The sequence below is a fragment of the Salvelinus alpinus genome, chromosome 25 (assembly GCF_045679555.1).
Source record: "Salvelinus alpinus chromosome 25, SLU_Salpinus.1, whole genome shotgun sequence".
Classification (NCBI taxonomy): domain Eukaryota; kingdom Metazoa; phylum Chordata; class Actinopteri; order Salmoniformes; family Salmonidae; genus Salvelinus; species Salvelinus alpinus.
The window spans coordinates 31,212,040-31,435,814 of record NC_092110.1 but is presented as its reverse complement, the minus strand read 5'-3'; the positions used below and the strand labels follow the sequence as shown (position 1 = coordinate 31,435,814).

The following is a 223,775-nucleotide window of genomic DNA, read 5'->3' as shown; positions in this document are numbered from 1 at the left end:
AGGCAATGAGGCAGTGATTGCTGAGATCCTGGTTGAAGACAGCAGAGGTGTATTTGGAGGTCAAGTTGGTCAGGATGATATCTAAGAGGGTGACCGTGGTTATGGATTTAGGGTTGTACCTGGTAGGTTCCTTGATAATTTGTGTGAGATTGAGGGCATCTAGTTTAGATTGTAGGTTGGCCGGGGTGTTAAAGCATGTCCCAGTTTAGGTCACCTAACAGTATGAACTCTGAAGATAGATGGGGGGCGATCAATTCACATATGGTGCCCAGGGCACAGCTGGGGGCTGAAGGAGGTCTATAACAAGCGGCAAAGGTGAGAGATTTGTTTCTGGAAAGATTATATCAGCCTCACACTGGCCCAGGCTACAGACAGACCTGAAATACACCCCCATCGATTTCCCACACGGACACCATATTTGAAGAAAATGGTTAAGTGCATGCATACACCTCCTATTTTTGTGAAGGAAAACAAAACCCTTTTAGCTCTTTGCTTCTTAGGCAGAAGGAAGGGACCGTCAGTATTCACTTTCCTTGAGCCTGACCTCATGTCCCCTCTCTCTCTCTCTCTCTATTTCTCTATCTCTCTGTCTTTCCCTCTCTCACCCCTTTCTCTCTCCCTTCCCTCTCTCTCCCTTCCCCTTCTCCCTCCTTCTCTTCATCTCCCTCTCTCTCTCTCTCCCTCCTTCCCTCTTGCACCTTAGAAATAGCCTTGTTAATTCAATAACAAAACAAATGCCTGTACTCTAGCTCTTCCTGGAAGCCCGTTGCTCTCCCTGCCACAGCAGAGAAGCAGCATAATTTCAGATTCATTGCATTGTGGGTGCTGTTGCTGCCATGTGTGAATGTGAATTCATGCCCTGGAGGAATGGGAAGAAGATAATGTGACTGCTGCTGAGGGGAAAACAGCTCATAATAATGGCCGGAACGGAGCACATGGAATGGCATCAAACACCTGGAAACCATTTGTTTGATGTATTTGAAACAATTCCACTGATTCCTCTCCAGTCATTACCACAAGCCCGTTCTACCCAATTAAGGTACCGCCAACCTCCTGTGATGCCAACCACCCCAGAAAACACGTTCCCTTATTATCCTGATACCCCAGAGTGGAGATAATGATCACCCCAGCAACTACTTAACCACTAGCAAGCACTGCAGTGGCAACACTATAGATGCAGGCTGGGTGGGAGGGGAGTGAATGTGAGTGAGCAGACCCAAATTTAAGGAGGCACCTTTACCTTCCCTAAAATCCCCAGTGATTGTCCTTAATTACTCAAAGTAGCATCTCCTGCTGACTCTCATGGACTGTTTTTCTGAGTTTTCTGACTATTTACTACAACATAACAAATGATGTGTATAGCTGGGTGGCCTGGGACTGTAAATACCAGTCTGCAGTTACGTGAACAGATTAGGATAAAACAACAAAGCAATACATTTTTTATTCAAGGTGACTTACAGAGCTTGGCTGGTGGCGAAGAGGTGGTTCGGGTCCCTGATTTGACTTGGTGGGAGATCTGTCGATGTGCCTTGGGCGGGGATCTTGACCCATGGTTCCTCCTGTGGTTCTCTTTGGATGGGAGTGTCTGCTAGATGACTGAATGTAATGTAAATGTTGAGCGGCTTCAATGCAGGTAGACTGTTTGAATTAAAATTCAATAAAACAATAATAAAAAGTGACTTACAATAGGATCAATATTACAATACTCCTGTGGCTTATTATACTGGATCTCTATCTTATCATACTGGATCTTTATCTTATCATCCTGGATCTTTATCTTATCATCCTGGATCTTTATCTTATCATCCTGGATCTTTATCTTATCATACTGGATATTTATCTTATCATCCTGGATCTTTATCTTATCATACTGGATATTTATCTTATCATCCTGGATCTTTATCTTATCATACTGGATATTTATCTTGCCTCTTGTGTGTTAATCCTTTCATTATAGCTTTAGCCTGATAAAGAATAGGTCTGGTAATGCAGGCCGTTGTGTTTTGTTGCTATAATAGATTATATTGGACGCTACAATACTACTCTTTTTACCTTTTTTCTTTAATACATTGGCCTAATATTTGAGCTAATACAGTATCTATGGTATTCTGCAAAACACTGACATTTTGTCCAATGTTAAAAGAGCTACTATATCTAATCTTCTCCCTCTCCAAGAGGGATCGAGGTTTCAGCGCTGTCACACAATATCAATCATTGAAGACTTGCTTTTATGTGATTGACACAGCCATGAAGGCAATCATATTTTTTCATAAACATTACTGAGCATGAGGGCTTTCTTTTACCAACACTGAACCGCTCAGTCTGATTGAACTCACCCTTCTACATCTATGAAATCTCCACTGAGGATAGACTTTGAGTTCATATGCTGGGTTAGCATCCTCAGGCAATGCTAGTGATGGGAGGATTGTGGCTAACGGTTAATTGAAGCAATACCCAGCAGCAGGACCACCACTGTCCTCCCGATTCAAATGAATGAAAAACATGCCCCAGAGATACACTTTTATCTTCCACATCCATCCATCTCAGCAGATCTCTCTCTTTTGTACACCAGTTCAAATGCATCTCAGTCTTCTTCTACTTTTGTAGTGGCAGTAGTGAGGCTTTCTGGGAAGTTCACTATGACAGGTTGTCACTTAGGGGGGGTTTACAGAACTGTCAGTGTTCTGACATGGGTTTATAGTTCTTGAGAGACACTGATTCAGTCCAGGCTTAAAATGCAATTCGCTCACAAACGGTTACCCAGGGTTATATTCAATTAAGGTGATAGGAGTCGGCAGCCGTGGTTGTAGCCGGCTAGCCCTCTCCAAAGTCTTATCCATTTCAGCCAGCTAAGAGCATATGAAAAGGTCTGCCCTCTGGGACCCATGTACTTCTACTGAAATACAGCATATGCTCTAAATGGTTTTGATATTGAAAGTGGGACAGAGGAATGTGCTATATTGCATCCTCTGCTACATGAGCAGACTAGAGTGCTCTGGCACAACGTGCCTGTCACCACTGCCTGTCATCTCTGATATATTACTCAGTGAGTAAAAGTGCCCCCATCCAAATGACAACAAAGGGACTAATACGAGAGAGAACGGAGGTACCTTCCACCTCCCTCCGCCTCCATTTATTAATCTCATAAAGAGACGGGTCTCGTCTGTCAAGAATGTTGAGTTGCAGCTTATAAAATGCAACCTCAGAATGAAAAATGTGTTCCCAAGCTGTTCCCATGCGAGACAGGAAGGTGTCAATCATCAAATAACTCTATATGAGATTTCCATAAATGACAAATAAAATTACTCTTTGTTTGTGTTTTACAACCATAAAGCAACAGCAAATAATGGTTCAGAGACATACGCAAGGTTATATGAATCCTTTTCAGCTTCATAATTCTGTGTATTATTGATAATACTCTCAGCATTTCAGATGCGTTACAATTACCAAATCTATTGCCGAAACACTACCAGTATACCAAATATATATCACTGTTCCAAATGTGTTTCTATATTATTTAGTGTATTGTAGCTAAGGAACAGGTGCTACTTAGTTGATTGCATTCCAGGGTTTGCGATTGAGTGAGAGGATTCCCTGGGTGGGGGTTTGGACTTGATGAGGTGTGGGGGTGGGGTGTGGAGACCAGGAGATGATGAGAAGGGTTGACATGTTCCCTGTAAGAGAAAATGAAAGGACTGAGACACCCTATATGTCTGGGCAGGGTTGGGGAGTATCTGATTACATGTAATAGCTTAAATGTAATCATATTACCAAAAAAGTGTGCCCATGAGCAGTTACATTTCCAGCAAAAATAATATAATCAGATTACAGATACTTTAGAAAAACTTGATGATTACTTTTAAATTCAGAAAGGATGTTTGCGAAAAAATAAATAACTTTATTTTTCTTAATGACATTCAGTTCAGCATTGAAAAAAGCCTAAAGTTTAAGATTGTTCCACCTGAAAGTGTGACCACAAGTCTGACCACAAGTCAGAGACCACTATGATGACACACCAAATGCCGCTTAAGGGGAAAGTAATTCAAAAGTAACTGAAAGTCATCAGATTACATTATTAAGTTTAGGTAATCCAAAAGTTGCATTACTGATTACAATTTTGGACGGGTAACTAGTAACTGTAACGGATGACATTTAGAAAGTAGCTTACCCAAGTCTGTGTCTGTGCTTGTGGGAACTAATCCTTCAGGAAATCATAATGACTATACCATTTAGACATTACTCCAGGAAGATGTCATTGGTAGTCTATTGCACACTTCCTGATGTTCAGGTCTTTAGAGATGCCTTTAATTAGGTGGTTTTAAGCGGTAAATCAATAGCTTGATGTCCTTGATCTTTTCAAGGTTGGGGGACACTGAGAGTCATCAGTCAGAAGCTTTCATTTTTACACACAGGAGTGCACGGGATTAGGCTTAGAGGTTAAACGGACAAAAGCTATCATATAAAAGATGAATCAAGTCGATTCACTCTTTAGAAGTGGTACAAATGTGAGAGAATGTATGGCACATTTGCATATCCCTCTGAACTGCTGTATAAAACCTCTCAAAAACAGCAAAACCAACTGACATCATAGATCATCGTATGCAACAGACTGAGACTTTATGAATTGCAGTTAGCTTCGGAGAGTGCGAGAAACAATCTATCTTTACCCGCAAATTGAATTCCCATTGATTTGGTAAGCTGTAATCGAAACTGACTTACTATGCCCTAATTGACATTTTCACCTTGCCAAAAAATAGAATCCCTTAATCGTACATTGAGTTGAGGAAAGCAAAGCAGTCAGTGTCGGATCAATGTGACGGACAGGGACAGACAATATTAGATCAGAGATGTTGTAACCTTTTTACAAACCACAAAGTTGACTCATTCAACTTCAGCCTGAGGATTGTGGAGCTTTGTTTTTAACAACAAAAGAGTCCTACTGCACCTCACTTTTCAAAATATCAATCTCTGTTTATTTACTTATCGTCACAGTTAGTGTAATGACAATATTGACAATGATAAGAAGAGGTATTGGGGATGAATAATTATGTTATAAGTATGAGTAAGAAGATGCAAGCTGGTCTGTTGATGAAACTAGCAGGCAAGAGTGAAAGGTGCAAAGTATTTGACAGTGATGAGCTGATGAGCCGATGACATCACATTTCATGCACCACCATCTGTGAGTTATAAAAAGCTCATAGTCAAACTAGCCCGCTGTTCCTTCAGTCTTTTCTCTGCAAGGCATCTGAAACCATAGAGAGAGAGAGACTTATGTGCAGTGCACAGGTGGGGGGAAAGTATGAGAAAGTAGCTTTGGGTTAAAAATAGGTTTCCTCTCAGATTACAGTGGTTTTCAGAAGAGGATTTGTTACTATTGTGAGAGAGGAATTGGCTTGTTACAGAGAACCACTCCCGTCCGCCATCTTCCATTTCCCTCAGTATAGTTCCATTGTCCTACTGTAGACCAAAAAGAGCCTGAGAGACCATTCAATTCATGCCTGCATTCAGTTCATTTGTCTAACAAGCATTGGTTTAGCGTGCACACAAAACAACATCTTTCGGAAAGGCCAACACAATTGACTGTGCCAGACCCTTTTAGAGTAGCTAGGCATTCTTATTTATGGCAATTGCGCCCTCTTCATGTTAATCCACAAGAGACAATACCAAATCAGAGCACGTACTGGAATGTTATATTCTTCAGATCGAACATCAACTTGTTCAAATCCTGTTTGAAAGTGGATAAATGATTTGCGTGGTTCTTTCACCTGTTACTTACACAACCCTGCGAAGGAATAAAGCCCCGGCAGTGGAATTAGGAAAAAGTGCCATTACAACCATCTAGATCATTGCTTTGGCATGATGTTAGTTTCCCATAACAAGGAAGTGCCAAGTCAATGAAAATTCATTGGATGTGTGGTGTTTCTCTGACCAGAATCAGAAGACGGAATGTACCAGAACCCCACCCCATGGGTCGGCCTTTTCAATGTAGGACATAATGGTAATCATGAACATCCAAGAGACCTTTAATACAGAATTATGTCTGCTTTGGGCTACTGTCCTCTGTGTCTGCAACTGTCTTTGGATCCTGGCTCCTGTGTAAGTAATACTCCATATTGTATGAACGTGAATTATGTATCTCTACACTGTAGTATGATTATTCTGAAAGAAGAGAGCCGCTTGGCATACACTACATCAAATGAAATGCAGAATCAAGGGATTGTTGGACTTGTGTTAGGTGCATTTGAAATTCTAATTTCAAAGAAGTTCTCCAGCAGTGCCAATACCGTTATGTCATGCATTGATATCTGCAGTAATAAACACAGTTGGCTTTCCGAGTTGATATTCACTGCGTCTGATATTTTGATTATTCTCTGTCCGGCAGAGGATGTCCCCTGACTAATAAACAAGCTTGTTTTCAGTTTATTAGGCAGACTGACAGTTTCTGATTTCGAAGCACTTCATTTTTAAAGTTTTTTAAATTTAACTTTTATTTATACAGTGTTTTCTCATTGAGATAAAATGTGTTTTTCAAGGGAGACCTGGTCCAACAGCAGCAGGGGGAACAAAGTTTCAGACAAAACAACTTACATACACTAACACAACATTGAACAAAACTAGACACACATACAGTACAACAATTCCATATAACGTAAAGAAACACAAACTAAAAAACAGCTGTCCTAAAGACAATTACACTCTTCTATGATATTTACACCAACTGTTTAATTAAACTCCACCAACGTGACTAGATCATCAAATTGGCAACAACTCGGCTGTAAAAACCAACAACAAAACATTGAGGCATCACAATATGGATACTGGTTTTAATCCAAGACTATATGTACATCCCACTGGGCACACACTGGTCGAATCAACGTTGTTTCTATGTCATTTCAATGAAATTACATTGAACCAACTTGGAATAGACGTTGAATTGACGTCTGTGCCTAGTGGAATGTTATGTTGGCTAAAAGAAAAGTTTTATTTTCAAACTTTCGATGGGCACAGGGATGGATAATCATCCAGGGCCCAGAGTTTTCCAGTCAGGTCATGTGGTCAGGAGAACCCCGAGCCCATACAGAGAGGAGTGAATGATGATCCTTTCAACCACATCCCAGTGTGCAACAATGTGAAAACATGTTAATAATCAAGGTGGGATGTGGCTTCCTTTGGCCTCAGTGCTGTAACTCTGGCTGGCAGATGTTCATTGGGAGTGAGGGTCAGCCCGAGCCTCCACACTATCAACTAGTTCATTTAGCAGCATGTTGAGAGGCGTTGCCCAGCTAAAATAATGTGTTGGGGGTACTGAACACAGCCCAGTGTTGTGATTTAAAAGCTGCCCAGGGTTCCAGCCTGCCACTGGGTCTCTATTTATAAATGGTGGCGGCCCCGCCGAGGTTGAATGAACCAGGGAACGTCAGCAGATTCTTCATCACAAAGCCCAGGAAAAACACAAGCCTACTGGGAGCTGAGTGAATCGCTCCTTCAAGCTCCCTCTGAAATCTACAGCGTGGGAGAGACTTTTTAAAATTATTTTGTTTACTTCTCAACAATGTTTTGGAAGCAATATGAAAGTTTAATATCTTTTTCTGGCTGTACTTTCTAAAAAACAAGTGAGTGTTTCCTCCCATGAGGATACTCTGCTCACTGTATCATGGCAGTACTAATATGACTAGATATAATTGGTGCATGCTTTTCTAGTAGAGTGCACAGAGATAGAGATAGTAATCCTCCACTAAATTATCATTTTAATTAGTCTTTTGTTCCGACGCAGGAGGGTGCAACGCTACCATCGCCATAGTAGAAACTTCTTGTCAGTGTTAACATTAGTTGTATGAATGCTTCTTAAAATGGGAGCCTGCCTTCCCTCCATGACCAAAGGTGGACAGAGAGAGGAGGCAGTAAACTGGAAGTGATCATCGTGTCATAAGAACCAAGTGTTCAGGTCTCTGTCTCGGTCTGCCTGCCTGCCTGCCTATCTGTCTGTCTCTCTATTGGTCTTTCCATCTCTCTACATCTCTCTCAATCCGTCTCCTTCTCCTCTTGGTGAATTAGGCCTACTGAAATGACAGAAGGAGTCAATCAGGATTAAGGCTTTTACATTACAAAGTCTACCTGCTCTCTGGAGCCCTACAGGAAGAAAGCAAGTGCTACAGGAAGTTAGTGTTATCATACATTCTACAATAAAATAATAATGAAACGAGAGAGAAATAGACATATTTTTAAACTACTATTTTCTCATATGACAGGCAGGATTGTTTGATATAGCAACGTCAAAAGAAGGCTCTTCTGATAAAGACTTAAATATGCATGTTCTGTATTTAACACTGTATTCAAAGAGATCATGTTTTCCCCAAACATAAAAAGTATCTACATTTTTAACCATCAAACAGCATGGAAAATATGGTGATATAGCCTAACCCTTTTGCAAATGCACCATAAAATAATTAATAATGCACTCTCTAGTGACTTTCCAAGACTTTGAATGTTAAGCTGTTGCTAATAATAATTTTATTTCCCCAAGCTTTCATTGTATAGTCCATTTAGGTGGCAGCTAGCCTAGTGCAGTGGTTCCCAACCTTTTTTGGTTACTTTACCACCAACTGAATTTTGCCCTGCCTGGAGTACTTATGTAGTATCCCCTCACATGCATTTTACCAGTAGGTCTATGGTGTCATGAGTCTTCTCAAGTACTCCCTGTTTATAGGCCAAGTACCCCCATGGGACCGAGTACCCCTGGTTGGGAACCACTGGCCTAGTGGTTAAGTGTTGGGCCAGTCACCAAAAGGTCACTGGTTTGAATCTCTGAGCCCACTAGGTGAAAAACCTGTCAATAGGTACTTAATTTCTCCTGTAAATTGCTCTGGATAAGAGCATCTGATAAATGACAAAAATGGAATTGACTGAAGTAGGTCAAAACAATAAATTAACTGTAATTTAATGTGCGTAGGAATTAAGAAAATAGATCTTAGTCTGACACAGTTTAATCTTAAAATTGATGGAAACATAAAAATAAACAAATTCAATATTATTTATATAGGCTATTTCAGGAGTTTTGATCTACCTTAAAAAACCTCTGGATGCCGCTGTAATGATGACAGAGACCACGCCTTCCATCGCCTCTGATTGGGTCAAATTGACCAGCTGGTGATCTCCATTGGATAGTGCACATCCATTGAATCCCTCCTTCACCTTTGTCAATTTCTGAGCTTGCATTAGAACGCCTCGTTGTTTCCCATGCGTGGAAAGAAGTTCACAGGCTTTATCTGAGGTTCGGAAGAGAGAGGGCACCTACAGAAGAGAAAATCATAGAAGCTTAATCTTTTTGGATTTCCCTGCAAATCGAGTGGGACCCGCCAAATTGACGGGGAAGAGCAGTGACCGCGAGCCATCTGGAATCGGAAAGGCTACCGCAGCGACTGTTACAATCAGGCGCGCAACATTGTTGCAGTGTGACTGCTCGAGCGCGAACAAGGGAACAACACACATCCAGCAATGCTTTACATGAGAGCATTTTATCAGACTTTTATATTATTGTAAACGTAAGCTTTTCTCAAATTCTAATTAAATCCCGGGTGTTTAACAGGAAGGAATACAATATATTTTCTTAAAGGATAAAGTATGCCGGACCAAATTACAGTGTCCGAGTTCATGGCGGAGACAAATGAAGATTATAAAGCGCCAACTGCATCAAACTTCACCACTAGAATGTCCCACTGTAGGAGTACCGTGACTGCTTTGGAGGAGGTGAGTGGTGTGGTGAATTCCAAAGCCTATAGGCTACTTTAAGGTCCACATTCGGTAGCATCACCGGACACGTCGAAGGTTATAATGCATTACTTAGACCTAGTTGTAGTACCTATGTCGGTTATAAAGGTACCCTAAACTAACTGGCAAAATTCTATATCATCACAGTAGGCTTTTTTTCCTGAATTGTTGGGCGTTTTCATCAATCACTAGAGCCATTTGTTCTGGCATTGCTCTCACACACAGAGGAAAGTGGAAACTTGTTTTCTCCAATTCGGCTACTAATCGTCATTTATTTTACACCGTTTTGATGTTGCTGTTATGTACAGAATATAATAATAGCCACATAGTTTTTATTGGATAATTGAACCGCATAATCGGTATTAGCCGCTTTGTTTACTTGGGACATCCCCTTTGACCATTAGTTTACAATCAACGATTTCAAAAACGAATATCTTGGCCCAGATGACAATATCGAGAGTTTCCCACGAAAACATGGACAGTTCAATGGAAACAGTTATCATGCAAACAATTGCTCTACATTTTCTTTATTTTTAATGTCTATTGAGGAATAGAAGAGCTTTGCAATTGTGGCACCTGTTCAATAAATTAGGTATTTATTTTGCATCAATAGGCCACGCCCGAGAATAGGACTTTTCCTGTGGTTTATAGATGGGTAAGCTTTGCCCCAGTATCTGTGCGTTTGAGAGGTCTCTAACGGCACAGATACCGGGGCAGGTAAGCTTCATCAAACTTGCAGGTCGTTAACAGAAAGACCACTTCCGCTTTGTTCTATGAAAACCCACCCCCACCCCCTAACCCTATACAGCCTAATGAGAGCACTGACTGAGCATTTCCCACATGGGTATCTTTTTTTAATTGTGCCTGCCCTGGATCCATTATATGTTGTGTATGAAATGCCCAGTCATGACCAGATAAAGATGTCATCCATAAATGCAACATTTCATAGCAGTCATGTGTTGGGATAATACTGACTGGCAGTCAAAGGAGACCCATCTAAGCCCTTGTTCATGTCTCCAAATATGGCTTTATTGCCATTGTTTGCATGCAAGGTGTGCTGCTTATCTTCATCCATGTTCATGAAATGCTGCAGGAGGGACAGTAGGTTCATGCTAAACAAAGGTAGTCAGTTTGTCCTCATGCATACATACAGACAGTATCTCCTTATGATAGTACGTTTTCCCTCTCTTAGATGTTCTTTGACTTGAGAGAATATTACTCAATATTACACGCCTCAAACCTTGAGTGCATGTTGTCAGAATGACATCCTGGCACCGGATTGAGGCTTTGATTCCAGGGAAGCTCAGACTGATTTATCTACACACCCGAATTAGAGAGAAGGGTTGTGTTTCTGGAGGTCTGATGGGGCAGGCACCTGTTGGTGCTTAATCTTTCTACAGACACCTAAAGGTGGAACGCAGCTCCCTGGTGTCAGTTTCGATAAATAAATACAAATCTGGATCAAAATGGTTGGATTGATTTTTGGTGGCCTAGTGGGGCCAGGAGTTTTTTAAATTCTTGATGACCTGACCAGGAAAAGCTGGTCATCACTTGTTACCACAGCGACAAAGTCATAATTATGGCTAAGCCCTGCCTATGTCTACAACTTTTTTTTATTTTTTATTAATCTGATTTTAAACCACACTGGTAACCTTATGCCTAACCTTAAATTAAGACCAAAAAGCACAATTTTGTTTTCATGGCTGTGGTAACTAGTGACAACTGGAAATGCACTGGGTTATAGGTCGTTATCAATAAAACATCTCAAAAGACCCCCAGCTCCGCTAAAACCATTGACAACTACGTGCCATTTCCAAGGGATTGTTAAATACATTTGATAAACTATTTGGTTTTAATATCATCACCTCTTGAAAAGCATAGTCAGAGCTACACATTTCAGATTATTCCACATTTAGCTCTATTACCAGAGTTATACAGCAAGTAACTGTATGCTTTCATGACCAGTAAACATCAACTGATCTTTTAATTTCAGAGCCTATCCATTTGGCTTGACGCTAGCTAATCAAACAATGTGTCATTGGCTTTTGGAAAGAGCTTGACATCGGCATGTCTTTGTCCTGGTAAAGATGTCAGTCGGAACGTCCTATTAAAATGTAATGAGGCAAACAGACAATTCCTATTCCTCCCTCCATGTTAATGGCTTAACAATAAAGATTTGCTTTATTTTCTGTATACACTAAAGGCTTTCTTTCACATGGGCATTAGGTGACATCACAGTCTAGAGTGCACGAAGGAGATCTGACAGGGCTGTTTTGGATTCCCAGCATTGTACTGATTCTGTGACTAGAGAATTGTCTTGCTATAAAATTGCTAGCGTCTCCATTTTGCCCTTGAAGTGACAGTTGAGGACGGTCTGAATGTAGCCTACTCAAGTCTGTATTTCAGGACTGAAAAATCTCGACAGTGCAGCAATGTTTCGCAATATATAGAAAAACCATTGCCATTTCAGTTTTGATCATTGCCTTTGATAATTGTCAGCTTGGTGTTTTAGGCCTACACATTTTGGCATCCAAGTTTTGGTTTCACATTAAACTAGGCACTTTCGTGCTAAGGCTGTACTTATTGGAGTGCGAGATTAATTGTGGGAGGGGTGCGATTAGGGTGAATATCTGTGGACCAGATGGCATGACGTCTGCTTCACGTGGGCCGATTCCAGTCCTATGTGATGATAGCTTGTCTCTTATGAGTGCTCTGGAATGAGTGATATGCTCACCCTTCATCCTCAGACTGGACTGATGGCATTGACCAGGTCTGTTCAGATGAGCCTGCTATCCCCACAGTGTAGCACAGGGAGACACACTATCTAGGAGACACTGACACTTACAGGGCTTAATGGGACCTAGTCTGTTGTGTGATTTATTTCTACATAAACCAATTACAATGGACAGAACTTTAATTAAGCTTGTGGATTGTAAAAGCTTTGTCTCTCATCTCCAAATAAATGGGCTTAATGTGTCCAGCAGAGGTGGAGCTACTAAAATAGTTACTCGGATTACCGTGGCCTAAAAACCACAACTATAAAAACAGTTGGTCCACTAAGAGGATGTTTGTCCCTTGTCATTAACGCCCCTCTGGGTTGCTGTAAAATGAGGCAACTTCTCCATGCCTTTGTTCTACCTGCCTTAGTTGTAATTTTACAAGAGACTTGCTTTATATATTTGTCTGATCACATACATTCTCATTTTGAGCAAGGAAGTCTCTTTGACTGTGCAGAAGTTACTTTGCTTTGGCCACAGTCACAATGGGAACGAAGCCTCAAGTACTAAATTGCTGGTCTGACTGACTATCAGCGTTGAACAACGGTTGAATAATCCATAGTGCTTTGATATGATTGTTCTTGTTCTTTTGGTTTTATGGAACTTCAGCTGTCAGTCGTTTCTGATTTATGGGTTGCAAACAAACTGTGCAGTTTCCTACTCAAAGGTAAATGTGTGTTACAGGATAGCACATCAGTGTGAAACCCACACGTGTTGCATAAATTGGGCCTATCCTTTGTGTTGGCCTGTAAATTGGATGATGTTTCATGTTCCCCGACTGCACCCATTGTGCAAACATGGGCCTTCCTTTCACAGAGAAACATTCCTGGAATCTGAGCATGGCAGTGGCCCACACACGATCACAATAGGGGGTCCAATGTTGGACCAGCCAGGCTCATTGACTCTGTCTCTCTCCTCCATACATACTGCTCATTTTTCTCAGTTGAATCATGGACATTTACAGCCAGCATTTTGCATGGATTTGTTGTTGTCGTTCTGTACATACATTCCTGCACCCTCTGGATATTTTATCCCGGCATGTTGTCTTAACTGCATCGTTCTGGTTAGGAATGTGTTCCAACTACATGGTTCTGGTGAGGAATGTTGTCCAACTACATGGTTCTGGTGGGGAATGTGGTCTCAACTGCATGCTTCTGGTGGGGAATGTGGTCTCAACTGCATGCTTCTGGTGGGGCATGTGGTCTCAACTGCATGCTTCTGGTGGGGCATGTGGTCTCAACTGCATGGTTCTGTATGGAGATTATTGGGAAGTATCAGGCGAATGACCCTGGCATTCGGGGCAACTGTTTGCACCAGCTCTAATCTCATGTGCTGAGTCTGTTCTATGTATCTGGTTAACAATGAGGAAGTGGTCTCCACTTCATACTTGGTGGTTTCTAATTGAATTCCCCAAGATTGTGAAAAGCAGTGGATAGCGGATGGGATGAAGGTTACAAAGAAGCGAGGGAAAAAACCACAAAGCGCATTAATTTCTTTAGGAAAACAGCCCTAATGTTAGAAACAAACATCATTGTTGTCATTCAGAGAGACATTTATTTATTTGCCAAGCTACACAGAATATTTATCAATCAACAGGTTCCTCTTTGCATACTGAGAAATGGATGCAATTTATATCCTTTATAAAAAAGATTGTTGATATAATCTATCTTCCAGCCACCCCAGGCTGCTTCACTCTGCGGTGTGTAATCTGAAGGTTTAACAGTAATATACCCCTGACTGTATCTACAGACAAATAGTAATAGGTTTTCTCATGACGCCTGCAACCCTGTTCCCTCTAGATGAGCAGCCTGATGGTGTGTCCGACAACCCTTCATTATTTGTTGTGATTTGGTATTTTATTATGATCCCCATTAGCAGTTGCAAAAGCAGCAGCTACTCTTCCTGGGGTCCACACAAAACATGTGTCAGACCTGTGTGTAAATTGACTATATGCAAACAATTTGGGATTTTCTTCCCGGGCCAGTGGAAGGCATCGCCTCATCTATTCAGAGATTCCTAGGCATAGTCCGTGGGAACCACCAGGCTGGGCTGGAGTGAGCACCTGTAGCGCAGAACAGGTGGCATGGAGGAAAGTTTTAACAAGGTCTCAGACACCAAGGATAAAGTGTGCAGAGACAATCAATGAATGAGCTGCCCAGACTGCCAGCCACCTTGGCCTGCATCCTCTTAAGGAGCTTATTAATACTTAGTGTAATTGAAATGATTTCGTTGGAAGGATCACCACATTCAGACCATTTCTCCTCAGAGCTTTGGACCAAACCTGATCCATAGTAAATATGATCCCCTGCCAGATTCTGTTGGAACTGGTTAATGACCTACGGTTGTTCCTTCTGGACATCGGAAGCTGGTTAAGTGTTTTTTGTTGTTGTTTTTTGTATCTTTTCATTCTTCATCTTGGTCTTTTTTATTTTTTTAGACAATGTATTTTGTCTACATCCTCACTTCTGACAGTCTAGTGAGCAAACAAGCAGAAATACCATGTGGTAAACGTGTATGTGACCAATAAAATTGTATTTTATTTGGTATCACACAACCTTTCTATCGGAAACTATGGAAAGTCCTCTTTTTTGTCACCCTAAGAGTACCCAGCATGTTTCCTCCAATGTGTGTGTTTGAAGTGTAAGGTATCTTGCATAACTGGAGCCAGGGACAGCAGGCTCCCTGTTATCTCCCAGTCTCAGGCTCTCTCTCTCACTCTTTGGGGCCTTCCTACAGATGAGAAGTCCCTCCCCCCATGTGGCTAAACAGTGGAAAGGTGGGATGGGTCACGGTACTTTCCCAATCGATTTGGGGCCTGGGCTCCCCTTGGTGACCCTGGGCTGTTGGGATACAATATCCCCCCCACCACTGCCACAACACAGGATCATTCATCGGAATAAGGGGGTGCGAGGAAATCTGGGAAAATAGGACGGTGTGTGATCGGAGAGAGGGGTCAGGAGTGCACCGGCCTTTGTTGTGCATGGGAGTGTGGAGGCCCACCGTCAGGGGGCCTGTCACAGATTGCCATGAACAGCTCCTTTTTAAGTGTTCCCTGACATGCCGTGCCTCTTCATTAATGAACTACTTCATTGATTTGTTCCATGGCCTCTGCACAGGGGCAGTTTCCTCGTGTTCACTTAACTGCAGTGGGAGGGCCTCCCGAGTGGCGCAGCGGTCTAAGCCACTGCATTGCATTGCTTGATGTATCACTACAGCCCCGGGTTCAATCCCAGGCAGTGTCACAGCCGGCCGTGACTGGGAGACCCATGAGGCGGCGCACAATTGGCCCAGTGTCATCCGGGTTATTGGAGAGTGGCCGGCCGGCATGTTCTTGTCCCATCGCGCTCTAGCGGCGACTCCTCTAGCGACTCCAGGCCGGGCGCCTGCAAGCTGACTTCGGTTGCCAGTTGTACGGTGTTTCCTACGACACATTGGTGCGGCTGGCTTCCGAGTTAAGCGAGCAGTGTGTCAAGAAGCAGTTCGGCTTGGCAGGGTGGTGTTTCTGAGGACTCATGGCTCTCGAACTTCGCCTCCCGAGTCCGTACGGGAGTTGCAGCCATGGGACAAGACTGGATATCATGAAATTGGGAAGAATAAAGGGTAAAAGTAGCAACAACAAAAAACCCAAAAAGAAACAATTTGAAAACTGCAGTGGGTTCATGGAGGAAGGGCTTTCAGATGTGTTCTCTCTTTGAGAAGCTTGCTATGAGTAAGCCATCAACAAGGTCTTATGATGTCATTAATGGCTAGATTTAGGTTGTTCTTTACATGACTGGATATGCTGTTTGCAATTATGCCTCTTTCAACAGATTTTCTACATTAATCAACAAAAGACAGGTTAAAAGACTCAGGAACTCAGGAACTTTGTTTTAGATATCCTTAATGTCCTTCCTCATACTATATCCACTTGTCAAGCAGGTCTGCCTCCCTGGAGAGTTGGGACATGCACAATGTACCCATTCTTTCCACATATTGTAAAGCTGAAAAAAAACACAAATGTGCTGAGAGATTTAAGCTGTTCCCAGATGGGTACAAACTTTAATACAGCTGAATGTATTATGTCTCTGCCTAACGTGGTTCTGTCAAAGTAGTGCCTCTGCCTACTTTGGAGCAACGTTGTCTTAGTACTCCAGGAGACAGGAATTAAGTTGAATCCTTAAAAGTAATAAAGTCCTCAGACTTCAAAGGAACTTTCATTCTTTTTCACAGCAGATACACTCATGCACTTATATTCCTTCCGCAGCACACTGGACCATATGTTTTCCAAAGTCACCAGTTGATCTTTTCCAGGTGAACGCAGAGTCTCACTCCAAGTCCCTCAAGCATCCTCAATGCTCCTTGTATGCAACTATGGCACTTTGCTTTTGGCATTGCTAAGTTTCCGCCATGAGGCCTACACATTGGTAAATACGAGCAGACCAGAAACGGTGCTTACGCTGACTGGATTTTATGGGGAGCTAGACACATTTGGTCTTAATTTACCCACCCCTCCCTCACGCTGAGCTTTCATCAGTCCCCTGCTAATTTATAAACTTTGTTAAATACTTCCTTATTAAGTCAAACAGACTCCTTTAAAATGGTGTTGTCGGGTCTCTTTCCTGATTTTCCACCCTAGGTAGTTCAAAAGCTCTTTTTTTTTTCCATTCAAAGCTTGACATTTGTATTCTCAGTTGGTATACTCTGGGCATAATCAGGTCCTGAATTTCCATTTCAACAGTTGTTCATCGTACAGCCTACCAGAACATTCTCACTGAGAGTGAATGCGGGTCACTGTGTCACACCTACAACCAACAGTCTTGAGTGTGAGTCAAAGTGTACTGCACCCATGGGGATTGGCCAAGCTCCCCGTTTGTCTTTATCTGACCTTTTCACCTCTTAATCACTCTATTAATGACCAATCATTGAAGTTGCACTTGTCCTCACTGCTCAGTCACCTCAATCTTCAAGCACATCACATCAGTAGTATACAGCATCTTCAGAAAGTATTCACACCCCTTGACTTTTCCCACATTTTGTTGTAACAGCCTGACTTTAAAATTGATTAAATTGAGATGTTTGGTCACTGGCCTACACACAATACCTCATCATGTCAAAGTTTAATTACGTTTTTTGAAAATGAAAAGCTGAAATGTCTTGAGTCAATATTTATTCAACCCCTTTGTTATGGTAAGCCTAAATAAGTTCAGGAGTAAAATGTGCTTAAGTCACATAAGTTGCATGGACTCACTCTGTGTGCAATAATAGTGTTTAACATGATTTTTGAATGACTACCTCACACATACAATTATCTGTAAGGTCCCTCAGTCGAGCAGTGAATTTCAAACACAGATTCAACAACAAAGCCCAGGGAGGTTTTCCAATGCCTCGCAAAGAAGGGCACCTATTGGTAGGTGGGTAAAAAAAAAAAAAGCAGACATTGAATTTCCCTTTGAGCATGGTGAAGTTATTAATTACACTTTGGATAGTGTATCAATACACCCAGTCACTACAAAGATAGAGGTGGCCTTTCTCACTCAGCATTTTTTTTTTTGTTGCAACAAGGCACTAAAGTAATACTGCAGAAAATGTAGCAAAGTAATTCACTTTTTGTTCTTATTACAAAGTGTTATGTTTAATACAAGTCCAATACAATACTTTAGTGAGTACCACTCTCCATATTTTAAAGCATAGTGGTGGTTGCTTCATGTTATGAGTATGAGTTTTTCTGGATAAAAAAACAGAATGGAGCTAAGCACAGGCAAAATCCTAGATGAAAACCTGGTTCAGTCTGCTTTCCATCAGACACTGGGAGACATTAACCTTTTAGCAGGACAATAACCTAAAACACAACGCCAACTACGCTGGAGTTGCCGGGTTAAAGTTTTGACTTAAACCTACTTGAAAATCTATGGCAAGACCTGAAAATGGTTGTCTAGCAATGATCAACAACCAATTTGACAGAGCTTGAAGAATTTTCAAAAGAATAATGGGAAAATGTTACACAATCCAGGTGTGTCAAGCTCTTAGAGACTTACCCAGAAAGACTCACAGCTGTAATCGCTGCCAAAGATGATTCTAACATGTATTGACTCAGGGGTGTGAATACTTATGTAAATTAGATTTCTGTATTCCATTTATAATACATTTGCAAACATTTCTAAAAACATGTTTTCACTTTGTGTTTAGTTGGGTGAGAAAAAAACAACAACATTTTAATCCATTTTGAATTCAGGCTGTAACATAACTAAATGTGGAATAAGTCAAGGGGTATGAATACTTTCTGAAGGCATGCTCTTCAAGAGGTGATGATATTACAACCAAATAGTTAACATTTATTTAACAATCCTTTGAACGGTATGTAGTTTTCAATGATTTTAGCGGAGCTGGGGGCAAGGAGCAGCCAAATCGAACACTTTGCACCGTATTGTCATGTTTTATTGATGACTACCTATAGCCTTTAGCCTGTAGGTGTTCAGATCTGGCTGTGGTTGTTTTGTAGCTGTTCCTCCTTGTGGTCAGCTCTGCACTAAACCTTCACACGGTCTCTCAACAGTATCTTGGAGAGAGTGGGTCTGTGTGGAAACTATGCTGTTTTTTTAACTTTCTGAAGGCACTTTATCTTTTCAATTGTTCCCTGTAAATCGGTAATGTTGAGATGAACAGCTCTTCTCACACTGTCTCAAATAGCCACTAAATGTTGAAAAGCCCAAATCCCTCTGCTTTCCAGGCATGCCACATCTTGTCCAGTGTTCACAGGTAGTGGTTGCTGAAATGAATTCTGAGAATCATCTTGCACCCAAACCCGAAGTGCATTATAACCTGTGAGAATCTGTTCAGACTAGACGAACTTGAAAGTTTGTCAACGATGGTTGAATAAACCAATCTGCGGTGTGGAATGTTGGTTCTCATGTGACAGTGTCCATATGACACCCCATTGACAACAAAGGAAGGGGAAATGTCTTTGAAGTGGTCAATTGCAGGGCAGAGGGTCATTCTATTGGCAAGTGGTTTCTCCAGACACAAATGGAGCCATCTATTGATGTAGCCTATAGCTACACCAGGGAAGGGCTGGGCAATATGGACTAAAAATCATATCTCTGTATGCCTATGTAGATATTCCATTAAAAAATCTGCCGTTTCCAGCTACAATTAGTAATTTACGACGTTAACAATGCCTGCACTGTATTTCTGATCAATTTTATGTTATTTTAAGGGACAAAAAATGTGCTTTTCTTTCAAAAACAAGGACAGTTCTAAGTGACGTTAGTGTATATCTTGATTTTAAAACTAAAAACAACCGTTTTTATTTGACAATTTAAAGGTCAAATACACTGCATTTCAAACAGTCAACAATAATCTAATGAATTCAAGGCTCGTGAAATTATATCTAGGCTAAATATAGGTTTATTGCACATTTATAAAACACACACTAGACAGCTAAAATGCTGCCACCGGTATTTGGTAGTGCAATGCCGCGCGCGACAAACTGAGCATTTATTTTCCAGAATCAATGTTTATTGATACTCCCGTGTTGGTAGTGTCTGCTCTGCTCTCAATGTGAGCAGTTGAGCCATAAAAAGGGTATTGTTAGAAAAGGTAACTTCTCTATTAGAGATAATAAAAGATAGTAAAATAATGTCTCTGATTCTGTTGGACCAAACCTCAAATGCAAATAGCGAGTTTGAAACTGCTTGTCAGAGAGGAAGAAGTGATCTCTCATCTTTGTTGTGTGAGTGACAGGGGCTTGGTGGTGTGTGTTTGTAAACCATAGAAGAATGGACACCAAAATCTGTCCAAAATAAGCCCAATGCGTTTCTGTGGGCTTTCTGTGGTCTTTTGGGTAGACTCGTGTTGTTATGGCGGAGACATGTGCATCTCGTCAGATCTCTGGTGTAAATGGGAAGGTGAGCACAGAAGGAGACGAGACCAAAATGACAACATGAGAACAAGCAGACATAAACACTCATAAAAACGTCATTATTGCGATACAGGCATTTGGAATATCGGCACAAACATAAATTCTAATTAATCAAATTCAATTGATATATTGCCTAGCCCTACACCAGGGATTCGGCACTGCCTGGCTTTCTATTTCGAACGTGTGTTTTTCTTTTCAGGTTTTAGTAACTTCGTTTTATGTCCTCACCAAAGTGTGAGGATTATTGCTGGCAGGTGGTGACTGTCCAGGTCTAAGGGTTTCCCTTTTGTAGTTCTCACCAGTGAGTAGTAAAGCACCAAACGCCTATGAGTTGTGTTTGGACAGTTTTATTTTTTTAATAAGTGGAAGTCTTTATGTCTTTAGTTTTTCCTAGCCACCGTGCTTCTACACCTGCATTGCTTGCTGTTTGGGGTTTTAGGCTGGGTGTCTGTACAGCACTTCGAGATATTAGCTGATGTACGAAGGGCTATATAAAATAAACTTGATTTGATTTACCATATCAAATTTTATTGGTCACATACACATGGTTAGCAGATGTTAATGCGAGTATAGCGAAATGCTTGTGCTTCTAGTTCCAACAGTGCAGTAATATCTAACATTAATCTAACATTTCCACAACTACCTAATACACACACATCTAAAGGGATGGAATAAGAATATGTATATAAACTCAGCCCTTTTTCAGGACCCTGTCAAAGATATAATTTGTAAAAATCAAAATAACTTCATAGATCTTCATTGTAAAGGGTTAAAACACTGTTTCCCATGCTTGTTCAATGAACCATAAACAATTAATGAACATGCACTTGTGGAACGGTCGTTAAGACACTAACAGCTTACAGACGGTAGGCAATTAAGGTCACAGTTGTGGAAAGTTAGTAGAAAGGCCTCTTTAGTGTCCTGACTGAAAAACACCAAAAGAAAGATGCCCAGGGTCCCTGCTCATCTGCGTGAACACGCCTTAGGCATGCTGCAAGGAGGCATGAGGACTGCAGATGTGGCCAGGGCAATAAATTGTAAAGTGGCTGTTCCACTGGATGTCATTAGGTGAATGCACCAATTTGTAAGTCGCTCTGGATAAGAGCGTCTGCTAAATGACTTAAATGTAAATGTAAATGTAAATTGCAATGTGAGACCCCTAAGACAGCGCTACAGGGAGACAGGATGGACAGCTGATTGTCTTCGCAGTGGCAGACCACGTGTAACAACATCTGCACAGGATCGGTACATCTGAACATCACACCTGCTGGACAAGTACAGGATGGCAACAACAACTACCCGAGTTACACCAGGAATGCACAATCCCTCCATCAGTGCTCAGACTGTCCACAATAGGCTGAGAGAGGCTGGACTGAGGGTTTGTCGGCCTGTTGTAAGGCAGGTCCTTACCAGACATCACCTATGGGCACAAACCCACCGTCGCTGGACCAGACAAAAAGTGCTCTTCAAAAAGTGCTCTTCACTGACGAATCACGGTTTTGTTTCACCAGGGGTGATGGTCGGATTCACGTTTATCGTCGAAGGAATGAGTGTTACACTGAGGCCTGTACTCTGGAGCGGGATCGATTTGGAGGTGGAGGGTCCGTCATGGTCTGGGGCGGTGTTGTCATTGCAGGCAGTCTCAATGCTGTGCGTTACATAGAAGACATCCTCCTCCCTCATGTGGTACCCTTCCTGCAGGCTCATCCTGACATGACCCTCCAGCATGACATGCCACCAGCCATACTGCTCGTTCTGTGCGTAATTTTCTGCAAAACAGGAATGTCAGTGTTCTGCCATGGCCAGCGAAGAGTCCGAATCTCAATCCCATTGAGCACTTCTGGGACCTGTTGGATCGAAGGGTGAGGGCTAGGGCCATTCCTCACAGAAATGTCTGGGAACTTGCAGGTGCCTTGGTGGAAGAGTGGGGTAACATCTCACAGCAAGAACTGGCAAATCTGGTGCAGTCCATGAGGAGGAGATGCACTGCAGTACTTAATGCAGCTGGTGGCCACACCAGATACATTTTACATTTTAGTCATTTAGCAGACGCTCTTATCCAGAGCGACTTACAGTAGAGTGCATACATTTTATTACATTTTATTTTTTTTATATATTTTTTTACATACTGAGACAAGGATATCCCTACCGGCCAAACCCTCCCTAACCCGGACGACGCTATGCCAATTGTGCGTCGCCCCACGGATCTCCCGGTTGCGGCCGGCTGCGACAGAGCCTGGGCGCGAACCCAGCCCAGCCTGGGCGCGAACCCAGAGACTCTGGTGATGCAGCGATGCAGTGCCCTAGACCACTGCGCCACCCGGGAGTTGACTGTTACTTTTGATTTTGACCCCCTTTTGTTCAGGGACACATTATTCCATTTCTGTTAGTCACATGTCTGTGGAACTTGTTCAGTTTATGTCTCAGTTGTTGAGTCTTATGTTCATACAAATATTTACACATGTTAAGTTTGCTGAAAATACACGCAGTTGACAGTGAGAGGACGTTTATTTTTTTGCTGAGTTTATAAATATATGGTTGAGTGATGACCGAGCGGCATACGCAAGGTACAATAGATGGTATAAAATGCAGTATATACATTTGAGATGTGTAAGATATGTAAACATTGTTAAAGTGGCATTATTTAACGTGTCTAGTGATCCATTAATTAAAGTGGCCAATGATTTGAGTCTGTAGGCAAATCAAATCAAATTTATTTATATAGCCCTAATTACATCAGCTGATATCTCAAAGTGCTGTACAGAAACCCAACCTCAAACCCCAAACAGCAAGCAATGCAGGTGTTGAAGCACGGTGGCTAGGAAAAACTAGACCAAAACCTAGGAAGAAACCTAGAGAGGAACCAGGCTATGAGGGGTGACCAGTCCTCTTCTGGCTGTGCCGGGTGGAGATTATAACAGAACATGGCCAAGATGTTCAAATGTTCATAAATGACCAGCATGGTCAAATAATAATAATCACAGTAGTTGTCGAGGGTGCAGCAAGTCAGTACCTCAGGAGTAAATGTCAGTTGGCTTCATAGCCGATCATTAAGAGTATCTCTACCGCTCCTGCGGTCTCTAGAGAGTTGAAAACAGCAGGTCTGGGACAGGTAGCACATCCGGTGAACAGGTCAGGGTTCCATAGCCGCAGGCAGAACAGTTGAAGCTGGAGCAGCAGCATGGCCAGGTGGACTGGGGACAGCAAGGAGTCATCATGTCAGGTAGTCCTGAGGCATGGTCCTAGGGCTCACGTCCGAGAGAGAGAAAGAAAGAGAATTAGAGAGAGCATACTTAAATTCACACAGGACACCGGATAAGACAGGAGAAGTACTCCAGATATAACAAACTGACCCTAGCCCCCCAACACAAACTACTGCAGCATAAATACTGGAGGCTGAGACAGGAGGGGTCAGGAGACAGTGTGGCCCCATCCGATGATACCCCCGGACAGGGCCAAACAGGAAGGATATAACCCACCCACTTTGCCAAAGCACAGCCCCCACACCACTAGAGGGATACCTTCAACCACCAACTTACCATCCTGAGACAAGGCCGAGTATAGCCCACAAAGATCTCCGCCACGGCACAACCCAAGGCAGCAGCCTTTCTGTTAGTGATGGCTGTTTAACAGTCTGATGGCCTTGAGAAAGAAGCTGGTTGTCAATGTAAGCTGGTACACTGATTCTCAGTTTACCATTTTGTCTACCTTGTCGGGTGTTTTTTAATGGACATGTGTTTATTGTTGTAGGTATCAAATCAAATTGTATTTGTGACTTGCGCCTAATACAACAGGTACCTGCAACCTTACCGTGAATTGCTTAATTACAAGCCCTTAACCAACAATGCAGAATTTTTTTAAGTACGAAAATATTTGCTAAAATGATACATACATTTTAATAAACTAAAGTAAGGAGAAAAAAAGTACTTTACATTAGTCCTGCTTACTGCAATTGAGAGCGGACTTCAGCGAGTGTTTATTGTGTGTGTGTTCACTTGACTCACTCATTGGTCAGAAGCTGCGGGGTCTTGATGACATCGGTAGAGAGAGCTGTGTGTTCTCCTCACTCTGCTAACCTTCATCTGCATGGCTCTCAGGACACTCCCACTGACCATAATATGCCCAGTGAAGACGCTGACTATTTGAGCCGGCTGACTTTCCCACTCCCTCAGGCTAACTGCATACATTACTGTTCTGTGTCAAACACTGGAACTACAGCTTGTTAATGGTCCCCTTAATGGCGCAATGGACCTGTTCAGATATTTACTCAGTTGCTCCAAATTGCTTAAAGTTGTGCTTGAAAGGGTTTTTTCCTTTTTATTTCTCATCCAAATCGTGAGTGCATAGGCCTGAGGCAGAAAAGCACACAGAAATGGACATTGAAGCAGGCTGTGCTGTTTTTTAAATTCTCTGTGCTCTTCTTTTCAGGCACGTTTTCTGCTCTGAGTCGTCGGATGTTTATTTATTATTTCAGTTCAGTTAAATGACATCAGTCTTGTTCTTTTAGAGCTCTGAATAGCTTTACCACAAGGCAGTTCCTCTCGTCTCCTACCTGCTGTCAGGATGCACTCGCAACTGCGCACTTCAGCCATGAAGCTATAGAAGGGGGTTGTGTGTGCGGTCATATGTTTTTAAATGAGTTGCCGCTTTCCCACTTCTGTTTGTCCTCCTCTCGACGGAGAGGCCGAAGGCCGAGCGCTCACCCTGTGCCGCGCATCTACAGCTATATCACATGCTCTGTGTCGGGAGGGCCTCTGCCACGGCAGCCTGCTCCCCACAGCCGTAGCTGCACATATAGACTTCATTACCCAGACTCCCCTCTGCCTTGTTTAATCCCCCACCCCCAATCTTAGTGAATGAAGCCCACAATCCAGTAATAACTGTACGCCATTTACAAACCAGGGTGGTGTAGAATAAACCCTAAGGCAGAAACACTGATGCCACAGCAGTCCTTCCTTTCTTTTCAAGGTGTTAGTTTGCTCTAACTATAACATCTATAAAAATTGGATTAGAATCAAAGTCCCCCTCCCAGTACCCCCAATGAATTAGATCATTACCCCAGACTACCCCCTTTCTTGGCGAAGTTTCAACTCGCGTCACCAACTGTTTCCTTGTATGACTCCAGCATTAGGGGATTTTTTTGTGTGATACCAGACGGGAACCAGGCGTGTTTTGTGGGTGTCCCTCCCTGCTCCCTCCCATGCTCCTCAGCAGTTCAAAGGTGTGATGGCGACGTGACCGGCTACTTTGTGCCGATACTAGGAGAGCAGGCTATGTGGATTAAAAAGTGCAGACCCCACACGACTGCTTTGTTTTCTCTGAGTGGGAGTCTGTGGTAGTGGGGGTCGGGTTGAAGTGTGCTGGGGTCCAAGCCACTAGACGTGCCGTCATCAAATAGTACCGTGACAAGAACAATGAGGTAGGTTCGCCCCTGTCACTATACAATATGCAATCATCAAGGAATGCCTTTTATGCCAAGGAACTAATCTAATCCTGGCATTATGATTGCCCAGTCGTCTCAGGGAAGGAAAGCACAAGTTCCCAGATTGTCAACATATCTTTTTCTCATGTCCCGTATTCACCGAAACATCTGCTCTTTTTACTCATCTTGCCCAAGTCTTACTCCCCTGGCCTTTTGATGGCCTTGGAAACAGTGGACATAAAATACGTCTCTGTGTGTTTTGACAGAGAGGCTATTTTTTTGTTACAAAACAAAACTAGTCTCTAGTCAATGTGATAGATTTGTATTTTTAGGCTATTTTAGGAAAACGACTTAAAACATTACACTGTTGTTATTCCAAGACTTCCACCCTCATTCGTTTCACACACAGTAGAAGGAGAAAGGGAGGTTGAAATCTACTCCAAACCCACAAAGAGAGTGTAAAATGGCCGCTCTATGAAAAGCTCATGAAATAGGAATGACCCTCCCCAGCTAGTCTCTCTCCATGTTTTTGTTTGGGAGACCGTGGATAATGTAGACGGTTTTGGAAGACCGTGGATAATGTAGACGGTTTTGGAAGACCGTGGATAATGTAGACGGTTTTGGAAGACCGTGGATAATGCAGACTGTTTTGGAAGACCGTGGATAATGTAGACTGTTTTGGGAGACTGTGGATAATGTAGACTGTTTTGGGAGACTGTGGATAATGTAGACTGTTTTGGGAGACCGTGGATAATGTAGACGGTTTTGGGAGACTGTGGATAATGTAGATTGTTTTGGGAGACCGTGGATAATGTAGACGGTTTTGGGAGACCGTGGGTAATGTAGACGGTTTTGGGAGACCGTGGGTAATGTAGACGGTTTTGGGAGACTGTGGATAATGTAGACGGTTTTGGGAGACTGTGGATAATGTAGACGGTTTTGGGAGACCGTGTGTAATATATTGCAAGTGCTTTAGGTATTAGGCCACGCCTTCTCAGCTCATATCTAAGCCAAGCCCAGACAGCAGATGTGGGGGTCTGTGTTGGTCAGCCATTCTGGGGTTAATGGCTGTCTGGCAGGAATTGGCGTTTTTCTCCAGTCATGGCTGTGACACTGACAGCCAGGGGAAGTGAGATGGTAGCGGAGCCAGAGAGGTTGTTAGTGTAGTTTGGAGGAAATGGGATTCCAATATGGTCATGGATTTAATTGTAAAGCCTTAAAATAAGATCTTTGCTCGTCGTTTTCGTATTATTTTATAGCCAATTAGATAGTTCAAGGATTTTATAGGTGTTCAAGAAGTGTTAGTGTAATTGCAAGGTAATAAATCCACTAGTAAGAACCCAATTTTGTCCATTGGCAAAACATTTTTACGATAGCTCATACTGCTGGTTATGCTAATAACTGGAGAATTAATTCAGAAATCTGTTACTGCCATCTTTTTTATAAAAATAGATATATTTCTGCGCAACTCAAAATACTTCTCTCTGTGAAGTTACATGGCAACATCTAGATGCTGTAGCCCGCCCTATTTGTCATCTGACTCCGGGCCGGCTGTTTCCTGATGATAATGCATTTTAAATTTAGAGGGAATCTATCTAAATTGACAAGGAGCTTTGAAACCTTAGCCCTCTGTGTCCTGGGAAGTATAATGTGACTCAATCGTTCGGTCACGACCCTGCGTGCTCAGATTGGAGAGAGCCAGATGGAGCCTGATGTCATGCATTAAGACTCATTATTTCATTCAGTCTTCTCAACTGAAGCAAGGGCATCGTCAGAACCAGCAAGGGAATTCATTATCCCCAAGAAATACTTTGTTTATCCTCTGTGAAACATTCTGAGTTTGCATGAATGTGTTATCTTGGAACAGATTCGAAGGCCCAGCAGTGTCCTATCATGCTACAGTACAGTAGCCAATGGTGGAAATCCCTTCTTGTTCTCTGCTCATTGGGTTAAAAGCCTCTAATTTTAGAAACTGCTGCTTCAAACAGCAGAACATACAAAAGAGTGGACTCTTTCTTGGTGAACTCTGATTCGTCATTGGTTGGAATGATGAATGCCTCAGTGAGGAAAGACGGCCTCAGTGAGGAGGAAAGACGGCCTCAGTGAGGAGGAAAGACGGCCTCAGTGAGGAGGAAAGACGGCCTCAGTGAGGAGGAAAGACGGCCTCAGTGAGGAGGAAAGACGGCCTCAGTGAGGAGGAAAGACGGCCTCAGTGAGGAGGAAAGACGGCCTCAGTGAGGAGGAAAGACGGCCTCAGTGAGGAAAGAGTGAATGTGTGAGAGTGATTGAGGGCTGTGTTGTGTTCAGCTGCACTTGGATTATGTCTCCGTCTGTCCCTGTGCACACGCCCAATTTCCTGACAGAGCACTCTCTCCAGATTGAAAGTGTCTGCTGAGGTGTGATGCTGCTTGATGGGCTATGTGTGTTTTGTGAATGTGAAGGCATTTTCAATGGACCTCGGATTGATCAAAGCATTGTTGACGATATAAATGCTCATACTGGAGCTTTGGCCGGGGTAGGCCGTCATTGTAAATAAGAATTTGTTCTTAACTGACTTGCCTAGTTAAATAAATAAAATAAATAAATTTTAGCATTTTAGCATTGATTTTATGTGGTTGTCAACCGACCATCCTTGACGCTCCAGCTTCAAACGATTCTACAAACTTGATGTGTTACAAAATGTGTCAGATGTGTTGTGAGCAATTATCAAGATCCTAGCAAACTGGCTAATCCTCCAGCACCTGCTAGGCTAAGTAAACGGACAGATTTTCTTTGTTTCTTTAAAGATGTCTTGATCATGCTTTTCGTAAAAGCGTTCGGTGAGCTTCAAACAGTGTTCTGATTAGAGGTCGACCGATTATGATTTTTCAACACCGATACCGGTTATTGGAGGATCAAAAAAAGCCGATACCGATTAATCGGCCGATTTTAAAAATAAAAATAAAATAATAATAATAATAATAATAATAAAAAAATTATATATATATATATATATTTTTTCATTTATTTGTAATAATGACAATTACAACAATACTGAATGAACACTTTTCTTTTACCGTAATATAATACATCAATAAAATCAATTTAGCCTCAAATAAATAATGAAACAATTTGGTTTAATTTGGTTTAAATAATGCAAAAACAAAGTGTTGGAGAAGAAAGTAAAAGTGCAATATGTGCCATGTAAAAAAGCTAACGTTTAAGTTCCTTGCTCAGAACATGAGAACATATGAAAGCTGGTGGTTCCTTTTAACATGAGTCTTCAATATTCCCAGGTTACAAGTTTTAGGTTGTAGTTATTATAGGATTTATAGGACTATTTCTTTCTATACCATTTGTATTTCATATACCTTTGACTATTGGATGTTCTTATAGGCACTTTAGTATTGCCAGTGGAACAGTATAGCTTCCGTCCCTCTCCTCGCCCCTATCTAGACTCGAACCAGGAACACATCGACAACAGCCACCCTCGAAGCATCGTTACCAAGGGGAACAACTACTCCAAGTATCAGAGCGAGTGACGTCACCGATTTGAAACGCTATTAGCGCGCACCCCGCTAACTAGCTAGCCATTTCATTTCACATCAGTTACACCAGCCTAATCTCAGGAGTTGATAGGCTTGAAGTCATAAACAGCTCAATGCTTGAAGCATTGCGAAGAGCTGCTGGCAAACGCACGAAAGGGCTGTTTGAATGAATGCTTACGAGCATGCTGCTGCCTACCATCGCTCAGTCAGATTGCTCTATCAAATATCAAATCATAGACTTAATTATAACATAATAACACATAGAAATACGTGCCTTTGGTCATTGATATGGTCGAATCCGGAAAAGATCATTTCGAAAACAAAACGTTTATTCTTTCAGTGAAATACGGAACCGTTCCGTATTTTATCTAACGGGTGACATCCCTAAGTCTAAATATTGCTGTTACATTGTACAACCTTCAATGTTATGTCATAATTATGTACAATTCTGGCAAATTAATTAGTCTTTGTTAGGAATAAATGGACTTCACACAGTTCGCAACGAGCCAGGCGGCCCAAACTGCTGCATATACCCTGACTACTTGTACGGAACGCAAGAGAAGTGACACAATTTCCCCAATTATAAGAAATTCATGTTAGCAGGCAATATTAACAAAATATGCAGGTTTAAAAATATATACTTGTGTATTGATTTTAAAGAAAGGCATTGATGTTTATGGTTATGTTTGGTGAAACGACAGTGCTAAATCATCACCCGTTTGGCGAAGTAGGCTGTGATTCGATGAGAGATTAACAGGCACCGCATCGATTATATGCAACGCAGGACACGCTAGATAACTACACATGGTTGATATTACTAGTTTAACTAGTGATTATGTTTGATTGTTTTTTTATAAGATAAGTTTAATGCTAGCTATCAACTTACCTTGGCTTCTTGCTGCCCTCGTGTAACAGGTAGTCAGCCTTCCATGCAGGCTCCTCGTGGAGTGCAATGTAAGGCAGGTGGTTAGAGCGTTGGACTAGTAACCGGAAGGTTCAAAAACGAATCCCCAAGCTGACAAGGTAAAAATCTGTCGTTCTGCCCCTGAACAAGGCAGTTAACCCACCGTTCCTAGGCCTTCATTGAAAATAGGAATGAGTTCTTAACTGACTTGCCTAGTTAAATAAAGAACGGTGTCCAAAAATACAGATTTCTGATTGTTATGAAAACTTGAAATCGGCCCTAATTAATCGGCCATTCCGATTAATCGGTCGACCTCTAGTTCTGATGTGCAGTTTAAAACACAAACGGTGTATCAATATCACACTTGCCTCCTAGCTTTGTGGATGAACTAGGTAGGTATGATCTTCTTAGTGTTTTACAGTACATCCCTGTAGGTGTGAGAGCCTTTATCTCAAACATATTGTTGACTTGGCTGCCTTCAGTGAAAAGACGTGGCGAAAGCCAGAAGCGGTATGCTCTCCAACGTTATAAATCATCCGTCCATTTGGTTTGTGCCTATCCAGAAAGCCGGCAACCATCTTGCCAGAGAGGACAGCTACTTTTAGTAGTCTGCTGAATCTGAACCCATCACACCACAGTGACTTAGTCGGCACATTTCTACCTCGGCTGCCAGACCTCCCAAGTTGTTGTAGGGGCTTGTATAATTTCTTTCTCCTATGGGGCCTCCCTTGCTGTGTTGATTGCCTACCTCTGCCAGCCATGTCTATGGCTTCAATCAAATATCACTTTGATATTGCAGCTATAGGGCAAAGCTAAGACTCCACTGACTGCTGCGGAAGCTCTGTGTGTTCAGACTGCCTAATTGACATAGGTAATAAAACCCTGGATCTAGGTAACATAGAGCTACAGATTGATTTATATCTCTGGGTTAAATAACTCTGTCACTGCTTGGTGGTATCATCCTCAAGGAGAGAGGAAACTAGAAATCAATGGAGATCCATTCTGAATATAACAAGTCCCACAGTTGCTGCATACTTAGGGAGGGATGATGTCAGCAGAAATACGTTTAGGACAGGGCTCTTCAACCCTGGTCTTGGAGAGCAACCGTCCTGTAGGTTTTCGCTCCAACCCTAATCTAGAACACCTAGACTGGAGTTGGACTGAACCTGCAGGACGTTAGCTGTCCAGGAACAGGTTTGGAGAGCCCTTGTTTAGGGCATTATCACTATACCAACGTTTCCCAAACTCGGTCCTCTGGACCCCAAGGTTTTTTTTGCCCTAACACTACAAAGCTGATTCAAATTATGAAAGCTTGATGATTAGTTGATTATTTGAATCAGCTGTGTAGTGCTAGGTCAAAAAACAAAACGGGCACCACTTGGGGTCCCGAGGACCGAGTCTGGGAAACCCTGCACCCTCACAAGACGAATTGAAATATCTACTTATATAAGCAGATATCCAGACCAGGGCTAGAAAGAGAGTGTTTGAGCTTAAGGTGATATTGGATGGAGAAAAACATTTCACAACTCTGCATCTCAGGTTCCACTTTTTTTATACACACATACTGTGTATACAGTGGGGAGAAGAAGTATTTGATACACTGCCGATTTTGCAGGTTTTCCTACTTACAAAGCATGTAGAGGTCTGTAATTTTTATCATAGGTACACTTCAACTGTGAGAGGCGGAATCTTAAACAAAAATCCAGAAAATCACATTGTATGATTTTTAAGTAATTAATTTGCATTTTATTGCATGACATAAGTATTTGATACATCCGAAAAGCAGAACTTAATATTTGGTACAGAAGCCTTTGTTTGCAATTACAGAGATCATACGTTTCCTGTAGTTCTTGACCAGGTTTGCACACACTGCAGCAGGGATTTTGGCCCACTCCTCCATACAGATCTTCTCCAGATCCTTCAGGTTTCGGGGCTGTCGCTGGGCATTACGGACTTTCAGCTCCCTCCAAAGATTTTCTATTGGGTTCAGGTCTGGAGACTGGCTAGGCCACTCCAGGACCTTGAGATGCTTCTTACGGAGCCACTCCTTAGTTGCCCTGGCTGTGTGTTTCAGGTTGTTGTCATGCTGGAAGACCCAGCCACGACCCATCTTCAATGCTTTTACTGAGGGAAGGAGGTTGTTGGCCAAGATCTCGCGATACATGGCCCCATCCATCCTCCCCTCAATACGGTGCAGTCGTCCTGTCCCCTTTGCAGAAAAGCATCCCCAAAGAATGATGTTTCCACGTCCAGGCTTCACGGTTGGGATGGTGTTCTTGGGGTTGTACTCATCCTTCTTCTTCCTCCAAACACGGCGAGTGGAGTTTAGACCAAAAAGCTCTATTTTTGTCTCATCAGACCACATGACCTTCTCCCATTCCTCCTCTGGATCATCCAGATGGTCATTGGCAATTTTCAGACGGGCCTGGACATGCGCTGGCTTGAGCAGGGGGACCTTGCGTGCACTGCAGGATTTTAATCTATGACGACGTAGTGTGTTACTAATGATTTACTTTGAGACTGTGGTCCCAGCTCTCTTCAGGTCATTGACCAGGTCCTGCCGTGTAGTTCTGGGCTAATCCCTCACCTTCCTCATGATCATTGATGCCCCACGAGGTGAGATCTTGCATGGAGCCCCAGACTGAGGGTGATTGACCGTCATCTTGAACTTCTTCCATTTTCTAATAATTGCGCCAACAGTTGTTGCCTTCTCACCAAGCTGCTTGCCTATTGTCCTGTAGCCCATCCCAGCCTTGTGCAGGTCTACAATTTTATCCCTGATGTCCTTACACAGCTCTCTGGTCTTGGCCATTGTGGAGAGGTTGGAGTCTGTTTGATTGAGTGTGTGGACAGGTGTCTTTTATACAGGTAACGAGTTCAAACAGGTGCAGTTAATACAGGTAATGAGTGGAGAACAGGAGGGCTTCTTAAATAAAAACTAACAGGTCTGTGAGAGCCGGAATTCTTACTGGTTGGTAGGTGATCAAATACTTATGTCATGCAATAAAATGCAAATTAATTACTTAAAAATCATACAATGTGATTTTCTGGATTTTTGTTTTAGATTCTGTCTCTCACAGTTGAAGTGTACCTATGATAAAAATTACAGACCTCTACATGTTTTGTAAGTAGGAAAACCTGCAAAATTGGCAGTGTATCAAATACTTGTTCTCCCCACTGTATATATATATATATATATATATATATATTTTTTTTTTTTCTCCCCTATTTTGTGGTATCCAATTGTTAGTAGTTACTGTCTTGTCTCTTCGCTACAACTCCCGTACGGGTTTGGGAGAGACGAAGGTCGAGAGCCATGCGTCCTCCGAAACACAACCCAACCAAGCCGCACTGCTTCTTAACACAGTGCGCATCCAACCCGGAAGCCAGCCGCACCAATGTGTCGGAGGAAACACCGTACCCCTAGCGACCTGGTCAGCGCGCACTGCGCCCGGCACGCCACAGGAGTTGCTAGTGCGCGATGAGACAAGGATACCGATCAAACCCTCCCTAACCCGGACGACACTAGGCCAATTGTGCATCGCCCCATGGACCTCCCGGTCGCAGCCGGCTGCGACAGAGCCCAGGCTCGAACCCAGAGTCTCTGGTGGCACAGCTAGTACTGCGATGCAGTGCCTTAGACCACTGCGCCACTCGGGAGGCCAGGTTCCACTTTTAAAGGGGATTCACCTATATTGTGACCTGTATTTTGTTTCATAGCTTGCTTTGAACAATACCTCCAGTGTGGTTGAAAACCAGAGTTTCATTATGTGTGGGTTCTGGACTTTGTTTTGGTCTATGAATCCAGATGGTCTCTGTGGAGCTAATAATATTGTGTTTTATGCAAGTCATATTTTACACTAGACTGGCTAATGACTCATTTTTTACAGTAGAATGGTCAATGGGAAACTCTTGGGACCAAATTGTTCAAACAAAGCTGCATCTTAAGAAGGGTGGTTAGGATAACTCCATCTATATCGATGGTCTTTTGTTTGACAACTGCAATTGCTGCAAAGGATTGCTAGCTCCTGACTGACACAGTCAGCAGGCGGCAGCACTTGCAGTGAATGTTGTGTGGTAAATGATTGTAGGCTGTCTTGGGAGAATCTTAGGAGGCCTGTGTTGTGTGACTCAGCTAGTGGTGGACAGGGAGCTAGGATTAAATGGGAATACTCAGGTGGAGATCTTGTTAGCGTCTCATGATGAGTAATTGTGTTCAGCTAATATGATGAAGTTTTTAGAATTTGTGTTAATTGTTTTTCTCTCTTCTGGATAAAACAGGACTTAAAAGCCACGATCAAAATGACTGTTTGATGAGCACTTATGGGAGTTTTTTTCTCTCTTTTTTTTTTCTCTCCTGACTGAGATGGTTATTGTAGGGAAACGTCCAGAAGTGGGATGTGGATTGTCTCCTGACCGAGAGGGTTATTGTAGGGAAACGTCCAGAAGTGGGATGTGGATTGAAAGTCAGTAAGGTCTCACACAGTAGGCCCAGTGATGTCGTAACTCGGGGCAATGCCGCTGCACTGCCTCCCATTGGCCAGATCTCAGAGGTCAAGTTTAGGTAAGACGCAGCTCTCTTGCTTGGGCCAAGAAACACGAGCAATGGACATTAGACCGGTGGAAATCTGTCCTTTTGGTCTGATGAGTCCAAATGTGCGATTTTTGGTTCCAACCGCAGTGTCTTTGTGAGACACAGAGTAGGTAAACGGATGATCTCTGCAAATGTGGTTCCCACCGTGAAGCGTGATGGTGTGGGGTGCTTTGCTGGTGACACTGTCAGTGATTTTTTTAGAATTCAAGGCACACTTAACCAGCATGGCTACCACAGCATTCTGCAGCGATACGCCATCCCATCTGGTTTGCGCTTAGTGGGACTATCATTTGTTTTTCAACAGGACAATGACCCAAAACACACCTCCAGCCTGTGTAAGGGCTATTTGACCAAGAAGGAGAGTGATTGAGTGCTCTATCAGATGTCCTGGCCTCCACAATCACCCAACCTCAACCCAATTGAGATGGTTTGGGATGAGTTGGACCGCGGAATGAAGGAAAAGCAGCCAACAAGTGCTCACCATATGTGGGAACTCCTTCAAGACTGTTGGAAAAGCATTCCAGGTGAATCTGGTTGAGAGAATGCCAAGAGTGTGCAAAGCTGTCATCAAGGCTAAGGGTGGCTACTTTGAAGAATCTCAAATATAAAATGATGATTGATTTGTTTTAACACTTTTTTGGCTATTACATGATTCAATATGTGTTATTACGTAGTTTTGATGTCTTCACTATTATTCTACAATGTAGAAAATCGTAAAAATAACAAAATAAACTTGAATGAGTAGGTGTGTCCAAACTTTTGACTGGTACTGTAGGTGGCCTTCCTTGTGTCAGTAAGAGGCCACCGCTGATAAATGTGAATAAACACATCGTCAGCTTTTGCCCACTCCATGAAATACAAAACCAGCAAAACGGAGCACAGAGCACTTCTCAGGCCTGAGTACTGGGAGATACTGAGACATTCTGGATATAAAACATCACAGAGCCTTTCCTAACATAACACTGATTCAGGCCTAGTTATTCTCTCTCATGGCTAGCAGTGTAGCGCGGGGAATACTGTTTCTGTTTATCTGTGGAAACTGAACGTAGCTTCTTTGCTTGGGTTATTTTGCAGTTTTAGTAGATTCAGACTGAGGCAAAGATGATGATATGTTGAATGCCGTGAGATTGGGAACAAGGTCAGAGTGGCGCCGGGTGGACCTACTTAGTGAAGCACAAAACCAATCCCCCGGTGACCCTCTAATCATCGGTCGGTTTCTTAGTACAGTGGTGCATTGTCTCAGCTGGAGTCAGACAGCGTGTATGTGTAATGTAAGTGCATTAGTGTCTGTGAGACAATTAGCTTGTGTGTTAGCTTTGTGAGTTGATTTCTGTGCATGCTTTGTAGTGCTGAGCGATTAGTGCTTTTTGAGGTCTGTTAGGTTTCAGTTCGATTTATATTTAAAAAAAAGATTTCGGTTTCGATCGATTTTCTTTTAACATGAAATGCACTATGCATTATGTGGGTTGAATGCTGTAACAACACAGAATAAAACAATTAATAAAAGTCCCATGATGGAAGTGACTGTCCATGACTGCTTGTCACTTATCTACCATCACTTATTCACAGTATTTTTTTATATTTTTTTTATATTTTTTTTATTTCACCTTTATTTAACCAGGTAGGCTAGTTGAGAACAAGTTCTCATTTGCAACTGCGACCTGGCCAAGATAAAGCATAGCAGTGTGAACAGACAACACAGAGTTACACATGGAGTAAACAATAAACAAGTCAATAACATGGTAGAAAAAAAAGAGAATCTATATACAATGTGTGCAAAAGGCATGAGGTAGGCAATAAATCGAATAATTACAATTTAGCAGATTAACACTGGAGTGATAAATCATCAGATGATCATGTGCAAGAAGAGATACTGGTGTGCAAAAGAGCAGAAAAGTAAATAAATAAAAGCAGTATGGGGGTGAGGTAGGTAAATTGGGTGGGTAGTTTACAGATGGACTATGTACAGCTGCAGCGATCGGTTAGCTGCTCAGATAGCAGATTTTTAAAGTTGTTGAGGGAGATAAAAGTCTCCAACTTCAGAGATTTTTGCAATTCGTTCCAGTCGCAGGCAGCAGAGAACTGGAAGGAAAGGCGTCCAAATGAGGTTTTGGCTTTAGGGATGATCAGTGAGATACACCTGCTGGAGCGCGTGTTGCAGGTGGGTGTAGCCATCGTGACCAGTGAACTGAGATAAGGCGGCACTTTACCTAGCATAGCCTTGTAGATGACCTGGAGCCAGTGGGTCTGACGACGAACATGTAGCGAGGGCCAGCCGACTAGGGCATACAGGTCGCAGTGGTGGGTCGTATAAGGTGCTTTAGTAACAAAACGAATGGCACTGTGATAAACTGCATCCAGTTTGCTGAGTAGAGTATTGGAAGCTATTTTGTAGATGACATCGCCGAAGTCGAGGATCGGTAGGATAGTCAGTTTTACTAGGGTAAGTTTGGCGGCGTGAGTGAAGGAGGCTTTGTTGCGGAATAGAAAGCCGATTCTTGCTTTGATTTTGGATTGGAGATGTTTGATATGAGTCTGGAAGGAGAGTTTGCAGTCTAGCCAGACACCTAGGTACTTATAGATGTCCACATATTCTAGGTCGGAACCGTCCAGGGTGGTGATGCTAGTCGGGCGTGCGGGTGCAGGCAGCGAACGGTTGAAAAGCATGCATTTGGTTTTACTAGCGTTTAAGAGCAGTTGGAGGCCACGGAAGGAGTGTTGTATGGCATTGAAGCTCGTTTGGAGGTTAGATAGTACAGTGTCCAAGGAAGGGCCGGAAGTATATAGAATGGTGTCGTCTGCGTAGAGGTGGATCAGGGAATCGCCCGCAGCAAGAGCAACATCATTGATGTATACAGAGAAAAGAGTCGGCCCGAGAATTGAACCCTGTGGTACCCCCATAGACTGCCAGAGGACCGGACAACATGCCCTCCGATTTGACACACTGAACTCTGTCTGCAAAGTAGTTGGTGAACCAGGCAAGGCAGTCATTAGAAAAACCGAGGCTACTGAGTCTGCCGATAAGAATATGGTGATTGACAGAGTCGAAAGCCTTGGCCAGGTCGATGAAGACGGCTGCACAGTAATGTCTTTTATCGATGGCGGTTATGATATCGTTTAGTACCTTGAGCGTGGCTGAGGTGCACCCATGACCGGCTCGGAAACCGGATTGCACAGCGGAGAAGGTACGGTGGGATTCGAGATGGTCAGTGATCTGTTTGTTGACTTGGCTTTCGAAGACCTTAGATAGGCAGGGCAGGATGGATATAGGTCTGTAACAGTTTGGGTCCAGGGTGTCTCCCCCTTTGAAGAGGGGGATGACCGCGGCAGCTTTCCAATCCTTGGGGATCTCAGATGATACGAAGGAGAGGTTGAACAGGCTGGTGATAGGGGGTGCGACAATGGCGGCGGACAGTTTCAGAAATAGGGGGTCCAGATTGTCAAGCCCAGCTGATTTGTATGGGTCCAGGTTTTCCAGCTCTTTCAGAACATCTGCTATCTGGATTTGGGTAAAGGAGAAGCTGGGGAGGCTTGGGCGAGTAGCAGCGGAGGGGGCGGGGCTGTTGGCCAAGGTTGGAGTCGCCAGGAGGAAGGCATGGCCAGCCATTGAGAAATGCTTGTTGAAGTCTTCGATTATCACGGATTTATCGGTGGTGACCGTGTTACCTAGCCTCAGTGCAGTGGGCAGCTGGGAGGAGGTGCTCTTGTTCTCCATGGACTTTACAGTATCCCAGAACTTTTTGGAGTTAGAGCTACAGGATGCAAATTTCTGCTTGAAAAGGCTGGCCTTTGCTTTCCTGACTGACTGCGTGTATTGGTTCCTGACTTCCCTGAACAGTTGCATATCGCGGGGGCTCTTCGATGCTATTGCAGTTCGCCACAGGATGTTTTTGTGCTGGTCGAGGGCAGTCAGGTCTGGAGTGAACCAAGGGCTATATCTGTTCTTGGTTCTGCATTTTTTGAACGGAGCATGCTTGTCTAATATGGTGAGGAAGTAACATTTAAAGAATGACCAGGCATCCTCAACTGACGGGATGAGGTCAATATCCTTCCAGGGAACCCGGGCCAGGTCGATTAGAAAGGCCTGCTCGCAGAAGTGTTTTAGGGAGCGTTTGACAGTGATGAGGGGTGGTCGTTTGACCGCGGACCCGTGGCGGATACAGGCAATGAGGCAGTGATCACTGAGATCTTGATTGAAGACAGCAGAGGTGTATTTGGAGGGCAGGTTGGTCAGGATAATGTCTATTAGGGTGCCCATGTTTACCGATTTAGGGTTGTACCTGGTGGGTTCCTTGATGATTTGTGTGAGATTGAGGGCATCAAGCTTGGATTGTAGGACTGCCGGGGTGTTAAGCATATCCCAGTTTAGGTCACCTAACAGAACAAACTCTGAAGCTAGATGGGGAGCGATCAATTCACAGATGGTGTCCAGGGCACAGCTGGGAGCTGAGGGGGGTCGGTAGCAGGCGGCAACAGTGAGAGACTTATTTCTGGAGAGATTAATTTTTAAAATTAGAAGTTCGAACTGTTTGGGCATAGACCTGGAAAGTATGACAGAACTTTGCAGGCTATCTCTGCAGTAGATTGCAACTCCTCCCCCTTTGGCAGTTCTATCTTGACGGAAAGTGTTATAGTTGGGTATGGAAATCTCAGAATTTTTGGTGGCCTTCCTAAGCCAGGATTCGGACACGGCAAGGACATCAGGGTTGGCAGAGTGTGCTAAAGCGGTGAGTAAGGCAAACTTAGGGAGGAGGCTTCTGATGTTGACATGCATGAGGCCAAGGCTTTTTCGATCACAGAAGTCAACAAATGAGGGTGACTGGGGACATGCAGGGCCTGGGTTTACCTCCACATCACCCGAGGAACAGAGGAGTAGTAGGATGAGGGTGCGGCTAAAGGCTATCAAAACTGGTCGCCTAGAGCGTTGGGGACAAAGAATAAAAGGAGCAGATTTATGGGCGTGGTAGAATAGATTCTGGGCATAATGTGCAGACAGGGGTATGGTGGGGCGTGGGTACAGCGGAGGCAAGCCCAGGCACTGGGTGATGATAAGAGAGGTTGTATCTCTGGACATGCTGGTCTCAATGGGTGAGGTCACCGCATGTGTGGGGGGTGGGACGAAGGGGGTATCAGCGGTACGGAGAGTGGAACTACGGGGTCCATTGCAAACCAAAACAAAGATAACTAGCCTGAACAACAGTATGCAAGGCATATTGATATTTGATTGGGAGAGCTAGCTAAAACAACAGGTGAGATAACAGCAGCTAGTCAGTTAACACAGCAGCAGCAGGTAAAAATGGCGACGGCTAGGCAGAGAGGGTCGGATTAACTACACACAGATCCTGAGTTAAAGCACAGAGCCGACAGATAAAACACAAATAAACGGAATGGAGTACCGTGAATTAATGGACAGTCAAGCAAGCATCAGCTATGTAGCCAAGTGATCATAGTGTCCAGGGGGCAGCCGTAGATGGAGCAGTGAGGCCTCCACTAAGCTAGCCCGCGGCGTAAGATTGTTCGATAGACCTGTTCAGATAGCAGCCGATATGCTCAAGACAGCTAACGATTAGCGGGCCGCAGTTAGCATATGGGCGTTCAGGTTACGTCGCGATGGAGGGGCCAGTTGAATAACTCCCTCGGGCAGATAACGTCGGTATCCCAGTCGTGAAGGCCCGGTGGGGCTCCGCATCGGCAGTAAAACGGGTCCGGACAGGTGATTGTAGCCCAGGAGTGGCTGATGGAACTCTTCAGCTGGCTAGCTCCGGGATAATTGGTGTTTGCTCCGGAATTGATGTTAGCCAATCGTCACTCGGATAGCAGCTAGTTAGCTGCAAGATCCAGGTGTAAATGTCCAGAGCTTGCGGTAAAAATCCGGGGATATGGAGAGAAAATAGGTCTGGTATGCTCTGGTCTGAGTCGCGTTGTACAAAACTGGCAATAGTTTTCCGAGCTAAAGGATAGCTGATAAGCGCTAGCTGTGGTTAGCTGAACTACTCACGTTAGCTTGTGAGCTGGCTAACTACTGGCTAGCTTCTGTTGTAGATTTCGGATACGAGGTGAATAATACCTTTGAGGAGAAAAAAAACAGATCCGCACCACATTTGGTGAGGTAGGTTGCAGGAGAGTGTTTTGAAGTTGAGTTTTTAAGAAGAAAAAATATATATATAAAAAGAAATGCGAAGAAAAATATATAAAAAATATATACACGGGACAGGACGAAGACAAAGGACATCTGACTGCTACGCCATCTTGGATTCATTAGTACTTTACTATAATAAAATATTGCAGATGTTATGTATATTAAATTTGATTTATTTGATTACTTTATTATTTCATTAATGAAATAATAGCAGGCGTGAAAGAAACAGACTGGGCAAGTACAGGAGCCGCACAATGGATTATGGTCATTGTAGTTAATTATCCTGTTTTCTGCAGTAAACTGTGTAGAACATTGGCCTGTTGGAAACTACAACTCCCTGCTACAAATCAAATCATGCCTGAATTGTTTGATCTCTAGAGACTGTGCATTGAGCTCACAGAATAATAAAAAAATTAAAATGGAATTCAAGTAGTTGAACCTTCGTCGATCAATTAGTAGTTTAAAAAAAGCACTAATGTGTGTGTGTGTAATAAATATGATAGAATAGTCTTCTCATTGGTGTGAGACAGCATCAGCCTGACCTACCTCCATATCTGAACCCGATCTGAACAGGCCTCCTGTGGTCTCTGGATTCCTCCTGCACTCCTCTCTCTCCTTCCTTCCCTCTCCCCTCTTCCACCAGACTGGAGATCAGTTGGATCTATTTATAGTATCGTCTTGAATAATGAATCACCTGCAGACAGACAGGAGGCTGTGCCTTGCCTCGTCTCACACACACAGATGCACTCACACACACACACACACACACACACACACACACACACACACACACACCTGTGGGGCGGCAGGTAGCATAGCAGTTAAGAGCGTTGGGCCAGTAACCGAAAGGTTGCTGGTTCGGATCCCTGTGCCGGCAAGGTGTAAAAATCTGCCCTTGAGCAAGGCAGTTAACCTCCAACAACATCTGCTCCCCGGGCGCTCAGATTCAGAGGGGTTCGGTTAAATGGGGAAGAAACATTTCGGTTGAATCCATTCAGTTGTGCAACTGAGTAGGTATCCCCTTTCCCTGTGTCCACATTGGCCTGTGGCAAGAGGACCGCTATCAATGCCAGAGATAAGAGAAACCCTCCATCCTTTAATCACTAAATCAGGAAACAAAAGTACCTCAGAGCTCACAACATTACTGCCATCCAATATTACCCTTGGAAGTAATTCAAGCACGGCAAAATCAATGCGGCAGTTTGTGTGCCATATGGATTCAATTGTGATTTTGAACTGACAAGAACTGGACTTCCTTCCTCCCCCTTTCTCTCTTCCCTCTTTCTCTCTCTCTCCTTTCCTCCCTCCAGGCGCTGGATGTGGACCGCAGTGTGCTGTACAAGATGAAGAAGTCAGTCAAGGCCATCTACACCTCAGGTCTGGGTGAGTGAGAGAGGTTTATGCTCATTTACAGTTAAAACACCATACCTCTCTCTATGGGCTGGAGGTTGACAAGCGGTTAGCGGTTAATGCTACCTTTGGTTAAAGCTGTCAGGGTCTGGGTGACCGAAAGGTCCATTTAATGAAAGGTCAGGGTTCAGAGCCACCTGTGACGATCATTTTAGAAAGTCAAAAAGCTAGTGCATTCGGAAAGTATTCAGACTCCTTGACTTTTTACACATTTTGTTACATTACAGCCTTATTCTAAAATGTATTCAATAGTTTTTTCCCCTAATCAATCTACACACTACCCCATAATGACAAAGCAAAAATAGTTTTTTAGAAATGTTTGCAAATGTATCGTCATCAAAAAAACTAGCACATTTACATAAGTATTCAGACCCTTTACTCAGTACTTTGTTGAAGCACCTTTGGCAGAGATTACAGCCTCAAGTCTTCTTGGGTATGACATTACAAGCTTGGCACACCTGTATTTGGGGAGTTTCTCCCATTCTTCTCTGCAGGTCGTCTCAAGCTGTCAGGTTGGATGGGGAGCGTCACTGCACTGCTATTTCCAGGTCTCTCCAGAGATGTTCGTTCAGGTTCAAGTCCGGGCTCTGGCTGGGCCACTCAAGGACATTCAGAGACTTGTCCCGAAGCCACTCCTATGTTGTCTTGGCTGTGTACTTAGGGTCGTTGTCATGTTGGAAGGCGAACCTTCGCCTCAGTCTTTCATCAAGGCTCTCTATACTTTGCTCCGTTCATCTTTGCCTCGATCCTGACTAGTCTCCCTGTCCCTGCCGCTGAAAAACATCCCCACAGCATGATGCTGCCACCACCATGCTTCACCGTAGGGATGGTGCCAGGTTTCTTCCAGACATGACACTTGGCATTCAGGCCAAAGAGTTCAATCTTGGTTTCATCAGACCAGAGAATCTTGTTTCTTGTGGTCTGAGAGACTTTAGGTGCCTTTTGGCAAACTCCAAGCTGGCTGTCATGTGGCTTTTACTGAGGAGTGGCTTCCATCTAGCCACTCTACCATAAAGGCCCGATTGATGGAGTGTTGCAGAGATGGGAGAACCTTCCAAAAGGACAACCATCTCCACAGAGGAACTCTGGAGCTTTGTCAGTGACCATCGGGTTCTTGGTCACCTCCCTGACCAAGGCCCTTCTACCCCGATTGCTCAGTTTGGCCGGGTGGCCAACTCTAGGAAGAGTCTTGGTGGTTCCAAACTTTTTCCATTTAAGAATGATGGAGGCAACTGTGTTCTTTGGGTCCTTTAATGCTGCAGACATTTTTTTGGTACCCTTCCCCAGATCTGTGCCTCAACACAATCCTGTCTCGGAGCTCTTTGGACAATTCCTTTGAACTCATGGCTTGATTTTTGCTCTGACATGCACTGTCAACTGTGGGACCTTATATAGACAGGTGTGTGCCTTTCCAAATCCTGTCCAATCAATTGAATTTAGCACAGGTGGACTGCAATCAAGTTGTAGAAACATCTCAAGGATGATCAATAGTCTCGTAGGAAAGGGTCTGAATATTTATGTAAATATGGCATTTCTGTTTTTTTATTTAGAATACATTTGCAAAAATGTCAACCTGTTTTTTTTGCTTCGTCATTATGGGCTATTGTGTGTCCATTGATGAGGGGGAAAAAATATTTACTAAATTTTCGAGTAAGGCTGTAACCTAACAAAATGTGGAAAAGGTCAAAGTTCAACGGGTCTGAATACTTTCCGAATGTAGCTATATCTAGGAAAACCTAAGTTCCAAAGGCTAGGCCTAAGATATTGTATATGAGGTCATAAAATAAGTTTTGTAGTGATGCCTATGTTGATGATGAAAATAATATTTCCTGGTGTGTAACGAGGAGCACTTGACACATTTTTGAAATTGCTTATTCCAGTTACTAATAAGCATGCACCCATTTAAGAACATGACTGTAATAACTGTTAAATCCCCATGGATTGATGACGAATTGAAAAATTGTATGGTTGAGAGGGATGAGACAAAAGGAATGGCCAATAAGTCTGGCTGCACAACCGATTGGCAAACGTACTGTATTTGGGACAAATCATTCACTTAACCTTAAACCTCAACTAAATCTTGTAGTGAATACTGTGGAAATTGAGAAAGTTGAAGTGACCAAACTGCTTGGAGTAACCCTGGGTTGTGAACTGTCGTGGTCAAACATGTTGATACAACAGTAGCTAAGATGGGGAGAAGTCTGTCCATAATAAAGCACAGCTCTGCATTCTTAACAACACTATCAACAAGGCAGGTCCTACAGGCCCCGGTTTTGTCGCACCTGGACTACTGTCCAGTCGTGTGGTCAGGTGCCACAAAGAGGGACTTAGGAAAACTACAACTGGCTCAGAACAGGGCAGCACAGAGCGAGAGAGAGACAGAGAGCTAACATTAATACTATGCATGTAAATCTCTTATGGCTTAAAGTGGTGGAGAGATTGTGTTCATCACTACTTGTTTTTGTAATGCACACGGACACCCATGGATACCCCACAAGACATGCCACCAGAGGTCCTTTCACAGTCCCCAAATCCAGAACAGACTATGAGAGGCGCACAGTACTACATAGAGCCATGACTACATGGAAGTCTATTCCACATCAGGTAATTGATGCAAGCAGTAGAATCAGATTTAGAAAATAGATAGAAATAAACCTTATGGAACAGCGGGGACTGTGAAGCAACACAAACATAGACACATGCTTGTTACTTTTATTTCTTATTTATATATTTTTTAACTGCGTTGTTGGTTAGGGGCTTGTAAGTAAGCATTTCACTAAGGTGTGTGTGTGTGTGTGTGGCAAGAATATTTTTGTGTGTAATAAACATACATTAATATATTATTATTATATGAAATGAAAAATGTATGTGTCACTTGGCAGATTTCATTGTTATTTTGTAATTTAACCACATTTTTATGTGAAGAACCTACAAGTTCTTTACAGCTTATACAGCTTATAGAACAGCGGGGACTGGTAAGACACACACACACAGGTACAGACACACGCACACACGCTAGCACACACACTCTACATACGATCATTGTAATATTGTTATATGGTGGCATTATGCATTTTGTATTGTAGATATGTAGTGGTGTAATAATGTTGTACTGTTTTATCCACAAGTTTCCTGGGGAGGTTACTGGGGAAATTATTATGAGTGTCACTTCCGGCGGGAAGTAGCGAAGTACTGAGTTTGGCCCGGCGGTGTTTTTCCTAGCCAACTGGGATAAGCAATAATCAGATATTCACTTGCTAGATGTTGAAATGTTACGGAGCCGGGGACAACATGCGCTGTTCGTGGTTGTACATACAACCAGACAAACTTAATGATTGTCTTAAATTGGAGGGCTTCGACCATAAATATAAAACTACATCAGAATGTTCCTGTCAGAGATGGTACAGTTTCCATCGCCTCCCAAATGACGACGAAGCGTAAAGAAATTGGCTCAAAAACGTAAACTTAAAAAAGCTCCCAAAAGTTGTATGTTTGCTCGTTTCACTTTGTTGATAAGACACCAACGCAGGATAACCCACACCCAACACTCTTTCTGGGTTATGAGAGGCCACCAGAGAAGAGACGCAGCCTTAGCAGGAGGGTTGACAGACTTGTCACAAGAACAGGAATGTCGACTAGTTTTGATATTGCGTGTGTGTCTTCAGTTTTTGTTACTAGAATCTGACTACGATAGCTTCTAGTCAGGGTCTGAAATTAATCTCTTTAATTTCTGCCAGCCACTTTTTTTTCTTTAAAAAAAAAAATCCGGCACATATGTTAAACGCTTTATAATTGTAAACACTGAGTCAGTGGGAAGCTACCTCACATTAGAAATATGGTACATATTGTGGAACCTTAATCCATGATTATTCTTAGGTTATTCTTTTATTTATATTATTATAAATTATCTGCCATGGTGGCACGTGACCTGAAATGTTTACCTGCCACAGCCAACATTTACCCTGTATTTGGCAGGTGTTAATTTCATTCCCTGTTCTAGCTAATAGATACAGAATATTTATTTTTAAAATATTAAACCTAAACCTTGCAGTAGAGAATTATCTGATAAATGCTATAAGGCACAGGGAGTTTAAAATGTTTTTAAAAGTGTCCCTAATTAGTGTATTTGCTTTTCCAGATCCTTATCAAATAATCTCATGAACTAATCATCAGCCAACCGAGGTAGCTTGTGTAAAAAGTAGAACTTCTGCAGCTGTTGCATCTGTGTAGTCTTTATCAAATGGAATGTCCACTTCTATGTGCTCACTTGGTGTCCAGACAACCAGCTTGCGGCTCTGTAGGCCCAGGCACATCATAGTCACTTGTGTCTGAAAGAAGGAATAAGAAAGCACATTGCCACAAAATTCTGAATACAATGTTCAATACTTGTAATAATAATCTATTTTCTTGAATACATCTTTACCCATCTGAAGGTAGTATCCATCTTTTTCATTGGGGTGAATTAGGTACTGTCCATCATCCAAGCTTTTGATGTCACCATTTGGCTGACTCAGAAATTCTGTCAGAGACATGGAACTCTTGAAGGGGCACTTGATCTCAAGGAGCTGTGTTGCATCAAGGATCCCATCTGGGCTGGCTCCCAACCAAGGATGGTCAGGGTGCACCATCAGGCCTCTGTTCTGCACAACATGCCCTCTGCTCTCCAGGAGTGTGATGACATTGACTTCATTTTCTTTGCCATGCTTTGTTGCTGTATTCAAATCAAATTTTATTGGTCACATACACATGGTTAGCAGATGTTAATGCGAGTGTAGCGAAATGCTTGTACTTCTAGTTCTGACCGTGCAGTATTATCTAACAGTAATCTAACAATTTCACAACAACTACCTTATACACACAAGTGTAAAGGAATGATGTGTAAGAATATGTACATAAATATATGGATGAGCGATGGCCGAACGGCATAGGCAAGATGCAGTAGATGGTATAGAGTACAGTATATACATATGAGATGAGTAATGTAGGGTATGTAAACATTATATAAAGTCACATTGTTTAAGTGACTAGTGATACATTTATTACATCCAATTATTAAAGTGGCTAGAGATTGAGTCGGTATGTCGGCAGATGCCACTCAATGTTAGTGATAGCTGTTTAACAGTCTGATGGCCTTGAGATAGAAGCTGTTTTTCAGTCTCTAGGTCCCAGCTTTGATTCACCTGTACTGGCCTCGCCTTCTGGATGATAGCGGGGTGAACAGGCAGTGGCTCTGGTGGTTGTTGTCCTTGATGATCTTTTTGGCCTTGTTGTGACATCGGGTGCTGTAGGTGTCCTGGAGGGCAGGTAGTTTGCCCCCGGTGATGCGTTGTGCAGACCTCACTACCCTCTGGAGAGCCTTACGGTTGTGGGCGGAGCAGTTGCCGTACCAGGCAAAGGTGATACAGCCTGACAGGATGCTCTTGATTGTGCATCTGTAAAAGTTTGTGTGTTTTTGGTGACAAGCCAAATTTCTTTAGCCTCCAGAGGTTGAAGAGGCGCTATTGCGCCTTCTTCACCATGCTGTCTGTGTGGGTGGACCAATTCAGTTTGTCCGTGATGTGTACCCCGAGGAACTTAAAACTTTCCACCTTCTCCACTACTGTCCCATCGATGTGGATGGGGGGTGCTCCCTCTGCTGTTTCCTGAAGTCCACGATCATCTCCTTTGTTTTGTTGACTTTGAGTGTGAGGTAATTTTCCTGACACCACACTCCGAGGGCCCTCACCTCCTCCCTGTAGGCTGTCTCGTCATTGTTGGTAATCAAGCCTACCACTGTAGTGTCGTCTGCAAACTTGATGATTGAGTTGGAAGCGTGCATGGCCACGCAGTCGTGGGTGAACAGGGAGTACAGGAGAGGGCTGAGAACACACCCTTGTGGGGCCCCAGTGTTGATGATCAGCGGGGTGGAGATGTTGTTTCCTACCCTCACCACCTGGGGGCGGCCCGTCAGGAAGTCCAGGACCCAGTTGCACAGGGCGGGGTTGAGACCCAGGGTCTCGCTTAATGACGAGTTTGGAGGGTACTATGGTGTTAAATGCTGAGCCGTAATCGATGAACAGCATTCTTATATAGGTATTCCTCTTGTCCAGATGGGTTAGGGCGGTGTGCAGTGTGGTTGCGATTGCGTCGTCTGTGGACCTATTGGGGTGGTAAGCAAATTGGAGTGGGTCTAGGGTGTCAGGTAGGGTGGAGGTGTTATGATCCTTGACTAGTCTCTCAAAGCACTTCATGATGACGGTTGCCAGTGAAGGTTGGGTACAAATGCTCATTTACACATTTTTGGGATCTGTGGTGTTTCGTTTGTGGACTCATTTCTCTGTGCTGGCTGTTAGACACAGTTTCCTAGCATCATGCCGTAGCTGTGAAGCACTTTGGATCTTGGTTTCTTCCATTAATATAGCTGCTTGTACGGGGGATCATTTGATGTAGGCCTCATAAATCATTGTGCACTTCCTACAGGTTAGTGTTGTGCTGTGTTCTGTGTGTTCGTGTGGGCTGAATCATGTTGGCTTGGGCCTGCCTTGCTGCTGCTGTCTACATCTGCTCTGTAACTTGAGTGGGGCCATTACCAAGGAGTTGATGTGGCTTGTGAACTCTGCATGGTTCCTAAAAAGTCGGGGGAGGTTGTGGAATCGTCCTGTGACAGCGTTGATGGGCCTGGAATATGTGTGGTGGGGTCTGTGGTGTTTAAAAGGAATGTTTTGCCTTCCTCAGCACTACATTCTTCCTCACACCTGAGTTCTACTCTTCCTTTACACATCAGTGCATGCCATTCCTGTTTCGCCTTGCCTGACTGCACTCTGAACCTACATTGAAGAAAATATTTTTAGTTCATATCTAACCCAGTGTTTCCCAAACCTCTCCTGGAGTACCCGTTCTCCTGCACATTCATGTCATTTTTGGTCGTTACTTTACTGACCTTCCACAGAATTGCTGCAGCATGACTACAAGAGCATCCTGGCACTGCAATACATGAGTAACCCACTGTCTGTATGACACCTGTCGTTGATGCTAGTACCCACGCCTTGTGATGAGATGCGTGCAGGCTCTGACTCGGCACTGTCTGCTTTTAGGTAGACAAGGTCGTCTCCAACATGCTTCAATAACACCCGAACGACTTTGTTACTGTGTAGGTATTGGTACGCCTCCAAACTTTTTAAGTTGCTCATCGCCTTACCATCACAAGCTACAGATTCAACAAAGTAAGTAAATATGCTACCGTACGTGATACGAGGCCACTTCTTCACGTCATCTTCCCAACCATAAGTCTGGACTTACTGGCTGTACAGTCTTTCAAGTAGTCTTGTTAATTAATTAGATACAAGTGTCAAGAATGCTGTAGAATCATCTTAAGTATTTGTACTGCTCTGGTCATTGATATGAAGAGGTAAGTAAAATGTTCTGAAGTCGTCACTCACGTTAGATTTCAATCCGTCCTTGACATTCCACTACCACTGTTCTTTCACGTTGTGGTTTGTCACTCAATCTTCTCATCTTGAGTCACCTTTTCTGATCTGTAGACAAAGCCATCTTTACTTGATCTATTTTGAACACAACTCACACTGCCTGATGAGCAGCACCTAATGCTGACATTTACCCCAAATTGACAAAACCATCAGTGGACAAAGCAAATCTAGACACCCAGAACTAAATCTAGGACAAAACGACCATTGACATCTTTGAGTTGTACCTCCCTCTCGTATTCATTAATCTACACAGGCCCTTTCTGAACGTACCCTCAGTCAGAACACAGGATGATTACATAAGAGTAGAACACTTGGTGACCTTCCAGTCTTCCTGAGAATGAATGTTGTGAATTAAGACGCTTTTTCCTTAGTTGAGCTGTGGGATCTTGGATTTTCTGGCCCTTCTTTATAGCAGAGACTTTGTCTGTGCCAATATAAACAGTGAAAGCTTGTTGCCGGATTGTTAGAATTAGTGGTAAAGTTGATTCCAATGCTAGCTAGCAGCATATTTAACACTTGTGTCAGGCTCTGGATAAAACAACAGGTAACCTTAGGTATATATCCTAACCTTGACCTTTTAAGAAAAATTTAAGAAATGTCAACAACTCAACACTGTTGTCAGTGAGATTGTGTGTTAGAATGGTCCAGTCAGGAGGTCTAAGCGACATTGTGTCTGTTCTGCTTGGTATTATAATGTGGGCTGGAGGCACTGAACTGAACAGTGGCATTCCTGCTGCTGCCAGAGCCCAGCCCAGACTTCCCTTGATGTGGTCAAATCGCTGCATTATTCAGCACAACCTACACATCTCTCCCAGGCTCCCTATCCTACCCACGATCTCAATAAGTTGCCTGGACCTCGCTCTCCTGTGGTGAAATCATCCCTGACAGTTTGTCTCTCTCTCTCTTTGCTCTGTATCTTTTTAATCTGTGTTGCTGCTCACCCTCCATAGCTTTGACAGATACTACCTTCACATGGCCAGGATTGTAGTGTTATTCCATACACAAACATCATGTCTCAAAGACTCCTGCTACAAACTCCTGCAGTTTGGACATTGTATTAACCTTCAACCTGACAAGTTCCTTCAGCAACACTGACAAGCTATTTTATCTCTCCCTCCCTCCTTTCTCATATGGAAGTAAAAAGGCAAGCTTTTGAGAAAATGAGAAGCTAGCTATGTTGTCGAATGGACAAGCATTGTTTCTTCAGAAAGAAGCATCCCATATATTCTGACCTGTTACAGTTGATCTTGGCAACCTCTTTTGCATGTCATTAACAGTCAGTCAGTTAGTCAGTCGTAGTGACCATAGAGCAGAGAAGATGATAAAAGCCAAATCAGAACTTACCTCCTTCACCAGGAATGTAGCGCCATCCTCCTGGAGGACAGGGGCCCAGCGGAGAGCCCGGTCTGACTGACAGAACTGGAGCAGAGCTTACCCTCGCTACGCCACAGCGCTCCCTGGTGTCACTTATCAGTCTGCCTATCACTGGGCCTGCAGAGCTGTCACCCTATCAGGGTTGGGCTCAATTCGAATTGAAGACAGTCAATTCAGGAAGTGTTTTTAATTTAAAATTCGGGCATTTTAAAACTTTTGAAATAAATAGCTACTACTTTTCAGTATTGAGAAGTCATGACTTTTTTTTCGATTATTGAATTGTAATTTTACTTCCTGAATTGACTGCCTTTAATTAAAATTGAACCCAACCCTGCACCCAATTACTGGTCTTAATGGCCCACAGGCTGAGATAAGAAATACATGCTTTATTAATCCCCAGTTTGATCTGGATGGTTTATATTCAGACACAGTTGTTGGTCTAGCTGATGGTGTTTGCTGTATGCACCGCTGTGCCTCTGGGTAGATCAGATCAGTTTTTCTGGCTAAACCTTGTCATGATGAGCCCATAGGCAGCCATCATACCCATGATAATGAGTACACAGCTACTGAGTACATGCATGCATGCATGCACATGTTGTAAAGTATTTTTTTTTCTCTCACCTTTATTTAACCAGGTAGGCAAGTTGAGAACAAGTTCTCATTTACAATTGCGACCGTGCCAAGCTAAAGCAAAGCAGTTCGACACATACAACAACACAGAGTTACACATGGAGTAAAGCAAACATACAGTCAATAATACAGTAGAAAAATAAGTCTATATACAATGTGCGCAAATGAGGTGAGATAAGGGAGGTAAAGGCAAAAAAAGGCCATGGTAGCGAAGTAATTACAATATAGCAAGTTAAACACTGGAATGGTAGATTTGCAGTGGAAGAATATGCAAAGTAGAAATAGAAATAATGGGGTGCAAAAGAGCTAAATAAATACAGTAGGGGAAGAGGTAGTTGTTTGGGCTAAATTATAGATGGGCTATGTACAGGTGCAGTAATCTGTGAGCTGCTCTGACAGCTGGTGCTTAAAGCTAGTGAGGGAGATGAGTGTTTCCAGTTTCAGAGATTTTTGTAGTTCGTTCCAGTCATTGGCAGCAGAGAACTGGAAGGAGAGGAATTGGCTTTGAGGGTGACCAGAGATATATACCTGCTGGAGCGCGTGCTACAGGTGGGTCCTGCTATGGTGACCAGCAAGCTGAGATAAGGGGGGACTTTACCTAGCAGGGTCTTGTAGATGACCTGGAGCCAGTGGGTTTGGCAACGTGTATGAAGCGAAGGCCAGCCAACGAGAGCGTACAGGTCGCAGTGGTGGGTAGAATATGGAGCTTTGGTGACAAAACGGATGGCACTGTGATAGACTGCATCCAATTTATTGAGTAGGGTATTGGAGGCTATTTTGTAAATGACATCGTCGAGGATCGGTAGGATGGTCAGTTTTACGAGGGTATGTTTGGCAGCATGAGTGAATGATGCTTTGTTGCGAAATAGGAAGCCAATTCTAGATTTATCTTTGGATTGGAGATGTTTGATGTGAGTCTAGAAGGAGAGTTTACAGTCTAACCAGTCACCTAGGTATTTGTAGTTGTCCACATATTCTAAGTCAGAACCGTCCAGAGTAGTGATGCTGGACGGGCGGGCAGGTGCTGGCAGCGATCGGTTGAAGAGCATGCATTTAGTTTTACTTGTATTTAAGAGCAGTTGGAGGCCACGGAAGGAGAGTTGTATGGCATTGAAGCTCGTCTGGAGGGTTGTTAACACAGTGTCCAAAGAAGGGCCAGAAGTATACAGAATGGTGTCGTCTGCGTAGAGGTGGATCAGAGACTCACCAGCAGCAAGAGCGACATCATTGATGTATACAGAGAAGCGAGTCGGCCCAAGAATTGAACCCTGTGGCACCACCATAGAAACTGCCAGAGGCCCGGACAACAGGGCCTCGGATTTGACACACTGAACTCTATCAGAGAAGTAGTTGGTGAACCAGGCGAGTCAATCATTTGAGAAATCAAGGCTATCGAGTCTGCCGATGAGGATGTGGTGATTGACAGAGTTGAAAGCCTTGGCCAGGTCAATGAATACGGCTGCACAGTATCGTTTCTTATCGATGGCGGTTAAGATATCGTTTAGGACCTTGAGCGTGGCTGAGGTGCACCCATGACCAGCTCTGAAACCAGATTGCATAGCGGAGAAGGTGCGGTGGGATCCGAAATGGTCGGTAATCTGTTTGTTGACTTGGCTTTCGAAGACCTTAGAAAGGCAGGGTAGGATAGATATAGGTCTGTAGCAGTTTGGGACAAGAGTGTCCCCCCCCTTTGAAGAGGGTTTTCGAGTTAAAGGATAGCTGATCACCGCCAACCGTGGTTAGCTGAATACGAACGTTAGCTAACTTCTGGCTAGCTTCTGTTGTGGATGATGAATATACCATACATTGTACATACTGGAAGCACACACTCGCATAGACAGACATGAAGTCATTTGTCATTCCCCTTGCAGTCTCACTTTTTTCCATCTCAATCCACACACACACAGCATGCATTTTACTCCTGTCTCACTGAGGTCTCCCTTAATGACAATCCATCTCTCTCCAATGGTTTGTCCTCTGGGTAAACCTTAACAGCCTTGTCTGCGGCGGCCATATCGTTAAAAGGATGTTAAGTCCAGCAGTATTTATTCAGCCTCCATGGAGAATGGCATGTGAAACCTCCAGCAAAGTAAGCTTGTGATTAACCGTGTGTGTGTGTGCGAGGACAGACACCCCCACCACCCTCTGCTGTTAGATAATCCACAGCAGGTGCCTTGGTGTGTCTGCTGCTGTTGTTGCAGTTACAGTATGTGTGTGTTGATTGTCAAAGAGCTATCTATGGGTGAATGTGTCACTCCACCTCTCCTCCCTCCTTTTCAAGATTCCCGTTAAACACTGGGCCACCATTTCCTGAGGGCCAGCCTCAGACAGGAACCCAAGTCATTCCATCCATCCACAACAACAGAACACAACCCTCCATGTCATGCTATCACTGACTATCCCTGACTGAGACAGAAAGAGACGAGACAGTGTGGGAATGCACTGGAGGGTGGCATGTATTGTTCACAGTAACTCACTCTCACACACAGACACACACTGCGCACAGTATCTCACTCACAGTACACTGTGGTGTCTAACTGCCGGGGTTGCTTTACAGTAAATAGGAGACTAGCCTTGGGGTCTTCACCGGGGCCGTGTGTGTTCTGTGTCAGGGTTGTGGTCTTCACCGGGGCCGTGTGTGTTCTGTGTCAGGGTTGTGGTCTTCACCGGGGCCGTGTGTGTTCTGTGTCAGGGTTGTGGTCTTCAGCGGGGCCGTGTGTGTTCTGTGTCAGGGTTGTGGTCTTCACCGGGGCCGTGTGTGTTCTGTGTTGGGGTCTTCACCGGGGCCGTGTGTGTTCTGTGTTGGGATCTTCACCGGGGCCGTGTGTGTTCTGTGTTGGGATCTTCACCGGGGCCGTGTGTGTTCTGTGTCAGGGTTGTGGTCTTCACCGGGGCCGTGTGTGTTCTGTGTCAGGTTTGGATAGTCAAGGCACAGAGAGATGCCCTGAGCTCATGTGCCACTTCAAAACAAAAGCCCTGCTAGGGCCCGCTGGCGACACACAGGCCAGGGCGACCCACAACAAAGCAGCTGTGTTTGATGTCTTAACGGTGTGCGTGTGTTTGAACATTTGTTTTTGGCAGAGTTGCGCAAGGACAGCCTAAACAGCAACCCAAAAATAATTCAATTGTAGGTTCCCTTCAGGTAACTTGACTAGAGCACTGTGGTTTCGCTAAAAGAAATGTTGTCTTAGGTGGAAAAAGGTTGAGAAAGAAGCCTTAAGAGATAAAGGACTTCCAACTCACCTGTTAAATCCTGCCTGACCTCGGAGGACTCCTGTTACATCTATGCCTGAGCACGGACGACTCTGGTTAAATCCGTGCCTGAGCACGGACGACTCCGGTTAAATCCGTGCCTGAGCTTTGGACTCAAAACTTAGTGTTTGGCGTTCATTTTTAGCAGTAAGGTTTTTATGATCTGCATGATTTCATCCACCTTGATCTTATTGCACCACTATAAGAGTTGCTTGTAGTTCTTCTATTTCAATATCTTCCCCTGTGTACATGTTAAGTTGTGGGTGGGTGGCAGTGTGTCTGGACAGACGCGGTGCAATAATGTGTTCCGCTGAGTCATTCTCCTGAGGTAGAATCCATCCTCACATTCCTCCTCTACTGTCTCTCTCTCTGTGTGTCCATCTATTTGTCACCCTGTATGAGTGGCCTCTGCCACAGGTGGTGATTGGTTGGTGGGCGGAATCTCCCTGATCTAACATGACAAGGTGGTCGGTCCCCTGACCATTGACACAGAGTGGGCTGAGAGATGGAATGGGAATGGTGTGCTAATGGGCCACCAGACTCTGTTCACAGTAAAACACACACACACACACACACACACACACACACACACACACACACACACACACACACACACACACACACACACACACACACACACACACACATACACACTCCCTGTTCTCTAGGGAAAGTCTCCAGGGTTGTCATGGCAATGCTCCCTGCACCCAACCAGTGCCTCAAATCCCTCTTCACCTCAATTAGCAGCTGACATCTGTCAGGCCTGCTTTATGGACTCCCCTTTCGTAGCTTGAAGTGACGGTGTTGCTGCGTTTGATTTAGGTGAATTTCCTGTTCCTATAGGATACACACTCACACACATGGGTGGCCTTTCTCTCTTAGGTTTGACTCTCCTTTATAAAAAGGTTTTATTTCTGGTTAACAATGTACCTTACTGTGATGTTTTCAAATAAAATGGTAAAAAAGAAACCAAAATATCTTCTTAGCAAAGAGAGATTTCTCAAGCAATAATTTTTGCTAGGACTGTCTGAGTGGTCTCCATCCCACCAAACAGCTCTTACACATTATTTTTATGTTTTACCTTTATTTAACTAAGCAAGTCCGTTTAAGAACAAATTCTTATTTACAATGACGACCTACCCCATCCAAACCCTAACACGGACGACGCTGGGCCAATTGTGCGCCGCCCTATGGGACTCCCAATCACGGCCGGTTGTGATACAGCCTGGAATCGAACCAGGGTCTGTTTTAGTGCGCCACACGGGAGCACTAAAAGGGCATTATCATTATTATCACAATTTTCTCAGTATTATTCCAACCTCATCGTGTGGAAATATATATAAAACACAGGAAATCACATTTTTAATCAAATACAACACCTACTATATATGTATTAGCTTTAGCCTTAGTTTTAGAATTAACCTACATTTAACTGCCATTTTTGTCTTTTAGCAGCTCTTAATCATAGCAATCAGGAAATGTAGCCTGTAACACTCCCACAGTCTAATGAATGGTAACGTTCATGAGTAATTCCTCTTTAACCTCTTTGTACGAGAGAGTTTGTGTTACTCTGTCTGCACAGTGTAACCACAGTTCCCTGGTCATCCCCTCCCCCTGCCACATGGCCACAGCTCTGGAGGCATTCCAGTGTGACAACACTACTCTAACTCTCTCTCTTCCTGTCCTATTGTGTTCTTCAATCCCAAAGACAATTTCAGAGAGCAGGGGAAACATTGGAGAGGGGAGATAGGGGGAATCGGAGTGGATGGAATTCCACACACTGCTCTGTGCACTAACCAAGGCCGCTATTTATTATTATAAATAAATGTTATTTGTCACATGCTTCGTAAGCAACAGGTGTAAAGGAAGAGGGAAATTCTTACTGACGGTCACTTCCCAACAAAGCAGAGAGAAAGAAAATGGTGAAATAATAGAAAAGTAATAACACTTATTAATAAATATACAGTGAGTAATGATAACTTGGCTGTATAGACAGGGTACCAGTACTGAGTGCGAGGTAATTGAGGTAGATACACTACATGACCAAATATATGTGGACACCTGCTCATCGAACATCTCATTCCAAAATCATGGGCATTAATTTTGAGTTGGTCCTCCCCCTTTGCTGCTATAACAGCCTCCATTCTTCTGGGAAGGCTTTCCACTACTTGATGGAATATTGCTGTGGGGGCTTGGCTGTGTGCTTGATTTTATATACCTGTTAGCAACGGGTGTGGCTGAAATAGCCAAATCCACTCATTTGAAAGGGTGTCCTCATATTTTTGTGTGGAAAGTGTGTACAAAACATTAGGAACACCTTCCTAATATTGTGTTTCACCCCATTTTGGACTTAGAACAGCCTCAATTCTTCAGGGCATGGACTACAATGTGTCGAAAGCCTTCCACAGGGATGCTGGCCCATGTTGACTCCAATGCTTCCCACAGATGTGTCAAGATGGCTGGATGTCTTTCGGGTGGCGAACCATTCTTGATACACACAGGAAACTGTTGAGCATGAAACCCAGCAGCGTTGCAGTTCTTGACACACTCAAACCAGTGTGCCTGACATCTACTTTCCATACCCCGTTCAAAGGCACTTAAATCTTTTATTTTGCCCATTCACCCTCTTAAAAATCCATCTTTAACCTGTCTCCTCCCCTTCATCTACACTGATTGAAGTAGATTTAACAGGTGACATCAATAAGGGATCAGAGCTTTCACCTGGATTCACCTGGTCAGTCTATGACATGGAAAGAGCATGTGTTCTTAATGTTGTGTAGAGTCAGTGTAGAACTAGGAATAAAGTGACTAGGTAACAGGATAGATAATAACCAGTAGCAGCAGTGTTTGTGATGAGTCAAAAAAGTTAGTAGAAAAGGGTCAGTGCAGATAGTCCAGGTAGCTATGTGGTTGACTTTTTAACAGTATTATGGCTTGGGGGCCTCCCGAGTGGCGCAGTGGTCTAAGACACTGCATCACAGTGCTAGCTGTGCCATTAGAGATCCTGGGTTCGAGTCCAGGATCTGTCACAGCCAGCCGTGTCCGGGAGATTCTTGGGGTGGAGCACAATTGGCCCAGCGTCGTCCGGGTTAGGGGAGGGTTTGACCGGCAGGGATGTCCTTGTCTCATCGTGCACTAGAGACTCCTGTGGCGGACCGGGAGCAGTGCACGCTGATGTGGTCACCAGGTGTACGGTGTTTCCTCCGACACATTGGTGCGGCTGGCTTCCGGGTTAAGTGGGCATTGTGTCAAGAAGCAGTGCGGCTTGGTTGGGTTGTGTTTCGGAGGACCCACGGCTCTCGACCTTCGCCTCTCCCGAGTCCGTACGGGAGTTGCAGCGATGAGACAAGACTGTAAATACCAATTGGATAGCACGAAATTGGGGAGAAAAATTGGTAAAAAAATGCAATAATTTTTGATCGTGTGCGTGTGTCTGTACCTGTGTGTGTCTCTTCCCAGTCCCCGTTGTTCTATAAGCTGTATTTATATCTGTTTTCTGAATCTGATTCTACAGGCCCCTACTCCACTACCACATATCTACAACACAAAATCCATGTGTATGTGTTTGTATAGTGCGTATTTTAGGGCCTTCCTCTAACACTGCCTGGTGTAGAGGTCCTGGATGGCAGCTAGATCAGCCCCAGTGATGTACTGGGCAGTATGCACTACCCTATAATGCCTTGCGGTCGGATGCCAAGCAGTTGCCATACCAAGCAGTGATGCAGCCAGTCAAGATGCTCTCAATAGTGCAGCTGTACAACTTTTGACGATCTGAGGGCCCATGCCAAATATACCATCTCCTGAGGCGGAATCTTTTGACGCTCTCGACCCATTTCACTACAGCCCGTCTATGTAAATGGGGGCGTGCTCGGCTCTCCGTTTCCTGTAGTCCACGACCAGCGCCTTTATCTTGCTGACGTTGAGAGGAGAGGTTGTTGTTGTTCTGGCACCACACTGCCAGGTCTCAACATCGGTGATCAGGCCTACCACAGTCTTGTCGTCAGCAAACTTAATGATGGTGTGGGGGTCGTGCACGGCCATGCAGTTGTGAGTGAAAAGGGAGTACAGGAGGGGACTAAGCACACACCCCTGAGGGACCCCCGTGTTGAGGGTCAGCGTGGCTGATGTGTTGCCTACCCTTCCCACCTCAGAGCGGCCTGTCTGGATGTCCAGGATCCAGTTGCAGAGGGAGGTGTGTAGTCCCAGGGTCCTCAGCTTAGTGATGAACTTTGAGGGCACTATGGTGTTGAACGCTGAGCTGTGGTCAATGAATAGCATTCTCACGTAGGTGTTCCTTTTGTCCATGTGGGAAAGGGCAGTGTGGAGTGCAATAAAGATTGCGTGATCTGTTGGGGCGGTATGCGAATTGGGGTGAGATTTGATTTTTGCCATGTAAAGATCAGAAAGTTAGTGTGTGTGTGTCTTCTTCTGCTGAGAACACTGTGTGTAAGTACATACCTGAATAACATGCTGGCAGAGTGATTTGTTAAATGGCACATTGGAATGGTGCTGCCACTCTGCATAGTGTGCTAGAGAGCGATACACTTGTTTGTTCTACTACTCACACTCACTCTGAGATGTCTCCTCAGTGCCTTGTAAAGTTTATGGCTGAATTAACTACAGGAGAGGGAGAGGGAGAGGGAGTCCTTGTCTGTACATTTTACCTTTCCATTAATTTCTTCTTTCCATTTTCCTTAGTCCCCTCTCACCTTGTCCTCTGTAGTCATCCTTTGTTCTTTTCTCTCCTGTGTGTCAGCCCATGTGGAGAATGAGGAGCAGTACACCCAGGCCCTCGAGAAGTTTGGGGAGAACTGTGTCTACAGGGACGACCCCGACCTGGGCTCTGCCTTCCTGAAGTTCTCTGTCTTCACCAAGGAGCTCACCGCCCTCTTCAAAAACCTGGTGAGAATGAAGACTGAGATTTTGTTCTGTTATGCACCTTAAAATCTAATTTTATTTGTCACATGCACCAAATACAACAGGTGTAGTCGACCTTACAGTGAAATGCTTACCTTCAAACTAAGTATTTGTTCTGACTGATGAAAAGACTACTATCTTGAGGAATTTGGGATTAAATAAGTGTAGGTTTCTTCCTTAGGGAGTTTTTCCTAGCCACCATGCTTCTACACCTGCATTGCATGCTGTTTGGGGTTTTAGGCTGGGTTTCGGGACAGCACTTTGCGACATCAGCTGATGTAAGAAGGGCTTTATAAATACATTTGATTGTGCAGGCAGCCTGGAATCAAAGCCAGGAGATTAGCCATTCCATCCTGACTCAACATGGCAATCTATTTCCTACCTGGCAAGCCATGTGGTCAGTTCTTGAGACAAAACAGATTAAATCAACAGTGAATTAGCTCTGTAATTTGACGTTGTTCCTGTTGTGAGGCAAAATCCTCTAGAATGGCTGTCAGGTGTTTCTAATAAAGCTTTAGGGTTGTTTGAATTTGTATTGGAGTCAAAGCAGGAACTGAGTAAATTGGATACAGCAGATATTTGGTCTCCAAGTAGCACTTTGGAAGCTGTGATGGAAAACTGATCTATCCCATTCCAGATTACATTCTGACCCCAGGGGATAAACAGTTAGAGCAGGATGATTGTCTTTGAGGCCATCATGTAGGAATTCCACAGACACACATACGCAGTGTTTCCCCTATATTAATTTAGTTGCGGTGGCCTGCCGCTGCTAAATTGTTCCCACTGCTGCTAAAAATATGTAATTTGTTTTATATATATATATATATATATATATATATATATATATATATATATATATATATATATATATATATATATATATATATATATATATATATATATATATATATACACTACCGTTCAAAAGTTTGGGGTCACTTAGAAATGTCCTTGTTTTTGAAAGAAAAGCTTCTTTTTTTTGTCCGTTAAAATAACATCAAATTGATCAGAAATACAGTGTAGACATTGTTAATGTTGTAAATGACTATTGTAGCTGGAAATGGCAGATTTTTTATGGAATATCTACATAGGCCTACAGAGGCCCCTTATCAGCAGCCATCATTCCTGTGTTCCAATGGCACGTTGTGTTAGCTAATCCAAGTTTATCATTTTAAAAGGCAAATTAATGAAACATGTTCATTTTGGTTTAAATAATGCAAAAACAAAGTGTTGGAGAAGAAAGTAAAAGTGCAATATGTGCCATGTAAGAAAGCTAACGTTTAAGTTCCTTGCTCAGAACATGAGAATATATGAAAGCTGGTGGTTCCTTTTAACATGAGTCTTCAATATTCCCAGGTTAGAAGTTTTAGGTTGTAGTTATTATAGGATTTATAGGACTATTTCTTTCTATACCATTTGTATTTCATATACCTTTGACTATTGGATGTTCTTATAGGCACTTTAGTATTGCCAGTGTAACAGTATAGCTTTCGTCCCTCTCCTCACCGCTACCTGGGCTCGAACCAGGAACACATCGACAACAGCCACCCTCGAAGCATCGTTACCCATGCAGAGCAAGGGGAACAACTACTCCAAGTATCAGAGCGAGTGACGTTTGAAACGCTATTAGCGTGCGCCCCGCTAACTAGCTAGCCGTTACTAAAAAATACATGTTGTATAGGAAATGATAGATACACTAGTTCTTAATGCAATCGCCGTGTTAGAATTCTAAAAATAACTTCATTACGACATCCAGCTTAGTTATAGCGAGAGAGTGCCCAAAATCTGGGCTCAAACTACTAGTACACATGTTCGACAGATATATGAAATAGCATCATAAAATGGGTCCTACTTTTGATGATCTTCCATCAGAATGTTGTACAAGGGGTCCTTTGTCGGGAACAATCGTTGTTTGGTTTTAGAATGTCCTCTTCTCCAGTCAATTAGCACGGAAAGGTAGCAAAGTGGCGCGAAGTTCTCCTTCGTGAACAAACGCAGACAAAGCAACACGCCTAACGTCCCGAAAAAATTTCAATAATCGAATAAAACTATATTGAAAAAACATACTTTACGATGATATTGTCACATTTATCAAATAAAATCAAAGCCGGAGATATTAGTCGTCTATAACGACAGCTTTACAGAAGGCAATACCAGGTCCCTTCTCGCGCGTTCCAGAAAACAGGAAATTGGGGTCACGTCATGCCAAGAGCTTTTATTCGACCTCAGATCATGTTAATCACTCCATTTCTTCTCTCACTGCCTGTTGACATCTAGTGGAAGGCGTATGAAGTGCATGTATACTAATAAATATCAAGCACAGTTATAGGCAGGCCCTAGAACAGAGCATCGATTTCAGATTTTCCACTTCCTGTCAGGAAGTTTGCTGCAAAATGAGTTCTGTTTTACTCACAGATATAATTCAAACGGTTTTAGAAACTAGAGAGTGTTTTCTATCCAATAGTAATAATAATATGCATATTGTACGAGCAAGAATTGAGTACGAGGCCGTTTGAAATGGGCACCTTTTATCCAGGCTACTCTACTGCCCCTGCAGCCCAAACAGGTTAACCCACCATTCCTAGGCCGTCATTGAAAATAAGAATGTGTTCTTAACTGACTTGCCTAGTTAAATAAAGGTGTAAAAAAAAGTTGCGGTCAAATCGGTGTACAAAAATACCGATTTCGATTGTTATGAAAACTTGAAATCGGCCGATTTAATCGGTCGACCTCTAATTCAAAGTTATTGAAATTTTCCGCATTGACTGACCTTCATGTCTTAAAGTAATGATGGACTGTTTCTCTTTGCTTATTTGCCATAATATGGACTTGGTCTTTTACCAAATAAGGCTATCTTCTGTATACCACCCTTACCTTGTCAGAACCCAACTGATTGGCTGAAACGCATTAAGAAGGAAAGATATTCCACAAATGAACTTTTAACAAATCTGTTTCCTAGCCACCGTGCTTCTACACCTGCATTGCTTGCTATTTGGGGTTTTAGGCTGGGTTTCTGTACAGCACTTTGATATATCAGCTGATGTAAGAAGGGCTATATAAATACATTTGATTTGAATTTGATTTGTTAATTGAAATGCATTCCAGGTGACTACGTCATGAAGCTGGTTGAGAGAATGTTAAGAGTGTGCAAATCTGTCAAGGCAAAGGGTGGCTATTTTGAAGAATCTCAAATATAAAATATATTTTGATTTGTTTAAAACTTTTTGTTTTACTACATGATTCCATATGTGTTATTTCATAGTTTTGATGTCCTCACAATTATTCTACAATGTAGAAAATAGTAAAAATAAAGAAAAACCCTTGAATGAGTAGGTAGGTGTGTCCACACCTTTGACTGATACTCTATGTATGTGTGTGTAAATATATATATCGATAGATAGATATATACACATTTCTGCTGAGATGCGCTTTTAAATGGATAGTTGTTGTCTCAATGACTGGAAGCCTATGGGAACAGCTGGCATGTAATTGAGCTAATGCTAGTAGCAGTGCACCCCCCCCACCACACCCTTGCCAAAACACTGCATATCCCTTTAATTCCACAGTAGATGTCAGCTTTAGAGGAAATTCAACACACCGTTGTACCGTATACAGAGGTAATGTCTTTACAAAAGGACATTGAAAACAGACCGACACACACATACACAAACAGAAAACACACAGAATACACAACCAGCTAAGGTGAGGACATTTAAACAGCACGCAACAGCTCTGGTTATCTCTATTCACCCATGCTTGTGTTAAACCCTCTCTGACCTAAGCTTCTCTCCACTGTGTCCATTCAGTTCCAGAACATGAACAACATCATCACCTTCCCTCTGGACAGCCTGCTGAAAGGAGACCTGAAAGGAGTCAAAGGGGTGAGGAACACTATCCTCCATGTCTTTCTGTTGGACACTCACACTATCCTCCATGTCTTTCTGTTGGACAATCACACTATCCTACATGTCTTTCTGTTGGACACTCACACTATCCTCCGTGTCTTTCTGTTGGACACTCACACTATCCGCCGTGTCTTTCTGTTAGACACTCACACTATCCTCCGTGTCTTTCTGTTGGACACTCACACTATCCTCTGTCTTTCTGTTGGACACTCACACTATCCGCCGTGTCTTTCTGTTGGACACTCACACTATCCGCCGTGTCTTTCTGTTGGACACTCACACTATCCGCCGTGTCTTTCTGTTGGACACTCACACTATCCGCCGTGTCTTTCTGTTGGACACTCACACTATCCGCCGTGTCTTTCTGTTGGACACTCACACTATCCGCCGTGTCTTTCTGTTGGACACTCACACTATCCGCCGTGTCTTTCTGTTGGACACTCACACTATCCGCCGTGTCTTTCTGTTGGACACTCACACTATCCGCCGTGTCTTTCTGTTGGACACTATCCTCCGTGTCTTTCTGTTGGACACTATCCTCCGTGTCTTTCTGTTGGACACGGACACTATCCTCCGTGTCTTTCTGTTGGACACGGACACTATCCGCCGTGTCTTTCTGTTGGACACGGACACTATCCGCCGTGTCTTTCTGTTGGACACGGACACTATCCGCCGTGTCTTTCTGTTGGACACGGACACTATCCGCCGTGTCTTTCTGTTGGACACGGACACTATCCTCCGTGTCTTTCTGTTGGACACGGACACTATCCGCCGTGTCTTTCTGTTGGACACGGACACTATCCGCCGTGTCTTTCTGTTGGACACGGACACTATCCGCCGTGTCTTTCTGTTGGACACGGACACTATCCGCCGTGTCTTTCTGTTGGACACGGACACTATCCGCCGTGTCTTTCTGTTGGACACGGACACTATCCGCCGTGTCTTTCTGTTGGACACGGACACTATCCGCCGTGTCTTTCTGTTGGACACGGACACTATCCGCCGTGTCTTTCTGTTGGACACGGACACTATCCGCCGTGTCTTTCTGTTGGACACGGACACTATCCTCCGTGTCTTTCTGTTGGACACGGACACTATCCTCCGTGTCTTTCTGTTGGACACGGACACTATCCGCCGTGTCTTTCTGTTGGACACGGACACTATCCGCCGTGTCTTTCTGTTGGACACGGACACTATCCGCCGTGTCTTTCTATTGGACACTATCCTCCGTGTCTTTCTGTTGGACACTATCCTCCGTGTTTTTCTGTTGGACTGTGTGGTGTTTGTTATTAGACATCTTTAGGGATTTGTATGAAGGTAAAGGTTCTCCAATTACCCTGCTGGACTGTGGTAACTCACACAACTCTGTGTGTGTGATGGTAATTACTAGGTACTAGCAATGTTTTGTACCTGGTAGAGAACAGAGAAGCTGTATGAGTTGAGTGTTTTCCTGCTGGTACAATGTGACCTCAGACCCCATGATTTCCTGTGTGTGTGTTGGGGGTGGAAACTATAAACAGCGTGCCACTCTTGCACTAGCCAACACATTAACTACACTCCATCACACATGTCAAGTCTGGGACCAGCACACTCATTCTACTAGCTCCAAGACAAACCAGTCAGCCAGCCAGCGTGTGATGGGGCAGACAGCATACTGCAGGAATGCAGTCAGAATCCTGTCTATATCAATGGGAGGCCGGCCCCAGACAGCCCAGCCCAGACACCCCTCCAGTCCTCCAGTCTACCAGGCCCAGCCTAGCCCAGACACCCCTCCAGTCTGCCAGGCCTCTAATCCCATCAGCACTCATTACTTTCTGCTCTGACCTCTGACCTCTGCACCACAACCATGTGGGTCATAAGTGCCACTGTCTGATGTGTACTAGCACTAATGACCCTCTATCTTTCTCTCTTTTTGTCTGTCTCTCTCTGTCTCTCTCTTTCATTCTCTCTCGCTCTCTTTCTCCTAGTCGCTAGCTAGCTACAGTAGTCCCTAGTTACCCCATGGCTTCTCATCACTCATATATTCTCCAAGGACTCTTGCTTTCTTGGAGGACACTCTTGTTTCTGTCCCTTGCCCTCTCCCTCTGTCTTTCTCTCTCTCCGTTGTAACTTTGGCATCGACAGGCTACATCAGACTTGTGTACAGAGCCTCTCTTGACTGCCGAGAGTGAAGCGGTAGGCCTCTGAACTGTGAACACTGACAGAGAGGGAGAATGGTGCAGATCTGCTCACTACCCCACTGGTGACTCTCCTTACACTCTTGACATGGTGACTGGTGACTCTCCTTACACTCTTGACATGGTGACTGGTGACTCTCCTTACATTCTTGACATGGTGACTGGTGACTCTCCTTACACTCTTGACATGGTGACTGGGGACTCTCCTTACACTCTTGACATGGTGACTGGGGACTCTCCTTACACTCTTGACATGGGGCTAATGTGGTGCTAGTCATGGTGCTCTGCTCTGACTCATTTATCCTGTCTATCCATTACCACTGAGGGAGGGGAGAGAGAGAGAAAGTATGTGTGTGTGAGTGAGAGACAGAGAGTGACAATTGAAGACTTTCCATCCCAGCTTGCAATGCGTACCGTTCGCTATCCCCCCTCACTTTTTCATCATTATTCCTCCTTTCCTCTCCCAGGGGAAGTACCTGTGGAGATCAGGAGGAAGGCTTCTAGACCAGCCTGAGTAGTGTTGGGTAGGGAGCGAGAGAGAGAGAGACCCTCCATCCCAGACACACCGCTCTAGCCTATTTGGGGTTTCATCTAGTCTGACTCAAACATAAAACAGACTCTCCTGTCCTTCCTGCTCCCATGATTGTATTGCTATATTTCCCAAATCACCTGGATATCATCAAGAGGAGACCATGTCAGATTCAATAGTCTTATGTTCATTGTGAGTATGTCACAGACATGAATACTGTTCAGTAAATGCATTGTGTAAGTATGGCTGGGGGTTGAGTTAAAGCACTTTGTAGAGACGGTTAATGCACTTTGTAGAGACGGTTAAAGCACTTTGTAGAGTCGACAACATTAGCTTGACATTGGCTCGTATATTTTCAGTGACTGCGGTCTGGGATGGTACTTAGCCGTTCCTATGGGAGACTGACAGTAATTGAGCTGAGATTACAGGGCTTTCGCACCCTAACCATTTAGTTCAAAACTAATTTGAGGCTGTTTTACGCTCCACTCATCTCTTCTTCCTGCTGTTCCCACCTCAACAGGGAAAGGATGTTGAGGATTTGACATGCTGCTCTGTGGGGTTATGAGGTTAGGACCCCTGCGTTTTCGGTTTCCTTTCACTTTGGAATTTTGATGTTACTTCCGTATGGACGGTGAATGACTCATACACTCCTGACCTGCGGCGCTGTGAGCTCAGTGTGTGTGTTTGCGTATATGCATTCATGTGTGTATGCGTGCATGCCTACCTGCCTGCGTGCATGTGTGTGTGTGTAGGCCTATGTGCCTGCATGCATATGTGTGGGTGTGTGTTCAAGGTTACAGTGTTTCTGGCTACACTAGCCTGGGTCCAGTCTGCTTCTACTGAGTCAAAGACAGCCCTAGAAAGCTTAAAGTAAGCCAAGATTCATATTGGTTAGGTACTTCAGTTGGAACGTCATACACTGTATGTGAAGTACTACTGAAATCTCCTTAGTCCAAACTGGAATAGGACACAACTAACGATGACACAGCATACACTCCCTGTCTGTCTGTGGCAAAGTGCTGGCTAATGCCCTCTTACTTGGTGTATAGGTTATTGTTGCTGACTGGGCTCCACCTAACCCACCTTCCAACTCCAAACACTGAACATAAACAGACTGGTGGAAAGTGCTGAGGCCACCAAACACCATGAGGATTTACGGACTGGACTGGACACTGGGATGACGTCATCCCTTCCAATGCTAAACTTTCTGATCCTTTGTATCTATGAACACACACACACACACACACACACACACACACACACACACACACACACACACACACACACACACACACACACACACACACAAGCAGTGGGTAGATCCTGAGTCCCGACTGACGTGACACCAGATGATCCCCCCCATAGTGGGCCAGTGAGTTGTGAAACCCACCCGCCCATACGGAATGATCACTGAGCATTTTAGCTCCTAGCACCTCTGCCGAAGGAATGATCTCACCTTTATTCCTCACCAAGAACAGATTAGGGAGTGGTAGCATCATAAATCATGGGTTTTTAACAGGTGCTCTTGACCACAGCAAGAACAGGTTGAGGTTGAAATCTGTCATTTTTATGTTTAGGTTTGAGGTCTTGAAAATGCCCTTACAGGTCACATTCCAATTCACTGGACAGGCATGTAGGCCTACCAGATACTGCACCTCCTCAACAGTGGAGCCATTCCATTCTGAAGCACTGGAAAGTACACTTCACATTTGAAGCCTTAGAGGCCACTGGTGGCTATTGACCATGTTCACTAAGATAAGGACAGTAGTGAAGAAGTCTAGAATAAATTAAACCAGGGGGTACCATTTGGGATGCATCCTAGAGCTGTAAAAATGAGATTCAGGCAATATGTTTAATACGACGGCAAAATAGCTCCAGATTCATTGTAATAATGCGGTAGTACATTTATTGTAACAAAGCTTTAGAAAGATGCACTTTTGTTCCAGGATGCGTCACATTTTATACCGCCTCCTTTTTTCATTCCAGTTAATGACACTATAAAAATGCCTTTATGGCGGCCACTGAAATAATGATTTGAAAACACTGTTACATTTTAAGGTTTCAGCAGAAAGGAGCAATAACATTTAGAAAATCATCACTGTAGCAACCAGTGCTCTCTGAAGTTAGTGATCAGGATGCAGTCAGAAAATCCACAATAATGAAACAAATTAACAGTACAATCAGTTAATCCATCTCATCATGTTTAACAGTATTTTCATCGGCCTCAGAAGCAGCAATTATGGCCACCGCTGCAGTGTATGGAGAGAAAATTACACAGGCAATTTCACACGTTAATGTCTGTTTTTGTTTGTCCCTAATCACTGTTTATTCATTGGTGCAGGCTGGAAAAGGGTTGCATAATCTAGCGTTTGATCGAACAGCTGTTGAACGCTACCGTATTACGATGGGAAATCTGTTTAGCTGTTCAGTGGTGCAGCCACTGAAACCGTTTTAAGTTTATTGGTCGCGTACACCGTTTTGCAGGTGTTATCGCAGGTGCAGCAAAATGCTTATGTTTCTAGCTCCCACAGTGCAGCAATGTCTGACGATACAATAACAATACACACACAATCCCAAAATTAAAAAAAGAACATGAAATTAAGACATGTCAGTCTGAAATATACTGAACAAAAATATAAACGCAACATGTAAAGTGTTTGTCCCATGTTTCATGAGCTGAAATAAAAGATCCCAGAAATGTTCCATATGCACAAAAAGCTTATTTTTTTCTCAAATGTTGTGCACAAATTTGTTTACATCCATGTTAGTGAGCATTTTACTCTTTGCCAAGATAATCCATCCACCTGACAGGTGTGGCATATCAAGAAGCTGATTAAACAGCATGATCATTACACAGGTGCACCTTGTGCTGGGGACAATAAAAGGCCACTCTAAAAAGTGCAGATTTGTCACACAACACAATGCCACAGATGTCTCAAGTTTTGAGGGAGTGTGCAATTGGCATGCTGACTGCAGGAATGTCCACCACAACTGTTACCAAATAATTTAATGTTAATTTCTCTACCATAAGTTGCCTCCAACGTTGTTTTAGAGAATGTGGCAGTACATCCAACCGGCCTCACAACCGCAGACCACGTGTAACCACGCCAGCCCAGGACCTCCACATCTGGCTTCTTCTGCGGATATGGATGTTGACTTGTTGAAATCATCAATGAAAGGCTTGCCAAACTTTATGTCTTGAATATACTACGAGAGGACAACAATGCATTATGTGCCAGTCTAAAATTCAGCCAATGTCAGATTAATGATCTAAGGAAAGAGAACATAGTGCTGAAAGATACTGTGGACTCTTCATGGCAAGGTGGAGGTAATGCAAAGGGAGAACAAACAACTTAAAGAACCTTGCTTGATGTACAGTGTCGATCAATGCGGGACAATCATCTTTTCAGGGATACCGGAGAATGACAACAGCAGAGACTGTAAGGACACTGTCTGTCTGAGACTTTATGTCGTGCCCACAGATGTCGTGCGTAATGTCCCTTTCTCCAGAGTCCATAGAATGGGTAAGGCCTCTGGAAAAAGGCCACAGGCTATTATTGCATGTTTTGAACATTTTAAGCAAAAGGAAATGGCGAAGAGCAGGGGCAGAGAACTCAGAAACACTGATTTTGGAATGAATGATCACTTCCCCACGGAGATCAATGAAAGGAAAAATAAACAGTATCCCATCATGAAAGAAAAGCGTTGCCTGAACCAACGAGTCTCCTTGGTGATGGATAAACTTTACATGAACAGGCAACTGTATCGGGACTCTTGTAGCAGAGTTTTGTTTGATTAAAAAAAACTTTTTTATATTCAAATGTAGGAACTGGGTTCTACAGCTTGAACCCCTGCTGTCTCCACACCCTCCCCGCCCGGCCATCTAGATGTGTATAAGCTCATGATCCACCATCATGTATGACATTCCTGGGAGTTTGTAAACTTAAATGTTGTATTACCATATCATACCATACCATATTGTATTACCATTCTCTATAGTTATGTACTTGAAAATGTATCAATTGACCAATTCGGCACATTTGGGCAGACTTGATACAAAATACGGTGCAGTATTGCAATGCTTCACTGGATCAATCTGAAACTTTCTCTTGCATTTCAAAGATGATGAAACAAAACAAAAAAACAAAAAAATAATTTACCAGATCCTATGTATTATATTCTCCTACATTAATTTCACATTTCCACAAACTTCAAAGTGTTTCCTTTCAAATGGTATCAAGAGTTATGCATATCCTTGCTTCAGGTCCTGAGTTACAGGCAGTTAGATTTGGGTATGTCATTTTAGGCGAAAACAAAAAAAGGGTCGGGACTCTAGAGTAACTCCCTGGCTATTTTAATCCAATGTTCAAATCTGAGTTTGTGTGTTGTAGTGTGTCATGACAACTTCAACTACAGTATAACAAATACATGCTCTATCGATCTTCACTTGACAAGGAAAGGGCTGCGTATAGCTAAGGTTAGCCTTCCTAACAAAATACTTGAGGTTTTTAACTTGGTCAACATAAACAATATTCATATTTTAGCTTTGACCGAAACTCTTTTGGATGTATCTGTTAATGATGGCCAAATTAACATTCATGGATATAGTCTACTTAGAAGGGACAGGAATAGGAATGGTGGGAGTGTAGCACTGTACATTCAGAATCATATACCCTTTAAGAGGAGGGATGACGATATATGTCAAATAGAGGCACTATGGGCTCAAGTACATCTGCTTCACCAGGCACCCATATTGGTAGGATGTGTGTATAGACCTCCTAGCTCTAAGGTGTCCTATCTGGATTACTTATGCACTCCGTTTGAGCAGGCCACAGATAGTAACAGAGATGTAATTATCTTAGGTGATTTTAATATAAATTGGAAGGATCATAATAGTTCAAATATAACTAAATTAATGACATATGCCGAGAGCTGTGGTTTGAAACAATTGGTTAATGATACTACTAAGTCAGGTCACCATTCAGACGCGTGCATTGATCTGATCTTCTGTAATATACCATTGCAATGCTTAAAAGCCAGATCAATGCCAGTGGGCTGGACAGACCATAATATTGTCACCATAACCATGAACACCAAGGTTCCAAAGAAACATCCAAGGATTGTGGTTAAGAGAAATATTAAAACATTTAATCATGAGTAGGACCGTTGCGGTGACCGTATTACTGGCACACCGGCGGTCACAAGTCATGAAGGCAGTCAAATTCCACATGACTGTTTAGTAACGGTATTTAGGCTTCTCCAAGCTCTGATGCTGCTGATGGTCATTAGTAGGATACCAAACTGCCTGGTACTCAGCACTCTATTGTCCCTCTAATCCCTCTGACATCAAATCGAATCAAACACTTCATGAGAGCCCATGAGCTCATGTTGCGCAACATTTCTATAGGCTATGAAATTGTGTGAGAAAAGAGTGATGGACTCTTTAAAAAATGTAGGGTCCCATCAACTTTCTTTAGGCTAGGCCTACTATATTTATTTCTCAACTTTCCTAATATTAAGCAAATATTTGACACATTACTTGTCTTTACAACAGGAGTATAGCCTGCCAGGCTGGCATGAAAATGAACCACAGGAAAAGCATCCTCCATTCACTATTTAAGTGGAGAGATGACATGTATTTTTCCCCCGCCCCTATTTCGAGACTGGTGCATGATAATGGTCCATTCTAAATCAAAACACATTTCACACACGTTATTTAGTATATGTAACGACAAGATTAAATCGAGAAAAGTCTGATGGGTGACTATTAGCTTATCACTTGTGAATTATATATTGTTTCTTGCCTTAAACTGGGTGTTTTTTTGTATTACTTTTTCGAATCATAGTCGTACACCTCATGTAGCCTAGCCCATAGGCATATATGTTTCTTATAAGGTTTGTATCACAACTAAAGTGGCCAAATAACTTCTTAAAATTAAGCACATTACCCTGCTTTACAAGGGGTGTAGAGCCTAACTGGTATACATAAGCAGCGTGTGAGTTTCAAGCTTGGGGAAGATAATTTTCACCATAAAAAATTCACTTTTATAATAAAAGCATTACATGCATAATCACATTCGTGATCACTTTTGATAATGGTGTTTTCCCCCCATTGCTGTGATTATAATGTGAAGAAAAAGTAAATGTGGAAAGGACTGCCAATAACTTTAATATGGATAACACAGACATCGCAGGAGTGGCTTCGTGACAAGTCTCTGAATGTCCTTGAGTTGCCCAGTCAGAGCCTGGACTTAAACCCGATCGAACATCTCTGGAGAGACCTGGAAATAGCTGTGCAGTGACGCTCCCCATCCAGCCTGACAGAGCTTGAGAGGCTCTGCAGAGAAGAATGGGAGAAACTCCCCAAATACAGGCGTGCCAAGCTTTTATTGTCATACCCAAGAAGACTCGAGGCTGTAATCTCTGCCAAAGGTGCTTCAACAAAGTACTGAATAAAGGGTCTGAATACTATGTAAATATGATATTTCAGATATGTTACAGTTGTGGGTGGAGTTGTGTATACAAATCCTGGTATATAGATCTGCCTCATCGATCAGATCAAATTGTATTTGTCACGTGTGCCGAATACAACAGGTGTAGACCTTACAGTGAAACTCTTACTTCCACCCCTTAACCAACAATGCAGTTAAGAAAAATACAAAAAAAAAGAAATAAAGTAACAAATAATTAAGGAGCAACAGTAAAATAACAATAGCGAGGCTATATACAGGGGGTACCGGTACAGAGTCAATGTGCGGGGGCACCAGTTAGTCGAGGTAATTGAGGTAATATATACATGTGGGTAGAGTTATTAAGGTGACTTATGCATAGATAATAACAGAAAGTAGCAGCAGCGTAAAGGAGGGGGAGGGGGCAATGCAAGTAGCCTGTGTAGCCATTTGATTAGATGTTCAGTAGTCTTATGGCTTGGGGGTAGAATCTGTTTAGAAGCTTCTTGGACCTAGACTTGGAGCTCTGGTACCGCTTGCCATGTGGTAACAGAGAGACCAGTCTATGGACTTGGGTGGCTGGAGTCTTTGACAATTTTTGGGGCCTTCCTCTGACACTGCCTGGTATAGTGGTCCTGGGTGGCAGGAAGCTTGGCCCCAGTGATGTTCTGGGCCATACGCACTACCCTCTGTAGTGCTTGTGGTCAGAGGCCGAGCAGTTGCCATACCAGGCAGTGATGCAACCAGTCAGGATGCTCTCGATGATGCAGCTGTAAAACCTTTTGAGGATCTGAGGACCCATGCCAAATCTTTTCAGTCTCCTGAGGGGGATAGGTTTTGTCGTGCTCTCTTCACGACTGTCTTGGTGAGCTTGGACCATGTTAGTTTGTTGGTGATGTGGACAGCAAGGAACTTGAAGCTCTCAACCTGCTCCACTACAGCCCCGTCGATGAGAATGGGGGCGTGCGCTGTCCTCCTTTTCCTGTATTCCACAATCATCTCCTTTGACTTGATCACGCTGAGGGAGAGGTTCTTGTCCTGGCACCACACGGCCAGGTCTCTGACATTCTCCCTATATGCTGTCTCGTTGTTGTTGGTGATTAGGCCTACCACTGTTTTGTCATCGGCAAACTTAATGATGGTGTTGGAGTTGTGCCTGGCCGTGCAGTCATGAGTGCACATGGAGTACAGGAGGGGACTTAGCACACACCCTTGAGGGGCTCCAGTGTTAAGGATCAGCGTGGCGGATGTGTTGTTACCTATCCTTACCACCTGGGGTTGGCCTGTCAGGAAGTCCAGGATCCAGTTGCAGAGGGAGGTGTTTAGTCCCAGGGTCCTTAGCTTAGTGATGAGCTTTGAGGGCACTATGGTGTTGAACGCTGAGCTGTAGTCAATGAATAGCATTCTCACATAGGTGTTCCTTTTGTCCAGGTGTGTGGATCTGTTGGGGTGGTATGCAAATTAATGTGGGTCTAGGGTTTCTGGGATAATGGTGTTGATGTGAGCCATGGCCAGCCTTTCAAACCATTTCATGGCTACAGACGTGAGTGCTATGGGTCGGTAGTCATTTAGGCAGGTTACCTTAGTGGGCACAGGGACTATGGTGGTCTGCTTAAAACATGTTGGTATTACAGACTCGGACAGGAAGAGGTTGAAAATGTCAGTGAAGGCACTTGCCAGTTTGTCAGCACATGCTCAGAGTACACGTCCTGGTAATCCGTCTGGCCCTGCGGCCTTGTGAATGTTGACCTGTTTAAAGGTCTTACATCGGCTGCAGAGAGCGTGATCACACAGTCTTCCGGTACAGCTCATGCATGTTTCAGTGTTACTTACCTTGACGCAAGCATAGAAGTCATTTAGCTCGTCTGGTAGGCTTGTGTCACTGGGCAGCTCTTGGCTGTGCTTCCCTTTTGTAGTCTGTAATAGTTTGCAAGCCCTGCCACATCCGACGAGCGTTGGAGCCAGTGTAGTATGATTCGATCTTAGTCCTGTATAGGGTTGCACATTTTGGGGAATATTCAGAGGGGGAACTTTCCATGGGAATATATGGGAATTAACGCAAATATTTGCAAGTGAATATTAATACCATTTAAATGTAGATGTTTTTTGATTTGAATATATTTACCATATCATATGGAGACATAAACATTTTACCTTATCATAAGTAGACATAATTGCAAATGATTAAATCCTTCCAATAGAAATAAAAAAAAAACGATTTAGTTACGAATTGAACTTTAATTAAATGAGTTGACTTCACATAGAATGATTTCACTGAACAACAAAAGAAGGGGAATATTGAATGATCCCCAATGATCCATCACATTTCCCAAAAACGTTTTCAACTTACATCTGTAAAATGATGGTCTACAAACTAAAGCTTTGGTTGTCTTCCTCTCAGGCTTCCATGTCTTCTCCCTGGACCTCCTCAATGTCCACCTCTTGAACATCAGACTCTGAGGCCTCATCTTCACTGTCACTTTCCAATCGTTTTGAGGATGGCTCGTTGTCAGGCTCAAAAAGCCTCAATTTGGCCCGGAAGGCCACCAATTTTTCAACCCTTGTATTGGTCAGCCTGTTGTGTGCTTTGGTGTGTGTGTGTTCCCAAACAAGGACCAGTTGCGCTCTGAGGTGGCTGATGTTGGTGAGATTTGGAGGATGATGGAGGCAACAGGGGAAAGAGCCTCAGATCTACAAAGTCCCTTCCACCAGGTGGCTGATGAGATATGTTGGCACGACTGCCATATTGCATCTCCATCCCAAAGCCCTTGCTTGAAAGTGTACTTGGCCAGACTGCCAAGAACCTTGCCCTCATCCAGGCCAAGGTGGCGAGACACGGTAGTGATGACACCATAGGCCTTGTTGATCTCTGCACCAGACAGGATGCTCTTGCCAGGATTCTTGGGGTCCAACATGTGCACTGCGGCGTGTCTTCACGCTTTTTGATGTATTTCAGAACTGCAGTTTCCTCTGCTTGGAGCAACAGTGACGTGGGCAGGGCAGTACGAATTTCTTCTCTTACATCTGCAAGCAGAGTCTAAACATCAGACAGGATGGCATTGTCTCCCTCAATCCGTGCAATGGCTACTGCTGTAGGTTTCAGCAGTTTCAGGCTGCTTACCACTCTCTCTCTCTCAAAATACATCCTCTTGATGAGGCTGTCTATATCGGCAGACTGTGATATGGCCATTTCTTGGAGAGACTTCTTCCCCTCCAGAAGACTGTCAAACATGACAACACCACCCCAACGGGTGATGCTGGGCAGCTTCAATGTGGTGCTCTTATTCTTCTCACTTTACTTGGTGAGGTAGATTGCTGCTATAACTTGATGACCCTTCACATACCTCACAATTTCCTTGGCTCTCTTGTAGAGTGTATCCATTGCTTTCAGTGCCATGATGTCCTTGGAGCAGATTCAATGCATGAGCAGCACAGCCAATGGGTATGATGTGAGGGTAGGACTCCTCCACTTTAGACCAAGCCACCTTCATGTTTGCAGCATTGTCTGTCACCAGTGCAAATACCTTCTGTGGTCCAAGGTCATTGACTGCCTTCAGCTCATCTGTGATGTAGAGACTGGTGTGTCTGTTGTCCCTTGTGTCTGTGCTCTTGTAGAATATTGGTTGAGGGGTGGAAATTATGTAGTACATTTTTCCTTGCCCACGAATATTCGACCACCCATCAGAGATGATTGCAATACAGTCTGTTTTCTCTATGATTTGCTTGACCTTCACTTGAACTCTGTTGAACTCTGCATCCAGCAAATTAGTAGATAAAGCATGTCTGGTTGGAGGGGTGTATGCTGGGCGAAGAACATTCATAAATCTCTTCTAATACACATTGCCTGTGAGCATCAGAGGTGAACCAGTTGCATACACAGCTGGAACAAGACATTCATCAGCATTTCTCTGACTACGTTCCTCCATTGAGTCAAAAACACTTCTGAATCCAGGAGGACCGTGAGCTGTTGCTATCGGTAAGGTATCTGATTCATCATTTTTACCTCGAATAGAAATAAAGGGACTTTTGTCAGAGGTTGCTTGTTGTGAGCGCTGAGGGAACTTTATACACTTGGCCAGATGATTCTGCATCTTTGTTGCATTCTTCACATATGATTTGGCACAGCATTTGCAATTGTACACAGCTTTTCCTTCTACATTAGCTGTAGTGAAATGTCTCCATGCATCAGATAGTGCCCGTGGCATTTTCCTGTAAGGATTAGAAATAAAATGAGTAAAAAAACAACAAATACAATTCCTCCTTTTGTAAGATAAATGTTTTAAAATGAAACATGTATGGAAATGTATGCATTAACACTCCTCAGTTAGCAGGCTCCAGCAAGCTAAAACCCACATGGTAGCAAAAACTAACTAGCAGAAATTGGTAACAAGTTAGAAATGATTTAAACACACTTTGCTGTAGGCTACTACTTACTAGTTAACCAAAAATAATGTATGTCATATAAAATATATTCACCCCACCCAGTATTGTAATCAAAACTTACCAGAAAGCATGTAGTCCTTGGCTCAGACAGTGTAGTAGTGTGGGCTCAAAAGCATCTCATTAGTGTGCAAGATCTTGAGAATCAGCTGCACATGCGATGGAAGAATGCACTGCATGCAGAGGGTTGCAATTCCATTGAATTGTGGATTGTTTAACCAAAATATGCCACAAGACCTAGAATTGCCTTATGTGTATCCCACAAAAAAAGGTTCACTGTTATAAGCTAACTTTATTGATGAATTTAAGCAAAATCCCCCAAATTCCAGGGCTTAACTTCCCAGGTAAACTTTCTGGAAAAATTCTGGAAATTTACCGGAAAGTTTCCGACTCTTTGCAACCCTAGTCCTGTATTGACACTTTGCCTGTTTGATGGTTCGTCGGAGGGCATAGCGGGATTTCTTATAATCTTCCGGGTTAGAGTCCCGCTCCTTGAAAGTGGCAGCTCTACCCTTTAGCTCAGTGCGGATGTTGCCTGTAATCCATGGCTTCTGGTTGAGTATGTACGTACAGTCACTGTGGGGACGACGTCATCGATGCACTTATTGATGCAGCTAGTGACTGATGTGGTGTACTCCTCAATGCCATTGGAATATGTTCCGGGATTCTTCCGGTCTGTGCTAGCATAACAGTCCTGTAGTTTAGCATCTGCTTCATCTGATCATCATTAGTCTACATTCTGTTTCTGAATTTAAGTTCAAATGTTGACACCTGTTTTTTTTTTGCTTTTCTGCTTTTTTCTTCACAGGACCTGAAAAAGCCTTTTGATAAGGCCTGGAAAGACTACGAAACGAAAGTGTAAGGATTTTAATATTTTACTAGCAGCAATATGAAATTAGGTTCTGGCCCATTCACATTATTAGCGTAGAGTAGAAAGACAATCAGATGGTCATTCCATAGTCTTTTGGTCCATTAGTTTATACTATGGTAGCAATCTGTTCAAGCATTTTGATAACCTTTTAGATATTGGTGCTATCATAATAGTATGCATTTGACCGTATACAGTAATTGTCATCGGTGTAGTCCAATTTGATCATCAAATGCATAGGCAATATGTTGAATGAGATGCAATGTGATATTTGTGTTGTTCCTTGTCTGTGCTTGTAATAATCACAATTTCCCAACCAACCTCACCTTGTGGTCATCAATTAATGAATACACCCTCAATAACAAATCATCCCTTCTGTACACCCCTCTATCCACACTGACGTCATTGTGATTTTGCATGCCAGCGGTATATGACATTTTATAGCACTCTGATATATTTTCCAAGCTGCTAAGGACATTCTATACTGAAAGGGTAATACATGTTCTTCTCCAACACCAGTCTGATGACGAGACAGTACTGACTTTGTACCAAGTTCAAAGTTCAACCGGATGCCATGTTGACGTCTTTGACCCCATTTTATATTCCTCCATTGATGCCCCCTCCCCTCTCTGCTAGTCTGCTATCAATGGAGGGCAGTACTATGCTTGATCGAGAACATCGTTGTCCCATCTGCTCTGATGTTCTTTGAGGTTTGCCGATCACAATCCGATCGGTTCTCACATCTCCATAATTTCTCTAATCTCTTCGTCTGGGATTTATAACGCCTTTCATATTTCACAGACACAAGCGATGAGACTCTTTGCCTCAAACTCTACTCTGGCCCCGACTGCCTTAACCCTTTACCCTCATGGGAATTGTCCTATAAGGATGGGGTAAATTTAAATGTCTCTTACAGAAGACAAATAAAAAACATATGCATAACCATGGTAGCAATTGAAAGGGAACAGTTTCCAGATTATGGGAAAATGATTAGACCAAAGGTGAGGACACAACCGCTAATTACGTTGTTGATAACAAAATCAGAAAATACTCTGGATACATTCAGTAACATGATAAGACTACTCCTGGATAATATGGGGTAGGTGCAACATAAGACAAACAATTACAAGAGTTTGTGTGCGAGGGACTACCTGATGTCTCCAAGTTGCCACACAACTCTCCAAAGTGTGCACAGTTCCTAAGTAATTTCAATGCACTTTTATGATTCAAAGAAGAGTCAACTATAAGGTGCTTTTTTTGAGCTCTCCTAGCTGTGCCTTTATATGAATTAGAGAAAGCATCATTTGAAAGCCTGTTCTATTGCCAACATGACTAGCTAAATTATAAAATACGATATTAATGTTAGGCTTTCACAATGCAATTCAGGGAAACTGATAATATTTTTGGTGTGCATAGAAAGGAGTCCTGAGTGCATTCAGGTGTGTTCCGCTGCAAATTTTCTTCCAAATAGACAAACAGACTCATTCTGTAGAACAACCCAGGGTATGATGCCATGTCATCTTGTAACTGTACCTCAAACACAGTGATCATAAACGTTGACATTGTATATGACATGAGTTTTATGATAAGAAAATATGAAGTTCACATTTTGATTCACTGGTGTTTGGCTTGCTTATATGACATCAAAGCTGTATTTATTAGAATCCTTAACATATCATCTTTCAAAATACATAAAGTCCTCTTAATTTACAGCATTTCCCTCACTCAGACAAAACATTTGTCTGAGTGATGGGGGTAACTGCATGAGGGATGGGGGTAACTGCTTGTTGTGCGAGGTGTTCAGAACGTCTGTCAGTCAAAACCCATGCAGCGCTGAGACGTGCAGAGCCAGAGCTGTGACCTCATGTAGAGCATGTTACTGTACAGCCACTGGGTTCCGATTTAGTCGTTTATCAGTGCCCAAATCTATCATTTTCAACCTGTATACGGGTACGAGTGTATATGGTTAAACTGGTTTGCGAGCACCCTGCTGTTGTCCCTACAGTTTGAGTTCCAGTTGATCTGTTATCTCTGTGTCAACCGTCTTTCATGGCTCTTGTGGCGACTGCGCTACATGTGGCTCTATTAATGTGTTAGCTTTGTATAGGTTTTATTAATGAAAGAAGTCTCATCTTGAAGTGTTTCCGTATGACAGTTTCAGACCAAAAAAGGAAGCCACACAAAATGGCTGAATACAACCCAGATGACTTTGCCTGCGGCAGATACATGTTTGTGGAGCAGCAGCAGGAACTGTGACTTCTTTACGTGCCTTTATTAATCAAATTGGTGTGGCATCACGAGTCACAATGCTGAAGGAGTAACTGCATGATTAAGGTATTTTGGAACAGCAGTAGATGTTAGATTAACACTCAAGGTACTAAACGATAACGATAACCGCCATCGATAAAAAACAGTACTGTGCAGCCATCTTCATCGACCTGGCCAAGGCTTTCGGCTCTGTCAATCACCGTATTCTTATCGGCAGACGCAATAGCCTTGGTTTCTCAAATGACTGCCTCGCTTGGTTCACCAACTACTTTGCAGACAGAGTTCAGTGTGTCAAATCGGAGGGCCTGTTGTCCGGACCTCTGGCAGTCTCCATGGGGGTACCACAGGGTTCAATTCTCGGACCGACTCTTTTCTCTGTATATATCAGTGATGTCGCTCTTGCTGCGGGTGATTCCCTGATCCACCTCTACGCAGACGACACCATTCTGTATACATCTGGCCCGCCTTTGGACACTGTGTTAACTAACCTCCAAACGAGCTTCATTGCCATACAACACTCCTTCTGTGGCCTCCAACTGCTATTAAACGCTAGTAAAACCAAATGCATGCTTTTCAACCGTTCGCTGCCCGCACCCGCCCGCCCGACTAGCATCACTACCCTGGACGGTTCTGACCTAGAATGTGTGGACAACTACAAATACCTAGGTGTCTGGCTAGACTGGAACCTCTCCTTCCAGACTCATATTAAACATCTCCAATCCAAAATCAAATCTAGAATTGGCTTTCTATTTCGCAACAAAGCCTCCTTCACTCATGCCGCCAAACTTACCCTAGTAAAACTGACTATCCTACCGATCCTCGACTTTGGCGATGTCATCTACAAAATAGTTTTCAATACTCTACTCAGCAAACTGGATGAAGTCTATCACAGTACCATCCGTTTTGTTACCAAAGCCCCTTATACCACCCACCACTGCGACCTGTATGCTCTAGTCGGCTGGCCCTCACTACATATTCGTCGCCAGACCCTCTGGCTCCAGGTCATCTACAAGTCTATGCTCGGTACAGATCCGCCTTATCTCAGCTCACTGGTCACAATAACAACACCCACCCATAGCACGCGCTCCAGCAGGTATATCTCACTGGTCATCCCCAAAGCCAACACCTCCTTTGGCCGCCTTTCCTTCCAGTTCTCTGCTGCCAGTGACTGGAAGGAATTGCAAAAATCGCTGAAGTTGGAGACTTATATTTCACTCACTAACTTTAAACATCAGCTATCTGAGCAGCTAACCGATCGCTGCAGCTGTACATAGTCCATCTGTAAATAGCCCACCTCATCCCCATATTGTTTTTATTTACTTTTTTGCTCTTTGGCACACCAGTAGCTCTACGTGTACATCATCATCTGCTCATTTATCACTCCAGTGTTAATCTGCTAAATTGTAATTACTTCGCTACTATGGCCTATTTATTGCCTACCTCACGCCATTTGCACACACTGTATATAGACTTTCTTTTTTTCTATTGTGTTATTGACTGTACGCTTGTTTATTCCATGTGTAACTCTGTGTTGTTGTTTGTGTCGCACTGCTTTGCTTTATCTTGGCCAGGTCGCAGTTGTAAATGAGAACTTGTTCTCAACTAGCTTACCTGGTTAAATAAAGGTTAAATAAAAAAATAAAAAAACATTTAGGCACTATACCAATATCGCGATACTCGTTAGTTTCGCGGCAATGAATCAAAGCACGAAGCGGATGTAACTTCTTTAGGAAAACAGCCGTAATGGTGGAAACAAACATAATTATGTTGTCATCCAGAGTCACATTTATTTATTTTTAAAGCTATAGCACACTATTTTACGTACAACATTTAAATCCAGCGAGAACTAGGAATGTGAAAAAACATCTAGCTGGAGCTCTTCTGAGTTGTTGGACGGATATGCCCTCACCCGATATATACCTAATGCTGATTGGTTTGGTTCTTGCCTCTATAGTGCTGTCTGGTTAGAATGTGAATTTTGAGGCCCATTACTGCAACTTGTTCACTACCACACACACACACCGGACACAGCTGCATTCATTTGAAGATGTTTATGTACTTCTGGTTTGTCAATGGACACCAGCACTTCTTCTCCCAATGGCATGTAAGGACACACTACTCGATCTGTAGGAAGCCACCCTATACAGAACCAAGTTGTCGATTATATCGACTGATATCATCAGAAATCAAGCGACATGAATCAGACAATGGGGCGCCACCTGACCCACTAGTTGGTCAGAAGGTTCAAATCAACGTTTCATATCTTTGTGTAGATGTACTGTAGATCGAATTGCACTCAAGACATTTTAGCGGGCTATCCCGGGGTAAAAATACTTTAAAAATCCATTACGTACCTTTGACGAAGGGAAAGGACATCAGAAGATCTTCTTCTAGTTTCAGTTACAGCACAATAAAAATGATCATTACCGCCTACTTGGACATTACGATATGAAACGTTAATTTGAACCTTCTGACCGACTAGTGGGTCAGGCGGCGCCCCACTGTCTGATTCATGTCGTTTGATTTCTGATGATTGTTGTCGATTTATATCGACTGATTGGTTCTGTATAGGGTGAGGAAGCGGGGTCCTGGAGTGCATCCAAGCACCCTGATTGGTTGGCATCAGCGGGTGATTGACGGGCCTGAAGGCCAATCAGATTGAAATAGACAGACTTTTTTACACAGCAGGTTTTTAAAGGACCAAAGAGTTTGATCTGCTTAATATTAGTTTTTTTTTGCCATGGGAAAAATATTGTGATACCTGTATCATCACAGCCCTAATCAAATCAAATTGTATTTGTCACATGCGCCAAATACAACAGGTGTAGACCTTAACGTGAAATGCTTACTTACAAGCCCTTAACCAACACTGCGGTTTTAAGAAAATAGTGTTAAAATATTTACTACATAAACTAAAGTAACACAATAAAATAACAATTATGAGGCTATATACAGGGGGTACCGGTACGAAGTCAATGTGCGGGTACAGGTTAGTCGAGGTAATTTGTACATTACGGCTGTATTAACATTGTGGTTACGCAGCCTTACAGGAGCAGACCACAGCACTGGCTCATGCATTCACACACCACTTTGCCATCAGCTTGATGCCCCCCTCTCTGTCTGTCTGTTTTGATATGATCTGTTTTTCATTTTGTTTCTTGTTTCTGATTCGTTTGGAATGGCCTTGTTGTGTCTGTGTCTTGATGCTTCCAAATGATCCAACCTGTTGACTGACTACAGGCAGAGGTGCCAAAAACGAGTCATTAACGTTGGTTTAGTGATGGACTACGGTGATGAGGGCCTAACACCCATAACAAAACGCATGAGTGAGAGGCCGTATGCTCTCAAACCTGAAGGAAAACCGGCGTCACTTGAGTCTCCCTAAGCTTCTTTATGGGAGGAGCCAAATGCTGCATCTTTTTATTGGGGAATAGGCTAAGCTAGTTAGCAAATGGAAAATAATGCTCTGTTGCATGGAATGGGCCCCCCCAGCTCCCCCTTCCCTCCTCTGTATATTTCCTGTTTGGTGTACTGTCCGTTTGTGTTTGTTTCCGTGGTTGGAAATGCCACACTTTGACCCCCGAATGATGTAACTTCCTGTTTTAGCACTAAGATCGAGAAGGAGAAGAAGGAGCATGCGCGGCAGCACGGCATGATCCGCACTGTGATCAGCGGGTCGGAGATAGCAGAGGAGATGGAGAAGGAGAGGAGGTTCTTCCAGCTGCAGATGTGTGAGGTGGGTAAGGAAAGTGGTGGAGCTCAGGCCTGGCTTGTCAGATTGGTGGAGCTCAGGCCTGGGTTGCCAGATTGAGTCAAGTCCAGAGATGTAGTGGTGGGTTTGCTGACATTGTGAAATTCTGTCTCGCAGTATCTTCTTAAAGTGAATGAGATCAAGATCAAGAAAGGGGTGGATCTACTCCAGAATCTCATCAAATATTTCCATGCACAGTGCAAGTAAGTCCTGAAGTCATTGAAAGTTTGTATTTGACCAAATGCTCACCTCGTGGGGAAAACGGCTGATGTAGATTTGTCTCTCTCTTTAGTTTCTTTCAGGATGGGCTGAAAGCAGTAGACAACCTCAAACCCTCCATAGAGAAGCTAGCCACAGACTTACACACGGTGAGTTCCTCAAGACTACTGTTGACATCTTTATGGGTATGTAAGAACTTGCTTTTCCTGTTGAATTCCTCAAAAGTATTCTGTGTGACTTTGTATGACACCTGTGATCTTTGTATGAGCTGTGTATGACCTTGCTGTGACCTCTCCAGATAAAGCAGGCCCAGGACGAGGAGAGGAAGCAACTCACTCAGCTACGGGACGTTCTCAAGTCAGCGCTGCAGGTGGAGCAGAAGGAGGTAACACCCATAGACTTAGACAGCTCTAGGGCCTATAGCCTGTTTTAGCATGGGCAACGCCACTGAGGACTTTCACCATTTTGAAGTAGTCAACTGTGTGACTTCCTATGGGTTAAGGAAGGATCACATAATTCCATCCAGGTCATCAAAAGAGATCAGCCAATCAATTATACTCCAATTATGTTCCCTCAAAGCTGCGAGCGCACAGTAGCCCCGAGGCTGCCGCGCAGAACAATCAGCCCACAGAGAAATGCACCAGATTATACTCATCTTTCGAGAGCAGTGGTCACCAACCGGTTGATCGCGATCGACTGGTCGATCTCCGAGGCATTCCTAGCGATGATAAAGCCTTGTGTTTCTATTTATTTTTTTATTCGCCCCGGGCTGTTGGCGGTAGGTGCATCCGATTCAGCTGCGCTGCTCGCCGGGTAGGCAAACTGTGGCCATTTTGAGGGAACATTGCTCCTGAGCAAACCTCCATAGCTACAGGTGGCTATAAATACAAACCTTGGCTTTATACCTGTTCAGACGACACACTCCTGGTGGCAGTATGCACCATATCTGTTTGTTTACCGACTCGTAGAAGAAGAATTGGACTACTTCAAAATGGAGAAAGGCGCTGCCCATGCCGCTGTCACAGATGCAAAGGAACCCCCTCTATCAACCTTTAATGGTAACACCCACCAATGACACACATACAGTACACACACACACGCCAACACTCTACTGGCCTAGTCTTTTCACTGGCACAAGCCCAAGCCCTCTACTGGCCTAGTCTTTTCACTGTCACAAGCCCTCTACTGGCCTAGTCTTTTCACTGTCACAAGCCCTCTACTGGCCTAGTCTTTTCACTGTCACAAGCCCTCTACTGGCCTAGTCTTTTCACTGTCACAAGCCCTCTACTGGCCTAGTCTTTTCACTGTCACAAGCCCTCTACTGGCCTAGTCTTTTCACTGTCACAAGCCCTCTACTGGCCTAGTCTTTTCACTGTCACAAGCCCTCTACTGGCCTAGTCTTTTCACTGTCACAAGCCCTCTACTGGCCTAGTCTTTTCACTGTCACAAGCCCTCTACTGGCCTAGTCTTTTCACTGTCACAAGCCCTCTACTGGCCTAGTCTTTTCACTGTCACAAGCCCTCTACTGGCCTAGTCTTTTCACTGTCACAAGCCCTCTACTGGCCTAGTCTTTTCACTGTCACAAGCCCTCTACTGGCCTAGTCTTTTCACTGTCACAAGCCCTCTACTGGCCTAGTCTTTTCACTGTCACAAGCCCAAGCCCTCTACTGGCCTAGTCTTTTCACTGTCACAAGCCCAAGCCCTCTACTGGCCTAGTCTTTTCACTGTCACAAGCCCAAGTCCTCTACTGGCCTAGTCTTTTCACTGTCACAAGCCAAAGTTAGACATCCACTAATGTAGCTGTCTGTATCTCATCTAGGAATGCATTTAGGTGTTCAAAACCCTGATGTACATAACCAAAGCCCCCTTCACTCCCTGTCAACTTTAGCAAGCTCATTGAAAGGAACCCATTAATGGTATATGGTGCACTCTTACGATTTGCTTAATACTGTCTTTTACCGGATGCTTTTTTCCAAAGTGACTTTTAGTTACCACATGTACTTGTATACTTCCTGGCTTTAGCTATTATGTGGAGAACTAGGCTACTGTCTGTTTTATCTGTCTGTTCTGTTCTTTACTTCACTGCTTCCGCCTCTTTGTGAACCAAGTCTAGGAGAGTAAGTTTATCTTCTGCACCTCCTTTCTGTGCTTGTCTATCTGGTTGTGGTGTTTTGTTAAGCATTTCCGATAGAGAGAGTTGGTGGGGCCTGAAAAGCAAAGGTTCTCTCTGTACTTATGAAATTGTTGTTTTCCTTTTAAATTGTTGACAACGGTAACAGTACATTCAGAACCCTGAAGACTTTCTTTTAGAATATCTTCCAAAGGTCTTTGCCTTGGCCCCTCCCCCTCTCGGCTCTGTGACGAGGTGATGTCACTAGTGCATGACCCCAGGGCTCTGCTTGTCTTATGTACATAGTGTAGCAGTATCTCAATAGTCTAAAGATGCTCCCCTTCCTTGTCTCCTCTTTTCACCTGCACTAAAAGCAGTGGATGGGTGAAAGCACATGCCGCAGCCAGCATCCCGAGCCGCCATATTCTCCTATCCTGTAACTTTCAGATTAGAGCTAACAAAGGAAAGGTACAAGGAGAGGAAGCCACTGTAGACAATTGAGATGCACCCCACCCAAACTCACTGGCTGAGGTGTCTTGTGCCTACTGTACATAGATCCTTATGTGTGTGTGTGTGTGTGTGCCGGTATTGTTGAAGGAGTCCCAGGTGAGACAGAGCGCCACCTACAGTTTGCACCAGCCTCAGGGCAACAAGGAGCACGGTACCGAGCGCTGTGGGAACCTCTACAAGAAGAGTGACGGGTCAGTTTCTCGTTTTCTTCTGTTAAACATGTAGCATCTTCAAAAAACATTAAAAGAACCAAATGTAAGGTCAGACCGAACAAACAAACACACAAAGTTCTCTCAGGTAATTAGTGGCGAACGTGCATAAAGATGGCAGAATTCAGATATGACGTCATTGTTTTAATACTATCCACTTTAAACTATGGCTTGCAATATGGTTCAGTGTGCCAATAAATCAGTTTTTCAAATCCCGGCGTCTTGAAGCAAAAATGTTGATCATGTATACTCTGCTCATGACCATACACAAAAAGAGTAACAGAGAGCAATGTACAATACGGCAAACTTAACAAAACAAGGAATTTGTGGTAAGTTTATGGGGGCCGCCATCTTTATGGACCTATCTTATTGCTGATACAGCATGTAAGGAAATCGATATTCCATGTTATTTTTATGGTTGAGCTTCTCCCCGGAGACAGGAATACACTGCCCAGACTGTACTCCATGACTTATGCATGTACATATTAATGAGCACTGGTGTGGTTGACGTTAATAATTCATTAACCATGTCTGTTCAGTTACAATGTGGATTCATGTCGAGTTTAGTGTGTCACACTGGCACTGGGGTGTTATGTCGGTGTGTGTCACAATATGTCGTGTGCCCCTCCCCACCTCCCTAGGTTAAGGAAAGTGTGGCAGAAGAGAAAGTGTTCAGTAAAGAACGGATACCTTACCATATCACATGGGACGGTGAGTAATGTGCCGACACGCACACGGACACGCACACGGACACATACGCACACACAGAGGGCAAGACAACCTAGTCCTAGCCAGTTAGCATTCATTTAAAGTAGGCTAACGGCACTAGCCTGTTCTCTTAATGGAGATGAAGCACTCAATCTCACTCATTCTGTCGAATCAGACTGTGCACTGGTTGTCAAACATCTCCGGCATCAGACATGCCCAAAATGGAGCACATTGTCACATGTCACATTTAGCTAAAATGGTGGTAGCTTTAGTATTAGAATCACTCGAACACCTCAAAGAATGTTATACACTACATGACCAAAAGTATGTGGACACCTGTCGAACATCTCATTCCAAAATCATGGGCATTAATATGGAGTTGGTCCCCCCTTTGCTGCTATAACAGCCTCCACTCCTCACTTTCCACTAGATGTTGGAACATTGCTGCAGGGACTTGCTTCCATTCAGCCACAAGTGCATTAGTCAGGTTAGGCGATAGGGCCTTGCTCGCAGTCAGCGTTCCAATTCATCCCAAAGGTGTCCAATGGGGTTGAGGTCAGGGCTCTGTGCAGGCCAGTCAAGTTCTTCCACACTGATCTCAACAAACCATTTCTGTATGGACCTCGCTTTCTGCACGAGGCATTGTCAAGCTGAAACAGGAAGGGGCTTGTAGAATGATTGTATGCTGTAGTGTTAAGATTTCCCTTCACTGGAACTAAGGGGCCTAGCCCGAACCACAAAAAACAGCCCCAGACCATTAAACCAGACCACCAAACTTTACCCTTGGTACTATGCATTGGGGCAGGTAGCGTTCTGGCATCCGCCAATCCCAGATTCCTCTGTTGGACTGCCAGATGGTGAAGCGTGATTCATCACTCCAGAAAACGTCCAAAGGCGGCAAGCTTTACACCACTCCAGCCAACACATTGCGCATGGTGATCTTAGGCTTGTGTGCGGTTGCTCGGCCATGGAAACCAATTTCATGAAGCTCCCGACTAACAGTTTTTGTGCTGACATTGCTTCCAGAGGCAGTTTAGAACTCGGTAGTGAGTGTTGCATCTGAGGACAGACAATTTTTACGCGCTTCAGCACTCGGCGGTCCTGTTCTGTGAGTTTGTGTGGCCTACCACTTCGCAGCTGAGCCGTTGTTGCTCCTAGATGTTTCCACTTCACAATAACAGCACTTACAGTTGACCGGGGAAGCTCTAGCAGGGCAGAGCTTTGACAAATGAACTTGTTGGAAAGGTGGCATCCTATGACAGTGCCACGTTAAAAGTCACTGAGCTTTTCAGTAAGGCCATTCTACTGCCAATGTTTGTCTATGGAGATTGCATGGTTGTGTGCTCAATTTTACACACCTGTCATCAACGGGTGTGGCTGAAATAGACAAATTCACTAATTTGAAGAGGTGTCCACATACTTTTGTATATTTAGTGTATATATCCCAAATCGCACCCTATTCCCTAGATAGTGCCATACTATTGACCAGGGCTCTGGTGCCGTTTGGGACACAGGCCTTGTGTCAGGCTAGCCCACTGAGTGACTTTACAAGCACCAGGGACTCACCGGTCTATTGATTTCCTCTACTCTGCTTTCGCTAAAGCAGGCTCTACTTCACTCCATTACACTAGATTTACTCTCTCTCTCGCTCTCTCTCACTTCATCGCTGTCTTAAGTCATCTTCCTCTCTCTCTCTCTCGCTCTCCCTCTTTCAAAAGGCATACACATACACAAACACGCCAGGTTGAGGGAGGGGAAGGAATCAGGGTTGGTTTTGAAGCACCCTGAGCACAAACCGTGGCCGGGTTTCATCCACCACTGCAGAGCACCACCGTCAAGGAGGGACTCCTCAACAGACAGGCCCATGCTAACAGACCTTAACACAGGGGGAAATATTCCTTATGAAAACTTCATAAGAGAGCCTCAATGTTATGTTCTAATAACTAAGGGCGCAGAGCAATGTAGTGTTCTGTTGTAATAACTGAGTGGGAGGTAGTGTTATGTTGTAATAACAGAGGGGGAGGTAGTGTTATTTTATGTTGTAATAACTAAAGGGGAAGGGCAATGGGGTGTTATGTTGTAATAACTAAGGGGGAATGGGGATGTCGCAGTGCTGTGCTGAATCACAGGTAGACCTGTATGTGATTGCGATTCATTTTTAGGCGTTATAATATGCTTAGTTTCATAGTATATGATTTATAATGTGAGTTCATGTAGGCTAAATGGATTAATTGGGTAAATTGACACTGGGTGAAGCTTTGTTACATTGCTAGTCCTAACAGGTATTTTTGGTGTGGCAGGGTGTAGTTTCCTTCATGCTTTCTGTTTGCTGATTCTGATGTTCTTCTTTCCTGTCCTCCTCCTCCTCTCTCTCTCCTCCCTCCCCTTCAGACAAACCGACCGCCGGCAAAACTCAACCTCCTCACCTGCCAGGTGAAACACAACCCAGAGGAGAAGAAGAGCTTTGACCTCATCTCACGTAGGTTTACTCTGCCTTTTACCCCCTCTTTTCCCTCTGTGTGTTATAGGAATACCTCTACAAATGGACCCTGCTGGGTTCTCACAGGGCCTGCCCTGCACACTGTGGTACCGAACCTTGTGTTCTCACAGGGCCTGCCCTGCACACTGTGGTACCTAACCTTGTGTTCTCACAGGGCCTGGCCTGCACACTGTGGTACCGAACCTTGTGTTCTCACAGGGCCTGCCCTGCACACTGTGGTACCTAACCTTGTGTTCTCACAGGGCCTGGCCTGCACACTGTGGTACCGAACCTTGTGTTCTCACAGGGCCTGCCCTGCACACTGTGGTACCTAACCTTGTGTTCTCACAGGGCCTGGCCTGCACACTGTGGTACCGAACCTTGTGTTCTCAGAGGGCCTGCTCTGCACACTGTGGTACCGAACCTTGTGTTCTCAGAGGGCCTGGCCTTCACACTGTGGTACCGAACCTTGTGTTCTCAGAGGGCCTGGCCTGCACACTGTGGTACCGAACCTTGTGTTCTCAGAGGGCCTGGCCTGCACACTGTGGTACCGAACCTTGTGTTCTCAGAGGGCCTGGCCTGCACACTGTGGTACCGAACCTTGTGTTCTCACAGGGCCTGCCCTGCGCACTGCGGTGCCTCATAGGCCGTGATTTGGAGTCCCATAGGGCGGAGCACAATTGGCCCAGCGTCGTCCGGGTTTGGCCAGTGTAGGCCGTCATTGTAAATAAGAATTTGTTCTTAACGGACTTGCCTAGTTAAATAAAGGTTAAATTAAAAAATATATATATATAATTTGTAAATCTGATAAAGGAAATGCAGGCTTATAGACATTGCAGAACAAGACGGGATGCTGTGTTGGAAAGAATGACAGTGCTCGTTATTGAGTAGAGAGAAATCTACTGCAGAAAAACAAGTGCAGGGAGGAAACTTCCAGAAAAAGGCAAAGTGGTCGTCAATAGGGCTCTATATGAAAGGAAATCGCAGCTATTCCGTGGAATGAGGGCAGGAAGGAGAATCAATACTTTGTGCCTCAACACGACCCTCTCCGAATCTGCAGCCTTTTAAGAGTTTCATCCACGTTCCTTTGTTCCCTGTATTCTCACGTAATCTCATGTAACCAAGGGAGATGGAGCTAAAATTAGTATATATTCTTCCCCCATTCACCCTCTTCTTCCTCCATTCACCCTCTTCTTTCTTCAGTCAGGTTTTGGGGATATGCGTTGAGTTTAGCTGAGTGGTGACTTCATCCTTTCGTAAACACTGGGCCAAGATGAGTGCTGTTGTCAGGCTGTCACCCTGCTGTCAATGGGAAGCAGCGCAACACAACACTATGACTATGAAAGGGCTTACTCTGGTGTGGTGGAAACAGAGAGATGCTGCTTCTGTTGGCCTTCTGTAGGGGGGGGAGTCAGGAGAGATCAGTCAGGTTGGAGAATAATTGAAGAGTACACAATATGACTTTCACTAGTTTCATACTTTCTGTGTGCAGTGCAGTACGATGGGACGTTTGGTAAACAAACCTCTGTCTTGAGTAGATTCCACATGACTTCAAATCCCAACCTCTGTGTCCTCCTATATTGTCCTATTGGTTGCTGTGTTAGCTCTAGGTATTTTACTGTACTGTATGTAGTTGACAGCTGTGAAAGAGTTTCCTGTTTCTTATTAAGGCCTGGTACACACAGGCTTGTCAGCCGGGTGCTGGGATGGGCTCTTAAGGGAATTGCTCTCCGTTCTTACATTTTCTTATCTTTGATTATTTTCTTATTCTGCTATGTCTCTGACCCAGCCACTGCTCTCTCTCTCGCTCTCTCTCTCGCTCTCTCTCGTTCTCTCTCTCTCGTTCTCTCTCTCTCTCTCTCTCTCTCTCTCTCTCGCTCTCGCTCTCGCTCTCAGATGACAGAACGTATCACTTTCAGACCGAGGATGACCCAGAATGTCAGATGTAAGTCTGTGTTCCTTCCTTTTTGTGAAGTGTGTGTGTGTGTCCTGTTATCCCTGATGCATCTTTCCACACACAGGTTTCTTTGTCCTCACCCCATCTTTACACACACACACTCTATCACACCCACATACTCACACACTCCCCCTCCACCTGTGTGCTGTGTGTTTTCAGATGGATCTCTGTGCTGCAGAACAGTAAGGAGGAAGCGTTGAATAATGCTTTTAAGGGAGACCAGCACGTTGGGGAGAACAACATCGTCCAGGAGCTGACCAAGGCCATCCTGGGAGAGGTCAAGAGGATGACTGGCAACGATGTCTGCTGTGACTGCAAAGCGCCCAGTGAGTGACCGGGAGAAACACACGTTAATACATGCACACACATTGGATATACACACACCACTCAAATCATTTTAGTGCACAAAACCACCTGTGTTTAATTCATTATAACTGTTGTACATTTATAAAGGCTGTAATAAGGAGCCATGAGCTATTATAAATAGTTATAGCAAGTGTTATTTAATGTGCTAGAGGTCACTTTAATTAAATCATTAATTATACAGGTTATTCACAGACACTCTTACCAAAGTATTCAGGTCAAGTTTATTGAACAACTCTATGCAGTCACTTTACACTGACATTGTAGGGAACGAGGAATGCCCATGAGCCAGTTATTTAGGTTCGACTGGCAGTCGTTAACCTGTATCAGAAATAGCTCTCCCCTCAAAGCACATGCAGGTAGTCCCTACCAAGGACACTGTGACCTACTTACATGTTCTCTATCTTCTTGTCTCTCTCTCTCCTTGTCTCTCTCTCTCCTTGTCTCTCTCTCTCTCCTTGTCTCTCTGTCTCTCTCTCTCTCATTGTCTCTCTGTCTCTCTCTCTCTCCTTGTCTCTCTGTCTCTCTCTCTCTCTCCTTGTCTCTGTCTCTGTCTCTCCTTGTCTCTCTCTCTCTCTCTCTCTCTCCTTGTCTCGCTCTCTCTCTCTCTCTCCTTGTCTCTCGCTCTCTCTCTCTCTCTCCTTCTCTCTCTCTCTCTCTCTCTCTCTCCTTGTCTCTCTCGCTCTCTCTCTCTCTCTCCTTGTCTCTCTCGCTCTCTCTCTCTCTCTCCTTGTCTCTCTCGCTCTCTCTCTCTCTCCTTGTCTCTCTCGCTCTCTCTCTCTCTCTCCTTGTCTCTCTCGCTCTCTCTCTCTCTCTCCTTGTCTCTCTCGCTCTCTCTCTCTCTCTCTCTCCTTGTCTCTCTCTCTCTCCTCCCCCTTCCTCCCAGACCCCACGTGGCTCTCCACTAACCTGGGCATCCTGACGTGTATAGAGTGTTCTGGGATCCACCGGGAGTTGGGAGTCCACTACTCCAGGATCCAGTCCCTCACGCTGGACGTCCTCAGCACCTCTGAACTCTTGGTGAGAAGAATGAACAAGTCTAGCATGATAGCATCACCATTTTCACTAAGTGTCGTAGTGCTTTGCTCTGCCTTGTCTGATGGTAACTCATGCTATTCCACCACTAATGGCTAGGAGCATCCATCTGGCTGATGCACTGCAGCCATTTTGAGCCAGAACTCTCTCCACAAATCAGCTATTTGTCCACTTTCACATTATGGCATTGAAGTACTGTGACAGTGAGAAGTTAGGTGCAGTCGTATTGGAAAGTTCAAATCATTTACACACATGTGGCTCATAAAGTGGTACCAAAACACATCCGCTTAGCTTACTTAGTAAAACCTCCTATTGGAAAACAATTGCTCACCCATCACACATTAGCTGATGTAAAAATTATTTCACAGTGCAGCTGATTTACTGCTGGTAGGCAAGCACCAAGGATATCAACGCCCCCGGCCTGATTCTACTGAACTCTCCTTCCTCTGCTGCGCTCCATTGGGATAGATAGACATTACAGGATAACAGAGGCTTGAAGCTGCTTCCACCTTGCATGTTTCACATTTTATCTGGCTTTTTAATATCAATTTGGTGCAATTTATTGCCCATGAATCATTTGGGGCTGAAATGTTTTTGTTGCTAATTTAAGATGATTTCCCTTGGTAAGACGCCAGTGTTTCACATTATTTGGCCACAAGGAGATGGGTGGAAACGAACGGATGCAGTGTTTCCCCTCTCTCTCTCACACACACACACACACACACACACACACACACACACACACACACACACACACACACACTCCATTGATTTAAACATTTGTTGAAGTGGCAGAGCAGAAGAAATGGAGCTTGAAATAAATATGTACAGTAAAAACTGTAGAACCCTCTTTTAGGAGGTTCATTTGTACTTTTATGACCTCTGTTCTCTGGTAAGCTCTAAACTGTGTGTGTGTTTTACCACGCAGCTGGCCAAGAACGTGGGGAATGCAGGCTTTAACGACATCATGGAGGCGTGTCTATCTGCGGAAGATGTGGTCAAACCCAACCCTGCCAGTGACATGTAAGTTCTCTCTCTCTCTGTTTTTCTCCATCCCTCTAGTTCTCATAGTTTTTTTCTGTCTCTTTCCTCAAACGTATACACTCTATCCTCTCCTTCTCTCATCAGTCTTTTTCAGTTTCTATCCTCCTGTCTTCCTCCATCTCTCTCTTTCTCTGTCTTGCCTTCTCACCATCTCTCTCTCCCCCTCTCTCTCTCTCGCTCTCAGTGCCGCTCTCTCTCTCTCTCTCTCTCTGTCTCCCCTTCCCACCACCTCTCCATCTCTCTCTCTCTCCCTCTATCTCTCTCTCGCTCTCAGTGCCGCTCTCTCTCTCCCTCCCTCTCTCTCTCTCTGTCTCCCCTTCCCACCACGTCTCCATCTCTCTCTCTCTCTAATCCCTCTTCTGGCTGGTGAGAGGTGTTTGAGCCCCCAGCCCACTTCTCAGGATGCCGTTACAATTGCCCTCCCAGTGAAAATGACTGTAGGATCAGATGGGCCCGTGACCTTACAGTGACCTATTGGAAACATGTCACCACAAAGACACTCATAACCATTTATTATGAATGGAGCAAGCAGGACGGGATCCCTAACTGAAAACATTTTAATTCAATAAGCATTCTGTTGTACAACACAAGTCAAATTGAGCACACACATAAGAAATGTAATTTATCCCTCTTTAGATGTATTGAGTTCTAACTCACACCTGGTGTACCCATTTGAATGGTCTCTCTCTGGTACAGGCAAGCCCGTAAGGACTTCATCACAGCCAAGTACACAGAGAAGCGTTTCGCCAGAAGGAAGTGTCCAGACGGGGTGTCCAAGCTGCACACGCTCTGTGACGCAGTCAAGTCCCGAGACATCTTCTCTCTGATCCAGGTGTATGCTGAGGGAGTGGATCTGATGGAGCCCATCCCCCTGGCCAACGGACACGTGAGTCTACATGTCCTTCCTAACACACCAATACCTGTCACACTAGTATGCTGGCGCGGATCTTTTCGGACATTGTTCTTTCCAGGCCATCACAGTACGTCTCGGCTCGAGTCAATCCCAACTGTCTCGAATCAATCCCAACTGTAACCAACACGTTTTTGCTAGGATAGGGAGGGGTGGTTTTGTTTATTAACATTTGTCCAACTGTAGTGGAATTAAAATGGCTGTATTTTAGTTCATACTCTTCTGTGGGCTGTGAAAAACAACTTCTCCTGGCAGTGTAAATGCTTTGTATAATACATGAATCATCACTCACTACAAACATCTGGCTCTTATTCAGGGCTACTACGGCTACTACTGCCAATAGCAAAGCAGACTATCAAAAGGGAGCATATGTACAAATTTTGATCAAAGTCCCAGTGTTTCTGTGATGTCAGCTCCTCCATTTTGGCTCTGGTGCCTGTTGTGTCGCTTAGGTGTCAACATGGCCATTTTGGATCTTGTGTGTGTGGTTACAGGAACAAGGTGAAACGGCCCTTCACCTAGCGGTCAGATTAGTGGACAGGACCTCGCTCCATATCGTTGACTTCCTCACTCAAAACAGGTAAGGGAATAAAGGAAAACGTCAATAAGCTATTTGTAAAAACATGATTGTCATTTGGCCATACATAACCATGCCATGACCAGTAACTGCTAATGTTAGCTTATTTTATTCACTTTTATTCATTTAGAAAATATAAAATTGATAGAATAACAAGATACAGTATAAGTACATAACATTAGACAATAACAAACATCACAGCCACCATAAACAATTCATTAATTTAAAACAATTGCACACCTCGGTGAACTCCTTTATCATCAGGGTGTTAAACTGCCCTAGTGGCACCAGGGAATCCAAATGTAATGATTCCAAAATTGTGGAGCCGGATTTATCTAGTTCGGTGGAGAACTGAGGAGCCTTGAGTTAACCAACCCTGTGAACAGGTTTAGTAACTCAGGTTTTTATACTTTAACAACAAAGTTAGGTAAGTCGAAAGCTTGTTTAGTAGAGCTTTGTAAACAAAAATGGAATAGTGAAGTGATCTACGGTACTTTTAATGAGGACCAGCCAACCTTTTGATACAGGATGCAGTGGTCAGTATTAAAACTGTCACCTATGATAAAGCTGGTAGACGGCATCCAAAGGTTTAAGAGAAGTGACTGCTACAGTCTGGTAAATGGTGTCACCATAGACAGTTGACACACAACTAAAACAATGAATTAAGCCCTTTCTACTGGTTACTCCTCCATCTCTCACTGGTTGCCTCCTCCGTCTCCTCTCCCCATAGTATGAACCTGGACAAGCAGACAGCCAAAGGCAGTACAGCCTTACACTACTGCTGTCTGACTGACAACATGGAGTGCCTCAAACTGCTCCTACGCGGCAAGGCCTCCATTGACATAGGTAAGAGACCATCACATCACTCCTCTTTTGGGGAAAGACTGGTTTGGAAACAGCTTTGACACAAAATGTTAGTGAAGACTTTGTTTATTGTTGTCGAGTGTCTACCAATAAACTGATTTATGATGAAATTCATAGCTACAGAAATTATAACTTTGAGGAAAACAAATGATGAAGACACACATGCATACAAACACCAAGTTTCCTCCACACGGATGTATTTCTTAGTCACGTTTTTTGGGAATCGTTCCCAGAGGGCCCTGATTTGCCAAAAGACCCGGACACACCACTTTCTCACAACAGACCAATCTCTCTGACTCCAAACAAACTGACCCATGATAAGACAGAGAAAAAGAAACCGCGAGACAGAGACTGTTAAGTTTGGGAATCCTGCTAATTATCAGTCTCCAGCAACACAGTTAACAAAGGAACAGGGGGGCCATGGTCTGTTGACCGGAATGTGTTTATGTGCCACGGAATCACGTTGTTTCAGTCCACCAAGTATCACAGCCTATCTTGCTCTGTAGTTTAGGGAGACAGGGAGGGGAGATTGTGTTGTGACACACATGGCTGTTGACAAAAACGTGGCTTGGCTCTGCTTAGCTGCAGTAGGCACCTCCTGGCAGCCTAAATGTATGCTAGCATTGCGTTGACAGGTTGGTGAATTGGGTGTAGATAACTTCATAATTCATGCTGTCGTGGCCTAGTGGTGCTAACTGTGTCGCGGGTTACTTGTCAGTGCTCGGCTATGAGGTGTTGATTTCCAGGGCAGTGTGAAGAGGACACAAGGGCTGTGTCCGAATACCCATACTAGCGTCCTAAATAGTAGGTAGTTTGAGTATGCAAAAACAATTGTTTGAAAATTGAGTATGCTTTAAATGCCCTGATATCATACTCATTTCGACTTCTCATGTAGTATGAATGTAGTGTACATTTTTCATGAATTTCACACCCACAATACATTCAAACCGGATAAAAGGACATCTTCGATATTTGACAGTTCTCTGAAAGTAATCAAACAATTAATTAATTGCAGTGTTCAAATGTACGTTTTTTGTTGTTGTCCTTAAAATGACACGCACACGGCGATTAATGGCTCAACTATTTAATTGTACATTTTTGACAAGAGATGGTCATTTGTAGCCTGACGCATCTTTACAGTAACATGATGCAACCACCACCACGCTTGAAAATATTAAGTGGTACTCAGTGATGTGTTGTGCTGTATTTTCCCCAAACATAACGCTTCGTATTCAAGACATAAAGTTTATTTCTTTGCCACATTTTGTGCAGTTTTATTTTAGTGCCTTATTGCAAACTGGATGCATGTTTTGGAATATTTTTATTCTGTATAGGCTTCCTTCTCTTGACTCTGTCATTTAGGTTAGTATTGTGGAGCAACTACAATGTTGTTGATCCATCCTCAATTGTCTCCTATCACAGCCATTAAACTCAGTAACTGTTGTAAAGGGACCTTCCAGATTGTATGTGTGGGGTACAGAGATGAGGTAATAATTCAAAAATCATGATAAACCCTATTATTGTACATAGAGAGTCCATGTAACTTATTATGTGACTTGTTAAGCACATTTTTACTCCTGAACTTATTTAGGCCATAACAAAGTTTGACTCAAGACATTTATAGCTTTTCATTTTTTATTAATTTGTAAAATGTAAAAATAAAAAACATAATTCCACTTTGGCGTAATGGGGTATTGGGTGTAGGCCAGTGACACAACATCTCAAAAAGTCAGGATGTGCGAGTACTTTCTGAAGGCACTGTGTAAATGTATAAATCAATGGATGATCAATTAATAGACCAAAATGATGTCCTCCTCTAGCTAGTGAGTCTGGGGAGACGCCGCTGGACATCGCGAAGAGACTGAAGCACCTGCAGTGTGAGGAGCTGGTGAGTGCTGTGTGTGCGTTTATGTGAATTCTTTAGCAAGATAGTCACTGACTCCTATCTTTTAGCTTTGTATGAGCCATTGATCTATCTCTCTCTCTCTCTCTGTGTGTGTGTGTGTGTGTGTGTGTGTGTGTGTGTGTGTGTGTGTGTGTGTGTGTGTGTGTGTGTGTGTGTGTGTGTGTGTGTGTGTGTGTGTGTGTGTGTGTGTGTGTGTGTGTGTGTAGCTGAACATGGCGCTGGCGGGGAAGTTCAACGCCCATGTGCACGTAGAGTACGAATGGCGTCTGCACCATGAAGACATGGACGAGAGTGATGAGGACCTGGATGACAAGGTGAGGGTGAGGACCCTCTTCAGATTATACACACAGTTACACACCATGAACTCACCACACACACACACATAATAGTACATACAGTATATACACATACATAACACACACACACCATGATGTCCTTTCTATAACTTTTGACCCCTGACCTCTCATTGGTCCTTCAGCCCAGCCCCCATCGGAGAGAGGAGCGCCCTGCCAGCTGCTACACCCCTGGCTCCAACTCCCACCTCCATCCCAGCCCGGCCTCCCTGGCACGGGACAAGCAGCGTGGTGGGTACATGCCCAACCTAGTCACCAACGAGACCTATGGTGCCATCCTCAACGCCAGCCCTCCTGCGCCAGGGGGGCCCTCCATGACCTCTGCACCCCCTCTGCCCCCAAGAAACATAGGTACTTTATTTTTCCTTTTTAAAATGTTAGAGCAAGGTGGATGTGGCATACAGTTATTCATTTGTGGATAGACTGTAAAAGAAATTACGCTAGATTTTAGTTCTGGGTTAACCAAGATTAGCATACAGTAGATGTTTGTCCATATAGAGCTGTAATTTCTTTGGCAAAACTTTCAGAATTCTATGAACCAGTTTAGTTTGTTCAGTGAATCCGTCTAAATGCTATTTGAGCACGGATTTAGATTCAAAATGTTTAAAAAGTGCTCCTGATTTGAATTTGATAAACGTGATCCATATCAAATGACCCGTCAAGCCCTTTTCAACCCACATTCACCTCTCATCCTTGCCATTTTTGGAGTATGATATTTATAATACATGCCCAATGGGTTCAGTTCAAATACAGGGAAACCTCATTTGGCCACATATCTGTCATCTACTGTAGATGCCTTCTCTAATTAATGCATTGTTCCATGGGGACTTGTGTGATTCGTGTAGCGCTCTGACCTATTTGAAGGGCAGAGAGGGTTCTGGGTAGGGAGCAGGGACCATCACATTGGCGGCTGCTGGGTGAGCTAGTGAGCTACTTTTCGTTAAAGTTCTCAAAGTGCACTCCATAGCCCATACTGAAAATAGCCCTTCCTATCACTGGAAAGCAATTTGAACTCAATCTGGTTCATGCTCATTGAAAACGGTAGAAAACATTCCACCTTGCTAAACAATTTGTTTCAATTCAACTTACTTACTTTACATTCAAAGCACATGTCGTCTTTACTTACTTAGGCCCGTTACCACACGAGGAGCATAACCCCTCAACAACTTCTCTCCAGTGAACTTGACTTTGGGCAGTCTTTTCAATTTAATTCCAGGATTAGACAGTCTTTCTGTGTTCTGCTTCAGTGTCACACCTCAATCAATCAAATGTATTTTATGAAGCCCTTTTTACATCAGCAGTTGTCACAAAATGCTTTATATACACTCATTGGCCAGTTTATTAGGTACACCCATCTAGTACTGGGTCAGAGTGCCCTTTGCCTCCAGAACATCCTGAATTCTTCGGGACATGAAAACGTTGCTCAATTGATGTCAAGGGACCCTAACGTATGCCAGGAAAACATTCCCCACACCATTACACCACTGCCATCAGCCTGTACCATTGACACCAGGCAGGATGGGTCCATGGACTCATGCTGCTTACGCCAAATCCTGTCTCTGGCATCAGCATGACGCAACAGGAAACGGGATTCGTCGGGCCAGGTGATGTTTTTCCACTCCTAAATTGTCTACTGGAGGCACTTCTCCTTGTTTTTAGGTGATGGGAGTGGAACCCGGTGTGGTAATCTGCTGCAATAGCCCATCCGTGACAAGGAACGACTAGTTATGCGCTCTGCACACCACTGTTGTACTCCGCCGTAATCTGCCTGTTTCGGGAAACCCTAAACACTGTTGTACGTGAAAAGCCCAGGAGGCCGGACGTTTCTGAGATACTGGAACCGACGCGCCTAGCACCGACCATCATACCACACTCAAAGTTGCTTAGGTCACTTGTTTTGCCCATTCTAATATTCAATCGAACAGTAACTGAATGCCTCGATGCCTGTCCGCCTGCTTTATATAACAAGTCATGGTCACATGACTCACTGTCTGTAGGAGTAAACCATTTTCGGGAATGGGGTGGTTTACCTAATAAACTGGCCACTGAGTGTATTCCCAGCCGAAAACCCCGAAGAGCAAGCAATGCACGTCTTCAGGAACCAGCTTTCCCCCTCCTCTCTCCTCCCTCCTCCAGTCCAGATGCCAGGTCTGTGTGGGATGGTCCAGTCATCAAGGTCCTCTGGGTGGAAGCCTGGCTCGATAGACCTAGGGGGCCGACAGAGGTCCTCCTCAGACCCCCCCAACATGCACCTCCCGGTACCCCCCATGCGGGTCACCTCAACCACTGGTAGGCACCCCTCACCTCCTAGGTCTCATTGTCTGAACACATCATGGTTAAAGGGAAAGGGAATTTAAAAATGGTTTATAGGTTTTCTTACCCTGTAAGCAGTCTACAGACAAGGAATGACAGAAATCCATGCTTTAGGTTTGTTTACCTTGCCGCTGTTTCAAATGAGAACTTGTTTGCATTTGTGGCACAAATCCAATTGTACTTTTATTATAATTTTTGCGTTTCATATCCAAATACCCCAAAAGTTAAGGTATTGTGGTGGCAGCATCATGTTAATCGGTATGCTTGTCAGCAGCAGGGACTGGGGAGTTTATCAGGATCAAAATAGATATGAAAGGAGCTAAGCCTGGGTAAAAAGTAAGAGGAGAAATCCACCGTAGGCTTCTGAAAGCCCTGGGATAGTTTTATGCCAAAGACACACCAGAATGGCTTTCCATGTGTTCCTGAATTGTCCAGTCTCAGTCCTGAAATCTGCTTGTAAATCTTAAACATGGTTTGGATATTGCTGTAAATTTAACTTGTATCAATTCTGATGTAATCCAATTGGTTTAATATGCATCCAAAGACTAATGTTGCTAAAGCAAAAGTAGCAGCGGACACTGAGGACAGAAATACGCCCTGTTTCAATAAGAGAAAGAGATGGGTAACTTCTCTCTGTCTCCCTAGGTCTTGCTCCTCCCCCCGTGGTCAAGACAGTGAGTGTGATGGAGGCTTTGAACCAGCAGTCCAAACCAGGGACCGGACATGGCCACAGCAGAGCCCCACCACCCAAGTCTCCATCTGGGTGAGCATATACACACACACTGCCTGAGGCAGCATGTTTTGCTTCGATGAACACAAAGAAATGTTACTTTTGGAGAAAAACACCAATAGGTTTTCTGGTTTACCACTACATTAACTTCCAAGCTGAGCTCCTAAAAGACAGAGCTCCTCATCGACATGGTTCTACTCAGTCTCCCATAGGTCTGAGTTGTGACTGTCAAAGGGAAATGCGCTGTCATGGGGAAATGCGCTGTCATGTGGAAATGCACTGTGGGGTAAATGTGTTAATTTAAGCACATGATAAGCAGCAGCTGACTACTGTTTGTGGTTTTCAGCAACGCCAAAAGCTTCAGCAAAGGACCGACTCGAACGGGGTCCATCGAAAGACCAGGTGGGTGTAAAAAATTAAATAATTTACCAGTCAAAAGTGTGGACACACCTACTCATTCAAGGGTTTTTCTTTATTTTTAGTATTTTATACATTGTAGAATAATAGTGAAGACATCAAAACTATGAAATAACACATGGAATCATGTAGTAACCAAAAAAGTGTTAAACAAATCAAAATATATTTTATATTTGAGATTCTTCAAATAGCCACCCTTTGCCTTAATGACAGCTTTGCACATTCTTCGCATTCTCTTAACCAGCTTCACCTGGCATGCTTTTCCAACAGTCTTGAAGGAATTCCCACATATGCTGAGCACTTGTTGGCTGCTTTTCCTTGACTCTGCAGTCTAACTTATCCCAAACCATCTCAATTGGGTTGAGGTTGGGTGATTGTAGAGGCCAGGTCATCTGATGCAGCACTCATCACTCTCCTTCTTGGTCAAATAGCCCTTACACAGCCTGGAGGTGTGTTGGGTCATTGTCCTGTTGAAAAACAAATGATAGTCCCACAAAGCGCAAACCAGATGGGATGGCGTATCGCTGCAGAATGCTGTGGTAGCCATGCTGGTTAAGTGTGCCTTGAATTCTAAATAAATAACATGCAGTGTCACCAGCAAAGCACCCCCACAACATCACACCTCTTCCATGCTTCACGGTGGGAACCACACATGCGGAGATCATCAGTTCACCTACTCTGCGTCTCACAAAGACACGGTGGTTGGAACCAAAAATCTCCAATTTGGACTCATCACACCAAAGGACAGATTTCCACCGGTCTAATGTCCATTGCTCGTGTTTCTTGGCCCAAGAAAGTCTCTTCTTCTTATTGGTATCCTTTAGTAGTGGTTTCTTTGCAGCAATTTGACCACGAAGGCCTGATTCTCCTCTGAACAGTTGATGTTGAGATGTATCTGTTATTTGAACTCTGAAGCATTTATTTGGCCTGTAATTTCTGAGGCTCTAACTCTAACGAACTTATCCTCTGCAGGAGAGGTAACTCTGGGTCTTCCTTTCCTGTGGCGGTCCTCATGAGCCAGTTTCATCATAGCGCTTGATGGTTTTTGCGACTGCATTTGAAGACACTTTCAAAGTTCTTGACATTTTCCGCATTGACTGACCTTCATGTCTTTAAAGTAATAATGGACTGTTGTTTCTTTTTGCTTATTTGAGCTGTTCTTGCCATAATATTGATGGGTTGGGATTTCTAAACTGTAAATATTGTTAATCAGCAGTTCTACTAGAGCCATGAGGGGTGCCAGAGTCTAGAGTCTACATCAGAAGTGAATAGTTATCTGTAGGAGGAATGGTTATGCTGGATGTAATTAAGCTTGGAATGTACTTCGTGGAGGGAAGATAGTCACATGTGGCAGGCACTGATAAGGATGGAGAGATGTGGATTAGTGATGAAGGGGTCGAGGTCAGGTCACGTTAAGGGAGAAGGAACAGTTTATTGCCCGCATCACTTAATTTCCTGCCTAGCAATAGAGATGTAATGTTTAGAGTATAGAATGACGTCACCCAAATTGGGGTATATATACTACCACTGGTGGAAATATGTCTGTCTGTTCAGCTGTTCGATCGTTTGGGTGAATAAACTTGGTTGGAGCTTTCATAGTGTCCGTCAATTTCTTACTCTGATATTTACAACCTAACACTATGGATTGGTCTTTTACCAAATAGGGCTATCTTCTGTATACCACCCCTACCTTGTCACAACACAACTGTGGGTCAGTTCCAGCCTGTTGCAGGTTGTGTGGAACAGTTTTGTTTTCACAACGATGTAATTTCCTCTTCCTCCTTCAGCTAAGGAAGTGCCGGGATGCCGCCAGAACTCGATAGGTCAATCGCTGCCTCCGGCCCCCATGCCTAGGAAGACCTATCCGGTGAGTTCCTTCCTCCTACCTACCGTTGACCTTATGGTTGTTTGTCATGTTGTTGATTGGACAGTGATTTTCACTTCTGTATCTGATCTTATGTTTCAGTTGGTCTGATTGTCCCTGTCGCTCTGTGCATTTGAATATCATCATCTTTAACAGTTTTCTCTGTGGTTTCCTTCGTATGCACACCACTACTAAGAGGGAGGGAAACTTTGAAGTGTGTGCTTGTTCCTGATACCTCTGCAGTCAATGGCTACCCTCCTTACCCAGTCAGATGCTTACTATGTCCTGTGTCAGTGGTTTGCTATTCAACCCTCCAGCAGTCACTATGGAAGAGGGTGTCAAACATACCAAAGAAGTGGCAGATACAGGAGATCCTCCTGTTGAAAGACAGCATCTGTCTGTAGAACACGCTGTATACTTGCCTGTCTGCATTTAATTAGAATTACTAGAATGGGAAAAGCCCCTCACACCACAGCAATTTGACATCATGGTTCCATTCAATGTGGCCACCAGCCTACCTGTCACAGAAGGTTGACTTGAATGGGAATGTTCGTTCTAGTAATGATATTTCTATGCCTGTCTGTCTCTCTTCATATTGAACCTGTGTTTTTCAGAAGCAGAGGCCCAAGCGAGTAAAGGCCATCTATAACTGTCTGGCAGACAACCCAGACGAGCTGACCTTCTCTGAGGGGGAGGTGATCGTGGTGGACGGGGAGGAGGACCAGGAGTGGTGGGTGAGTGTCTGTCTCTCTCTCTCTCTCTCTGTGTGTGTGTGAATCACCTCTAGATCAGTCTCCTGGACACGCTCACTTTCTGAAAGTGTTTGTGTGTGTAGTAACTGGGTCGGCATGGCTACTGCATAGGAATTTGTGTGTAGGGATTTAGAAACTGGAGAGGGTGAGAGTGGGTGTGTGTTTGTGTCATCATTCACACGCAGTAAGAGTCGTCCGGCCCAGTTATGGTCCAAATCGGGTCCTTTCCAAATTCCAAGAGCGGCCAATGAGCATGTGTCAGAAACCATGGTGGCGTCAGCAGTAGAAAGCCATGACCTCATTCTGGCCAAATCTCTGTCTCTCTCAATTCAATTCAAGGGCTTTATTGGCATGGGAAACATATGTTAACATTGCCAAAGAAAGTGAAATAAATAATAAACAAAAGTGAAATAAACAATAGAAATTAACAGTAAACATTACACTCACAGAAGTTCCAAAAGAATAAAGACATTTCAAATGACATATCTCTCTCTCTCCTCTACCTTCCTCCTACCCCCGCCTGCCTTCCTTCCTCTGAGAAGTCTGTTGTCTGAATACAGGCCAGCTGCAACTGTTGTCTGAATACAGGCCAGCTGCAACTGTTGTCTGAATACAGGCCAGCTGCAACTGTTGTCTGAATACAGGCCAGCTGCAACTGTTGTCTGAATACAGGCCAGCTGCAACTGTTGTCTGAATACAGGCCAGCTGCAACTGTTGTCTGAATACAGGCCAGCTGCAACTGTTGTCTGAATACAGGCCAGCTGCAACTGTTGTCTGAATACAGGCCAGCTGTAACTTGTTTTTCCCAAAGCCACCTCTGCAAACATGACCGTATTTAGTCACTTGTATATGGGACTCTTTATATGGGACGGACTCTTTGCAGTCAGCATGCCAATTTCACGGTCCCTCAAAACTTGAGACATTTGTTTTTTGTGACAAAACTGCACATTTAAAAGTGGCCTGTTGTTGTCCCCAGCCCAAGGTGCACCTGTGTAATGATCATGCTGTTTAATCAGCTTCTTGATATGCCACATCTGTCAGGTGGATGGATCACCTTGGCAAAGGAGAAATGCTCACTAACAGGGTTTTGAACAAATCTGTGCAAACAATTTGAGAGAAATAAGCTTTTTGTGCATATGGAACATTTCTGTAATATTTTATTTCAGCTCATGAAACATGGGACCAACACTTTACATGTTGTTTGTATTTTTGTTTGGTATAGAAGGTGGTAGTAGAGGTCCACAGAGGTGAATGTCTGTGTTGAAAGTCCACTGGGTTCTTGGCTGGAAAATGCTGCAGTTAAAAACACTGTAGTTATGCTGCATCTCTCAATCTATATGCAAACTACTGAGTGTTTACTAACACAAGTGTGTTTTTTCCCCTGTTATCAGTGTGTGATGTTGTACATCTCTCCTGTTCTCTCCCAGCTGGGCCACATTGAAGGAGAACCAATGAGGAGGGGGGCTTTCCCCGTCACATTCATACACTTCATCATGGACTGAAGGTCAAATGTCAACACAGGCACTGATCTGGAATGGAAACCTCCACCTCCCCACGTCTGCTGGTTTGTGGGACGAAATCATCATGTTCATCATCGTTATCATCATCAAGCTTGTGACTGCGCTAACACTACAGAAGAATCGAGTGTCGCTGCCCAATGCTTTGGCTGGACAGTCTGGGGGTTGCCATGACAACATACCCACCCTTCACTCCGGGAATGTTACGTGACGTCATATCACTGCTCTTTAGACCAAGCCCGCAGATGCTCTTGAGGAAACTGTGTTTAGACTTCTGACACCATCTGACATTTTAAAAAACAATGATTGTAATGAGTGTTCACAACATTAAGAGGATTATTGACAAAATGAAGGTTCTGTTCATAAGTTTCACTTGGTTTTCCTCTGTGTGAATTGTACAGAAAGTTATTTAAAAACAACTGATAGAGGGGACTACACACAGTAATGTGGATCTTTAGGATTTCTTTCACTTATCGTTAATGTGAATATAGTCGTTATGCTTACATTCCACCTGCTTGCATGGTTAAAGGGTGACTGTTTTTTTTTAACGCATAATTGCTTAGTAGTCAAAGACATGTAAACTTTTTAGGACTTCCAATGTGGGAGGAAAAACTTAATTCAAAATGGTGCTAACCCAGGAATATGCTAGGAGCCCTCACGTAGGGATGATCCACTGTCCGCCACCTCAAGACAGCTTGTAACGTGTTAACAACGGGGGGTTGATGTGGGACAGCCTGTAACGTGGTAACAACAGGAGGTTGACGTGGGACAGCCTGTAACGTGGTAACAACAGGGGGTTGATGTGGGACAGCCTGTAACGTGGTAACAACAGGGGGTTGACGTGGGACAGCCTGTAACGTGTTAACAACAGGGGGTTGACGTGGGACAGCCTGTAACGTGGTAACAACAGGGGGTTGACGTGGGACAGCCTGTAACGTGGTAACAACAGGGGGTTGATGTGGGACAGCCTGTAACGTGTTAACAACAGGGGGTTGACGTGGGACAGCCTGTAACGAGGTAACAACAGGGGGTTGATGTGGGACAGCCTGTAACATGGTAACAACAGGGGGTTGATGTGGGACAGCCTGTAACGTGGTAACAACAGGGGGTTGACGTGGGACAGCCTGTAACGTGGTAACAACAGGGGGTTGACGTGGGACAGCCTGTAACGTGGTAACAACAGGGGGTTGATGTGGGACAGCCTGTAACGTGGTAACAACAGGGGGTTGATGTGGGACAGCCTGTAACGTGGTAACAACAGGGGGTTGACGTGGGACAGCCTGTAACGTGGTAACAACAGGGGGTTGACGTGGGACAGCCTGTAACGTGGTAACAACAGGGGGTTGATGTGGGACAGCCTGTAACGTGGTAACAACAGGGGGTTGACGTGGGACAGCCTGTAACGTGGTAACAACAGGGGGTTGACGTGGGACAGCCTGTAACGTGTTAACAACAGGGGGTTGACGTGGGACAGCCTGTAACGTGGTAACAACAGGGGGTTGACGTGGGACAGCCTGTAACGTGTTAACAACAGGCGGTTGACGTGGGACAGCCTGTAACGTGGTAACAACAGGGGGTTGACGTGGGACAGCCTGTAACGTGGTAACAACAGGGGGTTGACGTGGGACAGCCTGTAACGTGGTAACAACAGGGGGTTGATGTGGGACAGCCTGTAACGTGTTAACAACAGGGGGTTGACGTGGGACAGCCTGTAACGTGGTAACAACAGGGGGTTGACGTGCGACAGCCTGTAACGTGGTAATGATGGGTTTCTGGGAGTATATGGAAACCTCCATTGATCACACCTAGGAGAACCCAGGCTCACTACTGTGTGTGTGTGTGTGTGTGTGTGTGTGTGTGTGTGTGTGTGTGTGTGTGTGTGTGTGTGTGTGTGTGTGTGTGTGTGTGTGTGTGTGTGTGTGTGTGTGTGTGTGTGTGTGTGTGTGCATATCAGCTTGAAACCATATCAGTTACTTACACCACATTGTCTTCATGTCGATGGTCTACAGTGTGATGCCATTATAAACTGGATGGTTCGAGCCCTGAATGCTGATTGGCTGACGGCCGTGGTATATCAGACTGTATACCACGGTATGACAAAACATGTATTTTTACTGCTCTAATTATAATTACATTGGTAACCAGTTTATAATAGCAATAAGGTACCACTGGGGTTTGTGGTATATGGCCAATATACCACAGCTGAGGGCTGTATCCAGGCATTCTGGATACAGAATTGCGTCATGCTTAAGAACAGCCCTTAGCCGTGTTATATCGGCCATATACCACACCCCCTCGGGCCTTATTGCTTAGTTATCAAATTGATAACTATCTTAGCTCCATAGATCACACTTAAGTTGTTAACCCCAATCGCTCTGTGGCTAATCTTTGGGTTGAGCCCTCAGGCCTTCACACTCTACTTTTTGTTGTTTGCTGCAGTAGAGCAGGAAATGTGTCTGTCCTCTCTGGCTTCTGTGGAGGGTGGGCAGTGTAGCGCAGCAGGAGAGGTGAGGTAAGGGGGACAGAAGTGTGTGTGAAAGCCAGTGGTCCGGTTTCTGTTTGATTTCTGACAGAGACAGCAGAGGGGTTTATGAAGCTCATGGGGTGATGGCTCCTGATGTCCTGTGCCTTATCTGTCATGGACAGCAGGCTACCAAATGGCTCTCACACAGAGGTAGATGTGGTCGACACACACAGTTGTCATTGTACTAAAAACAACTTGTCCTGTGATGAGGTGCCATTGTAAGGGGGATGGCACTGCTGGATTACAGTTAAGGACAATGCAGCTACTTTTTACACACTCGCTCTCTCTCTCTCTCTCTCTCTCTCTCTCTCTCACACACCTACTATAGTATTAAATCTGATTCATAGTGCTCAGGACTAGATTGTACCATATTACACAACTTGATTACTAGCTGGGACCACAGTAGTTGCAGACTACCCATGTTTTATATACATACTAGTTCCTGTACTGAACAGACATGTTTTATTTTATTTAGTATTCCTACATTTTATGTTGTTTGGTTTTGGTTGCAGAGCAACTCTCTGTACATGTTTTGACATTTAATCTTAAATGGGACATACAGTTCCCTCGATTGTGAATAAACTTTGATAGGCGACAACAAGAGGTGTCGCATGTGAAAATGTACATGACAAGCCTCCCCATATTAACTCACTGGAAATAGAATGGTTAATCTGTTAATGTACATAGATTTTGTTTGTTGATATTTAAATATAAAAGAAGAGTTAATAACCTTGGCAGTAACTGTCTCTTAATCAGGGCTGGGGTCAATTTCAATTGAAGGCAGTCAATTCAGGAAGTGATTTTAATTTAAAATAAGAAAATATAAAATGTTTGAAATAGCTTTTATTCCTCATTTTTATTGAGAAGTCATTGACAATAGAAGCAGTTTTTTTCTAAACATTTTTTTGTTATTTAAGTTAAATTCAAATTTACCTCAGCCCTGCTCTTAATGCATTGTGGTAAAGTGCGGTTGCCATATTGTGTTCTAGCTGGTGTTCCGTGTGTATGTAGACTAGTAGAGAATCTATTCCATTCACGCTCATTGACTGTGGATCAGTGCATTGACTCTAACCTATTCTGCAAAATAAATGGAAAACAAACTGGAATAATAAAATAATTCCTGTTTTTCCCCTCTATTCAAGTCAAATACTTATTTTGTATTTATGATAGTGTTGTCGCTTCTAAAAGCATGTTTTCAGGGTGTAAATGTGTAGTAGGTGATTTGAGAAAAACCAGAGCGCTAGACTACTAGGTTGGTAACTTTGTGGGCAGTACACTGAATGAAGAGCTCCCTCTGGTGGAGAATGGTCAAACCCAATATAGCCCAATCATGTGTGCTATGTCCATGGTTCTCAACTTTCTGCTATTATCATATGTTCTGGAGCCATACGACTGCACTAAAGGTTTACATACACAGTGAACTCTGAATCCTGGCCTCACGCCTTAATCACGTCACGGATTAGAGGCATCGCTGTTTTTAAAGGCAATGTTCCCGTGTGCGCCGAACATTGCCTTTACGGTTAACGCTGCATATGTTGGCTTAATCGGAAATAGTCTTTAAAGCCACAATGCTTATAACCCGCGATCAGATTGAATCCCGGCCTAAGTCTATAAAGAGTAACCTAGCTCTGTAATGTTGTGGCTGGTATGTGTATACCACAGGGTCATTTGGTACCTCATGGTCATTCCTACACACACAAACAAACACAGAGCCTGGCTGGATGCTTCATAAACTTTGAGGACCCAGAGTTGGGAAGGAAGCATGCATCCCATAAGTCAGTCTGAGAATGACGGGAATACTGAAATACCGGGCAGTCTAGCCACAAACTGACCTGTTTTAAAGGACAAAAAGGAATCAAATAAAACACATTTTCATTAATTATTCAGTATTAACTGATCCAATCCCATCTGGACCAAGGAGTAAGGGAGTATAGGAGAGGTATGGAGAGAGGCACAAACATGTCCTGCTACCACCCCTTTGGTGTGTATAGGGAGGGGGATAGGGAAGAAAGGGGGTCTACAGCATATTTATGATGGTCTTGTATGTTCTTCCATCCATGGTGGATATAGTGACTGGTGTACCATGGTTACCACTTTCCCCCTTTTATAAAGGAGGTCAATGGAGTTTCTGGATGCTGTATTAATGTCATCGAAGACCTAGATATCAAACAGCCACATCCTTTCCAAGTCCAGCCATGACGGAGACATGCACTGAGGTCCCTGTACTGTGGAATGTATTTACATGAAATAAGATTAAGTTACTCATGATGGTCAACTAACAGGTGGATGGTGTATGTGAGGTGTTGCAGAGCATGCTGGGTAAGTCATGTGACCCACTGGCGTAGTACGCAACCCCCGCGAAGGGGGCCTCAGCCTCATGGCAAAATAGCAGGAAATTAGCTTAGGGATTCTTGAAAGTCAGGACAATCCTTGTCCAGCAGGGAGACTTTTTGTTATTTGAGCTTAACATTCACATTTAGGGGAGGTTTATAAGGAAGATATTTGTTTTAGGAATTGTCTAAATACTTTCAATATTATTAATTTCCATGTTGGCTCTATGCCTGAAAATGCCCTGGTCTGTAGCAAAGGATCCCAATTTCAAACTACATATTTTTTTTTTTTTAATGAAAAATGATCTTATGTAGTTTCTTGCACTAGCCCTATGTGGCTTTAAAGAATATTTCTCTAAAAGATGTGTCCGGAGATTTGGTCAACTCAGTCAGATTTGTCTAAAATCCTAAGCAGGGTCATCTATAACATAAGGACCCCTTATTCATGTCCTCGTTACATGTAGTGCAACAAGACCATTAATGGTCTGTAAAGTTAACTTTTGATAGATTTAAACAAACAATATTGAAATCACCATGGTCACAACCATGAACTGTCAGCTCCATCTGCCTGATAGATTACGATAGGATATTACTTTTGGTTCAAATATGTTACATTAAATTAGGTTTTGGAGTTATAAAGCAACTGAGGAAAAACGAAATTTCTACTGTGTATACCACTTGAATGAAGTACAAAAATAAACATTTTGTGAACTTTTTGTCTAATGTCAACAGTGCTGAAAGATATGACAGGAATGTTGTTTTTATTGGGGATTTTCAAATCATTTTCCAGATTTTACAAATGTTTTGTATTTAACTTTTATTTTTAGAGGCAAAAATATGTCTGTTTTGAGTATCAGTTGTCAAGTCCGTCAGTGGCTTGTTAACTCCGTCACTGATGGCTAACGCCCTTATGATCATTTTTTTGTTGTCAATATTCTGACACAAATATTTTAATCACTGTTCTGCACCATATGCTTAAACAATTGAAGTAATTGCTGTGCTAGACCTAAGGGATAATGTTTGCTTCATAAATGTTAATGTCCTAAATGTAGAAAAACATGCCAAAATGCTAACTAAATTAGCCCTGGAGCATTATATAGTGATATAAAACAAAACAAAAAGAAGTTTGGAGATTTGTATTACATATTTGAATAATCAAATGTTAGAATTAAACAATCAAGGCCTTTAAACACTTGTTGGATAATAATTGTAAAAGTGAAATGCCATGTAAGGTGTCTGACAGAGTAGACATACATCCAGTTAGTTGCATTTTATGAAAACATGTTATTTAAAAAAAAAAAAATTGGTTGTTCCTTTACATGGTGTGATAGCTGATACTTTGGTCTATCAAAATATATATTTAAAATGTTGTTTAAAAAAGTTGAGATTGTCCCGTCTTTCAAGAATCCTTGAGCTCTAAAACAGCAACATTTTCTCTCAACCTCATGGCAAAATGTGTTAAATAGCATGAGATTAGCTATACAACTGCACATTTTTCTCTCTGCCCCATGGCTGGGGTTGAGCGGGAGCCTTGCTCGGATCTTGCAGAGGGCCCCCGTAACTGCGCTACGCCACTGGTGTGACCCTGCTGTAAACTATGGTTTCCAGGCTCCCGACTGGTTCATGGTGTTGCCTGTCTCCACAACGTCCCTTACATGTAGTGCAACAACTGCTATTCAGGACTTCTCTGATGTCAGCACACAGTCGGACGAGGCGGACAACACCATGCAGATGGCCTGGCCTTGTTCCTGCACAGAGACAGGGAAAGGAGAAGGGAAATCGACTTCTTATGAAAAACTGTCATTTAGCATTTCAGTCACTCAAATTTCTATCATTAACATTTCAGTCATTCAGCATTTTAGTGGATGACATTTGTGTCATTGGCTTAATGGGAAACTTAATAAAATAACTTTCAGTCATTTGGCAGATGAGATTATCCACTGTGACTGATGCTGACAGTCGGGCCATTATGAAAACAACTTGTCTGTCTGGGCCATTGAGGCCCGCGTCTTCAGTCTCCTGCTATATGAATGGATAAGAAGAGACACAGGAAGACTGTTGCACACATGATAAACAATTATCATGCACAGCATTGCCTTCAGTTGCAAAGGTAGTTAAACGCTTGTGCAAAATTAAAAAGGTGCGTAAACTGTGTTTTCGCGCATTTAATCTCAACTACTCCACTGGTCGTAGTACAGACTGTATGCTGGATGGTCCGTCTGTTACATACACGCACACACGCACGTGCACTTACACAGACACTCACCGCACTGCTCCACTGGTACACCCAGATGCTACACTCCTGCTGCTTGGTGTCGGTGGTCTTGAGAGCCAGCAGGTTCTTCCCAGACCCCAGGCCGTCATCATAACACAGCATCCTCACAATCAGGTAGAGAGGGTGGCTCTGCAGAACGTCCTGTACAGGATCCACAACAATAATACACATTACAAACATGATCGTAACACAGACAGACAATCAGGTAGAGAGGGTGGCTCTGCAGAACGTCCTGTACAGGATCCACAACAATAATACACATTACGAACATCATTGTAACACAGACAGACAATCAGGTAGAGAGGGTGGTGCTGCAGAAGCGTCCAACATAGGAAACGTTGCAACAATATGGTCCAACTAGAAAAGTCAACCTTTCAGTAGAAAATGTTGCGGCGCGCTAGAGCATTTATGACATGGACTCAATCACACACTGATCCATGGAGGCCACTTTGACTCCATACTTCGACACTCCCAGTACCATCTCATCTTTAGGCACAAACGGCAGCTTTCTATCTTGCTTTGGAAGGAACACACAATGTTCATGTATAGTGACTTGTCAAGGAGGACACAGAGGCTGCCTCTGCCTCACATCCCTATAACATTAATCTCCATCACCATAATCCAGCACCATAATCAATCACAATAATCAAACTGAGTGGTTATAGTTATTATACATGAATTCATTGGTCTCCACTGCACTGCATGTGGATCCTGTTGGGGTGAGTGATTCGGGGCTAGCCATTGTAAGTTCAGAGTCGTTATATATTTAATTTTTTTCTTGTGCATTTTGCTATTTTCCTCATGACTCCTGCATACTTTGTTGACTACAAACTTTCTTTACCCAACCGTGGGACAGGCTATGTTTGTTCCCACACTCGGGACTCTGACCCCTGACTCTCTATTGGTTACGCAGACTTTTGGTCTCCCATCCTATTCTAACCACCTCTCGCTGGCTTTGTATTCATGTTACCTGACGCACATTCAGATGTCATAAATCAGCACTGCAGAGCTCTCCCTGTCCTCTGCCGTGCCTTGATTGTATAACTGTTGATGATATCTGGAAATGTGCATGTACACCCTGGCCCATCTACTGTTGCTTGTCCCAATTCTGATTTGTGCTCTGATATCTGCTTAACTGATTTCTGCTCTTGTAAAAGCCTGGGTTTTCTGCACGTTAACACTAGAAGTTTATTACCTAAAATGGATCAATTAAAAGTGTGGGTTCACAGCTTCAATACAGATGTGTTGGTCATTACTGAGACACGTGGTTAAGGAAGAGTGATTTGCATACTGATGTTAACCTTTCTGGTTAGCATCACTACCCTGGACGGTTCTGACCTAGAATATGTGGACAACTACAAATACCTAGGTGTCTGGCTAGACTGTAAACTCTCCTTCCAGACTCATATTAAACATCTCCAATCCAAAATCAAATCTAGAATTGGCTTTCTATTTCGCAACAAAGCCTCTTTCACTCACGCCGCCAAACTTACCCTAGTAAAACTGACTATCCTACCGATCCTCGACTTCGGCGATGTCATCTACAAAAATAGCTTCCAATACTCTACTCAGCAAACTGGATGCGGTCTATCACAGAGCCATCCGTTTTGTTACCAAAGCCCCTTATACCACCCACCACTGTGACCTGTATGCTCTAGTTGGCTGGCCCACGCTACATATTCGTCGCCAGACCCACTGGCTCCAGGTCATCTATAAGTCTATGCTACGTAAAGCTCCGCCTTAGCTCACTGGTCACGATCACAACACCCACCCGTAGCACACGCTCCAGCAGGTAAATCTCACTGGTCATCCCCAAAGCTAACACCTCCTTTGGCCGCCTTTCCTTCCAGTTCTCTGCTGCCAGTGACTGGAACGAATTGCAAAAATCGCTGAAGCTGGAGACTTATATTTCCCTCACTAACTTTAAACATCAGCTATCTGAACAGGTAACCGATCGCTGCAGCTGTACATAGTCCATCTTTAAATAGGCCACCCAATCTACCTACCTCATCCCCATATTGTTTTTATTTACTTTTCTGCTATTTTGCACACCAGTATCTCTAATTGCACATCGTCATCTGCTCATTTATCACTCCAGTGTTAATCTGCTAAATTGTAATTACTTCGCTACTATGGCCTATTTATTGCCTACCTCCTCACGCCTCACGCCACCTCAGACTTTCTTTTTTTCTATTGTGTTATTGACTGTACGCTTGTTTATTCCATGTGTAACTCTGTGTTGTTGTTTGTGTCGCACTGCTTTGCTTTATCTTGGCCAGGTCGCAGTTGCAAATGAGAACTTGTTCTCAACTAGCTTACCTGGTTGAATAAAGGTTAAATAAAAAAATAAAAAACCTTTCTGGTTATAACCTTTTTCGGCAAGACAGATCTTCCAAAGGTGGGGGAGTGGCAATCCTTACCAAGGATCACCTTCAGTGCTTGGTTGTCTCCACCAAGTCTGTCCCCAAGCAATTTGATTTGCTGGTTTTAAGGATTAAACTTTCAAATAGCTCTTCGTTGACTGTTGCTGGGTGCTATCGTCCTCCATCAGCACCGGCCTGTACCCTACCTGCCCTAAGCTCTCTCCTGACCCCTTACACTAAGTCTGAATTTGTCCTGCTTGGTGACCTAAACTGGGACATGCTTAAACCACCTGATCAAATCCTAAAGCAATGGGACTCCCTAAATCTTTCTCAGATTATTACCAATCCCACAAGGTATGGGTTATTACCAATCCCAAAGCCCAGAAAAGGCTACTCTTCTCAATGTTATTCTCACAAATTATCCTGATAGGTATCAGTTTGGTATTTTCTGTAATGACCTTTGTGATCTCTGTTTTACAGCCTGTGTTCGTAATGGCTGCTCAGTGAAACGACCTGTCCTGATTTGTCATACAGTAGACGCTTGCTGAAAAACTTTAATGAGCAAGCCTTCCTTCATGAACTGGCCTCTGTAAATTGGTATAGAATCAGCTTGATCCCCCCCCCCCCTCTGTCAAAGACGCTTGGACCTTATTTTTTATATTTTCAGTGGTATTGTTAACAAACATGCCCCATAAAGAAAATTTGAATTAAAAACAGGTTCAGCCCCTGGTTCGACCCTTAACTTGCAGAGTTACTCCACCTCAAGAATTGCATTTGGCGAAAGGCTCGGCACACGCATACTCAGGCTGACTGGCTCTCGTTCAGGCAAATGAGAAAGAAGTGCACTCAGGCTATCTGGAAGGCCAAAGTTAGTTACTTTAAGGAGCAGTTCTCTCTCTGTGGGTCTAACCCCAAGAAGTCCTGGAAAACGGTTAAAGACCTGGAGAATAAACCCTCCTCACAGCTGCCCATGTCCCTTAATGTTGATGATGTGGTTGTTACTGACAAGAAGCATGTGGCTGAGCTCTTTAATCACCACTTCATTAAGTCAGGAGTCCTATTTCACTCAGCCATGCCTCCTTGCCCATCCAACATTTCCTCATCTTCCACCCCTTCTAATGCGACAATCCCCGATGCTTCTCCCTCTTTTCCCCTGCCCCGCTACAAAGTTTCTCCCTGCAGGCAGTCACCGAGTCCGAGGTGCTAAATGAGCTCCTTAAACTTGACCCTAAAAAACATCTGGGTCAGATGTTTTAGACCCTTTCTTCTTTAAGGTTGCTGGCCCTATCATCGCCAAGACTGTCTGTCCTTTCTGGAGAGTTTCCCATTGCTTGGAAGGCAGCCACGGTTCGTCTTTTAATTAAAGGGGAAGATCAAGCTGATGCTAACTGTTATAGGGCTATTTCTATTTTGCCCTGTTTATCAAAAGTCTTGGAAAAACTTGTCAATAATCAACTGACTGGCTTTCTTGATGTCTATAGTATTCTCCCGGGTATGCAATATGGTTTTCGTTCAGGTTATGGATGTGTCACACAACCTTAAAGGTCCTCAATGATGTCACCATTGCCCTTGATTCTAAGCAATATTGTGCTGCTATTTTTATTGACTTGGCCAAATCTTTTGATACGGTAGACCATTCCATTCTTGTGGGCCGGCTAAGGAGTATTGGTATCTCTGAGGGGACTTTGGGCTGGTTTGCTAACTACCTCTCTCAAAGAGTGCAGTGTATAAAGTCAGAAAATCTGCTGTCTCAGCCACTGCCTGCCACCAAGGGAGTACCCCAAGGCTCGATCCTAGGCCCCACGCTCTTCTCAATTTACATCAACAACATAGCTCAGGCAGTAGGAAGCTCTCTCATCCATTTATATGCAGATGATACAGTCTTATACTCAGCTGGCCCCTCCCCGGATTTTGTGTTAAATGCTCTACAACAAAGCTTTCTTAGTGTCCGACAAGCTTTCTCTACCCTTAATAATCTTAGGGCTAGGCGTCCCGCCAGCAGGACACCTGTCGACAACTTCCGGTGAAATTAGAGGGCGCGCAATTCAAATAAATAATCATAAAAATTATTGATATTAAACATTTAGGTACATACAAGTGTCTTATATCAGTTAACCTCTTAACGCTAGGGGTCAGATTTTTTATTTTTATTTTTTTTAATAACGTTCCCAAGGTAAACGGACTATTTCTCAGGTCCAGATCGTAGAATATGCATATAATTTACAGATTAGGATAGAAAACACTCCAAAGTTTCCAAAACTGTCAAAATATTGTCTGTGAGTATAACAAAACTGATTCTGCAGGCAAAAACCTGAGGAAATCTAACCCGGAAGTGTTTATTTTTATTTTTATCTGTGTTTCCTGGCCTGTCTTTCTTCCATTTAAAGGGGTATCAACCAGATTCCTTTTCCAATGGCTTCCTCATGCTGTGACCAGGCTTTAGACATAGTTTCAGGCTTTTATTTTGAAAAATGAGCGAGATTTTTCAAAAGTAGTCAGGTGTCCTCTGATTAGTTCCTGCGCGCGAGAGGGGTAGCTCTCCATTTTCTTTCTCTCTTTTATTGAATAGGTTACGGTCCGGTTGAAATATTATCGATTATGTTTGTTAAAAACAACCTGAGGATGGATTATAAAAAACATTTGACATGTTTCTACGAACATTACGGATACTTTTTAGAATTTTCGTCGAACGGAACGAGGCTTTGGTTTTCTGAACATAACGCGCAACCCGAATGCGCGTTATAAAAGTAATATTTATCGAACAAAAAGAACATTTGTTGTGTAACTGGGAGTCTCGTGAGTGCAAACATCTGAAGATTATCAAAGGTAAGCGATGAATTTGATTGCTTTTCTGACTTTCGTGACCATGCTAATTTGGTGCTAGCTGTTGTAGCATTGATTGATACACTCACAAAAGCTTTGATTGCTTTCGCTGCAAAGCATATTTTCAAAATCTGACAGGATAGGTGGATTAACAACAAGCTAAGCTGTGTTTTGGTATATTTCACTTGTGATTGCATGATTATAAATATTTTTAGTAATATTTTTGAATCTGATACGTTTGGGAATTTTCTTCTGCCTTTCAGGACCGGAACGAGGCTGTAGTTTTCTGAACATAACGCGCAACCCAAATGGCGTTTTTTTGTTATAAAAGTAATATTTATCGAACAAAAATAACATTTATTGTGTAACTGGGAGTCTCGTGAGTGCAAACATCCGAAGATTATCAAAGGTAAGCGATTCATTTTATTACTTTTCTGACTTTCGTGACCATGCTAATTTGGGGCTAGCTGTTCTAGCATTGATTGATACACTCACAAAAGCTTGGATTTCTTTCTCTGTAAAGCATATTTTCAAAATCTGACACGATAGGTGGATTAACAACAAGCTAAACTGTGTTTTGGTATATTTCACTTGTGATTGCATGATTATAAATATTTTTTGTAATATTTTGCGCCCTGCAATTCAGCGGTTGTTTAGGAAAATGATCCCGTAAAAGGGATCCGTAGCGCAGAGAAGTTAAAAGCTTTGTCTTGTTCATCTAACTGCATTGTCCGATTTACAATAGGCTTTACAGCGAAAGCATGCCATGCGATTGTTTGAGGACGGCGCACCAAATCAAAATATTTTTCAACCAGCATAGGCTTCATAAAATCATAAATAGCGAATAAATATTCACTTACTTTTTGAAAATCTTCCTCTGATTTGCAATCTAAAGGGTCCCAGCTACAACATGCATGGTCGTTTTGTTAGATAAAATCCTTCTTTATATCCCAAAAAGTCTGTTAAATTGGCGCCATCGATTTGAGTAGTCCACTCGTTCAACATGCAGAGAAAGGAATCCAAAAAGCTACCGCTAAACTTTGTTAAAACAAGTCAAAATACGTTTCTACTTAATCCTCAGGTACCCTAAAATGTAATTAAACTATAATATTTCATACGGAAAGATGTTCAATAGAAAAGCAAAATTAGCAGGTGCATGTCCTCGTCATTGCGCGCGCACAGACTGATTCCAACTCTGACTCCCAGTACTAAAACTCAAAATTCTTCCTCATTTGGGAAGAAACAAGCCTTAAACCTTGAACAAAGACTGTTGACATCTAGTGGAAGCCATAGGAATTGCAATCTGGGAGCTGGATTTGGATATGACCCTATAAGTTCCATTGGAAGAGCACGGGCTCCAAAAAAAGAAAATTCCAGTTGGTTTTTCTTTGGATTTTCTCCTACTATATCAATTGTGTTATAGTCTCATACATTATTTTAACATTTCTACAAACTTCAAAGTGTTTTCTATCCAATGGCACCAATTATATGCATATCCTGGCTTCTGGGCCTGAGTAACAGGTTTGGTAAGAAGAATGCCCCTCCTCCCACAGGTGTTATTACTATCTCTGAGGGTTTACAGCTTGAGGTAGTCACCTCATACAAGTACTTGGGAGTATGGCTAGACAGTGCACTGTCCTTCTCTCAGCACATATCAAAGCTGCAGGATAAAGTTAAATCTGGACTTGGTTTCTTCTATCGTAATCGCTCCTCTTTCACCCCAGCTGCCAAACTAACCCTGATTCAGATGACCATCCTACCCATGCTAGATTACGGAGACATAATTTATAGATCGGCAGGTAAGGGTGCTCTCGAGCAGCTTTACCATTCGGCCATCAGATTTGCCACCAATGCTCCTTATAGGACACAGCACTGCACTCTATACTCCTCTGTAAACTGGTCATCTGTGTATACCCTTCGCAAGACCCACTGGTTGATGCTTATTTATAAAACCCTCTTAGGCCTCCCTCCCCCCTATCTGAGATATCTACTGCATCCTCCACATACAACACCGTTCTGCCAGTCACACAGATCCCTGGGTCGCTCCTCTTTTCAGTTCGCTGCAACACTCAAACTGGACCGTTTTATGTCCATCTCTTCATTCAAAGACTCAATCATGGGCACTCTTACTGACAGTTGTGGCTGCTTTGCGTAATGTATTGTTGTCTCTACCTTCTTGCCCTTTGTGCTGTTGTCTGTGCCCAGTAATGTTTGTACCATGTTTTGTGCTGCTACCATGTTGTGCTGCTACCATATTGTTTCTACCATGTTGTTGTCATGTTTTTATGTGTTGCTGCCATGCTATGTTGTTGTCTTAGGTCTCTCTTTATGTAGTGTTGTCTCTCTTATCATGATGTGTGTTATTTTTTTTATCCCTGCCCCCATCCCCGCAGGGTGCCTTTTGGTAGGCTGTCATTGTAAATAAGAATTTGTTCTTAACTGACTTGTGTAGTTAAATAAAGGTTCAATAAAACAATATATATTAAAAAAAAATACTAAGCTAGTTTATTAATCTCACTCCACAGCAGCAAACTCATAAAGCAATTGTGCACCTCCCTATGGGACTCCCAATCACAGGCCAGTTGTGATACAGCCTGGAATCGAACCACGGTCTGTAGTGACACCTCTAGCACTGAGATGCAGTGCCTTAGACCGCTGCGCCACTCAGGAGCCCAATATCTATCCAGTCTTCAGATCAACTAAAGGGCGTCATCTAGGGCTGATGGAAGGGGAAAATCCACATTTTGGGGGTTTGGAATGTAGCCCAGGACATTGTATTGTATTGTATAATTATCCACCTTGCTCTTGGTACTGATCTCACTGCTTTGGGAGCTGCTGCGATGCTTTTTGACCTTCCGGAACATTGCTCACCATGAAGCCAGCACTCCTCCAGCCCCCCGGGACCGTCTGGTAAAGACAAGGACATTTTGAATAGTTGGGGAGGCAGCTAGCCTGGTGATTAGAGTGTTGGGCCAGTAACCAAAAAGTTGCTTGATCAAATCCCCGAGCTGACAAGGTAAAAATCTATGGGACTCCCAATCACGGCCGGTTGTGGTACAGCCTGGAATTGAACCAGGGTCTCTAGGCCACTTGGAAGCCCCAGTACACAGGGCAAGTAAAGTGAATTGGCTTGTGGTCTACAGAGAATGAGATAAACCCATCCTATTAGAATATAAATTGTGAAGGCAGTGATACATGTATTACTAAGTTATTAGGAGACCAACAGTTGCCACAAAGTGAACGCAAACTATTCAATTACTGCATACTATCACTCCCATCACAACTCAAGAACTTTGTCCAACTTATTCAGAAGAGGCTATGGCACACGCGCACTTTCGCTTGATCCACTAGGCTGCGCGCCTGAGCCTGAAATGATGTCTGGAGTTGGCTGGGACTCAATGAAAGACCATTGTAAATTGCCAAACTTTGTCAATGAATGCCATGTGTAACGGAAACCCGTTGCTAGGATAAACAATTTACCCCACCCACACCCGTATCGACGTATCTGCTCAAGCTCAAAAAGGTTGAAATTGTCGTGTATTTTTACAGAACGTGGCAAACTGGAGCACTAGGTACAAATACACACGGCATACCTCAGTTTGGAACTTGTTCTATGTCGCTGGACTGGCTGGTCAGTTATGGCTATTTTGGGTTGTTGTTCATCAAAGTGGCAGGGCTGGGGTTCTTTCTGTGTAGGCAAGACTCGCATAGACATTTCACTTCCTTTGCAGCTCCACCCAACACCATTATAAAGGGGAAGCAACTTAGTTACAGTTGTATCAATATTTGACACAAAGCATCAACATGAATGGATACTTCTGTTTCACGTGCCACCAACACGAGTCTATAGTGTGACGCTGCTTTTTATAGTGATTGAATTGAGCGCTAAAACTAAAACGTCTAATAAGCGAATGTATGTCCAGTAACTATCAATCAAAATACAAAAACGTTTTGAACGATAAGCAAATAATTTAATTATGTCGGAACAAATTATGGGATGGTTTTCGTTCTCTGTGATGCTCTTATCATAGAGGTGCAGGGCAGGAAGTGGGTATCATGGTGGTTATTACCACTTGCCATTCAAAGGTGTAGTATGTTTTGCAATTAAATTAAAACTAGGTGTATAAGTAGTGTACCTGCAATTGTGCCACAAAAGTACTATGCAATAATGGGATGTTTCTCAACAATCTCACACATCACAGTTGTTCACTGGGACAAAAGTCTTCTCCAGCAGGTGTCATTGTTTTGTTTCTTTCGCTCATCAAGCGAGGAGTTTTTGTATGGAGGTCAATGAGAGTGTCGGAATTGGTCAACAATATATACTAACTCAGCTAAAAAAGAAACGTCTTCTCACTATCAACTGTGTTTATTTTCAGCAAACTTAACATGTGTAAATATTTGTATGAACATAACAAGATCAACAACTGAGACGTAAACTGAACAAGTTCCACAGACATGTGACTAACAGAAATGTGTCCCTGAACAAAGGGGGGGGGGGGGGTCAAAATCAAAAGTAACAGTCAGTATCTGGTGTGGCCACCAGCTGCATTAAGTACTGCAGTGCATCTCCTCCTCATGGACTGCACCAGATTTGCCAGTTCTTGCTGTGAGATGTTACCCCACTCTTCCACCAAAGCACCTGCAAGTTCCCAGACATTTCTGGGGGGAATGGCCCTCGCCCTCACCCTTCGATCCAACAGGTCCCAGACGTGCTCAATGGGATTGAGATCCGGGATCTTCGCTGGCCATGGCAGAACACTGACATTCCTGTCTTGCAGGAAATCACACACAGAACGAGCAGTATGGCTGGTGGCATTGTCATGCTGGAGGGTCATGTCAGGATGAGCCTGCAGGACGGGTACACACATGTGCCCATAGGCAACGTTGTTGCCGGTGATGTTTGGTGAGGACGTGCCTTACAACAGGCCTACAAGCCCTCAGTCCAGCCTCTCAGCCTATTGGGTACAGTCTGAGCACTGATGGAGGGATTGTGCGTTCCTGGTGTAACTTGGGCAGTTCACTTGTTGTCATCCTGTACCTGTCCCGCAGGTGTGATGTTCGGATGTACTGATCCTGTGCAGGTGTTGTTACACGTGGTCTGCCACTGCGAGAACGATCAGCTGTCCGTCCTGTATCCCTGTCTTAGGCTTCTCACAGTACGGACATTGCAATTTATTGCCCTGGCCACATCTGCAGTCCTCATGCCTCATAACTGTGACCTACTGTCTGTAAGCTGTTCGTGTCTTAATGACCGTTCCACGGGTGCATGTTCATTAATTGTTTATGGTTCATTGAACAAGCATGGGAAACAGTGTTTAAACCCTTTACAATGAAGATCTGCAAAGTTATTTGGATTTTTACGAATTATCTTTGAAAGACAGGGTCCTGAAAAAGGGACGTTTATTTCTTTGCTGAGTTTATATATTTTATTCTGATTTTTGAGGGGGTGCTGCAACACCCTCAGCGTGCCTACTTCCTGCGGCTATGCCTAGTTCCGACTAGCACGGGGCAATAACAAATAACATTTCAAATGAAATTATTGATCACATACACATATTTATCAGATTTTATTGCAGGTGTAGCGAATAGCTTGTGCATCCCGAAAGGTTAAAGAACACACATCCACCAGATCCACTACATGACCAAAGATATGTGGACACCTGCTCGTCGAATATCTCATTGGAGTTGGTCCCCCCTTTGCTGTTATAACAGCCTCCACTCTTCTGGGAAGGCTTTCCATTAGAAATTGTAACATTGCTGTGGGGACTTGCTTCCATTGAGCCATAATAGCATTAGAGACGTCGGGCACTGATGTTGGGCGATTAGGCCTGACTCGCAGTCGGCGCTCCAATTCACCACAAAGGTGTTCGATTCGGGTTGAGGTCAGGGCTCTGTGCAGGCTAGTCAAGTTCTTCCTCGCCAATCTCGCCAAACCATTTCTGTATGGACCTCGCTTTGTGCATGGGGGCATTGTCATGCTGAAACAGGAAAGGGCCTTCCCCAAACTGTTACCACAAAGTTGGAAGCACAGAATAGTCTAAAATGTCATTGTATGCTGTAGCGTTAAGATTTCCCTTCACTGGAACTAAGGGGCCTAGCCGGAATATGGAAAACAGCCCCAGACCATTATTCCTCCTCCACGAAACTTTACAGTTGGCACTATGCATTGGGGCAGATAGCAGTCTCCTAGCAGCCACCAAACCCAGATTCATACATCAGATTGCCAGATGGTGAAGCATGATTCATCACTCCAAAGAACACGTTTCCACTTTTCCAGTCCAATGGCGACAAGTTTTACACCACTACAGCGGACACTTGGCATTGCACATGGTGACCTTAGGCTTGTGTGCGCCTGCTCGGCCATGGAAACCCATTTCATGAAACTTCCGTAGAACAGTTCTTGTGCTGACGTTGCTTCCAGACGCAGTTTGGACCCCCATTAGCTACAGCTAGTCTTACTGGGTTCCAACACATACTGGGGCCTCAAACAGATGTTGCATTTTGGAGGATGAATGCTGTAGTGTCTGTGTTGCTGTAGTGCTGATGGACTTTATCTTTATGGAGACCTGTGTTGAAATGCACACTACATATTTGAATTTTTTTTTTATTCTTGTTTCACTGTAAGCATGAGGGGCACATTTCAAGTTGGTGTACACATTTATTAGCATAGAGGCATTTATTTATTCATCCAGATAATTTAATACACCCTGAAAATGAAACATAGGACACAGGAAGAATACGTGAGTCAAGGAGTTTCCCCCTCACATCTCCTACAGAGCTAATACTATGGACGTAGGTACATGCTAAAGATGTATACAGACCATACTAGTCCAAAGTCATAGCAAAGCTGCAGAATGCCCTTGACCCACAAGCAAGACACATATTCCCCCTTTCCATCAGAATTAACATAAGTACTTATTGCCTAATATACAGGAAACGGTGAACAGACAATATAAAACAATATTTTAGCGTAACGTTCCACAAGCAGATATGTATTCATTTATCATTGGCACACGAATATTCCAACACCAAGTGGTGCTTAGGACAACACTTCCCATGCCAGCTAACAAGCAACATTAGTAAACAGGAGTTCCAGCTGGGTGATAGACATATTCCCTTTGCTTACAGTATCATCAGAAAGTATTCATACCCCTGGACTTTTTCCAGATTTTGTTGTGTTACAGCCTGAATTTAAAATGGATTCAATTGAGATGTCATCACTGGCCTACACACAAGTAAAAAATATATATTTTACAAATTAATTAAATGCAAAGCTGAAATGTCTTGAGTCAATAAGTATTCAACCTGTTATGGCAAGCCTAAATAAGTTCAGGAGTAAAAATGTGCATAAGTCACATAAGTGGCATGTGCAACATGATTTTTCAATGACTACGCCATCGCTGTACCCCACATACGGTCGAGCAGTGAATTTCAAACACGGATTCAACCACAAAGATCAGGGAACTTTTCCAAAAAAAGGGCACCTTTTGGTAGATGGGTAAAAATAAAAAAGCAGATATTGAATATACTTTTGAGCGCGGTGAAGTTTTTAATTACACTTTGGATGGAGTATCAATACATCCAGTCACTACAAAGATACAGGTGACCTCCCTAACTCAGTTGCTGGAGAGGAAGGAAACATCTCAGGGATTTCACCATGAGGCCAACGGTGACTTTATAACAGTTACAGAGTTTAATGGCTGTGATAGGAGAAAACTGAGGATGGATCAACAACCTTGTAGTTACTCCACAATACTAACCTAAATGACAGAGTCAAGAGAAGGAAGCCTGTACAGAATAAAAAATATTCCAAAACATGCATCCTGTTTGCAACAAGGCACTAAAATAATAAATGCAAATAAAATGTAATAAAGCAATTAACACTTCGTATTCAGGACAAGAAGTTATGTTCGGAGTACCACGCTCCATATTTTCAAGCATAGTGGTGGCTGCATCATGTTATGGGTATGCTTGTAATCGTTAAGGACTTCAGGATAAAAAAAATAAATGGAATGGAGATACGCACAGGCAAAATCCTAGAGAAAAACCTGGTTTAGTCTGCTTTCCCACAGACACTGGGAAATTAATTTACCTTTCAGCAAGACAACCTAAAACACAAGGTCAAGTCTACACTGGAGTTGATTACCAAGACTGAATGTTCCTGAGTGGCTGAAAATCTATGGCAAGACCTGAAAATGGTTGTCTAGGAATGAACAACCAATTTGACAGAGCTTGAAGAATTTTTGTCATATTTTTTTTGTTATTTTTTTGTTATTTAATATTTTTTTTTGTTTTTTTAAATAAAAAATAAAAAAATAATAAAAATAAAAAAATGGGTAAATGTTGCAGAATCCAGGTGTGGAAAGCTCTTAAAGACTCACCGCTTTAATCGCTACCAACGTTGAGTCTAACATGTATTGACTCAGGGGGTGAATACTTATTCAAGATATTAGTGTTTGATTTTTCATGAATTTTTTTCTTTGGACAATGGCAATTAAACCATTTGAATCCCACTTTGTAACAACAAAATGTGGAAAAGATGAATGGGGTGCGAATACTTTCTGAAGTCACTGTATTACTAGAGAAATAAGGCTAGATATAAAACAAAAATACTCAACTTCTGAAATAAGGCACTAGTCTTTTTTTCAGATTAAAAAAGCAGAAGTTGGTCTACAAACAATATCTGACTGCATAGAAAAGGCATTGACATGAGAAATAGAATAAAACTGCAATGAATGTCTGCACCAACAGTCCCTCATCTTCCAATGTGTTGAGTAAATTGTCAAATAAATGACTTGCATGAATTGCAAACTTCAGGTTGAAGATGAAAAGGTTAATAGCCCATTGTACCAGAATAAGGCCATACACAAATATCAAAACGGTTCATCATTATTTTACTACAAATCAAACAGAACCAATACTTCAGTGGAGACACAGTAGAACAGATAAATTGATGTTCGGTAGGCCAAGGTCCGATGAAGCGCTCCGATTTGACCAAGTATCCAGCCCAGCCTAACTACTAGTCTGGACCTCTGTAGCTTTGTTTACAGAGGCAGCCCAATTCTGATCTTTTGCTCAATTATGGGCAAAATATCTGATCGGTCAAAAGACCAATTATTGGCAAAAGATCAGAAATAGACTGCCCGTGTAAACACAGCCGGACACTCAGTGCCTGTTTGGTTGCAATTACTAGAAAATAATGCCTTCCTCTGCAACATTAGAAACTTTTTAACAATACCCTTTGGCATCCATTTCACAGCTGAATTACTTTGTCGATAGGCAACATTACATCAGTAGTTATGTTAGGCATCACCCAAAATAATTGCCAAAATTTCAAACAGATGATGTTCAAACTTGAAGACAAACCATGGTGATAAGGAGGACTAGAAACATATTAACAAAGTTTAAAAAATTTTTTTTTTTTAAATGGCAATATCAGAAATATTGCCAGAAAAAGGCAAATAATGAAAAACATTGTCTTACTGACGTGACAATGGAAAGATGACATAACATTAAAAAGGTCCAATGCAGTCATATTTATCTCAATATCAAATCATTTCTGGCTAACAATTAAAGCTGCAATGTGTGTTACAAATCTGTCATAATTGAAAGCAAGTCTAAGAAGCAGTAGATCTGTCCTAGGTGCACCATTTCTATGCTTCCTGTTTCATTTTTGAGTCCTACTTTCGGTTCTGTACACCAGCTTCAAATAAAATACTTTGGGCAGTGGTGTAAAGTAAAAAATACTTGAAAGTACTACTTAAGTTGTTTTTTGGGGTATTTGTACTCAGCAATTTGACAACTTTTACTTTACTACATTCCTAAAGAAAAGTATGTACTTTTTTACTCCATTCACTTTCCCTGACACCCAAAAGTACTTGTTCTCTTGATAAGCATTCAAAATGTAACATCTCTGATCATCCCTACTACCTCTGATCTGACGGACTCACTAAACACATGCTTCATTTGTAAGTGATGTGTGCACCTGGCTAGCTGTGTAAAAAAATGTAAACAATAAAAATAACAATTCTAAAAAACGGTGCCCTGTGGTTTGCTTAATATAAGGAATTTGAAACTATTTACTTTTAATACTTAACAATTTTGCTAGGACTGTCTGTGTGTGGTATGAGTAGGGAGGGAAAAACTGAAAACTAGCTGTTGGCGGAGAGGCTTGGAACTCTTTCTTATTGGACTATTAACTAAAAACTCAATCCCACCAAAACAGGCTGACACTTCAGGCTGTCTTTTTAAACAGCTCTTACACTAAAAAGGATATCATCATTTTCAAAGTATTATTCCAACCTCAGTGTGGAAATACATATAAAACACATTAATATCACATTGTTGACTGCACTGGGCCTTTAAACATTTAAAATAACACATTTCAGTTATTTGACCGTAGCATGATTCCTTTTAACACGGGCACTCTAACCCACCCACATGCCTAACCAATAGCCGTAAAGTTGCGGCAGTGGTAAATCAACTGGCCCAGCTGTCAATCAATCAACCCATTCTGACAGCTGTTAGTCAAGTCATTCAAAATAACACCTCCAAAGACTGTCTGGCCTGTATCGGACTGAGTGGTGCCAAATAAAGCACTTAGCTTTGACTCTTGAAACTAACAAGGCACAAATTATTTCTTCCCCACAACACACACACACAAATCATTCAGTATCTAGGCTATTCTAAACTGCAGTCACTTGCATCAGAGCACTACTACTCATAAGCACCTACTGTTTTGGTTGTATGGGAGTCTTCCAAATTGACCTTATAAAATCTAGGATGTAGCCAATCCCACAGTGCTTTATTTAAGAGCTCTACTAGAAACGGTGTTGTTCTATGAACCCCAACCAGTGCTCTGTAACCAGTATTCCAGTCCCTTCTCTTCTATGAGTGGATGTTTGTGTGTACTATAACAGTGTGTGTGTGGACTATAGTTTAGTCATGTATGCATGCCTCTTCTATATGTGGTGTGTCTGTATGCATGCATCTACCTACTCCAGACTATGTTCCCTCATGTAAAATTGTGTGTGTGTGTGTGTGTACACGTGTGTTTGCATGTACATACCCGTGGCTGTGTGTGTATGTGAGTACATATACAAACATGTTCCCTCAGCACTGGGTCTCTTTACTGTTCACCACACAGGTTTGCTTCGAGGCGGGGCTTGTCGTGGCGGTCCGATCGCGGCGTGCTCTGCCGTCAGGTCCTCGTAAGATGACTTGGTGGCGTTGGAGCATCCGGGTGGAGGGAAGTCGTCTTCATCCGGGTCGAGGTGAGAATCGCAGCTGGAATCCTCCTGGATGGTGGCCATCCGCGGGCCCTCCCCCACCACGACCACCCCGCTTCCGAGGGCAGGGCCAGAAGCCAAGCCTGGGGCACTGATGCTGCCTGAAACAGGTGGGCCTGTTGGGGGTAGAGAAGGGAGGGAGTGGGGAAGGATCCGAGTGCCGGAGGTTGGAGGCGTAGGTGGTTTGATGACGACAACAGAGGCTGTCTCGAAGCTGCTCAGCATCTCTGCTTTCTGAGGGGGACAGGAGGACAGCAGGGTCAGGTTTGTGTTTGACTAATCCACTGCCTGACTGTATCCTTTTCAAACTCAATTCAGTTGATCTTTAATGGTCTGGTCACACCATTACAACTGAATAGCCCAAAAACAAACAACTCAGACACTCTGCCTTTTATAAAGACAACACGGCTCTTCTCCTCACATACATCGCGCATCCTTGTGACACGCCGGCAGCGTGCACCCTGGCCCCGCCCCCCCAAAGCCTCACCCACTCCCCTAAAAGGTGGAGCTGTAAACAGATACCTTCACCATCCGCTGCAGTTCCGCGAGGGGCCAAGGCTTTGGGGGGGGGGGGCAGAACAGGTCATTGTAAACGAATTATCCCAGTTTACTATTATTTATTATTTATTTCATCAGGGAAGTCATATTGAGATTTATTTTTCAAGTGAGCCCTGTGAGGCCATCAGCCGTACTACCGTCTGGAACTCATTCATGCCGCTTCTGGGCCAACTACAGCCCAGTTTCAAATTCATTCCTAAACTCTTGCCCCTAGGCACTTCGTGTAAATGTGAAAAGATTCAATGGGTAATAGCATATGGTTCTTACGCCAACTTGCCCTCTTACGGGCTTGGTGGAATCTTCACCCCATACTGCTTACAACTATGAAGTTCTTTCAGATCTAGGGGATCCGGGCTAGAGTCAGGCTCATCTAGGGGATCCGGGATAGGGTCAGGCTCATCTAGGGCATCCGGGTCAGGCTCATCTAGGGCATCCGGGCCAGGGTCAGGCTCATCTAGGGGATCTGGGATAGGGTCAGGCTCATCTAGGGGATCTGGGATAGGGTCAGGCTCATCTAGGGGATCTGGGATAGGGTCAGGCTCATCTAGGGGATCTGGGATAGGGTCAGGCTCATCTAGGGGATCTGGGATAGGGTCAGGCTCATCTAGGGGATCTGGGCTAGGGTCAGGGTTAGGCTAGGGGATCTGGGATAGGGTCAGGCTCATCTAGGGGATCTGGGCTAGGGTCAGGCTCATCTAGGGCATCCGGGCCAGGGTCAGGCTCATCTAGGGGATCTGGGCTAGAGTCAGGCTCATCTAGGGGATCTGGGCCAGGGTCAGGCTCATCTAGGGGATCTGGGCTAGGGTCAGGCTCATCTAGGGGATCTGGACTAGGGTCAGGGTTAGGCTAGGGCTGTTGCGGTGACCATATTACCGCCACACCGGCAGTCATGACTGCAGTAAAATTTGACGTGACCGTTGAGTCATGGTGATATCCTCTTATCCACTCTGGACATGCATTGGTAGTACCCAACTCACTAATGATCATCAGGTCGCTAATGGCCTGGTACTCAGGACTCTATTGTCCCTCTAACCACTGACATCAATGTAATACAATCGAAAAATCACAACAAACATCAAAACACTGCTTTTAAAACTCAACTTACTGTGATTGATCAATTTGAAGAAAGTTCAACAGTTTGAAAACGAATGGAAAACATGGTCGTTGTGGATGTTGTTTTAAAGCCTAACAACTAAAATGGACAGCACTTTTTAAGGGGATGATTAAATCAAAACACACAAATGGAACAGGTCATTGTAACTCAAATATCCCAGTTTACTATTATTTATCCTATATTTTAAAATGTAAAAAGTTGGTCCCATGTTTCATGAGCTGAAATAAAAGATCCTAGAAATGTTCCATATGCACATAAAGCGCATTTTTCTCCAATTTTGTGATCAAATTTGTTTACATCCCTGTTAGTGAGCATTTCTCCTTTGTCGAGATAATCCATCCACCTGACAGGTGGCATATCAAGAAGCTGATTAAATAGCGTGTTGGGGACAATAAAAAGCCACTCTAAACTGTGCAGTTTTGTCACAACACAACGCCACATCTCAAGTTGAGGGAGAGTGCACTTGGCATGCTGACTGCAGGAATGTCCACAAGAGCTGTTTCCAGATAATGTAATGTTAATTTCTCTACAATAAGCTGCCTCCAAAGCAGTTTTAGAGAATTTGGCAGTACGTACAACCTGCCTCACAACTGCAGACCATGTGTAACCACTCCAGCCCAGGACCTCCACATCCAGCTTCTTCACCTGCAGGATCGTCTGAGAACCAGCCACCTGGACAGCTGATGAAACTGAGGAGCATTTCTGTCTGTAATAAAGACCTTTTGTGGGTGGGCGTGGCTATCTCATGAATCTGATGTATTTAGGTGAGCGGACACCTGGGGCGATTGATTTGTGAGTTGCCTTTCGTGCCAGCTCCCATACCCTAGAATTGTTTATTTCTTAGTGACTTATTTGTATACAGGTAGACCAGAAAAGCCACATCCCTGATTGGCAGATGAGTGGCATCCCTGATTAGAAGCACCTGCTGCCCATCTGTTGTTCTTTACAAATGCTGTTTTTAATTTGGAATTATACCTACACACTGAAAAAAGCTGTAAAGCAAAACGTCTGTGTACGTTATCCTTGATGCAGTGAAAATAACTTACAAAATTTAATTGGTCAGGGAGGTGACCAAGAACCTGATGGTCCCTTTGACAGAGCACCAGAGTTCCTCTGTGGAGATGAGAACCTTCCAGAAGGACAACCATCTCTGCAGCACGACACCAATCAGGCCTTTATGGTAGAGTGGCCAGACAGAAGCCACTCCTCAGTAAAAGGCACATGACAGCCCGCTTGGAGTTTGCCTAAAGGCACTTGAAGACTCTCAGACCATGAGAAACAAGATTCTCTGGTCTGACGAAACCAAGACTAGGAAACTAGTCAGGATCGAGGCAAAGATGAACGGAGCTCCTTAATGAATGAAGTCCTGAGCGCTCTGGAGCAGGTTCTTAGACTGGGTCAAAGGTTCACCTTCCAACAGGTCAACAAGCCTAAGCACACAACCAAGACAACGCAGGAGTGGCTTCGGGACAAGTCTCTGAATGTCCTTGAGTGGCCCAGCCAGAGCCTGGACTTGAACCCGATCGAACATCTCTGGAGACCTGAAAATAGCTGTGCAGCAACACTCCCCATCCAAGCTGACAGAGCTTGAGGGGATCTGCAGAGAAGAATGGGAGAAACTCCCCAAATACAGGTGTACCAAGCTTGTAGTGTTATTTCGCCACTATGGCCTATTTATTGCCTTACCTCCCTAATCTTACGTCATTTGCACACACTGTATATAGACTTTTCTATTGTGGTATTGACTGTATGTTTGTTTATCCCATGTGTAACTCTGTGTTGTTGTTTGTGTTGCACTGCTTTGCTTTATCTTGGCCAGGTCGCAGTTGTAAATGAGAACTTGTTCTCAACTGGCCTACCTGGTTAAATAAAGGTGAAATAAATAAAATAAATAAAAATACCCAAGAAGACTCGAGGCTGTAATCACTGCCAAATGTGCTTCAATAAAGTACTTAGTAAAGGGTCTGAATACTTATGTAAATGTAATATTTCCATTTTTTATTTAAAAAAATAAAAATAAAATGTTTGTGCTTTGACATTATGGGGTATTGTGTGTAAATCGATGAGGGAAAAAAAATATTTTATCAATTTTAGAATAAGGCTGTAACGTAACAAATTGTGGAAAAAGTCAAGGGATCTAAATACTCTCCAAATGCACTGTAGCAAAGAGGATAATATCTTCTTTCTAATGATGTCAACTTTCTCAACTTCTAATATTGAGCAAATTACACACTCACTGGCGTTTGACATAGGCTTTGAAAAAGCACCCACGAGTACTAGGCATGGCAAATGCCACTGGCTGATGGTAAGCTTTCTTGACTTAGGACTCTAATGCATTTCGCGCCAGTTCAGCTTTACAGCATGATTGAAAGGCAATGTTCCTTCGTTAGCGGAGACTGGATTCACGGTAAACGCTGCATATGTCGGCTCAAATCAGAAATTACATTTCTGTCATGCAATCTGTAGTCCTTAATAACATCTTGCCAACACATGGCCAACCTTTGACTAACCAGCTAAATGGCTGATATTAGAGAAAATGTGTTTTCAGTTACCTATCTAGATAAAAAGGTTGTTAGTTTACAATTACTTTTCCAATCATAATGTGGGGAGGTCAAAATAATAAATCTACCAAATCTATTAATTACTTCTCCTTGCCGTTCACCTGAAAAGACCTGCAAACATTTTTTTTTTTGCTAACATGATGGTGGTCTCCGGTTTGCCTGGACAGGGGTCCCTGGGCAAGAAAAGACAACATGCTCTGTAGTAGTCTGAGTTCTCTAAAAGGGATAGCGTGTTATAGTGAATGCGACTTCAAAGTTCAAACCTAGAACATGTGGACAGTGGTGAACATGGGAGGGCATAGGACTTATGTTGGTGAAGTACATGGCATTGTCATGACGTGACAGACCCACGCTGGGGAAGTTCATGTTTTAGTCATGATGTGACAGACCTGCGCTGGGGAAGTTCATGTTTTAGTCATGACGTGACAGACCTACACTGGGGAAGTTCATGTTTTAGTCATGACGTGACAGACCCACGCTGGGGAAGTTCATGTTTTAGTCATGACGTGACAGACCTACGCTGGGGAAGTTCATGTTTTAGTCATGATGTGACAGACCTACACTGGGGAAGTTCATGTTTTAGTCATGACAGACCGACGCTGGGGAAGTTCATGTTTTAGTCATGACGTGACAGACTTACGCTGGACTTGGTGTTCTCCTCCTCCAGATTTTTATCCTACAGAAACGAAACAGAAAGCATGCCGTTAGTGTATCAGCAATAGACATTAATGTGTCTTAAATCAACCATGTGGTGGGCTTCAAATATTATTATACAACATGCCAATATTAAGACACTTTTATCCAAAGCGACTTAGTGTCATCCGTGCATACATTTCACTTATCGGTGGTCCTGGGAATCGAACCCACTATCCTGGCGTTGCAAAGCGCCATGCTCCACCAACTGAGCAACAGAGGACAACATGTATAGACAGACATGCTCAGTTAGGTGTCTCACCACACAGTGCACCAGGATACTGAGAGGGATCCAGAAGATCAGAGAGAACACCACCACTGAGCCCACGATGTTGTCTGCCAGGAACTTCCCTACAAGAGGGAGACAGAGAGAAAAAGACTAACTCCAACCAGCCTTTCAAATAACCTCCAAGCTAGTCCAACTGGACCTCCAAGCTAGTCCAACTGGACCTCCAAGCTAGTCTAACGCCAACACTGCATCCCAACTCACCGAATGTGTTGATGTCCAGCTTGTCGATGAAATCCCACAACCTCTCGATCACATCCTGGACTTGCTTCATGCATTTGCCCTGAAACAAACAGACAAATCAATATATCATAATTGTCAGCCAATTTAAATAGAACGTGGTAACTCTCCCTGTAGGACAAATACCATCTATTCAAAACATTCTCTTCGTGTAAAAATGTATTTTATTATTATTTTTAAATGGATTTATTGACGTGAAATGTGTTGAAACTCTGAATACAGGCCGAGTCCATTCAGTGTGAGTAGAGGTGACAGGTCAATGCTAATGGTAGAGGTCAGTCACTCACGCCCTCGTCACAGAAGCCCACGGTGCAGGGTTTCCCCTTGCGCAGGTACAGGAAGTTCTGGTCCTTTTTGACGAAGGGAGTGCAGGTGCCATGTTTGTCCCGGCAGCAGACCTTACACGAGTTGACCATCTCTGGGAGAGTAAAGGGAGGTCAGTTAGGTTCAAAGACAACCTGGTGTAATACTATTATCTGTATCTTTCTCCAAATGTCCTTTACAGTGCCTTAATATCCCTTGACTTATTCCACATGTTGTGTTATCGCCTGAATTCAACATTTAATAAACCATTTTTTCCTTAACCATCTACACACAATACCCCATAATGAAATGTTAGCACATGTATTGAAAATTAAAAACATAAATATCTCATTTACATAAGTATTCACAACCCTACAAATTGAGCTCTGGTGCATCCAATTTCATTTGATCATCCTTGATATGTCACTACAACTTGATAGGCCAATTCATTTGTTTGGACATGATTTAGAAAGAAACACCTGTCTATCTATACAATGTGTCAGAGCAGAAACTGTACCATGCAGTCCAAGGAACTGTTCTTAGATCTCCGAGATAGAATTGTGATGAGGCATATATCTGAGGAAGGGTATAAAACAACTTCTAGAATGTTGAAAGTTTCCAAGAGCACAGTGGTCTCCATCATTGGGAAAGTAAAACATATGGAACTACCCAGACTGATTAGAGCTGGCCATCTGACCAAACAGAGCCTCCGGGCAAGAAGGACCTTGTTCATGGAGGTGACCAAGAACCCAATGAACACTGACAGTACTACAGAGTTCATTGACTGAAATGGGAAAACCTGCCAGAAGGACAACAGTCTGTACAGCACTCCACCAATCTGGAAGAGTGGCCAGACGGAAGCCAGTCCTAAAAAAAGAAGCACATGACAGCACGCCTGGAGCTTGCAAAACGTCACGTGAAAGACTCAGAGCACAAGGCAAAATGGTCTGATGGAAAAATGTAATTCTCTGGCCTGAATGCAAAGCCAGGCACTGCTCATCCCATGTCTAAAACCATCCCTACCATGAAGCATGGTGCTGGCAGCATCATGCTATGGGGATGCTTTTCAGTGGCAGAGACTGGGAGACTGGTAAGGATAGAACAACCTTAGACTGTGGCAAATATTTACATTCCAACAGGACATTGACCCCAAGCATACAGCCAAAGCAAAGCTGGAATGGCTTCAGAACAAGAATGTGAAAGTCCTTAAGAGGCACAGCCAAAGGCCAGACTTGTATCCCATTGAAAATATGTGGAAAGACTTGAAGATTGCTGTTCACTGCCACTCTCTATCTAACATAACAGAGCTTGAGAAAATCTGCCAGGAATAAATGGGAGAGAAGACCCAAATCCAGATGTGCAAAGCCGATACAGACATACCCAAGACGACTCAAAGCCGATACAGACATACCCAAGACGACTCAAAGCCGATACAGACATACCCAAGATGACTCAAAGCTATAACCGCCGCTAAAGGTGCTTCTACAAAGTATTAACTCAGGGGTGTTCAGAAACTCAAATATCCAGACATTTCTTTAAACATGTTTTCACTTTGTCATTATGGGGTATTGTGTGAGGGTGGGTGAGAAAAAATAAATGGAATCCATTTTGAATTCTGGCTGTAACACTACAAAATGTGGAATAAGTCAAGTGTTAATTAAGAACACTTTCTGAAGGCAGTAGTATATTGGCAGAAATCAAATTTAAGGCTTTGGGTTTCGAACATTAATTTAAACTTGAAGCCTCAAATCAAATAAAGAACAAAACTTTTAATGCAAAGATATTGGGTCCACCCATTGAGATAGAAATATAACTATAGAGAGGCTCTATGGGTACACCATGGTACTGTACAGTGGTGTCAATCTAGATTGTAGCAGTGTGTATGTGAGAGGGTTGTACCATTACAAGCACAGGGCTGCAGGTTCTGCACAGCCTCACAGAAGGTCATGCACTCCCCGTCGCTGCACCTCCCACTGTCCACACAGATGGTATTGTCCGGAGCGTTGTCTGGGGTTGGGCACTCACTGTTGTTACCTAAGGTTTTGAGAAGGCGGCGGGGAGAGAGGACATCAAAGAAATTGAGATTCTCCCTCAGGAAGTCAGTCAAATACACAAACTGATGTCTCAACTAGAGGTCGACCGATTAATCGGAATGGCCGATTAATTAGGGCCGATTTCAAGTTCTCATAACAATCGGAAATCGGTATTTTTGGGCACCGATTTGCCAATTTTTTTTTTACACCTTTATTTAATCTTTATTTAACTAGGCAAGTCAGTTAAGAACACATCCTTATTTTCAATGATGGCCTAGGAATGTTCTGCCTCAGATTTTTAACCTTGTCAGCTCGGGGGATCCAATCTTGCAACCTTACAGTTAACTAGTCCAATGCTCTAACACCTGATTACATTGCACTCCACGAGGAGCCTGCCTGTTACGCGAATGCAGTAAGCTAAGGTAAGTGCTAGCTAGCATTAAACTTATCTTATAAAAAACAATCAATCAATGACTGTCATTGCTCCAATGTGTACTTAACCATAAACATCAATGCCTTTCTTAAAATCAATACACAAGTATATATTTTTAAACCTGCATATTTAGCTAAAATAAATCCAGGTTAGCAGGCAATATTAACCAGGTGAAATTGTGTCATTTCTCTTGCGTTCATTGCACGCAGAGTCAGGGTATATGCAACAGTTTGGGCCGCCTGGCTCTTTGCAAACTAATTTGCCAGAATTTTACGTAATTATGACATAACATTGAAGGTTGTGCAATGTAACAGGAATATTTAGACTCATGGATGCCACCCGTTAGATAAAATACGGAACGGAATAAACGTTTTGTTTTCGAGGTGATAGTTTCCGGATTAGTCAAAGGTATATGGTTTAGAGAGAAATAGTCGACGCGCTATAATTCCTGTAATAACTTGCGGCTGAACTTGAAAGGGGTTCCTTCGTTATTTTACTGTTCATGTCTTCCATAGAGAATGTCTTGATCTACTTCAAATAAGGTCTGTGTTTCACAGAGGAGCAGACTGTCAGGGGACCATGCAGACAAGCTCTGCTTTCTGCACTACAACCTAAAACTTAACTGGGAATATTGAAGACCCATGAAAGATGGTGGTTCGTTTTAACATATGTTCTCATGTTATTTGAGACTAAATTGATTTTATTTATGTATTATATTAAGTTAAAATAAAAGTGTTCATTGAGTATTGTTGCAATTGTCATTATTACAAAAATGTATGTGTGTGTATTATATATATATATAAATACACCATTTGTTAAAATAATAATAATAATAATTTTAAATATATATATATTTTTTTATATTTTTAAATCGGCCGATTAATCGGTATCGGCTTTGTTTGTCCTCCAATAATCGGTATCGGCGTTGAAAAATCATAATCGGTCGACCTCTAGTCTCTACAGCATGACTTGGAGACCTAGCCAGCTAGAGGATGTTAGTCCAAAATATCACTTACATAGCAGATAATGATTAGTTGTCCGGTTGAATAAGAGTATATTTATTTTTCTTTAAACAGGGGTGAGTCCCACTGAGAACATATTTTACTAGGGAGCCCTGTATTACAGAGCATCAATGATCAATAAAAAATAAATCACATCGGTCTGTTTAGTCGTGGCTATCCTGTGTATGAACAGTAGGGGAGGCTTACCTGTGCAGAGGGACATGCCCTTACAGGTGGCGTTGATTGGCTCCTGGCACGGCTTGCCAGCCTGCTGAAACTTGCAGTTCTTACAGCATGGACTGTTCCTGTCACTGGATGTACCCGGATGTAGAAAACGATAACTTCAGTTTCCATGTTGGGAATGTCACTAAGCATCATAGTAGTGTGTATGCACTGGCATGGTGATGATAGAGAGGAAGGTTACTGGATAGTATGTTCAAGGTCCAATGCAGCCATTTTTATCTCAATATCAAATCCTTTCTGGGTAACAATAAAGTACCTTACTGTGTTCATTTTCAATTAAAATTGTAAAAAAAATAAAAATATGTAAATAGCTTCTTAGCAAAGTGCAATTTCTCAAGCAAGAGTTTAGCTAGGACTGTCTGGGAGTGGTCTGAGTAGGGAGGGGGAAACTGAAAACAACCTGTAATTGGCAGAGCGGTTTGGAACTCTCTTATTGGTCTATTAACTCATTTTACCGTCTGGTGATGCCACCAGGCAGGCCAAAACTGCCAAAAGAGGCTGAAATTTCAGGCTGTCTTTTCAAACAGCTTTTACACTAAAACGGCTTCATGGTAATTTTCACAGTATTATTCCAACCAGTGTGAAAATGTATATAAAACACAGGAGGAGAAAAAAAAAGAAAAACACGTTTTTGACAGCACTGGGCCTTTAAACACACACAAAATAACTGCAATGTCAGTAGGGTATCAATGTCAGTTTACTTTATATTATGAAATTGACATGATTCTGTATGTAACCATGTTGTAACTTCTACATGACACTGCAAACTAAATTTCCCCAAGGGGACAATAAAGTCAGCCAGTAAGTAAAGAAAGGCAGGAATTCACTGAAGCCCTTGTAAATGTCATCCTACCATATGAATTACTGCACTCAGAGGTGGCCATTTTGGGCCGTGTTTGGCGGGTTTCTACCTGCACTGGGACTCGGGCCTGAACTTGCAGTCGGCGGAGCAGCACTGGTCGTCGTTGAGGTGCAGCAGGCCCGGGTCGCACTCCTCCCCTTCCTCAACGCGCAAGTTCCCACACACCTTGCTGTTCCTCTCCTTGAAGCAGATGGGAGCCTTGAGGCGCAGCGTCTTCCCTATGGAGATCTTACTGCAGTTGGAGAAACGCTGTGGGGAGAAGACAAATATAAAGGAAGGGAGGAAGGAAAGAATATAAGGTAAATGTCATGTGAGCATATACGAGTCATTTGACAGAAGATTTGAAGCACACAAGAGCATTACCTTGTTATTGTAGTGGTCCCCGCTCACAGCGATGGGGTACATGACAAACTTGCCCCCGTGGTCGTCGCTAGGGGCGCAGTAGTGCATGCTGTCAGGGTCGTGCTCAGCTCCAAAGTTGTGGCCCAGCTCATGGGTTGTCACCAAATCTGCTTCCTGGTGATGGGGGGAAAAAAACAAAACAAAAAAACACTTAATGCTTGGAAACCATACATTGACTTGCAACAATTAATAAAATAAAGAAATAATGACATAACTATTATCTTTGGGATATAAAAGCATGTAGAATATCTGAGGGGCAGTGACTTGAAGAGGGTCTTGTAAGGTCTAAGTCATTAATATTAGTCACATGATGCTGCCTACTCAACCCATGACCCAAAACAATGTGCCCCACAGATTATTCTATCCATCACATGAGTGTCATTAGACAACACCTCAAACCATCATCTTGACTGAGTACTGCCTTGAGGCCCATCATCTGACCTATGACCCAGAAAGATGTCATGAATTATGCAATACAGGGAGTTGTTCAGTCCTGGTTCTAGTTTGTTCGATAGAGGGTGTAGACGCCATAGAAATAGCATTGCTGGATTCAAATACTCAATGAGGAACCTACCTTGGTTAGAATGGTTTTGCCATAATTCTTAGTGCTGGTTAAACCAGTGTTGAGGAAACTGGGGTTCTTAACAGAACGAGATGGAAAGAAAGCTGCAGAAAAAAAGAGAAATCAGACTAGAAATATAGGAGCAATCTCTTGAGAATCTATCACACCATTATCAAAACACTAATCATAGTTATTTGATCAGAATTGAAAGGACCTTTGTGAGAGGCTAAGCCTTACGTTCAGGGCAGAGGCCCCCCAGAGCCTGGGCTTTAGAAGGGGCCACGTAAGCCAAGCCCAGTGTCCCCTCGTCAAAGTCCTGATAGGTGAACAGGTGGGCCAGGCACACAGTGCTAGCATTGTCCGCTATGTCCGTGCTAAATTGCTGCAGAGAAAGAAAGAGGTATTGAAAAATTAATGACAAGAAAATAGTAGTCATTACAAGCCAAAAGTATCCCCCATTGGTGAGGGTGTTTGTTGTCAATCATGTTTAGGCCCTTTCAAGTAAATGTTATTGAAGATTCTACAACGTAAAGTTCATAGTGACCCCCCAAAAAATGTGTCTTCATGTACTCCCTACCTACAGACAACAGAACACTGTACAGGCTACACTCTGTAATGGCATCTGAGTAGATTAGAGTCATTAGCAGGGTCTCACTTCCAGCAGTTTCTTGACGTCCCACACCTCCTTGCCTTGGATAGGGCTTCCCTTCATGTTGTAGTGGGTCCAGTCCGGCCCAGCCTGGCCAAGCGGCGCTCTGGTCGGCTCCTTGTTGATGATGATCTACAACCAGGACATTACAACTTCTTAAACCCAATAAAGGTTACAGCACGTACTACAGTCCCCATAATGCTGTGCACAAGATATTATGGTCTGGAGAAGATATGGATCATAGACCGCCACATTTATTCAGTGAGACAGCGGTGGTTTCGTAGTAGACGCAGTGTTGCCATTCATTCCCACACAAAGAGCTTCCACGGTCTGCTCCAAAAATGCTTTTCCATATTCAATTAGGGTACTACAGTTCTGCTCAGCTTCATTTCTCAACCCAGCACTGACACATAACACACTGAGCTGTGTTGTCACTAGTGATATGGAATGATTGGCATGGAAATAACAACACCAAATGACAACATGCCAAATATTTGCTTACAACTACTACCAACTCACACACACAGCTAACAAATAGTCCCACCTGTTGGATCTGAACACCGTATCCTGTAAACTCGTCATCCCAGGTTGTGTTCCTGTACATGTCGTCCACTCTGTCAATCAACTCAATCTGGGGGAAACAGACAGTATTAGTACAAACCCAGATAACGCCTGTTCCTGGACAGTGGTTCGTTGCAGCACTACACAACTCCAAATGGACCTCATGGCTCTACTTTCAGGTACTTCATGAAGGTCTAAAACACGTCTCAAACTCATTCCACGGACGGTCTGAGTGTCTGCGGGTTTTCACTCCTCCCTTGTACTTGATTGGTGAATTAAAGGTCACTAATTAGTATAGAACTCCTCTCACCTGCTTGTTTAAGTCTTAATTGAAAGGAAAAAACAAAAACTAGCAGACACTAGAGCGGTGTTCGACTACTCATACTAACCCCACTAAGCATACTATTTGTGATGTAAATTAAGTCTGTAATATGCTTATTTGTCATAAACTCAGCAAAAAAAGAAACGTCCTCTCACTGTCAACTGCGTTTATTTTGAGCAAACTTAACATGTGTAAATATCTGCATTATTTTCAGGAAACTTAACATGTGTAAATATTTGTATGAACATAACAAGATTCAACAACAGACATAAACTGAACAAATTCCACAGACATGTGACTAACAGAAATGTAATAATGTGTCCCTGAACAAGAGGGGGATCAAAATCAAAAGTAACAGTCAGTATCTGGTGTGGCCACCAGCTGCATTAAGTACTTCAGTGCATCTCCTCCTCATGGACTGGACTAGATTTGCCAGTTCTTGCTGTGAGATGTTACCCCACTCTTCCACCAAGGCACCTGCAAGTTCACTGACATTTCTGGGGGGGGGTGGCCTTAGCCCTAGCCCTCACCCTCCGATCCAACAGGTCCCAGACGTGCTCAATGGGACTGAGATCCGGGCTCTTCGCTGGCCATGGCAGAACACTGACATTCTGTCTTGCAGGAAATCACGCACTGAATGAGCAATATGGCTGGTGGCATTGTCATGCTGGAGGGTCATGTCAGGATGAGCCTGCAGGACGGGTACCACATGAGGGAGGATGTCGTCTTCCCTGTAACGCACAGCGTTGAGACTGCCTGCAATGACAACAAACTCAGTCCGATGATGCTGTGACACACCGCCCCAGACCATGACGGACCCTCCACCACCAAATCGATCCCGCTCCAGAGTACAGGCCTCGGTGTAACGCTCATTCTTTCGACGATAAACACAAATCCGACCATCACCCCTGTTGAGACAAAACCGTGATTCGTCAGTGAAGAGCACTTTTTGCCAGTCCTGTCTGGTCCAGCAACAGTGGGTTTGTGCCCATAGGCAACGTTGTTGCCGGTGATGTCTGGTGAGGACCTGCCTTACAACAGGCCTACAAGCCCTCAGTCCAGCCTCTCTCAGCCTATTGCGGACAGTCTGAGCACTGATGAAGGGATTGTGCGTTCCTGGTGTAACTCGGGCAGTTGTTGTTGCCATCCTGTACCTGCCCCGCAGGTGTGATGTTCGAATGTACCGATCCTGTGCAGGTGTTGTTACACATGGTCTGCCACTGCGAGGATGATCAGCTGTCCGCCTTGTCTCCCTGTAGCGCTGTCTTTGGCATCTCACAGTACGGACATTGCAATTTATTGCCCTGGCCACATCTGCAGTCCTCATGCCTCCTCGCAGCATGCCTAAGGCACGTTCACACAGATGAGCAGGGTCCCTGGGCATCTTTCTTTTGGTGTTTTTCTGAGTCAGTAGAAAGGCCTCTTTAGTGTCCTATATTTTCATAACTGTGACCTTAATTGCCTACCATCTGTAAGCTGTTCATGTCTTAACGACTGTTCCACGGGTGCATGTTCATTAATTGTTTATGGTTCATTGAATAAGCGTTTAAATGAAGATCTGTGAAGTTATTTGAATTTTTATGAATTATCTTTGAAAGACAGGGTCCTGAAAAAGGGACTTTTCTTTTTCTGCTGAGTTTAGTATGGATATAGTTAGTATGCCAAAACAGTTCCCGCATGTCGTACTAAAATACGAAGTATACAAGCAGTGGACACTATTTCTGTGCTTTTAGGGCCAATAATGCCATTGCTCAGAAAATGAGTGTAGCTTCATACCATTTTCAGATTTTAAGAAAATATGCAGCCGAAGACCGACGAGAGCGGGTACAAATTCATTGCTTTAAAGAATTATGACAAATGTTAAGAAAATGTTGTTATTTGACTTTTCAAATAACTTACGTTACACCTTATGTTAGCTGACAATTTGTTAGCTACGCTAGCCTTACGAACCGCATAGCATATCATTACAGCAGTAGCTTATATGTACCGGTATGTTAGCTAGCTACTTAAAGTTAGTTGGCTACTAATAAATCAAACTTGCCAGTATACAGTATTAACTATATGCTATCTAACTACTCAATGTTTATTGACTTGATTATTCACATCATTCTTAGCCGTATAGTTGTTGTGCATTCTCAATGGATATGGTTGATGAAGTCGTAAGATGTCTAGCTAGTAATTTGTTATGCTAACAAGCTAACAAGATGTTGCATAGCAACAGCATCAACTTCCAGTAGGCAGACAAAGCGCTAGTACACTCAACTGAAAGGATATTGTTAGTTTACAGTATACTAAAATGAACAAATAGTATATACTCATTAAGTACGTAGTATACAGTATGTTAGTATGGGTATTCAAACACAGTTTAGGCCTTCCATGGAATGAGTTTGAAACCCCTGGTCTAAAAGCATTGAGTAGGTATAGCACAAGTTGTTGGCACCTTAATTGGGGAAACAGGCTCGTGTAAGGAGCGGAATGGTATCAAGTACATCAAACATGGTTTCCAGGTATTTGATGCTGTTCCATTTGCGTGGTTCCGGCCATTATAAATGAGCCATCCTGTGAGGCATAATGATAGATTGCTAATAGCTCCACCTTAGGCTCGATGAAAATCTAACTACATGACTTCAACCTATAGGATCTCCTCAGATTTACCAACCATACACCCGAGTGTACAAAAAATTAGGAACACCATCCTAATGTTGAGTTGCACCCCCTTTTGCCCTCAGAACATCCTCAATTCGTAGGGACATGGACACTACAAGGTGTCGAAAGCATTCAACAGGGATGCTGGCCCATGTTGACTCCAATGGTTCCCACAGTTGTGTCAAGTTGGCTGGATGTCCTTTGACCATTTTACACACACGGGAAACTGTTGAGCGTGAAAAACCCAGCAGAGTTGCAGTTCTTGACACACTCAAACCGGTGCGCCTGGCACCTACTACCATACCTCATTGAAAAGGCACTTAAATCTTTTGTCTTGCCCATTCACCCTCTGAATAGTACACATACACAATCCATGTCTCAACTGTCTCAAGGCTTAAACATCTAATTGAAATAAATTAAGTAGGCCCAAATCTACGGATTCCACGACTGGGAATACAGATATGCATCTTTTGGTCACAGATACCTTAAAAATAAATAAATAGGCCTCAGGATCTCGTCACGGTATCTTTGTGCATTCAAATTGCCATCAATAAAATGCAATTGTGTTTGTTTTCCGTAGCTTACGCCTGCCCATATCATAACCCCACCGCTCTGTTCAATACGTTGACACCAGAAAACCGCTCACCCACACAACGCCAATCACATGGTCTGCGGTTGTAAGGGCCTGTTGGATGTACTGGCAAATTCTCAAAAACAACTTACGGCGGCTTACGGTAGAGAAATTAACAATTTCATCTGGCAACAGCTCTGGTGGACATTCCTCCAGTCAACATGCCAATAGCACGCTCCCTCAAAACTTGAGACATCTGTGGCATTTTATTGTGGGGTAAAATTGCAATTTTTAGAATGGCATTTTATTGTCCCCAGCACAAGGTGCACCTGTAATGATCATGCTGTTTAATCAGCATCTTGATATGCCACACCCATCAGGTGGATGGATTATCTTGGACTAACACTTTACATGTTGTGTTTATATTTTTGTTAAGTATATATTTTTTCCAATATTATTTTCATTCTTTAGAATTTTCCCTTAACACTACCACCCCTTCCCTAATTGGAGTAAACTAACAGGCAACAATACTTAGGCGTCTATTTCCTGCTTATACATACATTTTACGGACACAGTTTATTTTACAATAGTGCTACCAAATACTAATTGAGTGTATGTAAACTTCTGACCAACTGGGAATGTGATGAAAGAAATAAAAGCTGAAATAAATCATTCTCTCTACTATTATTCTGACATTTCACATTCTTAAAATAAAGTGGTGATCCTAACTGACCTAAGACAGGGAATTTTTACTTGGATTAAATGTCAGGAATTGTGAACAACTGAGTTTAAATGTATTTGGCTAAGGTGTATGTAAACTTCCGACTTCAATTGTGTGTATGTATGTATGTATAAGTTATTACATTATATTGGTTGCAAGAATTATGTATAATAATTTAAATTAAAAACTACATTTTGAATCCGCCTTCGTTTTGTGTATCAGCTCATAAATCATGTGCCATTGAATCGGTACATCAAAAATCTCCTCCCAACTATTTTGCAACCTGTATGGTGCAGCTGTATTTCCACACTATGAGGTTGGAATAATACTGTGACTTTTTAGAAAATTATGATAATGCCCTGTTAGTTTAAGAGCAGTTTGAAAAGAACGCCTGAAATTTCAACCTGTTTTGGTGACATCACCAGGCAATAACTTAGTTAATAGACCAATAAGAAAGAGTTCCCAACATTGATGTTAAGTCATAATATTAGGGTTCAGATGGACCTGCAAACTATATTGTTAGGGGATCTGAAAAACCATGATCAGTCAATGGGAAATATCATTGTAGTCTTGGGTAAAGTATTTATTTTCAGGGCAATATCGGTAGAAATGTTACAAATAGGGAGGTTCAGGAGCCTCGTAAGACATCACAGTAAAATGGAGGGATGTATTGCAAAAGAAAATTGCTAAATGGCGTTATACTGGGAAAGATGGGTTAATCTATGGACACCGGAGGGCTGGAGTTAAGATCACAATGAATGGTGGATTGGCCGCTGTGGGTGAAAATCCAGCACTTGCAGAAAGAGGAAAATAGGAATATATCTATAATTATTTAACTACATATAATGTGTACATGAAGTATTGTTGTCCCTTAGTCTCGTTAGTATCTTTTCTAACACGTCGCCCCGGAGAACTTAAATCGAACATCCGACACAATTATGCAAGATTTTAGATCTGGGTATCTGAGACTAGTTTGGGACTCTCACCAGATAGTTGAGTGTAATGCTCTCCTCTCCGCGGCCCATGTGTTTGAAGAAGCGGTAGTCGGCCACCAGGGCTAGAGGACAGGTGTTCTTCTTGTGGTTGTGGGTCACTCTCTTCTCTCTGTGGAGGGAATCTATGATGGGAGGAAGGAACGAGAGGAGAGAAACACTGTAAGAAGTCACAGGTGGGAGAATGAGTGAATGAGGCCAGCACTTAAGTTCCAACTGTTCGGTGCCCTTGTATTCACATTTCATTTGCCTATGAACTGATTTCATGCAGTATACTATACAGTGGCAAGAAAAGGTATGTGAACCCTTCGGAATTACCTGGATTTCTGAATAAATTAGTCCCCAAAAATTTGATTTGATCTTCATCTAAGTCACAACAATAGACAAACACAGTGTGCTTAAACTAATAACACACAAATTATTGTATTTTTCTTGTCTATATTGAATACATCATTTAAATATTCACAGTGTAGGTTGGAAAAAGTATGTGAACCCCTAGGCTAACGACTTTTCCAAAAGCTAAATTGGAGACAGGAGTCAGCTAACCTGGAGTCCAATCAATGAGACAAGATTGGAGATGTTGGTTAGAGCTGCCCTGCACTACAAAATAAAATGTTGAGTTTGCTATTCACAAGAAGCATTGCCTGATGTACACCATGCCTCGAACAAAAGAGATCTCAGAATAATTTTTGTTGACTTGCATAAAGCTGGAAAGGGTTATGAAGCGGGAGAGGCTATATGAGAGAGAGGCTGGGTGAGAGGCTATATGAGTTACAGGATGTCTTAGACACTTTGCAGAACCTGGGGAGAGCTATCATATACTGTACTCTGTACCAACTTCTGCCTACAATTGTATTACTAAAGGATAATTGTAATACTTAAACAAAGAGTCTGTGTTTCCTTTCTACTACCAATATATACATGTTTGTTAATTATATAGACCTAATCATCTGTTGAAGAAATTGACCAATAGTTACAAAAGTATCTCTAAAAGCCTTGATGTTCTATAAACATGGAGAAAGTTCAACACTGTTGCTACTCTCCTTAGGAGTGGCCGTCCTGTAAAGATGACTGCAAGAGCACAGTGCAGAATGCTCAATAAGGTTAAGAAGAATCCTAGAGAGTCAGCTAAAGACTTACAGAAATCTCTGGAACATGCTAACATCTCTGACGAGTCTACAATACGTAAAACACTAAACAAGAATGGTGTTCATGGGAGGACACCACGGAAGAAGCCACTGCGGTCCAAAAAAAACATTGCTGCACGTCTGAAGTTCGCAAAAGAGCACCTGGATGTTCCATATTGCTTCCGGCAAAATATTCTGTGGACAGATTAAACTAAAGTTGAGTTGTTTGGAAGGAACACACAACACAATGCGTAGAGAAAAAAAAAGGCACAGCACACCAACATCAAAACCTAATCCCAACTGTAAAGTATGGTAGAGGGAGCATCATCGTTTGGGGCTGTTTTGCTACCTCAGGGCCTGGACAGCTTGCTATTGTCGACGGAAAAATGTATTCCCAAGTTTATCAAGACATTTTGCAGGAGAATGTTTGGCTATCTGTCCACAAATTGATGCTCAACAGAAGTTGGGTGATGCAACAGGACAATGTCCCAAAACAGAAGTAAATCAACAACAGAATGGCTTCAACAGAAGAAAATACGCCTTCTGGAGTGGCTCAGTCAGAGTCCTGACCTCAATTTAAAATGCGGTGGCATGACCTCGAGAGCGGTTCACACCAGACATCCTAAGAATATTGCTGAACTGAAACAGTTTTGTAAAGATGAATGGACCAAAATTCCTCCTAACCATTGTGCAGGTCTGATCCGCAACTACAGAAAACATTTGGTTGAGTTTATTGCTGCCAAAGGAGGGTCAACCAGTTATTAAATCCAAGGGTTCATATACTTTCTCCAACCTACACTGTGAATGTTTACACGGTGTGTTCAATAAAAACAGGAAAACGTCAAATAGTTTGTGTTATTAGTTTAAGCAGACTGTTTGTCTTTTGTTGTAACTTAGATGAAGATCATATCAAATTTTATGACCAATTTATGCAGAAATCCACTTTTTCTTGACACCATTTGTTCATAAGAGTAAAATTAAAAATTAAAGATATAGGCCTAGCTGATGAATCCTTTACTATAGAGTAATTTTCAGAACTTTCAGATTTCCAACTTTGTGTTTAGTAAAATGAATCAACACCACTTATTCTATGAGGAGGAAGACTGGCTGTGGCTTGTAGGATTCATCATAACAAGAATCTGTAATCAAAATAGCAAAGCACTACTTTCGGAATAAATGTTTTTATTAACCCTTATTTGAAATTCACAGGTTATTCCATCTGTAGAATAATATTTCTGCTCAGCTCAGAAACCACACTGTACAGCATGTGTCAATTCAAACTAACTATGTTAATTCCCTTCCGACTACATCCATTTGGAGTGGGCCTGGTGTATCATAGTACCTGGCTACACACCACAGTCAGCAGCCCCCCCCACAAAGACAAGTCAATCATGTACTCTTCTTCCCTCCACAAAGACCTCAGATTCTTCCGTAGCGAACCACAGCATGTGGGTGTACTCACTATGGCTTCCCCTCCGTGTATTACATACAACAGCTCTCATGAATTCTAATGTGTCTGTGGAGATCATTCACCTCATTTTCCACACAGATTTTTTGAAGAGGACATGGTCTTGAGCGCCTTCAGATTTCCCCCAGGTCATTGTCATTCTTTACATTTTACAGGCAGCACAAAGGAATCAGAGCTTTATATAACACCCTGTTGCCAGCCTATGGAACATAGGTTTTAGACATTAAAGGGTTTTTATTAATTGTGAGGCTGTGTGGGGACGAGATAGAATGGGCGCCCCCTACCTACTACCTCCTCTCCTCCAGGAATCATCTTCCTCCCTTTCCCTACCTCCTCACACTAAGGTTGTATAAAGTAGCTTCTAATGTTTGACTCCTACACACTTTTGCACACCACACACACAAGCACTCGGTCTATGCCTATGCAACATACATAAATGGTGTGTCTCCTACTCTGTATGTAGGCCTATACTGTCAAACACACACCCACACTCCATCTTACTCTCCTGTGCCTCTCCACCTCTGGCGGCCTCTGGTAGCAGGTCCTGGGCCCCAGCGTGGATGTATCCACACACCTTGGGCGAGGCCAGGCGACTGAGGTTCCGGATGTCCTCAGAGCGATATACCAACAGACGGCCATCGGGGGGCACCTCGGTGAACCTCCAAAGGGGCTGAGGAGAGAGGGAAGAGGGGAAGGGGATGGAGAGAAAGAGGAATAAGAGAGAATAGTGAAGAAGAAAGAGAGAGCACGAAGGAGAAGTAGGATTGGTTAGATAAAGTATTCTACCAAAACAAAGGCTAGCGCTGGTTTATTTAGCTGATAAAACTATCTCTTTTCCCCAGCAACTGTTTTAAGACACTTTTTCTGGCCTAATTTAAACCAAGGGCTTGGAACCGGAACTATTTTCCAATTGTTTCATTCTGAACAGAACCACTTTTTTCCCCCCGTTCCACTGTTCCTACCAGCAAAATAAAGTTCTGAACCGGTTGGATCTCAAAAAAAGTACTGGTTTATATCATTCCTTTTTTAAACTGTGAAATCAATCGTTTTTTACATTTAGCTCATTATATTACTTCACCAATCAGTGCAGATAGAGCAGGCAAGCTAGTTGTTTACATGCGTGATGGACATGCGTGCAGCCAATGTATGACATTTTTCGGGTGGGGAGAGAGGGTTGAGGAGTAGGATTGAAGTGCTGGGCATCTTATGACATGCATTATCTGAATTAGGTCCACAGAATTATACCTAGGAGTGGCTTCTATGGAGGAATTTTGAATGTCCTTTGAGCTAGCTCGCTAACAAGCTTGAGCTAGCTAGCTAAAAAGCTTGTATGTGCAGAGCAGCACCAGAATTAAAAAACACGTCTTACCTTTTTGTAGTTGATAAATCCAACGTGAAACGTGATAACTAGGCCTATAGTATCCTTAACTAGCATTAAACAAGTTAATCCATTCTTCTCTAGCTATTTAAAAATCTCTCCCTATCTTCTGAATGACGGTTGCAATGTCAGTACAGTAGCCTGTTTTGGAGGGGTGACGGGCAGGTAGCCTAAACACACATAGACATTGGCAAAGATTTTCAGCCTGCAGGTGGACACTGGAATACGTTTTTGAGTGACAGAGTTTTGCATAGGAACTTCGTTGCTTTTTTTGTGGGACCAAAAAAAATGCCTGGAATGTAAAATAACATTACTAACCGGTTCCCATGCTTTTAAATAATGGTTCCATTCCGGAACAGTATGGATCACTCTCGTTCCAGGTTCCGTTTCAGTTCCTTGAAAAATATTATTTTTCTGTTCTGTTCCCTGAACCAGTTCCAACCCCTGCTTTAAAAACTTTAATTCAGTGCTCCCATTTTGGGATTTACCTCTACGTTGTACTCTGTCTCCTCTGTCAGGATGTGGGCCGAGAACTCGTCCCCGTCTATGTGTGCCTGAACACGGGAGTGCTCCTCGCCTACACACACACAATGTTAAGGTATTCTTCTCAGTACTCACTCGCACACACACACACTGAAATGGAAGCACACACACACAAACTAACACACAAGCGCAAAAACCTCCATATCAATATTCCATGTAAAACCAACAAAACAAATACCCTCCAGACTCACCTACAAGATGTCCAGTAAAGTAGTTCTGCAGCTGAACATCATAGCGGTCTTCCTTCCCTTGCTTATCTACAAACACAGCTTTGAAGTCCTCAGTGAACAAGTCTGTGTTAGTTGTCAAGTAAAGCTTAAAATGTCTGCAGAAGAAATAAATTACAGTTTGATGGAGAGAAACATGAGGAATGTACATATTCTGGTTTATGGGGGTACAGATAACATTTTAACTTTGCCAATGGTCTGTTTCAATTGCACTGAAAATCCATGCACTCTAGTCATTAGGCCACGGCAATGATAAAAAGCCATTCCAGTAACAATGTAAAAACACATAGGAGTAGGACTTAGCAGGGAGGACTAGAACCTCTGAGAAAAGTTACAGATAATTGAGACAGTGCTAGTCTATTTCTCCAACCCCTAACGTCATATGATCTTTCCTAAGCACTGGGCGGCATCAGAATGATACAAAACCATTGAACATCAACTTTTTTTGCTTGCTTTTGAACTTTACATGAGTGGGTGGAAGTGCCTCATTGAGTAGAATGGAGTCTTGGCTGTTTTTCCCTTACATTTTAGTAATTTAGCAGACGCTCTTATCCAGAGCTCACAATGTAGAAGTCCCATATAAGAGACTTTGTGCCACCTACCTCTTGAGGGCACTGAAGCTGACAATGCGCTCCAGCTGGGACTCTGTGTGGACGTCCCTCTTCCTGAGTGAGTGCTGCTGGAGGCCGGACACGGGCAGCACCTCAAAGTCGGACAGCAATGAGCTCAGAGCCTCTGGAATAAGGGAAGAGTCATATGAGGAGAGTGAGAGGGCCAGTCCTATGTAGCTCAGTTGGTAGAGCATGGCGTTTGCAACGGTAGGATAGTAGGTTCAATTTCCGGGACCACTTGTACATAAAATGTATGCATGCATGACTGTATGTCGCTTTGGATAAAAGCATCTGCTAAATGGCATGTTCTCTCTATATCAGTACCAGAAAAAAGTTTGGACACACCTACTCATTCAAGGGTTTTTCTTTATTTTTACTATTTTCTACATTGTAGAATGATCGTGAAGACATCAAAACTATGAAATAAAATATATGGAATCATATAGTAATCAAAAAACGTATAAAATATATTTTGATTTGTTTAAAACCTCTACGGACCCCCCATCCCGGATCCGGGATCATCCTCATCAAAAAAGCTGACTAGCATAGCCTAGCCTAGCGCCACAGGGATATCATATAATATAATTTCATGAAATCACAAGTCCAATACAGCAAATGAAAGATAAACATCTTGTGAATCCAGCCAATATTTCCGATTTTTTAAGTGTTTTACAGCGAAAACACAATATATATTTATATTAGCTCACCACAATAGCCAAACACACAACGCCATGTTTCCACCGCAAAGGTAGCTTTCACAAAACCCACAAATAGAGATAAAATTAATCACTAACCTTTGAACAACTTCATCAGATGACAGTCTTATAACATCATGTTATACAATACATTTATGTTTTGTTCGAAAATGTGCATATTTATAGCTACAAATCCTGGTTTTACATTGTGATAACGTCGCCATAATGCACAAAATTGTCCGGAGAAATTTTGGACAGTCACGTAATCTAACCAAAAAACTCATCATAAACTTTACTAAAAAATACATGTTGTACAGCAAATGAAAGATACACTGGTTCTTAATGGAACCGCTGTGTTAGATTTAAAAAAATAACTTTAGTACAAAGTACAGCATGCAATATTGTGAGACAGCGCCCACAAATTCTCCGCCTTGTTGGAGCCAACATATACCACAAAAATACGAAATAACATCATAAATATTCTCTTACCTTTGATGATCTACTATCAGAATGTAGTGCAAGGAGTCCTAGTTCCACAATAAATCGTTGTTTTGTTTTAGAATGTCCATTTCTTCTGTCGAATTAGCAACTTTGGCTAGCCATGTGGAGCGCACATGTCCAAGAACTCTTGGCGCATGGAACGGAAAATTCCAAAATTCACAATAAACGTAGAATAAACTGGTCAAACTCGGTTGAAAATCCATCTTTATGATGTTTTTCTCATATGTATCCAATAAAGTCAGAGCCGGAGCATTTTGTCGTGTATACCTAACGCATTAAAGAAGACAATGTGGGGTTCCCTGGTGCGCAGTTGAATACCGCCAATAGGGTGGACCTGTCACTCCAAAAGCTCTCATTCGGTCTCACATCAAGCTAGACACCCCATTCAACATTCTACTGCCTGTTGACATCTAGTGGAAGGCGTATGAAGTGCATACAGATCCATAAATATAAGGCAATTGAATAGGCAAGCCCTGACACAGAGCCCCACTTTCAGAACTTTCACTTCCTGTTTGGAAGTTTGCTGCCAAATGAGTTCTGTTTTACTCACAGATATAATTCAAACCGTTTTAGAAACTTCAGAGTGTTTTCTATCCAATAGTAATAATAATATGCATATTGTATGATCTAGAACAGAGTACGAGGCCGTTTAATTTGGGCACGATTTTTCCCCAAAGTGAAAACAGCGCCCCCTATTAAGAAGAAGTTATTAACATTTGAGATTATTCAAAGGTTGCCACCCTTTGTGTAACCGATGTGAAATGGCTAGCTAGTTAGCGGGGTGACGGCTAATAGCATTTCAATCGGTGACGTCACTCGCTCTGAGACCTTAAAGTAGTTGTTCCCTTTGCTCTGCGCGATAAGTAACGATGCTTTGATGGTGGCTGTTGTCGATGTGTGCAGAGGGTCCCTGGTTCGAGCCCAGGTAGGGGCGAGGAGAGGGACGGAAGCTATACTGTTACATTTGCACACTCTTGGCATTCTCTCAACCAGCTTCATAAGGTAGTCACCTGAAATGCGTTTCAATTAACAGGTGTGCCTTGTTAAAAGTTCATTTGTGGAATTTCTTACCTTAATGCGTTTGAGCCAATCAGTTGTGTTGTGACAAGGTAGGGGTGGTATACAGAAGATAGCCCTATTTGGTAAAAGACCAAGTCCATATTATGGCAAGAACAGCTCAAATAAACAATGAGAAACAACAGTCCATCATTACTTGAATGATGAATGTCAGTCAATTCTGAAAAGTTCAAGAACTTTGAAAAAGTTTCTTGAAGTATAGTCATAAAAACCATCAAGCGCTATGATGAAACTGTCTCTCATGAGGACCGCCACAGGAAAGGAAGACCCAGAGTTACCTCTGCTGCAGAGGATAAGTTCAGAGTTAGAAGCCCAAATAAATGCTTCAGAGTTCAAATAACAGACACATCTTAACATTAACTGTTCATTAACTGTTCAGCTGAAAAGAAACCACTACTAAAGGACACCAATAATAAGAAGAGACTTGCTTGGGCCAAGAAACACGAGCAATGGACATTAGAAATCTGTCCTTTGGTCTGATGAGTCAAATTTGTAGATTTTTGGTTCCACCACCGAGGCTTAGTGAGACGCAGAGTAGGTGAACGGATGATCTCCGCATGTGTGGTTCCCACAGTGAAGCATGGAGGAGGAGAGGTGATGGTGCTTTGCTGGTTACACTGTCTGGGATTTGTTTAGAATTCAAGGCACACTTAACCAGCATGGTTACCACAGCATTCTGCAGCAATACGCCATCCCATCTGGTTTGCGCTTAGTCGGACTATCATTTGTTTTTCAACAGGACAATGCCCCAACACACCTCCAGGCTGTGTAAGGGCTATTTGACCAAGGAGGAGAGTGATGGAGTGTTGCATCAGATGACCTGACCTCCACAATCACCCGACCTCAACCCAATTGAGATAGTTTGGGATTAGTTGGACCGCAGAGTGAAGGAAAAGCAGCCAACAATTGCTCAGCATATTTGGAAACGCTGTCAAGACTGTTGGAAAAGTATTCCAGGTGAAGCTGGTTGAGAGAATGCCAAGTGTGCAAAGCTGTCATCAAGGCAAAGGGTGGCTACTTTGAAGAATCTCAAATATATTTTGATTTATTTAACACTTTTTTGGTTACACATTGATTCCATGTGTGTTATTTCATAGTTTTGATGTCTTCACTATTATTGTACTGATATACACTGCTCCAAAAAATAAAGGGAACACTTAAACAACACAATGTAACTCCAAGTCAATCACACTTCTGTGAAATCAAACTGTCCACTTAGGAAGCAACACTGATTGACAATAAATTTCACATGCTGTTGTGCAAATGGAATAGACAAATGGTGGAAATTATAGGCAGTTAGCAAGACACCCCCAATAAAGGAGTGGTTCTGCAGGTGGTGACCACAGACCACTTCTCAGTTCCTATGCTTCCTGGCTGATGTTTTGGTCACTTTTGAATGCTGGCGGTGCTCTCACTCTAGTGGTAGCATGAGACGGAGTCTACAACCCACACAAGTGGCTCAAGTAGTGCAGCTCATCCAGGATGGCACATCAATGCCGATTATTGGAGGACCAAAACAAATCCGATACCGATTAATCGGCCGATTATTATTATTTATTTTTTTATTTGTAATAATGACAATTACAACAATACTGAATGAACACTTATTTTAACTTAATACATCAATAAAATCAATTTAGCCTCAAATAAATAATGAAACATGTTCAATTTGGTTTAAATAATGCAAAAACAAAGTGTTGGAGAAGAAAGTAAAAGTGCAATATGTGCCATGTAAGAAAGCTAACATTTAAGTTCCTTGCTCAGAACATGAGAATATATGAAAGCTGGTGGTTCCTTTTAACATGAGTCTTCAATATTCCCAGGTAAGAAGTTTTAGGTTGTAGTTATTATAGGAATTATAGGACTATTTCTCTCTATACCATTTGTATTTCATATACCTTTGACAATTGGATGTTCTTATAGGCACTTTAGTATTGCCAGTGTAACAGTATAGCTTCCGTCCCTCTCCTCGCTCCTACCTGGGCTCGAACCAGGAACACATCGACAACAGCCACCCTCGAAGCAGCGTTACCCATGCAGAGCAAGGGGAACAACTACTCCAAGTCTCAGAGTGAGTGACGTTTGAAACGCTATTAGCGTGCACTCCGCTAACTAGCTAGCCATTTCACATCGGTTACACCAGCCTCATCTGAGGAGTTGATAGGCTTGAAGTCATAAACAGCAGAGCTGCTGGCAAAACGCACGAAAGTGCTGTTTGAATGAATGCTTACGAGCCTGCTGGTGCCTACCATCGCTCAGTCAGACTGCTCTATCAAATCATAGACTTAATTATAACACACAGAAAAACAAGCCTTAGGTCATTAATATGGTCGAATCCGGAAACTATCATCTCGAAAACAAAACATTTATTCTTTCAGTGAAATACGGAACCGTTCCGTATTTTATCTAACGGGTGGCATCCATAAGTCTAAATATTCCTGTTACATTGCACAACCTTCAATGTTATGTCATAAAATTTGTTCGCAACGAGCCAGGCGTCCCAAACTGTTGCATATACCCTGACTCTGCGTGCAATGAACGCAAGAGAAGTGACACAATTTCACCTGGTTAATATTGCCTGCTAACCTGAATTTCTTTTAACTAAATATGCAGGTTTAAAAATATATACTTCTGTGTATTGATTTAAAAAAAGGCATTGATGTTTATGGTTAGGTCCAGTCGTGCAACGATTGTGCTTTTTTCGCAAAAGCGCTTTTGTTAAATCATCCCCCGTTTGGCGAAGTTGGCTGTCTTTGTTAGGAAGAAATAGTCTTCACACAGTTTGCAATGAGCTAGGCGGCCCAAACTGCTGCATATACCCTGACTCTGTTGCAAGAGAAGTGACACAAAGAAATTCAGGCAATATTAACTAAATATGCAGGTTTAAAAATATATACTTGTGTATTGATTTTAAGAAAGGCATTGATGTTTAGGTACCTTTTTCGCGAATGCGCACCGCATCGATTATATGCAACGCAGGACACGCTAGATAAACTAGTAATATCATCAACCATGTGTAGTTAACTAGTGATTATGATTGATTGATTGTTTTTTATAAGATAAGTTTAATGCTAGCTAGCAACTTACCGTGGCTTCTTACTGCATTCGCGTAACAGGCAGGCACCTCGTGGAGTGCAATGAGAGGCAGGTGGTTAGAGCGTTGGACTAGTTAACCGTAAGGTTGCAAGATTGAATCCCCTAGCTGACAAGGCAAAAATCTGTCGTTCTACCCCTGAACAAGGCAGTTAACCCACCGTTCCTAGGCCGTCATTGAAAATAAGAATGTATTCTCAACTGACTTGCTTAGTTAAATAAAAGGTGTAAAAAATATATAAATAAATAAAAATGGCCAAATCGATGTCCAAAAATACCGATTTCCAATTGTTATGAAAACGGCCCTAAATAATCGGCCATTCCGATTAATCGGTCGACCTCTAGTTTTTACGACTGCACTTGAAGAAACTTTCAAAGTTCTTGAACTTTTCCAGATTGACTGACCTTCATGTCTTAAAGTAATGATGGACTGTCATTTCTCTTTGCTTATTTGAGCTGTTCTTGCCATAATATGGACTTGGTCTTTTACCAAATAGGGCTATCTTTGTATACCACCCCTACCTTGTCACAACACAACTGATTCGCTGAAATGCATTAAGGAAAGAACTTCCACAAATTAACTTTTAACAAGGCACACCTGTTAATTGAAATGCATTCAAGCTGGTTGAGAAAATGCCAAAAGTTTCCAATCCTGTCATCGAGGCAATGGATGGCTACTTTGAACAATCTCAAAAATAAAAGATATTTTCATTTGTTTAACACTAATTTGGTAACTACATGATTCCATATGTGTTATTTCATAGTTTTGATGTCTTCACTATTATTCTACAATGTAGAAAATAGTAAAAATAAAGAAAAACCCTGGAATGAGTAGGTGTTTCCAAACTTTTGACTGGTACTACACACACACACACAACTGAACTCCCTCAATGTAACTCCAATAAAGTGAAAATGGTAACATTCAATATCATTGGTACAGTAAGCGTACAGTGGTCACCAACCCTTGTCCCAATGAGCTTCAAATGTGCAGCCTTTGGTTCTAACCCAGCAGTAACACACCGGATTCATGTATTAATCATGATCTTCCTGATTAGCTGAATCAGATGTGTTTGTGCTGGAACAAAACCCTGGTTTATTTTTAGTGACCTCTGCAATAGCCTATACTCTACTCGCTCTGTGGCAAATAATATTGGATTGATGCAGCACTGAGTAACAGTTAGTAGTCTAAAATACATTTTTACCATGAATCTTTCAGAGGATTCAGCCAAAATGGAAGTTTCTCACTTCCTCTTGAAAGCTGTCATGTAGCTAGTTCCTTCCTGTCTAAAGGGCTCTACAGAGTCTAAGAAACAGATCCAACAGAGTTTAGTTTGTGTAGCTCTCTACGTAGTTCTACATAATTTTGCGAGGCTGAATTTTGTGTAGGCTGTGAAATCACTGTGGAGAGCCCTTAATGCCACACAGCCTACAAATAGATTGTCAACACTGTCTTTGTGGGGTTAGTCAGAGCATTACACTTTCCTAATTAAAACAAATTGAGCATGGTTGAAATTTTAACTAGGTACTTAATTGACATCCTCAGCCTGTGACAATTTCAAGCTATGGGCCTATATAGGTGGCAGGTAGCCTAGTGGTTAGAGCGTTAGGCCAGTAACCGAAAGGTTGCTTGATCGAATACCTGAGCTGACAAGGTAAACATATGTCATTCTGAACAAGGCAGTTAACCCACTGTTCCTAGGCCGTCATTGTAACTAAGAATTTGTTCTTAACTGACTTGCCTAGTTAAATAAAAATAGACCTAAATACCAATCTTGATTTACCAAATTATTTCAGGGGTGGCCAACACTGGAAAGCTATGCGTACACGTTTGTTGTTTCAGCACATCACTACAGGTTATGTAAAACATTGAATTGCGATCTTCATAATTATCTAGCTAGACTGGGAACAAATGCATTCCTCAATCCTGGTCCTGAGGACCCACAGGTTGCGCAGGTATTTGTTCCAGCCCTATACATCTGTAGCTAGTTAACTCAGCTAACTAACATACAATATTTCAGTTGAATCACAAGATGTGATGAGACTTGGATTGAAGAACACTGCTCTGGCACCACTGGAAAAGAAATAGCCACCCTGTCTTGATTCATTTGAACGCACACAGCATGATGCACGTTACTATGATGCTGAATACCAGACATTCCATCTAGCTAGATAGCGAGTAAGATTTTCTTCAGGACTTGCTAACCTAACAACATTAAAAAGTTAACTCGTTTGTTAGTTAACTAGACAGCTATCTAGCGAACACTATCGTCAAACTTTAGCAATTGAAGATGTAGCTAACTAACAGCCTAATTTGCATACATTTGACTGACAGCTTGCTTCTCTAGAACATGTCTGCGAGCTAGCTAGCCACTAGCTAGGTTAACGTTACTCACCGAACTCTGTGTCATTTTCCCGTGTTTCTTCCTCAGTGGCCCTTGATTTAATCGCACAATTGACCCAACAAGGAGCCAAAAAGGCCACAAGTACCAGATACTTCATCATGACGTTAAAAGAGCTTACTCCACCTGTGTCATTATTGCAAGTCAACACAGGAACCGTTAACCAGGCTAGGCAGAGCAGGTGTAGCACCCATGTAAAATTAGTTTTATATTGGATATTCTGGTTTTCTCTCGTCAATAACTGTTGAACCAATCATGCCATCACTGGTGTAGTTTAGGATATAGGCAGATATACCCACTTACTATTCCCGTGGGCATTTGCGTGTGCTCACTTCTTAATCCCCACTGATACGTACCAATGTAATGTAGTTGAGGTATCCTCCGTTTCAATTAATATGGATGATTGAACAGATCAGAACGTTTAGCTTAAATGTTGATAAACTATTATTTCTTCGCATTTTAGGCGCAGCAATATACAGACGGCGGTGGGCTTTTGCGTGAATGTTCCAAAATGCAATTTGCGGGAAAACGCTGTTTTAAAATGTGCACTGGGTTTCATGGACAGAGATGGAAATATATGTTAGAAATTTTGAAAGAGGGCGGATTTAAATATGCAATTACTATCATGGGTTGCTAAAATTACTATGATAATGCCTTTGGCTGCTAGACAATGAAAAAAGTTGAAAGAAAATCAATAGAATAGGAGAAAGCATATGAGTAAGTCTTTCTACAAATAATTTCCTCCATGTTTCTATGGTGGGATTTTGTCTATAGGCTACTTTCAAGTAAGGTAAGACATGCCTCATATGAAGTAAAATGTTCAGGTTTCAAACAATTAAGGAATATAAAAATATAGCAATGCCAATGATAGGCCCAACCATTTTCTGGTAGATGGAAAGGCTTTCCCAAAAACCTTCTTTATTAAATGTTAACTACCATAGCTACAAAGTAGTCTACGCCAATCTGTCAGTGACGTGATTATTTGCATCAATTCGGTAGCCTAGCCATTTATTTTGCAAACTCCATCTCATGTGCTACTGAAACACTGCTAACCAAACAACAGTGCTAGATGCCTACACACTTCAATTAACTACACAAAAAAATCTAAATTTCTTAGATTTTTCCAGACATCAAAAGTGGTCTCCTGATGTGGTTTAAAACTTCTTATGGATGAGGTGCAGTATTGAGTAGCTTGGATGAATAAGGTGCCCAGAGTAAACTGCCTGCTACTCAGGCCCAGAAGCTAAGATATGCATATTATTAGTGGATTTGGATAGAAAACACTCTGACGTTTCTAAAAGTGTTTGAATGATATCTGTGAGTATAACAGAACTCATATGGCAGGCAAACACCTGAGAAAAAATCCAACCAGGAAGTGGGAAATCTGTGGTTTGTAGGTTTTCAAGTCTTTGCCTATCCAATATACAGTGGAAATTTAGTCCGATTGCACTTCCTAAGGCTTCCACTACATGTCAACAGTCTTTAGAACCTTGTTTCAGGCTTCTACTGTGAAGGAGGAGAGAATAAGAGCTGATTGCGTAAGAGGTCTGGCAGATTGCCATGAGCTCAGTCAGGTGCGCGCCCTTGAGAGGTAGCTGCGTTCCATTGCATTTCTAAAGACAAAGGAATTCTCCGGTTGAAACATTATTGAAGATTTATGTTAAAAGCATCCTAAAGATTGATTCTATACATCGTTTGACATGTTTCTACAAACTGTAATGGAATTTTTTGACTTTTCGTCTGGCCTGCGCATCATGAATTTGGATTTGTGAACTAAACACGCGAACAAAAAGGAGGTATTTGGACAAATTATGGACTTTATCGAACAAAACAAACATTTATTGTGGAACTGGGATTCCTGGGAGTGCATTCTGATGAAGATCATCAAAGGTAAGTGAATATTTATAATGCTATTTCTGACTTCTGTTGACTCCACAACATGGCGGGTATCTGTATGGCTTGTTTTGGTCTCTGAGCGCTGTACTCAGATTATTGCATGGTGTGTTTTTTCCGTAAAGCTTTTTTGAAATCTGACAAAGCAGTTGCATTAAGAAGTTTATCTAAAGTTCCATGCATAATACTTGTATCTTTTATCAATGTTTATTATGAGTATTTCTGTAAATTGATGTGGCTCTGCAAAATCACCGGATGTTTTGGAAGCAAAACATTACTGAACATAACGCGCCAATGTAAACTGAGATTTTTGGATATAAATATGAACTTTATCGAACAAAACATACATGTATTGTGTAACATGAAATCCTATGAGTGTCATCTGATGAAGATCATCAAAGGTTAGTGATTAATTTTATCTCTATTTCTGCTTTTTGTGACTCTTTGGCTGGAAAAATGACTGTGTTTTTCTGTGACTAGGTGCTGACCTAACATAATCGCATGTTATGCTTTCGTCGTAAAGCCTTTTTGAAATCGGACACTGTGGTGGGATTAACAACAAGTTTATCTTTAAAATGGTGTAAAATACTTGTATGTTTGAGGAATTTTAATTATGAGATTTCAGTTTTAATTTGGCGCCCTGCACTTTCACTGGCTGTTGTCATATTGATCCTGTTAACGGGATCTCAGCTGTAAGAAGTTTTAAGCATTGTCATGGACTTAAAACATACAATTTTGTTGTTTTTTCTGTTAAAAAAAGTGTGACTTTAAGAGTGAAAGCCTTTTTACATTTATTTGCTTCAATGGTAGGCCTACTATTAGCTTAGTTGCACAGTACAGCTTGGGTTGGCCTGACTGTGAAAGACCACTATGGGATGTATAATTTTAGGTAATTCAGAGTGTACGTCGCTGTTTCCCATAGAATTTTTCACCTCGGGCGCCTTTCCTTCGCTGGGCGTTTTGTAAATGTTTTAGAAAAAATTTGAGGGTACCCACTTCCCCAGGCACTACTACACACATCACTGAATGCCATGACTATGAAGATGGTATATTCTGAATCAGGGGTGGATGGAGAACAACCCACACCTTTTTTTGTGTGAAAAATAAATACGATTTCTGATTTCAATCTTCAATAGCTCTTACACACAGCATGTCATGACTATGAACTGATATATTCTGAATCAGGGGATGATGGTGAAAAATCCACAGGTTTTTTCGTTAAAATTTAGAAGAATAAAACCTTTAAGCTTTCAATCTTCAATAGCTTTTTTTTGTAGAAATGTTTATATTTTTCTTGTGGGGGGCTTTGAATCTTCAATAGCTATTATACAAAGTGTACCTTGACTATGAAAATGATACTGTACTTAATGGCTCTGTCCTTATTGAGCTGCTGGGATTCTGCCTATTGGACATCCATCACTTCAGCTTGACAACAGTCTAGTAGGCTTCTCCACATAGCAAAATAATTTGTTAAAAGGTATGTCCTTTGTGAAGATAATACCCAAGGCCAGGTTATGACCCCAGTCACAAGATCCAGGGCCTTTTGTTCTAAAGCAAACAGATCACGACCATTTCGAATCCCACCGTACCTTCTCCACTATGCAATCTGGTTTCCGAGCTGGTCATGGGTGCACCTCTGCTACGCTCAAGGCCCTAAACGATATCATAACCGCCATCGATAAAAGACAATACTGTGCAGCCGTCTTCATCGACCTGGCCAAGGCTTTCGACTCTGTCAATCACCACATTCTTATCGGCAGACTCAATAGCCTTGGCTTCTCAAATGACTGCCTCGCCTGGTTCACCAACTACTTCTCAGATAGAGTTCAGTGTGTCAAATTGGAGGGCCTGTTGTCCGGACCTCTGGCAGTCTCTATGGGGGTGCCACAGGGTTCAATTCTCGGGCCAACTTTTTTCTCTGTATATATATCAATGATGTCGCTCTTGCTGCTGATGATTCTCTGACCCACCTCTACACAGACGACACCAGTCTGTATACATCTGGTCCTTCTTTGGACACTGTGCTAACAAACCTCCAAACGAGCTTCAACGCCATACAACACTCCTTCCGTGGCCTCCAACTGCTCTTAAATGCTAATAAAACTAAGTGCATGCTCTTCAGCCGATTGCTGCCCGCACCCTTCTGCCCGACTAGCATCACTACTCTGGACGGTGCTGACCTAGAATATTTGGATAACTACAAATACCTAGGTGTCTGGTTAGACTGTAAACTCTCCTTCCAGACTCACATTAAGCATCTCCATTCCAAAATTAAATCTAGAATCGGCTTCCTATTTCGCAACAAAGCCTCCTTCACTCATGCTGCCAAACATACCCTCGTAAAACTGACTATCCGACCGATCCTTGACTTCGGTGATGTCATTTACAAATTAGCCCCTAACACTCTACTCAGCAAACTGGATGTGGTCTATCACAGTGCCATCCGTTTTGTCACCAAAGCCCCATATACTACCCACCACTGCGACCTGTATACTCTCGTTGGCTGGCCCTCACTACATATCCGTCGCCAAACCCACTGGCTCCAAGTCTTTGCTAGGTAAAGCCTCACCTTATCTCAGCTCACTGGTCACCATAGCAACACCCACCCGTAGCACGTGCTGCAGCAGGTATATTGCACTGGTCATCCCCAAAGCCAACACTTACTTTGGCCGCCTTTTTCCTTCCAGTTCTCTGCTGCCAATGACTGGAACGAATTGCAAAAATCTCTGAAGTTTGGAATCTGTACCCTTAGCTAATGGAGTGTAGTGCAACTGGGGAACACACGCATTCAAGCACGCACACACACACACAGTTTATTGTATTTATACTTAGGATATCACTTTCCAACAGTAAAAGTTCAAAAAGCACTGGCGGATGTCTTAAGTCTGAAAAAGACAATTTTAGAACAAAAACAAAGATGAAGATTGAAACAAAACAAATCGGTGGATTTTTCTCTATCCTCCCGTGATTCAGAATATATGCTTTTCATAGTCATTGCTCGCTTTGTGTAAGAGCTATTGAAGATTGAAAGGAATAAACATAAAAATTAAATACAAAACTGGATTTTCTCCACCCTCCCGATTCAGAATATATCATTTTCCTAGTCATGGCCCGCTTTGTGTGAGGGCTTTGAAGATTGAAAGCCGTGGAATTTTCTCCACCCTCCCGATTCAGAATATATAATCTTCATAGGCATGGCTTGCTTGGTTCAATAGCTAATGTCGAGAGAAGCCGAACATCCAGTATAAAACTCATTTTACCTAGTTTTACCTAAGTTTGCTTAGCGGTCCTTGTTCGCGCTTGACTTTTTAACCAAAATTATTCCGATTGCGACTTAAGTTATATTCGCAAGCCTTAGATATATAGCTCAAACGTTTAAATGTCTAATAATATATTGTAGATTAACACATTTGAAGTTACACTCAGTCATTTAATTAGCTATTTCTGCTTCCTACACCCGGAAGTCATACTGCATCTGAGAAAAATATACAAAATATTTTTTGGGGAACAAATATTTCATATTGAACAAAATTTAATATTTACTAAATTATGCTGATAGACATTTAGGACAGGGAATAACTGCATACCATACTCATTAATTTAAATGCGGTAGGTCTATAGCCTGCAGATTTTCTCCTTTCCACTAGTGGAATGGGTGTCTTCACTCTTCTCAAAATGAATCAATCACGTGATATTTGCCCCCACCGCCACCTACATGAACGCTGGTCCAGGGTTATATGTCTGGCCGTGTCAGCAAATCTTTTCTATACAATTTGATAAAGGGTTGAAAGCAGTACACATTAAAAAGAAACAGCGCAAGCCTAAATTCCCTTTAAGAAAGACCCTATCTCGAGCTGGGTTTATAAAATTTCATTTTTATTCATGTTACATAGCTGATACATTGGGCATTTCCACAAGGCTTTTGGGAACTACAATCGATGATTAGCAAAAACATAAGTGGTCCAAATCTCTAATGACAATCACTGGACTAACCACACACCCTTGTTAATTAACATGTGCACAAACCTGCATTGAAAAGTACTAAATTGGACATTTGGACTTGGTGTGTATAGAGCATTGGTTCCCATTCCAGTGTACTATTAAATTACATGCATGTAGGAGTATTTCTTTTTGTTTTGGTCTTCAGAAAGCCCCCCACCTCTTCTCTTCAACCAGACCTGCTTTATTGTGAATGTCATAACCAGGGGGGAGCGAGAAAAAATGTTGTCAGAACCAATGGAAATCACCTGGCTGCGATACTTGGTGCCAGCTCATTGACTGGCCCTCCCTGCAGCAAGGAACAATTACACTTGTTCACATTGGACGTCAGCAGCTGTACCATACAAGATAACCGTGTGGAGGACGTCAGCAGCTATAACCATACAAGATAACCGTGTGGAGGACGTCAGCAGCTGTAACCATACAAGATAACCGTGTGGAGGACGTCAGCAGCTGTAACCATACAAGATAACCGTGTGGAGGACGTCAGCAGCTGTAACCATACAAGATAACCGTGTGGAGGACGTCAGCAGCTGTAACCATACAAGATAACCGTGTGGAGGACGTCAGCAGCTGTAACCATACAAGATAACCGTGTGGAGGACGTCAGCAGCTGTAACCATACAAGATAACCGTGTGGAGAAATAGAGAACAAGCCTATGGAGGGTGAGGGAACAATTCATCGAATTTGTTTAACAAACACCCCTGTTCTAACAACATCTTAACTCCCCTTGTGTTTTGATGGGACTAAGATTCTGTAGCTCAGCAAAAAGCCCTAGAATGTCTTATTTTTTCCTCTAATTTGGACTAAAACATTGATAAAAAGAAGCTATTAATACTTTTCTAACAGGAGAAACTGCACGTATGGAAGGTCAGGACAAACAAACCAAGGAATGGAGGTTTCATTTCCCCCCCCTCAATCAATATTTTTCTTTCTTTTATTTGCACAAAACCTGCAGTGTGAAAAGTCAAATTATTTTGGAATTTCCACATGCAGCTTTTGTTCAGTAATGGGTTTCATTGCTAAAAGACTTTAAGTGGAGCAATAAAGGAATGGAGATGTGTAAAAAGGTTCTTTTTTTTGTTTGTTGGAGAGATGACCCTGTGTGAGTTTCAGTTCTCGTTCTCTCCGGCTTCGCCGGCTTCTCCAGCTTCTCCAGCCTCGCCTTCCTCAGGCGCGTTATCGGATGTCCATAACTGGAGAGAGACACATTGACGTTAAACACCTCTATACACCCACCATCTTAGTTTACTTCCTCTACTAACAACTCATTACCCACGCAGACAGTCTTCCTCCAACTATACATTATCATTATTGTAGAGTCTTGATTTTTAACAAAATTAAACTTGTAACAGTCTAAGCATTGTTTGACTAAAATGAGGAACATGGGGAGAGCAGAGAGGGAAGGGTACTAACTGTCAGGTTGTCTCTGAGCAGCTGCATGATGAGAGTGCTGTCTTTGTATGACTCCTCGTTCAGTTTGTCCAGCTCTGCAATGGCGTCATCAAATGCCTGGAGACACAAAAAGCACACACTTATTACACGGCAAGCTTAAATGAAGAATCGCTGTACAAAATCCAAGCTACCATCAAGTAAACCCCCTGCTTGTCCAGCACAGATATAAAGCCATGTATTTGAGATCTCCCATTGTAATAACTTTCCCAGAAGAAACATATTACTATCCACCCATTCACATACTTGATAGCAATTCAATCAAACACACCACTTAACATTTCCTTTCATTTGTTCTGACATGGAACAAGCCGATAACATCTGTAACAAAGTCCCCATACCTAAAGCAAACAGGGGAGAGGCGCAGGACTGACCTGTTTGGCCAGTGAGCAGGCTTTCTCTGGAGAGTTGAGGATCTCATAGAAGAAGACTGAGAAGTTGAGGGCCAGGCCCAGGCGGATGGGATGCGTGGGGTCCATCTCCTTCTTGCTGATGTCAAACGCCTGCTGGTACGCCTCCTGAGAGTGCTCTATGGTTGCTGGGGGAGCAAAAAGATCCGAATGGACTTTATTGGAGGCAATGATACAGTATGGCACCCTACCTGCAATCAAGTGTAACAATGACAGAAGCCTGATAACCTCGTTAGCTAAATTCACTCTGTAGTGATTAAGATACATGAGAGGACTTTGACAGCTAGTGGCTGCTAGGTTGAAGACTACAAATGCAGTATTGGACGATTCTGACTGGGGTACATTCTTAGCAATAAGCAACTCGCAGTCGAGCGGCACATTTATTTCCTTTTTCCTGGACCCATTTGAATTGCACATGCTAATAACAAGCTAAAATAGGGCATAGAGCTCTCTTTAGTGTGTGTCACACAATGGGTACAAGTGGGAGTCTCAGAGGCCAATAAAGTCAGTCAGTAAAACCTGCTTAGATGTCATTCCCCCCCAAAAAGTATTTTATTCTGTATATTTAAAAATATATATATTTTTGTACTGATATCAATCTTGAGTATCACTTGGCTACGCCTAAAATGTAGGACTATTGCTTGAAAATAGCAACATGGCAAATACCTTTGCCGCATTCAGTTCAAGGGCCCATTTCATTGCAATCTCACCTGTTTTGTCATTCCCAGAGGCAACTTCGGCAAGGTATCTATAGTAGTCGCCCTTCATCTTAAGATAGAAGACTTTGCTTTCAGCATTTGTGGAGTTCTCAATTAAATATTTATTCAGCAGTTCCTGTGGGAAGGAAACACAGATTCATAATTTGCTCACACTGCATAAACCTTCCATTTGACAGTCAATGTTTCCTTTCAAAGTTGTGTTTGTGTAATTGAAATACTGTTAACCCCATTTCAAAATCTTCTTTAGCCAGTCAGTAGGTTTGAAGGTTGCTTATGATTGGCTGAGACAACATCCACCCAAACATGACCATGCGAGTGGAGTTCCCATCATATCCAGAGTTCCTAACCAAAACCCTCCCACACCAGTGGTGGGCAGATAAGTGAAGTCACAAACCGCAACTAGCCTCAATCTTTCCATTACAACTGAGATGAAACCAACAACAACTGGATTAGCAGCAGCATTAGTGACTGTACTGGACCAAGGTGGTATATCAATGAGGACCACAGGATTCAAAGTTAAATATAAACAATTATATAAAAATGTGGTTGAAAAATCCTGACCAGGCTAGTTGCGTCACGTGATCATGAACAAGCAGGTATATATAATGACAACATGTGATGTCCATGCAGCGATGTGCCCACACAAGGGCAGGCAGACATATGAGACTGCCGTGGTCACACCGAGTGGAGTGGACAGCCTGGACACCTCTACATCATTAATCAAGCCCGTTCTGTCCCCATCAAGAGCCTAGCTGTGCATATGGGCACGCAGCAGTGGGTCAAGTACAAGCAGGGAGGGAGCCAGCATGTTGCACTGCGTCAAGTCATTCCAACTTGTCCACAATGAGGCCATCCCTACTGCGGGTTCCAGACCATCTTTTGCCCTAGATTCATCCATGCTTCTTTCGTACCAACGTCCCTCACTGCTCTGTCTTAGTGGCACAGCGACTCTCGGAAGCAAAACCAACGGCTAAATGCACGTAGTAGTGTAAGCTGCATCTTCGATAGCACTCACAGGGTCTCCAAAGCACATGCACCAATATTTAAACCCCACAGCAGCAGAAACTCCACTAGTACTGCAGACCAGTTCCTATGCAACGCAATAAATAGACTGAAGAGGGTACAGGTAAGACGGTAGGTGCCACACACACGCCATGTGGGATTCAATCCGATGCATGTTTCCTTCTGTAAGAGAAAACTATCAGCTCCTGACATTGAGTTCTGGAACGCTAAATCCCCAGTTAGGTAGGGTGAAGGAGCCTAACCATCCAGTGGCCAACTCATAAGGATCTAGAAGGGCCGGATTGCTGCCTGATTACAGCTTTACTGGTAATCTGTCAGTGAGACCAAGTGTTTAAGGTCACCGTAACTGGTTTCAAATACCAGATTAAACAAGTTCACCACAGATGAGGCTGTCCACCCAGCCCAGCCACCACTTACTCCAACCACTCCCACCCGGCCCCCACTTACTCCAACCACTCCCACCCGGCCCAACTCCAACCACTCCCACTCGGCCTACTTACACACAGATTAGTCGAGACGATACACGGCACGCTCAAATGTCAAGCATTCCTTCCCATACGTCGCCCTGGCTGCAAACGAGTGGCTGGGGAAGCGGCTTGGATTTTCACAATGTGTTCAGTTTCTCTCAGACCACAGAGTAGTCTATTAAAAGGTACCAAACGGAAGGAAACGGGGATGAATTACCTGAACATGTCCAATAAGAAATGCTTGTTCTCGGTTTTCATTGTAAAACGTTTTGCTACGGTGTGCCTTAATGGATAGGACCCAGGCAAGAGCACTGTTCTCCATAAAACCCAGTGCCCCATCTCCCCTGTGTGGTCATGATATAGGCATAGGCCTACCAAGAGCTGGTGGCGAAATTCTCCAGGGTTTGACTAATTGCATTATTGCACTCCTCAAGCCAATGGATTGCAATTTGCGGCTGTGCTCTTCTGTTGGAGGTGAGTGTATCGTGAACATCCGGATAAGCATATTTGTGTGTGATTCTGTCAAGACTACTATGTGAATCTGGCTGGGTTTTCAATTATCTTCACGAAAATGTGGGCCATCGCCATGACAACCTAAATGGTTTGACTTTGAAAAATGTGTCTTGCCAAGGTTATATCCACAGGCGAAGAGACGACCAGCCTTGATGGTTTTGTAATTGGGCCCTGTTCGGTCTTACCTATGGCTGAAACTGGAGCGCTGAAAACAGCCTGCACCATTCTCTGCACCATTCTCAGTCAACATTGCTTAATCAACAATAAGTAAACAGATTCTGACCACGATCGCCTGTAGTCGCATACAAACTACAGTTGCCAACAGATTGAGGTGGTTATTGGGGGCAACTATGGAATTGCGACTACTCCGTGCTAGTACTATAAAGTATGACTAGGCCAGGGGTTTCGTTAGGAAAATGTGGCACCGGACAATTGACCGGCAGCGTTTTAAATTGACCTGACCCTTATGGATTGGGTGAGTAACCTGAAATTGTACCTTAATCTAAATGTGATTAACAGAACATGCAACATACGTCCTTCTTACCGAATTTCAATTCGCACTTTGAAGATGTTACAATAAGTGTCCACATTTACTTTTCCTCAGCCAACATGAATAACGAACAGCAAAATCACTAGCCTATGTCAATCTATCCCCCATTGTAGAAAGGTACCTATTCTATTGGTCAGCTTGTCGTTCTGTGCAAGAAAGAAACAGCCTATTCCAAACAGACTCTAAGACACTAGATCCCAAATGCATACAACCAGTACATCAAAATAACTTTAAAAACAATACTATTTACCAAGAGAGTTTCTATATTTTTCGTAGCTGTCCATTTACCACCACAAACCAATGCTGGCACTAAGACCGCTCTCAACGAGAGGTGGTAGGCATGATCACCAATGATGACAGCCTATAGGGAGGTCGTCAGAGACCTGGCAGTGTGGTGCCAGGACAACAACCTCTCCCTCAACGTCAGCAAGACAAAAGAGCTGGAAACGGAGGGCCGAGCATGCCCCCATTCACGTCGACGGGGCTGTAGTGGAGCGAGTCCTTCAAGTTCCTCTGTGTGCCCACATCACTAAGGATCTATCATGGTCCACACACACCACCAGTCGTGAAGAGTGCACAACCACGCCTCTTTCCCTCAGGAGGCTGAAAAGATTTGGCATGGGCCCTCAGATCCTCTAAAAGTGAATACAGCTGAACCCCTTTTATGTAGTCAAGTTATCATTACTGTGTATCTATTATTACATGTTTTACTTCATTATTTAACTATTGTCTTCCTCTCTCCATTGATGGGAAATTAGCATTTCACCATTTGTCCACACCTGTTGTTTTAGCATGTGACAAATAAAATGTTATTTGGATTTAAGAAAGTTGATTTGAAGCAAGACATGCCTCGTAATATGAAGTAAAAAGTTAAGGTTGCACACAATTAAGTACATGTTTTCAAAATGCATACTGCCTCCAGCTTACAATGCAAAGTGGTGTGTGACACACTGATGCCTGCCTACCGTTGCCTCAGCACTTGAATGCCGAATGGGAAGCGCACTTCAATTACCAGTTGAGAAATAGTATTTCTTAAATCGTGGCCTTAAACTGTTTTTAAACCCAAGATTGCATTCAGAATTTTTTGCGCAATGATTGGGCATATAAAAGCACATTTCACTCCAGCAGCAACAGGAGTTGTGGCAGCAGCACTCGCTTGTCTGACAGATTTTACACTCAAACTAGGCTCTGTATCTGTCTGCTGTGAGGTAAATAAGAATCATAATGACTAACGAAAATATGCACAATCATTTTAATTTCACTAAATTATGCAAAGGTAACCTATAGACCGATAAGCATGACCGGTCTAATGCGTTTCCATCGATGAATAGACTAAAAAGTATTAATTTTGCAATGGGATTTATTTATTCTACCGCCCGATGCCAATTTATTGGCTTTTCATTTATTCATTTTTGTCCAAAAGCCAGCGGCTTACGGAAAGCCTGGTTAGGGTTGGACGATATGGTTTAAAAATCATATCACTATTATTTTAAACTTATGGGCAATTCACATATAAATATACACATACAGTACCAGTCAAAAGTAGAAACATACCTACTCATTCAAGGGTTTTTATTTTTACTATTTTCTACATTGTACAATAGTGAAGACATCAAAGACGACATCAAAACTATGAAAGAACCCACATGGAATCATGTAGTAACCAAAAGTGTTAGAAAATTTTCATTTGTGTATTTGACATTCTTCAAAGTAGCCACCCTTTGCCTTGATGACAGCTTTCACACCTTTGGCATTCTCTCAACCAGCTTCAACTGGAATGCTTTTCCAACAGTCTTGAAGGAGTTCCCACATATGCTGAGCACTTGTTGGCTGCTTTTCCTTCATTCTGCGGTAGGTATGTATGCATGTATGTATGTATGAATGAATACACTTTTTAAAATGTTCTCTAAATAACCTTTGTTATACAATTAAAGGTCAAATACACTGCATTTCAAACAGTCAGACATAAATCAAATGAATTCATGCTCGTGAAATTATACCAAAGCTAAATATAAGCCTCCCACAACCATAAGACGCACTAATAAGGTAATTATTTTTGCAAAATAATTTAAGGTGCTTTTTTGCAATAATCACTGTCTTGGCTTTCAAGTTGGTCTATGAAAATGCCCTTGTTACAAATTGAACCAGAACCATGCATAATGCACATTCACTAATGACAAACTTCTTTAAGCAGGCGTTATAGAAAATTAACACAGGTCTCAAACAATTTCTCAAGCACAAGCCCACATGCTAGTGAGTATCCAGCTAATCTTGACAGGAATCTTTATACAGTTCAAGTTGAGCAAACATGGATCTATTAGCCAGCTAACAAGGAAGAAAAGTTGAAATGTTATGAACACACCCTTCTGTCCGTCTGTTTGAACAGCACGCTAGCCTGTCCACATGTTGAAATCAAGTGGCCTACCTTATTTCTCAGAATGAGAAAGAGTTGCCAATTCCTTCTATAAATTGTATTTTATGCTTATTGTACATTTATAAAAACTCACACTAGACAGCTAGTATAACGCCGCGTGACAAACTGAGCATTTATTTTCCAGAATCAATGTTTATTGACACTCCCGTGTTGGTAGTGTCTGCTCTGCTCTCAATGTGAGCAGTTGAGCCATAAAAAGGGTATTGTTAGAAAAGGTAACTTCTCTATTAGAGATAATAAAAGACAGTAAAATAATGTCTCTGATTCTGTTGGACCAAACCTCAAATGCAAATAGCGAGTTTGAAACTGCTTGTCAGAGAGGAAGAAGTGATCTCTCATCTTTGTTGTGTGAGTGACAGGGGCTTGGTGGTGTGTGTAAACAGAGAGGAAGAGGTGAAGCCCAATGCATTTCTATTGGCTTATTTTGGACCTAAGCTTGTCGCCTGCCTTCCCGCCTTTGGGACAACTTCAATTTTTTTTGTTTAGAGCGGAGACATGTGCATCTCGTCATTATATACAGATCTCAGGTATAAATGGGAAGGTGCACACAGCACCGAAGGAGATGAGACCAAAATGACAACCAATTTGTTTTTTTATAGAATAACATTTCTGCAATCTAGGCATTTGGAATATTGCACAAAAAATAATTTGAATTAATTTGATATATCACCCAGCCCTAACCCTGGTCTAGGCCAACACAGTGCAAGCAGACAGAGTGGGTAAGGCCACAGCAGAGGGCAGCACAGTGTCTGCATGGCTGTGGGCAGCAGAGCAGAGAGGTTCCACCGTGTCCCTGTCCGGTCTGGCATGATGTCACCTTAGTGGAAAGTGAGTATCATGTTATCCAGTCCTGTCTCTGCCACCAGGCTCACTTCAGCGCAGTGCAGACCAAGCCCGTCAGCTGAAAGTAGACATAGGACTCCCATCCCATAGTGGTTACTTGCATCAGTAGCCAGCCGCTGAGCAGAGGAAACAAGTTGGGGCAAGCGGCATGAAACACCTTCTAGGCTGACTCCACCACGCCCTCAGTTAACATTGGCAAGCGGCTGAGTCAGTCTAGAAGGGTGTGTTTCACACACACACAGACAGTGACGTGTGCAAAGTGGGGTAGCTGTAAGGTGGGGTCTGAAAGCGTGGCCATCTGTACAGTTTACAACATGACTCATACAGGAAAGGAGAGGGCAGTAAATCAACCAGAAGTAAACCAACCATATCCTACAGTTATCTGCTTATCAGTTATGCCTAGCTACATACGTAGGATTATCCATTGTTTGCTTGCTCCCAATTATAGAGAACCACTATGCATATATGCCACCCAATCTCTGTTGGTGTCCATTCAGATTGGTCAAAGTAAATGACATCAACCCAATTAGAATGGCAGCGGCAATGGAATGCGGTTTCATAGTTTTGAATATCTCCCTGGCTAGACGTTCTAACAGACAATGGATCCTTCGTCACTCTGCTGCCTTCATATAAACTTTTTAAAATTTTTAATAAGTATAGACGTATGACCTTTCATTGTCGTAGCCATAACCTCTAATATGTATAGATAACTGCTGGATTGTGCTCCAGTGTGCTTACAAATGCTGCCCACCTCCCCAAACCACCTCATCCCAGACCTTGTGTCTCAGGTCAGAGGCTCAGGGAAATGCTCAACCTCCCAGCTAAGCCGCCACAGAGATCCTCACTTAATCCACCATCAACACCAGATAGAAATAACGGACAGAGCTATTCACTTGTAAAGCCTTGGATTTAACTGAAAACAATTGTCCCAAAGGAAACAATAACAGATGTAGAAAGTTGTTAGTAGAAAGTCCAGTCAATGAAAGTCAAGTAATTTGACTGAAAGCCAATTAAAAATATATTTTCCTGCGTGTTTCATGTTTAATCAACCACAGAGCGCCATAGCAATTTGGAGCATCAAATGGGTAACTAGCTAGGTTAGTGGGGTTGAGAGACGTAGCCTTTTGAGCAAACTGCCTATGAACTTCTTCACTTGGCTAGCTTCATTACAACTCATGTGTCAGATGAGACCGATTATGAAAACAGGAGGACACACTCCTCGTTTCAGGCCTGTAACAGCATGGCTCTCGAACAGCCACCACTGGTGCTCTGCCAGAGCCTACCTCTCAGATTCTGACACACCTTGCTTTGCAGACACACTGGATTGTGACCTTTGTCAGTATGCTCCGTCACGTGGTTAAATCCCATTGTTCATTGTGACAGAATCCCAACAGGAAGGAACCGGGGTAATGGGGTGAAAATACAATACTTCCTTCTCATCACGAGGCCAGGGGAGATCCCCTTTTTAGACCGGAGGAACTCATTGAGGTAACCTGGGCCATGATATTTGACCCATATTGCATTGAAACAATCTAATGTTAGTCTCTATTTTACAGTAATAGAAAATGGATGTGTGGTGTGCTAAATGTTTCAAAATAAATTAACGGTTGGAACTTGGAAGCACTCACTGCTGATAATGAGACCAGAGTTGGGGTCACTTCCATTCAGGAATTAAAAAGTCCAAAGAAAAACAATTGCCTACATGTGCAATTCTACCTGAATTGAGAGATTTAAACCCAATCATGGTAGACTGGTCAAAAATGAGAGGAAAAAGTTGAATAGCTATGCTTTTGTGAAGAAATGGACATCTTTCATCATACAGAATGTATTGTTCACTGTTCAGAGAAGGCATTGCTCTTAATTTAAAAAGACTCCCTTTTCTAAATGCACATTTATCCAGACATCATAGAGACAAGATTCCTGTAGCACTAGGGCTGGGTGAATTACTGATGCCTCGTGCTTTGCACTGATGCACTCAAATATGCCCCTGGAGGAGCATGAGGTGTGCAGTCGGAAGACCAACAACAAAACACTTCCCAGACCTAGAGAGACATGACTAATCAACTCCCTACAATATGGACTAGAATTACTGAAATTGTATTTCAAATTAGCTATATGTGTGTTGTCCATGTAATTACTTTTCATCCAAATAAATTGCCCCATATAATGATACAATACAAATCTGACCAATTGTCTGACCAGTGACCACACTTTCCCAGTAACACGCTGTGAGAGGCAGTGAGAGGGAGAAACAGGTGTATTCAATATCCCGGGTCAGGGTTTCAAACTTTTGACTGAGACATTTCCATTTACAGCAACAACCTGGGGAATAGTTACAGGGGTGAGGGGGGGGGGGGGATGAAAGAGCCAATTGGAAGCTGGGGATGTTTAGATGGCCATGATTTTGCCTTCACCTCCCTTATCTCACCTCACTTGCTCACATTGTATATAGACTTATTTTTTTTTCCACTGTATTATTGACTATATGTTTGTTTTACTCCATGTGTAACTATGTGTTGTTGTATGTGTCGAACTGCTTTGCTTTATCTTGGCCAGGTCGCAATTGTAAATGAGAACGTGTTCTCAATTTGCCTACCTGGTTAAATAAAGGTTAAATAAAAAAATTAAAAAAAATGATGGTATGAGGGTCAGATTGGGAATTTAGCCAGAACACCTAGGTTAACACCCTTACTTATTATTTGAATTAGCTGTATAGTGCTTGGGCAAAAAACAAACATGCACCCTGGGGGGCAGCACCGAGTTTGGGAAACCATGTCTTAGGCTACCATACATTAAAACCCACGCCCATTTTATACAGTCAACATTTCCATTCAAATGATTTCTACTAGTACTACATACCAGTACGTCGTTGCAGATATCTCTCAGCTCGCCCTCCACCTTCTCCCGGTATTCATTGACCATTGCGAGCTTCTTGTCGCTTCCCTCCGTCTTCTGTCCGATGCTGGAGATCACCCTCCATGCCGACCGCCGTGCTCCGACCACGTTCTTGTATGCGACAGATAGCAGGTTCCTCTCCTCGTTTGACAGCTCGCCCCCCTGTTCCGTTACCTCCTTCATCGAGGCGGCCATGTCATCGTAGCGCTCGGCTTGCTCCGCCAACTTGGCCTTCTGAATAAGCTCCGCTTTATCCATAGTTTTTTATTCTTTAGTGTGTAACCTTAGCTTGATTCGTCACGGAAGGGTTAAAAACAATAGGAGTCCAGGAATGTAAGAGGGACTTGAAGATGGCGCTAAACGATAGAGAGTAGCGGATGCTGCGTGGTATTCCACCAAAAACCTGCAAATGTAAAACAGAAGGTTTATGTCACTAAGTCATTTTATTATAGAAGACAGAATGTGACCAGAATGTACTGTACCTAGAACCAACATATTATACACTGCAGCCTTTAGAAAATAACCAGATACAGTAGTAATCCAGCTCGCAGAGGTTACACGCGCTGGCAACATACAGATGCTGTGTGCGCGTCCTGCGTGCGTTGACGTGGTATCTGTCAAATTCGATGGGTCGCTAACTAGTGAAAACGTAACCAGCTAACGCAGAAGGACTCGATGTACTTAGCTTTCTAGTGATCTATAAACTAACCAGTGGTCACGGTTGCTGACTAACGTTAGTCTCACACTAGAGATAATCAGTTAACAAGCTAACTTACATCCCTACTAGGTGGACATTTATTTACCACAAAAACGATGCATCGGTCTTACTACGGCCAAACAAGTCAGCGGAGCATATTAGCCAACAACTAGCCATATAATTAACGTTAGTTAACCACCTACGGTAACGTTAGCACACATATTTAACGTTAGTGTAGCTAAAAGCTACTGTAGCTAGCTACTAGCGTTGGGCCACTCCTTTCATTGAGAATGGATTGCTACAAAATAACATTACCATGCCATAAGCTTGACTACAACAGAACAATAATTTACAAATAGCAAACTAAAAATATTTTGAACTGATTTCTGAATATTCTAACCTTCTAAGGTCCCGATTTGTTCCTCCGAATTGATCCGCTGTGAGATTGGTATGAAGCAGAGCGAAAAACAGCAGCCGTGAAATTCAACCAGACATGCTAGATGGAGCGGGTCTATGTGAGAATGATTCTCCAATCACAAATAGACTTTGCTTCCTGTCAACAATGATTGCTAGTAATATTAGCCAGTAGCTATTTTGCGCGGGGAAAGGGGGAGGGAGTTCAGAAATGGGTTCGACTGGCGTGTAGGCTGCGGCTGGGGCCACGGGGTTTCCTCCAATTAGAGCAAGGGAGAAGACGTCACCATTGCCATGGTTATCCTCCATTCCTACCCGCTTTCACAAGTTCTAGCAGCATCAGGGAGGCCCGAGGCGGGCGTGGCACCCACTCATTATAGTGACCGAGATATTCCTATTTTCTCCTCTTGATACCCCTTTCCTTTTCCTAAACTTTGCTATTGTGGGTGATCAGCCACCCAACCTTGACCAGATGACCTCTGCTTAGTGCTCACTTTAAGAATATTTTCACTACACAGAACACATTATCCTGGTGATAGGGCACACAGACAGCATATAGCCAGTTTTATTAAATTCTTTGTTACATAGGCCAGAGTATATCAAATATTAATTTGCCTTTAACAATAATGTTTGTACCATGTTTTGTGCTGCTACCATGTTGTGTTGCCACCATGTTGTTGTCATGTTGTGTTGCTGCATTGCTATGTTGTTGTCTTAGGTCTATCTTTATGTAGTGTTGTGTTGTCTCGCTTGTTGTGATGTGTGTTTTGTCCTATATTTATATATATCTTTTTATTTTATTTGTAATCCCCCGTCCCCGCAGGAGGCCATTTGCCTTTTGGTAGGCCGTCATTGTAAATAAGAATTTGTTCTTAACTGACTTGTCTAGTTAAATAAAGGTTAAATAAAAATAAATAAAATTAACTCCATATTTCATTTCACCCATGGGGAAATGTCCCTGAATCTTGATGGTGATAATTTTTATTCCTTGGATGATCAACTGGCTGGGTCCTCGGCAACCCTTGTGTTCATGTTGTATCCCAGCCATGACACATTGTAGCCCCTAGGTGAAAAGAAGACATCTGCATCATAATTTGCGGTGATTGCGTAATACTATGTGGCTTGGTTTGTAAAAATAGCATCACAATTGCAAAAGAGGTCTGCCGATGGGCAAGCAGGGCTCAGCGCCCTAACTCCCTCTTATCTCTGGGGTCACATCTCTAGGTCACATGGGAGATCCACCTGTCTCCTCAAGTCCTACATCTAGATGCATTCTGATAGCAGATGTCCACAGCTGGATATGCTATTGATAAATATTTCACCCGAGACCAGCTGAACAGGGGGTGTAATCGGGAGAATCCTTTTTCAAATTCAGACCTCATCCTGTGATTTATAATGATCGTATGTTCTTTCCGCGAGGTCGGAGATCAACTGATATTCTCTCTATCTAAAGCTTATCTTCAAAACTAATTCCCTCGCTGTGTACTCAGAAATATAATCAGAATTAGTTTTCCATTGCGACTACTTTCAGCAGCCATTGTGTTTGTCTCCGTTGAGTCTGTCTGCCCTGTGGTTTTATTGTCAGATAATTGGCAGGATGCATTAGCTGGACTGAAAGGCTCACAGTCTCTCAGGAGGGTACTGAATGCTCTCACACAGCGTCATGGGAACAGCTCTACAGTGGAAAAGAGAGCATCAAAGCCATGTCCGTTCATCATAAAACCTGTGAATTTGTTGACTTTAAAGGGGCAGTGCAGTCAGAGCTAATATTCTCTCTATCTTACAAGCAAAAATTAAACCATGAAGCACCAGTGACTCAGTCAATAAAAAAGTGGTCAGATGAAGCAGATGCTAAGCTACAGGACTGTTTTGCTAGCACAGACTGGAACATGTTCCGGGATTCTTCCTATGACATTGAGGAGTACCACATCAGTCATTGGCTTCATCAAAAAATGAAATCGATGACGTCGTCCCCACAGTGACGATACATACATAACCCATACAGAAGCCATGGATTACAAGCAACATCCGCACTGAGCTAAAGGCTAGAGCTGCCGCTTTCAAGGAGCGGGACTACAGGACCAAGATCGAATCGTACTACACCGGCTCCAACGCTTGTCGGATGTAGCAGGGCTTGCAAACCATTACAGACTACAAAGGGAATCACAGCCGAGAGCTGCCCAGTGACACGAGCCTACCAGACGAGCTAAACTACTTCTATGCTCGCTTCGAGGCAAATAACACTGAAACGTGCATGAGCACAGCAGCTGTTCCGGACAACTGTGTGATCACGCTCTCAGCAGCCAATGTGAGTAAGACCTTTAAAATGGTCAACATTCACAAGGCCGCAGGGCCAGACGGATTACCAGGATGTGTACTGCGAGGATGCGCTGACCAACTGTCTTCACTGACGTTTTCAACCTCACCCTGTCCGAGTTTGTAATACCAACATGTTTTAAGCAGACCACCATAGTCCCTGTGCCCAAGAACACTAAGGTAACCTGCCTAAATGACTACCAACCCATAGCACTCACGTCTGTAGCCATGAAGTGCCTTCAAAGGCTGGTCATGGCTCACATCAACACCATTATCCCAGAAACCCTAGACCCACTCAAATTTGCATATCACCCTAACAGATCCATTTGCACTCCACACTGCCCTTTCACACCTGGACAAAAGGAACACCTATGTGAGAATGCTATTCATTGACTACAGCTCAGTGTTCAACACCACAGTGCCCTCAAAGCTCATCAATAAGCTAAGGACCCTGGGACTAAACACCTCCCTCTGCAACTGGATCCTGGACTTCCTGACGAGCCGCCCCCAGGTGGTAAGGGTAGGTAACAACACTTCCGCCACGCTGATCCTCAACACAGGGGCCCCTCAGGGGTGAATGCTCAGTCCCCTCCTGTACTCCCTGTTCACTCATGACTGCATGGCCAGGCACAACTACAACGCCATCATTAAGTTTGCCGATGACACAACAGTGGTAGGCCTGATCACCGACAATGACGAGATCTCGCTATTGTTATTTTACTGCTGCTCTTTAACTACTTGTTACTTTTATTTCTTATTCTTATTTGTATTTTTTAAACTGCATTGTTGGTTAGGGTCTTGTAAGTAAGCATTTCACTGTAAGGTCTACACCTGTTGTATTCGGCGCATGTGACAAATCAAATTTGATTTAATGAAGCTATTTCCACACTATGTGTCACGCCCTGACCTTAGTTAGCTATGTTTTCTTTATTATTTTGGTTAGGTCAGGGTGTGACGAGGGTGGGTATGCTTGTTTTGTATTGTCTAGGGTTTTTTGTATGTCTAGGGGTGTTGGTAAGTCTAGGCATAGGTATGTCTATGGTGGCCTGAATTGGTTCCCAATCATAGGCAGCTGTTTATCGTTGTCTCTGATTGGGGATCATATTTAGGTTGCCATTTTCCCTTCTGGTTTTGTGGGTTCTTGTCTATGTGTAGTTGCCTGTTCAGCACTCTTTGTATAGCGTCACGGTTCGCGTTGTTATTTTGTTAGTTTTGTTCAGTGTTCATTCTTAGATTCCTTGGTCTTCTCCTTTTGACGGCCGTGACACTATGAGGTCGAAATAACACTGAAATTGTGAAAATTATGATAATGCCCTTTTAGTGTGAGAGTTTGTGGGAAAAAATGACTGGAATTTTAGACTGTTCAGGTGGGATGGAGTTTTTGACCCACAGCATGACATTTGATTATTCTGACCAATGACCAGTCATTTTTTATTTGCATCTGTATTCTCCAACTTTGAAGGGGTAAGCAGGGTAGACTTTAGAGTCTAGACAATCCGATCCGTCAATCATTGCTGTGTATGTAAGTATATTTAAATTTGTGTCAAAACGCCCACACAATCAGACTGAGCATTTTATTGGCAAAATGAGGCTCAGGGAAATAAATGAAATTATTTTACTGAAATTAACACACACAGTGATTTGACATACAGCAGTGATTTAAAAATACTGCATGGGGGCTTTAAAGTACACTACTGTGATTTTGTTAGACTGAGACAAGTCTTAGATAGATGTTGAAAGTTTTCTGTGTGTCAGTTCTTTCATCATGCTCTACTCAGTCCTGACACTTTCGTTGTGATGGATCCTGCAGCAGTCCCTAGGAATTTAGCAGGTTTGGATGTGCTTGATTGTTAGAGGGAGAATGGTCTATAGGCTATGCATCAGGGTGATTTTCTTTTTTTTACTGTGGCCTCACATTTTTACAGTGACCTCACATACGGATAAGTCTAATAAATATATATAAAGGTCTGTAATGTCCCCTCACAAGCCCTGTAACTCTAGAACCCCAATGGCTATGACTGAACAAACAAGGAAGGATAGTTATGGTATACCTTAATCTCTTTTTGCCTTGAATCTTGACTCATTTCCCTGTAGATTTGTCTTCGCTTCAAGGGGGTTAATCTATCCACTGAATGCAGACTTATTCACAACCTATGTGATATTGCAGAGATATGACAGATTTGAGGACGAGTTTATAGACAGTGTAAGGATTACACTTGAATTTGGGCATTTCTGCCTTTCTGGCCCATTTGAACAAATGGTTATCAAACACCTTTACATTCCACTCTGTGAGGAAGCTACCCAAAGGCCATTGAGGGAATAAATGGGAATCAGAGAAGCAGCAGCAATGGTTTCTAAAAGCTTATTGGCTTAAGCACAAAAAACAGCTTTTTGTGAGGCACAAGGTATGATGGTCAACGGACAATATTCATCTTCAATTTCCCCTTCTTGCATACATTTCCCCTATCCACTCTCAGCGCTTAGTGTGACTGCCACCCCGTCTCAACTCCAGTATGTAAAGTAGATCCCAGGCTGCTCAGTAAGTGAACAGGCATGTGTAGGCTTACGTAACTCAGAGTCCCTGGGTCTTGTTTGTCTCTACGGAAACCTACCTGCCCTGCAACAGTTCTACTGACTCTCATTCATTACCAGGCCTGCACAGATAGACGGGACGGATATGAATCCAATAAATGGCTAGGCTTGATTGGACCCTGAAAGTGCTGAGTCATAAATGTCCAAGGTAACTTCCATTATTTAGGCCGCTAGAAGCAGTCAGCCTAATAGGGTCTTAGTCATGGCAACCAGTCTCCAATGGCCTGTCCAAAGTGACAGAGAGAGATGGAGGGAGGCAGAAAGAGAGAGAGAGCTCTACGATGCCAGGAATATTAAGAGCATCTTTTCAAAAAATCACGATCTTTGGTTTAAGAAGGCGCCGTACTGGATGGCCGTCGTTTTGCCAGCTCTGACCCAATTTTGCTATTTTGTGATTCTTTTGCCATTTATTTTTACTATATTTTCACTAAATGTATCCGCTATAATATCTTATAACCGACAAGAACTTTTGAACATCAGATCAGCAGTTACTTACCCCAATTTCGGCTTCAACATTGACTTTTACTCAACTGCCCTGGGCTCTTTATGGTATTGGAACTAACCCTGTATATAGCTTCTTGCTTTCTTGTGTTTTTCTTATTTCTTATTTTTATTTCTCATGTGTTTTTGTTCTACCTTACGTAATTGTTTTGTACTACATTGATATTAATCACTGCATTGTTGGGTTTAACGCTTGCTGTAAGAAATACTCAGGGAGAAAAAGGTGTAGATTCACGCATTCAAGAGAACAAAGAAACAGGGCTACGTTCAAGAACACAAGGTGACTAAGAAAATAAATACAGGACCTTACAGTACCCCCCCCCCCCCCCCAAGGGAGGCTCCTGACAACCCAACGGCACCAGAGGGTGGAGCGGGCAGTTGGGAGAGCAGAGGCGGCCGGGGACGAGGTCCGGCAGGCTGGTCCGACACGGTCGTGGACTGACCCGACGTTCTGCTTCGAGGCTGATGTCCAGTGGGTCTGTTCGGGGGTTGTCCCTGAGTTCAGGGAGCGGGACGATCTGGACGGTTACGGGGGAATGCCTGAATCATCTCTGGGTTGAGGATGTCCTGTTCGGGGACCCAGGACCGGTCTTCAGGCCCATAACCTTCCCAGTCCACTAGATAGTGGATGCGACCTCTCAGGCGTTTGGAATCAAGGATGGCCTGAATGGCGTAGGCAGGTTCTCCGCCGATGTCCAACAGCTGGGGCGCACTGCGGGTTGAGACTGGAGGATGAAGAGGACTGTAGGTGACACATGGAAGGACCAGAGACACATGGAAGGACCAGGAGATTTTATACTGATGGGGTAACTGGAGGTGATACGTGACAGGGTTGATGCGATGGGTTATCTTGAAGGGACCAATGAAGCGAGGACAGAACTTTTTGCAGGGGAGGCGGAGCCAGATGTCTCTGGTAGAGACATCCGGGGTGAAAGAGTGGCGATGGTTGGCAACGTCTGTCGGTAAAGTGTTTCTGGGTATTAGAGGCTTTCTGCAGATGCGGGTGAGCGGTCTCCCATACCCGCTCACTACGCCGAAACCAGTCATCGACAGCTGGAACAGTACCAGGCTCCGCCTCCCAGGGAAACATGGGGGGTTGGTAACCAAGTACACACTGAAATGGAGTAAGGCGGAGGGATGAATGCATGAGTGAGTTCTGAGCCTATTCAGCCAAGTCCATATACCAACTCCAATCGTGTGGAGAGGCAGAACATTGTTGGCGGAGGTACTTCCCTATTTCTTGGTTCAGGCGTTCCGTCTGCCCGTTGGTCTGGGTTTGGTAACCGGAGGAGAGGCTGAGGGCGACCCCCAGTTGGTCACAGAAGGCTCGCCACACCCGGGAGACAAACTGGGGTCAGAGACGATGTCCTCCGGAATCCCATACAGACGGAACACCTGCTGGAACATACACTCAGCCAATTCCATGGCGTTAGGTAAATGAGGAAGAGGAACCAGATGACACATTTTTGAAGAACAGTCTACTATGACAAGGATGGTGATGTTACCAGAGGATTCAGGAAGGTGAAGTCAACAGCTATGTGGGACCAGGGTCTGTGAGGGATTGGCAAAGGTTGAAGCTTACCGGAAGGGAGATGACGAGGGCTTTTGGTTTGGGCACAGACTAGACAGGAGAGTACGTAATCCCTTACGTCGGATGTCAGTGAGGACCACCAGAACTTACGAGCTAGAAGTTTGGTGGTTCGTGTAATGCCCGGATGTCCTGACCCGAAGGACATGTGACACCATTGCATCAGTTGGGGGTCTAACAGCTGCTGGTACGTAACTCCTCCCAGCTGGTGTCTCAGGAGGAGCCGGGTCTGAGGTTAGGGATTCTTGTATGGTAGAGTGAACCTCCCACTGTACCCGGTCCCATAATGCAAGAGGAAGAAAAAATGGGTCTAGGATCTGAGTTACTGGTCGGAAGGTCAAACTGTCGGGAGAGAGTATCAGCTTTTATGTTTTTCTTTCCAGGGATGTAAGTAACATGAAAATGGAAGCGTGTGAAGAAGAGAGCCCAGCGGGCTTGTCTGGAGTTTAACCTCTTGGCCCCTCTGATATATAGCAGATTATGATGATCTGTTAAGACGAGAAAGGGATGTTGTGCGCCCTCCAACCAATGGTGTCACTCCTCGAGGGCCAGCTTGATGACGAGGAGTTCTCTGTTCCCCACATCGTAATTCCTCTCAGTGGAGGATAACTTCCTGGAGAAGAAGGCACAGGGATGTGATTTTGGAGGTCTTCCCACCCGCTGAGAGAGTATGGCTCCTACTCCTACTTCGGAGGCAGCCACCTCCAGGGTGAAAGGAAGGGTCGGATCAGCTTGGCGAAGGACAGGAGCTGAAGTGAAGAGGTGTTTCAAGTTGTTGAAAGCAGTCAGGGCGGTATCAGTCCATTGAAGGGACCGGGTCTTTTGGCTGGAAAGGGCAGTGAGGGGAGTGGCAGTAGAACTGAAGTTCTGAATGAACCGGCGATAGTTGTTGGAGAACCCAATGAAACGTAGGAGTTCCTTAACGGTGGTTGGTTTGGGCCAGTTACTGACGGCGGTGACTTTGTTCTCATCCATGCTGACCCCTCCAGGTGTCAGTATGAAACCGAGGAAGTTTACGGAGTTTACATCGAAGGTGTTCTTTTCAGTTTTCACGCAAAGGTTATGGTCAAGGAGGCGTTGAAGAACCTTTTGCACATGCTGTATGTGTTCCTTCAGGGAGTGAGAGTAAATCAGGATGTCATCAATGTAGACGATGAGGAAGAGGTTGATCATATCCTAGAAAACCTCGTTCATGAAGGATTGGAAGACAGCGGGGGCGTTAGTAAGGCCATAACAAGGTATTCGTAGTGCCCTCGTGCGGTGATAAAGGTCTTCCATTCGTCGCCTTCATGTATACGGACAAGGTTATATGCACTTCGCAGGTCGAGTTTTGTATAGATGTTGGCGCGGCCCACTTGTTCAAGGGTCGCTGGGATCAGAGGAAGAGGGAAACGGTTCTTGACCGTAACGTCATTCAGGGAACGGTAATCAATACATGGACGGAGACCTTCATCCTTTTTTCCAACGAAGAAGAAGCTGGACGCAGCCGGGGAAGAAGGACAAATGAAACTGTTTGAGTGTTTCATCAATATAGTTCTCCATTGCCTCATTTTCCGGGATAGATAGGTGGTAGACACGGCCCTTCGGTGGGGACACTCCTGGGAGTAAGTCAATAGCACAGTCCCCTGGGCGATGTGGTGGCAGAGTGGAGGGCTTGATTTTGCTGAAGACATTGCTGTACTGGGCGTATTCAGATGGTATGATGGGTGGCACTGCAGAGGCAGAGTCCTCAATGGTGGTGGCTCTGCAGGGTAGGCTGAGAACTGGTGAAGCAGGTAAAAGTCCAACAATCCAACAAGCCCTCTACACACTTAGTAACCCCCTTCACGGTTATCAGTACTGGGATGGAGATTTGCTTCTGGGAGATATTTAGAAATAAGGACACGCCTACCTGCATGGCAGCAGAGGGACCCTTCTCATCTCTCCGTGGGGGGCGAACAGGGCAATGGCTGAGTAGATGATCTTTCCCTCCACAGTATAGGCAGAGCCCTTTTTGGATCCACCTTTGACGTTCGATACACTGGAGAGGAGCATGGGCTCTGGAAGACTCGGACGGGATGACGGACACGTGGAAAGAGAAGGTTTCGGGTTCCTGGGTGGCAGAGTTCTTCGGCGGTCGGCGATGTGATGGTCGATGGAGATGGACATACGAATGCATTGATTTAAATCCTGAAGGTACCCTCTACAGGCTAGCTCCGACTGAAGTTCCCTGCTGATCCCTCTTCGGTAAACGGTAAGTAAAGCAGCCTCACTCCATCCACTCCTTGCAGCCATGGTGCGGAACTCAGGGGCATACTCGGCAGCTGAATTGCGTCCTTGTTGAAGTTCTATGAGGAGGTCTCCTATAGGACGACCGGAAGGAGAGTGATCAAATACCTCTTTGAAGAGGGTGTGGAAATGGGTCTTGGATCCGAATTCTGTGCTGTTGGCAGTCCATATGGCAGTGGCCCAATCCAAGGCTTTGCCTGTGAGTAGAGACACAACAAAATCCACCCTGGTCTTGTCAGTGGCGAAGTTAGTGGGGTGGTGCTCAATGTATTTGCTGCATTGCATCAGAAATCCCTGACGTTTCCCAGGTGAACCGTCATATTTTCCAGGCATGGATATGAATGAAGGAGTGCTATGGGTTACGATACCTGGCATCGGAGGAGTAGGGATAGGCTGGCGGAGAAGATTGCAGATTTCCTCCATCCTCCATCCATAAAAGTTTTTTTGAGTGAGGTTTTCTGTAATGAATACTCAGGGAGAAAAAGGTGTGCAGTTGAAGTCAGAAGTTTACATACACTTAGGTTGGAGTCATTAAAACTTGGAGTCACTCCACAAATTTCTTGTTAACAAACTATAGTTTTGGAAAGTCAGTTAGCACATCTAATTTGTGCATGACACAATACATTTTTCCAACAATTGTTTACAGACAGATTATTTCACTTATGTATCACAATTCCAGTGGGTCAGAAGTTTACATACACTAGGTTGACTGTGCCTTTAAACAGCTTGGAAATTCCAGAAAATGATGTCATGGCTTTAGAAACTTCTGATAGGCTAATTGACATCATTTGAGTCAATTGGAGGTGTACCTGTGGATGTATTTCAAGGCCTACCTTCAAACTTAGTGCCTCTTTGCTTGACATCATGGGAAAATCTAAACACATGAGCCAAGACCTCCGAAAAAGAATTGTAGACCTCCACAAGTCTATTTCATCCTTGGGAGCAATTTCCAAACACCTGAAGGTACCACGTTCATCTGTAACAAACAATAGTACGCAAGTATAAACACCATGGGACCACGCAGCCGTCATACCGCTCAGGATGGAGACAGGTACTGTCTCCTAGAGATGAACGTACTTTGGTGCTAAAAGCGCAAATCATTCCCAGAACAACAGCAAAGGACCTTGTGAAGATGCTGGAGGAAACAGGTACAAAAGTATCTATATCCACAGTAAAACGAGTCCTATATCAAGCCACTGCTCCAAAACCACCATAAAAAAAGCCAGACTATGGTTTGCAACTGCACATGGGGACAAAGATCGTACTTTTTGTAGAAATGTCCTCTGGTCTGATGAAACAAAAATAGAACTGTTCGGCCATAATGACCATCATTATGTTTGGAGGGAGAAGGGGGCGATTTGCAACCCGAAGAACACCATCCCAACCGTGAAGCATGGGGGTGGCAACATCATGTTGTGGGGGTGCTTTGCTGCATGAGGGACTGGTGCACTTCACAAAATAGATGGCATCATGAGGGAGGAAAACTATGTGGATATATTGAAGCAGCATCTGAAGACATCAGTCAGGAAGTTAAAGCTTGGTCGCAAATGGGTCTTCCAAATGGACAATGACCCCAAGCATACTTCAAAAGTTGTGGCAAAATGGCTTAAGGACAACAAAGTCAAGGTATTGGAGTGGCCATCACAAAGCCCTGACCACAATCCTATAGAAAATATGTGGGGTGAACTGAAAAAGCGTGTGCGAGCAAGGAGGCCTACAAACGTGACTCAGTTACACCAGCTCTGTCAGGAGGAATTGGCCAAAATTACCCCAACTTAATGTGGGAAGCTGTTGAAAGGCTACTTGAAACGTTTGACCCAAGTTAATCAATTTAAAAGCAATGCTACCAAATACTAATTGAGTGTGTGTAAACCTCTGACCCACTGGGAATGTGATGAAAGAAATAAAAGCTGAAATAAGTCATTCTCTCTACTATTATTCTGACATTTCCCATTCTTAAAATAAAGTGGTGATCCTAACTGAGGTAAGACAGGGAATGTTTACTTGGATTAAATGTCAGGAATTGTGGAAAAACTGAGTTTAAATGTATTTGGCTAAGGTGTTTGTAAACTTCCGACTTCAACTGTAGATTCACACGCAGAGCGCGGCAGGAGAAATCAATTAACAAAAATGAAAGACAGGGCTATGTTCAAGAACACAAAGAAACAGGGCTACGTTCAAGAAGACAACGAAACAGAACACAAGGTGAATAAGAAAATAAATACAGAACCTTACACTTGCAAGAAAGGCATTTCACTGTGCTTGTGCGCGCATGACATTAAATCTTGAAACTTGGCTCCTGTTGGAATTGGCTTTAAAACCCCAAAGAACTCCCAATCCTTTACCTCAGATGCAACAAAGGCGGAAAGGTTTGTGAGAATAATGAATAAGGGAAATAATGGAGATTCTGTTGCTCTCAGACTACGTCCATCGTGTTTTATTTTGACTATTTTCCTCTTCACGGTTGACTGCAGCCTAGTGCTTCTACCTACTGCTTCTAATGACTGGGCAGACTGACTCAGACTGTCTGGAGGCTGGCTGGATTCTCTCCTGAAGCCTTTTGGCTCTGAGTGAAGCCTGATGTGGTTTGGGAGTGTCTGATAAGTGAAAAGGCAAAAAAAAATCATTTTTTAAATAATAACAATAACATTAACCCAAACACCTCTATATTGTATTTATTTATCTTGAAAACTTTTGTCATTTTTAAAGAAATTACTGAACAGGTGATATACTGTAGCATGATGTGAGAGTCGAGGAGAAACCCAGGCTGTAACGTGTGTCGTCGTCGGATGAAGAGGAATCGGACCAAAGCGCAGCGTGGTAAGTGTTCATGAATTTTTATTTAAACTGAACACTAAACAAAAATAACAAAGTGAATAACCGAAACAGTTCTGTCAGGTGAAAAACACTAAACAGAAAGCAACTACCCACAAAACACAGGTGGGAAAATGCAACCTAAGTATGGTTCCCAATCAGAGACAATGATAGACAGCTGTCCCTGATTGAGAACCACACCCGGCCAAAACAAAGAAATACAAAACATAAAAAAATTAACATAGAATGCCCACCCAAATCACACCCTGACCAAACCAAAATAGAGACATAAAAAGCTCTCTAAGGTCAGGGCGTGACACAGGCCAAAGTAAACTCTGAGTACTGAGTATAGGTTATATTCAGTAGCTGCAGTATGGATTCATACTGTATGTGTGGGAGTAGGCATAGTATGCCAGGACCATTGTCAAAAGACAGTGACGAGATTTTATGAGGCGCGGACCTTTAGTATGTTATTTACATAGACTTTGGCTTATGCGCTATCACACTGTTCATGCTTTGATTAATAACCTGAAAATCCAGGTGCAGGTTTACTGAAGATAGATAAGAAGATAAACACCAGCTCAACCCAATGTACACTGAACTAAAATATAAATGCTACATGTAAAGTGTTGGTTCCATGTTTCATGAGCTGAAATTTAAAAAAATCCAGATTTGTTTTTCTCCATATGCACAAAAAGCTTATTTCTCTACATTTTCAAGTCAAATCAAAGTTTTTTTTGTAAATTTGTTTACATCCCTGTTAGTGAGCATTTCTCATTTGCCAAAATAATCCATCCACCTGACTGGTTTGCCATATCAAGAAGCTGATTAAAGAGCATGATCATTACACAGGTGCTCCTTGTGCTGGGGACAATAAAAGGCCACTTTAAAATGTGCAGTTTTGTCACACAACACAATGCCACAGATGTCTCAAGCTTTGAGGGAGGGTGCAATTGGCATGCTGACTGCAGGAGTGGGCCCGGCTGCCAAATGAGTGGGCCTATGCCCTCTCATGGCTGCACCCCTGCCCAGTCATGTGAAATCCATAGATTAGGGCCTAATTTATTTATTTCAATTGGTTGATTTCCTTATATGAACTGTAACTCAGTAAAATCTTTGAAATTGTTGCATGTTGCGTTTGTATTTTTGTTCAGTATACCTAAGGTTTTCAGTGTCAGTGAGAAAGACAAGGGTCATTTTCGAACACTGGGGGTGGGGTTAGGTGCTGGGCAGGCCTACTGTAGTTTAGTTTCAGTGAATGATGATTGATACGAGATTGGTCTATAGAGAAGTATAAAGTAGTGGGAGGCCTAAAATCTTGACCATTGGTTGTAAATGTTGTATCTTGCCTGAATAAATGGATACAAACATACTGTTGGCAGTGTGCCTAATGTGCAAATTGGCTATGTGTAAGCTAGGGTCCTGCAATCAGGGGTGGAATTAGGAAAAATTACACTGAGAAGAACTCTACACTGTCGCAATTTTGAAAAATAAAGTACATGCCTGAGATTTTCAAGTTGGGAATTCTGTTCCCAAACATTCCATTCCCAATTCCACCTCAGACTATAAATCATGAAATCATAGTTGTACTTTGTATAAACAAAGCATTATTTTGTGGACTGCTGTTTCATATCAAAAGTATTCAATGCTTAATGTACAGTGTGGGTGTTACTCCCCTTCAGGTTAACGACTGGGTAAAGGTGTGGCAGGATAAGTAAGGATATGAGAAAGGGCAATAGGTTTGCTGTAACATGCAAATACAGCAGAGTAAGCAAGTTGATTCGTGTACAGATGAATGACCAGAAACCAGACAAAAATCAAAGTACAAAACTCTTGTGAAGAAAATGCCTGGGATGGTGTAGGAAAGAGGCCTAGGACCTCACTCTTGAAAGAATGGTATTGTCAACAAGAAGGTGTAGGTGGAGTGGAAGGAGGAAGTCGTGGCACCAGGAATATAGGTTTAGGGTTACTCATTTTCTTGTAGGGCTCAAAGAGCGAAAGGTCAAAATCTTGCAGCAACTTTGTATAGAAAGAGGCTAGTTCCAAACCCCTTTGCCAATAACAGCTCGTTTTCAGTTTCCCCTTCCCACTCAGACCACTCCCAGAGAGCCCTAACAAAATTATTGTTTGCTAAAAAGCTATTTTTGCCCATTTGAATGGAAATCTAGGTCACACTTTATTTGCATAGTTCAGATACTCCATCTGTAGATGCTCTACAGATGGTCATACTATCAACAAGCTATCTGTTGATAAGCAACTGCTTGCTAAGGTTATGGTTATGGCTAGGGTTATGGTTAGCAGATAGTTAGTTGAAATCTTACTGATAGTCTGTACCCTTACAGAAAAAAACAAATTATTTCACACGTGGAAAACACATGACGTCACATCATGTGATCACATCGGATCACATCGGATCACATGAAAACACAAGGGTAGAGCATCTACAGATGGACTATCCAAATAGTGTTACAGAAATGTATTACAGTAAGGTACTTTATTGTTACCAAGAAATTATTTGATATTGATAGAAAAATGGCTGCATTGGGCCTTTAAACATTTGACCAAACAAACAAAACAATAGGGCATGGTGATAATCAGCCTTGACCGCAGCCTTCCAATCAGATTTTCAGCACACAGTGTTTTATAATTAAGCATGGCTGTATTGTATTTCCAACTGCGACTAAGGTTGATACGTTGATTGAGTCATTGATTGATGCAGATAAGATTTGTTTATCTTCCTCTTATTATGCACTTGTGAAAGTCACATTGATCATGGGTTAATGTGGCTTAAGTCACATTGATCACGGGTTAATGTGGGTTAAGTCATATTGATCATGGGTTAATGTGGGATAAGTCACATTGATCATGGGTTAATGTGGGATAAGTCACATTGATCACGGGTTAATGTGGGTTAAGTCACATTGATCACGGGTTAATGTGGGTTAAGTCACATTGATCACGGGTTAATTGAGAATTGTTCCTTTTAGACAGTGGAGTGCCTCTTGTCCACCCCAGTGCTTCCAGTTTATAAATAGTGGCCTTAAATAGGCTGAATAATCCCATGGCGGGAGTTCTACTTTTGAGTTCTCATCTTGGATCTCAGCCAACATTATGGCAACTGTGTGCTGGAATTCATAAAAATTCAGTGTCGTTGTGCTTTATTGCAAAAGAATAGAGTAATGGATTTGACCACTATATTTGTTGTGAAAATGATATTGACTAAGGCATGTGAATGTTCAGGGTAAGAGTTATTATACTCTTTTCTTGGATGTCTTTGTCCTACACAGTGTATGTACCACAGGAGGTTGGTGGCATCTTAATTGGGGAGGACGGGCTTGTGGTAATGGCTGGAGCGGAATAGATGGAATTGCATCAAATAAATCAAACAGCCTCCTGTGGTATGTACTCATGCACTCGACAGGTCCAACTGGCAGTCCACCTGTGCCAGATGAGTGTTGATGGAGTGAGCAAGCAGGAGGTGATCTACACATTGAGGAGGCATGTTTAGGTGGGAAAGCATAGCAATTCGGCCTGTGTGTTCCAGTTCATCACCCAACCCACTACTGCAATTAAAGCCAATTAAAACGCCCTCAGCCCGGGCCTTCTGTATGACTGGCACCAGGTTGTGTGTGTGTGGGAGTGTGTGTCTCTACCTACTGAGACTGACTGGTGGAGAGGACATCATTATTACTCATATTACATTACCCTCCACCGCTGCTTGGGTCTGGGATCACATATATATATATAAGGCATGTGAGAGAGAGGTATTATTGACCGGCTTCCACCCTCCCCTAGTCCTTTGATTCACACAAACATAGGCTAATGAGTTTAGCTAATTATTCACCGCTCTATTATGCAAGAGGTGAAATGATATGCATTATGCACGCAGTATGTGAAGTAGGTATGTGCATATGAGCTGTATTGTTTGGACTGTGGAGTATGTCAGGCACAGTGGGATGCCGTGTTCAGTTTGGTATGCTGAGAGGATACGGTGCAGCAGCACTCTGTCTTGCACTCTTTGATATCCCCCTGACTAGCTTGTGGAATAATGCAGACACAGTGCTCACCAAGTGTACCATTCTATAGAGAGTGTCCTTACACCAGACCACTACTCTGTAAAGCCTTTCAATGGAGGTGTGTGTACAACTGGGTTTAGATGCATGACTGTCACTGTAGCTACAGTATGGACCCCAGGAAGACCCCAGGGAGAGTAGCTGCAGCTAATGGGGATCCTTAATAAATAGAAATACAAATGTGCCTGTGATGTTGTTGTGTGTGCAGTGGAAAAAGTACCCAACATTTCTACTTGAGTAAAAGTAAAGATACCTTAATAGAAAATTACTTAGTAAAATACATGCTAAAATGCTAAATGCTACAATATACTTAAGTATAAAAAATGTATAATTTCAAATTCCTTATATTATGAAAACAAGACGGCGCAATTATTATATATATATATATTTTTTTTACAGATAGACAGGGGCACACTCCAACACATTTAATGAGTCCGTCAGATTAGAGGCAGTTGGGATGACCAGGGATGTTCACATTATAAGTGCGTGAATTTTGCAATTTTTTCTGTCCTGCTAAGCAAGTGTAATGAGTGCTTTTGGGTGTCAGGGAAAATGTATGGTGTAAAAAGTACCAAATTTTCTTTAGGAATGTAGTAGAGTAAAAGTTGTCAAAAATATAAAGGGAAAAGTAAAGTACAGATATCCCAAAAAAACTACTTAAGTAGTACTGTAAAGTATTTTTACTTAGGTACTTTACACCACTATGTGTATGTGTGTGAGCATGTGCGTGCTTGTGTGTGTGTTATGTATTGAATCATGTGACCTTCACTAAGGTCAGTTACTTGTGGTTTCTCCCCAGCTTGCTTTAATACCAGCACAGTGGAGAACACTCTTTTGAACAAATGAATAATAACACGGAGGGGATTCAAAAACCAAACACTTCCTTTGCATTAAAGAGGCAGGTTATTGTACTGAGTGTGTCAGAGATGGAGAGGGAGATCATTCAGTCACAGCGCAGTGCTTTGAGACCTTGTATGAATACAAATGTATGTTTGGTCCTACTGTAGCTTGGTGTAATGGAAATGTATAGTCGTTCTCAGTGTAATGCTACCCAGAGGCACAAGACAACCTTCAGATAGCTTTAAGATATACGTCCGACAAGAGGCATGCAATGCATCACTGAGACCAGCCAGCCAGCTCAGACTGAGTTTATTGCTATAATGCTTTCATTTGATGTGCAACAAAGGGAACATTTTGGCTTCTGTGCTAGCTAACTCTGTTAGCATCGGTGATATCAATTGGCTAGCTTAGCCAGATATCAAAACATACATTCAGAAGGGCATTTTGGGTTTATGGTAAGTAGGCAGCTGTCTAGCACTTATCGGCAATTAGTGGCAATTATTCCCTGCAATTGTTTTATTCGGCTTGTCAATCAAATGTCCCTAACAGGAACATTAACAGGAAGTGAGCTGTTCTTTCAAGCTGCTCTTTCTACCAGATTCCTCGCCGATTGATTGACGTGTCCTTAATAGCTATTTCCTCCCAGCTGACAGGCCAAGACGGAGCCGATCAGAATCCAGGGCCGTGGGCCAACTATAGCACAGTCAACCTTGGGAGCTGACTCTTAAAGGCTGTACAAGCGTACGGTCCATACGTTCAGGTTGCCTTACTCCCCGGTTCTGTTGCTGTCACGCGGAAGAGAGAAAACACATACAGATTCAGTGGGCTGTGTCTATACATAACAATATGTCTTTATCAGGTGTCACGTGTTAGATGACGTGAATTTAAGCCATGTATTTGAATAGGAGAATATTGATATGCCAAACAGTTAAGTCAGAGAAGCTCTTCCTTTGGTTGGAAGTGGCAAGTGTAGTCTTCATTGATTGAATGCATGATACACATATTCAGCCCACTAAAAGATAGTGTTGAAAGATTCATTGGTCTGGGTTGGTTTTAAGGAAAGAACCTCTCCTCTGTTAAGTATTCCTCCCTTCCTGTCCCAGAGTCTATTTACTCTGCCAGTCTTCATGAATTATGCCTCATGGCTGATAGCGCCTGTGGATTGGGTTTGTTTAATTGTGACGGGTCCGTTTAACAGAGGATAAATGGCCTCTGAGGCATAAGAAGGGAGGAGATGGAGGAGTCCCCAGAGCGACAGAGGTTAAATGAAAGAGAATGCTCTTATAACACCCTAACAGTCCTCTGTGTCTCGCTGGTAACCTCCTGCTCTGTGCCTCGCTGGTAACCTCCTGCTCTGTGCCTCGCTGGTAACCTCCTGCTCTGTGCCTCACTGGTAACCTCCTGCTCTGTGCCTCGCTGGTAACCTCCTGCTCTGTGCCTCGCTGGTAACCTCCTGCTCTGTGCCTCGCTGGTAACCTCCTGCTCTGTGCCTCGCTGGTAACCTCCTGCTCTGTGCCTCGCTGGTAAACTCCTGCTCTGTGCCTCGCTGGTAACCTCCTGCTCTGTGCCTCGCTGGTAACCTCCTGCTCTGTGCCTCGCTGGTAACCTCCTGCTCTGCTTTGCATTGCATTGGTGCTCCTTTAGTGCTCTAGTCTTACAGGGTTACAGGGCATAGTGGTGGCTGCTACTGCAGCTCTCTCTCACTCCCTCCCTCTGGTTGGCTGACTCAGCTTCCCTTCCCCCATCCTCCATCCATCCCCCTCTCTTGCCCAAGCTCCCTATCACATTCAGACATGTTCAAACTGACTCACATATGTGCACAATAATGTACTCTCACAGAGGCAAGTCATGCTATGCGCTGCGAACCATTCTCATTATTTCCATCACCATCCCTATAGAATAATGTGTTGTCTTTTTCATTATAAACCGGGTCGTTCAAGCCCTGAAAACCTGATTGGCTGAAAGCTGTGGTATATCAGACCTTATACCACGGGTATGACAAAACATTTATTTTTACTGTTCTAATTATGTTGTCAACCAGTTTATAATAGCAATAAGTCACCTCTGGGTTTGTGGTTCAGTAAATGTCCAATATACCATGGCTAAGGGCTTATCCAGGCACTCTGTGTTGTGTCGTGCTTAAGAACAGCCCTTAGCCTTGGTATATTGGCCATATACCACACACCCTTGGGCCTTATTGCTTAATTAACACATCTCTGCTAACACAGACCCCATCGATATATCATTGATATATCACACATGCACCCAACACACACGCACACATACACCAAATCAACACACACACACATACACACACACACACACACACCAGGGCTTGCAGCTCTGGCTGCCATGTTTCATTCCACATCATTGCAAAATGGAATTGGAGCTCTGAAGGCCCCTGAGCTGTTTGGGGTAACACACTCCAGCAGAAGTAAATCTTCGACTGCATCCCCCTTCACTGTCAATCTGCTCCTGCTGAGCTGCACATAAACATGGCAGAGAGGCCAAGGGAGAGAGAGAAGACGGAGTAACAGAGAGGAGGGAGGGAGGATATAGATGGGGTTGATGAATGACCTTGAGTAAGCAGAGAGAGACAGTGTGCCATCACAGCAGCAAGATTTGTGACCTGTTGCCACAAGAAAAGGGCAACCAGTGAAGAACAAACACCATTGTAAATACAACCCATATTTATGCTTATTTATTTTAACTTGTGTGCTTTAACCATTTGTACATTGTTACAACACTGTATATATATAATATGACATTTGTAATGTCTTTCTTGTTTTGAAACTTCTGTATGTGTAATGTTTACTGTTAATTTGTATTGTTTATTTCACTTTTGTGTTTTATCTACCTCACTTGCTTTGGCAATGTTAACACATGTTTCCCATGCCAATAAAGCCCCTTGAATTGAATTGAATTGAGAGAGGAATGAACATTTCCCTCACTGTCAGGACCCGGTGCGAGAAACAGTCACTTAATAATTGGCAGAACCCAGAAGATGAGGCAGACACAGCAGTACTAGAGATGGTGGTTTAATGAAAAATGGATATCCTCCAAAATACAACGAAAAATCCACAAAGTGGTAAAAAACAGCAGGGAAAAACAAACCTCAAAAGACTACTCAAATAATAAACAAGAACAAAACCAGAGAACCTCTGGAAAATCCAACAAGAGAAAAGTCTATATAAAACAAGGCTTGGGCTGGGGCTGGGTGCTAACTTACAAACACTGAGCAAGGAACTAAGGAACACACAGGGTTTAAATACTAACAAGGGAATGACTTACAGGTGCAAACAATAATTGGAGCAAGAAAAACAAAAGGTACAAAAAAGGTGCAAGGGGGACATCTAGTGAACAAAACCTAAACAGTCCTGGCCAAAACCTGACACTCACAACGTAAAAGTACAGCGTGTCTCTGCTTTGACTCTACTCACAAGGTGGTGGATTGGTAATGGCTTCTTATGCGTATATGGTACAATTAACATAACATTTGGTACAATTAACATAACATTACCACAGAGAACAGCCAACATTTATATACCAACCAAATTTAATTCCCCATCTAACCAAAGCTTTCAACATTCCAACAGGGTAACATTCAAACTATTGACATTCTTGTTGCTGTTTACCTAATCCGATTTCAGAGCACTCTCGAGTGTGCAACTCCCGCTGAATATAACCGGTGTCAGTAAACGTCGGCAAAAAAACTTTCATTCAATTGTTGCCAGCAGCACAGTTAGTCACTAACGCTCTAGATCACATGAAAACAGCCTAACAGCCTAACCAGCGAGTAGAATTATCAGAGTGAGATGTTCTCTCATTTGAGTTTTTTTTTTAAATGTATTTTTAATTTGACATTTATTTAACTAGGCAAGTCAGTTAAGAACAAATTCTTATTTTCAATGACGGCCTAGGAACAATGGGTTAACTGCATTGTTCAGGGGCAGAACGACATATTTTTACCTTGTCAACTCGAGGATTCCATCTTGCAACCTTTCAGTTACTAGTCCAACGCTCTAACCACTAGGCTACCTGCCGCCCCAAGTAGCTAGCAAGCTAGACAACTTTAGTTCCTTAGCTTGGGTGCTTGACTGCTGGGGTGAGATCAGAACGCTCGGATGAACCCTACTCCTCGGCCAGAGCGTCCAGTGTGCTCTGAATTTGAACACTCTGACAACACTCTAAATTTACTAACACCCAGAGCACACTGAATGTACGAACAGACAACACTCTGACGACACTCTAAATTTACTAACACCCAGAGCACACTGAATGTACGAACAGACAACACTCTGACAACACTCTAAATTTACTAACACCCAGAGCACACTGAATGTACGAACACAACCCTTATCAGATTTCCCAGTCCATGGAGGTTTTCGGCACAATCAAACCTTCATGGATATGTGTGATTGAAGGTGAGAGTTATGTCCTGCCTCCCTGTACGGTAGCAAATATAGTGCTATTTTCTCCAATCTCCATAGACACCAGTCACCTTTTCTGCTTGTGTGATGAGGGATAGTGTTGTGGAGCTGAGTAGTGCCTGGTCCCTTTACTGTGTTGTTTTCTATCCATACATCTGGAACTCGCAAACATACACAGCACATACATGGATGTTGTATGTATGTAACACATATGTCATATACATATATGTAAATATACTACATACTATACAACTTCCACTCAACACAATACCCATAACACCACACAGTCAGGTATCAGCTTCCATGATGGTGCCTGTGTACTGCATGCTTGTGCAGTAATATGTTTCTGGGCATCAACAGAATATATGTATTCATACATTCCACTCCATTGCTGATGAGCGCAGGCCTAGTGGTGGTGTGTTTGACCAGCCAGAGCATATGACCAGTACAGGCTACGCACCAACATAAACCTCCAGGCTATATGGAACCACATCTCCAATCCGTCACAGGCCTGCTATTGTAGTCGAAGGTCATTGTATGGTCAGGCTGACTCAATGCCAAGTGATTGGACTACACAGTGGTCAATAGGGGAGCTGGGGAGGTGCAGGTGCCAAACCGGCCAAGCCAATGCCGCAAATCAATGAGGCTTGCGTGTTTGTTGTCCTGTGTTGATTGAGAGTGGCATACAGTGCGTCAGAGGTTGGGACTGAGTTTAGAGAATATGACCACCAACGCTGCAGGGACAGTTTTTGTGAGAATAATAGGATTTGTTATTGGCATACAGATATTGCAAGAACGAAAGCAGATAAATGTGACTGATAAGTGGTGCAGCGGTCTAAGGCACTGCATCTCAGGGCAAGAGGTGTCACTAAAGTCCCTGGTTCGTATCCAGGCTGTATGACATTCGGCCGTGATTGGGAGTACCATAGGGCGACGCACAATTGGCCCAGCATCGTCCGGGTTTGGCCGAGGTAGGCCGTCATTGTAAATAAGAATTTGTTCTTAACTGACTTGCCTAGTTAAATAAAGTTACAAAAAATACACGTGAGAAGTAAACCCTGGAACTCCAACCAACTAAGCCATCTAAATCACATCAGTGCAATGTTTGTGCAGAGGTATCAAATGGGCTAGATAAAGCAGAGGGATAAAAATGGAATATCTTCCTGTAGGAAAGAGGCTGCTTAGAAGAGAAGGTCTTAGAGTAACGCTGGGAAAAGTAAGGATGGAATAAACCATGTAATAACTCAGTGTTCTGCAGAGTGTGGAGGAGGAGAGCGCTGTTACACAACAAGTAGGCGTCCATTCCTCCCACCCAGGGACAGGCTGCTAGGTTTTCCTGCATGCATTACTGCTGTGTGTAGGTTGGAGTGGCTCTCTTGCTCACCCTCTGTCTAGCTATGCTTTCTTTCCTCTCACTGCCTCTTTTCTTTCCCTCGACCGGTACACACTTTCAAACAGGCGACTTGTATTGGGAGAGGATAGAGTTATGCAAGCTCTCTCTCTCTCTCTCTCTCTCTCTCTCTCTCTCTCTCTCTCTCTCTCTCTCTCTCTCTCTCTCTCTCTCTCTCTCTCTCTCTCTCTCTCTCTCTCTCTCTCTCTCTCTCTCTCTCTCTCTCTCTCATCCCAATGTCATCCCAATGTCATCCAGCAGCGACACACCCAAATACTGTGGAGGCAGCCAGCTGTCAAAGAGATCACACTGAGCTTCAGATCAACTCCTGCTTCAACCTGTAAAGCCGTAACATTTAAGACAGGAATGTAACTTAACAGGCAAGTAATAGAAGCACCAACTAGGTAATGCAAGCTTCAGGTGACAAAGCATTTGGCTTGTGAGGGGAAACAGATTTCTCCCAAAGGGAACAACATAAGGACATTTCCCATAGAGGAAATGAAGTCAATGCAGAAATATGTCACAGCTGTATAATCTGTCTGTTCACTGACATACAGGAGCACTCAGGATTGGTTTGAAAGAAGCACAGATTCCTACCAAGTATAGCGTCTTTCCTGTGGTTGACATGAGGCAAGCCAACCAACGTGTAGTGTAGGCTATCATCTATCCATTAGATTTACAGTTATGAGAGAGCAAAGAAAGCCCTTCCTATGAAGTAGGAGTAAGTTACCAACAGACACTGATTTAGTTAGCTTTTCTATCTACCCTAACATGGAGTCACCCTGGACATGTCTTGGCTTATGCAGGGTGGTGCCTGGTGCTGCACTGGCTGGCTGCTGAGCCACGCCCTTCAGCTGAGTCACCACAGCAATTGGTTGTTGCATGTTTTAATACCCTTATATACTTCTGTGTATTTAATCATTACTGTTGTAACTACAGTATTCATGTTTTTTTCCTCAGTACTATATGATTTGATTGAACTCCATTGGTATTTTCTACGTCAATCATTTCTAGAACCTTGTGAGGAAATTCCGCCCACATAGCTTCCTTCAGTCTGGCTCTAATCATGAAGGGGCCACGCCTAGCCATTGAGAGAGCATTACCGACCACAACTATGACTGATGAGGATGCCTATGAACTCACCACAGGTAAACCAAACCACAGGGTGGGGCCCGTTGTGTGTCATGTGGTTTACTCTATAGCTTTAGTAACTTTCCATCTGGACTTACTCATGTACCAGTCTACTGCTATGAGATTTCTGACACACAGCACACCATGGTGGCAGCACTGCAGTGAATTTAAATGGGTATGGGTGGACCTTATCATTATCAGTCTGATTATACTGGTGGGGGGGGGGGGGGTAGGTCAGACATACATACATACGTCATACAAACGCCTGCAGACCCACATTGGCATGTAGGGTAATCTCCACTATGATGACAGTGTATTCTTGAAAAGCATGCTAGTCTGAAAAAGCCTGGATGCCCTCATGGCAGCTGCACACACACTGTGGTATTTTAAATGTTTATTTAACTAGGCAAGTCAGTTAAGAACAAATTCTTAATTACAATGACAGCCTACCCTGGCCAAACCCAGACGACACTGGGTCAATTGTGCACCGCCCTATGGAACTCCCAATCACAGCCAGATGTGATGCAGCCTGGATTCAAACCAGGGACTGCAGTGACACCTCTTGCACTGAGATGCAGTGCCTTAGACTGCTGTGCCACTCGGGAGCCCCATGTAGGTCTGTCTAAGACCGCACCCAGGGGTCTCTACAACTGCAGTAATCTTGGCCAAAATATGCCACAAGCAAAGGGTATTTGCCAGGTCAGGCTGTCCCCTTGTAGCCTGGTCCCAGATCTGTTTGTGCTGTCTTGCAAACTCCTATGGTAATTGTCACGTTGCAAGACAGCACAAACAGAGCTGGAATTAGGCTCTGCTTTTCTAAGCATACATCTTGAGCTGTCTGCATCCTCCTAACTGGTGGTTATTTATTTTTTTAAGAAACTAAATATACTTTTCTGCATCTCTGCTAAAATCTAGGTAAAAGATTGAAAGGAATGTGAGTCTTATTCAGTAGTACATTTCATTATTGCTTTATTTTCTAAGGTTTACCAACCTTGCCAGCAGGCATGCCAGCTAAGATAATTAGACAAGCTAGCTAGCTTGAAATGGGGGTCATCACTAGTTACCAGAGAAACAAAGTCATAAACCCCGCCTATTTCTAAAATGTGTCTTCTTAAACCTAACCCTAACATGAACCCTAACCTTAACAACACTGTTAACCGTATGACTAACCCTAACCTTAAATCTATACCAAAAAGCAATTTTTTGTTTTCATAAATTTTTACAATATAGGCAATTTTGTCTTTGTAGCTGGGGTATCTAGGAGAAACCCTAAAATGGCTTCTTGGTATCATGTAATGAGGTAGGGAGACTGGGAACCAATCTGGGATAGCTAGAGCCAACTTCATACACTTGCTAGGTGGCTAGGAGTATTACAGAGAAACAACAACCAAAAATTAAACAAAAGTAGTATTATTTTTTCACTATTATTATTATTATTAGATTTTTTTTACAGGTCAAATCTGAGGGGTCACGTGCCCCTGTTCCCTCTATGGACATGAAGCCTCTGAGTCCCGATGCTGTCTGAAGGGGATGATGTCACCATATACTGTAGGTCATGACCTGTATTAGTTGGAACCAGAGCTCGTCTCTGTGTGTGTGTGTGTGTATGTGTGTGTGTTTTATGTGTGTACGCATATGTGAGTGTGTGAGTCACGAGGTGAAATGTGACAGTGTCTTTGGCTCTGGGATGATCAGGCAGATAATACAAACTGGAATTAATTGTATAATAATAATAATAATAATAATCATTTGGGGGGTGCTTATATTTGTCCTGTTACACACAAATGAGTAATGAAAATGTGTTTATTGCATGTCCCAACTCCCCCTGAGACAGCCAGGGTCACCATTGTTAGGCATGGATTCCTCAACAGAGGCATACCATAGCTCTAACCCGTATATTACAATCTCAACTAATTTCCACCCTGTGACAGTTAGTCCATGGTTTATAAATCATGCTAGCCATTTATCTCACTAGAATACAAGCACGGCCCATGTAGCTAACCACATTGCATGATAGCTTAGCTACAAAGCTAGCGAACGTATTCCATGGCACTGCATTGTAATTTGCCTGGAACAAATGAAATGGTTTGGGGCCTGGGGTTAATTATTGGACGGATGAGTCATTAACTGTGGTTAGCAGGCGAGGGTCGGGGAGGTGATTGGGAGACAGCAAAGCAGAGGCACGGTAACGCGTACTGTCATAGGGCAGTGTGTTGATTTCTAATGATGCTGGTTAGCGGGGTAGCAATGTGATGTCGTTGGAGATGTTTTATTTACTGAAAGAGAATTGGAGAGAGAGAGAGAGAGAGAGAGAGAGGGTTTTTTGAGAAGGCTAAGGACAACAAAAAACAAAGAAAAGCCCCTTGTGGGAGGAACAAGGCAATCATGAGGTTCCATCCCCAGGCCCCGCGGCCCATCCCCCAGCCCGCCTCACCAACTGACTGTCATCACTGTCTTTTCTGGGTTATGCTGTATGCCTGGTGGGTACAGATCAGCACACAGATAGACTTAGCATCCAGCAGTGCCCTCCCTGCTAGCCTGAGTTAGTCTGAGAAATGGTAGCTACTGCAGCACTTTCTGGTCTGTTGTTCTGAGACTAATTGTATTAGCATTGATAGCTGAAAGGCCTGTATATATTATGTTATTTTCCTGGAATCACTCCGCTAGGACTCTTACCTCTTCCCTGTAGGCTGTCTCGTCATTGTTGGTAATCAGGCCTACCACTGTTGTGTCGTCAAATTTGATGATTGAGTTGGAGACGTGCATGGCCATGCAGTTATGGGTGAACAGGGAGTACATGAGGGGGCTCAGCAGAAATACAAATTTCAGTTGTACAACTGACTAGGTATCCCCCTTTCCCTTTCCCTAATGCACCCTTGTGGGGCCCTCATGTTGAGGATCAGCGTGGCGGATGTGTTGTGCCTACATACACCACTTGGGGTTGCCCCGTCAGGAAGTCCATGACCCAGTTGCACCGGGAGGGGTTCAGACCCAGGGCCCTGAGCTTTGTGATGAGCTTGTAGGTACTATCGTGTTGAAGAGTACCCGTTGCTCTATTGGCTGAGGGAGTTTCACAGATCCCCATCTGCTACACTGACACCCACCCAACACTTCTTTATTAACCCACACATCTCTGTGTTCAGTCTACCCACCCAACACTTCTCTATTAACCCACACATCTCTGTGTTCAGTCTACCCACCCAACACTTCTTTATTAACTCACACATCTCTGTGTTCAGTCTACCCACCTACTGACATTTGTCTGCAATAGCCCATAGGAAGCGCTGGGATTGTTATGTAAGGGGGAGCTATTTGAAAGTAACAAGGCCCACTTCAAATGAAGTGTTGCCATCTACTCCATTGTGGTTCTGACACACTTCCTCTGTAGAGCTATACAGTATGTGGGGGTGGCCCACAACTCTCTCTCTCTCTTTCATCACTCTCTCTCTCCCTCCCTCCCGTCTCTCTCCATCGCCATCTCTCATCGTTCTGTCTTTTCCACACCTCCCTCTCTTTCTGTTTATCTCCTCTCTCTCTTTCTCTGTTCTCTCAATATCCCACTCTCTCGATCACCCTCTCTGCCTGTGATGGCAAGAAACAGTGTTCTTGTTACCATAGCAATGCAACGCTGACCAGCCTACGCCTGCTTTTGTCATGTAACTGAAGACTGCTCGGTTCCTAAATCATACAGACTTGATGAGGGTAAACCGTAAAAGCTTCTCATGCTTTATCCATAACATACTTTTATATGCATATTTTTGTATGTATCCTTTTGGTTTAGAAACTGCATATATACAGTGAAGCAGATTTCACGATGATAGGGTGCAGAGATTTTCCTGGCCTCCAGACCCTATGAACCCAATACTGTGAATGTATATTTCAGTTGTTGAATATCTGACCTACCCAATATAAAGCTAACATCAAACCATTACATCATCATGGAAAGGACATCCCACAAAGGAAATAGGATCTTCCTGGAGACAATACGACATGAGGAAGAAGAGGAGGAACACTGCAGTGACCAGAAATAACATGGAAAATGTGACGTCAGGAAACAGGAATTTCCCTGACATAGAATAAGCCTAGTCCTAGACTAAAGGCCATCCCCAATTGATGTTTTCTATTGATACCACTTTTTAGTCCAGCACTAGACTTCATCTGTGTCTGGGAGAACCGGCCCTTTGACTCCCAGACCTTTCCAATCCATATTTTTTCACACACAGGTTTGACCTGCCAATAAAGCACCAAAGCAGAAAGCTCAGTGTGTAGTAACCAACAGAGGCTCATTGGAGGAGCTACAGGAGGACAGGCTCATTGTAATGTCTGGAATGGAATACATGGAACAGAGTCAAAGATGTGGTTTCCATATGTTTGATGTGTTTGATAACATTCCATTAATTCCATCCAGCCATAACAATGAGCCCGTCCTCCAATAGATCCTCCCACCAGCCTCCACTGGTAGTAACATGTCCAAAACTATGACATATTCTCTTACTGTAAGACCATGGTCTCTGCATATCCCTGTTGACATTGGACCATGGAATATGACTGTGGAAAATACAGTTAACTGCCAAAATAAAAGGAAATACTTAAGTAAATGAGGGATACAACATATATTGAAAGCAAATGCTTCCACACAGGTGTGGTTCCTGAGTTAATAAAGCTTAGGGTCATGTATAAAATGCCCAGTTGCCCATTATTTTGGCTACCATGGCTAGAAGAAGAGATCTCAGTGACCTTGAAAGAGGGGTCTCAAAGGAGCCTAGGTTGTGTGTGTGCGTGTGCGTATGTGCGTGTGCGCATGTGTGTCCCAGTCACCAGATGTCAACCCAATTGAACACTTATTGTGTGGAAATTCTGGAGAGGCACCATCAACAAAACACCAAATGATGGAATGTCTCGTGGAAGAATGGTGTCACATCGCTCCAATAGAGTTCCAGACACTTGTATAATCTAAGCCAAGGTGCATTGAAGCTGTTCTGGTGGCTCATGGTAGCCCAATTCCCTATTAAGACACGTTGTTGGTGTTTCCTTTATTTTGCCAGTTACCTGTAAATGTAGCTAAGTAGTGAAGATGGAAAACAGTAAGGGCTATTTACTCTTTTGACTCGATTCTGATGAATGATTTTCCTCCACAGTCAGGAAGTGTTGACATTTTATATTCTGTCTCAAAGCTAGGCGTAACTTCACTAAAGGCTGAGGAGCACTAGCATTGGGTCGTATTTTAAAACAGGGTCCCATCCTTAGGGCGTGTTCTGCTATGATGACCATAGCCTCCCCTCCCCTCCCCTGCCCTCCCCTCCCCTCCCCCTTCATTGTGAACATGGAGAAGAAGGGTTCTTAGCAAACACTGTACACCAGCTTCCATTCAAAATGGAACAGGAATCTAACCATCAATTTATGACAAATCACATAGTTCCCCATCAATGAGCAGCAGACTTTATATTGTAGCTTTCCCATTACATATGATTCAATGACCTTTCATTTCTCATGGCATTTTTGCAGTCTTCCCTTAGATGTCACAGTGCAGCCAAAACAAGATGACGTGTTGTAATTATTCAGTTCTGTGTATCAATTCCACCTGTGTATTTTCTGTAAGTACTGCATCTCTGGCTCTGAAGTGGATCACTCATTCACTCACTGTTGTCATGGAGATGAAGGCAGGAGGAAAACACACTGACATGCTGACTGGCATCCCTGAGTCAACCTCAAAATGTGAGGTCATGTGTTCCGTAGAGAGGGGGAGGAAGGGAGAGGGAGAGAGAATGAGAGAGGGAGAGAGAAGGAGAGAGTTCATGCTGACAGGTCAGTGCTCCGGCCAACACCGGGGATTCGCCCACCCGTTGTCGGCCAGCTGTGATATCTGTGACACACACACACACACACACACACACACACACACACACACACACACACACACACACACACACACACACACACACACACACACACACACACACAGAGGAGGTTGGGGATGGATAGGAGGAAGAGGGAGTGTTTTGGCCTTTGGTATTTTCTGCATCCTAGTTAGAGAATGTGTTCCAAACCATCAGCCTTGCTTTTATAGTCTCAGCCTTGTTACACTCCCCAAAGCCAGCTGAAACATGGCTCAAGGAGAAATTTGGTTGACAGCAAAGAAATAGGATATTTCCAGCTTAGTTGCTGTGTGCTTTCTGATGACAGAGGGAGAAATATAGAGCGAGAGATGTCCAGAGGAGAAAAATCCTAACTGACTACTCCACCAAGTGATATTATAAGCCATATTCTGTGTTGACACAACCAATGATATTACAGTTACAACAGAGGCACATACTGTATATCTATTTCACACTATCGTTGTCATGGCAACATGTTTTTGCTGTCCTGAGAATAGATAAATGAACAATCCCTTTACATTTTCATAGGATGAACATATTACAATTCTGTCCTATGTCACTGGCAGCGGCCACAACAAATTTAAAGCAAACAAAAACAGAGTGCAGTGGTTTCCATGACGACCAGCAGTATGCTGCTGTTACAAGTGGGCAGAGACTAACAGAGGAGTCCTCTTTAGAGAAATGGAGGGGAATTAAAGAGCAACGTCTGTATGTGTGTGTGCGTGCGCATGAGGGTGTGTGTGTCTTCTTGCGCATTTTGTCAGTGTATGTACTGCGTGCATATGTGCATGTGAAATATCCATGTGTGGGCCTCCCGGGTGGCGCAGTGGTCTAGAGCACTGCATCGCAGTGCTATGCTGCGCCACCAGAGTCTGGGTTCGCGCCCAGGCTCTGTCGCAGCCGGCCGCGACCGGGAGGTCCGTGGGGCGACGCACAATTGGCTTAGCGTCGTCCGGGTTAGGGAGGGTTTGGCCGGTAGGGATATCCTTGTCTCATCGCGCTCCAGCGACTCCTGTGGCGGGCCGGGCGCAGTGCGCGCTAACTGAGGCGGGCGGGTGCACGGTGTTTCCTCCGACACATTGGTGCGGCTGGCTTCCGGGTTGGAGGCGCGCTGTGTTAAGAAGCAGTGCGGCTTGGTTGGGTTGTGCTTCGGAGGACGCATGACTTTCGACCTTCGTCTCTCCCGAGCCCGTACGGGAGTTGTAGCGATGAGACAAGATAGTAATTACTAGCGATTGGATACCACGAAAATTGGGGAGAAAAGGGGATAAAATAAAAAATAAAAAAGAATAAAAAAAAAAGAAATATCCATGTGTGGGTGTATGTGTGTTTTGTATGTGTACCTACAGATGTAGGATCTTAATTTGATCACTCTTTTGGTGATGAGGATTTTCCTACGCAGCAGGAAATTCTAACTTGTAGTATATTTGATTTTAAAAAAAGCTTCTTGAGTTTAATTTCCACTTAGAAAAATTCCGACTTGATTTGCCCTAGTGAAAAATGTATCAACCCCCTACAAAAATATTCATTAACTATAATCCACATGATAATTTAAATGTCCTGTTGCTGCAGGATGATTTTCCTGCTGTAGCAAACTGGCTCATATATCTGTAGGTGCGCATGTGAATGTGTTTGTATGTGTGTTTGGGTGTATGAAAATGAACTCGAGCTTGGAATTCTTGGATGAATCCTCCAAACCATCCCTTAGACAAAAACGCCAGGAAGAGGCAACAAATCAAATCAAATCAAATCAAATTTTATTAGTCACATACACATGGTTAGCAGATGTTAATGCGAGTGTAGCGAAATGCTTGTGCTTCTAGTTCCGACAATGCAGTAATAACCAACAAGTAATCTAACCTAACAATTCCACAACTACTACCTTATACACACACACAAGTGTAAAGGGATAAAGAATATGTACATAAAGATATATGAATGAGTGGTGGTACAGAACGGCATGGCAAGATGCAGTAGATGGTATAGAGTACGGTATATACATATGAGATGAGTACTGTAGGGTATGTAAACATAAAGTGGCATAGTTTAAAGTGGCTAGTGGTACATGTATTACATAAAGATGGCAAGATGCAGTAGATGATATAGAGTACAGTATATACATATGAGATGGGTAATGTAGGGTATGTAAACATTATATTAAGTGGCATTGTTTAAAGTGGCTAGTGGTACATTTTTACATAATTTCCATCAATTCCCATTTTTAAAGTGGCTGGAGTTGAGTCAGTATGTTGGCAGCGGCCGCTAAATGTTAGTGGTGGCTGTTTAACAGTCTGATGGCCTTGAGATAGAAGCTGTTTTTCAGTCTCTCGGTCCCTGCTTTGATGCACCTGTACTGACCTCGCCTTCTGGATGATAGCGGGGTGAACAGGCAGTGGCTTGGGTGGTTGTTGTCCTTGATGATCTTTATGGCCTTCCTGTGACATCGGGTGGTGTAGGTGTCCTGGAGGGCAGGTAGTTTGCCCCCGGTGATGCGTTCTGCAGACCTCACTACCCTCTGGAGAGCCTTACGGTTGTGGGCGGAGCAGTTGCCGTACCAGGCGGTGATACAGCCCGACAGGATGCTCTCGATTGTGCATCTGTAGAAGTTTGTGAGTGCTTTTGGTGACAAGCCGAATTTCTTCAGCCTCCTGAGGTTGAAGAGGCGCTGCTGCGCCTTCTTCACAACGCTGTCTGTGTGGGTGGACCAATTCAGTTTGTCCGTGATGTGTACACCGAGGAACTTAAAACTTTCCACCTTCTCCACTACTGACCCGTCGATGTGGATAGGGGGGTGCTCCCTCTGCTGTTTCCTGAAGTCCACAATCATCTCCTTTGTTTTGTTGACGTTGAGTGTGAGGTTATTTTCCTGACACCACACTCCGAGGGCCCTCACCTCCTCCCTGTAGGCCGTCTCGTCGTTGTTGGTAATCAAGCCTACCACTGTAGTGTCATCCGCAAACTTGATGATTGAGTTGGAGGCGTGCATGGCCACGCAGTCGTGGGTGAACAGGGAGTACAGGAGAGGGCTCAGAACGCACCCTTGTGGGGCCCCAGTGTTGAGGATCAGCGGGGTGGAGATGTTGTTACCTACCCTCACCACCTGGGGGCGGCCCGTCAGGAAGTCCAGGACCCAGTTGCACAGGGCGGGGTCGAGACCCAGGGTCTCGAGCTTGATGACGAGTTTGGAGGGTACTATGGTGTTAAATGCTGAGCTGTAATCGATGAACAGCATTCTCACATGGGTATTCCTCTTGTCCAGATGGGTTAGGGCAGTGTGCAGTGTGGTTGCGATTGCGTCGTCTGTGGACCTATTGGGTCGGTAAGCAAATTGGAGTGGGTCTAGGGTGTCCGGTAGGGTGGAGGTGATATGGTCCTTGACTAGTCTCTCAAAGCACTTCATGATGACGGAAGTGAGTGCTACGGGGCGGTAGTCGTTTAGCTCAGTTACCTTAGCTTTCTTGGGAACAGGAACAATGGTGGCCCTCTTGAAGCATGTGGGAACAGCAGACTGGGATAAGGATTGATTGAATATGTCCGTAAACACACCAGCCAGCTGGTCTGCGCATGCTCTGAGGACGCGGCTGGGAATGCCGTCTGGGCCTGCAGCCTTGCGAGGGTTAACACGTTTAAATGTTTTACTCACCTCGGCTGCAGTGAAGGAGAGCCCGCAGGTTTTGGTAGGGGGCCGTGTCAGTGGCACTGTATTGTCCTCAAAGCGGGCAAAAAAGTTGTTTAGCCTGTCTGGGAGCAAGACATCCTGGTCCGCGACGGGGCTGGTTTTCTTTTTGTAATCCGTGATTGACTGTAGACCCTGCCACATACCTCGTGTCTGAGCTGTTGAATTGCGACTCGATTTTGTCTCTGTACTGGGACTTAGCCTGTTTGATTGCCTTGCGGAGAGAATAGCTACACTGTTTGTATTCGGTCATGCTTCCGGTCACCTTGCCCTGGTTAAAAGCAGTGGTTCGCGCTTTCAGTTTCACGCGAATGCTGCCGTCAATCCACGGTTTCTGGTTTGGGAATGTTTTAATCGTTGCTGTGGGTACGACATCGTCAATGCACTTCCTAATGAACTCGCTCACCGAATCAGCATATTCGTCAATATTGTTGTTGGACGCAATGCGGAACATATTCCAATCCGCGTGATCGAAGCAGTCTTGAAGCGTGGATTCAGATTGGTCGGACCAGCGTTGAACAGACCTGAGCGCGGGAGCTTGTTGTTTGAGTTTCTGTTTGTAGGCTGGAATCAACAAAATGGAGTCGTGGTCAGCTTTTCCGAAAGGGGGGCGGGGGAGGGCCTTATATGCGTCGCGGAAATTAGTATAACAATGATCTAGGGTTTTTCCAGCCCTGGTAGCACAATCGATATGCTGATAGAATTTAGGGAGTTTTGTTTTTAGATTAGCCTTGTTAAAATCCCCAGCTACGATGAATGCAGCCTCAGGGTGTGTGGTTTCCAGTTTACAAAGAGTCAGATAAAGTTCGTTCAGGGCCATCGATGTGTCTGCTTGGGGGGGAATATATACGGCTGTGATTATGATTGAAGAGAATTCCCTTGGTAGATAATGCGGTCGACATTTGATTGTGAGGAGTTCTAGATCAGGTGAACAGAATGACTTGAGTTCCTGTGTGTTGTTATGATGATCACACCACGTCTCGTTAATCATAAGGCATACCCCCCCGCCCCTCTTCTTACCGGAAAGATGTTTGTTTCTGTCGGCGCGATGCATGAAGAAACCAGCTGGCTGCACCGACTCCGTTAGCGTCTCTTGAGTTAGCCATGTTTCCGTGAAGCAGAGCACGTTGCAATCCCTGATGTCTCTCTGGAATGCTATCCGTGCTCGGATTTCGTCAACCTTATTGTCAAGAGACTGGACATTGGCGAGTAGTATGCTAGGGAGTGGAGCGCGATGTGCCCGTCTCCGAAGCCTGACCACGAGACCGCCTCGTTTGCCCCTTTTTCGGCGTCGCACAGGGTCGCCGGCTGGGATCAGATCCATTGTATTGGGTGGAAGGCAAAACACTGGATCCGTTTCGGGAAAGTCATATTCCTGGTAGGAACGATGATGAGTTGACGTTAATCGTATATTCAGTAGTTCCTCCCGACTGTATGTAATGAAACCTAAGATTACCTGGGGTACCGATGTAAGAAATAACACATAAAAAAACAAAATACTGCATATTTTCCAAGGAACGCGAAGCGAGGCGGCCATCTCTTTTCGGCGCCGGAAGTTTACCATGACACCTCTGGGTGAGGATATCCAGATTCTGAGTGTTTAACAGTCACATGTAAAGGGTTGCAGGTGTGATTGCAGGGTACAGTGAAAATCTTAGGCTCCGAGCTCCAACACGCAGGACTAAGTGAAATACAATTAGGAAAATGGTAATAAAGACAACAACAATAGAAATAGCACTATATATATCCTAACAGCTGTGGCAGTGATGAATAAATACATGTCCATTGGGGTAGAGGCAGAGTACAGACTGTTGAGGGGTTGTGGGGGAATGGCCATAGGGGGAGTGGAAGGGGGGTAGCTGACAAATCAAATCAAATGTCATTAGTCACATGCGCCGAAAACAACAGGTACACTGAAATGCTTACTTACGAGCCCCTAAACAACAATGCCGTTTCAAAAAATACAGATAAGAATAAATGATCAAAGCAACAAGTAATTAAAGAGCAGCAGTGAAATAACAACAGCGAGACTATATACTATATATATATATATATATATATATATATATATATATATATATATATATATATATATATATATATATTTCCCTCTCGCTCTCATCCAACACTTCCCACACTGCCCCTACTCGGATGGTATCGCGCCGTCCCAACCTTCGCTCTCTCTCCCCCGCTACTCTCTCCTCTTCCATCCTATCATCTCTTCCCTCTGCTCAAACCTTCTCCAACCTATCTCCTGATTCTGCCTCCTCAACCCTCCTCTCCTCCCTTTCTGCATCCTTTGACTCTCTATGTCCCCTATCCTCCAGGCCGGCTCGGTCCTCCCCTCCTGCTCCGTGGCTCGACGACTCATTGCGAGCTCACAGAACAGGGCTCCGGGCAGCCGAGCGGAAATGGAGGAAAACTCGCCTCCCTGCGGACCTGGCATCCTTTCACTCCCTCCTCTCTACATTCTCCTCTTCTGTCTCTGCTGCTAAAGCCAATTTCTACCACTCTAAATTCCAAGCATCTGCCTCTAACCCTAGGAAGCTCTTTGCCACCTTCTCCTCCCTCCTGAATCCTCCTCCCCCTCCTCCCCCCTCCTCCCTCTCTGCGGATGACTTCGTCAACCATTTTGAAAAGAAGGTCGACGACATCCGATCCTCGTTTGCTAAGTCAAACGACACCGCTGGTTCTGCTCACACTGCCCTACCCTGTGCTTTGACCTCTTTCTCCCCTCTCTCTCCAGATGAAATCTCGCGTCTTGTGACGGCCGGCCGCCCAACAACCTGCCCGCTTGACCCTATCCCCTCCTCTCTTCTCCAGACCATTTCCGGAGACCTTCTCCCTTACCTCACCTCGCTCATCAACTCATCCTTGACCGCTGGCTACGTCCCTTCCGTCTTCAAGAGAGCGAGAGTTGCACCCCTTCTGAAAAAACCTACACTCGATCCCTCCGATGTCAATAACTACAGACCAGTATCCCTTCTTTCTTTTCTCTCCAAAACTCTTGAACGTGCCGTCCTTGGCCAGCTCTCCTGCTATCTCTCTCAGAATGACCTTCTTGATCCAAATCAGTCAGGTTTCAAGACTAGTCATTCAACTGAGACTGCTCTTCTCTGTGTCACGGAGGCGCTCCGCACTGCTAAAGCTAACTCTCTCTCCTCTGCTCTCATCCTTCTAGACCTATCGGCTGCCTTTGATACTGTGAACCATCAGATCCTCCTCTCCACCCTCTCCGAGCTGGGCATCTCCGGCAAGGTCCACGCTTGGATTGCGTCCTACCTGACAGGTCGCTCCTACCAGGTGGCGTGGCGAGAATCTGTCTCCGCACCACGTGCTCTCACCACTGGTGTCCCCCAGGGCTCTGTTCTAGGCCCTCTCCTATTCTCGCTATACACCAAGTCACTTGGCTCTGTCATATCCTCACATGGTCTCTCCTATCATTGCTATGCAGACGACACACAATTAATCTTCTCCTTTCCCCCCTCTGATAACCAGGTGGTGAATCGCATCTCTGCATGTCTGGCAGACATATCAGTGTGGATGACGGATCACCACCTCAAGCTGAACCTCGGCAAGACGGAGCTGCTCTTCCTCCCGGGGAAGGACTGCCCGTTCCATGATCTCGCCATCACGGTTGACAACTCCATTGTGTCCTCCTCCCAGAGTGCTAAGAACCTTGGCGTGATCCTGGACAACACCCTGTCGTTCTCAACTAACATCAAGGCGGTGACCCGTTCCTGTAGGTTCATGCTCTACAACATTCGCAGAGTACGACCCTGCCTCACGCAGGAAGCGGCGCAGGTCCTAATCCAGGCACTTGTCATCTCCCGTCTGGATTACTGCAACTCGCTGTTGGCTGGGCTCCCTGCCTGTGCCATTAAACCCCTACAACTCATCCAGAACGCCGCAGCCCGTCTGGTGTTCAACTTTCCCAAGTTCTCTCACGTCACCCCGCTCCTCCGCTCTCTCCACTGGCTTCCAGTTGAAGCTCGCATCCGCTACAAGACCATGGTGCTTGCCTACGGAGCTGTGAGGGGAACGGCACCTCCGTACCTTCAGGCTCTGATCAGGCCCTACACCCAAACAAGGGCACTGCGTTCATCCACCTCTGGCCTGCTCGCCTCCCTACCTCTGAGGAAGTACAGTTCCCGCTCAGCCCAGTCAAAACTGTTCGCCGCTCTGGCACCCCAATGGTGGAACAAACTCCCTCACGACGCCAGGTCAGCGGAGTCAATCACCACCTTCCGGAGACACCTGAAACCCCACCTCTTTAAGGAATACCTAGGATAGGATAAAGTAATCCTTCTAACCCCCCCCCCCCCCTTAAAAGAGTTAGATGCACTATTGTAAAGTGGTTGTTCCACTGGATATCATAAGGTGAATGCACCAATTTGTAAGTCGCTCTGGATAAGAGCGTCTGCTAAATGACTTAAATGTAAATGTAATATACAGGGGAGTAACGATACAGAGTCAAGGTGAGGGGGCACCGGTTATTTGAGGTAGTATGTACATGTACAGCTGAAGTCGGAAGTTTACAGACACTTAGGTTGGAGTCATTAAAACTTGTTTTTCAACCACTCCACAAATGTCTTGTTAACAGACTATAGTTTTGGCAAGTCGGTTAGGATATCTACTTTGTGCATGACAAGTCATTTTCCCAACAATTGTTTACAGACAGATTATTTTACTTATAATTCACTGTATCATAATTCCAATGGGTCAGAAGTTTACATACACTAAATTGACTGTGCCTTTAAACAGCTTGGAAAATTCCAGAAAATGATTTCATGGCTTTAGAAGCTTCTAATAGGCTAATTGACATCATTTGAGTCAATTGGAGGTGTACCTGTGGATGTATTTCAAGGCCTACCTTCAAACTCAGTGCCTCTTTGCTTGACATCATGGGAAAATCAAAAGAAATCATCCAAGACCTCATAAAAAAATGGTAGACCTCCACAAGTCTGGTTCATCCTTGGGAGCAATTTCCAAATGCCTGAAGGTACCGCGTTTATCTGTACAAACAATAGTACGCAAGTATAAACACCATGGGACCACGCAGCCGTCATACCGCTCAGGAAGGAGATGCGTTCTGTCTCTTAGAGATGAACGTACTTTGATGCAAAAAGTGCAAATCAATCAAAGAACAACAGCAAAGGACCTTGTGAAGATGCTGGAGAAAACAGGTACAAAAGTATCTATATCCACAGTAAAACGAGTCCTACAGTTGAAGTCGGAAGTTTACATACACCTTAGCCAAATACATTTAAACTCAGTTTTTCACAATTCCTGGCATTTAATCCTAGTTAACATTCCCTGTCTTAGGTCAGTTAGGATCACCACTTTATTTTAAGAATGGGAAATGTCAGAATAATAGTAGGGAGAATGATTTATTTCAGCTTTTATTTCTTTCATCACATTCCCAGTGGGTCAGAAGTTTACATACACATTTTTCAGAACTGAAAAAGCGTGTGCTAACAAGGTGGCCTACAAACATGACTCAGTTACACCACCTCTGTCAGGAGGAATGGGCCAAAATTCACCCAACTTATTGTGGGAAGTTTGTGGAAGGCTACCTGAAACGTTTGACCCAAGTTAATCAATTTAAAGGCAATGCTACCAAATACTAATTGAGCGTTTGTAAACTTCTGACCCACTGGGAATGTGATGAAAGAAATAAAATCTGAAAGAAATCATTCTCTGTACTATTATTCTGACATTTCAAATTCTTAAAATAAAGTGGTGATCCGAACTGACCTAAGACCGGGAAATGTTAATAGGAATAAATGCCAGGAAAAAAAACTGAGTTTAAATGTATTTGGCTAAGATGTATGTAAACTTCCGACTTCAACTGTAGGTAGAGTTATTAAGGTGACTATGCATAGATGACAACAGAGAGTGGCAGTGGTGTAAAGAGGGTGTAAGGTGTGGGGGGTGCACTGCAAATAGTCTGGGTAGCCATTTGACTAGATGTTCAGGAGTCTTATGGCTTGGGGGTAGAAGTTGTGTAGACGCCTCTTGGACCCAGACTTGGCGCTCCGGTACCGCTTGCTGTGTGGTAGCAGAGAGAACAGTCTATGACTAGGGTGGCTGGAGTCTTTGACAATTTTTAGGGCCTTCCTCTGACACCGCCTGGTACAGAGGTCCTGGATGGCAGGAAGCTTGGCCCCAGTGATGTACTGGGCAATTCGCTCTACCCTCTGTTGTGCCTTGTGGTCAGAGGCTGAGCAGTTGCCATACCAGTCAGGATGCTATTGATGTTGCAGCTGTAGAACCTTTTGAGCATCTGAGGACCAATTTTCTGTCTCCTGAGGGGGAATAGGTTTTGTCGTGCCCTGTTCACAACTGTCTCTGTGTGCATTGACAATATTAGTTTGTTGATGTGGACACCAAGGAACTTGAAGCTCTCAACCTGCTCTACTGCAGCCCCGTCCATGAGAATGGGGGTGTGCTCGGTCCTTCTTTTCCTGTAGTCCACAATCATCTCCTTTGTCTTGATCATGTTGAGGGAGAGGTTGTTGTGCTGGCACCACACGACCAGGTCTCTGACCTCCTCCCTATAGGCTGTCTTGTCGTTGTTGGTGAACAGGCTCTGTGTGCATTGTTGTGTCAACTGCAAACTTAATTATGGTGTTGGAGTCGTGCCTGGCCGTGCAATCATGAGTGAACAGGGAGTACAGAAGGGGACTGAGCACGCACCCCTGAAGGGCCCCTGTGTTGAGGATCAGCGTGGCGGATGTTTTGTTACCTACCCTTACCACCTGGGGGCGGCCCGTCAGGAAGACCAGGATCCAGTGTCAGGGAGGTGTTTAGTCCCAGGGTCCTTAGCTTATTGATGAGCTTTGAGGGCACTATGGTGTTGAACGCTGATCTGTAGTCAATGAATAGCATTCGCACATAAGTGTTCCTATTGTCCAGGTGGGAGAGGGTAGTGTGGAGTGCAATGGGGATTGCATAATCTGTGGATCTGTTGGGACGTTATGCAAATTGGAGTGGGTCTAGGGTTTCTGGGATGATGGTGTTGATGTGAGCCATGACCAGCCTTTGAAGGCACTTCATGGCTACAGACGTGAGTGCTACGGGTCGGTAGTCATTTAGGCAGGTTACCTTAGTGTTCTTGGGCACAGGGACTATGGTGATCTACTTAAAACATGTTGGTCTTACAGACTTGGACAGGGAGAGGTTGAAAATATCAGTGAAGACACTGGCCAGTTGGTCAGAGCATGCTCGCAGTACACGTCCTGGTAATCCGTCTGGCCCTGCGGCCTTGTGAATGTTGACCTGTTTGAAGGTCTTACTCACATCAGCTGCGGAGAGCGTGATCACACAGTTTTATGGAACAGCTGGTGCTCTCATGTATGTTTCAGTGTTATTTGCCTCGAAGCGAGCATAGAAGTAGTTTAGCACGTCTGGTAGGCTCGTGTCACTGGGCAGCTCTCGGCTGTGCTTCCCCTTGTAGTCTATAATAGTTTGCAAGCGCTGCCACATTCGACGAGCGTCAGAGCCGGTGTTTGATAGTTCGTCGGAGGGCATAGCGGGATCTCTTCAAAGCTTCTGGGTTAGAGTCCCGCTCCTTGAAAGTGGCAGCTCTAGCCTTTAGCTCAGTGCGGATGCTGCCTGTAATCCAGGGCTTCTGGTTGGGGTATGTACGTACAGTCACTGTGCGGACGACTTCATCGATGCACTTATTGATGAAGCCAATGACTGATGTGGTGTACTCCTCAATGCTATCGGAGGAATCCCGGAACATATTCCAGTCTGTGCTAGCAAAACAGTCCTATCGCTTAGCATCTGTTTCATCTGATCACTTTTTTATTGATCTAGTCACTGGTGCCTCCTGCTTTAATTTTTGCTTGTAAGCAGGAATCAGGAGACCATCAGGCTGCTATTCAGCAGCCTGATGGTCTGAAGGTAGAAACTATTGGCCAGTCTTCCAGTTTTCTCCATGTCGCACCTGTACTGACCGTGTCTGAGTGATGGAAGCGGGGAACAGGGCATTGCTCGGGTGGCTGGGGTCCCTAATGATCTTCTTGGCCTTCTTGTGACACCTGGTGTTGTAGGTGTCCTGGAGGGCAGGCAGTTTGCACCCAATGATGCGTTTGGCTATGCGTATCACCCTCTGAAGCAACTTGCGGTCCGCGGCGGTGGAGTTGCTGTACCAGGCTGTGATGCAGCCCGACAGTATGCTCTCAATGGTGCTCCTGTAGAACACTGTGAGGAGCCTTGGGCACAGGCCAAATTTCTTCAGCATCCTGAGGTTGAAGAGTAGCTGTCGTGCCGTCTTCACCACAGTGTCCGTGTGGTTTGACCATTTTAGCTTCTCTGAGGTGTGTATGCCGAGGATTTCGAAGTTATTGACCGTCTCCATGGGACCTCGTTGTTGAGGACGGGGGTTTGTCCAACCTGGTTCTTCGTGAAGTCCACAATCAGCTCCTTCGTTTTGCTGATGTTGAGCGAGAGGTTGTTTACCTGGAACCATGCACAGAGTGTCTACCTCCTCCCTGTAGGTCATCCTGTCGTTGTTGGTAATCAGGCCTGTCGTGTCGTCAGTGAACTTGATGATGCAGTTGGAACTGTGTGAGGCCACGCAGTCGTGGGTATACAGGGAATACAGGAGGGAACTGAGGACGCACCCTTGTTGGGTCCCTGTGTTGACAATCAGGGTTGAGGTAAATGTTGCTTAACTTCACCACCTGGGAAGTCCAGGACCCAGTTGCATAGAAAGGAGTTCAGACCCTGGGTTGTGAGCTTTGTAATGATATGAAGGCCGAGCTGTATTGAAGGCCGAGCTGTAGTCGATGAACAGCATCCTCACATATGCATTATTTTTGTCCAGGTGGGTAAGGGCAGTGTGCAGTGCAATGGTGATTGCGTGTTCCATGGATCTGTCAGGGCGGTAGTTGAATTGTAGAGGGTTGAGTGTGTCGGTGAGGGAAAAAGATCTTTGACTAGCCTATCGATGACGGAAGCGAGTGCTACTGGTCGGTAGTCATTCAGTTCAGTTACTTTTCCTTTCTTGGGCACGGGGATGATAGTGGACATCTTCAAGCAAGTGGGTATGTATTTAATTTTTTATTTAACCTTTATTTAACTAGGCAAGTCATTTAAGAACATATCTTTAATTACAATGACAGCTACAATAATTGCCTAGTTCAGGGGCAGAATGACAGATTTTTACCTTGTTAGTTCTGGGATTTGATCTAGCAACCTTTCAGTTACTAGCCCAACGCTCTAACCAATAAGCTACCTGCCACCCCAGAGAGAGCTAGCGAGAGATTGAAAATGTCAGAACACAAGTCAGTACATGCTCTGAGGGCACAACTAGGGATGCCATCTGGGCCGGCAGCCTTGTGAGGGTTAACACGTTTGAATGATTTACATACGTAGTCAGTGTAGCCCACGTTGTCATTAGGGTCGGCAGCTCAGGGTCATTGTGCTCAGAAAAATGTGTGTAGCTCGTCTGGTAGTGTGGCGTTGGTGACCGCGATGTGGCTGGCATTCTTTTTGTAATCCATGATCGTTAGGAGCCCCTGCCACATACGCCTTGTGTACGAACTGAATTGCTCCTCTACTTTGTGCCTATACTTGTTATGCCATCTCAATCGATCTGTGTTGGTCGTATTTGTACTGTTTAACCAAGATCCTCACTCTGAGTTCACCAAGTTTGTTCATTAATGATTGAACATTGGCGAGTAGTATGTTCAGTAAAGGAGGACTGGTCGCCCGGCGTCTTCATCTCACTAAGACGCCGCCACATCTGTCTAGCCGTCGGCGTCTTTGCACATGGAAGGAAGGAGGGATGTTGATGCTTGACTTCCTGTTCACATATCCTTTTTCCTGTTTTCTGATGGTTTTCCTTCTCCATCTGTGTGTGTGAGCGTGTGCCTGCGTCAGTGTGTGTGTAAATCTCACTGCAGCTGCCCAACCCTTACCAGCTGTGCTCAGGCACTGCTCCAGAGACACAGAGAGAGAGAGAGAGCTGTGTCTCAGCAGCCCAATGTTTGACAGCTAGCTGCTGCCACCTCTCTTTCCCTGGCCACAAGCCACAGTATGGCGCTTCGGCTGCACCCTGCCACACCCCTTCTCGCTTCTCTTCTCCTCCCACTTACAGGAATTAAGGAAAGCAGAGGAAATGATCCCTCGTAAATCACGATAGAGGCTTGTTCAAGCTAACCAAGCTGATTATTGAAATAG

General features: G+C 43.4%; 3 protein-coding genes and 1 long non-coding RNA gene across 12 annotated transcripts; 1 reads left to right on the top strand and 3 right to left on the bottom strand.

Moving 5' to 3' along the window:
* The first annotated feature begins 9,182 nt into the window (after positions 1-9,182).
* Positions 9,183-110,961, top strand: LOC139553808 (arf-GAP with SH3 domain, ANK repeat and PH domain-containing protein 2-like). 7 transcript variants are annotated; one of them, XM_071366502.1, is made up of 28 exons: positions 9,184-9,747; positions 42,339-42,405; positions 59,917-60,062; positions 63,884-63,958; positions 78,386-78,435; positions 84,320-84,449; positions 84,582-84,667; positions 84,757-84,832; positions 84,982-85,068; positions 87,391-87,494; positions 88,154-88,223; positions 90,612-90,699; positions 92,596-92,644; positions 92,816-92,982; positions 93,906-94,039; positions 94,983-95,077; positions 95,795-95,984; positions 96,503-96,588; positions 97,316-97,431; positions 99,270-99,337; positions 99,562-99,675; positions 99,834-100,059; positions 101,845-101,997; positions 102,667-102,784; positions 103,098-103,153; positions 104,956-105,035; positions 105,647-105,766; positions 107,212-110,961. In XM_071366502.1, the coding sequence occupies exons 1-28, from the start codon at positions 9,622-9,624 to the stop codon at positions 107,284-107,286; spliced, it is 2,952 nt and encodes a 983-aa protein (XP_071222603.1). In that variant the 5' UTR covers positions 9,184-9,621; the 3' UTR covers positions 107,287-110,961. The 7 variants fall into 7 exon arrangements, with proteins under 7 accessions (XP_071222606.1, XP_071222603.1, XP_071222607.1 ...); XM_071366506.1 differs by having other exon boundaries at positions 42,339-42,411; positions 99,562-99,669; positions 105,653-105,766; XM_071366504.1 differs by having other exon boundaries at positions 42,339-42,411; positions 105,653-105,766.
* A 2,315-nt stretch (positions 110,962-113,276) lies between these two features.
* On the bottom strand, positions 113,277-123,334 carry LOC139553809 (uncharacterized). Its single transcript, XR_011670729.1, has 3 exons — positions 123,210-123,334; positions 114,422-114,571; positions 113,277-113,903 (listed from the first exon to the last, which is right to left on the bottom strand). It is a non-coding gene; the product is annotated as an uncharacterized lncRNA (long non-coding RNA).
* Positions 123,335-126,254: 2,920 nt separating this feature from the next.
* On the bottom strand, positions 126,255-161,982 carry LOC139553805 (disintegrin and metalloproteinase domain-containing protein 17-like). Of its 3 annotated transcripts, none has more exons than XM_071366491.1 (19): positions 161,771-161,982; positions 154,003-154,135; positions 153,365-153,498; positions 153,119-153,207; positions 151,742-151,922; positions 148,652-148,782; positions 143,389-143,475; positions 142,851-142,976; positions 142,433-142,577; positions 142,208-142,299; positions 141,595-141,747; positions 141,281-141,480; positions 140,334-140,437; positions 138,559-138,693; positions 136,644-136,774; positions 136,321-136,399; positions 136,093-136,181; positions 135,778-135,813; positions 126,255-131,138 (listed from the first exon to the last, which is right to left on the bottom strand). In XM_071366491.1, exons 1-19 carry the CDS (start codon positions 161,877-161,879, stop codon positions 130,752-130,754), a joined length of 2,541 nt encoding a protein of 846 aa, XP_071222592.1. In that variant the 5' UTR covers positions 161,880-161,982; the 3' UTR covers positions 126,255-130,751. The 3 variants fall into 3 exon arrangements, with proteins under 3 accessions (XP_071222592.1, XP_071222593.1, XP_071222595.1); XM_071366492.1 differs by having other exon boundaries at positions 151,754-151,922; XM_071366494.1 differs by lacking the exons at positions 154,003-154,135; positions 161,771-161,982 and having other exon boundaries at positions 151,738-151,922; positions 153,365-153,416.
* A 5,542-nt stretch (positions 161,983-167,524) lies between these two features.
* LOC139553786 (14-3-3 protein zeta-like) lies at positions 167,525-180,231 on the bottom strand. Its single transcript, XM_071366453.1, has 6 exons — positions 180,073-180,231; positions 178,940-179,378; positions 170,242-170,365; positions 169,496-169,659; positions 169,086-169,181; positions 167,525-168,865 (listed from the first exon to the last, which is right to left on the bottom strand). Exons 2-6 carry the CDS (start codon positions 179,231-179,233, stop codon positions 168,782-168,784), a joined length of 762 nt encoding a protein of 253 aa, XP_071222554.1. The 5' UTR covers positions 179,234-179,378; positions 180,073-180,231; the 3' UTR covers positions 167,525-168,781.
* Between the last annotated feature and the right edge of the window lie 43,544 nt (positions 180,232-223,775).

What these genes read in the sequence shown, in the direction of transcription:
- LOC139553805 (XM_071366491.1), bottom strand. Translation starts at nt 161,879, where the DNA reads ATGATGAAGTATCTGGTACTTGTGGCCTTTTTGGCTCCTTGTTGGGTC. An exon ending in AGCTTCAGTGCCCTCAAGAG is followed by an intron (nt 153,499 to 154,002) that starts GTAGGTGGCACA and finishes TTTCTTCTGCAG; the next exon opens with ACATTTTAAGCTTTACTTGA. An exon ending in GCAAAACCATTCTAACCAAG is followed by an intron (nt 141,748 to 142,207) that starts GTAGGTTCCTCA and finishes CCCCATCACCAG; the next exon opens with GAAGCAGATTTGGTGACAAC.
- LOC139553808 (XM_071366499.1), top strand. Translation starts at nt 9,622, where the DNA reads ATGCCGGACCAAATTACAGTGTCCGAGTTCATGGCGGAGACAAATGAA. An exon ending in TATTTCCATGCACAGTGCAA is followed by an intron (nt 84,668 to 84,756) that starts GTAAGTCCTGAA and finishes CTCTCTCTTTAG; the next exon opens with TTTCTTTCAGGATGGGCTGA. An exon ending in TCCCCCTGGCCAACGGACAC is followed by an intron (nt 95,985 to 96,502) that starts GTGAGTCTACAT and finishes GTGTGGTTACAG; the next exon opens with GAACAAGGTGAAACGGCCCT.
- LOC139553786 (XM_071366453.1), bottom strand. Translation starts at nt 179,233, where the DNA reads ATGGATAAAGCGGAGCTTATTCAGAAGGCCAAGTTGGCGGAGCAAGCC. An exon ending in CCTGCTCACTGGCCAAACAG is followed by an intron (nt 169,182 to 169,495) that starts GTCAGTCCTGCG and finishes TTGTGTCTCCAG; the next exon opens with GCATTTGATGACGCCATTGC. An exon ending in TGCTCAGAGACAACCTGACA is followed by an intron (nt 168,866 to 169,085) that starts GTTAGTACCCTT and finishes GTCTCTCTCCAG; the next exon opens with TTATGGACATCCGATAACGC.